The sequence below is a fragment of the Brachycentrus maculatus genome, unplaced genomic scaffold (assembly GCF_059751285.1).
Source record: "Brachycentrus maculatus isolate JH-2025_06_01 unplaced genomic scaffold, ASM5975128v1 h1tg000414l, whole genome shotgun sequence".
NCBI classification, from domain to species: Eukaryota; Metazoa; Arthropoda; class Insecta; order Trichoptera; family Brachycentridae; genus Brachycentrus; species Brachycentrus maculatus.
In genome coordinates, this window is record NW_028281163.1 from 10001 (window position 1) to 212500 (window position 202500).

The 202500-nt window shown below is 30.6% G+C and overlaps 1 long non-coding RNA gene across 1 annotated transcript; it reads right to left on the bottom strand.

Annotated features, from left to right (window-relative positions):
* Positions 1 to 25548: 25548 nt before the first annotated feature.
* LOC148302771 (uncharacterized) lies at positions 25549 to 151193 on the bottom strand. Its single transcript, XR_015838592.1, has 3 exons — positions 151055 to 151193; positions 148272 to 148326; positions 25549 to 25642 (listed from the first exon to the last, which is right to left on the bottom strand). It is a non-coding gene; the product is annotated as an uncharacterized LOC148302771 (long non-coding RNA).
* Between the last annotated feature and the right edge of the window lie 51307 nt (positions 151194 to 202500).

Consider the following 202500-nt stretch of genomic DNA (forward strand, 5'->3'; position numbering starts at 1 on the left):
TAAGTTTAATTTTTTATGTAATTTTAATTACTCCAAAATAATTACACAGAATTTTTTTATTATTAATTTATCATGAAATACACAACATGTTATATATTATGTACAAACTGGAAACGGTCGCTAAAAAAGGGGAAAACTTGAAGGTTTTCAGTCTCACGTTTCAAATTCTAGGATACAGGAGTGGAATGTATTTGAAGGGATACATATCGAGTAATTGTCACCCAGTTGCCTTTTGTATGCTGACGATGCTGTGCTTCTTACCGATAGCAGAGAAGACCTGTAGGCGTTGGTGACAAAGGTGTGTAATGTGTGCAAGGAAAGTGATTTTCTGATGAATATTGACAAATTTAAATGGTTTTCGGAAGAAATGAATATAGATCTGTATAAGCGACGCGATGGTCACAAATTTTGTAATCTTTGATTTACATTTAGTAAATAATATAAAATAATATGTTATTTACTAATTGTTCATGATTTAACATTGCTTTCTAATTAAAATTAAAATAAAAAAATAAAAAAACACGAAATAAGTAATTCCAAGAAGAAAAAAAAACTATTGTATCATTCATAATTATAAACAATAAACGATTAGTTTATGTATGCTCCAAGTACAAGAGCTTAATATTTTTTTGGAGGAGAAAAGCGTATCTAGTAATAAGATATCGCTCACTCCTTTCAAGAACGTCATAAATCAAAAAACTTGATTTTTCAGGAGAACGTTTAATGTTTAAAAATATAAAACAATGCATTAAAAATAAATATATAACCACTTATTGAACTTTTTATTATGCAACAGATTTTTTTAATTAAAATTTTTTTTAATTAAAAGTTTTTTTTTTCCATTTGAAAAATATTTGATATATTTGAAAATAAACAATTAATCAATACCTTTTCTTCAATATGCAAAAACAAAATTTTCTGCCCTGTAGCGAGTAAATATAAAGTTGAAAATATGCCTCTTTTGCTGGGAAACAGTACATTTTCAGGGCATTCCGAAAACACGCTCAACTGAAAATTGACGATTTTTGATTTATGACGTTCTTGAAAGAAGTGAGCGATATGTTAAAAGAAGAAATTTCTAGCAAATGAAATTAATTAAAATATTTATTGTTACATTATTTTATAAATAAAAATATTGTCAACTATTTTTGTGTAGGTACTTCAGAAAAATAATATTTTATAAAAATAAATAATTTCCACTTGGTGCTGTATCGGACAAAATACTGACATATCGACAAAAAAAGTATTTTTGAGAAGAAAGGGAAGAAGCTGTTTTTTGATGAAGAATATGTTTCGTTCGAAACCGATCTACATTATAATTAAGTAATAAAATAATTAAAACATGGGTTATTTTCTTAAGCTTTATAATTAAAAAAAAAAAATACTAAGCTTTTGAAGTAAATTAGAATGTTTCTTAACCCCTTTCCCCTAACTTACCCCCCCCCCCCACTACACTAACAGTACAGATAATTATTCATGCTTAGTTTATATTCAGGCCCAAGCATGGAAGCATCTTCCGAAACTATTCGTTAAAATAAATATAACATAAGCAGTAAAAAAAGTAAATGCCAAAACAATAAAAAAGTTTTTTTTTTTAAATTAATTTTTTTATAAAAAACACCACTATTCCTTAAAATCTATTGAGAAAGAAATCAACTTAAAAACAGTGGTATTTATTAAGTAAAAGTTTAATTAAAAATTGATAGATTTTACCAAAAAGTGCCTGCTACATCAATTAATGATTTTTTAAAACTTATTTATTCACTTATTATTTTTGGATTTATTGTACGTATAGCGAAGTATACGAATACTAATGGAGAGGTGGACGAATTTCGAGTTTCTACGGTACATACTGTCAGAGCAATACAATAGACAACGGATATATTAAATAGATTTCAACGTTTCTGAGCCATATTAATATCAATTATGAAGGAAATATTATATAAGACCTATTTCATCCCTTGAAGAAGGTTCTATTAACCTCAATCAGGCCCACTTTACAACAAATCAAGTAAACAGTAATATTACGCTGAACAATAACTGCGTGAAGAGGGTTTTAACCTTTCCCTTCCAGTGCTAAGATAAAAAATAAAAGTAGTCACTACATAAAAAAGAAATTGCGATTTTAAATTGGAAAAATATGGACATTCATAGCTAATCCCCTTAATTAATTATAAATGAAGTCAAAGATTAAAATAATTTAAATTTGTTTGCTGAAAACATTAGAAAACTATCTGGCAACGCTCACGGTACAAGCATAGGTCCACTCTTGTCGGAAGCCCAAAAGCTACTGCCAGATGATAATATTTGACAGACTTTAATGTTTCTGGGTTAAGGATTAAGGATGGATGGTTAGTAGTATATAATGTAAAGTCCTTGTAGACTTAGGATAAAGTATATTTGAATGTCCTCCTGGAGAACGAGATGTTTCGTAGAATTTTAACATAGAATCTCAACAAAGGAATCATTACGTAAAATTGTATATAACATAATGGAAAAACGAACGTATAACATGTTCTGTAAAATTAACTCGATGGTGAAATTTAAAAAAATCTTTTTGTTATTAATATTATATTACAATATTTAAAATAATATAACTGTAGATTTGGCATGATCAATATTTCAAATGTGTTTGAGGCATAAATATTACAATCGTGGGCAGATTAGTGAATTTTACACGTGTATAAGAGGATGTCCTCATGACTTAAATACATTTTTGTATCTTTGTATCAACTAAAACAGAGAATATATGTAATATGTATTTATATATATATATATATATATATATATATATATATATATATATATATATATATATATATATATATATATATATATATATATTTATATTTATATATATATATATATATATATATACATATATATATATATATATATATATATATATATATATATATATATATATATATATATATATATATATATATATATATATATATATATATATATATATATATATATATATATATATACATTTATATATATTTATATATATATATATATATATATATATATATATATATATATATATATATATATATATATATATATATATATATAAATATATATATATATATATATATATATATATATATATATATATATATATATATATATATATATATATATATATATATATATATATATAAAATTATGTTCTTTCAAGTTGTTTTTATTTTCCCTTGTATTTTATATTATGAACTTATATATCAAATGAAATTTAGAGGATTATACACTTCACCAGGTTTGGAATAAGGATAATTAAAAAAAAAACAATACATTGACAAATTAAATAATAATAATAACAGCTATATAGTGAAAGAAACTATCGACGTTCTTTGTTTCAGAATAGACTCTCCCAACAAGAATTAAGAGGAAAATAGTAAGCATTATATTAATTTGTCTGGCACTACATTTAGTAAACATCTATTTATTTTTGCAGAAGGCCAATTAAATTTAGCGACTCTAAAAGCTAATTGGCAAAAAGCTCAAAAGCTTTAAATAAACAATTTAATACCAAAACATTTCTTGATTCGTCTATCGCCCATTGTCTTTTGCAACAATTATATTTTAATGAATCCGTTCTTGTCCAGATATTGGAGTATTAATTTTGTAATATTTAACGCCGCCTTCTTTCAGAGGGTAGGATACATCGAAACAGATTTCATACAATATTTTTAAAATTTTATTTATTTAATATTGGTACAAAAATGTAAAATTTAAATTTTTAAGCAAGATATTTGTGCTTATAAAATATATTATATAATAATTGTTACGCCGTGCCTCTCCAAAAAAGAGATTTAGCTCTTGTGCTTGGAGAGGGACTTTCACTCAATGTTTTTTGATTTAAATTATTAAGGATACAATAGTATTTTTTTAATTGTATCTTTTTTTGGATTTTTTAAAATCTTTTTATTTTCCTATTAGCATTTGAAATAAATTATTTTTTTATATTTAATATTTTTTAATGATTGTATTTTCTGGTAGTCATACCAATGTGTGTAGAAGTTTTTACATAACATATAAAAACAATAACGTAGAAATCTAAAAAAATATGAATACAAAAAATTATAAATTGCAACATTTTGAAACAATAGAAAATCATAAAAAAACAGCAATAAACCTTTAGGTAATTTAATAAACATTATAAAAATGAATTAAACCTTTCCCTTATCGTCTATGTTACCACTGTTAAAAAAAATAAAAATAAATAAGAAGTACCTACCACCCTATCTTCATCCTTCAACGTCCCAAGAACATTTAAAAATTCAGACTTAGCTTCACATACGGTATTGTAAAATGATGCGGAATGCATCGAAATACGTGTCATAATACATTTTAAGATAGAGTGGTAATTTACCGATAAGATGTAAAATTAAAAATGTTATCGGGTTCAATAAGTAAAAATATTTCGAAAATCTTACCCTTCCATATCCAACCTGCATATTATACAAATAATAATTTACATAAAATCCTCGATAACTCAAAATCAAAAATAGATTTATTACAAAAAAGTGGTATTTATGAAATTTCGTGTGGAGATTGTGATAGAAAATATATAGGCCAAACTGCGAGAAATTTAAAGATTAGAATTAAAGAACATCATAGCGGTCTTGTTAGTAATTATTTTTCGGAATTTGCAAATCACATAATAGATACTAATCACTCATTTCACTCTCGTAAATTAAAATTATTACACCTTGTTCCATATAAAGGTCAAATTATGAATTATCTTTAAAATTTAGTTAATCTGATTTAATGTATAAAAAGTTTCTTATTTGATTAGATAAAAAACTATATTTGGTGCAGAATTCATAAAATATGAACTGCTTCTTTTACAACTAAAGCGGAATATTACAAATAAAACTTTTATTCAGAAAAAATATCAAAAGAAGTGTTAAAATTATATAAAAATACTTTATATTTTAAGCATTTTCATATAAATTCCTTATCATTATCATTATTTCTGAATAAACCTGTAATTTGTTATATTTTTTTATCAACTCTACGCAATATTTACTGTATTTCATTATTATGTACGAGTACCAGTTAACAAAATAAAAAAAGCCGTCAATGAATTTGAAACTTTCTTGACAATTCTTATTAAAGGTATCTATATTAATTTGCGTCAAAGACTCCCTTCTTAAAGTCGGGAGAGTGTCTTTGACATTTTGCTGATGATAGCTTCCAAAATACACTTCAACTTTTAAATTACTCCTTAAAAGACAAAATGACATAAACCTTTTAAAGCATTATTTATTTATTATTATATACATTTTAAAATGATCAACGCTTAAGGAAGGAAATTGATAACTAAGACTATGTTTACTTATTTCAATTAATTATTTTTCACAACATTTTGAGTGTGTCCAAATACTTTTTCTCAAAATCTGGATTATCTCCAATTACAAGAGTTATTTTCATATTATTTTTTTAACATCTCATCAAAGATGAAGAAGAATATGGAAGTCAAAGTTTTTTTCTGGAAAAAAAACAACAATAATAATATATATAATTATTTTTCATCGTACACAAAATTACAAATTACAAAAATGTGATTTTCCTAATGACTTAAGGAAAATGGAAGCAGATTACACAACTTAATATTAAATTATAATTTATATTTTAAGCATTAAAATTATGATTTTCCATTTTATAATTAAATATAACTTAGTTTTAAAATCTCTATAAATCTATTTATATTGAATGTTAAAATCGTCTGCTAAATTGTTTTTTTTTATGTACAAAACACACAAAAAAATTGTGTAGGTATATAAGGATCCGCAGTCCATCTTATATTCACATAAGTTTGAAAATGCGAAAACAAGGTAAAAAATTTGTCACAAATTATATTTTTATGTGTTTTTAAGAATAAAATACAACTTAGTAGACTCTAATAATCTGTGTTTGATTTCAACATTTAATATACAAATTAAAATACAGTTCTACAAATTAAATGCCAAATTTATAAACAGGTCGTACATCTTAATTGAATAATAATCAAAGTTCTTTTATATTATTTATTGATTCGGCATTAACTTTGTGGAATGACATGATTATTTTATTAAAATTTAACACTTGAATATACCACGTTAATGAGTTTTAGTTTCGAAAACATACAGATGTTTTCATCTTCTGGTACAAATTAAAACATTTTAAACAGTTTCAATTTGTACCAGAAGATGAAAACATCTGTAAGTTTTCGAAACTAGTCGTGTATATAAATAAAACTCAAGTGTTTAATTTTAATAAAATAAAGTTCTTTTGACGAAATAGGTATGTATAAATATTGTATTGAGTTTTTGATCTACTTTGAAACTACAAACCTCAATTTTTCATTTTTAATAGCCCTTTTTTACTAAGTTTCTTTTTTTTGACATTAAGGAAAATCAATACAGATCGTACAACGATAGTATAATTATGAAATTTTATATTTAAATTTAACTTAGTTACCACTAGTAAAAAAATCGGTATTTTCCAAGTAAAACTTAAATAAAAAATGGGTAGATGTTAACACACAGTCAATACCGAATCAATTAACACGTTAAACGTCATGGGGGGCACCGATGACCTCGCCTGTGTTGGACCGCAGCGCCATGGGGGGCACCAGTGACCTCAATCAAGAGCTATATTCAAAATGTTGTAACTATAGTACCCATCGTCAAATAAAAAAATTAAATTAACTTAATGCATTATAATATTAAAATACGTAAATTACCGAAATGTTTGAATATTTGCGTTTAACGTGTGAATTTTAATTTCAATTTATTTTTCTTAAAATGTATGCATTTATTTTTTTTAAATGCAGAGACCCACCAAGCTACCTCGTGTGTCTTGTCGATGGAGTTTTTTTAACATACGTTTTTTTTTTAATTAAATTTTTTTGTTTTTATCTACATATTTTCACCTACTATACACACAAATAAGAAAGATAAAAAAAAAACTATTTATAATTTTCATAGAATTTACTCTCGATCATTTACCTATTCCTTTATAATACCTTTGCCATAATGAAAGTAATACTAAAATGTTGTCGTATTTTTATAATAAACCGAAAAAAGCCTATTTTAATTGAAATATAAGGCTTTATCTAGAATCATGATTGTTAAATTTTTTCGTGACTGTACATAATTTCGACGGTATTGAGGGAGGGTATAAAAAATAAAATTCTCCTTTCATCGCGAGCCTTAATATGAGTTGGAAAAAAGCTTGCTACCGTTGGTACTCCACGATAAGAGGATTTGCCGGAGATTGTATTTCACTACGGCCATGTTACTTCTTCCTGGGTCGTTTTTTTGCTCTTGCAAAGTATACACTGGGTAATACAGTCACCCCAAAGTACAATGGAAAATTCTTACAAGGAATTTTTACACATGTCGGTGGTAGAAAAAAAATAACGCTGATAAAAATATGACGTATTTAAAAAATATTTTTGGTAAACGTTATAATGTAAAACAATAATTGAAATATCACTTTGTTTTCAAATAACTATGTATTAATATTTAATTATAACCTAATTAATACGTATTAATCAGTGTTGATAAAGAAATTAGCTTCGAAACCGGTACACATTAAAATCAATAATAATAATAATAAAACCCTTATCCGCACCCCAATGGTGCATAGGGCACTGCGTCATATAAACGCAGTGTAATCTTGATCGTTTACACATGAAGGAAAGGTGATCAGCCCTCCGCTTCAGGTACCAGTCCAGGGTAATATTGAATAAATATTATAGTGAAAAAAATATAATGAAGTTATAATGAAATATTTAAAGTAATTTTTAAACAAAGTAATATTTTAATTAAACAATGGAAAATCACAATGTTACTGCTTCAAATATAAATCATAAAAATAAAACAACTTTGTTTTTAACCACTTTTATTGATATATTAACCGGTTTCGACAAGAACCTAGACATCATCAGGGTTAAACATGTACTAAATCTAAAACATTGAAATATTCATAGTAAGGTGAGTGGGTGGGTTTAAAAAATGAATAATTCAGTCAAAAAACTATTATAGTTAGAGAAAAGCACCAAAAAAAGTGATTAAAAACAAAGTAGTTTTATTTTATAAAGTTAATAAAATGTGCCACAAATTATGTGCAGAAAACATTCAAGAAAATACATTTATTGTTTTTGATATTTAAACATTGCGAGAATAGTACAACTTTACGTGGTTGGAAGCAGATGAAAACCGAGAAAAACTTGGATGATTAAGTATTTCAAATGGTTAAAAAATGGTTAGGTCGAGAGTCTGGTTTTTCTATTTGGTCATTCTTTGTCTGAACTTCAGATTTATATAATCGTTACAGGGAAGATTTTTCGAAAGAAGAATGTTTCGAAACACATACCACAATAGATTTAAAGAAAAAGTGGTATTTACCAAGTAAAATATAAAAATGCATAATTCTCCATGAAGTGACTGCCGAAACAATTAATGAAATAATAAATTGAAATAATTTTTAAGAGGGTGTATATTCTCTGTAAAAATACTGGCTGTTAATTGTTGAGATATGTATAGCGAGTGTTATTAAGGGATGAAAATGTACCGACAATAATAATAGTTCTGTATTAATTATTAGCTCCAGTGTGTTATTATACAACGTTTAATTACAGTGAACTTCATGTCTGCGAGCCGTTCAACCAATGTTTACGAAGGCAACTATCCACACGTAACTATCGTTCGTTTTCAAACCAGCCCTTGAGGCATGAAGATCTAAATAAAAGCTACTTAAGTAAGTGCTCTTTATATGGATTAGGTACATAATACCATTGGGGAATGTTTACCTTCCATACATTTAAATTGGAACCAGGACTCCATTGTGTGCTACCAATTTAGCTTATCCTAACAGGTTGTTATTTGCTAGAACTGATTTTATTGCACCATTCTCTCTGTTTCACCGTTCACTCTCCTTTTTTATATCTTTATCAATCTTTATTCTTCGACTGGATTTTAATAATATTTTAGTTCATTATTTAGTTTTTTTTTCAGCCGACGAGTAAGTAATGGGTATGGAAAATGTATGGAGTTCTATCCTCCCTGCCAACCTATACCCAGTAGCGGGCAAAGAGAGTTAGTAAGGGTAGGCAGTAGAGGTAGGTAGTAAGGCAAACTGGTACTTTACTTAGGTTTATCAATATATAAAGCATTTACTTTGTATTTACTATGAGTATTTCAATGTTTTAGAATTAGTACATATACCCTGATGATGACAGGGGTCTTGTTGAAACCAGTTTTAAAAAATGTGTGCCAATAAAAAATGGTTAAAAAAAGTTGTTTTATTTTATAAAGTTTATAAAATGTTCCTCAAAGTATCTGCAAAAAACATTCAAGAAATCATTTACTTTGTGGTTAGTCATTTTTAATTTTTTTTCCAAAAGTGTTAATAATATTAGTACTTATATAGCCACTTGCCGATGGTTAGTGTTTATATACTAAAATTACTAACATTTTTGTAAAAAAAAAAATAAAAGTACAGTATTCTGGTACTACTTACTAGGGTAGTCAGTAGAGATAGGTACTTGCGCAAGGTACAAGCGCCCTTGAGGTATTATTTTACGAAAATGGCGATATATAAGTTATCCAAATTTATTATTATTATTATTAGGTAGTAAGCTAAGCTAGGTTCTACTTAATAAGGTAGGGTAGGTAGTGATTGCGTTTTTATATGTCGCGCGGGTAAGTTAGGATAGGCACTGCTTTTCTGCCTATATGGGACGCACGCCCCTGCGTATACCTTTATATTCCTACACGATTTCATATTACATTATGTATTCATGTTCACAGCGAACATAATTAATGCCAAATTACAAACCGCTGGTCGTCTGTGCTTGAACGAGATAATTTTGGCATACGTTAATTACAGAGAAACCAATTTCAACTTGTACCATCTGAGAGACGTGTTTCGCATTTTGAAATTCAGAAAAATTGTAAATTAAATGGATACCTGTCAAAAAAAATAATTAAAAATTCACTTGGTAAATTTTCTTGGTAAATATCACTAATTTTCAAAATCTATTGTGACACGTGTTTCGATGCAAGCACCGTAAATGATGCGGAATGCATCAAAACACGTGTTTAAATAGATTTGTTTGAAAAGTGGTATGTACCAAGAAAACTTTAATTAAAAATGTGAAGGTACCACCTCAAAATGACTGCCGAATCAATTATCGATAAATAAATTACTTATAATTTTTTTGACATCTCATCAAAGATGAAGAAGAATATGGAGGTCTGGGCATTTACGGGGCTGACGACCGTCATAAGCTGGTTTGAGTGATCACTTTACACACGTGTAACATTCACCAATTCTATCCATTATTTACAACCAAACTTCCAAATTCTAGGAAGTTCTATATTTATATATGAACCAATTTTGAAACATTATTCTTGAATCACTAGAACTTCACTAGAGACATCTATTCGTGAGATGAAAAGAAGCCTTTTATTGAGCAGAAACTCTTTTATTGGTATGTGAGGTCCGAAATCTGGATTCTAATCACACACATGAGAAAAGCCAGAAAATATAATTTTCAATACCACTTGTAATTGGACACACTCAAAATGTTCTAAATAAATTACTGACCAAAAACTAAAAAAAGAACTTACATCTTTATCACCATACATAACATCCTAGTTATTTGTACAAAATTAAAAGTAAAAAGTAACTACGCTCTAAGTCAGTATATTGTACAGTATAGAGTCAACCGATAAAAGTCTATATCCTTAATGTTCCTGAATCCATTCAAACTTATCATCTTTGTAGACTGTTGGGGTCAACTTTCCTCGTCCTCAGGTTGTAGGTCCTTCTATCGTGGATTACGTTACCTACGCCTTCAAATCAAATCAATTGTGGAGTAACATGTTGATTATAAAAAAAAACACTTGTATAATACCAATAATTATTCATTCATTCAAACCCTTATCCGCACCCCGATGGTGCATAGGGCACTGCATCATATAAACGCAGTGTTATCTTGATCATTCTCCTTTTCAGATACCAGTCCAGGGTAATATTGAATAAATATTACAGTGAAAAAAACTTACATATTTATTTGATCCTACGTGGGAATAGAACCCCGGACCTCTAGTACGGTAGCCGAGCGTGCTGGCCATTACACTACGGAGGCGGACATACCAATAATTAAAAAAAACCCTTATCCGCACCCAATGCTGCAAAGGGCACTGCGTCATATAAACGGAGTGTTATCTTGATCGTTTACTCATGAAGGAAAGGTGATCAACCTTCCGCTTCAGATACCAGTCCAGGTTAATATTGAATAAATATTAGAGTGAAAAAATCACTTATATTTATTTTACCCCCCTTGGGAATCGAACCCCGGACCTCTAGTACGGTAGCCGAGCGTGCTGGCCATTACACTACGGACGCGGACATACCAATAATTAAGTGGTATTAAACAAGTTCTAGTCTTCAAAACATGTCATCTTTCTGTAGCATCCATGAATTCTCAAGTCTTCCAAAAGATTTCTTTTGTGAAAGATCCATGGCAATTGTCTGGTTCACAATATGATCAGGTTCTCTGCATCCTATGTCCTCATCCATACCATCTCAATTGCCTTTCCTCTCCCTTACTATTGACGCCTGTGACACCGAGGCTTTCAAGAATGCTCATCATCACTCATAACCCTTATCCGCACCCAATGGTGCATAGGGCACTGCGCCAAATTGACGCAGTGTTATCTTGATCATTACTTACATGAAGGCAAGGTGATCACTCAGCGCTTCAGGAACCAGTCCAGGGTAATATAAAATAAATATTACAGTGTAAAATCACTAATATTTATTTTCACCCCCCCTGGGAATCGAACCCGGAACTTTCAGCACGGTGGCTAAACACGCTGACCATTATACCATGGAGGCGGGCAAATTTCGAGAATGCGTTAAAACTTTATTTTGTCTCTATGGGACACTCCAGCTGACCATCTAAGCATTCGCATTACAGCAGTTTCTAGTTGCTTAGAGTAGGTGTTATACATCGTCCATCATTCGGAGCCGTAGAGGAGTGCAGATCAGACGATTATTTGATAGATATTTTTCTTTAGCTTGGAGATAATTTTGAGTCACAAAGGCTATATATCGCTCACTCCTTTCAAGAACGTCATAAATCAAAAATTGTAAATTTTCAGTTGTGCATGTTTTCGGAATGCCCAGAAAATGTACTATATCCCAGCAAAAGCGGCATATTATTAACTTAATATTTAACCGCTACAGGGCAGAAAGTGTTGTTTTTTGCATTTTGAAGAAAAGGCATTGTTTAATTATTTTTTTGAAAAAACTAAATATTTTTCAAATGGAGAAAAAAACTTCAGATTTTACCTAAAAAGATCTGTTGCACAGTAAAAAGTTCAGTAAGTGGCTTGATATTTATTTTTAATACATTGTATTATATTCTTAAACTTTAAAAACGTTCTCATGAAAAATCAAGTATTTTGATTTATGACGTTCTCGAAAGGAGTGAGCGATATGCTCTTTTTGATATTATGGAGCTCTAATAACATAGTGTCCTCGTACAAGGTGTAAAACCACTCAAATAGTTAATATTCCGTCCCCGAAACCAAACAAAAACCTAATCAATACTCCTTGATTTACTAGTCCTATTATCTAGTATGTACGTGATTATTTTGGAAAATTTGTAATCTCCGTCGCATGCAAATCACATGTCATTTTAAATCCATTTATAAGGCCCGGTTCCCATTTGCCGTGCAGTGTATGCGCACATTGTTATCTGGGCCTATAACTCATCGGCGAGGCGCCGGGCGCCCCATCGACCTGATCGCCAAAATAGATTGTTTAAATATTAGCAGATAACGTGGCGCGGAATTACGCGAGCGTGTGCTCACTCATTCGCGTTTAATGTGTGGAATCGTGATAGCCCATTACGTTTTTAATGTTTTGTGTTAATTCAGATAAATCGGCATGTGAAGTTCTAAAAACTCTTTTATTTTACACACACACATATTAAGATTTAATTTTTATTCATTACATTATAAAAACTACGTTATTGAGGTGAAAACACATGTTAAAATATTACAGACCTTACAAATTGTGTTTGACAACCATATATCGCCCACTCCTTTCAAGAACGTCATAAATCAAAAAACTTGATTTTTCAGGAGAACGATTTTAAAGTTTAAAAATAGAATAATTAAAAAAAAATAATAATATCAAGCTACTTACTGAACTTTTTACTGTGCAACAGATGTTTTAAGGTAAAACCTAAAGGTTTTTGCTCTATTTGAAAAATATTTAGTATATTTAAAAATATAATTAAACAATACCTTTTCTTCATAATGCAAAAACAACACTTTCTGCCCTGTAGCGGGTAAATATTATGTTAAAAATATGCCGCTTTTGCTAGGATATAGTACATTTTCTGGGCATTCCGAAAACATGCACAACTGAAAATTGACGATTTTTGATTTATGACGTTCTTGAAAGGAGTGAGCGATATATGTTTTTAAATATATTTAAATATGTATTTAAATGAATATATATTTAGAGTAAACTCATAACATAATTTAGAAATTTTTTAAAAATTAATAAGGTATTGAAACAAAATTTTGACATTATTAATAACCAGTTAAAATTAAGTAACAATCCTATTTTACATATTTTTCCTATTTCTAGAAATAAAAGTAATAAAAACAACACGTCTCCATCCCCTCAATTAGTTTAAATCTCACTTAATTACCTACTTCTTTATCTCACATACTCATCTAACTATGAATATTTTAACGTTCTGAGTTAGTAAATATCCATCCCTCAAGATGACAAGGGTTGTCGAAACTGGCTGGAGAAAAGTACTAATAATAAAGGGATTTAAAACTTATTCCAAAAAGTTTTATAAAATGTGCCGCAAAGTTTTTACAAGAAAAATTCAGGAAATTATAAATATTTTTCTGTTTTCCGTTCAGTACGTATTTGCTCCTGAAGATGACAAGATGCTGGTTAGAAACGGTTAGAATTTTTTTTTTTTAAGACTTTTTAATTTTTTTGTAAAGTTTGTACAACGTGCCACAAAGATTCATTAGAAAATATAAAAAAATATTATTTTTTGACATCTCATCAAAGATGAAGAAGAATATGGAAGTCTGGGCATTTACGGGGCTGACGACCGTCATAGGCTGGTTTAAGTGATCACTTTACACTCGTGTAATATTCACCAATTCCATCCATTTTTGACAACCACACTACTTAAATTCTTGAAACCTTGTTATATATCGATCAAACTCGAAACAGAGTGTGCGACAGTTTCTAGTGACATCCATGTTAGGATGAGGAAAGGTTTTATTAAGCAGGAACTCTTTCATTTGTATGTGAGGTCCGAATCCTTGATAATATTCACACTCAAATTCTTGGAAGTTCTTTATACATGAACCGATTTTGAAACATTATTCTTGAATCACTAGAACTTCACTAGAGACATCTAACATCATGTCCAACAGATTGGAGATAATCCAGATTTTGTGATTGAACAAGTATTTGGACGCACTCAAAATGTTGTAAACAAAAAAATATTTCCGATTATTTTGCGTTACTTAGTTTAATATTCCTGTATGATATTGAAATTTGAATTGGGGTTCACATTTCAACGGGGCTTTCTCAGCGTAGCTAATTCACTATTATCAGCTAGAATCAATTAATTGTCCTTTATAGCATCGCAACTGCAATTGGTTCACGAACTATATAGATCTGTAGACTAGATAATGCAAACTGATGATGATAGAGGTAGTCGCATAGATAACCCGTTTTGGTTCGATTATCGGCTAAATTCTACCCAGCTGAATATGTCGGGGTAATGACATCGGCTATAATATGATTACTTTACGTGGGTGAGTATATCAGCCTATTGCAGGCTTTGAATCGCTCGGGTAATCACTGATTCAAAACAATCAATCGATCGTTGTACAGCTCGGCTCCTAAATTACTATCAGTTCGTGAATATTTAATAAGGGGTCGGGATTAATTGCAATTTCGGATAGATCACGTGCGTTCAAATGGATCTATACAAATTTTAATTAAAATTTTACTTGGTAAATACCAGTACAGTTCGCCTCCGTAGTGTAATGGTCAGCACGCTCGGTCACCGTGCTGGAGGTCCCGGGTTCGATTCCCAGAGGGGGTGAAAAAGGATATTAGTATTTTTTTCACTCTAATATTTATTCAATATTACCCTGGACTGGTACCTGAAGCGGAGGGCTGATCACCCTTCCTGCATGTGTTAACGATCAAAATAACACTGCGTTTAAATGATGCAGTGCCTTATGCACCATCCTATGATAAGGGTTTGAAGATGTAGAAATACCAATACAGTAAACCCCTCTACAACGTTGAAATAGTTACCTAAGGGGAACATTGTTAGGGGTTAATTTTTCAAATTGTATTATTACAATTTAACAAGCAAAAATGACTGAAATAAGTCGTTATTAAACAAAAATACAATTGATTATTTAAAAACATTTGATCTGCATAACTTTCTTTCTGATAACGCGGTACTTATTTAAACGTTATAGGGGGTTTTACTGTATTTGGTAAAATATATTGTGAAACGTTTTTTGATGCGTTTCAAACCATTTTTAAATGTGTCCGTTCATATTTATTTTACCTCTGATTTAATTTTATTCATATTTATTATACTTAATTTAATTAATTTATTTTCATATTTATTCTACTTTACACATATTTATACTAAACATATTTATAACTTGTGTTCTTTTTTTACTTATGTTCATATTTATTTTACCTCTGATTTATCTTTGCGCGATGCTTTTGTCTCATTGAAAAAAATTGGCTTCTAGCTGTAAAACTTGCAATGTATTCTTAAATATGAAACTATCGCTCTTATAGCCACGAAAAAAGGTCAGCAAAGATACCTTTGGCCGTCTCGCAAACGGGCATTTTTCACTGGCGTTTTCGGCTTTCGTTTTCCGCTTCCGGAATTCCGAATGTACGAAACCCATACGGGAATTCCGAACTCGGAATATTTGTTCGAAAAAAGAAACGAATGCGTTCTTGGTATGTAATTTTACGTAGGATTCGTGCAATCTGAATTGAGGAAGAGAAATCGCGCGTTTGCGGACTGCCTTACAGATTAAATTGATATTAATTGATATATATATATATATATATATATATATATATATATATATATATATATATATATATATATATATATATATTTATATAAATATATATATATATATATATATATATATATATATATATATATATATATATATATATATATATATATATATATATATATATATATATATATATATATATATATATATATATATATATATATATATATATATATAAATATATGTATATATATATATATATATATATATATATATATCATATATATATATATATATATATATATATATATATATATATATATATATATATACATATATATATATATATATATATATATATATATATATATATATATATATATATATATATATATATATATATATATATATATATATATATATATATATATATATATATATTTAAATACATATATATGTATATATAGACCTCATAATATAGATAAAATACCAATCCCGAGTTTTAAAAAAAAAGATAATTAATATTAAAAAAATTAAACATTTATAAAAGGTTTTGTAATGACATTTATTAGTGGAACTGCATTTTATATAATAAAATAATAACTTTGGTGTTTTAAATATAAATGTGATAATATATGTATATGTGGAAAAGAAACTATAAAATTCTAACTTTATCAGACACATTTTTTCCTTAAAATAAAAAATGGTATGGCGAGAATTTTTATGACGCTTCTCATTAAAATTAATTTTAATACAAAATGTTTATAATTGACTCGTCGATTACTTCTTCTTCGGTCTTTTTAAGTTCATTAAAATCTTCGAAATAAAATTAAAATTATCCTTCAGAGGATTTGAAATTTTTCAGCGCTGAAAGTTTCTCGAGGGTTGTAGAACTTTGAAAAATGTATATTGTCTCTCGGAAGGTAATTTGTTTGTAAAACACTTTGCCGTATTCTTCTTCGTTAGACCCTGTATTATGAAAACAACTAACCTGCTGAAATACAGGGCCGGAATTAAGAATTTCAACTGCATCTAATATTAGAATTATGACTGCAGCTTTTATTTAAAGGTATTTCAACAATTTCGGTATAAACATATATATTTTTTATAAAAATATATATATAAATAAATAACTTCCGATAAAAAGTAGTGTGAAATGCTGAATGTTACACGTGTATAAATCTGGTGATCACTTACACTAGCCTTTGAGAGGTTAAATGTCCTGTAACTTTTTTATTACAAATATTTTTTTTTTACAAAATATATATTTGAAAAATACAAAATAGTTGGTACATATACAATACATTTCAAATATAACGATTCTACCTCTCTAATAAAGTAGATACTTGTGTTTAGAGAGGGAGTTCGTTTTATATATTTTTTTATAATTAAAGTAAATTAAAATCAAAATTTTGTCCGCCTCCGTAGTGTAACGGTTAGTATGCTCGCCTACCATTCTGGAGGTCCCGAGTTCGATTCGCAGGGGGGTTTAATAAATATAAGTGATTTTTTCACTCTAATATTTATTCAATATTACACTGGACTGGTACCTGAAGTGGAGGGCTGATCACCTTTCCTTCATGTGTGATCGATCGAGATAACACTGCGTTTATATGAAGCAGTGCCCTATGCACCATTGGGGTGCGGTAAGGGATTTATTATTAATATTAAAATTAAAATTGAGAATAAACAAAGTAAATAAATAAAAAATATTCTTTTGTATGAAGTCTAGGTAGGGGTGAGTCATATATGTTTTATTTTTTTTATTATTTTAGCTTTAAAGGTTTGATAATCTTGAATTATTGAATGGTAAAATGAATTTTCAAAGCCTTAATTATATCAATTCAACCCTGGACAATTGTGGTACCTACTGGAGACTACTAAAGGCGCTAGGTTCAAGGTATGACTTCGTCTTAAAATAAATTTAGATGGTGCTCTGGTAGAAGTGTATGAAATTGTTAGAATATTGAATCCGAGGAAAATGGGTTTCTGGATATTAAGGGGGGGTTATTACGGAATTTCGGGCGGAGAAAATTCACCTTCATAGAGTAAACCGACAAAATTATCTTCTAAATATTCAATTTCGTAGTGTATTAAATAATGCCGGTTAACCTTTAATTATTTGATCGCATAAATAAATATTATCAACCCCCTGTTCCACCCATAGGGGGTATATTGGTAATTTATAATTTTTATCGGACCGAATTTTCTCATTTTGAGTTATATATATATATATATATATATATATATATATATATATATATATATATATATATATATATATATATATATATATATATATATATATATATATATATATATATATATATATAAATATATATATATATATATATATATATATTTATATATATACATATACATAAATATATATATATATATATATATATATATATATATATATATATATAAATATATATATATATATTTATATATATATATATATTTATATATATATATATATATATATATATATATATATATATATATATATATATATATATATATATATATATATATATATATATATATATATATATATATATATATATATATATATATATATATATATATATATATATATATATATATATATATATATATAACAAATATAACAAATGGGAAAATATAGAGCATATTGTGTTTTTGCAAATTTTAAATAAATTCACTATTTAATTACTATCACAGGATGTCGAAAATCGCACAGATCTGGGGCATTCGTTGTACGCGGAAGAGGGATGAGGTAAAATCGCTTAAACAAATATTCCCGGCTCGCTTACAAACCGTTGCAAAAAATATTTTTCAATTTGGATGTATTCCAACGTAAATCTGTCCGGCCCATTTCCGATGCACGGGAAATCCCGGGCTCCGCGTCGAGAATTTCAAATTTAAAAAAAAATATTTGTACAGTCGCCGGTCGCTTCGGTGGTTTTTCATTTCGACGTTACAGGAGTAGGTGCTCGTATGACGTACATGTGCGTTCAAATTAATTCGTCAGCGATCAACCTGTACGTGCGTTAAATAATTAGAAATTAAAAATATTTTTTGGTAAAAAAACACTTTTTTGAGGTTATTATGTAAATACAACTACTTTCGAGGACTACAGATGTACTTATCGAGAGGTGAAAAATACATAATTTTTTGTAAAGAGTACTTTTTTTTAGTTATTAATGTAAACACGACAAGTCTCGAGAACTATAGATGTTCTTTGTACATCTATAGTTCTCGAGAAGATGTTCTTATCGAGAGGTGAAAAATGTAGAATTTTTTGTAAAGAGTACTTTTTTTAGTTATTAATGTAAACACAAGTCTCGAGAACTACAAATGTTCTTATTAAGAGGTGAATTTTTTTTAAAGAGCACTTTTTGGAGTTTATTGATTTAAACATAACTACTTTCGAAAACAACAGATGTTCTTATTAAGAGGTGAAAAATATATAACTTTTTGTAAAGCGCACTTCTTTGGGTTTATTAATGTAAACATAACTACTTTCGAGAATTACAGATGTTCTTATCGAGAGGTGAAAAATATTTTATTTTTTGTAAAGATCACTTTTTTAAAGTTAATTAATGTAAACACAACTAGTTTCGAAAACTACATATACTCTTATCAGGAGGTGAACATCATATGAAATTATTATAGAAAATATTATTTTTTAGTTTATAAACACAACTATGTACATAGTATCGAGAACTACAGATCTTATGATCAACATGTAAAAATACAATATGGTTCCACTTTTACATATTGATGCAAACTACCACTTTTAAGTTTATTAATGTATACAGGATTAATTGCAAAAATAACATCTGTTCTCATCTATGTGTAAAAATACAAGCAGTTTGTAATTTTACTTGTTGACAAGAATATCTGTAATTCTCCAAACAAGTCGTGTTTACACAAATAAACTCAAAAGCGGTCTTATGCAAGTATTTGATTATTAAATAAGAATTTATTTAAAATAAACAGTAAATAATAAGTATAAGTCTCTCTCCAAGCACAAGAGCTTAGTCTCTTTATTAGAGAACTGCGTTATTAACTTGAAGATTGAAAAAGTAGATTAGTCCTAGAAATTCCAGGAAAATTATAAATATTTGGGAGTCTAATATATAAATAGCTTTCCTTCAGATATTAAAGAGGATATTAAATTACAAAAATGCCTTTATTTCACGAGAAACTGAAAAAACGAAACAAAAAAGGTTCTATTATATCTTTAATTAAATACAATAAATAAATATTAAGTTTAAGTCCCTCTCCAAGCACAAGAGTTAAGTCTCTTTATTTGAGAGAACTGCGTTATTAATTTTAAGATTAAAATAGTAGAAATGTCTAGAAAATTTATTTAAATTATAACAAACAAAATTTTGGAATCATGTGAAATAAATGATTTTTTTTGTACAAATTGTAGATAAACGCGCTTTTGTGTGACGTGAACTTTATTACGCAATTATTTCATTATTTAGTATAATAAATTTGTAGTATGATAAATCATTTTTTCTCAAACTTTTCTCGGGGTGATCTATTAAGTAACTCACCTCAATTTTTACCCTTCAGATAAGTACCACTCAAACTTTCAAACGAAATTTATCTCCAAAATAAACTGATTTCAGAAATGCACGAAGTTGTAGCTACCCAACTGCCGTACGAATTCGATCAATCCAACCCTCTCTGAGCCACCCCTCTTCCACAGTTAGCGTTGACTCCCACCCCGTTCCGACCAATCACAGAGCATGATGATAATATTTGATTTACAGCACTGGGAAAACCGATAAATGGTTTTCATTAAACTCGTATACGCTAGTTGGGATTCCATTTCATTTCTATTATTATTTTGATCAAGATTTGAAATTATACATTTGACACGCAATACGACGTAGCAAGATGACTTAAAGAAGAAAGAAAATGTTGAACAAACACTAAAAACATAATAATAGATTTATATTATCCACTGACACTTCGTGATGGAATTGCATTTTTAATATATTATTAGATTAAAACCAATATTTTTAGCTTTTACACTTTTTTTTATTTGACCAGCGACCGGGTTCCGTCGTTACCGACATCATCAGACTGGTGGGAGGCTATACAAATTGTTATGTTATATATAAAACAAGGCAGGAGTTGATAACCATGATTTGATATAATTTTATTGAGAAATTAATTTAATTTGAATGAATTTAAGTATTGTATGATATTAAAAAAAAAAATTATATCATACAATACTTAAATTCACTCAAATTAAATTAATTTCTCAATAAAATTATTCAATAAAATTATATCAAATCATGGTTATCAACTCCTGCCTTGTTTTATATATAACATAACAATTTGTATAGCCTCTCACCAGTCTGATGATGTCGGTAACGACGAAACCCGGTCGCTGGTCAAATAAAAAAAAGTGGAAAAGCTGAAAATATTGGTTTTGATCTAATAATATATTAAAAAAAAATAATAAACACAAAACACTACTTAATTTGGAGTAATAATGATAAATAATAATAAAACCCTTATCCGCACCCCAATGGTGCATAGAGCACTGCGTCATACAAACGCAGTGTTATCTTGATCGTTTACGCATGAAATAAAGGTGATCAATCCTCCGCTTCAGGTACCAGTCCAGGGTAATATTGAATAAATATAACAGTGAAAAAATCACTTATTTATATTTTACCCCCCTTGGGAATCGAACCCGGGACCTACATAACGGTATCAGAGCGTGCTTACCATAACACTACGGAGGCGGACTTGGAGTAAGGTCCTTAAAATATATTGCCTACACCCAAATTAACCAGCTGCCTGACATATATAAAATAGAACCCATTCGGGGATCCAAAATAAATGAACTGAAAAAATACTCTATGGAAAAATATATATGTTGTATTAAGTCATATTTTCTAATTTTGTTTTTACCTTTTGTTTTTTATATTTTCTCATTTGTTATATTTTCTCATTTGTTTATTTAAAATATGCTTCTTACCTTATGTTTTTTTAATGTATTTCTTTTAAATAAGCTTCTTTTGCCTATTTATTAAACCTGTTTATTGTTTTTATATTTGCATGTATTAGTTTTGGTTATTTAAAAAAAAACTTTTTTAAACTTTATTATTTGTGTTCCAGTCTTGTCAACCTTAATCCCATGTCCCAAAATGGAAAATAGAAATTACTCATCGGGAATATTAAATATATGACTTATGTATGTAATTTGTTTTGAAAAATAAGAAAATAAACAAACATATTATTTACAATTAACTAATATACTAAACCTCATAATAACAAGCCCTCATGCGAATACACCATTCTGTGTTTTCAAACATTCTTCGCCTCTTCCGATTCAGGCATCTCCTCATACATATTCACTTTCCTCACTCTTCATTTGAAATACAGTCCTGTTCATAGAAATATTATAATAATAACCATATCCGATCCCTAGGTGGAGCATATGGAGTCCACAAACTGTCTCCAGGCTTTTCTGTCGGCTGCCAGCTCCCTTGCATCCTCCCAAGTCAGATCCGCGTCCCGAAGTTCTGACGAGAACTGCCGACGAATTGTCAGCAGTGGTCGTCCTGGGCGGCGCGAACCTGATGCCTTGTAAAAGAGGAAAGCTTGATTAAGGCTCTCAGGAGGCATGCGGAGTACATGGCCAAGCCAACTGAATAGCCTTTTCTTGACGATAGTTTTGACCAAGATTTGCTGCGAAATATTATATGTAATAATATTTCTTTGAATATTTTTTGTGTAGGTATGTATGTAATTTTAAATATAATTTCGCTCACTACTTTCAACAAGGTAATAAGTATAAAAAAACTTGTTTTTTCAGGAGATCGTTTTTGAAGTTTAAGAATATAATAAAATGTATTAAAAATAAATTGGAAGCCACTTATTGAACTTTTTACTGTGCAAAATATCATTTAAATGGAGAAAAATCTGAAGGTTTTTTCTCCATTTGAAAAATATTTAGTATATTTAAGAAAATTATTAAACAATACCTTTTATTCAAAATGCAAAAAACAACACTTTCTGTTCTGTAGCGGGGTAATTATTAACTTAAAAATATGCCCCTTTTGCTGGGATATAGTACATTTTCTGGGAATTCCGAAAACATGCAAAACTGAAAATTGAAGATTTTTGGTATATGACTTTGTTGAAAAGAGTGAGCGATTTGGGTAATTCATAGATTGCAAATTCCGCAGATATAAAAGATGAAATCTTTTCTCGAAAATGTTTTGCATACTTCCATTAAATTTAATTTAATCTAGAATTTTACTTGGTGTATACTTGTATGTACCACTATTCCTAAGTCTATTGTAACAACGTGTTTCGATGCATTCCTCATCATTTTCAAATACCCAAACAAATACGGTGAAAAAGAAAAAGTGGTATTTACCTAGTAAATTTTGAATAAAAATGGATAGATATTACTAAAATGTGACTGTCAAATTAACCCTAATCGGGTTATTTTCAGGCAATTTTTTTATAAACAAAATAGTAGTCACAAAATATTGTCAGGTTTGAAACCTGAAAAAAAATTTTCAGTGTATCCGGTACGCATAAAATATTTTTAGAACAGATATCTTTTCTCGTGCGCGTAGATCATACGGCTTTGCGCGGAATGGTGTACTTAGAAAAACCGCGCGTATCACGTACGTTCGTATGTGTAGGGCGGTTAATAAATGAAATATATTTTAAATTTTATTGTCTGTTTTGCATGTGAACTTCTGTGGTTTTCATGACATCAATCGCTTTGATTTAAAGGTAATTAAGCTTTCACGTAAATATACTGAATTCGCTTGAACAGTTAACAATTAGTGACTCTCAAATAAACATGGTCTTTTGTTAGAGTAATGAGTTACATTTCTATGGACTTGTCTAGATTCGCAAATTCACCAAACAATATGATCCCAAATCACACCGCAATCAGTCACTCATTATTTGTAACTTTCTACATGTCGTTCCACAATGCATCTGTTTTATTAGTTTATTTTTCTATTTTTATTTTTTTTTTCACGTAAAGGTGTGTGATGTTTAACCCTTCCCTTCCCGGTGTTGTGTACCTTGGACACATTGCTTCTCATAACCATATTTCTATAAATATAATAAAAACAAGGCTAAGATTTTTACTTTTTCACTAATACTTATGTGTTTCTGTGGTCAACTATAGTTAGCTTTGTTTAATGTTTATTCTTTTAATGTTTTGTTTTAAATATGTTTCTGTTGTTAACCCAAATAAATAAATAAAAAAATAATAATAAATAAAAATTAAAAAAAGCTTTGATATAAAATCAAAAGTTACGTTTGCAAAAATATGTAAATGTTACGTTTGAACAACGTATTAAATGTTTTAAACATAACGAAGAAAAATGTGAGGGAATTCATAAAGCAAGTGATCGCTTTAATTACGTGTAGCATTCACTATTATACCCATTTTGACAGCTAAATTACACATATTTCCTAAGTTTTATATATCCTTTGATTGAGAATTTTTCACGTAAGTTTTCGATATAACGTACGGTGGAGTAGAGTTTTTTTTATTAACCTTCCCTTTATGGTGTTGTGTGCCTTGTATACATTGCTGCTAATAACCATAATATCTCTATAAATATAATAAATACAAGGCTAAGATTTTGTTAATTCCTCCATAGCATATTTACGCATCGATTAAAAAAAAATTATTTATAATAATCAGAATTTATCGGGTACATCGGAGGTATTTTGTGAATATCGAAGATAAATTCGCGTATAAATAGCGCGTGAAGAGTGTGCGGGAACCGCGACACTGTATTCGCATCTCACTCTTGCACACTTGCACTGTGCAAGCGTGAGGAGCTCAAAGGTCAATGTTCTCTGGCCAGCGGTCAGTAGCTTTTGGGCTTCCGACAAGAGTGGACCTATGCTTGTTCCGTGAGCGTTGCAAGATGTTTTTTTTAATGTTTTCAGCAAATAAATCTAAATTTTATAAAATTTTGATTTTTGAATATTGAAAGCATTAACTTTGTGGTTATGAGAAATTAAAAGACTTTGTTTTTTGATCCACTCACATTTTTATAAACAACCAACTAGTTTCGGCAACAACCTGTTGCCCTCTTCAGGGTTTAATTTATTTAAAAAAAAATTACTTCATTTATAATTTATTAAGGGGATAAGCTATATATGTCTTTTTTTTCGATTTAAAATCGCATTTTTTTGTGTTGTTACTAACCAACACTGGGACGCGTGTTTAAATGTTTATATATTTATATTGATATATACAATAATATATTCACGAATCCAAAGTTTGTCAAATTATCTACCGATATTGTAAATTGAATTAAATTAAAGTTGCGTAACCGATAATTGAATGCAAACTTACCTAATATCTGTAATATTAGTGACTGGTTGTTGGTTGGAATCGACCCAATATTCCCCAGGATTGCAGGTGAAACTTTCACCCTTCAAATTCAGTTGAGAATCTTGAACATGTATTTCGTCGGCTGGAAACTTGACAGCTTGGCTCGAATCTGCAAGAAAACAAGTCCAATATTTTAGATTTTTGTTATTTGTATATTCCAACAGAATCTTGCACTTTATATTTTTTCCATTGGGGGTTGTTTTCAATAAAATTGATCACTTCTTTATGACTGGGTAAAGCTTCTTTATCGTCGAAAGGGAAAAATTGATACTTATCAAAAAATCGAAACAAGTTATTAATAAAAAAAATCACGATAAAGCTTTGATATATTTTTAACGGTATTATATATATATATAAAACGGACGGTATTGTTTATTACCCATACTGATTTTGATGAAGGGATGATTTTTTCGGTTTTTCGGTTGGATGAATTTAAAGTTATATTTTATAAATTAAACTTCCTCAATAAAATTACATTTTTGGTTTTTAATATTGATTGAGATCATTTAAAATTTACTTTGTGTAAAAATATTTTTCATATTTATATTTGCAAGAGACCTAAATAACGAAAATATATATACGCGCACACACACACATATATATATATATATATATATATATATATATATATATATATATATATATATATATATATATATATATATATATATATATATATATATATATATATATATATATATATATATATATTTATATATTTATATATAAATATAAATATATATATATATATATATATATATATATATATATATATATATATATATATATATATATATATATATATATATATATATATATATATATATATATATATATATATATATATATATATATATATATATATATATATATATATATATATATATATATATATATATATATATATATATATATATATATATTTATATATATATATACATATTTATATAAATATATTTATTGAATAAAAATAACAAAACATCTTACACAATTTTATATCAATTTAAGAATCACGTAAAAGATTCCTCCAAGGACATAAATCTTATTCGATCTGCCAGGGAAACAGGATCGGGAGCTCGGTAGAATATGTTATATATTCGCAGACTAGAGAGAGCACATAGATATTACTTGAGGAAATGGGAAATAGAGTGCTTGTACTAGCGGTAATGAGGTGTGATGATGCACGCTATTTTTATTCTGAACCCAGTGATTCTAAAACTATTTATATTGCACAAATTTTAATCCGAAAAAAACATCAATACGTTTGCTTTTAACTTCCAAATATTGGATAAAGGAATAACCCGCAAAGCGTCTGTTTGAGATGTTTGTCTGCAGGATAGTAAGGACAGGGAAGGTAAATGTAAAAAATACACCACAAACACCCAGTCCAGTTGGGAATAAATCTTTCTTGAATTTTTTTGCAATTGGCGGGAATCGAACCGGCGACTCCAGTTTCGCAGCCAAGCGTCTACCCAACTACGCCACGGAACCTGTCAATGGTACATATGTATATTCGGTTACCATGGTGAAGTTTCGAGTTCGATTCCAAGTGGAATCAAAATAACTACATGAAAATGTTTTTCTTTTTTATTGAAATTTTTCCTTAGCTGTGACTCTGAGGAAAAATATATTTCTTTCTCATCTACTACGAGGTAATTATTCTACTAATATATTTTTTCCCCTTCTTCTGCTAAGAGTGCTTACCCTTATCCGCGTCCAATAGTTCATAAGGCACTTCATTGTATAAAAACAGTGTTATCTTAATTAACCCTTAAATTCTTGACGAACTAGACCTGCGCTTCATGTCCCAGTTTATGGTTATATTAAATTTGCGTTTTGTAAAATACAAGTTTTGTATTGACATTTCATATTGGAATGGCATTTTATATAATAAAATCACAATTTTCAGTTTTTCCACATTTATTTTATTTGGCAAGTGACCGGGTTGTATCCTAACCGACATCACTGTGTATATATCATTGAATTTTGTCCAGCTTTCCACTACTCTGATGATGTCGGTAACAATGAAACCCGGCAGCTGGTCAAACAAAAATTGTTACAAAAAAACTATATAGTTTTTATTTGTTGATTTGGCGTTTAATTTGAGAATGCCCTAGAATGCCCATTCGTTTGATAATGCCCTAACAAGACGAAACAGTTGTCACAATATTAATTTTGTATGTGTTTTTTTTAATAAAATACAACTAAGTATTTGTATTTGATTTAAAATTAATAATATATAAAACCCTTCTCCGCATCCAAATGGTGCAAAGGGCACTGTGTCATATAAACGCAGTGTTATCTTGATCGTTTATACATGAAGAAAAGGTGATCAGCCCTCCGCTTCAGGTACCAGCCATGGAAATTTGGAATAAATATTACAGTGAAAAAATCACTAATATTTATTTTACCCCCCTTGGGAATCGAGCCCGGGACCTCCAGAACGGTAGCCGAGCGTGCTGACCATTACACTACGGAGGCGGACAGAATTGATACATAAATAAATATGGTTTTTATTGTAAGCGAGTAATTTTGCCGCAATATTCACGCATGAATAACATGAAAATTAAAATAACTTTAAACATACAGAGAAAATCCACGTACGAGAATAGACTATTAAAATTAGAAAGTTGAAGCCTAAGTAGGACCATAAAAAGAATGTTGCATTAGCCGCAGCTTGATTTTACAGTCATTTGTAAGTAAGGTAATCCAAAAAAATTGTTTTTATTTCTTTAATAATTCTTGTTCTGTTGTGAAATTTCTTAGATGAACTATTTTTTCATTAAATTAGAGACTCTTGAGTCAGAGTTTCTGGGTTTGAACTCACTTCACCAAAATTTGATACCTTTTTCTAATAATAAGCCGCTTAAGATGACGAAAAAATATGAAATTAAAGTATTTTTATAAATACTAAAAAAAAAACAAATATTTCTATTTAAAAAAAAACTTTTTTTTAAATCTTAGAAAACAAACAATATTCTTATCACAAGTGTGCATACATATTTACCGATGCTCTAGTTTCATACGGTTCCCATTTTCTTATGTTTGAGAAACTTTGATATTATTGTTAAATTTTTATTTCAGTTCGCATTTTCCACTTCACTAACAGAGTGGTATTTTGATTAAATGCCTTAGATTTTATATTACGTAAAGCTTTTATTAATTTTCTTTATATCATTTTTATTTTCTTTATCAATGTAAAATAATTTATATGAAATATAATACAAATAAACAAATAATAAGGAAAGAATACACGACTGGGAAAAATGAGAAAAATGATTGCAAAGATGGAGTGGTGTAGCGTTTTGTTCTCTCTGCCTACCCCTGTAGAAAATGGCGTGATAGTTGGTTTTAAAAGTGGACTTTAAAAATCTAATTGGTAATTTATTTTTCGGGTCCGTTTTTAAAAATTTTTCTACTGTGATTCATTAATTACTTTATGTCTTTTAAAAAATAATATTAATTTTTGTCTTAACTAAATTGTATGTAGATAGGAGACTTTTCATCTCACCAATAGATGCCTCTAGTGAAGTTCTAGTGATTCAAGAATAATGTTTCAAAATTGGTTCATATATATATATAGTTTCACTTCCAAGAATTTGAGTAGTGTGGTTGTCAATAATGGGTAGGATTGGTGAATGTTACACGTGAAAGTGATCACTTAAACCAGTCTATGACGGTCGTCACCTCCGTATATGCCCAGACTTCCATGTTCTTTTTCATCTTTGATAAGATGTCAAAAAATAATATGAAAATAACTCCTGTAATTGGAGATAATCCAGATTTTGTGAACAAGTATTTGGACACACTGAAAATGTTGTAAATAGGAGTAAGAAAACGCTTAAGTTTACATTTGACCTGACGATGGAATGGTTATTCCAAAACCAGTTATCATAAAGTAGTGTTTACAATATTTTGAGTGTGTCCAAATACCATTTTATTCTTCATCTATGTTAGAGATGTCAAAAAAGAATGTATAAAATAACTTCTTATTGGAGATAATACAGATTTGTGAACTAGTATTTTGAAACACTCAAAATGTTGCGCTTATATTTTGTATTTTTTTTGTTGGAAATTTATATTAATTAATTACAGTTTGCATAATGCCAGGTCGTAAGCTCTAGGATGCTCCGACTACCATATTCTTACATATAAAGAGGAACGATGGATGTTACATATCAAGTTGAAATACCTAAAGTAAATAGGTTAAATACTTTAAATGTAATTCTCATCAGCAATGTTTTGTCCGCCTCCGTAGTTTTATAGTCAGGACGCTCGGCCACCAAACTGGAGGTCTCTGGTTTGATTCCCAGGGGAGGATCAAATAAATTAATGTGATTTTTTCACTCTAATATTTATTCAATATCCTACCCTGGACTGGTACTAGAAGCGGAGGGCTGATCACCTTTCCTTCATGTGTAAATGATCACGACAACACTGCGTTTCTATGATGCAGTGCCCTATGCACTATTGGGGTGCGGATGAGAGTTTGAAGATATTTGACATTGTATTATTCACCCTACGGATAAGATGTCAATATTATAGATATCTCAACTTGTTACGATACATTTATCGTTCTTCTTCATACGAATGAAGACGGAAGTCTGAGCATCCCAGGGCTTACGACCTGGCATTTGGCTGGCCTTAGCGATCACTTTATACACTTTTGTAACGTTCACCATCTGCCCATTATTGCATTTATTCTTGAATACTGTATGCATGCAACAGTCTCTTAACCTTTTAGAAGCCTTCCATTTTTAAGCTCAGACTTCCATTTTTCACCACAGACATCCATTTTCAAGCTCAGACTTCCATTTTCAAGCTAGACTTCTTTTTTCAAGCTAGACTTTTATTTTCAAGCTCAGACTTCCATTTTTAAGCTCAGACTTCCATTTTCAAGCTAGACTTCCGTTTTCAGTTCAGACTTCCATTTTCAAGCTCAGACATCTATTTTCAAGCTAGACTTCAATTTTCAAGCTAGACTTCGATTTTCAAGCTAGACTTCTATTTTCAAGCTCAGACTTCCATTTTCAAACTTAGACTTCCATTTTTAAGCTAGACTTCCATTTTCAAGCTCAGATTTCCATTTTTAAGCTCAGAATCCCATTTTAATACATATAAAGAGGAGCAATACATATTTCATTTTTACTTAAAATAAAAAAAAATCTAATATTTAAATCATAAATAATTCTCAAAAAAAATGTTATAGTTTGTATGAATACATTAATCATGCATCAACTGGAAAATATTAATTTCAGAAATTTAATACCAACAATAACTGTTCCTACAAATAAATTGCGTGGAAATCGGAAAAATCCACAAATGAAATTCAATTTCACGACGGAAATCAGAACACTTGTATTTATGATTTCATATATGGCTCGGAACGAACGCTCCATTGCGAATATCAATTTATTACTGGGAATTATATATGTACGTTCTGCGGGCAGGTAGGTACACAAAATACATGTAGATGAAAATAAGGCACGAAATGATTGTTATGAAAAAATCCTAGACTGAAAAAAAACCGTTTATAAAAGCTTTAGTAAAAAAATGTGAATAATGTAGAAATAAAAAAAAGTAAACTTTCATTGGTTACTACATTTATTATATGCTTTTAAACAGTAAATTTTAAAAGTGCAAGCCAAATTTGATGTATATATTTATATATTTATGAGTTAAAATAAGTTACAAAGTGGTAGGTAAGCTTTTCTTATTTCATATAAAAAAAAACATAAAATAATGTAATAGTGAATCAATTATAAATTATGTACATTGCATTGCACGGCCGACCACAAGGTAGACAACTGCCAGGCAGACCACAAAAGATATGGATTGATAGCTGGGAATCGACACCGAGGAGGCCAACCCCTTTTAAAAACAGGCCACAAGGCCTTCACCAAATAGAAGAGTAATTAATAAAAATTTAATTAATCGTGTTCTTATAAAATCGGATTTGATTTTCCCAAGCCTTATTTTTTAAATTTTATAAATGTATACGTAACGTAATGGCTTTTTTTCCAAATAAAACGTAGTAGAATGGCGTTTCGGCCCTTTTTTCGAAGATATGTATTTTTTGAAAATTTTCTAAATTATGTAAACGAAACAATGTGAGCGCTTACGTAATAACGATTTTTATTTTTATAATTCGTCAAAATGTCCGCCTCCGTAGTGTTATTGTCAGCACGCTTGGCTACCGTTCTGGAGGTCCCGGGTTCGATTCCCGGGGGGGGGGGTCAAATAAATAAAAGTATTTTTTCACTGTAATATAAATTCATTATTACCCTGGACTGGTACCTGAAGCGGAGAGCTGATCACCTTTCCTTCATGTGTAAACGATCAAGATAACACTGCGTTTATATGAAACAGTGCCCTATGCACCATTGGGGTGAGGATAAGGGTTTTTATTATTTTTTATGGTAAAAAGCTTGACATGGAGTGGATTTCGGGACGTTTTTTGTTTTGAAAAAAGCTCTGCATAATATTCTGTACTTATAAAGCAAGACTTATTTGTGTAGATATAACATATTCCAATTTATTTCGAATTCCGATAAACCTATCATGTTTATTCATTTTCTCCAGTAAATCATGTGGAAATATTAGATTTTATCCATCTATGTTTTTCCACCCCATCGGCTCCCATGTTATTATAGTAAGAACATCATATCCTGATTTTATTATATATTTTAACATGAGCAGTCATGGATGTAGGAAATTCGGAAGATTCGTCTCAGATAATTGTGAAGTATAAGTTAGTGAAGTTATTTTCATAAAGTATTTTTCAATTAAATATCAATTCACTAGCTAACTAACTATCCATCACGCCATTTCCCCGCAGGGGTAGACAGATATAATAGAACCCCACACTACTCTGTTTTTGCAAACATTATTCGCCTCTTCCACGTTTATGCATCTCCTCATACATACCCGCCGATTAGTTCAACTCCTAACCTGACCACTTTCAAGTATTTGGCAAACCTGATCGTGCCAAATTTTCCTAGGTCTTCCTCTACTTCTTTTTCCAACTTCTTAAGCTTGTTTTTTATCGTTCTTTCTTCACTCAAACGTTCAACCAAACCATCCTAACATACCTTTCTTAATTATATCGATAATTACAAATCGCTTTTCTCAGCCTTGCATTCTTTCCTTGTTTCACCATTCGAACATCTATTATAAATTGTTCTACCACACATTCGTCTGAGGGATTGCATTTATGTTTATGAATGTGATCTCTCAGATTTTATATATGTTTATGAATTTGTAAACGAATGTTTGTATGTATTCGTATGTATAAAAAAATATTTTTACTTTACTTACTTCATATATTTTAGAAATAAATTAAATATTTTATTTTTATTGTATGAAATCCATCTGCTTATTCTTTTCTCCATATCACGAAAAGCACAATATATAAGTCAGTTATACAGGCCAGCGACTTCTCAATAGTTGCAAAGTACAGAATTCATATAATAGCAATCACACGCTGAAAGAGCAATCCGCTACGAGTGACGTTTCTTGCATGAAAACACTTTTCAGGAAATTTCATGAAATTCAGTCAGATGGTCGATTATCTTTATTTCGAGCTTTGAGAAAAATAATGTTGGGTTGAGTGCAGAAAATGATTGCATTTCATGAAATCAGGAAAATTGACTTTTTCAAATGGCCATTTGATCTTCATTTGATTGAAAACGCCATAACTAGGCGAAACAATTGTCACAATATTAATTTTTTATGTGTTTTTGTTTAATAAAATACAACTTAGCAGACTCAAATAATTTGTGTTTGATATGAAAAGTAATACATAAATTAAAATAAAGTTTTACAAATAAAACGCCAAATCAATAAATATTTCGAAAATATTGATTTATTTTTTGACGACGAAAAATGTTAAATATCGAATTTGAATATCAAATATAGAGTCTGACAAATACAGAAGTTCTCTTGTATTACCCAGAACATAATATTTTAAATTAACATAGATATTCGTTTGAACTTCTCTATGAAAATCACAGCAAAATTACTGGCTGTAGAAAATAATTAACGTTGATTAAAAAAAAATCTCAAAGCTCCGCAACAAAGTGGTCTTTTATAATCCTAATTAAGAAAAAAGTTAATTAAAATATACCCTTGAAAAGAAGACGCAATAAAAAGGAACAAAATAAGTCAAACGAGATCGCTTTTTTTCTCAGGCAACTAAATAACAGGTTAGTTTTAGAAAAAGTAAAAATTTCAACCTAAACTCGGTTTGAATTCTCTTAAGGGAAGTTTTAAGGATTCATAAGTTTTCTGTTTTTTTTTCTTCGAGAGATTACGGCGGTGATTTAGTATACTTGGAAACTGTACTGAGCGGTTTTAGATGAAATGGGAATAGAAGAAGAGAGATGAACAACGACAGCTAGAAAAAACTGGTTCTCACTACATAAAAATACATTATTTATGCATGTTCTCAATATTATTAAAATTTAAAGCATTTACTTTGTGGCTAGTAATTTTTGCTTATTTATTTTTTTACAAAAATGTTTATAATATTAGTATATAACCACCACTCACCGAGATTTTTAAGTCTACCAGTTTCGAGATGTACCCGTCTCTTCGTCAAGACTATCACTACCACAGCATGCAAACAATACCACTCTTCACCACCATAGCACCATTTACACACTTAAAACTACATAAAATATTTAACACATGCATGTTTAACCTCGGCTCGTAACGCATGTTTGTGCTGAAACCTTAAGTGTATGTTGGTCTTCGGGTCGACCAAAAATCGCATGTGTTGAACATTTTGTGTAGTTTTAAGTGTGTAAATGGTGCTATGGTGGTGAATGGTGCTATGGTGTTCTTTCTCCATTTGATAAATATTTAGTATATTTAAAAAATAATTATATGAAAAATATGCCGCTTTTACTGGGATATAGTACATTTTTTGGGCAATCTGAAAACATGTACAACTGAAAATTGACGATTTTTGATATTTGACGTTGTTAAAAGAAGTGAGCGATATATACTTCCATAAACGGTCCATACATTCATATTTCCGTATAAAATTCTTAAACAAATGGACTACAAAATATTATATATATTTCCATATACATATAATCATCATACAATTAGCTTACATATTCATTTCCATATAAAATCCATACACAATTGGAATAATCCATACAAATCATTCTACGGTTTTTTATTAAAAACTTTGAAAGACATGAAATTAAAAGAAAATCCCTAAAAGATACATAAATTAACAAAAAAATACGAATAAAAACGAAAACTTTTCGACGTTGAAATCTTTAATGGGAACGCGCATTTAAGCAGTAAGACTTTGTGGAAAAACCGATAAAATTTAAAAACGGTCAAAGTTTTCTGCAATTTGCCCCAAGCGGTAAATTAAAGGCGCCCTCAACCCCGGCCCGATATCAAGAGGGTTGGTTAATAAGGATTTCGGTAGTTCATAAAAGTGGAAGAAGATAGGAGTGATTAAAATTTTGGCCCGAAGCGATTTGTTCAGACAAAAGACCGAAGCGGCGATTTTTTAAAGGACCATTACAGTAAAAAATAGCTAGTAGATACCGGTGTGTTCTCTTGGAAACTTATTCAGACTAAATGGTGTATAGGACACTGCTTCATCAAATGTAGTGAAAAGAAACAAATGTGAAATAAAATTGATTTAAGAATACACATTTTACTAAAAATAGTACTTTATCAATAAAAATGTTAAACATTAATTTTGGGTAATTTATTAAGCGCCATTTTGTAAAATACAACATCAGGAGGTTTCGAAAATATAAAAATTCATATACATATACTTACGAACAAATATGTACATTCATATTCACAAAAACAATTTTTTTTTGAAGACCCATCAAGTTTTGATAGTGGAGTTTATTTTTAAAATCCTTTTTTATAGATAATAATTTGGATATGTACAAATCCTTGTTCATACATCTGGTTTCTTCACAGAAATTAAAAATTGAAATACATTAATTTAAACTATGTTTTTACAAAATTCTGAATTATCTCCAATAAGGAGTTATTTTTGTATTATTTTTTGACATCTCATCAAAGACGAAGAAGAACTGGTAAAATTATAAGATAAAATGATAAAATTGAAAATGATGTTTTCTGGCGTTTCTCATATATGTGATTATAATCCAGGATTCGGACCTCACATACTAATAAAAGAGATTCTGCTCAATAAAAAGCCTTTTTTCATCTCACCAATAGATGTCTCTTGTGATGTTCTAGTGATTCAAGAACAACGTTTCGGAATCGGATTATATATATGTAACTTTCAAGAATTTGAGTAGTGCGGTTGTCAATAATGGTAGAATTAGTGAATGTTACACGTGTGTTAAGTGATCAAACCAGCCTATGACGGTCGTTTGTCCTGTAGATGTCCAGACTTCCATATTCTTCCTCATCTTTGATGAGATGTCAAAAAATAATACAAAAAATGTTCCCTGTTCACATTCTGTTCAAACAATATGTAAAAAGATACCATTGATTGTATTTTAATGATACCATCTAAATTTTGGTGACTGTTTTAATAAGGTTTATGTGGTCGATTCCAACGGGATTAATATGTTTACTATGCAGTGTGGAGAATTCTTATGATACTTCTGGATATTATTCGGGCTATGACGGTCGTCAGCCCCGTAAATGCCCAGACTTCCATATTCTTGAATGTTTTTTGCAGATACTTTCTGGCACATTTTATAAACTTTATAAAATAAAACAACTTCCATATTCTTCTTCATCTTTGATGAGATGTCAAAAAATAATATACTTTTTTCGCTGTACCTTTCATATTCCTAAACTTGTTGACAAAGAATGATTAAGCATTGATTACATCTAAAAAAGTGACAGTAATAGGGGGACTGATTATGTTTAACAGTTTACATGGAACGAGGAGCTTGTAGAGATAATTGCAAGCATTGTTCGTAAATATCTTTCAGCCCAAAGTTTAAGGGTCACGTATTTCAATAACGGTTTAAATTACAATTATTTATATTTGAAGCACTACCTTTGTGATTATCCATTTTATAATTAAATGTAACTTTGTTTTAAAATTATGTAAATATTTCATTTTCATTTAATTATAATGTTTACCGGTTTCGAAGCTAACCGTTTCTTTATCAAGACTGTTTAATATTATTAAGTATTAATCAGTCTTGATAATGAAGCCTTGTAACCGATAGACATTATATTTAAGTTAAAATAAAATATAAAATATTGTTAAAATATTGATTTTGAAAATGGTTTAAATTACTGATTGACAATAAATTTACATTCCAACAAAGATTATTTTGAGTGTATTTTGTATATTAAACCGTCGTTTATTTTTTATATGGTAATATTACACCCTCCTTATCATTCATCGTTCACTTTGTGTAATACCATTCATGCATCTCCTCATACATACCCGTCAATTATTACGACTCCTGACCTGACCACTTTCAAGTATTTGAAATACTTGATCATGCCAAGTTTTCTTCAATCTTCCTTTGCTTCTATTACTAACCACATTCACTTCATAAATTTGTTTTACTTATCTTTCTTCATTCATTCGATTTACATACTTAAACAATCTCAGCACACCTTTGTTAAATTTATCAATAATACTTATCCCAGCCTTGCAAAGCGGAAGTAGGTCAATTTTATTACAAAAGTTTAAGGTCTTATTATGTTTACAATAATTTAATTTTTAAATTTAAAACAAAAGTTATAATACAGTTAAAATTTATGAATAAAAGCATATTGAGTGAGGAAAAAGAAAATATATCCCATATGAAAAAACACAAAAAAATAAATAATACTGTTTTTCGGTCAATCATTATTAATTATATATCTTCTTAACTTTTTTGGCCACTATCTGTATCCGTGTGTATGCGTGAGTGTGTTTTAGTATGTGTGTGAGTGTGTATGTGTTGTTGTATGAGTGTGTATGTGTGTCCATTATCATATATATTTTCTCTTTTAGTTGGTTTTACGTCATATAACTTCCATGTCATTAAGTACCATAACATTAATAAAATAAATAAATGAATATCTACCCTCTTAAAATATTATTTCTATTTTTACGTAAAATTTGTAAAATTCCCGAGAAAAGGCGAAAGCGATGGTTGGACGAACCCGGCCTTACGAGATTTCAATAGGAAAAGTTTAGCAGCCACTGGCTATTTGGAGTGGGCCCAAAGCTTTAGAACAATAAAGCTTAATGATGAGCTTTGGAGAGCTTTGGGAATAGCTGGTTTAATGTCTGGAGCTTCCATCATACACTGCTTGAATAATGGGAAATCACGGAAGATTTAATGAAATTTAGAGAAATTTACGAAACGTTTCCTAGATTTTAAGATATAATCATATTCATGTATCTTGTGTTTTGGTCACAGGATACTTAAAGAAAAGGATTTGAATATAAAATACTTCATTATTGAGATTGTTAAGGGAAAAATTAAATAAAAATAAGAAATATTTCTTAGTCCCTCTTCAAAATTCAACGTCCCAAGGACCCAACTCTAAAATTTAGAATACGGTGTTTGAAAATGTTGCGGAATGCATCGAAACACGTGTCACAGTAGATTTTAAGAAATAGTGGTATTTACTTAGTAGAAAAGGAAAAAATTAAAATCTGGTTTTATCATAAAAAATATGATGTCAACTCACAGTTTAAAGGAATGAGAAAAACGGGCTCTTCAATAAATATATCACTCACTCCTTTCAAGAACGTCATAAATCAAAATGCTTGATTTTTCAGGGGAACGTTTTTAAAGTTTAAAAATATAATATAATATATTTAAAATAAATATCAAGTCACTTACTGAACTTTTTACTGTACAAGGTTTTTTCTCCATTAGAAAAATATTTAGGATATTTAAAAAAATAATTAAACTATACCTTTTCTTCAAAATGCAAAAACAACATTTTCTGCCCTGTAGCTGGTAAATATTAAGTTAAAAATATGCCTCTTTTGCTGGGATACAGTACATTTTCTGGGCGTTTCGAAAACATGCACAACTGAAAATTGACGATTTTTGATTTATGACGTTTTTGAAAGAAGTGAGCGATATGTAGACTGACGTCATAAATCAAAATGCACTTTCACACTCTCCTTATCAGTCATCGTTCACTTTGTGTCACACTTGATTAACACTAGTTCGTGACCATCGGTTTTGGAATAATCATTCCATCATCAGGTCACTAAAATAAAATTATTACGGTCTGATATTTGATCTGATCTCGCTCTTTCTGACTTCTTCTTGTTCCTCAAACTTAAAAGACATTTTAATTTTAAAAGATTTGAGACGATTTCTGGTGTATGTAAAAAAATGTACGAATTATATTGAATTATATTTAGGAATTAAAAAAATCAACAAAGAAATAAAACACTATAAAATTATTGAAATTTTTAAGAAAAAAATTAAACGCATTTCATGAAAATCTTTAAAAATATATTTAAAAGAAAATAAAAAAAAAGACTATTATGCCATCACTCAATAAAACAATAAACTTTGATTGTAATTCTCTCTCCAAGCATAAGAGCTCAGTATGTATAAATAAAGAAAAATTGTATAAAATTCTATTAAAACGAACTAATCACTTTTTAAATTAATTTAAAAAATCCAAATACAATTTTGTCTTAAAATTTAAGCATGCAATGAATTACTTTCGGATTTTTAAAATTATGAATAAACGAACGTTTTCATCTTTATTTATATAAAAATTGGATATTTTGAATCACATTTATTTTTTCTTTCTAAAAATCTAAATACGAGTGTGGTAACAATTTCAAAAATTCAATATACGTGAAAAGATAATGAGAATTTCGAAAAAAACCTTTTCCGTTCAAAAAGTTTTTATTTTAGTATTCCTGATCAAAATTAAAATGTAAGTCACGAAAAACAAAAATCAAATTTGAGCGAGTCGGAAGCGAGCGGAAATGAAATTGATTTCTTCTTCTTCTACAGCCGGAAGTGACGTCACTCGAGACGAGATGAAATATGTACGAGAGGCTGCGATCGGAGCGGAAGTAACGACAGATCGAATTTCCCGGGTACATCCGGTGGGATTTGGCTCGTATTGTAATAATCGAAATATTTTTTAAGGATACATGTAGAGTAGAACCTCGGTATAACGAACCTAAAAAAAAATCCTTTGTGGATACAACCCAGATTTGTGAACAAGTATTAAGACACACTCAAAATGTCATTAGTAATTAACTGGTCAAATTATAAGCTAAATAAAAAAATAACATCATATTTTCAGGCGGGTCTCAAGTATGTATATGAATATAATCCAGGATTCGCACCTTGCATACAAATCAAAAGTTTCTCTGCTTAATCAAAGCTTTCCTCATTTAAAAATAAATTATGTTGTGAACTTACACTTACAGTGTCATGTGATTGATCAATATATCTAGGAGTTGAATTACTATAACTTCACTCTAGTGAAGTTTTAGTAATTCAAGAACAACGTTTCCAAAAAATTGAGTTGTGTGGTTTGTCAATCATGTGAAGAATGATGAATGTTGCTCATATGTAAAGTGATATCTTAATCAGCCTATAACAGGTGGTAAGCCCTGGAAATATCCTGACCTCCATAATCTATTTCGTCTATGTTGAAGTGTCAATTTTAAAAATTACTTTTAAGTGGAGAAACCCAAATTACGCACAAGTTTTTGTACAGACTTAAATAGTTGTGTTACTCACTTTCGTAACATCGAAGTTTTGTTTTTAGTTACATGCTTTTCTCTGTGTCTTGAGGTATATTTTTCATTGAATGATATGGCTAGTTAAAGGGTATTCCAAAAAAAACTGTAATATCAAGTGAATTGTTATATTGAGATTCGTTACATCGAGGTTCTCCTGTATAATACTTTTGAAGGGTATAGGACTGGATTCTTTATGTATTCAAAAATAAAATTTAGGTGTCATTGTTAACAGGTAACGAAATTGACAAAAATTTGAGTGTGCACAAATACTTGTTCACAAATCTGTGTTCTTCACTTGAGAGTTATTTATACATTTTTTGACATCTCAAAAAATTTGAAGAAGAATATGGAAGTCTGGGTATTTACGGGGGTTATCACCCGTTTTAGGCTGTTGACAGTTCTTAGACCTTGTAAATGCCCAGATAACTATTTTCTTCTTCATATATGATGAGACGTCATAAAAAGGTAAAGAAATTCGCTTTGCGTGACATATCAAAGCTCTGCAAAAATGTATGATTTGATTTGAATGGGAGGTTTTTACTTTAAGAAAGCTTTGTTCAACTAACTGTGGGAGGAATTAAAAGCTCATTTACCAGAAATGTATGAACAATAAAATAAAGAAGACTGGAGAAGGTATTTTAAGTCAAAAGAATATTCACAACATTTGAGTGTGTCCATATACTTGTTCACAAATCTGGATTGTCTATAATGGGTAGAATTGGTGTATGTTACACGTGTGTAAAGTAATCCGATCCGTAAATGCCAAGACATCCATATTCCTCTGCATCATTGATGAGATGTCCAATTACAATTATTAATTAGATCTGGATTATCTCCAATTACAGGAGTTATTTTCATATTTTTTTTGACATCTCATCAAAGATGAAGAAGAATATGGAAGTCTGGGCATTTACGGAGCTGACGACGAAAATTTTGATTGTGTTCACAAATCTGGATTATCTCCAATTATAGGAGTTATTTTTCATATTGTTTTTCGACACCTCAACATAGATGCAAAAGAATAAAGAATAAAGAAGGGAATTAACGGGGCTTAAGTGATCACTATACACACGTATAATATTTACCAATTCTACCCATTATTGACAACCACGCCACTCAAATTCTCGGAAGTTCTATAAATATGAACCAATTTTAAAGAATTATTCTTGAATCACTAGAACTTCACAAGAGACATCTAAGATTCTTTTCGAAAACAGATTGGTGTGGTGTTCTATTCTTTCTGCCGACCTTAACGAGGAAGCTGCGTGATCAGTTTCAACACTCAAATTGTTTATTTTCGTTTGAAATGAATGAGTAATACGTTTCAGACAAATGAATTAAATCACTTAATAAATATTTGTTAATTTGTTTCTGTATTTACCGAGAAAACAAATGAATTCAGAATCTGGGGATGAAATAATTATTTTCGGCCATCGAGCTATGATGTTCGTATTATACATCATCAAAATATCGTTCGATCGGAAAGGTAACGTGATATTAAACAAAGTTAATACTAACCCCCTGAGACTCGACTGACAAGCGAACTGTGCGCAAGTCATCACAATCCAACAAACCGGAAATAGAGTGATGTGGCATTCAACCCGAAACATCCTGTCTTCAACATTTTGAGTGTGTCCAAATACTTGTTTACAAATATGGATTATCTCCAATTATAGGACTTATTTTTCATATTATTTTTTTGACATCTCAAATAGATGAAAAGAATATAGAAGCTCTCTATGTACATAAACGCTTGCATGATGCGTTATTGATGAACTAATCATGTTTAATACAATTATAAAAAACTAACTAACTAACCATCACGCCGCTTCCCCGCAGGGGTAGGCAGAGAGAAAGAGCGCCACACCACTCTGTCCTTGCAAACATTCTTCGCCTCTTCCACGTTCATGCATCTCCTCATACATACCCGCCGATTGTTACGACTCCTAACCTGACCACTTTCAAGTATTTGGCATACCTGATCGTGCCATGTTTTTCTCGGTCTTCCTCTACTTCTTTTCCCGCTAACATTCGCCTCATAAATTTGTTTTACCGTTCTTTCCTCACTCATTCGTTCTACATGTCCAAACCATCTCAACACACCTTTCTTAATTTTATCGATAATGCTTATCTCAGCTTTGCATTCCTTCCTTATTTCACTATTCGCACATCTATCATACATCGTTTTGTTACACATTCTTCTGAGAGATCGCATTTCGACTGCATTCAGTCTACTTTCATCCTTCTTTTGCCAACTCCATGTTTCACTTCCATATATTAGAGTTGGAACCAGGACTCCGTTGTGCCAGTTTGCCAGTTTAGCTTCCGCTGATAGGTTTTTATTTGCTATAACTGATTTCAGTGCACCGTTCACTTTGTTCCCAGCATTCACTCTCCTTTCTACATCTTGATCAATCTTTCCATCCCTAGAAAACATACTACCCAAATACACGAAATCATTTTTTTTATCATATTTATAGGAACAATTAATTTAAAACAGCCTAAAATCCTTATATTTATAGAACTGTATTTATAGCAGGCAGATAGATAGTATTTTTTTGCCAGAGTAAATGTTGTAATATTATGTATTAAAGAATATGACTGACTAAGTACTGCGCCTTTTAAATTCAATGAATCAACATTTTATTATAAAATATTTCTAGAATAAGGTTAACTTCTCGAAGAATAAAGACAAATCTTATCACTCTTAAGTTCTGTTCCAGAATCTCTCCGTTTACCAATATTTCACATTCAGATCTGCATTCTTCTCTTTCAAAAACCATAATCTTGGATTTGCTAACATTCATCAATAAGTCACTTTCCTTGCACACATTATACACTTTTGTCACCAACGCCTGCAGGTCTTCTCTGCTATCGGCAAGAAGAACAGCATCGTCAGCATACAAAAGGCAACAGACAGTCAAATTATTCATTCTGGCTCCAACATTTATATATATATATATATATATATATATATATATATATATATATATATATATATATATATATATATATATATATATATATATATATATATATATATATACATAAAGGGTCCGCCAAATAACTTTTTTTTTTTGAAAATGCTATAAAAAAAAAACTACTGAATATTTTCTCAAATTTCTTTTTTTATTTATAAGTACAATCCTTCCGGTTAATAATGAAAAATAATTTCATTCAAATGGCTGCCTCGGCTGGCCATGCAGTAGCCTACACGATCGGTCCAATTTTTAAGCACATTATCGATTGTGTGCAGCTGTATTTCACCAATGGCTTCACGAATATTGTCCTTTAAAGCGTCAATTGTCTCTGGCTTGTCGGCGTAACATTTATCTTTGAGGGCACCCCACAAATAATAGTCCAACGGTGTCAAATCGCAGCTCCGAGGTGGCCAAACGACATCAGCTCTGCGGCTGATAATGCGATCTTCAAAAACAGGGCGCAAAACATCGAGTGTAGCTTCGGCTGTGTGGCACGTAGCGCCGTCCTGTTGAAACCAAATGTTGCCAATATCCTCCTCTTCAATTTTTGTGAACAAAAATCCGTTCAACATGGCCCGATAACGATCGCCATTGACTGTAACGGCCACTCCTTGCTCATTTTCAAAGAAAAATGGCCCAATTATGCCTCTGGACCAAAATCCGCACCAAACAGTGACTCGTTTTGGGTGTACCGGCTTTTCAATGTATGCGTGCGGGTTTTCTGTGCCCCAAATACGACAATTTTGCTTGTTTACATACCCGCCAAGATCAAAATGAGCTTCATCCGAAAAGATGATTTTTTTGGCAAAATCGGCATCTTCTGTAAGTCGATCGCAGGCCCACTCAGCGAAGCGAAAACGCATTGGATGGTCAGTTGGCTTCAACTCCTGAACCAATTGGACTTTGTATGGCGTCATACCAAGGTCTTTATGCAAAATTCGTCTCAATGATGTCTCCGAAATGTTCAATTGTTGAGAACGACGGTGAATTGATGTTGATGGCGCTTCACGCACACTTTCTGCCACAACATCGATATTCTCGGGTGTACGCACTGTTTTTGGCTTTTCACGCTTTGGTTTATCGATGAGGATGCCAGTTTCTTTCACTTTTTTCACAAGATAACTAACATACGGAGCTGACGGTGCTTCTCTTCTTCCAAAAACCGTACGCAATTTTCGCACACATTCTGCAACATTACCATGATTTTCAAAGTAATGTCGCAATATTTCCCAGCGTTGTTCAAGCGTATACACAACCATATTCGCTCAGCGGAAGGATAAAACTAATTATCTGTCAAATCAGACATGAGCTAAGTGTTACCATTCACGAAATAAGCACTAGTTGAAAAAAAAAACTTTAGATGGCGAACCCTATATATATATATATATATATATATATATATATATATATATATATATATATATATATATATATATATATATATATATATATATATATATATATATATATATATATATATATATATATATATATATATATATATATATATATATATATATATATATATATATATATATATATATATATCAATAAGTCACTTTCCTTGCACACATTATACACTTTTGTCACCAACGCCTGCAGGTCTTCTCTGCTATCGGCAAGAAGAACAGCATCGTCAGCATACAAAAGGCAACAGACAGTCAAATTATTCATTCTGGCTCCAACATTATATATATATATATATATATATATATATATATATATATATATATATATATATATATATATATATATATATATATATATATATATATATATATATATATATATATATATATACATATATATATATATATATATACATATATATATATATATATATATATATATATATATATATATATATATATATATATATATATATATATATATATATATATATATATATTTACATACAATTATTTCTACAACTATAAATTATTAAAAATAATATTACCAACAATTAAGTTGGTATTAAGTTCAAAAATATTAATTCTCTCACAAATTGCCATGTCCATAGATTCTTCCTTTCCCATGAAATAAATATAAGTATACATACCTACACCCCCCATTAACTATTGTTAATTCCATCCCATATATAATTACTGCACATGTAAAAACATAAGGAACGTCAGTCCATTTAATCTTCACATTGTTTGAAAATGGCATAACTAGGCGAACAATTGTCAAAATATTAATTTTTATCTTTTTTTTAAAACAGAATACAGCTTAGTGGACTGAAAAAATCTGTGTTTGATTTAAAAATAAATACATAAATTAAAATGGAGTTCTACAAATTTTACGCCAAATCAATTAAAAGAAGTCTGGGTATTAACGGGACTTAAGTGATCACTTTACACACTTATAATATTCACCAATTCTACCCATGATTGACAACCACACTACTCAAATTCTAGGAAGTTCTTTAAATTTTTTATTTTAATAATAAATTTAATAATAAAACCCTTATCCACACCCCAATGGTGCATAGGGCACTGATTCATATGAACACAGTGTTATCTTGATCGTTTACACACGAAGGAAAGGTGATCAGCCCTCCGCTTCAGGTACCAGTCCAGGGTAATATTGAATAAATATTACAGTGAAAAAATCACTTATATTTATTTGACCCCCCTGGGAATCGAACCCGGGACCTCCAGAACGGTAGCCGAGCGTGCTGACCATTACACTACAGAGGCATTTTATATTAAGTAAAATTTTACATTAAGGCATTTTACAATTTACATTAAGTAAAGATAAATAATTGTGTTTTTATTATTTACGCAAATATTTCAATTACATACTATTTCTGTGAGCCTAATCGGATCATTTTTATTAAAAAGAAAATTAACTGAGTAAAACATTATTTTAAAGGGATAGATTTTACCACGTGACTGCCGAATCAGTTAATGAACTTAGAAATTTACCAATTAATTTGATGATATCATTTTGAGTGGTTCCAAATACTTGTTCACAAATTTGGAGTATCTCAAATACAGGAGTTTTTTTTATATTTTTTTTATTTTACATTTCAATAATATGAAAAACATTCTCTTGAAATTAGAAAAAATCTTGATTTGTGAACAAGTATTTGGACACACTCATAATGTTATACGTGAGCAAGGCAAATAAAACTGCAACTCATAATATAGCTTTAAAAAAATTTTTTTTATGAAGTCAGGCGTGAACGGTTCAAATTTAGTATATGCCACGTATTATTTTTGACCCGGAAAATATTTCGAATTTCGCTGTACTAATAAATCTTCTCTACAGTGAAATTCTGCTGTTTAATTACGTGATGTATGATTTTATTTATTTATCTGGTATTAAACGTGATAATATACTTGCAGCATTAATATCAAATACTGAGCAGACACGTAGAAGCCAATACTAACCTTTTTCACTCGAAATTTTGTATCGAAATTTTGTTAAATGTCCGCCTCCGTAGTGTAACGGTCAACACGCTCGGCTACCGTTCTGGAGGTCCCGGGTTCGATTCCCAAGGGGGGTAAAATAAATATAAGTGATTTTTCACTGTCATAGTTATTCAATATTACCTTGGACTGGTACCTGAAGCGGAGGGCTGATCACCTTTCCTTCATGTGTAAACGATCAAGATAACACTGCGTTTATATGACGCAGTGCCCTATGCACCATTGGGGTGCGGATAAGGGTTTTATTATTATTAAAGTTTTACCTGCTCTAAAGCTCTCAGCCATATCCATAGAAATATTCCATATTCCATGATTAAGTAGTGGGGTTGTCAATGGCTAATGTTACACGTGTATAAAGTGATTTATATACGTCTAATATTTACTTAATTCAACCTACACAGGTTTTAGACCCTGCAAATACCCAGACTTCCACATTCTTCATCTATGTTGAGATAAATGAGTCAAATATTATTTTGACTTACTAACTAGCTAGCGGTAGTCGAGCTACCGTTTTGGAGGTCCTGGGTTCGATTGCCAAAGAAGGGGGGTCAAATAAACATAATTTAATTTTTCACTATAATATTTGATCAATATTACTCTCGACTGATACCTGAAGCGGAGGGCTGATCACATTTATTTCTTGTGTAAACGATCAAAACACTGCGTTTATATGATGCAGTGCCCTATGCACACTCAGGGTGTGGATAAGGGTTTGAAGAAAAAGAAGAACAGATAACACTATTTCTTAAAATGTGCTGAGACACATTTTAAGAAATACGTAGAAAAACTTTGTACGGTATTTGATGATAATGCATTCAACATCATTGTATTTAAAATACCGTTCGATTATATTTGATAAGCATGGTGAATGTATGGTGGACCCCGTGTGTGTGTTTTGGTGACGGAATGCCAGAATACGATATTTAAAAGAAATGCTTACTTACAGTTTGTTTATTGATATAAAATTCTTACACTATTTGATAACGATTTGATATTAACTTATTATAATTTATTTAATTGATTATTGAACTTTGAATGAAATCTGAAGCTAAAATATACGTTCTTTAACAATCAAGCGATGGCAGGCGATTCTCGCAGGCGCGCTCCGGTTGGCTGCTTTTGTTGAATCCGCTCAGTGTTGTCAACCTGACAACACCAAATGGCGTGGCCAGACGGCTACAAATGCATCGAAACACATTCACCACTATTCCATCAAATTTAAATAGTAATAAAAATATATTTCATATCATATTATCCCCAAACAAATATTTTATTAAATATAAAATCTACATAGAATTCAAGTTACGAATTTACTCATGGAATTAAATAAACGTTTGTGAAGGTATAAATGAATATTCTATTTCGAATATCAGAGATGAATTTTCTCTTTATTTGATTTATATAAGGTAAGTATTCTTGTTATCGACCCATGCTTTTTTCCTTTACTAACATTTTCTAATAATCCACATATAATTCGAATTTAATTTGTATTTTTAAACATATTACATTTATCAAATAAGAGAAAGATATACACTTAACAATTTTCAACTGAAGGCAGAACCATCTGTCAGTTAAAATTCAACGTAATATCGAAATTTCAAGTAATATGTAAAAGGAATCAAATATTAGCGTGTTTGGATATGTTTCCTTTTTAAAATTAATGTTACATGGATATTAAATAATGAGCAAAATGGTGAACGTTACACAAGTATGTAAACTGATCACTTAAGCCAGCCAAATGCCAGGTTATAGGCCCTGAAATTATCAGGTATCCCATTTCCGTCATAAGATGTTTCATATCAAGATGAGACACCTGTAACATATTAAAATAAAAATTGAATAGTAGTGTAATATCATTTATTGAATTTTATTTCATTACGATTAACTAGTTTCAAAAACTACACATGTTTTCATGGATGGGTGATTGCTAAAATTTTCTTTCACCTTCCGATGAAATCAACGGTAGTTTTCGAAACTCAATAAGTGTTATTATACAAGAGTTTACTTTTTAAAATAATCACAATGACTTCCCATAGAGTGAATTCCGAATTTATGAATTATATACCCATTAAAAGTATATATTAAACTTGGCACGATCAGGTATGCCAAATACTTGAAAGCAGTCAGGTTAGGAGTCGAAACAATCGGCGGGTATGTATGAGGAGATGCATGAACGTGGAAGAGGCAAAGAATGTTTGCCAAGAGAGAGTGGTGTGGCGTTATATTCTCTCTGCCTACCCCTGCGAGGAAGCGGCGTGATGGTTAGATAGTTAGTTAGTTAATAATATAAATAATAAATTCATATTGAATTTTAAACATGATTATCTAAGGAAAAAAACACAATAAAATAATTACAATAAAATAAATTATACTTCCAGCAAACATAAGCGTAAGTCCCTCTCTAAGCACAAGAGCTCAGTCTCTTTATTAGAGAGAACTGCGTTATTTATTTAAAGATTGTAAGTAGAAATATCTACAAATTAACTAAAATTTAAAAATAAAACTTTTGTTACAATATTAAATAATAAAAAAACTTAAAATTACTAAGGATAAAATCCCCAATTAAAAAAAGTAACACAGTTCGACGAAATAAATAATAAAACGTCGGTAACAGGCGCCCATTTTCGATACGGCACGATGAATATATATATTCATGTATGTAGCCATGCCATCATTACATATAATGAAGGCTTCATGGCAGGAATATGACAGAATCCAGATTAATTAAATGTCAGAGATTACATGACATGAAATGAGATTGCTTCAGGCTATTGGCAAACCGAAACCCGTAAATTTTGTATTTCATATACCGATTTATGTAGCCATACATTTAAAGTGTTCTACGTGTACTTAACACAGCATTTCTCAATATTTTTTACAATTTATTTCAAATAATTTCTCGAGTTAACTTTGAATTTTTATTATATTTTTAAATTACATAAGTTATATATATTTATTTAAAAGAACAATTTGAAACACATTTAAAATTTTTTTTTTGCAGAGACCCACCAAACCACCTTGTGTGTCTTGTCGGTGGAGTTCTTTTTATGTTTATATTTATGTATTAATTTTAAATCAAACACAGATTTTTTGAGTCTACTATGTTCTTTTTTATCAACAAAAACATATAAAAATTCATTCGTTTGAAAATGCCATAACTAGGCGAAACAATTGTTACAATATTAATTTTTTATATATTTTTGTTAATAAAATACAACTTAGTAGACTCGAAAAATCTGTGTTTGATTTAAAATTAATAATAATAATAATAATAATAATAAAACCCTTATCCGCACCCCAATGGTGCATAGGGCACTGCTTCATATAAACGCAGTGTTATCTTGATCGTTTTACACATGAAGGAAAGGTGATCAGCCCTCCGCTTCAGGTACCAGTCCAGGGTAATATTGAATAAATATTACAGTGAAAAAATCACTTATATTTATTTGACCCCCCCCTGGGAATTGAGCCCGGGACCTCCAGAACGGTAGCAGAGCGTGCTGACCATTACACTACGGAGGCGGAGACTAAAATTAATACATTCATTAAAACGGAGTTCTACAAATTAAACGCCAAATCAATAAATAAATCTTTCTTTACTAGCAGAGTTTCGGAAAAAGTCCATTTTCAGGTTGAAAATGAATATTTCAAAACAAGAAATTACAAAGAATACTATTTGTTTTATCGACGTTATACAATAATTTTTAACGTGTACATTTTCCTTCAACATGTTAAGAATCACTGGTTAAATAATTTTCGGAAAATACACGGCAATTCCTTTAATATAAGAAAACAAATATTCATCTTTCGTTATATGTTTTAATGAACATTGTACACAAAATATAAACTTCATATACGATTCCGATAAAATTATATTGAAGTTTAATAAAGGTTTTTTAATAAATAATTTATTACGTAGTCACATTGCGGTAAAATCTATTATTTTTATTTTTATTTTACATGGCAAATATGACTTTTTAACCATTTTTTGTGACACATCTTTTGATGGATCCAGCATCATTATCAAACACCGTGTGATGTTAAGTCTAAGTTTTAGAGTTGATATTGGGACGTTAAAGGATCATAATAATAATAAAACCCTTATCCGCACCCCAATGGTGCATAGGGCACTGCGTCATATAAACGCAGTGTTATCTTGATCGTTTACACATGAAGGAAAGGTGATCAGCCCTCCGCTTCAGGTACCAGTCCAGGGTAATATTGAATAAATATGACAGTAAAAAAATCACTTATATTTATTTTACCCCCCTTGGGAATCGAACCCAGGACCCCCAAAACGGTAGCCAAGCGTGCTGACCATTACACTTCGGAGGCGGACATAGAAATTTTAAAAATTATCAATGTTATAAGTCAAAATTTAAAAATAATTAAAATCTATGAAAAAGGTAGTAATAAATCCATTATTATCAATATGATAATGATTTAAGTCTCCTCCTATTGGCCATGTTCCCACTGATAAAAATAAGTAACAGCTTGTATCTCCTCTTCACCCTTCAACGTCCCAAGGACACAACTCCAAAATGTAGAACTAGCTTCAAATACGGTGTTTGAAAATGATGCGGAATGCATCGAAGTACGGGTCACAATAAATTTTAATGAAACAGAGATATTTACTAAGTAAAATGTTGAAATAAATGTCTGATTGACACAACTCCGAAATTTGGTATTGAAATAGAAATACGTGTCGAAATAGATTTTTAAAACAGCAATGGTATTTACCAATAAAATGACAATTTTCAATGAACATTTTTATGGTGCCTATGAATTTAGAGTTTTTAATTTTTAAGTTGTTATGAAGATTTATATGGTGTTTGAAAATGATGTTGGGTTTTTTGAAATACGCGTAACATCGATTTAAAAAACAACGGTATGAAGCAATTAAATAATAAAATTTAAATCGAAATTTTTTATCCAGTAAAATGATCAATTTTGATTTTTTTACTAACCTGCTTAGATTATTTTTTTTGACATCTCATCAAAGATGAAGAAGAATATGGAAGTCTGGGCATTTATAAAAAAGCTTCTTTACATCTCACCAACAGATGTCTCTAGTGAAGTTCTAGTGATTCAAGAAAAAAGTTTCTAAATTGGTTCATATATATAGAACTTCCAAGAATTTGAGTAGTGTGGTTGTCAATAATGGGTAGAATTGGTGAATGTTACACGTGTGTAAAGTGATCACTTAATCCAGCCTATGACGGTCGTCAGCCCCGTAAATGCCCAGACTTCCATATTCTTCTTCATCTTTGATGAGATGTCAAAAAAAAAATGAAAATAACTCCTGTAATTGGAGATAATCCAGATTTTGTGAACAAGTATTTGGACACACTCAAAATGTTGTAAACCTGCTTAGAAATGAAAAAATTGAATTTTAAATATATCAAACTACAAAAAATAGTATAAAATAGGTCCTTAAATTATTTAAAAATACGCAAAGGTTGATTAGATGACACACTCTAATTTGCCTTACAAATATTCGATCAATCATCTGCATTCATCGGCCAATAGATGCCTTTCATACTGCCATGTATAATAGAATTATTTCTTGTTTGACGTACTCTAAATGTTATGGTTTCATTACATAATATTTTCTTCTACATGGCAAAATAATTTAAGACAACCTTTCCTTATGTACTAAACCAATATATCAAAACCTTTCATTGTTTTCCGATTTCTCAGTTCGAAACCTCATCAATCTCTTCGAATATTCGCGAATACAATAGAACTCGGTTATAAGGGCCTTGGTTGTTACGTCACTCGGATATACCACCACTTTTGACTAAGTTCGGCCAAACTATCTCGTATGTGTATCAATATCCCAAATATATCGTAATTCATTATTGTCCATCTTGGTTATAGCGTCAATTTTGTGGTAACTGAATTGTTTGCCTATCGCTACAAAAAGCATCAAAAGATTCCAAAACATTTTTTCACTCTTTACATTTTCTTAATATAATGTTTTTTATATGTATAAATGATTTCCAACATTTTGAGTACCGCAGAACGGGGCTACTTGAACTTTGATGTGTTACTTGAGCCCAGTACAAAAAAAAATTAAATCTGTATTTGGTCTACAATAATGAACGTATCGACACGATTCATTATTTCCCCGACAGGTGACACTTATTGTCACGATACTTCGATCGACACTAAGAAAAAAGGTAAGCCAGCCTATGTATGATAGGTTGTAAGCCCTGTAAATACCCGGACTTCCATTTTCATTATCATCTATATTGAAATGTCAAAAATAACAATGAAGCTATATATTACAGTTTATAAAAAGAATTTGTTCATACTTTCTATCATTTACTTAGCGCTTTATAAACCCTTATGTATAATTTATGTTCAAGTACTATCTGCTCTCTGGTAAGGTGTCAAACGTATTAAATAATATCACTTGTCTGTTTTTGGTGTGGTTGATATTGCTCCTTAGTACTTTTTTCTGTAAATGAAGTTTAAATAAATAAATGAAATACAGATAATATACAAACCTTTTTTTAATTTTTTCTTAAAATACCCTTAAAAGAGTCATTATGATATAACGTGTCCCCGTGGCGTAATTAGGTAGACGCTCGACTGCGAAACTGGCATCACAGGATCGATTCCCGCCAAATGCAAAATAAATTCATGATTAATTTTTTATTGGTCTGGATGATTGAGATGTATTTTTTCTTTTATTCTTTTCTTATCCTTACCTCCCTACCTGCAGACAAGCCTTTAAAAGATGAGGCTTTGTAAGTAATTCTTTAAAAAAAAATCTCTTCAATGGCTTTATAACCGAGTTCTACTTTATTCGCAAATATTACTTAAAATAAACTCATATTTATTTTGTCATTGAAATATAACTCCCTCGTGCCAAAAATGTCATTACCAAATTCCGAGAGTGAAATCAGAGAACATCCCCTTAAGACCTATTTTAGATGTGTTTGTTCGATCTTATCATAATATGATACATTTTACGACATTAAGGGTGGTTGACTGCGATCTGTGATATCAAATTTCCGTAAACAATCTCCTTACAAATTTTGCCTGATTCTTGATTTTCCGGATTCTGAAAAAAATCCTGACTAAGGTCCGTAAATTCTTTTAGGTAATGGATATTATGGACCACACACAGTGTCTAGATAATATTTTGATTATTCTAGTTCAGGCCTGGCCAACCCAAATTGCACCTCGAGCCACATTAATGACCTAAAATTTTCCCAAGGGCCGCATACAGACATTACAAAAAAATAATTACATTATTTTAAAACAACGAATTTCGTACTTATAGAACTTTTGTTTGTTTTATAAATAATTTGAATGTAGAGGTGATCAGAAAGTACAATCAGGGTAATTGTGAAAAAAAAAACATTACTTCGACCAGGTGTGAGAAGAAAACATACATTGAACCAACAAAAATGTATTTGTATGGCAATAAAAATTTTGAAAAATTTTAACAACCAAAATTATTAATAATGACACATAAATCAAACAGTATTAACAATTTTATTTTAAATAAAACCTATTTATCAATGGCTACTAGTGTGAATGAATGTGGAAGAGGCAAATAATATTTGCAAAAGTAAAAGAGTAAAGTGGCATTCTATTTTTTCTGCCCACCCCTATGAGAATAAATTCCCTGTGTTGAGATGATTTGGATGTGTGGGACAAATAATTGAGGAGAGTATAGTTAAACAAATTTATGACAGGAATATAGTTAAAGGCGAGGAAGACCGAGGAAACCTTAGCGTAAACAAGTATTTCAAACACTTGAATGTGTTTTTGAAAGGTCAGGAGTCGGAAAAATCGACAGGTATGTATGTATACGAAGATGAATGAGTAAGAGGCGAAGGTTGTTTTATTCTCTCTGGCTAGATCTTTGATTGTTAATAATTTCTGGTTTCATGATCTTATTACCTTAAAAATCATATCCTATTTTTATTATTGGATATTGTTTGTTTGAAATCAATTTCACACCAATTTCCAAGAAATATTAACAAGTTAGCTCTGATTCAAAGTTGTGGGTCACGTCTTCAATTCCTTGGAGACTCGAGAGAAGAAAACTTGTATCCTTGTGGAAATCAGGGTTTAGGTATTTACATTATCGATTGAAAAATGTATTCGAACAATCCAACTAACTTACTAACCGTCACTCTATTTCACCTTAAGTGTAGGCAGAGAAAAGAACATTATTCCTTAAATTAACCTGTCCGGGAGTATGGCCGTACATGTACGGCCATACCAAATTTCCCTCAAAGGAGTATGCCCGATACAAAACATGATTTATATCAAAACATGATTTACGGCAAAATTATTGATGCGTCGATAATTCATGTTTACTGGTGTAAATAATAAATAAAAATATATATATGTTGTTTAAAGCATCGACTATGATATAAAATTATAAACAGTTTTATAAAATATATCAAACAAACTGACTCCCAAGATACAGTTTTGTCCGCAAAAACTTACTCCCGGACAGGTTAACAACCAAATAAAGTTAACTTATAGTCCATTATTTGATTCAACATCGGTTAAGCAAGATTCGTCAATATCCAATTCAAACCCCGCCCACTCATTTCATACTACGAGTATATAAGATGGTTCAATAATAACTTTTAACCGTAGTGCATGTTTGACTTTGGCTCTTAACGCATGTTTGTGCTGCAACCCTTAGTACTTGTTGGTCTTCGATTAGACCAAAGATCGCATTTGTTAAACATTTTGTGTAGTTTTAAGTGTGTATATAGTGCTATGGTGGTGAAGGATAGTATTGTTTGCATGCTGTGGTAAAATAAAAAGTAAAATATTTTTGTAATTTGAGTCCTAGGTTACAAATTTATACATCTGGAACTCTAGATATTACTGTATCAGATTCGAGAATGCAATTGGTCCAGCTTTTAATGAATACGTAACTATAAATATAAGAAGTAAAAAATAATCATAAATTTGAGTTATTATCTGGGAAGCCTAGATGCTTCTATATTAGATTCAGGAATGCAGTTGATGAGCGTTTTTAATGGATTCATAGCTTTTATTTTTTAAATTGAGGTTAAGGGGTTTTGCATCCCTTATGTCACTGCAACTATACTAAGTCTGTTGTGACCTCCCTCTGTATCATAGCTCACTCTCAAGACCTACATGGGTCATGTATCTCACGACCTTTCATGGTGGTAAGAGCTTCACCATCTTGGAGACCAGTAGTGGTCCTCCAAGGGTGTGACTTCGTTTGCGAGCGAGTGCGTCACAGTAGTAGAAAATGTGGATAGGGAATATATAGCTATGGATGTAAGAAGTAAAATAACCATGTAATTTAGATCCTGGGTCACATATTTTTTACTTGTGGTCATTGGGTATAAAAAAATAAAAAAATATATCAAATAATGCAGAAGCAAAAGGATATTTTCGATATAATAATTTCGGGCGAAGTAAACCGAATCGTTACCAAATATCAAAATCAGATCACGTCGCACAAAATCAGCTTAGCAATTAATCAATTGGACGTTGTAAATGCATTGCAAATGGAGATCCCTTTGGTGTATGGTAGATTCTAGCCCTATCAAGTTAGAAATAGGGTGAGTGAAATATTGCTCCAAAATTTGATGAAATAAATCCGACAAGTTATGATTGAATTTCCTGGTATGTAACAATTCTTGTGGATAGAAAAAATATATTCAAGAAGACTGTTATATAAATCCGTTTTATAAAAATAAGTTTAAAATGAATAAAAAAAAAACTTTAAAACTATTATATATGAACACTGTATTTCATTAATTCAAACCCTTATCCGCACTCCAATAGTGCATAGGGCACTGCATCATACAAACGCAGTATTATCTTGATCGTTAACACATAAAGGAAATTTGATCAGACCTCCACTTCAGGTGCCAGTCCAGGGTTATATGGAATAAATATGAAATCCATTTTAAACTTTTTTTTTATAAAACGGACTTTCGGCTCTAACGGATACCCCTCCCCTCAATTAGTCCGTTAAATTGAGGTTTTATTGATATTTTTTATTTTTTGTTCGGTGAGTGGTTATAAACTAATTTTATTAACATTTTTGTAAAAAAATAAATAAGTATTTTTTATTTATTCATAAAACGTTGAAAATATTGTTTTGAAACACCCTTTACGATGTTAGTGTACCCGCATATTCTATTGTTATTAGATCTGTACTGTTATATGTACGACTGAATTGGCGTAGTCGTCAAAGGAACATGGCTATTACAAGTTTCCCGAATTGTGGAATTACTAAGGATTAAGTTCTTATGTGAAACGCGTATTGAAAGATAAGACCAATTATCATAGCTGATTTTTCAGTTTTTTATATTTCCTGAAATGTGTAACAGAAAAACGTGAATTTAAAAATTAAAAAAATATGTTCAATATGTAAATTTAAAAAAGAAACACTCTCAATTGCTCTTAATATATGATATTTAAAAAAACAATTACTTTAAAAATATAATTTAAAAAAAGAGAAGTATTTGTGTATTTATTATTTACACAAATATTTAAATTTCACACTATAATATTTCTGTGAGCCTAAGCAGCTCATTATTAGAAATAAGTATCAAATTGTGGTAAGAGTGGATTCGGACCGAGAAACTCTAACTTAAGAGTCCACAACACTAACCACGAGACCACAATCCGACGAGAATGTAACTTTGTTTTAAAATCACTATAAATATTTTATTATAACTTAATTATAATGTCTACCGGTTTCGAAGCTAACCGCTTCTTTATCAAGAATGATTTATACTAAAGCACTATCTACTTTACAATATTCAAAATATTTTGACGGTTAAGTAAAAGAGCTTGGGTAGATCTCAAGAAGCTTTATATTTTTGTGTTGATTAGCAGTCACAGGCAAAAGGGATCAGGAATGTTGAGTGATTGGAGTGATATTTAATTACGGACTTTTGGAAAAATCGTTTGCTTGTATATTTATTAATTGTTAATTATTATAACTTGCCTTTTAAATATCTAAGTAAAATATTTATAGTGATTTTTAAACAAAGTAAGATTTTATTATAAAATCTAAAATCACAAAGTTTGTGCTTCAAATATAACTGATAACAATATAATTTTTCCCTCTATTATTTTATTTGACTAATGACTATTGACTAATGACTAAGACTAACGTAACATAGAATTTTCTCAAGCCTTTCTCTATTCTTATAATGTCGGTAACGATGAAACCCGATCGCTGGTCATATAAAATAAAAATGGAAAAAACCTTGTTTTTTTAAACATATAAAATGCAGTTTCACCAAGAATTATCTGAACAAAATTTTAAGCTAATAATAAAAAAAATAAATAAAACCAACTAAGTGACCTACGCGCTTCTATACAGGAGTAAGCACAGAGAATAGAACGTTACACTACTGTTTTTGCAAACATTCTTCGCCTCTTTCACATTCATGCATCTCCTCATACATTCTCGTCAATTATTCTCCTGATTTGATAACTTTCAAGTATTTGAAATAGTTGATCATGCCAAGTTTTCCTTGGTCTTCCTCTGTTTCTATTACCAACTACATCCTAAGGAGAAACGGTGTAAAGGTTAGCAAGTTAGATTTAATTTTAAACGGATGTTAAAATTCATGAAATTTTTTAGTATATTTTTATAATTTATTTTCAGGGTTCGTTTTCTACTACTACTACTACCATCACACCGTTTCCCCGCAAGGGTAAGCAGAAGGGATGGAACGCCACACTCTTCTGTCCTGATATACACTCCTCGCCTCCTTCACATCCATACATCTAGTCATACATGCCCTCCGATTACGCAGGCTTTTCACACCGCCAGATTTTAGGTTCTGATTGATCTGTTCGTGCCAAGTCTTTTTCGGTCGTCCTCGCTCTGTTTTCCCTCTCACATTTGCCACATATATTTTCTTAGTCATTCTCTCGCTATCCTTTCACTCTACACGTCCATACCATCGTAAAGAACTCTTCCTAAGCTTTTCAATTATTCCTTGTTTAGCCTTACATTCCTTTCTTATTTTTTCGTTTTTTATTCTGTCATACAATGATTTTCCACACATTCGTCTGAGGGAGCGCATTTCAACAGCGTTCACTCTGCTTTCATCCTTCTTTTGCCAGTTTTGTTTCCTTTAACGGTTCGTTTTCAGGATTCATTTTCAGGAACGTTAATTTAAATATTTTCTCATAAGCTCTTGTAACATTTTTTGTTGTTGTTAATATTTGATAAAATGACGCAGTAATCATATTAAAGTGTGTGAGAAACATCTCCCGAAACGCTAGTGCAAGTCAAAACAAAAGGGAACTGCACGAATACAATCCCATCTAACAAATAATAACAGGATTCTCGCTACAGACGCAAATCCCAAAGTATTGAAGAGCATCCGAACATCTAGAGCTCTCATCTTTCAGCATACAAGGAGGGATACTACAAAGATATTATTCCATTCAACTGTATGTAAGTACAGGATGTAGCAAAACTTTGGGTAAAGTCGAAAATGTATTTTCAATTTTTTGTATTTTTATTTACTTCGACGCTCGGAACAATTAAACACATTAAAAACTGGTTTAAAATGTATGATGATTGGCAAAAAATTATATTAAATTAAGTAAAATGAAATGAATTGTAAATAAATGTTTCATATGACGTAACAGTATGATTTACAACATTTTGAGTGTGTCCAAATACTTGTTCACAAAATCTGGATTATCTCCAATTACAGGAGTTATTTTCGTATTATTTTTTGTCATCTCACCAAAAGATGTCTCTAGTGAAGTTCTAGTGATTCAAGAATAATGTTTCAAAATTGGTTCATATTTATAGAACTTAGCCTTGTCTTTTAATAAAATTATAAGGGTATTACGTTTTGCGAATCCAAAAAATTTTACAGTCAAAAAGCATTCTTTTCATCTCACCAATAGATATCTCTAGTGAAGTTCTAGTGATTCAAGAACAATGTTTCATAATTGGTTCATATTTATAGAACCTCCAATAATTTGAGTAGTGTGATTGTCAATAATGGGTAGAACTGGTGAATGTTACACGTGTGTAAAGTGATCACTCAAACCAGCCTATGTCGGTTGTCAGCCCCGTAAATGCCCAGACTTCCATATTCTTCTTCATCTTTGATGAGATGTTTAAAAATAACAGCATGATATTTGTATGTATAGGAAATAAATACAAGTAATTAATAAAAATATATTGTAATCATAATTTGTGTTAGGTTATGTAATAAAACAGTTAAATATTAGATCTGAGCATTACCAACTGATAACAGCACCATCTCTCGAAATTCCACGCCTATCAAATTTTTCACCAACATATAAAAGAAATCACATAAGTGTGCATATACATTCCTTTATCGAATGGACAGAATCGTGAACATTACAGAATAGTTTGAGGTGTTCACTAAAGCCAGTGAATCACCAAGTCATAAAATCTGGAAAAATCAGATTTAATGCGTCATATTAAGATATCATCCATCGGATAAAAATCAAATATCGGAAAATTAAAAAAAAAGTAAGTTAAGTTTTCATTCGGAGTTGACATATTCGCTAAGCAATGCACAATAAAAACATCATTTAGTTTTTAAATCATATGTTTTGAAATCATATTTTCATATGGTGTATGGAGTGCGTGGAAGTTTTTGGTAAGAGAGGGGTAATAAACTATGAGTATTTTAGTGTTTTAGAATTGAGTAAATAAACCCTGATGATGAAGAGGTTCTTGTCGAAACCGGTTGGATAAAGTGTACCAATAAAAAGTGGTTAAAAAAAGTTGTTTTATTTTATAAAGTTGATAAAAAAATATATTTTCTGAATTTCAAATACCAGTTCTAGTCGGGCCACCCTGTAGATGGATACAGTGGGTAGTTGATAAGTATAATACGTGTGTAATACAGCCCGTACTAGATAGGGGCTGTTCTAGTGAAGATGTTTCCTTCCCGGACCCAGTGGAGATGTTTCCGCCGTTTTTGTCTACTCTAAGCAAAATAAACAGATAGTTTTTATAACCCTGAAAAACCCGCAGAGGGTCGCCTATAGTATTAATGACTTAACTGAAATATGCTAAATATTTAATTTAAAACTTAAATTTAGTTAGTTTAATTCAAAACAAATTCATTTGGGAATTATTTGCATTATAATCAGCTAAAATTTGCTTTTCTAACTAAATTTAATAAAGTTGAGTGATAGGAGAAAACTATTTGACTTGAGGTGGCTTGGTGGGTCTCTGCAAAAAAAATTGTTAACATGTTTAAAGTTCTTTTTTTTTTAATATAAATTTGTACAGTTTATGTCAATTAAAAAAATCACATTTAAAAAAAAAATATTTGAGACTGTCCCTTAATATTGCAAATGATAAATATTTATGCCCCAACCAGAAACACGAAAAACCGTCAAATATTTTTTGTGATAACAGCCGAACAGTGTCTGGATGCAATAGTCCTATACACCCAATGCAAAACCTCGGCAATGATTTTGCAGACCACATCGATATCTGGAATATGTCACTTCCTAACTATAAAGCAAAAATAATTACAATATTTCAGGCTAATGCATAATTCCTTATTATTTTTCGACATCTCATCAAAGATGAAGAAGAATATGGAAGTCTGGGCATTTACGGGGCTGACGACCGTCATAGGCTGGTTTAAGTGATCACTTTACACACGTGTAACATTCACCAATTCTACCCATTATTGACAACCACACTACTCAAATTCTTGGAAGTTCCATATATATATATATAAACAAATTTTGAAACATTATTCTTGAATCACTAGAACTTCACTAGAGACATCTATTGGTGAGATGTAAAGAAGCTTTTTACTAAGCGGAAACTCTTATATTAGTCTGTGAGGTTCGAATCCTGGATTACTATCACACACATGAGAAACGCAAGAAAAGGTCATTTTCATTTTTATTATTTCAATCATGAAGCTTAAATCATAATTCCTTGTGTCATATGTTCATCCTTGTTAAGATAAGTACTTTTTGAACGAATAATAAACTAAACAAGAGAGAATATATTATTTTACACAGCATGTAATATCGCTCACTCCTTTCAAAAACGTCATAAATCAAAAATCGCCAATTTTCAGCTTTGCATGTTTTCGGAATGCTCAGAAAATGTACTATATCCCAACAAAAGAGGCATATTTTTAACTTAATATGTACCCGCTACAGGGCAGAAAGTATTGTTTTTGCATTTTGAAGAAAAGGTATTGTTTAATTATTTTTTTAAATAAACTAAATATTTTTCAAATGGCGAAAAAGCCTTCAGGTTTTACCAAAAAGATCTGTTGCACAGAAAAAAGTTCAATAAGTGGCTTGATATTAATTTTTAATACTTTGTATTAAATTTTGAAACTTTAAAAACGTTCTCCTGAAAAATCATGTTTTGTGATTTATGACGTTCTTGAAAGGAGTGAGCGATATATGATGGACAAATTGGCAAAATACAGGAAAAAAAACTGGCGTCCCTGAAAGAAGAAAAGTTAGATTAAAATCTTAATTTATGTAAGGATGTGATCATACAAAGGACAGGCCAGGACACTAAGTGTAGTATCTATTAAAATTACAAAATCAATATTCAAAGTTCGTGAATAAATTAAGTATTCATGACCTAGAGAAAGGGACCGTGTACTTATATTACATCCCTTAAGCCTTGTCTATTAATAAAATTATAAGGGTATTACGTTTTGCGAATCCAGACAATTTTACAGTCAAAAAGCATTCTTTTCATCTCACCAACAAATGTCTCTAGTGAAGTTTTAGTGATTCGAGAATGATGTTTAAAAATTGTTTCATAAATATAGAATTTCCACGACTTTAAGTAGTGTGGTTGTCAATAATGGGTAGAATTGGTGAATGTACACGTGTGCAAAGTGATCACTTAAACTAGCCTATGACGGTCGTCAGCCCCGTAAATGCTCAGACTTCCATATTCTTCTTCATCTTTGATGAGATGTCAAAAAATAATGTCAAAAAGCATGTATAAAATCTTAAATTTGTTAAATTTGATAATATTTGGTGAGGAGCATAGCTACTTACTAATTTAACTTCAAGCCGCTTTCCCGTAAAGGTAGGCAGAGAAAATAGAGCGCCACGCAGCTTTCTTACAAACAATCTACGACGAAAATTTTAAAGCAATTTTCTTTGTCCGTATTTAAAAAAAAAATATTCGGATAGTCATTCATTTGATAACGAGAATGGAAACTCACTAATTAAGCTTCATGTCGCTTTCCCGTTTTATATATATTCCCATATTTTATATATATAATATATATATATATATATATATATATATATATATATATATATATATATATATATATATATATATATATATATATATATATATATATATATATATATATATATATATATATTTATATATATATATTTATATATTTATATATATATATATATATATATATATATATATATTTATATATATTTATTTATATATTTATATATATATATATATATATATATATATATATATATATATATATATATATATATATATATATATATATATATATATATATATATATATATATATATATATATATATATATATATATATAAATATTTATATATATATATATATATACATATAAATATTTATATATATATATATATATATATATATATATATATATATATATATATATATATATATATATATATATATATATATATATATATATTGATAAATCATCTTTGTAGTGAATAATTGAATGCCTTTAATAATAATTAATAATAAAAACAATACAATTTCATCTCACTTTTTTAAATTTCAAGGATTTTCTCAATTCTTAAGCTTCCTGAATTCAGACAACTTTTGAAAGGGTTGAGAAAAGCAAGACGCACGTTTTAATAAATTATCCACCGTCTTAATTAATAACCCTGAATTATTTAACACCCACGGTCGGTTTAGGGTTGAAATCCTATGTGCGAGGAACACCGTGTTAAGCGCTCAGCGGAAGTGGGAAGCTTCACTCACCGGAAGTCGTTGATACAGGCGCAGATTGTAAGTTACTTCCGCATTCGCAGTCGTTTACCTAAGATATCTGGGCCGAACGAGCGGATGTATTTATTTCTAAATAATTGAGGGGCGTAGAATGTGACAATCATCGTATTAGAATTAAAGATGAAGACAAGTTAAGGTAAAAAGCATATATTTTAATTAATTTTCTGTGTAAAAATACTTATAAAATTTTGAGGGCGTCCGAATACTTCTTCACAAATCTGGATTATCTCCAATTTCGGGAGTTATTTTTTGGATTACATTTTTAACATCTCAACACAGACGAAGAAGAATATGGAAGTCTAAGCATTTACGGGGCTTACGACCGTCATAGGCTGGCTTAAATGATCACTTTACACACGTGTAACATTCACCAATTCTACCCATGATTTACCACCACACGTCTAAATTTCTTGGAAGTTCTATATATATATATATTTATATATATATATATATATATATATATATATATATATATATATATATATATATATATATATATATATATATATATATATATATATATATATATATATATATATATATATATATATATATATATATATATATATATATATATATATATATATATATATATATATATATATATATATATATATGAACCAATTCCAAAACGTTGTTCATACATCATTAGGACTTCACTAGAGACATCTATTGGTGACATGAAAAGAAGGTTTTTTATTGAGCAGAAACTCTTCTATTAGTATGTGAGATCCGAATCCTGGATTATAATTACATTACGGGAGAAACACCAGAAAATATCATTTTCATTTTTATTATTTTAGCTTATAATTTGACAAGTTAATTTATTTACAACATTTTGAGTGTGTCCAAATACTTGTTCACAAACTCTGGATTATCTACAATAACATCAAAATAACTCCTATAATTGGAGATAATCCAGATTTTGTGAACAAGTATTTGGACAAACTCAAAATGTTGTAAAAAAACTCTGTTTTTAAACCATATCGATTTAACTCCCAGGACTGTCATCAAAGGTGAATGTTGTTCTTCATCCGTGTCGTTAACTCGTAAAATTAACGCGTTTTATAATCACGTGATTTCAAACACGCACTTTGGAACTACGTGTAGATTACTTTGTAGCCTCACCCCCTATATTTCCCACCATACGTGGATACCTATCAAAATGTCAATGCGAGTCGTTGGCTTTTGAATATAACTAAGAAAACTAACTTACTAACCATCACGCCGCTTCCCCGCAGGGGTAGGCAGAGAGAATAGAGCGCCACACCACTCTGTCCTTGCAAACATTCTTCGCCTCTTCCACGTTCATGCATCTCCTCATACATACCCGCCGATTGTTACGACTCCTAACCTGACCACTTTCAAGTATTTGGCATACCTGATCGTGCCATGTTTTTCTCGGTCTTCCTCTGCTTCTTTTCCCACTAACATTCGCCTCATAAATTTGTTTTACCGTTATTTCGTCACTCATTCGTTCCACATGTCCAAACCATCTCAACACACCTTTCTTAATTTTATCGATAATGCTTATCTCAGCTTTGCATTCCTTCCTTATTTCACTATTCGCACATCTATCATACATCGTTTTGTCGCACATTCTTCTGAGAGATCGCATTTCGACTGCATTCAGTCTACTTTCATCCTTCTTTTGCCAACTCCATGTTTCACTTCCATACATTAGAGTTGGAACCAGGACTCCGTTGTGCACTGCCAGTTTAGCTTCCGCTGATAGGTTTTTATTTGCTATAACTGATTCCAGTGCACCGTTCACTTTGTTCCCAGCATTCACTCTCCTTTCTATATCTTTATCAATCTTTCCATCCCTAGAAAACATACAACCCAAATACACGAAATCATCTACCTGTTCCAAAATCTATTCGTTTACCAATATTTCACATTCAGATTTGCATTCTTCTCTTTCAAAAACCATAATCTTGGATTTGCTAACAAATTTTGAATATAATTTATTTAAATTATTTGCTTATGCAATATGCTTTTATTAAAAATTTTACTAAGTAGATACCAAGCATTAATACAAAAAAAAGTAAGCGTTTGATGTAGCTTAAATAATTTAACGCTTGATTTGAACTTTTTGAACAAATAAACATAATACATTTTAAATTTAAATTTAGCTCGGTAAATACCACTTTTTCTTTAAATTTATTTGACGGGTATTTTGACGCATTTTGCATCATTTTCAAACACCGCATGTGAAACTTAGTATTAATTTTAAATTTGTGCCTTTAAGACGTTGATTGAATGAGGCATTGGCAGATCATAAGCCTTGTAAATGTAAAAAATATTTTTAACCACAAAAAGACTTCGTTAATGTTTTATATACTAGTTTTATGTTTGTTTATTTATTTGTTTGGGGATGATACATGTACGAGACGTCTTCCGTCTGCACAAGACTGTAATATGTGGTCTCCTCTACGGCGCAAGAAGGGGCAAGTCCCGGCGGTTTGGCGGTGGCGTAAACACCACTTGATGACGCGTCGTTTTCCGATCGATGCGACGAGTTCTAGACGTCGCCGCTGTACCCAGTTGTAAGCTGGATACAAAGCGCTGCACCGACAAGTCAACCTCAACAGCCCTGAAAAGGGTTTTCCGAAACAGGTCCGTGAATCGGTGCAAAGAGGCGAAGCGGTTCAGGCTGGCAGCGCGGCGAGGTCTCGGAGATCGGGAGCGGAGAAATGAAACACAAGTTTCGGTGGCTAAACTGAACTGATTTATTATTGAAAATATATATTTATATTTGCGCCCTCTATATACCCGGCCGTGATCGCGTACCGCCCGACAGTGGGAAAGTACAGTCAATCAGCGGCCGGGGGAAAGAGACAGCCATCTATCTCTCTCCCTCTAAGGGGCACCAGACGGGCTATATTTCCATACCGTACCGGTGCCTTTACAACAATGGATTACTAGACATATTCTTTAATTCCACATTTTAACATATTCCATAATTTATAGGCTAATACATATTTTCCCATATTCCATAATTCTTACTTATATCTAATACATCTTCCTTATCCTAAACATACAAGTACAGTGCCGAAGCCATACGAAGTCTACATAAATTCTCAAAAGCCCTTCTTCGGGCCGCGGCCCGACGGGCAACCGTCTCGCCCGCCGGACGCCTAGAAGTCTTTTTCTGGGCCGCCGCACGGGGTGTGCGATGACGTCGCTTACAATACATCTTGTGTAAAAAAATATTTGAAAAATAGATTAACAATGATTAAAGCTAATTTAATAGTTCCACATTTATGTTATGAATACTGTTGTATATAAAGAGAGAGAAAAAAGGAGAGATGATGGGTGTGTGTTTGTATATGAATACAAGGGAAGAAAGTATTATTTTATTTCATTTCTGTAAGTATACATTTTAACATTTACAGCTCTCCAATAAAATACTTGTGTATTCCTCAAATATAAATTCAATCTTACATTTAATGCTTTGTTTTAAATAAAGTTTTCCTAACTACAAAAATATTTCACGAAAAGTTGCTTTTTTAACGCATTTTTTCAATTTTATATTCAACTGCGCATTTTTTCGCATTTTCATTAAACAGTTAAGTTTCAGTTCTTTATTAAACGTTCAATACGTATTCTGAGTTATATTATAAACCTTCAACTTCCGAGGAAACTTTTTCCTGAAAACTGAAAACCGTTCTTTTCAGCTGAAAAACGTTTTGCGAAAAATTTATGAATATTTCAAAGTAATCCTAACAATACCAGCCATTTCAGCGTTTTCATTGCTCTATTACCTTAAATTTCATTGGCTGAATTCTGAAAGAAGTTTGAAAGTTAAATGAAGCGACGCAGACGCCCGACCAACACTACAGGAAGGGCTTAAGCGAATAAAATACTAACCCTTATTATTTTCAAACCTAGGGCCGAATAGGGCCTTAAGAATTTTGAAAGATTAATTAGACGGTGGGTAGTTATTTAGTACTTAAGCCTGTGCCTGAATTTTGCTAAGGAACGATTTATCTGGACCTAAAACTTTTTGAATACAGCTTTATTTGCTCAATAAATAACATTGATAAGATAAAACTTATATTTTCTGACATCTTAACATAGATGAGGAAGAAAATGGTTTTCTGTATATTAACAGGGCTTTTGCCTTCGTCCGCCTCCGTAGTGTAATGGTCAGCACGCTCGGCTACCGTTCTGGAGGTCCCGGGTTCGATTCCCAGGGGGGGGTCAAATAAATATAAGTGATTTTTTCACTGTAATATTTATTAAAATATTACCCTGAACTGGTACCTGAAGCGGAGGGCTGATCACCTTTCCTTCATGTATAAAACGATCAAGATAAGTCTGCGTTTATATGACGCAGTGCCCTATGCACCATTGGAGTGCGGATAAGGGTTTTATTATTATTATTGTTTGCCTTAATGATGACAAGGTTGTCGAAACCGGTTGGATAAAGTGTACCAATTAAATGTGGTTAAAACAAAGTTGTTTTATTTTATACAATTTATAAAATGTGCCACTAAGTATCTGCTAAAAACATTAAAGAAATAAGTTTTTATTATTTATAAGCTGTCAGGCGTATTTCATTTGAAGATAAATAACTTAGTCAAAAAAATTGTGGTCTTTTGTATAAATCGTATGCAATTCAAGACTAAATTAAAAGAAGGAGGTTTGTCCAAAAATTTTTTAAATACTTTTAAAATGTTTTAATTGACAAATTAGTTGATTTTTTAATTATACTTATTGCGTTTCATATTATTTTTGACACCTCATCAAATACGAGGAAGAATATGGAAGTCTAGGCATTTACGGGGCTGACAACCGTCATAGGCTGGTTTAAGTGATCTCTTTATACAGTGTAACATTCACCTATTCTACCCATTTTTGACAACCACACTACTCAAATTCTTGGAAGTTTTATATAAATGAACAAATTTCGAAACGTCGTTCTTGAATCATTAGAATTTAACTAGAGACATCTATTGGTGAGATGAAAAGAAGCTTTTTATTGATTTTTATTGAGCAGAAATTCTTTCATAAGTATGTGTGATCCGAATCCTCCGATCACATACAATTTTCAAAAATCACCAGCATTTTCATACAAAATTGGCATTTACTAAGTAAATTTAAAAACAAACAATCAAATATTTTTGCAAAATAAGCGTTAATTTTAATTTGAATTGCAATTTTTGGCACTTTAAAACGCTTTGTCGTTTAAAATGAGAAAAAAAAGCGGTTCTATGAAACTTTGAGTTAATATTTATTACAGTAAATTATAATAATTAAAGAAAACACTTTGTTTTTTACCACTTGAGTTTAATTATAGACTACATGTTTCAGAAGTTAAACTTCCATCATTCAGGTCTGTATAATAACTAAAATATAAAATATAAATTTTTTCTATAAATAAGGAGAGGGGAAAGTAAGGGGAAGGGGTTAGTCAAGGAACGGAGTTTGAAAACAAAGGAAAAATTGAAAGCAATGGCGAAGAATTTTGAAACAATATATTATTTAATAAATTATTATTAGAATTCAGGTTTTTTTGTATTTCTAAATTTTCAAGATAATTCATAGTTTGGCCTTTATATGGAACAAGGTGTAATAATTTTAATTTATGAGAGTGAAATGAGTGATTAGTATCTATTATATGATTTGCAAATTCCGAAAAATAATTACTAACAAGACCGCTATGATGTTCTTTAATTCTAATAATAATTAATTTAATTTTAATTTTAATTTTAACAGTAAATTATATCCGTTATGTCGTATAAAAACGGACATGATTTACTGTAATGTTGACTGAAAGTTTCATAAAACTATAAATTTGACTTGCGTCGATGTCAGTTGGCGCTCTTTAAATCCAAAAGTTCGTTTTCCTTAAATGTTTCTAACAAGTTAACACTGTTTAATGGTTTAATGTATTCATTAATACGTTCCGCGTTAACTTGAACAAAACACCATTAAATCACGTCACTACCAGATGTTGGGTGATATATTATTTTTCGATTTTGCGTTCCTGTAATACTTTTCCGACAGATGGCGCCATCGCCACAATTGCTTCAGTAACAACGTGAAACAAAACGTATACCTATATGAAAACTAAAGGAATGCTTTCAAACGATGTAAAAACAATATTAATAGAGATATCGCTCACTTATTTTAAAAACGTTACATATAAATAAAAACATGATTTTTCAGGAGATCGTTTTTAGAGTTCAAAGATATAATAAAATATATGATCTGAAAATATAATTTATACATGAAGTGCTTAGTCATATTCTCTAACTATGTTTTTAAGTTTTTTTTTTTTCTCTCATTTTTTATATTTTCTCATTTTTTTAATATGCTTCTTACTTTATGTTTTTCTAATTTATTTCTTTTAAATTTGCTTCATATGGCTATTTATTATACCTGTTTATTGTTTTCATATTTTGCCATGTATTAGTTTTGGTTTTTTAAAAAACTTCTTTTAAGTAACTTTATTATTTGTGTTCCAGTCTTGTTAACCTTAATCCCATGTCCCAAAATCAGAAATAGAAATTACTCATCGGGAATATTATATGTATGACTTATAAACATATGTAGTATGTTTTGAAAAATAAATAAACAAATAAATGTACGGAAGAGAAGCAAGAAGACTGAATGCAATCGAAATGCGATCTGTGAAATGAAAATGTAGGAAAACAATGTATGATAGATGTTCATGATAACGGTGAAAAAAGAAAAAAAAATGCAAACCTGATATTAGTATTATACATATACAATAGATACAAAATAAGAAAACTGTTTTAAAAGGAAGAAATAGTTTTTACATGTCAAACGAATGAGTGAAGAAGAAGTGATGTAAAGAAGCTTTTTATTAAGCATTATTTTTATTTATTGGCGTTTCTCATGTGTGTGATTATAATCCAGGATTCGGACCTCACATACTAATATAAGAGTTTCTGCTTAGTAAAAAGCTTTTAACATCTCACCAATAGATGTCTCTAGTGAAGTCCTAGTGATTCAAGAACAAGGTTTCTAAATTGGTTCATATATATAGAACATCCAAGAATTTGAGTAGTGTGGTTGTCAATAATGGGTAGAATTGGTGAATGTTACACGTGTGTAAAGTGATCACTTAAACCAGCCTATGACGGTCGTCAGCCCCGTAAATGACCAGACTTCCATATTCTTCTTCATCTTTGATGAGATGGCAAAAAATAATATGAAAATAACTCCTGTAATTGGAGATAATCCAGATTTTGTGAAGAAGTATTTGGACACACTCAAAATCTTGTTAGTACCTAAGTAAGTTGGTAACTTTCAAGTTAGTAAGCAATTTTTTCTTTTAAATTTATAGATGTTTGGTTGACTCTCTTTTTCAAGCTCTACGCGTATTACAATTTTGAAAGAAAGGTAACCAATTCCATATCATCTACATACATGTATTTGAGGTTATCATAAATTTCTAACGTCCAATGAAATATTTTACAGTGAAATTACATATTTTTCAATAACCTATTACTTCACATTTCTGAAATAAAAAATATAAAACCATAGATCATGGAGTTTGATTCGCATCGCACAATTTCCTAAGAGAAAACATTAAAAACATATATTTTAAAGAAAAGGTTATTCTTCATTTCATTTTCAATTTGCAATATCCTTTTCTGAAGAACTTTTCCAACGGTGCATTTTAATAATATTGGAGATATATTTCCCCATGTATTTCCGGAAGACTTCCTGTATCTGAATATTCAATGAACGGAAGAGGAGCTTCCATATCCGGAAGGACACATCGCTAACATGAACTTACGACTAGTCCTGCATAACATAATATGCAGATCTGCTGCACATTTTACTTTATTCATTTTTAAATTATATTTTATATTATTTAATGAAATCCAACGTGCATCTTGGAAAATGAAACGTCAAGTTTGCAAAGAAAATATAAAATATAAGAAGTGCTTAAATTGTGATATTTTATTTTTTATCTTCTATGCCGCCTCTATGTCCGCCTCCGTAGTGTAATGGCTACCGTTCTGGAGGTCCCGGGTTCGATTCCCAAGGGGGGTAAAATAAATATAAGTGATTTTTTCACTGTAATATTTATTCAATATTACCATGGACTGGTACCTGAAGCGGAGGGCTGATCACCTTTCCTTCATGTGTAAACGATTAAGATAACACTGCGTTAATATGACACAGTGCCCTTTGCACCATTGGGGTGCGGATAAGGGTTTTTATTTATTATTATTATATCTTCTATGCACTGTATGTATGTCCCCACATCACACACACACACACACACACACACACACACACACACACACACACACACACACACACACACACACACACACACACACACACACACACACACACACACACACACACACACACACACACACACACACACACACACACACACACACTCACACACACACACACACACACACACGCACATGCACACGCACACGCACTATTCTTTTTTTTCAACCTTACCGAATTTTGTGTTCTTGGAGTATAAGGCACATATATTTCTCTCGTATTCAGTTATATCTACGAGATTTATTCTAAACCTTCTAGAACTTCATTTTCCATGCACAGTTTTCAGATTTCCTTTATCACTTCTTGATTTCCTTAACAATGGCTGAAAAAACTTGAAAAAAAATATTCGGAAACGTGCTTTCTTTACAACAGCACGAAACAGTTGCTGGAATTCAATCCCGAATCGTAAAACTTTCATTCTAGATCTTTAAGGAATGAAAACTTTCAGGGAAATCTTTTCTCTAATTTTCAGCCGCAAATTTTCCCATTTAAAAGGCAATTTCCGGCTCGCGACTGAATCACATCCGAGCGATGAAAAATTAACAAGAATTTCAAATGAATTTCATTTATTATTTTTTAGAGCTTTGACTTTAGATTGAGCGTAAAAGGCAGTGAAAACGAAAAAAAAGTAAGATGGTTATCTTACTTTCAGAGCCAGCCATATCCGAAACGGATGTAGTACGTGCTCTTTTTTTTTTCAAACCCTTATCTGCACCCCAATGGTGCATAGGACACTGCATTATATAAACGCAGTGTTATCTTGATCGTTTACACTTGAGGAAAGGTGATCAGCCCTCCACTTCAGGTACTAACCAGTCCAGGGTAATATTGAATAAATGTAAGAGTAAAAAAACAATAAAATTTATTTGACCCCTCCCAGGAATCGAACCAGGGACTTCCAGAACGGTAGCCGAGCGTACTGACCAATTACACTACGGAAGTGGACCAACGTATAGTTTATTTTATTTTGCCATGCGAAAACGTTAAAAGTTAAAATAGTATAGTAAGCAGAGTTAGTTAGTTAGTTATCAGACGAAGGCCGAGGAAAACTTGGCATGGCCAAGTTTTTCAAATATTTGAATGTGGTCAGATTCATGAATGTAAAAAAGGCTAAGATGTTTGCAAAGACAGATTGGTGTGGCGTTCAATTCTCTCTGCCTACTCATGCGGAAAATCGGCGCGATGGTGAGTAAGAAGGTAAAATTTTTCATATCTAACATAGATGAAGAAGAATATGGGAGTCGGGCATTTACAGGATTTACGACCCGTCATAGACTGGTTGAGTGATCACTTTATTATTAAACCATATTCGCTCCCTAGGTGGAGTATATGGAGTCCACAAACTGTCTCCAGGCTTTTCTATCGGCTGCCAGCTCCATTGCATCCTTCCACGTCAGATCCGCGTCCCGAAGGTCTGACGAGAACTGCCGATGAATTGTCAGCAGTGGTCGTCCTGGGCGGCACGAACCTGATGCCTTGTAAAAAAGTCAAGCTTGATTAAGGCTCTCAGGAGGCATGCGGAGTACATGGCCAAGCTATCTGAATTGCCTTACAATCACTATACACACGTGTAACATTCACTAATTATACCTGTTAATGCTACACATGTGTTAAGTGATCACTTAACCAGTATATGACAGGTCGTTTACCCTGTAAATACGGAGAGGTCCATATCCTTCTTCATTTATGTTGAGATGTAAAAAAATATAAAAAAAACAACTGTCATATGGAAATAATCCAGACTCGTGAACAAGTATTTGGATACACTCAATATGTTGTAAAGTAAGTAAGTAATTTATAGAATGATGTGTAACAGCAATACTTAGAGCACTTGGGGTTGCATGCTCGTATTAGTTTGTGGAGGAGAATACCAATGTAAACCCCCAAAGAAATAATGTTTTTTTCTTATTCTTCTTCCAACCATTATCATGGTTTTATCTTAAACGGTTATGGAAAAAATGATAAATTTTGCGTTTCAGATTTATTTTATTGTAAAAATATACATTACATTTATGTGAAAAAATGAAATTAATTTTTCTGTTTCGATCTCAACCGGGATCGAGCCTGGAACCTCGCGTTAAATAGTCAAATGCGTTAACTAATTCAATATAGAACGGGGGTTCTTGAACTTTGATGTGTTACTTGAGCCCAGTACAAAAAAACTGTATTTGGTCTACAATAATAAACGTATCATGACAAAAAGTGTCACCTGTCGGGGAAACAATGAATTATGTCGATACGTTCATTATTGTAGACAAAATACAGATCTAAATATTTTTTTGTACTGGGCTCAAGTTACGATGTTTAAATAGCCCCATTCTACAGTAAGTACGTTAGCAGTTCAAACAAAAGTCAATTAAATAAAAATTGCTCTAAAGTGAATACGGAATGGCTGGTTTTGAAATTTAAAGATAGAATAAGAAGAAATGCTTTTCAAGTTTTTTCAAGAAATCAATAATTACATAATCGGATTTTTCAATTTTAGTGATTATAAATTTTAGCTCACTGGAAATTATTATAAATTTAAAAATAATAAATTATTCTCGAATGTATTATAAACGTACGTAGATCTGAAATAAATCGCATCATTCGGCCATGTCGTATTTGATTTTCTTTAACACAGTTTGATAAATAAGTATTATAAAGTTTATAAAATAAAATAACTTTGTTTTAACCACTTTTTATGGGTACACTTTATCCAACCGGTTTCGACAAGAACCTTGTCATCATCAGGGTTTATGTACTGAATTCTAAAACATTGAAATACTCATAGTAAGATATAGTTGATTCCCCTTCCCTAACTTCCACGTACTCCGTACACCATATGAAAATATAATAAAAAAATATGATTTAAAAAACGGGAAAAACTCCTAAATGTTGCTTTTATTGAGCATTTTGCAGAGAATACGTCAACTCCAGATGACAACTTGCGAGCTACGAATCGTTCTTGTCGAAACCGATTGGATAAAGTTTACCAATAAAAAGTGGTTAAAAAAAAAGTTGTTTTATTTTATAAAGTTTATAAAATGTGCTTTCACAGTGATTCAAGAACAAGGTTTCTAAATTGGTACATATATATACAACTTCCAAAATTTGAGTAGCGTGGTTGTAAATAATGGATAGAATTTGTGAATGTTACACGTGTATAAAGTGATCACTTAAACCAGCCTATGACGGTCGTCAGCCCCGTAAATGCCCAGACTTCCATATTCTTCTTCATCTTTGATGAGATGTCAAAAAATAATATTAAAGTGGTATTACACAAAGCGAACGACGAATGATAAGGTGAGTATTAAGTAAAACTAAAATTAAAAATGGATAGATATAATAACGCCATATCATTTACTCCGCTCGAAGTGAGATGGTCTACAATTATTCGGCCCCCATAGTTAGGGGAGGTTCTTGACTAAAACTTTATTTTTCCCTTTTGTAGCGAAGAACTGAAAACTTGGTCTCCCAGCCGGGCCGTTATAACGGCGTTATACGGCGTTATACAGCCGTTAGGAGCGGTTGCGCTTTTCCTGGGTCAATTAACGTCCGTTACCCGGGAAGCTTCAAACTTTGTTTCAGTCCTGTAGCCTGTCGGAATATATTTTTCAACCTGAAATTCCGATGTTTCAGGAAAAAACAATTTTTTCAGCAGGTAATACGTTTTCATTAAATTTACTCTCGCATTTTTTGGATTTAAAATAAACAAAAAAATAAATTTATCACAAACAAAGCATAAAATAAAAACTTAAAATCGTCTGACGTAAGAGAAATGATACTTTTTGTATCACACGTCGCTCACTCCTTTCAAGAACGTCATTAATAAAAAAACTTGATTATTCAGGAGAACGTTTTTGAGTTTAAAAATATAATGCAATGCATTATAAATAAATATCATGCCACTTATTAAACCTTTTACTGTGCAACAGATCTTTCAAGGTAAAACCTGAAGGTTTTTTCTCCATTTGAAAAATATTTTTTATTTTAAAAATAATAATTAAACAAAACCTTTTCTTCAAAATACAAAAAACAACACTTTCTGATCTGTAGCGGTTAGATATTAAGTTTAAAATATGCCGCTTTTTCTTGGATAAAGTACATTTTCTGGGCATTTCAAAAACATGCACAAATGAAAATTGATGGTTTTTGGTTTATGTCGTTCTTGAAAGGAGTGAGCGACATGTGATATCTGAAATATAATATTTATACACATACATACATACATATTGATTCCAAGCTCGTAAGGCTCATTTGGCATATACATTATATAACATACATTTAATAAATAAATATTATAACGTTACATGAAAATAATCAAAAGATCGAGTTATATAAAAATATATAAAAAAAATGAAAGTAAAAAAAATGAAAAAGTTACCGTAAAGTGGGTATACATTGCACCAAAATACTGCATTTTTTCAAAAAATTGTCTATTTAGATCATGTTTTTTACTTTTTCTGAGGTTTCAACTATTGCAATGTAATAACACATATACCTGTAACATGTCTGACACATTTTTAAATTTTTATCTATTTTGCCTATATTTTTTTTTAATATTTATGTTTTGGTGCAAAGTATCCCGGGGTAAAGTACAACTTTGCACCATGATATTTTCTCTACACTTTTCGTACTAGAATCCAAATTTATGCAAAGTAAAGGCTATCCTACAAGTTTCATTGCACTTCGTGAAGGGTTTTGGCTCACAGTTCACTAAATGCAGATTATATTATTGTATAATTATGGAAAAATAAGACACTTGATAGAATTTTTTTTTTTTAAATATTAAAAAATCTAACAAAAATGTTTTTTTTTCCAATACTGAAGGTTTAAAATTATATAAAATGAAAGGTGGATATTAAAACATATCGTTCTACATAGATAATAGGAATTAAAATTAAATTAGGTCTAAATATGGTCAAGTTCCGGGACGGTAAAGAAACCTCTTTTGGATTGCATTTTCGGTTCTTTTATGGAACCCACTACATCCTTCCAAGAATATTGAAGAAAGTCATCCTTCATCGGCCACTTATACGATTTGAGACTCTCCTGCATGGATTTAACAACTCTGTTTTTCTTTATTTCTAAAATCTGTCCCGGAAAATTTTATCCTTCATAATGAAATACGACTTATTCTCCCACCTTCTTTTTTACTGGTCCTAATGACACTGAGGAACAAATACGATAACTGGTTTCAGTCATCGTTTTTGTTCTTCTCCCTCTTCCTCAAAGCTTCCGTGTGAACAGTTAATGAATCAGTTAATGCTAGATATGCTGGAAGTTTCAATGCGGAAGGTGGGATCATTGATGTAGTTGATTCAGGTGGCATTTGTGTCTCGTCAACGTTCATTTCGACATTTGGATCGTGAGCAATGCTCTTACCTGGTTCTATCGGTACCGTTTTCCTGCGTTTTAAGACTGAATTCTTTGGGTTGAATCTGTTTTCTTCCAAAAACTGTTGAAAACTCTGGCGCACGTCATCGTCATACGCTTTTAATGGCAACCGATTAAGCAACTGACTAGTTTTAGCAACAGTCAAGGTTTTATGTCTTTACAAAAATGATGTTATCCATTCAGAGCCTGGTACGATGTCCTTTAATATTCGTACTCTTCTGCCAAATCTATCTAAATAGGCTATTAGAATGTAGCGAATGTTAAAAACACTCACTGGGAAATCGTACTCACTTATGTCTACTATGCAGTTTACGAAAGATTGCTCTTCGCCCTTGTCACATATCGGAGGTTTTCCCACAGGTTTTGTGTGCTGACCTTTGAGTTTATAGTTAATCGTCCTTCTGGGGATTTAGAAAATTTTTTCAGCCTTTCTTTGACTGATTGTACCATTTCGAATAGCCTCCAAACACTGCTCCACTCTCTTCGGTGTAAAATCGCAGTATCGTCTGGCATAAGGCCGCTGCTTGTGTGTTCTTGACATTTTTGAAAAAAATATACCATCAGGAATTAAGTAAGTACACTAAACCTATAGATATTTAGCAAAAATGTCAAGTTGTATTAGCCGTTTTAAGACTTTTGATCAAATTGATTAACTATGGCCCTTTGTGGATACTTTGCACCAGGTGCAATGTTACCCCAAATGTAGTCAATACAAGTAAGTTCTTAAAAAAATATAATTTTTACATAAACTTGACAACGTAACCAAAAAATACAACATTTGAGAAAAGCAGGGCCTACCTACCTACGATTTAGAGACCACTCACTTGTTGTAACTTGTTTCAGTATACTGATTACATTCGATTTTTTGGGACACAATTTTCAGACAGAAAACTTTCTTTACGTTCGGACAGGAAATACGCATTGAAGCAATAGCGACCGAATGTTACTTCTTTAAACTAAAAAGTAGATTGAAGTGCCATCTATCAGCAACAATAGAAAAAAGAATGAAAAATGACATGTATCAGAGATGACCAGCTCCACAATTTCTTTACAGAAGGTGGTGCAAAGTATCACCCATGGTGCAAAGTATACCCACTTTACGGTACTTTTTTATATTGAATAAATTTTATTCGTTGATAAATATATCGTATTCTAAAAGCCAGAACTTTATCGTTCGCATTCTATGGTAAGACGTCGATAAAGAACACTTTAGCGATAAAACATAATTTGGGAAGGTTTCCAGATGAAAATTATAGCGCGATACTGGAAAGTCGAACAGAACTTTTGAAATTTTACAAAAGGTCGCCACGTGGTATCCCGACTCTGGAGGAACATAATTCACGATGTTTTTTTTTTATCGATTCCCAATTAAAAAGTTTGAAACGGTCCGTATTCAAAATTCAGGCAGTTTTAGGCGGTATTTCATTCCTGTCGCTGTGGAAATTATTATACGGCCGGATCTGAAATATGGCTGTAGGAAATTGGTTTATGGAATTGAAAAACGTAGTTAAAAAAAATACCCAGGGATTTTTGAAAAAAATGTTAATAGCTTTTCAACTGCACTAATAAATTTATTATCGGTATTTATTCATTCCAAACATACACACACACACACACACACACGCACGTACGCACGCACGCACGCACGCACGCACGCACGCACGCACGCATGCACGCACGCACGCACGCCTGCACGCACGCACGCACGCACGCACGCACGCACGCACGCACGCACGCACGCACGCACGTACGCACACATGCACACATATGCACACATATAACCAGACAAAGACAGCCAGTGACTGAAATTGTCGGCAGTGCATTTTACTTCAAAAATTATATTTTGATAAAAATGTATGAAAAATAAGACCGATAAAATTTATTACAACCAAATTCTCTAATGATACATTACGTAAAATGGCATTAAATTTTTTTTCGTTTTTTCAATTTGACGACAGAGTAATTATTATCTCTGCCTAGCTTTGTGGAGAGGCGGCGTGATGGTTAGTTAGTTAGTTATAGAAATAAGCACGAAAAACAGAGAAAACCTATTCTGTCATCTTTCAATTGATAATAAATATCAGTTTGTTTGGTACTAGCTTTTGCAATTAATGTACCTTTTCAGGACCACTTAAGAAAAGTCGAGTGTCGCCTGTGGTTTCAATACTTTGAATGTAAAGTAATGCCTTACAGACGAACTTGAGTTTCTAAATAAAATCAAGGTTAATGATAAACTTGGTTTTGAATTGTAATACTATGCTTTTTGAGTGCCTAAGAAGGATTGAATATAAAAGAGAGAGATCCTCAAAAGGTACTCTTCAAATAATTGAAGGGTGTTTTTTTAAAGAAACAAAATTTAAAAACTTATTTATATTTAAAAAAATAAGTTTTTAAATTTTGAAAAATTTAAAAACTTATTTATTTTTTTGTCCACCTCCGTAGTGTAATGGTCAGCACGCTCGGCTACCGTTCTGGAGGTCCCGGGTTCGATTCCCAAGGCGGGTAAAATAAATATAAGTGATTTTTTCACTGTAATATTTATTCAATATTACCATGGACTGGTACCTGAAGCGGAGGGCTGATCACCCTTCCTTCATGAGTAAACGATTAAGATAACATTGCGTTTATATGACACAGTGCCCTATGCACCACTGGGGTGCGGATAAGGGTTTTAAATATATATTTATATTTTTAATATAGCTCAAAAATATTACAATTCAATTCCTTTGAAAGATATTACTTCATTTAACATATCTTTAAACTACTATTTATGGATTCGGCATCAACTTTGTGGAATGATATGTTGATATTTTTTAATTAAACGCTTGTAATCAACCGTTTAATGATTTTTTTCAATATCATTAAATGGTTTACTACAAGTGATTAATTTTTGAAAAAAATCTTAAAGCTCGGTTAAAATTGTTCGGTATTGCATTTTACGATCGTTAAATCGTATATATGCTCAATAAATGAAAGGATCATGTAAGTTTCTATATGTACTTTTTTCAAAAAGTAATGTTATATGCTAAAACCAGGTTTTTAAACCTGTAATGGTCATAGTAAATAGATCATTTAATATATCATGACTTTATATGTGGACCTTGAAATATCCTCCATTGGATGAAAAATTCAGTGTTTGAATAACGGAATTAGAACACAATTCAGAATTACAACATTTTGAGTGTGTCCAAATACTTGTTCACAAAATCTGGATTATCTCCAATTACAGGAGTTATTTTCATATTGTTAATAATTGTTAATATTTCACGTGGTAATAATTTTCTTTTGTAAATTGGGTGTAAATAATATGTAAAGTGGGTGTATAATAATAAAATATACAATGTGTTGCTTTGTAATTAAAGAAACGACAGTAAAAGTTAATTCTTAATTATTCTTTACAATAATTTTCTATCTATCTGATTCTGACAGTTAACAATATTATATTTTTTCTATCTGATGTCTTTTGTTTTATTCAGTGCGACGCATGTGACATCTAGTGGTAAAACTGTTTTATGTAGGTACCATATGTAAGTACTTAATAAAATGTATAGGTAGGTACCTAGGTATTTTATTACATTTCCACCCTTGGGGAAGAAAATTCACAGTAAAATTTTCACTCGTCCTCCTCCGGATCATCTCCTTACATCTCACCAATAGATGTTCTCTTGTGAAGTTCTAGTGATTCAAGAACAAGGTTTCTAAATTGGTTCATATATATAGAATTTCCAAGAATTTGAGTAGTGTGGTTGTCAATAATGGGTAGAATTGGTGAATGTTACACGTGTGTAAAGTGATCATCACTTAAACCAGCCTATGACGGTCGTCAGCTCCGTAAATACCCAGACTTCCATATTCTTCTTCATCTTTGATGAGATGTCAAAAAACAATACAATTCAGAATTCGTGAATAAAACTTTTGTTACCCTATCTAAGGTTCAGATTGTATGAAAATGCCTTAAAAAAGTCAAAAACTGTTATAAAAATATGAAGGTTTAATAGAATATGAGTATATTATGAATAAATATATGACCCCGCTTACCTTTATTCTCCAGAGATACAAGTACACAGAAAAAAAAACTTTTTGCAAGTTTAAAATTATTTACGAGGCATCTGCACACTTGTTATAAAATTTTCCAAACAACTTTTATGTGCCACCGAGTTTTAGGTTACACCATTATTATCCCCGTGAGAGTGGAACAAAAAACTCTCAAATTTAAGTTCCTTCCCCTAAATTAAATATGCAAAACAAACAATAAAAATTCCCCGCAGGCCTCTTGCAAACACCATTACAAGGAAATGTTCTATTTAAGGTAATATATTTATTTTGCCTTTAAGATAACGTAGTCATACAGGAGAAAGTGACCAAGTGCATTGCTTACAAAAACGTGATCATTGACTATTTGATATCTTCTTCTTCTTCTTCTTCTTCTTCTTCTTTTAGGACTACGCCCTGTCATTCTCGGGTCGGTCCTGGGAGGTGGAAGACCAGCTATCCTTCCATCGTTTAGGTGGTCCGCTGCCGCCCTCACCACTCGATCCGAACTCGCTCTTCTCACATGATCTCTCCAGAAACGTCTTCTTTCTCTTCCCCATCGCACAACATCTTCAACATCGCAGATTTTTCTTATATCTGAGTTTCTTACTCTGTCGCGAAGTGTTAGGCCTGTAATGGGTCGTAGAGTCTTTATTTCGGATGTCCAAAGATAACTATTTGATATTTTACTAGCTTAATATTGCCCTGAAAAAATCCCAAAGGATTTTGAAATTGGAAGTATAATATATTGACGTATAAAAATGACTAACTGCACTGATGTTTATTTTCTTGATAAGCAAAAGTGACTTAAATAGCCCTCCTGAACATTTAACGTTTTGTTAGTTGGTCACTTTCTCCTGTATGACTACGATAAGTGGTCGCAAGAAAGATAGTACTCGAAAAGCGATCGATGGTTCTATATTTATGACCTTCTAGGTACAAGGAAAAAAACTCCCCATCATCCCTTATACTTTATTCATCAATAAAATCTAGCTATCTTACCATCGCGCAAGGGTTGGTAGAAGAAATAGAACGCCACACCACACGTCTTTGCAAACAATCATCGCTTCTTTCACAATCATTGAATGAAAAATAAATTTAGAACTGATTTTATTAATCAGTTTGTGGAAATGGTGAATATTACACATTATTTTATTTTATCACTTTAACTAGCCGTTGACAGATCGTTGACCCTCAAAACAATTGATTATTCCAGTAATTGATACGGCATTCACTTTGTGGTAATATCTATCAATTTTTAATGTAAATTTTACTTAGTAAATACCATTATTCCCTAAAATCTACCTTGACACGTATTTCGATGCATGCACATCATTGAAAATGATGCGGAATGCATCGAAACACGTGTCACAGTAGATTTTAAGAAATAGTGGTTAATATGTAAAACCAACATTCAAATATCATTATACATCTATGTTGTATATATATCTATCTTTAAAATCTTGTCGAAAGTATAATATGTTTAACGATTATTTTTATGTTTTTCATCATTTCAGTAGTAGAATTTTTCGCCCTTTAGAAAAACATGACGATATATGTGTGCATATATTTATTAATATATTTTTTTAAATAATGGAATATGAGTGATTAATAATAGGTAGTAATTATACAAGCGTGTAAAGTGATCACTGAACTCAACCAAATGCCAAGTCACAAGCTGTAGAATGCTCAGACTTTCATATTTTTTTAATACATAAAAAAATAATCGATGCTTCATTAATGCTAAGACACCTGTAATATTTATTAAATAATTATATTAAGAAATTTTAGGTAATTATGTTTGGTGATAGGAGCAGAAGAATATCAATGAAAACTTGGCGTGATCGAGCATCTCAAATACTTGAAAGTGATCAGGGCAGGAGTTGGAATAATCAGTGGGTGTGTACGGGGACATAAGTGAATAAAGAAGAGGCGAAAATGGTTTGCAATGAAAGATATCTGTGACCTCTATTCTTTCTGCTTACCTCTTCGGAGAAGCGCCATGATGGTTAGTTAGTAAGTTAGTAAGTTATGATATTCAAACCCTTATCCGCACCAAATGGTGCATAGGGCACTGCATCATATAAACCCAGTGTTATCTTGATCGTAAAGGCCATTAGGAAAGGTAATCAGCCCTCCGTTTCAGGTACCAGTCCAGGGTAATATTGAATTAATATTAGAGTGAAAAAATCACTAAAATTTATTTGACCCCCCCCCCCAGGAATGAACCCCTTTAGGAATTAACTTTATTTTTTGACGAAAAACTCGAATATTTCAGAAAATCAAATCATCAAGTTTTCACGCATCGCATATTCCTGACAAACTGAAAAGTGGATGAAAATTACCATATTCACGATCAATTTATAAAAAGCTCCTGAAAGTTTCTGAAAACTTATAATTTTCAGTGATCTCGTAGGTGCCCTGTCACGGGCGACATATTTTCTGAAAGATTTAAGATTCGCTTTCAGATTTGGTGAGGCGGTCAATCACGCCCTCACTTGTGCTCGTAAATTCGTTACAATAAAAGTTTCCATCGCCTTGCCTCACTTGGGCCCATAAATTGGCCGACCGAGTCGCCACCACCTAAATATTATGAGATCAGCCTTTCGTCAAAATTTTATCCTGGGGCTGGTTTTTCTGCTCTACTTACTGAGCGCATTTTTTATATTTTCTGATATTTTCGCAATCGAAATTATTAAACATTTTTTCTTTATATCTCTACAAAAATGTTTTTATATTTTGTTCGGCATTCACTGTGTGGTAAGACACGATAAATTTGTAAATAGAAAAACTTTTTTTTACCACTTGAGCTATATTTGTTTAAACGACTTAGTAGTTTTGGAAACTAAAACTTCATTTACATCATATATTTACATATATATATATATATATATATATATATATATATATATATATATATATATATATATATATATATATATATATATATATATATATATATATATATATATATATATATATATATACATATAAATATATATATATATATATATATATATATATATATATATATATATATATATATATATATATATATATATATATATATATATATATATATATATATATATATATATATATATATATATATATATATATATATATATATGTATATATATATATATATATATTATATATATATATATATATATATATATATATATATATATATATATATAAAAATATATATATATATATATATATATATATATATATATATATATATATATATATATATATATATATATATATATATATATATATATATATATATATATATATATATATATATATATATATATATATATATATATATATATATATATATATATATATATATATATATATATATATATATATATATATATATATATATGTATATATATATATATATATATATATATATATATATATATATATATATATATATATATATATATATATATATATATATATATATATATATATATATATATATATATATATATATATATATATATATATATATATATATATATATATATATATATATATATATATATATATATATATATATATATATATATATATATATATATATATATATATATATATATATATATATATATATATATATATATATATATATATATATACATACTTAAAGTTAACAAAACCTTCATTTTAAAATTATTTAATTAGTTATTATAACAATGTTTTGTTTGTTGTGGTGTAATGGTTTGTTTCAACACTGTGATTTTTTTCAACAATGGTAGTCTTATTTTGTCATTTTTTCTAGTAATATGTTCATGAAAATTATTGTTTAACACTTTTTTATCCTTAAAATATATCGTTTAAAAACAAAGTTGTTTTTCTTTACAAAGTAAGTTAGTTTATCGTTAAATATTTTTCGCTGATAAAACTAAAATCTGAAAACCAAATATTGGTAGAAAAAATCACCCATTCTTCGACCGCTGCTTACGCTTCGTTGGTCCCATACATATTTTTGGACTTATCCAACTTCGGGCATAATCATAAAAACGCATTATCCTGGGTCGGTTTTATGGTACACCACTCTCCTCTTTCCCAGCTTTCTTGGTCACTGGGGAATGCTATAGCAACGAATTAGAGGAGGTTGAGAGGCCTTAGTACCAACTTTTGAAGGAGAAAAAAATGGATTAAGGAATAAACATATATTGAACATAGATGTATTGATTAGCAAATGTATGGAAGTATAGTATACAGCTGGCAAAATATGGATGAAAGTAGACTGAACGCAAAATTCGATCTCTCAGACGAATGTTTAGTAAACTATGCATGATAGATGTTCAAAAGGTGACATAAGGAAATAATGCATGTCTGAGATAAGCATTATAGATAAAATTAAGTAAGGTGTGTTGAGGCGGTTTGGGCGTGTAAAGAATGAACACAAAAAAATTAGACAAATTCTGTTGGTAATAAAAACAGAAGTAGACCGAGGAAAACCTAAAAGTGGCCAGGTCAGCAGTCGAAACGATCGGCGTTTATATATGAGAAGATGTCTGAATATGAAAGAGGCTTAGATCGTTTGCAAAAACAGATTGGTGTGGCGTTCTATTTTTTCTTCCTACACTTGCAAGCAGAAAGCGGAGTGACGGTTTATTAGTAAGCTTGTTAAGTATTTCATAGCATCCATTATTTTACTTAAAACTGCGTACTGTTTCGCTTTGATTTTTAAGTTTAAAAAAAATCTTTTATTTTAGCCGTCCACCAACTTGATGTTTGTTAATATACAAAAATATTTTTTTTTTTTGTAAGGATGTTCTCAAAACTAATCGTGTTTACAATAATTAACTCAAAAGTGGTAGTTAACTTATTTAATTTTAACATTTAAATCATCACGATATTCCCACAAACAAAATATCAAAATCAATAAAAATTAAAGTGCCGTACATAAATTAACACAATTTATACATTAAATAAACACAATTAAACGCATTGAAAAACAAAATTGCTTTTGTGTTTATTTTTACATTAAAATCATAACTATATTAAAGTAGACTGAATGCAGTCGAAATGCAATCTCTCAGAAGAATGTGCGACAAAACGATGTATGATAGATGTACGAATAGTGAAATAAGGAAGGAATGCAAAGCTGAGATAAGCATCATGATAAAATTAAGAAAGGTGTGTTGAGATGGTTTGGACATGTAGAACGAATGAGTGAGGAAAGAACGTTAAAACAAATTTATGAGGCGAATGTTAGCGGGAAAAGAAGCAGAGGAAGACCGAGAAAAACATGGCACGATCAGGTATGCCAAATACTTGAAAGTGGTCAGGTTAGGAGTCGTAACAATCGGCGGGTATGTATGAGGAGATGCATGAATGTGGAAGAGGCGAAGAATGTTTGCAAGGACAGAGCGGTGTGGCGCTCTATTCTCTCTGCCTACCCCTGCGGGGAAGCGGCGTGATAGTTAGTTAGTTAGTTTATTTTACACTAACATAATTTTTTTAATGAGAAATGCACGTATTTGTGTTATAAGGTTTGGTCATTATCAACTATATTTATATGATACTTATACAAATAAAAAAATCTGAAAAAAACGATAAATTGTAAATATCGTTTTCCATAATATCGGCAAAGCATAAATTCCTATTTGTATAAAGTAAAATGCCTTGCCTCTGCAAGAATCAACACAGGGGTAAATAAATAATTCATATGAAAACACGTTGACATTTTTACGATAAGCCACTTCTAAATCTCGGGAATGAATAAATGTTTCTTGATATGCTCGTAAAAGGGAACATTCATTTCTATGGTTTCCCAATACTTAATAATAATCTATTACACACAGTATTTGCAGATCGGATGGTTCCGTAAATTGATATCGTCGTCAGCGTTTTTACTTTATACACAGGAAAATAACGTAGAAACGTAAGAATATCATATTACACCTCTTTTATTTTATTTTATTTTATTGACATACATAAGTCAAATATAACTTCACTAGAGACATCTATTGGTGAGATGTAAAGAAGCTTTTTATTAAGCATTATTTTTATTTATTGGCGTTTCTCATGTGTGTGATTATAATCCAGGATTCGGACCTCACATACTAATATAAGAGTTTCTGCTTGGTAAAAAGCTTCTTTACATCACACCAATAGATGTCTCTAGTGAAGTTCTAGTGATTCATGAACAAGGTTTCTAAATTTGTTCATATATATAGAACTTCCAAGAATTTGAGTAGTGTGGTTGTCAATAATGGGTAGAATTGGTGAATGTTACACGTGTGTAAAGTGATCACTTAAACCAGCCTACGACGGTCGTCAGCCCCGTAAATGCCCAGACTTCCATATTCTGCTTCATCTTTGATGAGATGTCAAAAAATAATATAATATTCTGATGAGTATTTTCTTTTACTCATTTTGCGAAAAATAAGCACAGAGCAAAATATAAAATATAAACAATTAACGGGTATAGTACATAAAAAGGTTTATACATTTAAAAAACAAATACGGTAAGAAGCATATTTAAAGGAAAATATTCAGAAAATAAAACTAATCACTAACACCTTTCCATTAAGTATTTTTTCAGTTCATTCATTTTGGATCCCTGACAGTTCTATTTAGTAAATGTCAGGCAGCAGGTTAATTTGGTTATAGGCAATATATATGCAGGGAACTTACCACAAACAAAGTAGTATTTATCGGCTCTACATGTACATTTGTCCTCGTGTACTAAAATGATAAATATCTCTGTAAAAATCGGTTTTGTGTATGTCATTTTAAACGATGTATGATAGATGTGCGAATAATGAAATAAGGAAGGAATGCAAAGCTGAGATAAGCATTATCGGTAAAATTAAGAAAGGTGTGTTGAGATGGTTTGGACATGTGGAACGAATGAGTGAGGAAAGAACGGTAAAACAAATTTATGAGGCGAATGTTAGTGGGGAAAAAAGCAGAGGAAGACCGAGAAAAACGTGGCACGATCAGGTATGCCAAATACTTGAAAGTGGTCAGGTTAGGAGTCGTAACAATCGGCGGGTATGTATGAGGAGATGCATGAACGTGGAAGAGGCGAAAAATGTTTGCAAGGACAGAGTGGTGTGGCCCTCTATTCTCTCTGCCTACCCCTGCGGGGAAGCGGCGTGATGGTGAGTTAGTTAGTTAGTTAGTTTCATTTTAAACATTATTTGAAAAATTGTATTTGTAATCTCATATATTGGGGAGTGTCAAAAGGTTTTAATGTATTATTTTTATGTAAAACATATTATTATTTTTCGATTTGAAATTATACCTTTTTTAATATTATATCTGAAGATCTGTTATTTCAAGAAAGTGACTCCTCATGTGATGTTGACGCCCCGCTATCGCGGTAAAAAAAGCCGCAATCGTGTAGATTCCCACATAGTCTGACAAACGCATTCTTGATATGTCTCTCCCAGAAACCAGTCACTCACTCAGCTAACTAGTAATATATTTTGTTAATTAAAAGCAATGTTAACTTTATAACACTCTCCTTATCATTTCATTCATTTATTTACTTATTTGAAAACCAACAGAATATTTAACAAAAATAACATAGTATGAAAAAAATAAAAAATTAGAGGTTTTCACTTAAGTAATCTAAAAATATAAAAAAATACTGTCATGTACATAAAAGTATAACTATATTGTCAAACATAAATTACATGTTTTTATCAAATAATAGAATTTTTTATCAACTAGTCAAATAGACATCAACAGTATTTCTCTTAAACGTATTAAAAGAAACATTATCGTTGTCTATTTCATTAAGCATTACATTGCACATATCGCAGGCTCAATTTAAAAATGAGTTTTGGCAAGACTTGGTGTGGATTTGAGGGATTCAAAATAAATTTTTGTTTCCGGTCTGTGCTCCCGGGACTCTAAAATTGATGAGTAATAATAGCTCCGGGCAATCTACTTAATTATTTAAAATTTCATTCATCGTTCATTTTGTGTAATACCACAAAAAAAACAAAAATTCGTGATTACCGTATTCAAAATAGTCATTCCATCATCACGGAATTAAAATGAAACTGTAACGGTCTGATATTTATGCAAAAAATAAATTATGAAATTTTTTCGAAAGTCCAAGTATTTTTTAACTTCAAGTCCACTTTCAGTCGTGTTTCATGAAAAATGATGAAATAAAATGTAAAAAAATTATCATGTTAGTTCCAGCGTGCCGACCGATAAACCCATTTCGCATAGCTCCCTTTATATTAATTTTCACCGTGCCATTTTTTATCTTCGGTTAATCAAAAAGCACGTAGCCATAATTTATGATTCTTCGGCTCGCCGAATTTTGTAGGCTTCGTACGTAGCCAGGGGTGGGTTCGGACCCCGAGAGAGCGATAAAATGAAATAATAGAGCCTCTATCCTAACCTCCTACCCTTAATGGAGGCTTTTCGAGTTTTCAGCACTCCAAAATGGATGTGTAACGTTGTATGATTAAATATGTGACGACCTACACAATTTGACATGCGACACGACCAAAAACGAAAGAAATTTGACGTAATTTTTTACTTATATATTTCGGGAAGAATAGATGAAGTCTTTTGTCCGCCTCCGTGGTGTAATGGTCAGCGTGTTTAACTACCGTGCTGAAGGTCCCGGGTTCGATTCCCAGGGGGGTGCAAATAAATATTAGTGATTTATTTAAATATTACAATAGAACGGTTCCTGAAGCGCTAGAGTGATCACCTTGCCTTCATATAAGTAATGATCAAGATAACACTGCGTCAATTCGATGCAGTGCCCTATGCACCATTGGGTGCGGATAAGGGTTATAAGTTATAGATGAAGAAGAATGATGTCAGGGTATTTGAGCTTATGACCACACGACTTGAATTATTGGAACTCATGTATTCAATATATTATATAATTCACGTCTTTTTATGTGTAAGTTCTCGACAGGATCTATGGTTGGTTCAAGAAAGCTTTTCCTTGAGAAGAGGTTTTTTGTTTTTAAATGCATACAGGATCTTTTCCGAATTATTTTCCATACTGGGAGACGCCTGTAAAACCCAGAAAATATATTCTTTTTCGTCTGTGTTGAGATGCCTAAATGTAACAAAATGTATGATTTTACACTTATAGACTCAAAAATGGTCTTATGGGTTTTATTTTGATATTTAAAATGGAAACTTTCTTTGGCGGCAACTTTATACGAACACTGTTTACCTGAAATACGATAATTTCATTTATTGATTCAGCAGTCACTTTGCGGTAATATCTATGCATTTTTATATTCATGTTTTACTTGCAAAGTACAAAATTTCTTAAAATCTATTATAATCATACTATTTCGATGCATCTTCCGATATGGTGTTTGAAATGATGCGGAATGCATCAAAACACGTGTCACAATAAATTTAAAGAAAAAGTCATGCATCAAAACACGTGTCACAATACATTTAAAGAAAAAGTCATGCATCAAAACACGAGTCACAATACATTTAAAGAAAAAGTCATGCATCACAACACGTGTCACAATACATTTAAAGAAAAAGTCATGCATCAAAACACGTGTCACAATACATTTAAAGAAAAAATGGTATTCACCAAGTTAAAATGAAATTTAAAAAAAAACCTTATTATTACGAATTTCACTGCAATATTTAAGAATATATATTTTATTAAATGATAAATTTTTGTTTTTTTTTTTATTTACACAAATATTTCCATTTAAAATTATTTCTGTGAGCCTAAGCGACTCATTATCAGAAAAAGGTATCAAATTGTGGTAGAGCGGGTTCGAACCGAGAAACTCTGACTTAAGAGTCCTTTACACTAACCATGGGACCACAACCCGACACTATTTCCTAAGGATTGTCATGTCAATTTTATTTCTTGAATGATACAAATAATTTTTTGACTTCCATAATAACTTTTCTTGTTGAATCCGTTTCTTTTATGTCTTTTTTATTCTGGATCCAATTGAACGCAAAACATAATCTTTTGGACTTGTGACGTTCCATGTGTCAATGATTTATGTGAAAATGGTAAAAGTATGAAGAAAATAAAGTTTTGTTCAAACATATCGCTCACTCCTTTCAACAAAGTCATATATGAAAAATCGACAATTTTCAGTTGTGCATGTTTTCGGAATGCCCAAAAAATGAACTTTATCCCAGCAAAAGTGACATATTTTAAACTTAATATTTACCCGCTACAGGGCAGAAAGTGAAATTTTTGCATTTTGAAGAAAAGGTTTTGTTTAATTATTTTTTTGAATTTACAAAATATTTTTCAAATGAAGAAAAAACATCCAGGTTTTACCTAAAAAGATCTGTTGGACAGTAAAAAGTTCAATAAACGGCTTGATATTTATTTGTAATATATTTTATTATATTTTTAAACTTTAAAAACGATCTCCTGATAAATCAGGTTTATTTAATATATGACGTTGTTGAAAGGAGTCAACGGTATACGAGAATACACTTCACATGATCTTTGTCAGGATAGAAAGAGCGAAAAAGTGAAGAAGTTCAAACAAGTGGGGAAAGATTATAAAAAATTACATAAGTCACTTTTATTTACTTATGAAATGTTAAATTTTAATTTAGTTATCTATTTTATATTTCTGATGAACAATTTCTATTACTCATTTTGGGACATAGGATTAATGTTAACAAGACTGAAACAATGATAAAAATGGAACAAATAAGAAAACACAGGGCAAAATGGAAAATATAAAATAATAAACGGTACACTAAATAGGCATAAAAAAATTGGTAAAAAGCATGTTTAAAGGACACAAATGAGAAAATATAACTAATCACTAACACAAATATCTTTCAATAAAGTATTTTTTAATTTCATTCATTTTGGATAAATTTCTCGTATTATTTTTTGACATCTCAACATGGATGAAGAAGAAAATGGAAGTCTAGGCATTTGGTCATTGGCTGGTTAAAGTGATCATTTAACACACATGTAACATTCACTACGCAGTATGCAGTGCCCTATGCACAATTGGATGCGGATAATAATTTTGAAATTATAGTTGAATGAAAACATATATTAAAAACTTAGGTTTATATCGTTTCAGAGATACTTTAATATATTTAACTTGGCACAATCAGGTATGTAAAATTCATGAATGTAGAAGAGGCGAATAATGTTTGCAAATACAGAGTGGTGTGGCGTTCGATTCTCTCTGCTAACCCCTGCGGGGAAGCGGCGCGATGGTGAGTTAGTTTTATAATATATTAAAAAGACTTTTCTCATCGATCTAATTTTACATCGATCGATCTGCTTTGGGGACTGTGGGTGTTCTATTCGTAGTTACTTTAATCCCTTCTTATGTCGGTGGTTAAGGAGGGTAGAACGCTTTAGAGCGCTTACAAAAGCTCGAGGGTTAGAAGCGTTTTATCACTACCACCGCAAAAAGCCACTTGTTAAGGAAAGGGTGCGATGTTCTGTGAGCACTTCACCCTCTCGTTTCTTTACTTGTAACTCGTAACACATGAAGATCACTCGAGAAACGCGTTAACTTGTTACAGATCTTATAATATTTCTTGAAAAAACTATTAAAAACTACTGGGCACATCTTCTTTTTTCTTTTTCCATGTTCGCTCCCTTGGTGGAGCATATGTTCAACACGAGACGCTTTCAAGTCACTCAGGCTCATCACTCTTATGATGAATTTCATTTTATTTTATTTTATTTACTTTGAAATTTAACAGAACATTAACATCAATACATTTACAATAATGAATAACAAAAAACAGGTAATTGTAACATTCCAATTACAAAATTTCACAAAAGTTAAATAAGTTTAAAGTAAACAGCAAGAATAAAATTAAAAAAAAAGCAAAAGTTAAAAAGAGCAATAGGCAGACTTAATTTGGAGCCAAAGTAAAATATAAAATTAAAACAAAACAAACAGTTATAAGATGTACCTACACCTTGAGAATAGCAATAACGTTAAAATAAGTGCTATATGGCAACAGCGAAAAAAATAACAGTAAACACATATAAAACAGAAAATATACGCAACTGATACGTATATTTTGAATTAACCAAACTTTTCATTTTTAATTACCATAATTGGCATTTAAAACTTAATTCTATTTAAAAATTTATTTTCCAGATATTCGCGAGAGATATATTAATTTATTTTCGTATTTGTTTATGTACGAGCCAAGGCTCAGTATAAGTGTAAAGCTTTGATTTGCATACCTAATAAAATAGCTAGGTAATCGATGTGATCCAACTTAAAAGTACGTGATTATGCTAAGCAAACAGATGTTGACAACGTTTTATATCCATAACATAGGAATATTGGTTTAAATATTGGGGCTGGAATGAACAATTTGACTATCGTTGCCTTTTGTATGCTGACGATATTGTTCTTCTTGCCGATAGCAGAGAAGACCTGCAGGCGTTGGAGACAGAGGTGTATAATGTGTGCAAGGAAAGTGATTTGTTGATTTGATAAAATATGTGAAAGGAGTTCAAAAAATTGGAGAAATGTGGTTATTAATCATAAGTAGAAAAGTAAAGTTACACGTGCACAAAGAAATCACTTTAACTATCCCATAACATGTCATAAACTCTGTTAATTCCCAGTCTTTTATATCCTTTCTTAAATATTTTAAGATGTCAAAATTTAAACTATCGTTCAAAATTTCATAAAATAAAACATTTATAGTTTTTAGGATTAATACATGTTTTATCCTGATGATGACAAGGTTCTTGTCAAAACTGGTTAGAGAAAAATGCACAAATAAAAAAGTGGTTAAAAACAATGTTGTTTTATTTTATACAGTTTATAAAGTTTATAAAGTTTAAGTGCCACGAAGTCTCCGCAAAAAACATTCAAGAAACTATCGTACAGTTTATTATGTGATAAATTTAATTGTAACCTGAAATTTGAATGGGCAATTTTAAAAGTGTTTTTTACAGACTAGTTTTAGGTGGATAACAATACGCATTTCAGGAAAAAACCCGTTTTATTAGTTCAACGTGTTTCGACCAAGATAACAATACTTCTACAATATAAATAACAATATAGTATCCTATGCACCATTAGGATAGGTAAAGCATTAAGGGTGGAAAAGGGTTGGAAAAACATAAAAAATTAGAGTAAAAAAATTATTTTGATAATATTTTCATTATCATACTTAACTTTTTATACCAAACACTTGAAAATATAATGAAGAACTTAAGCCTGGATTTTAAGGATTCTTTTAAATTTTAATCCTCTTTTAACAAAAATCTTTTCTTAATTAGTTGAACTTGTGTAAGTGATTCAGTTTTCAAGGATAATTGAAAAACATAAGCCATTTAAAAATTATCTGTAAATATTGAGTTACATCGCTGGATTGCCAATTTGAACTAGGAGAAATAATCGATTTTAATCATTTCACGAACGAAAAAGATGGTTATGTCAGTACATAATTCATCTAGATTTTTGGCTACTTGTTTTGAGACATACTTGTCTCTTCGTCAGGACAATCACTATACCAGCTTGCTAAGAATACTTCTCTTCAATCTACATATTTTTAAACCATAATTGCGTAGTGCGTGCTAGCAGTGTATTGGGTATTCAACAATATGTCAGTTGGTCGTATAGTCAAGCTAGCGATAATGCTGATTTTCATATTAAAAATTCTAGCTTTTAAAATGTACGTGCTAGCCGCGTTCTATTGATATTTTTTTTGAATACCTTAAACGCAGCAAGCGCGTACATTTAAAAAACAAGTTTTTTGATGACAAAGTTCAGCAATGTCGTTAGCTAGATTATCACGAATTCAGCATTAAAACACTTTGTTGTAAAGCTAAGGTCGTGATATATCGACTGTAGTCAGCGGTAGAATTATGTTGATATTTCAACAAAAAAAAGAACATAGAAGTCTTAGTATTAATAGGTCCTACGACCTCACATATGGTGGTTTGAAAATGGGATCGGAGGAAGACCGAGGAAAACTTGGCCAATTCATATTTATTGACCTTCTTATACAAATCCGATTATTCTAACTCCCTGATCTAATCACATTCAAGTATTTGAAATACTCAGTTTCTCTCGGTCTTACTCTGCTTCTATTGGCACCAATATTCTTCTACTAAATGTGTTATACTATTATTTCTTCAGTCATTCGATTCGCATGCCCAAACTATCTCAACACCCAATTTTCTTTTTTGTATTGATGATGCTTCTCTTGGCCTTTCATTCATTCTTTATACTCATGTAAGTATTCAAACATCTACCATACAACGTTTTGTCGCACATTTGTCTACGAGTGAACGCATTTCGACTCTTTTACAATTAATTTAAAATATTTAAAAAAACAGCCTCTTTATCATTCATCATTCACTTCATGTACTACTACTTTCATAAACACTAATTCGTGACTACATGGCAAGGTTCTTGTCGAAACCGGTTGAAAACGTGTTCCAATAAAAAGTGGTTAAAACAAAGTTGTTTTATTTTATAAAGAGTGTTATATCACAAAACGACAAAGCTTACAATGCTTTTTATGTACAAAATATATATTAAAAAAACATAATGTTAATTGTTATAAAACTCGGTTTGAAATTACATACTCGAAAAGCTATTTCCTGAAAAAACTCTGAAACACTCTTTCAGGATTTCAGTTAACCAGTTTCAGCAATCAATCACCATTAGGCGTGTTAGGTCGTCCCCGTAGGAGCTTTCGCTTCTGGAGTGCCCCGTAATGCCTCCCCGGGGATTAGAACGGGATACTTCAATCGGGAGGAGATGGATTCCCCACTATACCACTTGTCAACACTCCACAGTGTTGGGGCTGTTCCGAAATAGTATATTGCAGGATTTTCCAATTTCAGTAAAGGATGGAGTGAGTCTTAAACCACAATAGAAAATGAATAAGGTTTATTTATCTAGCAACATTTTTGCGAATTTGCAAAATCCTTGTTCACAAAACTGGGTTTCTACACTAAGTTATTTCTATATTATTTTTTGACATCTCACCAAAGATGAAGAAGAATATGGAAGTCTGGGCATTTACGGGGCTGACGACGGTCATTGGCTGGTTTAGTATCACCTCAATTCGCAAAAACCAAATCTCGGGTTGTAAATTATAACAAAATCGTTCTAGTACATCTTCAAAGCTATCTTTTGAACTGAAAAGTGAATACAACATAAAAAAATTGCAACATTTTGAGTGTGTCCAAATACTTGTTTACAAATCTGGGTTATCTCCAATTATAGGAGTATTTTTAATATTATTTTTTGACATCTCATCAAAGATGAAGAAGAATATAGAAGTCAGGGCATTTACGGGGCTGACGCCGTCATAGGCTGGTTTAAGTGATCACTTTACACACGTGTAACATTCACAAATTCTACCCATTATTGACAACCACACTTCTCAAATTATTGGAAGTTCTATATATATATGAACCCATTTTGAAACATTGTTCTTGAATTGGTTGTCAGCCCCGTAAATGCCTAGACTTCCATATTCTTCTTCGTCTTTGATGAGATGTCATAAAAAAATTATACAATTTTTGACTTATAGTACTTGTTTTTAATTATTTACGAAAAGAAAATACAATTGTGATATTGTTTTCATATTTGAAAATTTGTCTAACGATATTTTTTTCTTAATATTTCTGTACATTTACTATTCTCAGAGCACATTGTATTTCAATATTATTCAGTTCATGCTTGCAAGCACAATTACATCTCCAGATGAATATTCACTTGGAACTCACATTATCTGAAACCTGAAACCTGAAACCTGAAGCCTAAAACCTGAAAGACCTTTCGGTCGTCAAACGCTCTCGGAACTACAGTCCCTCGAGTAAGATTTATAGAAAACCATGAAAGCCTTCGTGTTTATAATGTCAACTAAAAAAACAGCACAAAGCCTTTAAAAACTATTCCGACAACTTTTTAATGGTCATAAAAACTTTGTTTTGTCGGATTTACATACGGAAAACAAAAGTGGTTTTTAATTATCACACATAATAAAACCCTTATTTAACGTCATAGTAAAATTTGATGACATGTTTTAAAATCCTTACTAGAAATTTGTCTGCCTCCGCGGTGTAATAGTCAGCATGCTTGGCTACCATTCTAGAGATCCCGGGTTTGATTTGATTCCCAGAGGGTGGGGGTCAAATAAATAAAAGTGATTTTTTCACTCTTATATTTTTTCAATATTACCCTGGACTGGTACCTGAAGCGGAGGGCTGATTACTTTTCCTTAATGTGTTAACGATCAAAATAACACTGCGTTTATATGATGCAGTACCATACGCATCATTGCGGTGCGGATAGGGGTTTGAAGAATTGATAAAATTGTTTTTGGAAGGTTGTAAAAAACCTCATCAATTTGTCTTTCATCCCCATATGCACAAAATTTCAGAATAAAGTTCATTCAGAATGCAATCTAAAAATCTTTTCTTTCATTTTTTGGTATTGTTTCAAGCGTCAAGCAGAGCTTTCCAAAATAAATTGGAACTCAAACCTTTTTTTTGTTATTTTTGTTTAAAAATACAGTTTTAAATCCAAAAATGCATCATGTGATAAAATATACGCTTTAAGTATGTGAAACAATTTATTGAATAACAATTTTTTTAATAATAATAAAACCCTTATCCGCACCCCAATGGTGCATAGGGCTTTGCGTCATATTAACGCAGTGTTATCTTGATCGTTTACACATGAAGGAAAGGTGATCAGCCCCCCGCTTCAAGTACCAGTCCAATGTGATATTGAATAAATATTACAGTGAAAAAATCACTCATATTTATTCTTACCCCCCCTGGGAATTGAACCCGGGTCCTCCAGAACGGTAGTCGAGCGTGCTGACCATTACACTACGGAGGCGGACAAAAAACATTTTTTTTACAATTTTTTTAACTGCAAAGAAAAAACGCCGCAAAAACAATATGAAAATTGTATTCAATTGTTAACATTGCTTAACTTTTGTTGCACTTTAGCATGTTAGTATTTTGGCTGAACATAGACTTTGCCTAAAGAGCTTAAATGCAGATAAATCATATGTATATTTATAAATGAGAAATAAATAAATAATAAAAATAAAGAAAATTTTAAACCGTAAACAATTGTGTGACGTTGTTATCTCTAACCGTATTGCAAAGTCCAACTTTATATAAAAAAAAATATCTGCACGTAGATGCTAAGGCTACCAGATTAAAAGAGGTGCCCGGGTAACTCCTCCCTTTCAGTAGCGAGCACGTATTTGTATGTATGAGGTCGCCGCTAAGGAAACTCGGAAACTTTAGTCTTCAGAGATTGTGTGGTGTGTGAGGGAAATGCCGTGGAACTGCCTAATAATTTTACTTTGTCAGAATGTTTGCGTTAAAACTAACATAACATTGTCGGAATAAACTTTCACATTATAAGTGTCTCTACTAAAAAGAAGGATATATCCTTATGTGCAATTTGCACTCATCTTGTGTAAAAATGGCGTAATGAAACTTTTTAAAATATAAGAATAATAATTTTTTTGTGTCCAAATTTTTGATTACAGCGCTGGGTTCACATAGGAGATATTTAGGGGAAAAGGAGGCACATTCAGCCATGGGGCACATTCAACCAGGGTAGGTATTTACCTAAATTAGGAATTCTAAAATGAGAAAAAAATATTTTTTGCTAGAGCACTCTTTTTGAATTGATTTGATTTGATTGCTGAATCTACCCCTACCTAAAATTGATCGAACAAATTGATTTTTTTTTAAATTTTATTTTATAGATGGTACGTACATTGCATAGCAAAAAATATTTTGCGTTACAAAAAGTCAACAAGAACTGCGGCAACTCATTACAATTTAAATGGGGTACAGTACAGTCACGTATTAAGAAATTAAACAAATGTATTATTGGAGCAACTAAAAAATATGTTTAATTTTTATTCTGGGAATGAAAGTGACGATGAAGGAGTACCTAACTATTCAAATATGTTTTCAAGCGAGTATACAATTCACCAAAGAATAGGAAAAAAATTAGTGGACTATATTATAAAAAGTTCAGATATAAGTTATGGGCTAACATATAAGCAGATTAGAAAATTAGCCTATGAATATGGGAAATAGCTACCAGAGAATATAATTCCAAAACAATGGAATGAGAATGCTTAAGCCACTAAGATGAATTATTGGTTATGCGAATTAGTTATGAATTATTTATACTTTTCAAATAAAAAATAGAAACTAAAAAACTGCTGAATTGCCCTCCTTTCCCCTACATATTGATGCTACGTATAAATATTTTGATACTACTTATCAATATATGAATAGCTACGGATCTGTTGTGTATGTTTTCTGTTTTATGTTTTTACTGTTTTTTGTTGTTGTTGTTGTTACCTTATAGCACTTATTTTTACTTTATTGCTCTTCTCAACTTGTACATCATATAACTGATTATGTTTTTTTTTACTATTATTTTTACTTTAGCTCTTAATTAAGTCTGACTATTAATCTTCTTAACCTTTTGCTCTATTTAATTCTTGCTGTTTACTTTTAACTCATTTAACATTTGTGAAATTTTGTTGTTGTGAATGTTACAATTACCTGTTTTATTTGTTATTCATTATTGTAAATGTATTTGTGTTAATATTCTGTTAAATTTCTAAGTAAATAAATTATAGGAGATGTCATTCAGACTTTGTAGCAACAGAAGCGGCGTCGTTTTACTCCATTCTAATATGACACTCGCACCATCTCGCAGCATTTCACCACAAAACAATTCTGTCGATATTACTCGCGATGTAAATAGTCTGTTTACATAACTTGGCATATTAATGTGTTTAAAAAAATAATTGTTGCACCAAATGAACTACATTTTTTATACGAATGCTCTGGAATGTTCAAAGTTCTCTGATATATCTATTGATATGTCATCCGTAAGGTGGAAAATCCAGTATCCTATTATTTTTAGTAACATTTATTTCTTTCCGTTTGCATCCTTTAATATTCAAAATAGACCGGTTGGAGTACATAGTACCAATAATAAGTGGTTAAAACCAAAGTTGTTTTATTTTATAAAGCTTGTAAAATTATCCACAAAGTATCTCCGAAAAACATTCAAGATATTTTGTTTTCAATCATTACTACGTAAAGTTGACACATTTTGCAATAAATATTACCAACTCAACAAGATGGCGAAATAATGGTTCATTTTCGAAGTCTGCAAAGCTCCGAGCTCATGTTGTGAAAACGTGTAATGGCCTGCGGCCTTTACACTAGAATTACACAAGATTCCACACTTCCAGCGGACTATTAGATTTCCCGCCTCGGTTTGTGGAACGAAATCTCAATTACGACAAAACACTGCCTCCCCCGACGCCACCCTGCCCGTAAGGGGTGGCGAAATCCCGCTACCCTAACACACTATCCTATTCGTAATTGAAACACGTTTTAATGAAGTACGGTGCTGCTTTTAGATCCTGTTCATATATAATATAGTATTACATAGTGTGTTATTTTTTTTGGATTTAAAAAAATATATATTTAATATACTTTCTAGAATTTTTTGTTAAATTTAATTAATTTTTTGGATGTTTATACTTAACAACCTGAAAATTATTTACTTTACTCTCTCTTATTAAGATACTAAACTCCCTCACACATTTAAATGAATGATTGTGCTGCTTTTAAATCCTGTTCAAATATAAAATAGTATTACATAGTGTGATTTTTTTTTTGGATTTTTTAAAAATATATTTAATATGCTTTTTAATAACGAGTTTTTTAAAATTTAATTTATTTTTTAAGACATTTCTACTTTACAACCAGAAAATTAATTGCTTTATTCTTTGCAATAGAGATACTAAGCTCCCTCATACGTTTAAATGAAGTACTGTGCTGGTTTAAATCCATTTCATATATAATATAGTATTAAACATGTGTTTCATTTTTAATTTTTTTTTAAAGATAAAGTTTCAAGAGATTTTTTAAAATATTTAATTAATTTTCTAGACATTTCTACTTTACAATCTGCAAGTTAATAACTCTGTCCTCTGCAATAAATAGACTAAGCTTTTGTGTTTGGAAAGAGACTTATTATTTATAATTTACGTTTGTGAGTGATATAATTTGTTATATTATAATTTTTAAACTTTTTTGCTTGTTTTTTCTATTTACATGAATAAAAGGCATTTAATTATTTTTTTGGCATTTTAATGTCTTATCGAAGTATTTAATTGCCAAGTGTTTAAATATCTGTTGGAATGATTTGGTATTGCATTTTGATATTTTTAAGTCATTTTGGTATCTCGAAGATAAACTTTCTTTAGATTCAAGTATTTTTTACCATTAAATAGTTAAATAACTTTTTTTTTCTTAAAAACAGTTTTTAGTTTTTGATAAAATTAAGTTTGCTATTTTAAGGTGATTTGGACATATGAATCGAGTGAATGAAGAAAGAATAGTAAAAAAATGAGAAAAATTAGAGAGAAAATGTGAGAAATTATTTAAAATATTTGATAAATCTCAGGTCAGGAGTCTGAATAATTATAGAGTATGTATGAGGAGATACATGAATGTAGAAAAGGCGAATATTGTTTAGACAAGACAGAGTGGTGTGGCGGTTTTATATATTTCCAACAAGTGTTTCTAAACCAGTGACTAATTTTTTTTTTAACAAATTGCAAATGTGTGCTTTCCATTGTCTTTTTTCTATTACAGACTTCCAGTACAACCAGTAAATAAATAAAATAAACGCTGTTTTAAAGTACGTTATTTTTTAAAGATGTCTCATACTCTCAACGGATCATTCGTCTACTTCAACGCTTCATCTCATCGGTCATTAAACCGTTTTCGAGAGAGCTTTTTGCGTGTTGCAGAACCCTTTTTTGTTGTTTTTCTCAGCCCTGCTTTCCGGTTCGCTCGGTACTCGCGGTTCTTAATAAAACGGACGAAGAAAAGGGCGAAAAATGACGTTGTTCTTTTGATGGATTACGTCCTGAGGGCAGCCTAGACTCGCAACTAGTTAGAACATGAATCCGAAGAGGAATTATTTCTACTCAGAGCGTGATCCTCATAGAAACGATGTTTGGGGCGTATTCATCTCGGCGCAAAACACAGCATCCAATTAAATTAACTAACATATTTTTATGTCCACCTCCGTAGTATAATGATCAGTAAGCTCGGCAACCGTACTGGAGGTCCCGGGTTCAATTCCCAGGGGGGGGGGTCAAACAAATATAAGTGATTTTTTCACTCTTATATTTATTCAATATTACCCTGGACTAGTACCTGAAGCGGAGGGCTGATCACCTTGCCTTCATGCAGTTAACGATCAGGTTAACACTGCGTCACTACGATGCAGTGCCCTTTGCACCGTTGGGTGCGGATAAAGGTTAAAAAAAGGAAGAATGTATTTTCATATTATTTAAATTTTTAGTTTTGATTTTGTTTTAAAATAACTGTAAATAATTTATTTTTACTTATCTATCATGTCTATCGATTTCGAAGCTAACCGCTTCTTTTTCAAAACTTGATAAGTATCAAAGTATTAATCAGTCTTGAAAAAGAAGCGGTTAGGTTTGAAACCGGGAGACATTATAAATAAGTTATAATAAAATATTTTTAGTGATTTAATTCAAAAGAAAAATATCTTTGTCACTTTGTGGTAAAATTTATTTATTTTGTTATTATTCAGACTTGACTGTGGAAATTAAGCTGCCGAAACAAGTAGTCATTAATAAACTCAAGTGGTATAAAATTCTGCTTTGTTCACATATCGCTCACTCCTTTCAACAACGTCATATATCAAAAATCGTCAATTTTCAGTAGTGCATGTTTACGGAATGCCCAGAAGATGTACTATATCCCAGCAAAAGCGGCATATTTAAACTTAATATTTACCCGCTACAGGGCAGAAAGTGTTGTTTTTGCATTTTGAAGAAAAGGTATTGTTTAATTATTTTTTTAAATATACTAAATATTTTTCAAATGGAGAAAAAATATTCTGGTTTTACCTAAAAAGATCTGTTGCACAAAAAAAGTTCTATAAGTGGCTTGATATTTATTTTTAAAACATTTCAGTATATTTTTAAACTTTAACAACGATCTACTGAAAAGTAGTAATATTACCCTGGACTGGTACCTGAAGCGGAGGGCTGATCGCCTTTCCTTCATGTGTAAACGATCAAGATAACACTGCGTTTATATGACGCAGTGCCCGATGCACCATTGGGGTGCGGATAAGGGTTTTATTATTATTATTAATGTGTTAGAGAGTTCTAGACTGATCTGCAAATAATGGAATCTAATAATACAAACGTATCTTGTCATTAATAAATAATCTCCCTTCGAATCCATTAATAATACAAATTATTCTACGATTATTATGACGTCTGTTGTTCCATACATGGAAACAGGTGTGCAATAAGCTAGTTCACATAAATCACCAACAGATGTCGTTGCATACCCAAACTGTCATAATGTTGGTATGACGTAATATCGAAACAATACATTGTGTACCACAAAAAAATTGTTTTATTATTCTCTGGAAAATTTGAAAAGTGAAGTTGTCAATCATATGTGGAATGGTGAATGTTGCACGTGTGTAAAGTGATCACTTAATCAGACTATGATAGGATATGACTATGATATTCTAAGATATCAAAATGTTAGAACATATCGCTCACTCCTTTCAAGAACATCATGAATCAAAAATTGCCAATTTTCGGCTGTGCATGTTTTCGGAATGTCCAGAAAATGTACTATATCCCAGCAAAAGAGGCATATTTTCAACTTAGTATTTACCCGCTACAGGGCAGAAAGAGTTGTTTTAGCATTTTGAAGAAAAGGCATTGTTTAATTTTTTTAAATATTCTTAAAAAATTTCAAATGGAGAAAAAACCATCAGGTTTTACCTAAAAAGATCAGTTGCACAGGAAAAAATTCAATAAGTGGCTTGATATTTCTTTTTAATACATTGTGTTCTATTTTTAAACTTTGAAAACGTTCCTTTGAAAAATCAAGTTTTTTGATTTATGACGTTCTTGAAAGGAGTGAGCGATATGTGGAATGGTAAATGTTGCACGTGTGTAAAGTGATCACTTAATCAGACTATGATAGGTCATAAGCCCTGTTAATACCCATTCTTCCATATTCTTCTTCATATCTGTAAAGATGTCAAAATGTTAGAACATATTGTACTAAAATACTCTTCTTATCATTCATCGTTAACTTTGTGTAATACCACTTTTATAAGCACCACGTAAAATAAGCACCAAAAATACAACTCATACCACACGCGAGTGTTTTTGCCTAGAATTTCCACTCACGAATTACATGAAATTATAGTAACTTTAAACATAAAGAGTAAATCCACTCACGAGTAGGCATAGGCTATGAAACTTAAAAAGTTGAAGCCTGAGTAGGGTCATGATGCGGTGTTGCATAAGCCGTAGCTAGATTTCAGAGTCACTTTGACGTTAGGTAATTTAAAAAAAAACGTAATACCATAAGTTAACAATGCTTTTAATTTACAAAATACATATTGTTTTAATTACAATAAAAAAACGCTGATTTTTCCCAACAGAATTGAAGATTCCACATGAGTGTTAAAAATTTTTCATGGAATTGACATTTTAGCGAGTGAATTATATTTTTCCTGATAAACATAGTATTCGTATTAAAAAAATCTTCAAAATTTAAACCCTTTTATATGGATTTAATTAAGTTAAAATTACGATTTTTAGAAAAAAATCACTAATAAAAATCCTTTGATCAATCGATCAAACGGATCGTAACGAGTGCGTGTCGTGTGAAATATCAACACGTTATACATATAAAGCTGTATCTACAAAATATATAAAAATGTATATGAAATAAAAAATATCTACATATCGCTCACTCCTTTCAAGAGCGTCATAAATCAAAAAAAATGATTTTTCAGGAGAACGTTTTAAAAGTTTAAAAATAGAATAAAATGTATTAAAAATAGATATCAAGCCACTTATTGAACTTTTTACTATGCAAAACATATTTTTGGGTAAAACTTGAAGGTTTTTTCTCCATTTGAAAAATATTTATAATATTAAAAAAAAAAATTAACAATACTTTTTCTTCAAAATGCAAAAACAACACTTTCTGCCCTATAGCGGGTAAATATTTAGTTAAAAATATGCCGCTTTTGCTGGGATATAGTACATTTCCTGGGCATTCCGAAAACACGCACAACTGAAAATTGACGATTTTTGATTTATGACGTTCTTGAAAGGAGTGAGCGATATATTGTTTAATGAAGGTAAATCAAATCACCTATTTTGATTGGATATAAAATGTCTCAAAAAGTCGATTAAAATATTCAACATAAAAACCGAAATAACAAAACACTTTGAATAGTAGAAACCCTTTTAAAATAGTCACCAGACTTTCATATTTCCAAATCAAATAGATTTACTCTTCTATGTTGAAATTCAATAAAAATCTTGATATTCATAAATGATTCGGACTTCATTTGCTTCTATTACTAACCACATTTGCATTTTCATTTTTGAGTGACAAGTACATTTAAAGTTATAATCAAAATGTAACTTAGTTTTAAAATCACTATAAATATATTATTGTAACTTAATTATAATGTTTACCGGTTCCGAAGCTAACCGTTTCTTTATCAAGTCTGTTTAATACTTTCAATTTATCAATTTATCATATTTATCAAGACTGATTAATACTATTAATCAGTCTTGATAAAAGAGCGGTTAGCCTCGAAATCGGTAGACATTATAATTAAGTTATAATAAAATATTTAAAGTGATTTTAAAACAAAGTTACATTTTAATTATAAAATGGAAAATCACAAAGTTAGTGATTTAAATATAAATTACATTTCAAATTGATAAGAACAATATTTTTTGTTCAAATTGGTAAGCGCAATAAGACAGGTAGGAGATCAACAAAAATCAAAAATAAGTGGTCCACGGGACATATAAGTTTGTCCAGAAAATGTTCTATGTATATTCCAGCAAAAGTGGCATATTTTTATTAAATATTCACCCGCTACAGGGCAGAAAGTGTTGTTATTTGCATTTTTAAGAAAAAGTATTGTTAAAATATATTTTTTTTTAAATAAATATTTTTCAAATGGAGAAAAAACATTGAGATTTTAACTAAAAACATCTGTTGTACAGTAAAAAGTTCAATAAATGGCTTGATATTTATTTTTAATGCGTTGTATTATATTTTTAAACTTTAAAAACGATATCCTGAAAAATCGGGTTTTTTGATTTATGACGTTAAGGAGTGAGCGATATGTTTTCCGCAAAGTATATAAAAAAAAAAGGTTCGCTATCCGTGATGTAAAGTGTAATGCACTATATTGGATGGGAGTTGGTCAAAAAAAATTTTTTGTTCAAAATATTTTTTATAAATTTTGCACATGTCAATTTCGCATATGGGACATTATCCGCTGTACACGTCACACGTGTTGGATGTAAATTAGGTATGTCCCATATGGGTGAAATTTAATTAAAGGCCGCCTGATACACTTTCCGAAATGCGGGCGTAAATCTGAAATTCCGAAACTTCTAACAGCCTATTTTAAAAACCAATTTACATGCAGCACCTACCCATGTACGCCGCGCCGGCTTAGCTTAATTATTTATCACGAGATACAGCGATTCTCAAACTGTTTTCAGATTTTCAATCTTTTTAAATTTACAACATTTTGAGTGTGTCCAAATACTTGTTCACAAATCTGGATTATCCCCAATTAAAAGAGTTATTTTTAATATTATTTTCTTACATCTAAATAAAGATGAAACTGAATATGGAACTATGGGCATTTACGGGGTTTGCGACCGTCAAGTGATCGCTTTACACCAATAGATGTCTCTAGTAGAATTCTAGTGATTCAAGAACAATGTTTCGAAATTGGATAATATATGTGGAACTTCTTATAATTTGAGTAGTATGTTTGTTAATCATGGGTAAAATTGGTGAATGCTACACGTGTGTAAAGTGATCAGTCAAATCAGCTGATGTAAGCCCCGTTAATGCTCAGACTTCCTTCATCTTTCTTTCTTTCTTCTTCATCTTAGTTGGGATGTCATAAAAAAATATTTACATGAATTATTTATCTATTTTAAATTTCTATTTAACTTTATTTTTGACTCATCATAGACGAAGAAGAATATGTAAGTCTGGGCATTTACAGGGTTTACGACTGTCTTGTGATGAAGGAATCTTTTTATGGAAAATTTTCACAATGCACTCTACTGTTTCCTTGTGCAACGTCTCTCTTACACAAAAACCAAGAAAATTACATTTACATATGTTATTTAACATTACATTTTTTATTAAAGCATTAATATTTTACTGATCAAATAAAAAAGCGAGTATTCAGTATCAATGTTTATTTATTTAATAAAAAAACCATTTATACGGGTTTATGTAAGAATCGGTCGTTAAGAAATTTGCAACCGTCAAACATGTACATTATCACTAATGTACATTATTTTTTTGCCATCTCAACAAAGATGAAGAAGTAATTAAATGGATGTGTCTAGATTTTCACTGGGCCCATGACTATTTAAGGCAATATTTACGTATATATATATATATATATATATATATATATATATATATATATATATATATATATATATATATATATATATATATATATATATATATATATAAATAAACATATGTATATACATCAACATATGATAATGATCGCCGTATGCACGTATGCCTATGATTGACAACCACACTACTCAAAATTTTTGGAACTGCTACATACATCATTCACTCAACAAAATACCCGTTTTGGAAGCTCCGTAGTTCATCTACGAAAGCACTAGTTACGTCGCTTCATTATATCATAACAGAATATTGCCAGCCGGGAACACATAGTGTTAAGGCCTACGTACGTACGCGCGACGTAGATACATAGGAACAGGGTAGCCGCCACCAACCCCTATCCAGCCGACCTCATTAAACTGGCAACCCCGAGCCTCAAGTAATACGGAAACAACGATTTTTTATTATTTATTTCAGTCTGCTACCTGGAAACTTTTAATATAATGATTTTATTTAACGCTACCATTCCATTCCAGCTACCAGAAAATTACAATAACCTTCCAATATATAGTAATCTAAGGTTTCGCTCATTTTATTTGCAATAAAAATGTATATTGACGTTGTTTTTAATTAAATTTAATAAAAATACAATCAGAACTGTTACTTTTTTGTAGTTTTTAATATGGGTTGGTATTTTCTCCATTAAAATATCCCATGGCGTCATTGGCATCGTAAAAAGCTTGGCTCATTCCACCATAAAAGTCTCTCAAGTCTATTGAATTCAAGAAGTGTGTTTAATGTTTACGCAATTTATCTAAAAGTTCCAAAAATTTGAATAGTGTGGTTGTCAATCGTGGGTAGAATCGGTAAATGTTAAACGTGTGTAAACAAATCACTTAAACCAGCCTATGACGGTCGTCAGCCGGTAAATACCCAGCCAGTAAATACCCAGACATCAATATTCTTCTCCGTCTTTGTTGAGATGTCGAAATTAAATTCAATTCAAATATGAGTTGGTGTTTTTTTCATTTCAAATATCACTTGGCATCATTTTCAAACAACGTATTTAAATTAAAAATGATGCAAAATGCATCGATTCACGTGTCGTAATTGAGTTAGTGAAACTTTGGTAACAACCTGGTGAAATATAAATGAAAAATGGATAGATATAACCACAAAGTGACTTCCAAATCGATTTTATTTTTGTATCTATTGGTATTTAAGAAATATTGTTAACTTTGTGGTATGGTAATATAACACTCTCTTTATAATGTAGTTGAAGTGATTGTCCTGACAAAAAGACGGGTGCGTCTCAAAACCCGTAGACTAAAAAATCTCGGCGAGTGGTTTTATACCAATTAGTTACTTTTTTGTTAAAAAAATAAAGAAGTAAAAATGACTAACCACAAAGTAAATGCTTTTAATATTAATAATATTGAGAATACAATTGTGGAGGTCCTCACCAAAAAGTTGCATTTCCAATATTGCACAAAAAATTATTTAAATTCAAATCTCTTCTGTTTGCTGTATAACATCGAAATCTTAATTTGAGTTTCGACAAAACGTGACCAATCCTGTGTTAAACCAATATAAAATCATTAAATCGTACAAAAACGTAACAATTTTATAAGCTAGAATTCATGATTTCTAAAAATCATTTACATACGTTTTGGTAATTATAATGTAACGTTTAATGTAACATGTTAATGTAACGTGTAATGTTACGTTATGTAACGTGGAAATTAAACGTTTCCGTGAGGAAATCTACAATCAATAGCTGCTGGCGTCAGTATACTATCAAATGACAGGATGAGAATGCGTTTAAAAGGATCTTGTTATGTATAAAATCGATCGCTAAGAAACATTTTGATAATATAATATAAACACTTTGGACGCGTAAATCGACTTAAGTCTATGGCTTGTAAAAACCAAGAACTTATAGTCCATGGTTTTTACAAACCATGGACTTAAGTAAACAAATAAAAGGAAATTAAATGAATTTAAACGAATACTTTTCTTTATTTTAATTAACGTATTAATTTCAAATCAAACACAGATTTTTTTAGTCTTCTAAGTTGTATTTTATCAACAAAAACATAAAAAATTAAATTGTCACAATTGTTTTGCCTAGTTATGGCATTTGTAAATTTGCATTTTTAAAATTAACTTTTATTTTTTGCTAAACGCGTTCAAAGGATTAAGACGGTGATTTTTATTATACGGTTTCTCCGTTATGAAAACTATATATCATATGAATGTCTTATGAACTGTATGACAACTGATAAGGGTTGACCTTGTACTAGCAAAATCTTTGATTTTCTCCTCGTATTTTATATATTTGGTATTTTTACGATAGTGAAGGGTGGAGCAAAATTACTCACCTTATTGGGAGATGTTATAACTATTGCAAATTATAACATCTCCCAATAAGGATAATAATATAATATAATAATAATAAAAACAATCATATTAAAAACATATGAACTAGACAGCTGCAGTATATGAACAAATTTCACATGGCGCAAAATTATTGTTTTTTTTTTTAATTATTTTTTGACATCTCATCAAAGATGAAGAAGAATATGGAAGTCTGGGCATTAACGGGGCTGACGACCGTCATTGGCTGGTTTAAGTGATCACTTTACACGCGTGTAACATTCACCATTTCTACCCATTATTGACAACCACACTACTCAAATTCTTAGATGTTCTATATACATGGACCAATTTAAAAACATTATTCTTGAATCACTAGAACTTCACTAGAGACATCTATTGGTGAGATTAGGAAATGCTGTTTTATTAGGCAGAAATTCGTATAATCCTGGATAAAATCACACACATGAGAAACGCCGGAAAATGTCTTTTGAGTTTTTCATTTTGAGTGTGTCCAAATACTTTTTTTTATCTTTATTTTTTTTTTCAATAACCTTTTTACTAAATAAAATTTTAAAACAAATAAATCGAGTGATGAAAATCATTATTTGGATACATTTTTTTCTGGTGTGTGGAAAAGATGATATCCGATACAATACAACTGGCTGCCACCAGTGTTGATACACATTTGTGCCCGTTTTTATGAATTTGTTTGTATACTGCAGCTGTTTGTTCACAAATGTCTTAATATGATTGACGTGCGTCGCTGTTTGCAAAAATTAAAACATTTTCCGATAGGGTGAATAATTTCGCGCCACCCTGTATTATGTGGTAAGGGTGCCCTTTTTCATTTTTAAAATAAACTCAAAGACAATATAAAGACGACATAATTGGGATTTCTTTTACGATATACTCATATATCATACAATGTTATTGTCGATTTAAGAATGTACGAGAAAACAAACCTTTAACAAAATATTCTTTGTCATTTATTGGTATTTTAAGAGTAATTGGTATATTATTGAGAATTTGAAATGAATCACTGAAATTACAACATTTTAAGTGTGTCCTAATACTGAATCACAATTCTGGATTACAATTAGGAGTATTTTTTTAAAGTTTTTTTCATTTTTTTATTTTTTTATTTTAACATAGATGAATAAAAATATGGAAGTTTGGGCATTTGCGGGACTTACGACCGTTACAGACCTCGCATTCTATAATTAGAATTTGAGTAGTATAGGAAAAATACTTATTTATTTATTTTTTCAAAACATATTACATACATAAGTCATATACATATATAATATTCCCGATGAGTAATTTCTATTTCTCATTTTGGGATATGTGATTAAGCTTAACGAGACTGGAAAATAAATAATGAAGTTAATTTTTTTTAAATAATCAAAACTAATACATGGCAAAATATAAAAAAAAATTATCAGGTAAAATAAAAAGGTATAAGAAACATATTTAAAAGAAATTTATGAGAAAAACAGTCCGCCTCCGTAGTGTAATGGTCAGCACGCTCGGCTACCGTTCTGGAGGTCCTGGGTTCGATTCCAAGGGAGGGTCAAATAAATATAAGTGATTTTTTCAATGTCATATTTATTCAATATTACCCTGGACTGGTACCTGAAGCGGAGGGCTGATCACCTTTCCTTCATGTGGAAACGATCAAGATAACACTGTGTTTATATGAAGCAGTGCCCTATGCACCATTGGGTTACGGTAAGGGTTATTATTATTACTATTTATAAGAAGCACATTTAAAATAAAGAAATGAGAAAATATAAAAAAATAAGGTAAAAACACAATAAGAAAATATGACTATGAAAATATAACACTACATTTATATCTTTCCATGGAGTATTTTTTCAGATCATTTATTTTAGATCCCCGAATGGGTTCTATTTTATATATGACAGGCAGTTGTTTAATTTGTTAATAGGTTTGGTATACGTCCTATTTGGTATAAGTCTCATGATGCAGATCGGATTAAGGACGAACACCGAGGTTCCACTGTAAATTAAATACTTGAAAGTGGTCAGGTCAGGAGTCTGAATGAATAGCCAAACTCCGAGAATTATCTTATCTTAGAGATTTTTAGACTTGAATTTCTATTTTATATAAATGTATCATACATATTTTTGTCCGCCTCCGTAGTGTAATGGTCAGCACGCTCGGCTACCGTTCTGGGGGTCAAATAAATATTAGTGATTTTTTCACTGTAATATTTAATCAATATTGCCCTGGACTAGTACCTGAAGCGGAGGGCTGATCACCTTTCCTTCATGTGTAAACGATCAAGATAACACTGCGTTTCTATGACGTAGTGCCTTATGCACCATTGGGGTGCGGATAAGGGTTTATTGAACGTAGCACTTTATTGAATTACGTTTGGAGCTTCACTGTGAAGGGTGAATATTGGCTCTACGTAACTTAATTAGAATTTAGAAATAGAGACTAATTCAATCGGAAATATTGAATCAGCTGCCTTACAAATTGTTCAATCAGCCAAATTGATCATTCAATTTATTTCATTCGTAAATTAGGCAAAACTTTTAAACAAACAAATTGTAATGCCATGAAAACTGATTCTGAAAACGTCCGTGATGTAATAATTTTATAATTAAGGGGATATTCGCTCACGCAGAACTCATTCGCCGGGCGATCACCGGAGAGAAAACATGTCCGTCACGCTTTTAGATATTTTTTTGCCATTCAGAAAAAATTAGCAACGAATATTTTTTTAAACCTTCTTCTTCTTTTTTATCTTATGATGCATGGGACACTGACGCAGTTTTATATTGATCGTTTTTTTTCTTTTAAAAAAAGGGAAATATTTGTGTTTTTATTATTTACAAAAATATACTTATTAAAAATAGGTATCAAGTTGTGGTAGAGTGGGTTCGAACCGAGAAACTCTGACTTTAGAGTCCGCGACACTAACCACGGGACCACAACCCGACATATGAAGGCAAAGTGGATATATATATATATATATACACACACACACACACACACACACACACACACACACACACACACACACACACACACACACACACACACACACACACACACACATACACACACATTTCAAAACAAATACATAATTAATAAAAATAATATACGAATTGTATTATATCCTTGAGAAAATGTAGGAAATCCAACCATACATTTTCATGAAAGAAAAGCTTCAGATATATTATATTATTTTTCGATATTTGAATTTCCCCAGAGCATGTCGTGTAATTTCGAAAGGACCAACTAAAATGTAAGAATTACGCGTAGGTTTCGATAGGAATACGATAAGAGCAAATCCTCTTTTGTAATTGAAAATATATTTATTTGAAAATGAACCTACGTAACTCGGGGTTAACCAAATAATACATTTTTGCTCACACACACATGTTTTATATATGTTTATATTTATATATATATATACATATATACATATAATATATATATATATATATATATATATATATATATATATATATATATATATATATATATATATATATATATATATATATATATATATATATATATATATATATATATATATATATATATATATATATATATATATATATATATATATATATATATATATATATATATATATATATATATATATATATATATATATATATATATATATATACATATACATATACATATATACATAAATTAATAGGCTGAACAAGGGATATTTGAAAATATTAAGAAGAGTTGTTTATGGTGGTATGGACATGTGGAGCGAATAGATAATGAGAGAATGACTGAAAAAGTATTTGAGGCGAATGTAAACGGGAAAACAGAACGATACAGTCATAAGCTGGTTAAAGTAATCACTTAAATAATAATAAGTGTTTGATGTTACACGTGTGTAAAGTGATTACTTTAACCAGCCTATGACGGTCGTCAGCCCCATAAATGCCCAGACTTTTTTTTCTTCTTCATCTTTGATGAGATGTCAAAAAAAAGAAAGTTGTGTTTTCATTAACAAAACTCAAAAAGTAGTCTTATACGAGTGTTATTATTTTTAAAATATTGTATATTTAAAGCATTACGTTTGATATTAAATTCCAAATTAATAAATAAAAATTGACATTTTTCAATGCAGCTATCTCCATTTTCTTTAAATCCACCGTCGATTTAATATAATTTAATTATTTGTTCTTCATTGAAAGTTTTTTGCCACCTCCCGAGACGGGACATCCTTCCTGCTTACTTTATATATTGTTCTTAATACATTGTATGTAGCGAGAATTGTTTTCTAACAAGTTGGACCCAAACTTTCCAAGTCTTAGCTAAGGGAGATTTAAGAAAAAAGGGGAAAATAAACAACGTGGAACGGGCCATGGCAGAGAAACAGTAAAACCTAAACTTTGTTAGGTGAAATTTACTTACATATAGCTCACTCCTTTCAACAACGTCATATGTCAAAAATCGTCAATTTTCAGTTGTGCATGAGTCCTTTTACATTAAAAAGATAACACTGCATCAGTCCAACGCGATGCTCTTAACTAAAATCCTGTCTGGTTCAATACTATGTCAATCAAACAAAAATTTCCCAATTTGTTATCATAATGTAGTTTTTATCAGTTATCATAATCAGTTATAGCAAATAAAAACCCATCAGCGGAAGCTAAACTGGCAGTGCACAACGGAGTCCTGGTTCCAACTCTAATGTATGGAAGTGAAACATGGAGTTGGCAAAAGAAGGATGAAAGTAGACTGAATGCAGTCGAAATGCGATCTCTCAGAAGAATGTGTAACAAAACGATGTATGATAGATGTGCGAATAGTGAAATAAGGAAGGAATGCAAAGCTGAGATAAGCATTATCGATAAAATTAAGAAAGGTGTGTTAAGATGGTTTGGACATGTAGAACGAATGAGTGACGAAAGAACGGTAAAACAAATTTATGAGGCGAATGTTAGCGGGAAAAGAAGCAGAGGAAGACCGAGAAAAACATGTCACGATCAGGTATGCCAAATACTTGAAAGTGGTCAGGTTAGGAGTCGTAACAATCGGCGGGTATGTATGAGGAGATGCATGAACGTGGAAGAGGCGAAGAATGTTTGCAAGGACAGAGTGGTGTGGCGCTCTATTCTCTCTGCCTACCCCTGCGGAGAAGCGGCGTGATGGTTAGTTAGTTAGTTAGTTAATGTAGTTTTTTGATAAATAAACCTCTTTTATTCCATTATTAATATTTCTTATATTTAAAGCATTTACTTTGTAGTCATTTTTTTACATAAAAATAGTAATGTTAGTATAGTTATATATACTCACTGAGATTTTTGTATACTGGTGACATTTGTCTTCAAAAAATGTACTATATCCTTGCAAAAGCGACACATTTTTAACTTAATATTTACCTGCCATGGGGCAGAAAGTGTTATTTTTGCATTTTTAAGGAAAGGTATTGCCTAATTTTTATTTTTAATAATAATGAGGCGAATGTAACTGGAAATAGGAGCAGAGGAAGACAGAGAAAAACTTGGCACGATCAAGTATGCCAAATACTTGAAAGTGGTGAGGTTAGGAGTCGAAACAATCGGCGGGTATGTGTGAGAATGTTTGCAAGGACACAGTGGTGTGGCGTTCTATTCTCTGTGCCTACCCATGCGGGGAAGCGGTGTGATGGTTAGTTAGTTAGTTTTAGATATAAGGTGATTAACAAATTCTGATTATCAAATTTTTCAGATTATGCAAATGAATTATGTAGTATTACACAAAGTGTAATATTACCATACCACATAATTAACAATGCTTTTAATACATGTACAAAAAAACTTGTATTGTATAAAATACTGTATATCGTTCGACGCCTCTTTTCACTGTGGGTTCCTTTTGTAATAATAAAATAACTTGATGGTGTAATAAATAAGAATAATTCATCATAGCAATAAATAAATAGGTTATGTTTTATTGGGCAACCATCGTTAAGTAGGGCTATTACCAGTTAATACTCAGCAAAATTCCCTTCCGTTATGGGAAAACATTAAACATACACTATGTATTATATTAACCCTTTACGCGTAAATACATTTGTATTATTTATTACCTAAATAACTTTAAAGAATTCCAAATAGCGTCATACAATAATATATCATTCATTCAAACCCTTATCTGCACCCTAATGGCGCAAAGGGCACTGTTTCATATAGAAGCAGTGTTATCATGATCAGATCTTGAAAGGTGATCAGTCTTCCGTTTCAGGAACCAGTCCAGGGTCAAATTAAATAAATATAAGACTTAAAAATCCCTAATATTTCTTTTAACCCTCTTGGGAATCAAACCTGGGACCTCCAGTATGGTAGCCTAGCGTGCTGACCATTACACTATGGAGGCGGACAAAAGTAAGCTTACATTACATGTCATACAAATTATTATTTACATACACTTAATTTACATCATATATTTATTTACTTCTCACAGTAAACAACAACATTTATTTTAATTTTTTTTCAGACTCTTTTCATTCTTCATACATTCAGGCATCTCATCATACTTTTCCAAACCCTTATACACTTTTCAATTTAGCGACTCTGTTTTTTTTTAAATGGCAGTCGCATTTTATCCCTATTTCTGTTATCAATAAAATAATATGAAATAAAATTCTTTATAACGCCCCAGTCGTATTTGAAAACGACTGGGGCGAATGCTGCGATCTAATTCAGTATCTATCTATGTACCCACTATAGGTACCCACAGTGATCTATTTATGTACCCACCTCCATTACAGGGTATGTATGAATGAGGAAATTTAGGAATGTGGAAGAGGCGAATAATAAATGTTGGCAAAGTTTTTTGGAGAGGCACAGCGAATCTAAAACTTTAAGTTTGCCATATGTGTAAATGTTTAGGAATTGTATTATGTTGTACTTAAAAATGTAACTATATTTAATAAAAAAAAATGAAAAAAAGTGATGTGACGTTCTGTTCTTTCTGTCCACCAATGATATCCAATCTGAAGAGTGTTGGAGAGACCATGCAATTAATTCGATTACTCCGCTTTTGAATTTACATAGTTTTACGTGGTTTTAAATATTAATACTTACTTTCGATTTTACGATTACTATGTCCGCCTCCGTAGTGTAATGGTCAGCACGCTCGGCTACCGTTCTGGAGGTCCCGGTTCGATTCCCAATGTGGGTAAAATAAATATAAGTAATTTTTTCACTGTAATATTTATTTTATGTATTAATTTGAAATCAAACACAGATTTTTTGAGTCTACAAAGTTGTATTTTATTAACAAAAACACACAAAAAATTATATTGTGACAATTGTTTCGCCTTGTTAGGGCATTATCAAACGAATGTTTGATAATGCAAACATTCGTTTGATAATGCCCTAACAAGGCGAAACAATTGTCACAGTATAATTTTTTATGTGTTTTTGTTAATAAAATACAACCTAGTAGACTCGAAAAATCTGTGTTTGATTTAAAATTAATACATAAATTAAAATGGAGTTCTACAAATTAAACGCCAAATCAATAAATAAGTAATATTTATTCAATATTACCATGGACTGGTACCTGAAGCGGAGGGCTGATCACCTTTCCTTCATGTGTAAACGAGATAACACTGCGTTTATATGACACAGTGCCCTATGCACCATTGGGGTGCGGATAAGGGTTTCATTATCGATTTTACCAAAAAGCGACTGATGAATCAAACGGTTAATAAATCGATTATTTCTTGTCTTAGGTAATGGCAAGCATCTAGACCCATTAGTCACAATATTCATTACCGATGTTCAATAAATATTGGATTCCGTTCCATTATTTCCACAAACAGGCAAGATAATCCATCATTACATTAATCCGTGTACAATCTGTGGAACAATGCGTACATTCCGCAGTTCCATTGACCACGGAACTGGGAGGAAATTATTTTGTGGAACGTCCAGCTTATATTTCAAATTCGATACACATAACGTGAAGCAGGGTTGCCAATTTACTAATTCAATTTAATTCAATTCAATTCCATTCAATTCAATTTATTCAATAACTAATATATACATTACTAACAAACCTTTAAGGCGTATACATTAAAAAAACAAATTAAAAATTACACAAGAAGACTCTTGTTAAATGTGTAGAAGAATCTTGCTTCGGAAAACTCCTTCGGACACATGGAACAGATCAATATCCAATGTGATATTGTTCAACATAGCGGTAGCTCTTCCTACAGGCATAACCATCGGCAGGTTGGTCCTGTGTATAGGAATCTGAAACAATCTATGCCGAAGCTGTCTTAGGTAACTATCGGGAACATACGGACCAATGCTCTGGATAATTTCAGGATTATCGATCATACCGCGCAACAATCGATAAAAATGCGTAATCAAATACGCATTCCTTCTAGTCTCTAAACTATTGTAGCCAAGCATACCCTGGAGAAACTGGGTCGGGTAGAGCCAAGGATAATAGCCGTACTCTCTCATGTAGAGATACCTCAAAAACTTCTTATATGTAACGTTAAAACGTAGAGGACTCCCGTCACAGATCGGAACTTCATCCACTTTTTTTATGCAATACATCAACGTACATACGTAGATATTTAATATAAAAGCCTACTCACCGTAATACGGCCTGATTGGGAATCCACGAAACAGGCATGCTTTAAAGGAAATATCTTACATCATCTTAGTTTTAAAGGAAATATGAACACTTCTATCAGATCATCTTACCAGTCTTGTCTTTCATATCCGTGGAAATATCAGTTTTGTTAAGGGTGTCCACTTACAGTAGCGAGCACAGAGAAAATATGAGTTTTTTTTTAAAGTAAACTTTTTTGTTGTTGTTGTAATTCTTGACAGATTTTTAGTCCAAATTTTTAACCAACACTGTTTTAAGATAAAAGACTAAAAAATGCGTCTCAAGTGACCATTTTTTTCATTATTTTAAAGTTAATTGGTAGATTTTTAATTTTTTCGCACAAAAATTAAAAATGTGTCGTTCTGTTATATCTGTCCACCTATGATATCCAATCTGAAGAGTGTTGGAGAGACCATACAATTTTTTCGATTACTGCGCTTTTTAATTTCCATAGTAAATAAATTTTACATGGTAAATATTTATACTTACTATCAATTTTGCCAAAAAATGATTTAAAAAACCACATATTTATTTAAAATTAAATAACATTGGTACAAAACACAAACGATTATCAAAAACCAACAAAAATCCAGTTATTTAAATATGCGTATATAAATAATATTACAATTTATAAACGTTGTTGTGGCGTCAGTCTTTCCATGATGAAATGTCAAACAATACTGAACCACATTATCATGATAGTACAACACGACTCAAGCGTAATCTATATATAAAAGTCTTTTATAAAAAAAGGTCAAAACAAATCACCCGTTACGTTATCGAATTTTTCAAATACCTTTATAATTGAAGTAACGTATTTCTATAATCTGTAAATGTAACGTATTTATTTAATCTAGCGTAATCTGATAATGAAATTCTTTAAAAAAAATACATAATGAATCACCCATGTATTAATCGAATTTTCAAAGTGCCTTTATAATTGTGGTAATGTATTTCTTTAATAGATTTATACTATCCACTGACACTTCGTGATGGAATTGCATTTTTAATTTATTATTAGATTAAAACCAATATTTTTAGCTTTTCCACTTTTTTATTTGACCAGCGACCGGGTTTCGTCGTTACCGACATCATCAGACTGGTGAGAGGCTATACAAATTGTTATGTTATATATAAAAGAAGGCAGGAGTTGATAACCATGATTTGATATAATTTTATGAGAAATTAATTTAATTTGAGTGAATTTAAGTATTGTATGATATCAAAAATATTTTTAATATCATAACAATTTGTATAGCCTCTCACCAGTCTGATGATGTCGGTAACGACGAAACCCGGTCGCTGGTCAAATAAAAAAGTGGAAAAGCTAAAAATATTGGTTTTAATCTAATAATAAAGTATTTCTTTAATCTGTAAATGTAACGTATTTTTATGATCTAGTGTAATCTGGTAATGAAAGTCCTCAAAAAATGTCATATGGAATTATTACACGTGTTATTATCAAATTTTCAAAATAGTGATATAATTCGGGTAAAGTAATTCTATCATTTTTAATGCAAACTTGAGTATATTGACGTAAGGGTATGTTCCCAACCCTGTACCCAGTCCAGATATTACGGGATGCTAGATTGAATTCCGGGGCAAGGAGGGGAGGGTTGTGAATCTATAATGGAATTGCCTCATAAGCCGATTACAAACAAACATTTGTGGAAAGGGGTCGGAGTTCCACAGCAATTCCACAGCGTAGTTATTAGGTTTGCGAGTTATATTTTACGGCGATATCGCGCCAAGCCCCATTGAAATATAGCGAAGACCGTTTTGACTAGGTGCCAAAACATACTTTAACGCTTCAGCAGTTTCGGAAAAGAGATCGTCATGTCTTTTGGTAAAAGTTTCTCGGTTATTTGATTAAAATATAGTTATTGCAAGATATGGCGACGAGAAGAGGCGTGCCAAACTCTATTATGTTAATGAAAAATGTTTTAATGGAATTATCTAAATTTTGTTGGGATGAAACTTGCGATGCTCGAAAAGCTCAGAGCTCATAAACGATTCCTAGTTTATCACACTGGAAAAAAATTATGGTAAAATTATATTGTGTAAATTTTTTATGTCGTTCGTCACAAAATATATTGTAGACAACTTTATTCACCTATTTTTATTCTATTTTACTGTTTTATCCTCACTTATTCGTTTTACATATATCCAAACCATCTCAAAGCACATTTTTTTACGTTACTAATTATGTTTGTCTCAGTCTTGCATTCATTCCTCAATTCACATTTAAACATTTATCATGGTTTGTTTTGCCGGACATTCCAATGAAAGATAGAATTTTGAGTGCATTCAGTCTTTTTTCATCATAACTTTCCCAACCTTATGCATTTGTCTCATAATTATGATTAACTGTTTAGAGACGTTATTGAAGTATTAACCATATTGATCGTAAAAGTTCATAAGGAACTGTCACTAGAGGTGGTATCATGCATAATAAAAAAAAATTAAGGACATTGGCACCATAAACCAAGCTAGGACACAAAATGCCGAACCCTCTTCTAATGGAACAGAAGGTCTGTTGACGAAAGTCAACAGTCCGGCTTCTCTTGAGGAGTTTTACGTGGTTTCCTCTCAGCAATGAGCAAATGTTGAGAAGTACTTGATTGGCCCACACTAGATCATCCCTCTTGTCCCCAACACAGATTAAAATAAAACATATCTATTTTAGTAAGAAGAAAAAAATCCACTTAACGATCTATAAACCTTGTACGATAAGCAAGGTAAATAACTCAAATGCAATTCCCATCTAAAATAATAATGAAAGATATTTGATTTATTGTTTTGGCATCACTTTGTGGTAAGACATGATAAAGTCGTAAAAGAAAAAACTTGTTTTTTACCGCTTGAGTTTATTTTATTATAAAGACTAGTTTATATTAAACTTGATTAAAGCATACCTACCGAAACTAGTCGTTACAATAAAATAAATTTAAATGGTAAAAAAACCAAGGGTTTTTCAAAATTGAAAGATTATGTTATTTATGTACGCCTCCGTAGTGTAATGGTCAGCACGCTCGGCTACCGTTCTGGAGGTCCCGGGTTCGATAACCAAGGGGGGTAAAAATAAATATAAATGATTTTTTCACTGTAATATTTATTCAATATTACCATGGACTGGTACCTGAAGTGGAAGGCTGATCACCTTTCCTTCATAAGTAAAACGATCATGATAACACTGCGTTTATAAGACAGTGCCCTATGCACCATTGGAGTGCGGATAAGGGTTTAAAAAAAATGTTATTTATTGGTTCGACATTCACTTTATGATAAAACACGATTAAATTATATGTAAAACATTTTATTTACCAGTCGACTTTACTATGCATCAAATGGTAAAAAAAACAAGTGTTTTATTATGAATTTTGAAAGATTATTATTATTAAACTTCCGCTTTCCACGATTTTCGTTCTCCGTATTTACAATGTCATTCGATATCAAGGGTCGCTAACGAAATAGGATTATCGTATTGCAAGCGTTGATGAGAATTTTGAATAATTGGAATCATCATCGCAAATAGCCGTAATATCAATGCCGTGAGCAAATATTTCACCCCTAATGGCAGTACAAATAACGGAAATTAATGAATAATGCTTTCAGCGCAGCGCCATACAAAATCAATGATTCAGAAGGGACTGCGCTCCAAGTTTGCAAAACAAACATTCGGGTAAATGCAATGCTACCTGGATATGAAAAACAAGCCGTCATTATTTTCATGCCTTTGTTTTCAGGATATCCTGAAATTGTACACATAGTTGTCACTCTTTTTATCATTCTAACGTAGACAAGCAGGACGAGATTTGTTTTTCAGTGTTTGTTACAGAACATACAAAATTATTGAAAATCTTCAATTATCAACAAAACAATTACGTTATTGCTACTAAATGAGATTATTTTTCGACATTTCATCAAAGATGAAGAAGAATATGGAAGTCTGGGCATTTACGGGGCTGACGACCGTTAAAGGGTGGTTAGAGTGATCACTCTACATACAAACGTATTATATTCACAATTCACAAGGTGAATTGTTAATGTTATCGTTTTTAATGATTAAAAATATAATAAAATGCATTAAAAATACATATCAAGCCATTTTCTTGAACTTTTTACTGTAAAACAGATCTTTATAGGTAAAACCTGAATGTTATTTCTCAGTTTGAAAAATATTTAGTTCATTTTAAAAGAAAATTAAACAATACCTTTTCTTCAAAATGCAAAAACAACACTTTTTCCCTGAAGCGGGTGAATATTAAGTTAAAATTTTACCGCTTTTGCTGAAATATAGTAGATTTTTGGGCATTCCGAAAACATGCACAACTGAAAGTGGACGATTTTTGATATATGACGTTATTGAAAGGAGTAAGCGATTTGTATATATATATATTAAATAAATGTTTAAAATTATATCTACAACATTTTGAGTGTGTCCAAATACTTGTTCACAAAATCTGGATTATCTCCAATTACAGGAGTTATTTTCATATTATTTTTTGACATCTCATCAGAGATGAAGAAGAATATGGGAGTCTGGGCATTTACGGGGCTGACGACCGTCATAGGCTGGTTTAAGTGATCACTTTACACACGTGTAACATTCACGAATTCTACCCATTATTGACAACTACACTACTCAAATTCTTGGAAGTTCTATATATATGAACTAATTTAGAAACCTTGTACTTGAATCACTAGAACTTCACTAGAGACATCTATTGGTGAGATGTAAAGTGATCACTTAAACCAGCCTATGACGGTCGTAAGCCCCGTAAATGCCCAGACTTCCATATTCTTCTTCATCTTTGATGAGATATCAAAGAATAATATGAAAATAACTCCTGTAATTGGAGATAATCCAGATTTTGTGAACAAGTATTTGGACACACTCAAAATGTTGTATTAAATAAATGTTTAAAATTATGTCGTTTAGATTTGAATGATGTCTTTTATGTCTGTATAAAGAACGTCGCAAACAAATATGGTTCATCACTCTGCATTGTATTGAAATCACCGTTCCCTCTAAGACCGTTCTCAACTTCATCACAGAGAAATATGTTTAACATTTCCCTTCCTGCCGTATTGAGCACCATATCTGTACCATCTATACCCTTGTCTGTTCTCTGTTTATCTCCTCCACAAACCGCTAGCTTCGTTCCTAGAATAGAGTACGCCTCCAAGTCGATGTGCCGCTATCTGCGACACCAAAAGGCTTCATCTCGCCAGGAAATCGAGATAATTTTACAAGTTCTATAAGCAGAGGGTGGAAATGCTTTATACTCCACAAAAATACGACGGCATCATGTAAACGGTAGAGCATAACTCGTAGCTACGTGGCAAAGGGAAAACTCAATCACAACATACCAGAATTTAAACGCTTGAATTAGACCTAATATACGAGGGTACTCTGAAAAATTTCCGACCTCAACATGAAGATGAGCATGTGTTACCCTTTTACTCCTTTCCTCACACATACACACTTCTAATCTTTTTATATATATTTTTTCGTCTCTTAATGTTTTCATGGTTATTATAACATACATGTAAAATTGTTTAATTGGCCTTATATTTATGATGTAACTATTTTTGTTAATGAAATGTTATGTTTATTATTGTTTTATTTAATGTTTCGGCATTAACTTTGTGGTAAGACATGTTACAATGATTAAAGAAAACACTTAGTTTTTTACCACTTGAGTTTTATTATAGACTTCATGTTTCAGAAGTTAAACTTCCATCATTCAGGTCTGTATAATAACTAAAATATAAAATATAAAATTGTTCTATAAATAAGGAGAGGGGAAAGTAAGGGGAAGGGGTTAGTCAAGGGACGGAGTTTGAAAACAAAGGAAAAATGGAAAGCAATGGTAAAGAATTTTGAAACAATATATTATTTAATAAATTATTATTAGAATTCAGGTTTTTTTGGATTTCTAAATTTTCAAGATAATTCATAATTTGGCCTTTATATGGAACAAGGTGTAATAATTTTAATTTATGAGAGTGAAATGAGTGATTAGTATCTATTATATGATTTGTAAATTCCGAAAAATAATTACTAACAAGACCGCTATGATGTTCTTTAATTCTAATCTTTAAATTTCTCGCAGTTTGGCCAATATATTTTTTTTTTATCACAATCTCCACACGAAATTTCATAAACACCACTTTTTTGTAATAAATCAATTTTAGATTTTGAGTTATCGAGGATTTTATGTAAATTATTATTTGTATAATATGCAGGTTGGATATGGAAGGGTAAGATTTTCGAAATATTTTTAGTCATTGAACCCGTATATAAAATTTTTCGCCAAGATTTATTTTTGATTGAATCATTATTAGGAGCTGAATATATGTATTTTTTGGTTCAATTATTTTTAATTTTATTTTTTAACATTTTGTCTATTAGCGCGCTATTATACCCGTTGTTTTTTGCTATGAGTTTATTTGTGTTTAATTCACGATTATAATTTGATTTACTGAGGGGGATATTAATAAGTCTATTTAATAATGAATGGAAAATATTGTTTCAAAATTCTTCACCATTGCTTTCCATTTTTCCTTTATTTTCAAACTCCGTCCCTTGACTAACCCCTTCCCCTTACTTTCCCCTCTCCTTATTTATAGAACTATAATTTTATATTTTATATTTTAGTTATTATACAGACCTGAATGATGGAAGTTTAACTTCTGAAACATGTAGTCTATAATAAAACTCAAGTGGTAAAAAACGAAGTGTTTTCTTTAATCATTTTATTATTGTTAATGAAACTATTCATTATTTCATACTTTTTTAAATGAAAAGCTGTACATTTTCCGAAAAAAAAATCTAGTTAGGAAGGCAAGTTAAGTTTCTAACAAGATATTTAGATTCGCCGGGGTAGAACATATTGTATTTGAAATTTTCTGTTCTGATTTTTGCAACATTCGTTACAAGAACATATGTACTCGTAATTAAGTAAATATGATATACTATTACAAAGAAATATAACATGTTAAGAGAAAACATACTTGTATTATGTTTAAGCTGAATTTACTCATGTTATGAAGAATAATACTTCAAGATGAAAAGCTTATTTGAAATGGCAAAATTAGCATTCGTATATGTACCATACAAAACATACAGGGTGGCACATAATTTATCACCCTATCGAAAGATGTTGTAATTTTGGCAAATGGCGTCGTACGTCAATCATATTTGACATTTGTGAACAAGAAAGCTGCAGTACACAAACAAATTTACAAATTGGACACAAATGTGTGTCAACACTGGCGGCAGCGGCTTAACGGATATCATATTTTCTACTTATCAAAAAAGGGAAAATCTAAATAGAGTTACATTGCACAAAATATTTTTATTTTTTTCAATTTTTAGTAATTTTGCGCCACTTTGAATCTGTTTGTATACTGCAGCTGTTTACTTCAAAAATGTCAAATATGATTGACGTACGATGCCATTTCCAAAAATTAATACATCTTCTGAAAGAACGATTATTTTGTGCCACCCTGTACCATAAATAACAAATTTCATAATGTTGAATTTTACTCACGATTATAAACGTATATAAAATAAACTTGCTCATTTCAGAATTTTGTATTTTGTGGTTTATTTTCATTGTATCAAAACCCTTATCCACACCCGGTGGTGCATAGGGCACTGCATAATATAAACCTTGTGTTATTTTGATCGTTAACACATTGAGGAAAAGTGAACACCTTTCCACTTTTTCACTCTAATAATTATTCAATATTACGCTGGCACCTGGAAAATTTTTATATTCCTATTATTTGGACAAAAACGTTAAAAGCGTCACTACCGTTTCAAACACTGATAAAATATGTATTTTTACTTCAAAACCTTTTTTTCTACTATTTCTTCAAACTCTTATTCGTACCCGATGGTGCATAGGGCACTGGATCACATAAACACAGTATTATCTTAATCGTTTACCTGTGAAGGAAAGCTGATCAACCCTCCGCATCAGGTACTAGTCCAGGGTAATATTGATAAATATTAGAGTGAAAAATCGCTTGTTTTTATTTGACCCCCCCCCTGGGTATCGAACCCGTGACCTCCGGCACGGTAGACGAGCGTACTCACCATTATACTACGAAAGGTGGATAAAATTTTACATTGGTGGATGGAATCAAGATACACCATCATATTAACATACGACTAACCAGTCTAATAAAAAGAAAAATATCTCAAAAGAACTAAGTATCGAAAAACAACGACCCCTGACTGTAATAAATTTATTTAATGTCATGTTTTACGGTCATATTTTGAAAGTAAACTAACTTCAGCACATATTTTAAGCTTGTCCTAGTATATTTGCTGACTTGGGAAAATGGGATGTGTTTTAAATAAGTGCGAGGGTAAGTTTGTTTTAAAATACTGTTTTTCGGGGCCAAACAACAAAAGTGAACGGCATCTGGTGGTAGAACTGTTTTATGTAGGTACTTTTTGTAAGTACTTAATAAAATGTATAGGTAGGTACCTAGTTATTTTATTACACAATTCAGGAGTCGTGCAACAAATTTAAATAAAGCATAAACTAAAATGATAAAGAAGAATATAGAAGTCTGGGCATTTACATGTAGGGGTGTTCCTTATATATCAGTTACAGGTACATATACTACGATAAGTCAAGAGATCGTTATATCATGATACTTGTATGAAGCTGTAATACGTACAATACTAAATACTAGCTACTAGCCACTAGTCAAATCTCACACATCTGTTTCAAACGAATATAACCAGCGGTGACATTGTCACTCATGAAACATAAAACTATTTTAGCTTATAAATGACTTATTTTTTGACATCTCATCAAAGATGAATAAAAATATGGAGGTCTGGGCATTTACGGGGCTGACGACCGTCATAGGCTGGTTGAAGTAATCACTTTACGAACGTGTTACATTCACTAACTCTACCCATTATTGACAACCACCCAACTCAAATTCTTGGAAGTTCTATATATTTGAATCAATTTTGAAACATTGTTCTTGGATCGAAACTTACTAGAGACATCTATCGGTGAGATGAAAATAAGATTTGTATTGAGCAGAAAATCTTTTATTAGTATGTGAGGTCCGAATCCTGGATTATAATCACATTTATGAGAAACGCCAGAAAATATCATTTTCATTTTTATTATTTAAGCTTATAATTTGACCAGATAATTTATTTATATCATTTTGAGTGTGTCCAAATACTTGTTTAAAAAATCAGGATTTTAGTAATAATCTAGATTTTGTGAACAAGTATTTGGAGACACTCAAAATGTTGTAAATAAAACTATTACACCGTATACGGTATTTGAAAATGTTGCGGAATGCATTGAAACACGTGGCACAGTAGATTTTAAGACATAGTTATATTTACTAAGAAAAATTTAAATTTAAATCAATCACTTCATTTGAATTTCACTAGAGATATCTATTGGTGAGTAAAAAGATAAAAATGTATTTTTTTTAAAAATTGAATAAACAATATCATTATTATGTCTTCGACTTTTGAAGTCTCGAAAATGTCATTTCGAAATCTACAGGAGTTACTTATAAAACACTGAAAGGCTCAATGTGAACCCTTACAAGGCGATGCGACGGTTGACACGTTACGTGTCCAGATTGATGAGGGTAAAATTGATTCCTGATATAAAAATTATCATTCAAAACCCGTTTTTCTATCCCCAAATCAATCGGGAATTGTAACTGAAAGGGTTGACTAGATTTAAAGAGACGGGATAGGAAAACTTTCAACAGATATTCTGAGATTCGTGACTCCATTATATGTAAAAATAAAAGGATTGAATATATGTGGATAGAAAAATGTAAGTTTATTCAATTTGACTTGTTAAATGTCACATTATCATTAAATCTGTTTAGACACGTGTGTTCATGCATTGAACACCATATGTTAAAAAGTAAATCTAAATTTTAGTTTTCTGTTATTGGAACGTTGAGAGTATGAAGAGGGTGTAGAAGCTGTTTCTTTGTTTTATCAGTGGAAACACGAACAACAAAGGAATACAAAGTGGTTGGTGATAAATCTGTTTTTAAAATATTATTTGACAGTCACCCAGTGAGAAGATATTTTTGCCAGTGTCAAGTCAATAAGAGTGAATAATAATACAAATTAATAAAATTTTCACTTTCATTTTAAAAATCAATTATTTTATAGAATAAGGTTCAGAAAGAAGGGTAGTTACCTGGGTGGGGAGTAAAATTTTAATATCTGATAAGCTATTTAGAAAGTTCTCCTACTCTGTTGTGGGCGGATACTAAAATAATGTATGGTTTGCATCCCCTATATATTATCCACGTTCGCAATATGGTGATGCAACACACTTTATCTTACTTTATCTTATCAGACCTTAGGCAACTTAACATCGAGATGGAAGATCAAATTTTGCAATCAGTATTGTTTAATCAAAGAAAAAAATTGTTTGAAAATTTATATAAAAATATTTTCCTAAAACAAAGCTTTTTGATAAGAGCTAGACTGGTGAAATTAGTTAGCATTAACTGCGGCACTAGCAACATGGGTCAAATTCCTTCTAATGTAAGAGCAAATTCAGCAAATATAATATATTCATATAATTTATATTTGAAGCACTAACTTTGTGATTTAACATTTTATAATTAACCCTTCACTGCATAGTGTATCAAATTTGTTACATACCCAAAAGTTAGTTAAAACCAATATTTTTAACTTTTCCACTTTTTTATTTGACCAGCGACCGGGTTTCATCGTTACCGACATCATCAGACTGGTGATGTCGGTAACCAGTCTGATGATGTCGGTAACGACGAAACCCGGTCGCTGGTCAAATAGTTAGTTAAAACCAATATTAAACCAATAAATAAGTTAGTTAAAACCAATATTTTTAACTTTTCCACTTTTTTATTTGACCAGCGACCGGGTTTCGTCGTTACCGACATCATCAGACTGGTGATGTCGGCAACCAGTCTGATGATGTCGGTAACGACGAAACCCGGTCGCTGGTCAAATAAAAAAGTGGAAAAGTTAAAAATATTGGTTTTAATCTAATAATAAATTAAAAATGCAATTCCATCACGAAGTGTCAGTGGATAATATAAATCTATTCAAAAGTTAGTGTTAAAACGTCCTTAAAAATATAACAACCATTCTTTGTTGTTACTGATTAGATACATTTATAACTCACGTACATAGTTCATAATTTAGCCAAAAGACGCGCTATTAACGCCAAAATAATAACTTCACTTGTCTCTCGAAGACGAACTGTCAATGCAGTCATGCAGTCATGCAAAAAAAGTCATGCAGTAAAGGGTTAAAATGTAAATTTGTTTAAAAATCACTGTAAAATAGTGATTTTAAAACACAGTTACATTATAGTGATTTTAAAACAAAATTAATTTTTAATTGAATATAATATATTCATTAACATAACATCACAAGGCACCAGGCACCACCTTATACAACATGGAGAACGAAAGAGAGTCACAAGAAGAAAACGCTTATCCAGGTATATCAGGCAGTAAATAATATTCTTCAAATTGATAGTCACAAAAGGTTTCAGTAATTTTCAGGCCCGTACCTTTTGTTAGGCTCCCGTTTCAGGGGCATCCCCTATTATATCAAGTCGAGTTTACAATCTCCATCGCTATAAATCTGTCAGCCGAATATTACGCTGCTTGCGGCATAACTAACAAGGAATGCCTACCAAATAAATTCAGCAGGAAATTATGAGATCTCAGGTTTACGCGGTGTTTCAGATACAATGTTGCTCTGAATGATTATATAATTTCAATTCTAATTAACCTTACGTTACTGTCTTCATTTAATATACAGCACGAAGAAAGACTATGCTAGACGTCTTTACAAATTTTGCTTTGAATATAAATGCTTCGTAAACTTAACCCTTTTACTGTATTTAATATTTTTATGCTTATGTAATATTATGATATTACTGCTGAAAATATAAACTGCATAAAAATTGGACACATGAGTCATTAGTCCTGCAAATATCCAGACTTCCATTTTCTTTTGTATCTATGTATGTACTAAATAAAACATGAATTTGTGAGTAAGTCTTTGATATTTACATTTTTTTAAATTAAAAATAATCAACATGTCATTCCACAAAGTCAATGCAGAATAAATAAATAATGTAATATTCTATGACAATCGCCAGCCCCGTAAATGCCCAGACTTCCATATTCTTCTTCATCTTTGATGAGATATCAAAAAATAATGAGAAAATAACTCCTGTAATTGGAGATAATCCAAATTTTGTGAACAAGTATTTGGACACACTAAAAATGTTGTAAATAATATAAGTATTTGATATACTCAAAATGTTGGTTGTTGAAAAAAACTGGTTTTCAGGTCTTTACCAGCATGTAAAATAATACGGGTTTGGATATTGCATACATATTTAAGAGTCTCTGCAAAATAAAAGCTTTCTAAATCCATTCAAAGTTGACTGTTGTGAAGTCAGTCACAGAACATCATGTGATGGATTGTAAATGTTTAAAACATCTTAATAAACTTGAAGAAAAATAAGAAAGTCTAAGCATTTACAGGGCTTACGACCTGTCATAGACTAGTTAAATGATCACTTTACTCACGTGCAATAATCACTGTTGTATCCATGATTGATAACCATAGTATTAAATTTATATTTAATGTGTAATTACTTAAATTATTGAAACTTCTAGATATAAAATAAGTACAACAGCCATCTTCATTGGATTGAGAAAGCTTTTCAAGATCCGAATCCTGGGTTATTTTTACTAAGAAATTCTAGGAGAGAAAATTCAGAAGTGTGGTTGTCAATTATGACTAGAATGGCAAATGTTCTTCTTCAAACCCTTATCCGCACCCCAATGGTGCATAGGGCACTACATCATATAAATGCAGTGTTATCATGATCGTTAACAAGTGAAGGAATTGTGATCAGCCCTCCTGTTAAGGTTTCAGTCCAGGGTAATATTGAATAAATATTAAAGTGAAAAAATCAAATATATATTTTTAACCCCCCCTGAGAATCGATCCCAGGACTTCCAGAACAGTAACCGAGCGTGCTGACCATAACACTACGTAGGCGGACAAATGGGGATGGCAAATGTTACAAGAATGTAAATGATCACTTAACCAACCCAAAACAGGTCCTAATCCCTGTAAATACCCAAACTTTCATATCTTGAGACGTCAAAAAAAAATAAAAAAAATATTTTTTATGTATTAAATGGATGGATAAAAATTCAATGTAATTTCCAAAGTTTCGCATTAAAGTGCAAAAAGGAATTTTCAGGACGAATCCTGAAATTGGAGCATGACAGATACATAAGATCCGTCCTCGTCTCTAATTTGAATAGTTAACGAACTGAAGACGTTGTTTCTTGTCACCATTTCCTCTTTCTTATTTCCGTTTCTTCTCTCTTTATTTCCATTTCGCAGATTTTCCTTTACACTTTTTTAGCAGACTCATTTCTCGGCATTTCTCGCTAAGGTGCTTGTGACGCGCAATTATCAAAACGACTCAACTGAACCAAAATTTTTGAAAATATTTATTTTTATTGCTTTTATTTTAAAATTAGGAATGAACCTAAAAAAATTCAAAAGTTTATTTGGCAGTATTTTTGTGCCAATTGATTGCCATTTAAAAAAAAATCTATTGAGACACTTGTTTCAATGCATTTATATCACGAACAGTTTAAACGTGATAATAATGGCAAACGCATCTTAATAGTGATAAATACCACAAACAAAAGTATATTATAAAATTAATGAATAAAATACCACAAAAAATATTGCGAAATCATGAATTAATTTTTGCAATAAACTTTGTTAATTATCAATGATTTTTACAACATTTTGAGTGTGTCTAAATACTCGTTCACAAATCTGGATTTTCTTTGATAATAATATTATTTTTCATTATTTTTTTGACATCTCATTTAAGACGGAGAAAAATATGGAAGTCTGGGGATTTACGGGGCTGACGACCTTCATAGGCTGGTTTAAGCGATCACTTTACGAACGTGTTACATTCACCAATTCTACACATTATTGACAACCACAATAGTCAAATTCTTGAAAGCTCTTTATATTTGAATCAATTTTGAAACATTGTTTGTGAATCGCTAAAACTTCACTAAAGACATCTATTGATGAGATGAAAAGAAAATTTTTACTGAGCAGAAGCTCTTATATTAGTATGTGAGGTCTGAATCCTGGATTATAATCACATTCATGAGAAACGCCAGAAAAGATTTTTTTCATTTTTATTATTTTAGCTTATAAATATTATTAATTAACATATAAATAATAAGTAATTATAATTGTTTTTAATAAATTATGAATTATTACAATGGATGATTTCATTTATCTTTTAGCAGAATGTATGCGGCAGATTAATTGTTTTTTAGTTTACTTGGTGAGTATCAGTTTTTTTTTTTAATATCTGTTGTGACACTTTTCGATGCATACCGTGTTTGATATACAAACACGGTATCTGATAAAGATGCAGAAAGTACCAAAAAAGTGGTAATTTTCAAGTAAAAACCGTATTCGATAATGACCCAGAACGCAAAAATAGCGATATTTACCTAGTAAATACTAAAATAAATATTAAAATATATCACATAAAGTGACTGATGAACCACAAATTCATTTTTGTAATGAACTTCACCAATTACCACAAATTTTTGCTTGGTCAAAAATGTAAAAAAAAATAATTACAAGTGGAAAAACTTAAAAAGATATAAAAATATATAATACTAACTAAAAATATATAATATAAAAAAAAGATATATAATACTAACATTACTAATATCAATTGATATAAAAATAACTGGTGAAATTATAAACCGAAAAAGAATCATCTTTTCAGGCGTTTCCCAGTATATTAAAATAAATCCAAATAATATCCAAAAATGGTATCTGCTATAAAAAATATACCAACGAAGAAGTCTCTTGTGATCTTATACCCGTATGTGTGTACAACGTCATGAGATCAATAAGTTATGTAAGTCCTAAATACGAGCATATTATAAATCTCACATTAAAAAAAATTAATAGGGTGGTTGTCAATCATGGGTAGAATTATGAATGTTACACATGTTTAAAGTGATCACTTAACCAGACTATGACCGATCAAAATCCATGTTTAAACCAAGACTTTCGGATTGATCTATATCTTTGTTGAGATGTCAAAAAATGTTTTAAAAAATCAGGTCCTAAATGTAGAAAACCCAAATTTGTAAACACGTATATAAACATACCCAAAATATGTAAAATATTTTTTTTATTTAAGAATAAAAAAATGCTTACTGTGTTTTGCAGCAACACTGTTACGTCGACAATGAAGCCATTGTATAAACTTTCGTTAAATTAAATTCAGAATAGCTGTTCTTATTACTGAAATGCAATAAAATTGAGTGTGAAATTTCAAAACAGTTAAAGAAATCCAAGTCTTTTAAAATAAAATAAAAGATCTCGAGTCTAAGTGGAGCTTTAATTTTTTTTCTTTACTTATGTTCAAAGAACGCTCTTCGTGAAAGATTTAAGGCGTATAAATATATCAAAAGAAAAACAAAGATTATAAATCATTTAATATATAGTTTTTTCTAATATATCCGGTAGTAAATTTTGTGCCTAAATAATTAAAATAATTTTTAATATATTTATGGAACAGGGTGGTGCAAAATTAATCATGTTTTGAATATTAAAAGCATTCACTTTGTGGATCATATTGATATATTATTTCGAGAAATAACAATTCTTTGTGTTTTGATCCACTCACATTTTTAATTAACTTACTAGTTTCGGCAACAACCTGTTTGCCCTCTTCAGGGTTTAATTTATAACATTTTGAGGCATAAATTAAACCCTGAAGAGGGCAACAGGTTGTTGCCAAAACTAGTTGGTTAATAAAAATGTAAGTGGATCAAAACACAAAGTATTTTTATTTCTCGAAATAATATAACAAAATTAATCACACTATTGGAAGATGTAATATTTCTTGCAAATGGCTTTGTACGTCAATAATATTTGACATTTTTAAACTAGGCAGCTGCAGTACACGAACGAATTTAAATTGCTGGGAAATCGATAATTTTCATTTGTTTTTTAATAACTTTTTTAACAAAATAAAATAAAATATTTGTATTGGTGGAAATTTCTATTTTTCTATGAGAAAAAGCTAGTCTTCCACCTCCCAAGAGTGGACTGAAAAATGACAGGACAAAGTCCTAAATTAAAAAGAAGAAAAAGAAGAAGAAATCTTTATATGGGCCTTTACAATTTTTCTGTTAAGTGGAAAAAATTATATCCGTTATGTGGCTGCCGCCAGTTTTGTAATACATTTGTGCCCGTTATATGTATCTGTTTGTATACTGCAGCTGTCTAGTTCAGAAATATCAAATATGATTGACTTACGGCGTAATTTGCAAAAAAATATAACATCTTCCGATAGGGTGGAAAATTTTGTGCCACCCTGTTCAATAAAATAGATAATATTTATTGAACTTTATAAAATATATTGTATTTTCTCACAAGCTTTAGGAAATATATATTGAATAATACATGTCACACTCGAAATATGAGTAGTGTGGATGTCAATCATAGGTAGAATGAAAAATTTTACACAGTGTATTAAGTAATTTCTTAACCCAGATAACAGATTGTAAAACCCTACAAATGTTTTTTGTTTATTATAACCCTTATCTGCACCTAATGGTGCATAGGGCACTGCATAAAATTAACGCAGTGTTATCTTGATCATCACTTACATGAAGGCAAGGTGATCACTCTTGTGCTTCAGGAACCAGTCCAGGGTAATATTAAATAAATATTACAGTGTTCAATCGCTAATATTTATTTTCACCCCCCCCCCGGGAATCGAACCCGGGACCTCCAGCACGGTAGTTAAACACGCTGACCATTACACCGCGGAGGCGGACTACAAATGTTTAAACTTTCATATTCTTCTTCATCTTTGTTTGAGATGTCAATTAAATCTTGATTACTCCTATGTGGCCCAAATCCAGAATTCGACAACAATTTTTGTGTTTCTGTATTAATTTTTAAAGCGAACACAGATTTTTTGAGTCTACTAAGTTGTATTTTATTAACAAAAACACATAAAAAAATTATATTGACATTTGTTTAAATATGCCATAACTAGGCGAATTATTATACAATTGTCACTCTATTAATTGTAATGTGTTTTTGTTAATTAAATACAACTTAGTAGGCTCAAAAAATCTGTGTTTGATTTAAAAATTAATACAATAATTAAAATGGACTTCTAAAAACTAAAAACGCCAAATCAATAAACAATTATTGTGGATATTTTTTTTTACACATTCAGTGTATTTAGAAACAAAATATTGGTTCAATAGTATAATACCATGTTTTATCTATGATGTTTTTAAGCTGAAATTTCTTGCGAAAAGCATACAAAAAATTACCTGATTATATTTTTTGTTAGCAAACGATTAAAAATTACAAATATAATTTAAATTACCAACCCATTTTAAATATGCACAACCAGTTATTTACCCTTATACGAGATGTTATTTTAACCCTTTTATCACAAATGACGTACAAAGCAATAAAAATTAATTTTACGTAATAAATGATCAAATTTGTATTTGTAGGTATATTCTCTCATTTGATATATCAAATATTTGATATTTGACATCTGTAAACATTTATAGTTTTCGAAACAAGTCGTATTTACAAGAATAAACTCAAAAGTCGTGTCTTGTAATTTTTACATTTACTTCATTTTTCTCACAATTTAAATAATAAGTCAATAAATAATGAAATTCACACATTTTTAAACATTGTAAATTCCTAATCCTTTTCATTTTCTCGTCAAATTTAGAAATTGGATTTAAATAAAATAATAAAACCCTTATCCGCATCCCGATGGTGCATAGGGTACTGCGTCATATAAACGCAGTGTTATCTTAATCGTTTATACATGAAGGAAAGGTGATCAGCCCTCCGCTTCAAGTACCAGTCCAGGGTAATATTGGTCCCGGGTTCGATTCCCAGGGGGGTCAAATAAATATAAGTGATTTTTTCACTGTAATATTTATTCAATATTACCATGGACTGGTACCCGAAGCGAAAGGCTGATCACCTTTCCTTCATGTGTTAACGATCAAGATAACACTGCGTTTGTACGATGCAGTGCCCTATGCACCATTGGGGTGCGGATAAGGGTTTGAAAAAAAATGTTTATATGTGAATATTTATATTGTGTGTATTAATATATCTTTGTTTATTTACAGTATCATTAAACATGAGCAATCTGCTTCACTTGCAGTTTATCTTAATTTTTTTATAATTGATTTGAATTTATTTTACTTCAATAATAAAGGAAAAAATGGCCAGCGTCGGATAAGTGTTGGAAAAATGTTTTTAGACACGATTTTAAAGTGTACAGGAAGCATAATAAAAATATCTCACGTTTCTTTTCCTGCAAGGAAAGTTTTAATGAACAGGAACGCGATGAATATTTATACAGGCGCCGGCGTCGCCAGGAGGACGCCGCCGCCGCGACGTCGTATGATTAGCGAAAACATATTCAACTATCCATTTCTTTGATAGTCGTAACGTTAAATGCGAATTTATATAAAATTTCATATGTTTACACTAACTAATTATATATAATAAAATAACAACAAAAGAAAACAAGGAAACCAAACGATGAAGAATTGTGTAAAGATTTGAGGGGAGAGAGTAGAGGAATGAAGAACCATGGAAGAATGAAGTGATAATATCATAAAATAATTATTTTTTGAGATCTCAACAAAGATGAAGAAGAATATGGAAGTCTGGGCATTTACGGGGCTGACGGCCATCACAGGCTGGTTTAAGTGATCACTTTACACACGTGTAGCTTTCACCAATTCTACCCATCTACATCAGCTTCTTTACATCTCACCAAAAGATGTCTCTAGTGAAGTTCTAGTGATTCAAGAACAAGGTTTCTAAATTGGTTCATATACATAGAACTTCCAAGAATTTGAGTAGTGTGGTTGTCAATAATGGGTAGAATTGGTGAATGTTACACGTGTGTAAAGTGTTCACATAAACCAGCCTATGACGGTCGTCAGCCCCGTAAATTCCTAGACTTCCATATTCTTCTTCATCTTTGATGAAATGTCAAAAAATAATATGAAAATAACTCCTGTAATTGGAGATAATCCAGATTTTGTGAACAAGTATTTGGACACACTTGAAATGTTGTATCATAAAATAATACATCTTATTTCACAAAATACTTAACGTTGATTTTTATCAAATTAAAGCGTGGTTTCACGTTTCCGTTAAACGAGTATATTTGAAATTAACACAATATCTTATATCTTATATCAATATCTAAACATCAAGACGATATCATTTGCAAAAAAAATCAATGTGATAATAACGCCAACCAAATCAGAATGTCAAAAGACGGGAAAGTACATTACTGGAAGATCCCCTTTTCAAAGGCTTTTGAGGACTTCTCTCAGGGAGGGTTGGGACGTCCTTACCCTTACTGTTAAGGGGATGGAGATGCTAGATGAAGTGAGAATAGACTCTTAACACTGAAATTGTCGTGTCATTTTATTTTTGAGGAAAAAATAATGTTTTTTTTTTCAAAATTGAATATATTTAATTTCATTAATTGATTCGGCAGTCACTTTGTGGTAAATTCTATCCATTTTAAATTAATGTTTTACTTAGTAAATTAAATCATTACTCTTTTTCCTAAAATCTACTGTCACATGTGTTTCGATGCATTCCGCATCATTTTCAAACACGATGTTTGATTTTAAGAAATAGTGCTATTTAGTAAGCAAAACATTTATTAAAAATAAATATTTTCAATTTGAATTAATACTACTTTTTGCAATTTGAATTATGTTTTTTCTTTGCATCTCAGGGCCTGTGACCGGTATTTGGCTGGTTTTTGTAATTGCACGTTAGTAATATTAACTTTATTGTTATTAAGTTAATATATTTTATCATCTTTTGAAGCATCTTTTATGGTATGGATATAGATTTCTGTATACAAAATAAAGATTTTTATGAAATACTTCGAAAATTAATTCCATTTCAATTTGTTTTGTAAGAAAAATTACATTAAAGTATGGTTTTCAACTCTTACCTTGTTGTGTACATAATATTTTCTCGATGAATCTACCAGTTTCGTGATATCACTAATGTGCAAAAGCGAAAAGTCGCATGTTATAAACAGTAGTTTTTAATTTTTCTGTTCAATAAATTTTACGAAATTTTTTGAACAGTAGCTTTGAACGAGCTTAAAGGTAACTTAAAATTATGCTTTTTGTCAACACATGTATCACATAAATATAATTTTACGGCTATTTAGATAATGAACATCTAAGTAAAGAAAAGAGATAGAGCAAAATCTGTGATTGCATATGATAGAGGGTAGCTATAAAAATACTTTGAGCTGTGTTACGCCAAACAGCTGCAACTTGAGTTACGACTAGTTGCCTTTACACATTAGATCAGGAACAACAAAATTCGGTCAATTTTTAAACGAAATCAGAGTGAAAAAAGCTATATCAATATCATATTATTATACCGATTGCAGTTCTATCATGAAAATTCAGTAAAAAATATTTTTAGTGTACAATGGGTAATATGTACCCGTGTCGTATTTTATATTGTTGAAGTATTTTATAAATCTATTGGGGCAAATATATTTACAACCTTTGAAGGACAAACTCTTTAGAAATTGATGTTAGTTTTTTTGCCAATACTTGAAGTATACAAATTTAAATTTAACATAGATTTTGTGGCCATTAAGTATATGTTACTTGCGTTATCATTCACGGTGATAAACCTTTATTTATATAATACTAACAAATGAATCAAATGAATGAATTATATTTTTTTAATTTTTTTTTTATTTACATAAATAGTAGATTTTTAATTTTTTACTTGGGTTAAAAAACAGCAACGTGTGAAAAAAAACGTTAAAAGATATATATTAAACAAACCAATTATAGTTAAGTTATATTAAATTATAGTTAAGATTAGTTCAAAATATTAAGTGTAGATCTAGCTAATGAATGAATTTATTTAAATAACAATTATAATTTTTTTTTTGCAATGATCCACTAAGCCACCTTGTGTGTCTTGTCGGTGGAGTTCTTTTAAGATACATTTTTTGTTGTTTTTATTCATTTTAACCTAATATACACACAAAAAAGAGAGAGAAAATTAAGAATATAAACTATTTTACAAGTTTCATAGAATTATCTATTGATCTTTTACCCATTCCTTTATTTTGCCTATGTTCCATATTTTCTTTTGACCTCTAACCTCCATCAGCATGCATAACCGAATTTTTAATAAAAGTATGAATTTCATAAAAAATATTTTACTGAAACCGTTATCTAATCATAACTGCGCAAACTCTCCGTATTAAGTGCGATAAAGCAATTACAAATTTATGGCGCGTCACACTGACGAACGAAAATGGCCAAAGTTCGTGATAAACTATAAAAATTTCATCCCCAACGACAAATATCCCATAAAACAATTTTCATGTTTCAGCCAGAGCTCGGATTCCTGAAATTCTACTGAAATCCTAGCATGAAACTCTACACGCTATTAACTGAGGCAATTTTAATATCTGATGACGTCATCAGGTTTAATTACACCCATGGGTTGCTACACTCGACACATTTTTCTCGTTAATATTGCAACGTTGCCGAATTCCGCGGTTGCCTAATTTATTCAGGGGTTTTTTAAAGTAGCAACGTAGTGTATCAAATTTATTACACGCTTTCGGGGCACCTCGCCGCGTATTTCAAATAACGGTAAGCTAAATGATACATTTTTCAATTTTATTTACACTCCCAATAGTGAGAGCCTGAATAATTATTCGCCGTTGTGGAGTTTCTTTCTTATTAAAAACATAAATATTTTTTTGTTTAATTTTCTACGTTCGTTTTTCTTCGTTTCTATACAAAAATATGCTGTTAAGGCCCAGTATTAGTTAAGTCATTTCATTTGCCCGGCGACCTCCGGAAAGGTCACATGTCTTTTCACTTTCGATTTTTTAAAGTATGTTTGTTGGATATTATTTTGTTTTTTTAGAATAAATATAGAAAAAATATTATATATATTTTTAAACTCCTTAACCAATAACTCTTTTTTCATAAACATATAATTAATTTCGAAGTAAAACTTATTTTTTCAAAATAAAAACGGTATTTTAAGAAAAAATCAATTTCATTAATTGTTACCTGGACAAAGAGAAAATAATTAAGGACTTGGTCATTATTTAAACTGATTCAGAAATAAAGAATTAATAATAACCGTATGTTAAGTAAAAAAAATGTTTTATCCACGTTCGTGATTAACGTCAAAACATTTGGCTACTGTGCAAGAGGTCCCGGCTTTGATTCCAAGTGGGGTAAATATTAGCTGTATTTGATCACACATTCTTGAGGCTAAGTCTGAATAAATGAAAAAAACTAACATTTGTGAGTTTACGACGATATTTCTGTACTGTATTTCACATTACATAAATTTGTTTTCTTGCTTGAATTTCCCATTTAAAGGCATCATTATTTTACAGCGTCAATTATTTTGTAACATGAATATCAACGAAAACATACATAATGATACATAGCGTCACATGTCGCGATTTTACAAAGTACTGGGTGGCCCAAATAAAAGAGAATTAATATGCATATTCTCAAAGTGTGATTAATTAATCAAAATTTTAACATGCATGCATTTTCGGTTTCAGTTTTCATAGAAATATTCTAGAGATTTTTTTTATTCGTGAATGAGAAGATTTTTTTTATTTAATTTTTACTTGGTTAAAACCACTATTTATTAAAATCTAAATTGACGCGTGTTTCGATGCATTCAACATCATTATCAAAATTGGTGTTGAATACATCCAAACACGTGTTGCAAAAGAATTTTGTAAAGTGTAGTATTTTTTAGTTGGGAGTATACCATTTTATTTATTAATTACAGTTCTACAAATTGAACGCCAAATCAATTAATAATATTGATAAATATATATATATATATATATATATATATATATATATATATATATATATATATATATATATATATATATATATATATATATATATATATATATATATATATATATATATATATATATATATATATATATATATATATATATATATATATATATATATATATATATATATATATATATATATATATATATATATATATATATATATATATATATATATATATATATATATATATATATATATATATATATATATATATATATATATATATATATATATATATATATATATATATATATATATATATATATATATATATATATATATATATATATATATATATATATATATATATATATATATATATATATATATATATATATATCCATATATTCTTACTCATATTTATAATTTTCCATCAATCAAATATGAGGCATATTATGTTATTTTTTGACATCTCATCAAAGATGAAGAAGAATATGGAAGTCTAAGCATTTACGGGGCTGACGACCGTCATAGGCTGGTTTAAGTGATCACTTTACAAACGTGTAACATTCACCAATTCTATCAATTATTGACAACCACACTATTCAAATTCTTGGAGGTTCTATATATATGAACCAATTTAGAAACCTTGTCCTTGAATCACTAGAACTTCACTAGAGACATCTATTGGTGAGATGTAAAGAAAATAAAATGCCCAGACTTCCATATTATTCTTCATCTTTGATGAGATGTCAAAAAACAATATGAAATAACTCCTGTAATTGGAAAAAATCCAGATTTTGTGAACAAGTATGAGGCATATTAAACGAAATAACGTAGATTTTTCGTGACTTGGTGTATATTTTCTATTTTCAATATCAAGTACATTGTTTAACATTACAAGAAATACTAATGGCTTCTTGGTATAAACATCCCCCTGTGGGGATGAAAATAAGAAGGGTAGAAGTAGTTGTGACACAAAGCAAACAAAATATCGAATGATCAAAGCACAACATTTTCAGCGAATTATAATAATACGACATCAAATAGGGGAAGATTTATTTTGATACAGGGTAAATGAAAAATAATATCATCTCTCTAGAATCATTTTTATTATCTCAAAAAATAATTACATATTTATGTAGATATTAAGAAAAATAATGACATTTGAGTGACAACTGACAGAACATAACGTAGTTCTGATACAAACAGTAATATAATGTAGAGAAGCATGAAGTTGGCAAAAAAGGATAAAAGCAGACTGAATGCAGTCAAAATGCGATTCCTGTATGGAAAAACGATTTATGCTTGATGTTCAAATGGTAAAATAAGAAAAAAATGCAAGGCTGAGATAAGCATTATCGATAAAACAAATAAATATATATATTTAAATGGTTTGCCATGTCATGAATCCTGAGATATATAAAAAATAGATAATTCACCTCAAATTAAGACTCCAATGTATTTAAAAAATCTTATAAGGCAAAGGCTATAAACCTACATGTGTGTGTGTTTTTGTCTTTGTGTGTGTGTGTATGTTTGTGTGTGTGTGTCTGTGTGTGCGTCTGAGTGTGTGTATGTATGTGAAGCTATACTGTTCTTACAACAGTTCAGTCGTACATCCCCACTTATTATCATCCCCACCACCCAATAGTGCATAGGGCACTGACAGTGCTATCTTGCTATAGTCATATACATGAAGGAAATGTGATCAGCCCTGCTCTTCAGGTACTAGTACAAGGTAATATTGAATAAATATCTGGGAGAAAAATCACTTACATTTATTTTACCCCCCCCCCTGGGAATCAAACCTGGTACCTCCAGCGCGGTAGCCAAATTCGCTGACCACATCTTAAATTTTATTGACTACTCTTATAATAAGTAACGATTTTTCATTAAATAATTCCCTCTCCAAGCACAAGAGTTCAGTCTCTTTGTCGGAGAGGCTCAGCGCAACTAAAATTATAATATTAAAATTAAATTTTTGTAAAAATGTATTGAAATTGTATTAAATTGTATAAAAAAAATGTCAACATTTTTAATTTTTTTAAAAAAATCGTGACTTTATACATAATTTTTAATTTTTTTAAAAAAATCGTGACTTTATACATAAATGGCAACTTATACAATTACGAAAAAAGCAAACTTGAAATAGAAAAAAATAATACAAAAAAGGGACGCTCTTTTATTCAAATTTACAAATGGCGTTCACTGAAAATCCGGTATTCACATATTATTACATTACAATCTTCCTTTTACATGTGTATTAATACACATAATAATGTTGGGCAACTTTGCGCGGGATATTTACTCACGTTTTCCTATAATTTTAGACCGAGGCAGCCAGTCGGATAATTTCTTTTGACAGCGAACGTACTACGTAAAAAAGTAGACGGAAAAATTCCATAAAGTTATTTTAATAAATTTGCATTCATAACCGTAGTCGACGCGAGGCGCACAGCGACTAGTGACATCTGTGTAGAAAATAGTAAACAACGTAATTTTCGACACCGGTACGTCAATTTTTACATACAACAGATCCGAATCGTAAAAAAACTGACAAACAATAAATTGAAGGATGATATATTTATTTATTTTAAATATAAAAATTTAAAGATTTTTTCCATTATAATTTATATTTGAAGCACTAACTTTGAGATTTTTTATAATTTTCCGCTTTCTTCCATAACCATCCCATTTACAAAATTTCACACCCAGATCAACAATCATCTCTTTCTAAAACCTTAATTAATAGAAAATATATAATTAAAATGTAACTTTGTTTTAAAATCACTGTAACGGATTATAGTAATTTTAAAACAATGTTATTTGAATTATATATTTTCTATTAATTATGGTTTTCGAGAGAGATGAATGTTGATCTGGGTGTGAAATTTTGTAAATGGGTAAATTATGGAAGAGGACGATGATTTCGTTTATTTGAAAAGTATGTTTTCTGGGGATAGAAAGATTGATAAAGATATACAAAGAATGGATAGTGAATGCTGGAAACAGTTTGAACGGTACACTGAAATCAGTTACAGCAAAAAAAACCTTTCCCCGAAAGATAAACAGGCAGTACATGGCGGAGTCCTGGTTCCAACCCTAATATATGAAAGGAAGCATGAAATTTGGTAAAAGAAAGATGAAAGTAGACTGAATGCAGTCGAAATGCGATCTCTCAGAAGAATGTGCGGCAAAACGATTTTTGATAAATGTTCGAATGCGAATTTTTAAATAAATGCAAAACTGAGATAAGCATTATCGACAAAGTCTAGAATTTTTTGAGATGATTTACACATGTGGAACGAATGGGTTAGGAAAGAACGGTAAAACAAATTTATGAGGCGAATGTAGTTCAGATGGATCAGAAGAACACCGAAAAAAACTTCGCACTATCAGGTGTGACAAATACTTAAAAGTGGTCAGGTTAGTTGTCGAAATAATCGGCGGGTATGTATGAGGAGATGCATGAACGTTTAAGAAGCGAATAATGTTTGCTAAAACGTATGGCGTTCTGATCTCGCGGTATGCACTGATTGTGATTTTTATAAAAAACAATATTTTAAATCTATGATTCGAAATCATAAAAATAAAAAAAAGATACTTTTTTTGATTATAGTATAACTCAGCTGGCGGCGAGTTGGTACTTGCTCCGAGCTGCGTACTACGATTTCCATACAAACATGAACTGGGGTATTTTGGTACCATTTGTATCACGTGCAATTTTATTGATGATATTTTCTTGCATATGAAACCTTAATCACTTAAAAGTTGAATTTTTACAAAAATTCATCGGTGCAGGAAATCGTCACCAACAAGTAGAAACAAGACTGTCCGAACAACGCTCGGGTTATTCAATAAAAAACAATTGGGTCAATGTTTGACTCTAGCAAAGCAAGACTGACGAGTTGGAATACGATTTACCCGAGCAGTACTCGGGCTCGTCAGATGTAATAGAAACTCCTAGCGAGTCGCTCTTGGGCTAAGTAGGGCTAACTGTTTTTTTTTAGATGGGAATTGCATTTATGATTTACCTTGCTCATCGTGTACAAGGTTTATAGATCATAAAGTGGATTTTCCGCCTCTGTAGTGTAATGGTCAGCACGCTCGCCTACCGTACTGAAGGTCCCGAGTTCAATTCCCAGGGGGGGTCAAATAAATATCAGTAATTTTTTCACTCTTATATTAATTCAATATTACTTTGGACTGGTACCGGAAGCGGAGGGCTGATCACCTTTCCTTAATGTGTTAACGATCAAGATTACGCTGCGTTTATATGATGCAGTGCCCTATGCACCGTTGGGGTGCGGATAAGGGTTTGAATGAATGAAGTGGATTTTTGTTTCTTCTAACAAAATAAAGATGTTTTAGTATCTAGTGTGGGCTTATCAGGAACTTGTCAGCATTTTCTCGTTACTGGGAGGAAACTACGTTGCACATTTTGGATTACTGACTGTCGTCAACAGGCCTTCCGTTCCACTAGAAGAGGATTCGTGATTTTTTGTCCTAGCTTGGTTTATGGTAATTGGCGTTCACTACTTTTATCAGGGAACTGGCTAAGTACAGCCCTGTCTGCGAATTCCGATGTCGCCATAAAAATGGTGAAAAATATGCGACAAGACGCGCGGAATGGCGTTTTACTTTGTACGCGATATTTTGTTTATGGGTTTTTCTTGAATTTCACTTAAAAAATATATCATAATAAAACGTCGCGGTCGTAAAGAGCGCTGTGAGAGAACGCCTTAAAACTGGTGGAACTGTAACGCGGAACATTGTTATCTTTGTCTATAAATAATAACAAAGGAGACGCTTCGACATTAAAAAGTAACAATGTGTTGACACCCTGTTTGTATTCTTATTTATTGTGATATTTATGTATCGGAAAATCATGAAAAATATCGACAATAGCCTATACAGTCGAATCGAGAAAGGTATTAAATTTATATTTTTCTACACGGAAATCATACCATACGACCTTCGACACGTGTATCGAGAATAATGTAATGTTATCTACATGTAATTTTAATGTTACACACACACACACACACATAATTTATATATATATATATATATATATATATATATATATATATATATATATATATATATATATATATATATATATATATATATATATATATATATATATATATATATATATATATATATATATATATATATATATATATATATATATATATATATATATATATATATATAACTAACTAACCATCAAGCCGCTTCCCCGCAGGGGTAGGCAGAGAGAATAGAGCGCCACACCACTCTGTCCTTGCAAACATTCTTCGCCTCTTCCACGTTCATGCATCTCCTCATACATACCCGCCGATTGTTACGACTCCTAACCTGACCACTTTCAAATATTTGGCATACCTGATCGTGTCATGTTTTTCTCGGTCTTCCTCTGCTTCTTTTCCCACTAACATTCGCCTCATAAATTCGTTTTACCGTTCTTTCCTCACTCAATCGTTCTACATGTCCAAACCATCTCAACACACCTTTCTTAATTTTATCGATAGTGCTTATCTCAGCTTTGCATTCCTTCCTTATGTCACTATTCGCACATCTATCATACATCGTTTTGTCGCACATTCTTCTGAGAGGTCGATATATATATATATATATATATATATATATATATATATATATATATATATATATATATATATATATATATATATATATATATATATATATATATATATATATATATATATATATACACATATATTTATTTGTTTATATATAAAATTATATATAATTAACTATTTTTGCAAGACAAGTAAAATTTAAATGAAAATTTATAGATAAGTATACGTATTACCATAAAAAGACCGTTGAATCGATTAATGGATTTTATTTAGTGCAAAAATGTTATTATTTAAGAATAATTAAAGAAAACACTTTGTTTTTTACCACTTGAGTTTTATTATAGACTACATGTTTCAGAAGTTAAACTTCCATCATTCAGGTCTGTATAATAACTGTTATAATGTCTGTATATAATGTTATTATACAGACCTGAATGATGGAAGTTTAACTTCTGAAACATGTAGTCTACAATAAAACTCAAGTGGTAAAAAACAAAGTGTTTTCTTTAATTATTGTAACATGTCTTACCACAAAGTTAATGCCGAAACAATAAATAAAATATTATTATTTAAGTATTATCATTTGTTTTGGAAATTTTATTTCTTCAAACAATGTAATATACATATCTTATAATCACTGTTGATCATTTTAAATACAATTATAAATATTCGTAATTATTTATTTTTATCTACAAACTTACCAAATACAGAAACAGCTATCACCAATGCATTTAAAACTGCCAACATCTTGATAATCTGTGAAAAATAATTGATATATTATATTATAATCATGCCAAGTTTTTATCGGTTTTCATCTGCTTCTATTACTACGTTGTCCGCATTAATTTGTATTCAAGAACCTGATCGTATAATAAACTCTTTCTATGTTAATATGATGGTATAAATGTTTTTATTTTTATTTTCACAATTTGCACAGAAATGAAACTCACAATAGGGTAATGTGTGTAAATTTATTACAGATGTGTCGACAGAGACGAAGAATCTCTTTATATAAAGGGAATATGGAAGTCTAAGTTTTTAAGGGGGCAACAAATTTTCGTTAGCTGTATTAGGTGATCATTTAAAATACTTTTATAATTATATAATTCTTCCCATAGTTTTTTTTTTTAATTTACGAATTAAGAAAAATAATATATTATATTAACTTCAATCTAATTTATAGCTTCTGAAGACTTTTTATTAAAAAAAATACTAACAAAGTTTTTATTCCAATAATATGAATATCGTCGTCTCCATAGTGTTATGGTCAGCACGCTCGGCTACCAATCTGGAGGACCAGGGTTCAATTCCCAGGGGTAGTCTAATAAATATATGTGATATTTTTACTCTAATATTTTTTCAATACTACCCTGGACTGGTACCTGAAGCCGGGGGCTGATCAGCTTTCCTCCATATGTTAACGATCGAGAACACTGTGTTTTTATGATCCAGTGCCCTATGCACCATCGGGTACCCATTAGGGTTTGAATAAAAAGAAGAAAAATAATGTGTTGTAGTTAAAATACACAATTTATCAATATTTCAAACAGAAGTGATACTTATAACGTATTTATCCCAATAATATGTATTTATTGGGATGAATACGTTATAAGTAATAATATATTATTACTTATAACGTATTTATCATAAGCATAACATAACATAATATAACATAATAAGCATAACGCCGACACCATAAAATATTCTTTAAATGAATGCGGAATATTAAAAACACATTTTCAACATTGAAAAAGATTTAAAAGAAAAATTTATGCGGGATTGTCACCAAATTGTCGAATCGAGTTCGCTTCAAACATTCAAGAAAGTATTGGAAAAGCCGTGGTGTAAAAATAGGAAAAAACATTTTTATCAGAAATATATTCACATTTCCATAAATATTTAAGGGAATAAAAAAATCGTACATTGCGCAGTATTATATTTATTTACATGTGAAATTTCTTTACCCGTTGATTGATTAAAATTATGGTCTTCAGATATAAGGTGGTTAACACATTCACTTTTACAGATTTTCTAAATTATCCACATGAATTATGTGGTATTACACAATGTGAATGATAACTAACTAACTAACTAACTAACCATCACGCCGCTTCCCCGCATGGGTAGGCCGAGAGAATAGAGCGCCATACCACTCTGTCCTTGAAAACATTCTTCGCCTCTTCCACGTTCATACATCTCCTCATACATACCCGCCGATTGTTACGACTCCTAACCTGACCACTTTCAAGTATTTGGCATACCTGATCGTGCCATGTTTTTCTTGGTCTTCCTCTGCTTCTTTTACCACTATATAAGATAACGCATATTTTATATAAGAAAATAAGAAAACTGTTGAATGCTTATTCGAAATTAAAATTTTCAAACAAATATTTTAAAATGAGAACATTATAAAATATATTGTAAAATGCGTATTTAAAACAAAAACGTTAGAACAAGTATTTTAAAATGCATATTTAAAACAAGGATGTCGAACAAATATTTTAGAATGTGAATTCAAAGTTACAATTTTCAAACAAATATTATGAAATGAGAACGTTAGAAAAAATATTGTTACATGTATGTTTAAAACAAAAACTCTAGAAAAAATATTGTAAAATGCTCATTTAAAATTACAATTTTCAAACCAATATTGTGAAATACATATTTAAAACGAGAATGTTAGAGCATATATTGTAAAATAAATATTTAAAAGAAGAAAATAATAATAAAGATGAATGCTTGTTAAAAATTACAACTTTCGAACAAATATTGTGCAATACGTATTTTAATTAAGAACGTTTAAATTATGATTTGAAACAAATATTGTGCAATACGTATTTTAATTTAGAACGTTTAAATTATGATTTGAAATAAATATTGTGCAATACATATTTTAATTTAGAACGTTTAAATTATGATTTGAAACAAATATTGTGCAATACGTATTTTAATTAAGATCGTTTAAATTTTGATTTGAAAAATGCATATTTAACACGTGCATTTAAAAAAAAAATTTATGTGATTTTGATATTTATATCGAACTGAAAATTTATCACGAAAAGGGAGAATAAAAAAATGATTGATCGATCTTATGAATAAAAAAATTAAAAAATAATAACGTGAAATAAACATTGTCAAAGCTTTAACCATATTAAAAAAAAATAGTTTTAAAATGGTACTATTTTGTCTACAAATTTATTTACATAAATATTAGACATGATTTAATATGTGCATAAAAACATGTATGTGGAATAAAATATCATTTCATTTAAACAAATACTGTTCAAACTTAAATTATGTTGGCAACTGCTTAGTTTATACTGATTTTAACGAAATTATGAATCAAAACTTTATAAAAAATATATAATTTCATGTAAAACAAAGAATATTTATTTATTATAATATATAAGAAGTATATTTCATAATCATTGGTAATTATTGTTTTGAAAAAAATATTTAAAAAAGACGTAAATTTGTAACTTACCACAACATATCCAAACACCCTTGAAACACAAACACAACGCTTTTTAGTAAAAATAAACTTAAATAATAATAGTTTTAACACATTCAGAATTTTTCGCGGCACTGAAAAGTTTTCCCGATTTGAAAAATGCGAGAGAAAAAATCGAGAGAGTTCGCGTAAACGTCCAGCTTGCACGGGCGCCCAAACGGTACTAAAGCGAAAACTGATGTACGGCGGACAATGAATCGGTACATACCCCATCTCTTTCATCCCTAGATTTACCAGTATTAAGGGAAAATCACTCCTGAGCAAAAAGGGGTGAAATCAAAGCATTGAAGAATAATACGATGGGTTTATTTGTTTGTACTTTTTTGTGTCGTGTCCTCAATTTATCAGTAGTTATGTTGTTTTTATCCAGGATTTAGTTGTTCACACCGTCTATAATTTTCACCTCCCTTATTCCTTCCTTGTCAGATTTTCCATACCGCGTGTTCACACTCTTCTCACATTTCACGCAGACATTCCCAAATTTTTCATTTTCTGATATTTGGTTCTTGGGTCTAGATTATCTCGGATACTTTAAGAAATAAAAACACACAATTCTTCCGGTATAAATCAAGCGGGAGATTTAAAACGTCTGCTCTTTTAGGCGCGGTTATAAAAATGAGACTTTTCTCATATTATTTTCATGATATAAGCTGCTAAAACCGAGTTTCAAAGTGGGATTAAGTATGGTATATTTCATTTGGACGGTGAGTTATTTTATAATTTTTCTCGGAATACAAATAACTACGAGGAAACGTTTATTGTATTATAAGCATTGAAGAAAGAAAAAAAACTTGTGTACATAATTTATAAGTGAGTAAATAATATTTAAAAACATTTGTGATACTAATTTACTTATTTAATGATATCAACACTTTTAAATTCCCCATTTTCATTATACTCATAATTTACCAGTCTGGGAGTATGGCCGTACATGTACAGCCGATACAAAACATGGTTTATATAAAATTTATCGGAAAATCGATAATTTTTATATAAATCATGTTAAGGGCGATAAATATTTATTTTATTAAAGAAAATATGTTGCTTATAGTATCAACTAAGATAAATAATTATAAAAAAAGTAAATAAAAAAAAAAAAACAAAAAAAAAACTAATTGCCTTTACTTATATAGTTTTATCCCCAGAAACTCACTCCCGGATAGGTTGAGATACCCAATTTTTTTTTTCGATACTTACATTGGTGATGAACTAAATTTCCTGTTTAATTTAAGTTTTACTTGGTAAATTCTATTATTTTAAACAGTAGCATTTACCAAGTAAAAAATAAAAGTAGATATTTTTTACAACAAAGTGACTGCCGAATCAAGTAATAAATAATTCATTCCATGATTATTACATTCAAAGTACAATTTTTATTTTTCTTATTACCAAAATCTAAAAAAATAAAGTTTTTCCCACTTTTATTTTATTTAACCAGTAACCGAGTTTTATTATTACTGGCATTATCAGTCAGCTTTGTTTATTTCTTGAATGTTTTCAGCAAATACTTTGTGGCACATTGTATAAACATTATAAAATTAAATAACTTTGTTTTAACCACTTTTTTACTAATACAATTTTACCTACCGGTTTCATCAAGAACCTTGTCATCATCAGGGTTTATTTTTATTCTAAAACAATTAAATTATTAAATTAAACAAACAATTCAACAAAGAAATAAGTTTGTTTTAGAATTAAAATAAACCCTGATGATGACAAGGTTCTTGTTGAAACCGGTAGGTTAAATTGTGTTAATAAAAAGTGGTTAAAACAAAGTTATTTAATTTTAAAAAGCTTTGTTTAATTTTATTTTTATGGTTTCTAACAGTTGTTTTGGTAATTCTTATTAGAGATAATTGTTGCAAACAATTTAAATTATTAAGAGAAAAAACTTTGTCGAACTTGTGTTTGTAAAAAAATACATTTAACAGCATTAAAAAAATACACATATATGTATATTCTACAAAAATACTTTAAAAAATGTATAAAAAAATATATGGGTGCTTTTGACATATAGCTCACTCCTTTCAAGAACGTCATAAATCAAAAAACTTGACTTTTCAGAAGAACGTTTTTAAAGTTGAAAAATATAATACAATGCATTAAAAATAAATATCAAGCCACTTATTGAACTTTTTACTGTGCAACAGATCTTTTTAGGTAAAATCTGAAGGGTTTTTCTCCATTTGAAAAATATAAAGTATATTTAAAAAAATAATTAAACAATACCTTTTCTTCACAATGCAAAAACAACACTTTCTCCCCTGTAGCGGGTAAATATTAAGTTAAAAATATGCCGCTTTTGCTGGGATACAGTACATTTTCTGGGCATTCCGAAAACACACACAACTGAAAATTGACGATTTTTGATTTATGACGTTCTTGAAAGGAGTGAGCGATATCAATTGATTTTACACGTGCTCATGCGTGGATATTTCATATCCATATGAAGTCTGATAGCATTACAAAAAATATTCAACTTCACTTTAAAGTTTCAAGAATACTTTTGAAGCGTTGAATGTCAAACATTTATTTAACTTTTTTTAATTTAAAATTGATGTTTGTGAGTAAAATCAACTCAAAAGTTTAAAAATGTCTTTGAATTGAATAAGAATGTTGATATCTAAATAAAGACGAAGAAGAATATGGATGTCTGTGTTTTAACAGGGCTTACAACTTTAATTGGCTGGTTGAAGTAATCCATTTATAAAAGTATAACAGTCACCACTATCTTTACCCATGATTGACAACCACCTTGCTCAAATTAGGAAACATTATATACATTTGACACGTTTGACTATACTTGACATGTTTTTTCATATGTGAGTCTTTGGCAGCATCTTTTAATGCATTGAGTAAGAATTTTATTTTGCAGGGACTTTTATAAAATGTAAATTATATAATTATATAGCTTCTACCGCTAAAATCTCTACTAAAAAGCTCACATACAAGTTTAAAAGTTTCTGCTGAATAAAAAAGCTTTTTCGTCTCACCAATAGATGTCACTAGTGAAAATTATAATGATTTTTGTACAATGTTTCGAAATCGGATCATATACGTATATAGAACATCCAAGAATTTGAGCAGTGTGGTTGTCAATCATGGGTAACCTATGAAGGTCGTAAGCCCCATAAATGTCCAGATTTTTATATTTTTCTTCATTTGTGTGAAGGTGTAAAAAAAGCTTGCTTAACTCAACCATACATGGTGCCGAGAACTCACATGTGAAAGAACGTATCAAATAAATTATACATACAAGATACAAAATTTGAGTCTTGTTGTTTTCAATCATTGGGTGTAATGATGAATGGTAGAAGGTACAAAAACTAATCACTTAAACCAGCTGATGATATGTCGTTAGCCCTGTAAATGCTCAGACATTCATTTTCTTGTTCATCAATGTTGAAATGTTAGTGAAAATAATTCCTAAGTAGACAAAACCACTTTTGAAACAAAGATTTGGTCACACTCAAAACATTGTAAATAAGAAATTTTGTCATACAGACGGTAGATCCTTGGTGATAATTGAAAACATTTTTTTTGTTATTTTGTAAAGTTCTTCTGTCGGAGGTATGATATTTGCGGTTGCGTGTGTGTTTGCGTATGTGTACGTGTATGTGTGTGTGTGTGTGTGTGTATGTGTGTGTGTATGTGTGTGTGTGTGTGTGTGTGTGTGTGTGTGTGTGTGTGTGTGTATGTATTTGTGCGTGTGGGAGATAATATAACATTTTGATTGAATTACACATCATGTTTGTTCAAGAGATTCAATTAAGGTTATACAAAATTTGCTATTCTCTGAACATATTTGGTAGCCTCTATTTTTTTAAATTGTGTTCAAATCACTTCTCGTCATGAAAAAACTGAGTTTAATACATAAACATAAGAAAACACAACTTAAAGATTACGGGCAGAATGTCGTGTGTGTTTATACTATATAAGGATATGCGACAAACAATATTTCAGGGTGTCTCAACTTTTCAGGCCTCTTGTGACAGTTAGCACGTCACACTTCAGGGGTGAGACTGAAACATTTCACACAATTTAAAGCTTTCAGGCTTCTGAAAGGCTTACCTCTTTCGTGTGAGTATTTATGTATGTCATGATTTTACTGAAACTTGATTTTCGGTACCGAAAGAGTTTCAGTGTGGTTCTATTATACTGTGCGATCGAAACATTTTGTATATTATATTTGAAAATATTACTGTGATAAAGATATCGTTGTTAAATTACGACTGGGTAGTAAATATAATATAAACTGTGTGTGTGTATATATATATATATATATATATATATATATATATATATATATATATATATATATATATATATATATATATATATATATTATATATATATATATATATATATTATATAATATATATATATATATATATATATATATATATATATATATATATATATATATATATATATATATATATATATATATATATATATATATATATATGTATATATATATATATATAATATATATATATATATATATATATATATATATATATATATATATATATATATATATATATATATATATATATATATATATATAAATATATATATATATATATATATATATATATATATATATATATATATATATATATATATATTTATTTATATATATATAATATAATATATATATATATATATATATATATATATATATATATATATATATATATATATATATATATATATATATATATATATATATATATATATATACACAAGAGTGGCCTAAGAAAGAAAAGTTGTTGAAGAAGATGTAGAAAATATATAAAATTATATGAAATAGGTTTAAATAATTAATCTTTTTTGTACATTTAGTCACATATTATTAGTGATATTATTAATAACTATTTCATAAATAATTTTGCTCATTTAAAAACGTCCGACAATATTCCCACTGTGATTCATTTGTCGTCTTTCTCTCATTCAAATTTTTATTTTTAAATAAATGTCAAATCGTTATAATTTAATTTCAATGATTTTGTTGTCATAATTTTATTTTAATTTTAATGACCTAATGATGGAATAATTTTCTGAAACCGGTAGTCACAAATAAGTGTTTTAAAAAGTGGTATTACACAAAGTAAACAATGGATGGTAAAGAGAGTGTAATATAATGATATTTATTGCCCTTTCAACCTATATTATATATACCCCTTAATATTTTTTGCTAGTTAGTTTTAATTTTCACCTGTAGATAAAAACGTCTGTTCGTTTTCGAAACAAGTCGTGTAAAATAAAAATAAAACTCATTAAGTTGTTTATTACAAGTGTTCAATTAAAAAAAATAATAACGATTATAGTATTTTCTAAAAAGTGGAATAAAGCATTTAGATAAAATTCTCAAATATGAAACTAACGTCGCTTCTGCAATTCCCGTAAAAAATGTAACATTATTTTCGTAACACGTTTAGTTGAAGATTTTTCAACACCCTATTTCTTTATTGAAATTTTTCCCTTTGTCTTATTTTAAAAAAAAAAATCAGAGACAATTTTTTTTCCAGCTTAAAAAATGTCATTAATTTTAAAAACAGGTTTAGGCAAATATTGTATACGTTTTTTTAATTTTTACCGTTCGCCCCGTTACAAAAATCGAGGATTATTTTTTGTAGCGCTAAATATATTGACGAGAACAATATAAGAGATGGGAGGGTTATATTAAAAATTTCTAGAAAATATTTGCAGTGCATTTCAGTCTTTGGCTTTTAGTACATGTTTATCTTTGGTCATTAGTACGCGTTGGTGATCGGGTCGACCAAAAACGTACGCGATAAAAAAATGTAGTTGTGAGTGTGTGAATAGTGAGTGCATTGGTAGTGAAGTGCAGTATTTATTTACGAAATATAAAAATCAAACACTGTTTTTTTAGAGTCTACTTAATTGTATTTTGTTATTGTCCGCCTCCGTAGTGTAATGGTCAGCACGCTCGGCTACCGTTCTGGAGGTCCCGGGTTCGATTCCCAAGGGGGGTAAAATAAATATAAGTGATTTTTTCACTGTAATATTTATTCAATATTACCATGGACTGGTACCTGAAGCGGAGGGCTGATCACCCTTTCTTCATGTGTAAACGATCAAGATAACACTGCGTTTATATGACACAGTGCCCTATGCACCATTGGGGTGCGGATAAGGGTTTTTATTTATTATTATTATTGAAAATACAAAAAATTAAAATTGTGACAATAATGTTATTAGTTAGAAAACATTAACGTTAGTTTGAAAATCCCATAACAAGGCAAAACGAAAGTCACAAGTTTTAGTTTTACGTGTTTTAAATAATAAAATAAAATTTTATAATTTATAAAATGACGCTTAAAATCGGTGTTTGATTTTCAAAATAAATATAAAAATTTAAATAGAGATCTAAAAATTAAACCCCAAAATTATAAATAAGTGAAAACATATGTTTATTGCATGCTGGTGTAGTGATTGTCCTGATGAAGGTATGGAAAACACCTTGAAACCGGTGGACCTTAATCTTGGTGAGTGATTATATATGTACTAACATTACTAAAATTTTGTTCAATGTACTGCCCACAGAGTCATTGTTTAAAATATTAAAAATATTAATATTTTTCTGATTGCATCATATTTACTAGATAGTAGCTTCTTTTTTTAGAGATTTCAGCGTCTATTTTCGTGAATTAAAAAATATTCCATCAGTCAAGTTAGATTTAATTTTTACTAAACAGATTTTAAAAAAACATCTAAAATTTAAAAACGAAAATATTTATTTTTTATTATTACATTTCTTTCAGTTACAGTCAAAATATATGTATCAACTTTAAATATACTGTTGTTTTTAATATTTTGAAATAACAATTACTAGCCAACTGAATTTAGACGAACAGATAACTGTATAAGTGTGTTTATTTGCGATGTATTGTAGATTACACAACTAAAGGTAACAGTCAAAACATACTTGAAATTGACTGTAGTACGTAATATTGTGAAATACTTATTATTGTCCTGAGTGATCGAAACACATGCCATTGTTTAAATTGATAATTAGTTCACAAAATTTTAAGTGTGTCCAAATTATAAGCTAAAATAATAAAAATGAAAATGATATTTTCCGGCGTTTCTTATGTGTGTGATTATAAATCCAGGATTCGGACCTCATATGCTCATATAAGAGTTTCCGCTCAATAAAAAGCTTCTCTTCATCTCACCAATAGATGTCTCTAGTGAAGTTCTAGTGATTCAAGAACAAGGTTTCTAAATTGGTTCATATATATATATATATATATAGAACTTCCAAGAATTTGAATATTGTGGTTATCAATAATGGTTAGAATTGAAATGATATGAAAATTAATTCTTATAATTGGAGATAATCCAGATTTGCGAACAAGTATTTGGACACACTCAGAATGTTGTTGGTAAATGTCAACCAATCTTACACGCTCGAATGCCGAAATCTACGTTCTAAGAAATAGGACTAAACAAAATCTACGAAGCGTAAACTGAATTAATTTGTTAGCCTTTCATTATATTGTTTCCTTTAACGATGCTAATTTATAGTCTTGGGAAAGGCATACACCGCAAGACATAGATCGACAACAGCCTTTAAAATGGGTTTCCAATTTATATACATGTCCAATTCACGACACATTTAATAACCTGTTCTTACTACCCTGTATCCAATTCATCCCCTTAGATAATACCCTTACCTTCAATTTTTACAAACGTGGGATATAATTTATTCCAGTGCACACCTTATCATGTTTTGAATATTGAAATTATTAACTTTGTGGAGATAAGCATTACTATTAAGCTGAGATAAGTATTATCGATAAAATTAAGAAAGGTGTGTTGAGATGGTTTGGACATGTAGAACGAATGAGTGAGGAAAGAACGGTAAAACAAATTTATGAGGCGAATGTTAGCGGGAAAAGAAGCAGAGGAAGACCTAGAAAAACATGGCACGATCAGGTATGCTAAATACTTGAAAGTGGTCAGGTTAGGAGTCGTAACAATCGGCGGGTATGTATGAGGAGATGCACGAACGTGGAAGAGGCGAAGAATGTTTGCAAGGACAGAGTGGTGTGGCGCTCCATTCTCTCTGCCTATCCCTGCGGGGAAGCGGCGCGATGGTTAGTTAGTTAGTTAGTTAACTTTGTGGATCATATTGATATATTATTTTGATAAATAAAAAGACTTTGTTTTTTGATGTTAATAAATAATAATGTTAATATATAATAAATAATAATTTGAGGTTAAAAAAAATGTGAGTGGATCAAAAAACAAAGTCTTTTTATATATCGAAATAATACACACCTTATCACTTTATGTTAGCCTAGCCGGACATTGCTAATAGGCGAATAAAAACCCCCCATTAATGAATTTTAATTACTTAAATTATTAAAATAGATAGTTACTCCATATTTTTTGTAATCTTAAAAATAATACAAAGGCCAAGCGTTGGTTAGGTCGCAACTTCTTCTTCTTCTTCCTCATCTTTTTGTAGACCCTAGGGATCTGTTTGTGCCTCCGCATGTCGCTCTTGGGATGTTGACTCCCAGCTGTCTTTCCATCTTTTCGGGGGTCTGCCTAGGGGTCTGCGTCCTTCAGGGTTACCTTAAGGGCGATACGTGGAAGTCTGTCTTCTGATATTGTGTTTATATGTTCCTTCCAGTATCGCCTTCGTTGTCATCTCCACCTCACGATATCCTCCTTAACTAAGTTACTAAGTAAATCCAAGTAACATTTTACTTGATTGATTGATTTTTTGAAACACCGCTTTTGCATTGAAAAAAGTTTTTCTTCAAAATAATTATATGGTTTTGATAAAAATAACAGCTATTGGAAGGTAAGTATCTAAAAAAAATATATAAAAATATTTTTTCTGTATATGTTCGCCTCCGTAGTGTAATGGTCATCACGCTCGGCTACCGTTCTGGAGAACCCGGGTTCGATTCCCAGGGGGGGTAAAAAGAAATATGAGTGATTTTTTCTCTGTAATATTTATTCAATATTACCCTGGACTGGTACCTGAAGCGGAGGGCTTATCACCTTTCCTTCATGTTCATGATCAAGATAACACTGCGTTTATATGACGCAGTGCCCTATGCACCATTGGGATGCGGATAAAGGTTTTGTTATTTTTATTATTATTATATTCTAGATTTTTTTGTTTCTTATTCATATTATTTAAAAAAAATCGGGTGTGAACAGACATGTGACCTCACCGGTGGTCTCCGATTTAATTAATTTTGTGTTACAGAATATCCCCTTAAGAAAAATATTCTCTTTTTTTTAAATATTTTAATTTTTTAAATTTTTCAACATATTGGTTTTGATAAAAACCACAATCTGTCGGTGCAGCGAGATCTACGTACTTATACGAGTATACGTACTTATACGATCTACACACTAATCAGTACGTTAATTTTTTGTCCTTTAGCGAGTTGTTATTATTTCATTCTTTTAAATGTGGTAATAAATCTGCTACTATGAAAGAGCGAGACAAGTAGACTAGTCGGTTTTTATTTGATCCAATTTTCACCTCTCACTTAACGGAATGCTGCATTTAGTCACCGCCTTGCTGCGAACTGCGTATTACGATTTCCATACAAATATGAACTGGGGTCTTTTGGGACCCCGTTTCGAATCACGTGTTATTTTTGGATGATGAGTACGGGAAAGGTTAGTCATATTTAACAACTGTCCGAACTCACCCTTATGGCTTCTGCAAGATAATTTTTTATATCCCTGCATTTATTTTTTAGCTTGAATAAAAATCTTAGCTCGGGGAAATGTGTCGAATTTTGCGTTTTCTTTTGATGAGGTGGCTTTACGAGTTTTCCGGATTAATCTCACGTAATTCTTTTGAAGCTTAGAGGGTAAATTTCAGAGTAAACGAAAAAAAATGAAAAGGAGCACATTTATTAAAAAGGGAAGGCTTAATCTAAAGCTCTTCCGAGCGGAATATTAGGAAATTTTACGTAGTTATTACGGAAAAAATCTTTATGAAAAAGATTTCTATATCATAAGCCGTAATACGGTACCTTCCGAAGGCAATTTTTATTTTATTTATATTATATTTAGTTTTATTTATTGTTTCGGCATTAACTTTGTGGTAAGACATGTTACAATGATTAAAGAAAACACTTCGTATAATAATAATTATACAGACCTGAATGATGTAAGTTTAACTTCTGAAACACGTAGTCTATAATAAAACTCAAGTGGTAATAAACGAAGTGTTTTCTTTAATCATTATTACATTAAGTATTACTTTTTTTTTAATATATGGTGACACGTGTTTCGATTAATTTTTCACCATTTTTAAGCACCGTATGATATTTGAAAATGATGCGGAATTTATCATAATACATGTCACGACATATCTTTCTTTATTCTGCTTGATAAAGGCCTTGTGGCCTGTTTTTAAGAGATATTAGCTTCCTGTGATGTTGATTCCCAGCTGCCAATCCTTCTCTTTGGTGATCTGCCTGAGAGTCGTCTACCTTGGGTCAGCCGTGGTGTGCAATGTGTTGCAATATATTTATGAATAAATGAATACCTTATAATTGTGTGCTTTTTCACAAATAAGGTGAAAAAGTAAAGATATCTAAAACAACATACCGACAATATTCATGAAGTAGCTTGATGGGTCTAACTAACTAACTAACTAACCATCACGCCGCTTCCCCGCAGAGGTAGGCAGAGAGAATCGAACGCCACACCACTCTGTCTTTGCAAACATTCTTTGCCTCTTCTACATTCATGCATCTCCTCATACATACCCGACGATTATTACGACTCCTGACCCGGCCGCTTTCAAGTATTTGACATACCTGATTGTGCCAAGTTTTCCTCGGTCGTCCTCTACTTCTTTTTCCAACTACATTCGCCCCATAAATTTGTTTAACCGTTCTTTCTTCACTCATACGCTCCACATGTCCAAACCATCTCAACACACCTTTCTTAATTTTATCGATAATGCTTATCTCAGCCTTACATTCTTTCCTTATTTCATCGTTCGAACATCTATCAAACATCGTTTTGCCACACATTCGTCTGAGGGATCGCATTTCAACTGCATTCAGTCTGCTTTCATCCTTCTTTTGCCAACTCCATGCTTCGCTTCCATACATAAGGGTTGGAACCAGAACTCCATTGTGTACTGCCAGTTTAGCTTCCGCTGATAGATTTTTATTTGCTAAAACTGATTTTATTGCACCATTCACTCTGTTCCCAGCATTCACTCTCCTTTCTTTTTTCTTCTTATTTTTTAACCCTTATCCATATCCACTGGTTTATAAAGCATTGCATCATATAAATTCATTTTGATCATTTACACATAAAGGAAATGTGATTAGATCTCCGCGTCAGGTACCAGTCCAGGGTAATATTGAATTATTTTTCAAGTGAAAAAATCACTTGTTATTATTTGACCCCTTCCGAATGTAAATCGAACCCGGGACCTCCAGTAAGGTGGCTGAGCATTTGAGCATTACACTACGGAGGCGGATAAAAAAATCACTTTATAATGCTAGAATAAAAATTAAAAATCTCAAAAAAATCTATACTTAAGTATCTATAATATATTTTTTAAAGTTTTTTTTTTAACCTTCGTAAATAAAAAGAAATATTGATTTCAAACAATAATTAGGAATGTAAATTATGAATTTATTAAGTTATTAGCTATTCGGCATCCTCGGTTCCTTATAATAGGAGATGAATCATCAGTAAACTTAACTGATTTACATAAATAAATGTTTATCTAGAAAAACACGATTGATTTTAAAAATTGTCATAGGTGATTTTTTACTATGGTATCATGGTGTAAAGAGCAGTGCATTTGATTGTTCATTATGCATAAAAATAAGGTGATCCGGCACTTCAGGTATCAATTCGAAATAACAGGCAAAATAAGTAAAACGAAAGATCTCAGGTAAAGATACCAGGACTTATTTTGCTGTAGCCAATCGCGTTAACCACTTAACAGGTAAACAAACTATTATTGTAACTTAAAGTCGCATATTTACATATAAAAGTCGACATTGTCACCACCAAATATTTATTTTGTGTAAAGAGACATCAATAATTAAAGAAAACACTTCGTTTTTTACCACTCGAGTTTTATTATAGACTACATGTTTCAGAAGTTAAACTTCCATCATTCAGGTCTGTATAATAACATATTATATTATTATATTATTATACAGACCTGAATGATGGAAGTTTAACTTCTGAAACATGTAGTCTATAATAAAACTCGATTGGTAAAAAACGAAGTGTTTTCTTTAATTATTGTAACATGTCTTACCACAAAGTTAATGCCGAAACAATAAATAAAATAAAGAGACATCTATTAAGCGTCAAACAAATTAAATTGTTTTTCCCAAGATTCAAACCCCAGCCAGATTTTGTGTTTCAGGATTTTCAGCAAGCTTTTTAAGAAGCTGAAAACATATAGGTAATATGATATGATGGTCACTACTTTTATTATGTTACCCTTTTACTTATTTACTATACCTATCCATAGATGACGACCTTACTTATATTTTATAAAAATACCAATAAAAAATATTGTTACTCGTGTGTACAAAGTAAAGTGTTTAACAAAACATAATTTTTTTTCATGTATATATATATTATATATATATATATATATATATATATATATATATATATATATATATATATATATATATATATATATATATATATATATATATATATATACACGATACAGTTTTCTATGGACTATTGGGGTCAAACCCAGAATTTGTGATCAAATTTTTTGATACTTAAAATATTCTTCTTCTTCATCTTGGTGTAGGCCTTGCGGCCTGTTTTTAAGAGTAATTAGTCTCCTGCGATGTCGATTTCCAGCTATCGATCCATCTCTTTAATGGTCTGCCTGGGAGTCGTCTACCATGGGTTTGGCCGTACAGTGCGATGTGGGGGGGAGTCTGGATGGTTCCATTCTTCTCACATGCGCATACCATTGTCTCCTTCGTTGCCTTCCCCACCTAACGACATCTTCGATCTCGCATATTTCCCTAATCCTGGCGTTTCTTATTCTCTTAGACTCTTGCCTGATATGCTTCTTAGAGTTTTCTTCCCTGACACTCTAAGCGCGTTTTTTGTGGCAACGGTGTCCGCTCTACTTTCGGTTCCATACGTCATGATGGGTCGGTAACTAAAAATAAAATATAATAATAATAAAACCCTTATCCGCACCCCAATGGTGCAAAGGGCACTGTGTCATATAAACGCAGTGTTATCTTGATCGTTTACACATGACGGACAGGTGATCAGCCCTCCGCTTCAGGTACCAGTCCATGGTAATATTGAATAAATATTACTGTGAAAAAATCACTTATATTTTATTTTACCCCCCTTGGGAATTGAACCCGGGACCTCCAAAACGGTAGCCGAGCGTGCTGACCATTGCTGACATAAAATAAAAATTAAATATTGTTAAAATAAAAATAAAATATTCATTTTTACTTTCCTTTTTTCGTTAGGGGCCGCAGCTGCGTCTTCGCCTGAAATTTAGCACGTATTTTGCTACCGTTAACGGAGAACCTTCCTTATCTGTACACATCATAATAGGCGTTATTATCTTTACCTCCCATAGAGAATGTGTTTCGTTTATCTCTCCAATAATTTATCCGACATTATTATATCTTTCCACACGATTCCCTTTCATCTGAGCCGCACCTGTCTTGTTCCCAGAGTTTTATAGCCCCGAATTATTATGATCACCTACCGTGCATGTAGGTTAAGAGATTTTTGTTTGAGAACAAGGGCCGGATCGGGAATAATCACATTTTTAATATTATTTTTTTTTTTCAATAACTTTTTCATTTATTGATATGGCATTTATTTTAAGAACTCCATTTTAATGTACGTATTGATTGGTAAATAAAACACAGATTTTTTGAGTCAAGTAAGTTGTATTTTATTGTTAATGACAATATGAACTTTATTAATAAAATTTATATAAATAAGTACAGTATGTTTCGGTTAAATAAGTAAGTTTGTAAGTTTATCTAGCTTTTGAACAACAAAAAAATATGCTCTTATGTTATATGTGTTTATTTATTTTTCAAAACATATTCCATACATAAGCCATTTACTGTGAAACATCTTTCTATCGTTCCTTGAATAATCATTTTCCCGGATGTGTTGTTTATTTCTTCTAGTCCAAATTCATTTCATACAAAAATATATCGCATCGATCTATCCACCATTTTACCGCATTCATCGGTTGAGTTACGCTATGTATTTGTTATATTTTGTCTGAAATATTTAGATGAACAACTAGAACACGTTGAGGTTTCTAAAGATGATTGGTTTAGTTTAGATACTCAGACAAATTTCAACAATTTTGTTACTTTCGACGACAATATTGTGAACAAAAATTTTGGTAAATAACCAAAACTAATACATGGCAAAATATAAAAACAATAATCATGTATAATAAATAGGCATACGAAGCATATTTAAAAAAAATTTAGAAAAACATAAGGTAAGAAGCAAATTTAAAATAAACAAATGAGAAAATAAAAAAAAATGAGAAAATATAAAACGCATAAGGTAAAAACAAATTACGAAAATATGACTAAACACTACATATATAATATATCCTTGCATAAAGTATTTTTAGAGATCATTTTTTTGGATTCCCGAATGGGTTCTATTTTATATATGTCAGGCAGCTGGTTAATTTTGGTATAGGCAATTATTTTAAGGACCTTACTCAAAATGTATTTATTTTTATTTTGTGTGCCATAATTTTATAGCAAAAAAGTATCAAAATTAAATACTTTGTTGCTTAAACAAAAATTAACATCGTTTGTTTATAAACATATAAATAAGTTCATCTCTATAGGGGTGCAATGGGTTAATTTTTTTTTTCGAAATTTTTGTTTTTCATTTATTCCATCAGAGTACTGCCCTGAAAGACAGATCTGTTAAAATATAGAACGGTCATATTTAGATGCCTCAGTACCCATTCTATTAAATATTATACATGATGTTATCCGAGTACTAATCTATTTCGTTTATAGTACCAATCTACAACAAAGCTTAGTTCAAAATCCCTCATAAAAATCATGTTTCCATATCCATTGGACTCTTTTGAGGGAAAATAGTTCGTTTAATAATAATTATAGCAATTTGTACTGACAAATTGTAAACAATATATTGGGGGTGTCCAAATACTTGTCCATTATTCTGGATCTCCGATTATAGGAGCTATTTTTCATATTTTTTTCGACATCTCTAAATATATGAAGAAGAATATGGAAGTTTTGGCATTTACGGGGCTTACGACCGTCGTAGGCTGATTTAAGTGATCACTTTACATACATCGGCTGTCCAAATTTAAAACACAGTAGGGGACATTTTTTTGTAGTACGTTTTTTTTGCATTTTTGGACTAAGTAGAGTCTACTTAGTCCATAAATGCAAAAAAAACGTACTACAAAAAAATGTCCCTTACTGTGTTTTAAATTTGGACAGCCAACATGTAACATTCACTAATTCTACCCACGATTGACAACCACACTTATTGATACTTCTATAAATATAGTTCAAATTTCGAAACATAGTGCTTGAATCACTATAATTTCACTATGTAGAGACATCTATTGGTGGATGTTACACGTGTGTAAAGTGATCACTTCAACCAGACGTTGATGGTCTTAAGCCCAGTAAATGCCCAGACTTCCATATTATTCTTCATCTATGTTAAGATTTAAAAAATACCAACAAATGATATTTTTTAACACCTTTTTTTTCTCACTTTGAGTGCCTTTATTTATTAATTTTATTGCTCACATGTTCAAATAGGGATTTATACTAAATTTATATAACTTAACAAAAAATAAGTTTGTTTAATTTATTAATTTACCTTTCTTTGAAACTGTTAGAAATTTTATGAGTTAAGGTTGATAATTAAAGTGAGAAACTTACGTTACTTGTAGTATTTTTTTATATACTTAACGTTTTATTGTGAATTACTTCTTAAACTCTGTGTAAGAACATACAATTTTAAATTAAAATTTTACTTGGTAAATACAAATTTTGCTTAAAATAAATTGTGACACGTGTTTCGAAACATGTGGAATTCATGGGTATAATTCGATAGATTATATAATTCGATAGATCAAAAAAATAATGGCACTTTTCTTAGTAAAACATAAATAAAAAAGAATAGATACAACTACCCTAAAGTGATGAATCAATTCATTTAGCGTGTTTAGCTAACGTGCTGGAGGTCCTTGGTTCGATTCCCAGGGGGGGTGAAAAAAAAATTCAGTGGTTTTACACATTCATATTTATTTATATTACCCTGGACTGGTCCCTGGAACGCAGAAGTGATCAACTTGCCTTCACGTAAGTAACGATCAATTTAATATTACGCTTAAACAATGCAGTGCCCTATGCACCATTGGTTGAGGATAAGGATTAGAAGACGAAACAGATTTTTTGATGGTCATTATACGTTTAACAATTGAGTTCTTTTGACGGTATGTGAAGTCAATTATTTTATATTTAAAATTCACCACTTCTCCAATAAGGCAACTTATAACAGTGAGTCATTTTTTGTCTTGCACGTAGTCAAAAAAATATATTTTTAATAAAAGCTCAATGAGTAAACCACCAAAGACTTTTGGCCTACTCTACGCAGTAGTCTCATCCCCTTCCTCCCTATAGGCATCCCCCTTTCCCAAACCTTCAAGAAAAGCTGTAAGGCTTTAAACCTTGTCATAGGAATTTGAATTATGGTTATATTACGATATTTTATAAGAGTATTTCACGCGGCTAAGTGACACAAACACGAATGATTTTCACGCTCGCTGGCCACTGAAATATTACAATACCTCCTGCCAAGTTTATTTCCACCCCGAACTTGAAAAAGACGTTTCGAATATCCAAATTTCAAAGTGTTTTTTTTCTGCTCACTCACAAAAGACGCGCACAATGCGTTGCTCGTCTTCTTAACCCCTTAGCCCCGTAATCGCTGACATCAGCTATGTTTAGTAGCGCCATGATAAAGAGGCTTGAATGTGACAAAAGATGATTGATGGCTCTGAATGGGTTAGCTGTTTCATTCAGACTGGCACGCTCGTCTGATAGTAAAGCCTGGTGCACACAAGCCGTGTATATATGTATATATATATATATATATATATATATATATATATATATATATATATATATATATATATATATATATATATATATATATATATATATATATATATATATATATATATATATATATATATATATATATATATATATATATACATATATATATATATATATATATATATATATATATATATATATATATATATATATATATATATATATATATATATATATAAATATATTTATATGTATGTATATATGTATATATATATATATATATATATATATATATATATATATATATATATATATATATATATATATATATATATATAAGCTCTCTAAGCACAAACTCTTGTGCTTAGAGAGGGCAATCATTATATTTTATTTATATTTTAAGTATATAGTTTTTTGATTAACATGTATATAAAGCATTTAATTATTTTAAAAATTTTATTACCTTAATTTGTTATATCTGTAGAAAGATCAAAGAAGTATTTGGCTCCTAAATATTTAAAGTTCAATTGGAATTATTTGGTATTGCATTTTTGTATTGTGAAGTCATTTTGGTATATCGAAGAACTTTTTTTAGATGCAAATATTTTTCAGCTTTTAATAGTTGAAAAAATCGATATATTTTTATTATTAAAATGGTTTCTACCTCTTACGTTCAACATGTGTATAAGTAACTAATGAAGCTAAGCAAAGGCCTAGGGAATGCAAATGCGGATTAATAATTGCCAATTTTCAAATGACAAAGATTTTTAAAATAAAAGACTAGAAGTATGTTATCTACATGTCATCTACAATCTCATTTACACTGAGTCAGTGAGGCTGGTAAGGTTGGTGTATCGAATGGTAAATGTTTCACGTAAATAAAGTGATCAGTCAAACCAGCCTAAAACAAGTTGTAAACTCTGTTAATACCCAGACTTTCTTAAATTATGTTGAGGTATCAACTTAGTAGTACCAGGCATTATTCCAATACTGCCAATGATAGTACGTCTTACATTTCAATAGCTCGCAGCATCACGCCTGATTCAAAGTTGTGTGCATCGTCCTCTGAAAGTTTATCTTAAATTTATCAGAAACAAACGGAGGCTTTATGTGAAGGCGTTGGCGTAAATGGCCGATACAAGTTTAGTTCCGATAGCTCTGTCGGAGAGCTATAGAGATGCAGGACTCTAACTTCAATATTGAATTATGGTGATTAGATAATGCCTCTTTGTGGTCCATATCTGCATTGGACTTGCTTGATCTAAATCTAAATTAAAGATTATGTAAACTAACTAACTAGCAGGGGTAGGCAGAGAGAATAGAACGCCACACCACTCTGTCTTTGCAAACATTCTTCGCCTCCTCCACGTTCATGCATCTCCTCATACATACTCACCTATTGTAACGACTCCTAACCTGATCACTTTCAAGTATTTGGGATACCTGATTGTTAATAAAAATAATAATGAAATTAAATTATTTCACTTACAAACATAAAGTCCCTCTCCAAGCACAATATACAACTAATTTTAAGATTTTTTTAAAAAAAAATGTGTCTTGAAAATTAATTAAATAATTTAAAATCTATTATCACTGTATTGAAAAATAAATAAAATAGAATAAAAATACATTTTTTCTGACAAAATTAGTTTAATTTGACCAATTTTTTTTCTCTTTATATAGAAAACATGTAAAAAAAACCTGTATAATTGTGAGTTTAGTATTCAGTGTTACATATATGTACATATATAACATAAAACCTTTAAAACGCTTTTGTTTCTTAAAATACAGATAAAGGACCCCTGGTTAACTAAGTAGTATAATAGTGTTATGGATATATGATGATTATAATCTATTATTGAATCCCGGCTTGTCTGAACTCAAAGTTCTTTGATGAATAAGAATTACGCCATGCTACGATGAGCATTATAACCTGTCAAAGACATTTTTTCCTCTCAAAGAACTTTATATACGCCGAAGATGATCTCGAACGACGAATAAATTCATTTACAACATTTTGAGTGTGTCCAAATACTTGTTCACAAAATCTGGATTATCTCGAATTACAGGACTCATTTTCATATTATTTTTTGACATCTCATCAAAGATGAAGAAGAATATGGAAGTCTGGGCATTTATCTGGTCAAATTATAAGCTAAAATAAAAATAATTAAATGGTTTTTTTCTGGCGTTTCTCATGTGTGTGATTATAATCCAGGATCCAGACCTCACATACTAATATAAGAGTTTCTGCTTGATAAAAAGCTTCTTAACATCTCACCAATAGATGTCTCTAGTGAAGTTCTAGCGATTCAAGAACAAGGTTTCTAAATTGGTTCATATATTTAGAACTTCCAAGAATTTGAATAGTGTGGTCGTCAATAATGGGTAGAATTGGTGAATGTTACGCGTGTGTAAAGTGATCACCTAAACCAGCCTTTGACGGTCGTCAGACCCGTAAATGCCCAGACTTCCATATTCTTCTTCATCTTTCATGAGATGTCAAAAAATAACATGAATAAATTCATTCATTAAAACAGTTATATACAAGTATAAAAAGTACTCAAATTACACACAATTTAAGTTCACAGCATTTGGAGAGTGTACGAATACTTGTTTACAAATCTGGGTTTCTCCACTTAGGAGTTATTTTTATATTTTGACATTTTAACATATTTAGATGAAGAAGAAAATAAGTGTCTGAGTTAAAAGATGCTAACGACCAGTTAAGTGATCACTTTACCAACCTTCCCAACTTCAATATTTTTAAAACATTTTGAGACTGTCCAAATACTTGTTCGAAAAATCTGAATTATCTCCAATTACAGGAGTTATTTTCACATTATTTATTGACATCTCATCAAAGATGAAGAAGAAAATAATTTGAGTAGTGTGGTTGTCAATAATGGGTAGAATTGGTGAATGTTACACGTGTGTAAAATGATCACTTAAATCGGCCTATGACGGGTCATAATCACTGTAAATACCCTGACTTCCATATTCTTCTTCGTCTATGTTAAGATGTACTTTTTTTATTTTACAATTGATATTATAAACACTATTTACCTGTTTCACCACTAAGCTGAAAGCAGTTGGTATTAATTAGAATATCGAATTTTAGATTGCTCGGGGTAGGAACCCCTTTATGTTCAAATAGTTACCACTTAGATCAGAATTTGAACAGGGTGTTTTATAAATTAGTAACGTGCTGCGGTTTTACTCATAGGGGAGGTTTGCAGATACAAGTTTTACACCACCATCAGTCTGATGATGTCGGTAACGACGAAATCTGGTCACTGGTCAAAAAAAATATTTTGAAAAAACTAAATGATTTTTTCAAATATTAAAAGCATTGATAACTCTGTGTTATGGTAATAAAACACGCTCATTATCATCCAGTGTTGACTTTGTGTAATACCACTTTTAAAAAACACTTATTTGTGACTACCGGTTGGCGAAAATCATTCCATCGTCAGGTCATTAAACAAAATTATCACGATTTGACATTTGTATAAAAATAATTTTATTAAAATGTAACTATTTTAAGAATAAGAACTATTTAGTTCTTATTTTATTATAAAAATGCAGCTACACCAAGAAATGTCATTAAAAAAATTATATCTGATTCAAGTATTTTACTCGTTTTAAGTTTTGAGCTGATATTTCTTGGTGGAACTGCATTTTATAAAATAAAATAACAGTAAAACAGTTTTCTCATATACATTTTATTTGACCAGTGACAGTATTACGTTGTTACCAAAATCGTCAGACTGATGATTTTGGTAAAGACCGAACCGGTTGGTAAAGTCACTGGTCAAAAAAAATACGTGGAAAAAACTATGTTGTGTTTATTTTATTTTATTTTAAATTATACTCGAGTAAACTAATTGTTTTTTAAGGAGTAAATATGAAAACGTGTAAAAAATATAAAGTTTAATGAATAACGAACTAAACCCGGCCACGCGTTGCTGTGAATCTACAGTTTGAAAAAAGTTGTTTAAGAACGTACTAACAAAATACGCGCGTTGCGACAAAATTCAAATTCGTTAAATGGCGACGTTATGACAAAATTTCAAATCGATCGGTGAATGACTTAAGGAGATTTAAGATTATGAACAAACGGACATTTCCTAACAATAATGCAATGTGGATATTTCATAATGGGCACAATGGTGAACGTTACAAGTATATAAAGTGATTGCTTAAGCCAGCCAAATGCCAGGTCATAAGATGCTCAGACTTCCATCTTCTTTTATATAAAGGGGAACGATTAACGTTTCATATCAAGTTGAGATACCTTTAATATTTTTTTTTGAACTGTGACTTTGAACTGCGTTTTGGGTCACCTAGTACTAGTTAGATTGTTATTACGAGTAAAATTAATATTGAGAATTTGATATAATTTGCTTTCCTTGAGAGCTGAGAATTATATAACTTAGGTTGTGTTATTTTAGCTCTATGGTGCTTATTTATTTATTAATTTATTGTTTCTTGAATGTTTTTCGCCGATACTTTGTGGCACATTTTATAAACTTTATAACGGCACATTTTATAAACTTTATTTATATATTTTAACGGGTTCGATTCCCAGGGGGGGTAAGAATAAATATGAGGGATTTTTTCACTGTAATATTTATTCAATATTACCCTGGACTGGTACTTGAAGCGGAGGGCTGATCACCTTTCTTTCATGTATAAACGATCAAGATAACACTGCGTTTATATGACGCAGTGCCCTATGCACCATTGGGGTGCGGATATGGGTCTTATTATTATTATTATTATAAAATAAAACAACTTATTGGTTCACTTTATCAAACCGGTTTCGACAAGAACCTTGATGATGATTAGGTTCTTGTCGAAACCGGTTGGATAAAGTGTACCAATAAAAAAATTGGTTTAAACAAAGTTGTTTTATTTTAAATAATTTATTGTTATTTTTTTTTATTTTTTTTTTGAGCAGAAACTCTATTATTAGTATGTGAGGTCCGAATCCTGGATAATAATCACACACATGAGAAACCAGCCTATGACATAGGCTGGTTTCTCATGTGTGTGATTATAATCCAGGATTCGGACCTCACATACTAATAATAGAGTTTCTGCTCAATAAAAAGCTTATTTTCATCTCACCAATAGATGTCTCTGGTGAAGTTCTAGTGATTCAAGAATATATATATGAACCAATTTAGAAACCTTGTTCATGAATCACTAGAACTTCACTAGAGACATCTATTGGTGAGATGTAAAGTGAAGTTCTAGTGATTCATGAACAAGGTTTCTAAATTGGTTCAAATATATAGAGCTTCCAAGAATTTGAGTAGTGTGTTGCAGTGTTCCAAGTTTGGCACACTGCAAGGTAGTGTGAATAGCTTCTATATTTACAACATTTTGAGTGTGTTCAAATACTTGTTCACAAAATCTGAATTATCTCCAACTACAGGAGTTATTTTCATATTCTTTTTTGACATCAAAGATAAAGAAGAATATGGAAGTCTGGGCATTTACGGTGCTGACGACCGTCATAGGCTGGTTTAAGTGATCACTTTACACACGTGTAACATTCACCAATTCTACCTATTATTGACAACCACACTACTTGGAAGTTCTATATATATGAACCAATTTAGAAACCTTGTTCTTGAATCACTAGAACTTCACAAGAGCCATCTATTGGTGAGATGTAAATAAGCTTTTTACTAAGCAGAAACTCTTATATTAGTATGTGGGATCTGAATCCTAGATTATAATCACACACATGAGAAACGCCAGAAAATACCATTTTCATTTTTATTATTAAGCTTATAATTTGACCAGATAATTTATTTACAACATTTTGAGTGTGTCCAAATACTTGTTCACAAAATCTGGATCATCTCCAATTACAGGAGTCACTTTCAATGAAAGTGACTCCTGTAATTGGAGATGATCCAGATTTTGTGAACAAGGGTTTCCTTTATCAAGTTAATACTAAATCAATGAATAAAAAATATGAGTTTTGCGAGATAAATACATCATGACACTAAGTATATCTTGTAAAAATTCTTGTTACTCTGATACTCTATGGGCATAATAAATCGTGGGTAGCTACCTGAAACCTGAAATAAATGCTGAAAAACCCTACCAATTTCAGGCACCGCCAGAAGCTAGTCGAAGTCCCTTATCTCTGCTCCAAAGCCTTCTCTGATATAAATAGAGGGTATGCAAACCACTTTGTGAATCTGACGCTAATGTGATAAGACTGCAAACTCTGCATAGAGTGAAACGAAGTATAAGCTTTGTAAAGTATTTTTAAAAACATATAAATATTTATTGTATTTTATTTTGCAGACATCTTGTAAGAAAATGTTTCTGCCAGCGTAGTCTTATTTTTATTTACAAAATAATAAAAAAAAATATAAAAACAATTAATTAAAATTTCATGGTTTAAAATGAAGTTGGTTTTTTGATAAATTAAAAGCATCGTCAACTTTGTGGTACCTATGGTAATATAACCCTCCTTATCATTCATCGTTCAATTAGTATGTTACCACTTAAAAATACAATTTATGACGGCTTCGAAATAATCTAAGGCTGTAGTGAAACTCAATATAAATATTTTATTATAACTGAATAATAATGTTTACCGGTTTCGAAGCTAACCGTCTCTTTATCAAGACTTGATAAGAAGTGGTTAGCTTCGAAACCGGTAGACATTATAATTAAGTTATAATAAAATATTTACGGTGATTTAAAAACAAAGTTACATTTTAATTATATAATGGAAAATCACAAACATAGTGCTTCAAATATAAATTCAAAAGTGAAAAAGTGACAGTTTCTGAAAAAAAACGTACATTGGAAATTATTGAAGCAGTTATTAGTAAAGACTAATCCAAAAAAATAACCAATTTAATTTAACGCTTTCGAAAAGATTCCCTTTTGTGATTATTTTATCTTCTTTCTCTCCCTTTCAAAAGATAACAATGTTTTTTTTTTGTAAATAGATTTTGTAACAATTTAACCTGATGAAGGAATGGTTATTCTAAAACTGGCCGTCATCAAATCGTTGTTTAAGTGATATTACTCAAAATGATAATTTTAGTGTGATATCAATTAAGTGCTATAAAGCAAAACAAATACATACATATATAAAAAAAACAAGTGTGTCTTTATTTTTTTGGGAATGGGTAAAAAGAATGTCTAGCAGCTAGGACTCGTTGTTCTGGGTTGAGGGTTTTTCAAATTTTGTTTAAGATGTTCTATTGCTGTATTATTATTTTCATTAAAAAAATACTTATAAAATATATTTAAATTACGTTTTTCGTGTAATCTACAAATTCAAAAAATTTCTATTAATAAAATCAATGTTTCATTTCCCATTTTATAAAAGAAACTTGTTTTATACCAGTAAATGTTTACCTGCTTACACTGTGTGTGCTCTACATTGGCTAGGATTTCCTACAAAACCTACATAAAAGAATACGATATATGATTATTATGTTGTTCGAGACAAGATAGAACTATTTGTGGTAAATCTTTGTATCTTTGGATTGAACTTAATATTCCTTTGTTGCAAAATGTAATACGTACTGTATTTTAAAGAAAACTTTTCGCGATTAAACAAATTTACATGAAATTACTAACTTTTTGAGTGTTTCTAAATAAATATAATAATACAAATAAAACCCTTATCTGCACCTCAATGGTGCATAGGGCACTGCGTTGTATAAACGCCGTGTTATCTTTTACACATGAAGGAAAGGTGATCAGCCCTCCGCTTCAGGTACCAGTCCAGAGTAATATTGAATAAATATTACAGTGAAAAAATCACTAATATCCCCCTGGGAATCGAACCCGGGACCACCAGAACGGTAGCCGAGCGTGCTGACCATTACACTACGGAGGCGGGCACGGTGTCTAAATACTTGTTTATAAATCTGGTTTTTTTTCACTTCGGAGTTATTTTTACATTTTGACGTTTCAAAATAGACGAAGAAGAATATGGAACTCTAGTTCAATGCAGTTGATATCACCATCATTAACACAAACGGTATTTGATGACAATATTGGATGCATCGAAACACGTGCTACAAAAACTTTTTAACATTTTAAACTTACATCTCACCATTTGTTTATTGTTTCGGCATTCTTTTTGTGGTAAAAAAATAAAAATTTGTAAATTAAAACAAGTGTTTTTAACAAATTTTTTGCTCAAGTGATAATAAACAAAAATTAAACTTTATAAAGTGAAACAACTTTGTTCAAACCACTTATTTATTATAAGAAAACTTTAACCAACCAGTTTCGACAGGAACCTTGTCATCATCAAGGTTTATCAAAAATACATTAAAATACTCATATTTAATTACATTCCCTTACCAAAAACTTCCACACACTCCGTATACGTTTTATAATTTAATAAACCCTGATGATGACAAGGTTCTTGTCGAAACCGGTTGGTAAAAGTGTACTTAAAAAAATGGTTTAAACAAAGTTGTTTAATTTCATAAAATTTATAAAATGTGCCACAAAGTATCTGCGAAAAACATTAATGAAAAGTTTTTCAATTTATTTATTTTATGTTTAAAAACCATTACAAAATTTGTACTTACATACGTATTATATGACTGCGCTTTATTGAATTTGTGGATTACTTTGGATCGGATAATTGGCATTCTTCTATAAAAGTATATTTTCTACGTGCTTAAAATAATCTCCAGTCATTTTCCGCCATATTACTTATGCTCATAAGATATTTTTTTCCAAATTTCTTTCTCCGATCCTTTCATCTCCTAATATCTTCGTCTCTCACACGATCAAATAACAACTTCACGCACTAGCTCGTTAATGAGCGAATTTCCACAACATTTAACCCGCTTTTATCCTCTCCTCCAACGTTTCCTAGTCAAACACGTTTGATGAAATTTCAGGCTCTGAAGAAAACCCTGAAATCCTGAAATCCTGAAAATAAATTGCTGAGGTGACAGAATTGAATGAAGGTGTTACACGAGGGACGTGGTAAAGGTGGGTTTCTTTATCCTCAGAGACTGGTAAGGGTTGTTTTTGTGCTTTTTGTTTGAGCACACAAATTACCATGGATGAAGGAAGAAATTAATATGTCTTGGGTGAGAAATGATAATCATGAAAATTATTTTTATTTTATTCTGGCTTTACTTGACAGGTGCCGTGGCGTAGTTGAGTAGACGCTCGACTACAAAACTGGCTTAGTAGTTTTGATTCCCACTAAGTGCAAAATGAATTAATTAAAGAAATATTTATTTTCAATTGGTCTGGGTGTTTGTGATGTAATTTTAACATTTATCTTCTCTATCCTTAGTATCCTACCTACAAACAAGCATCTTGAAGTAGTGGCTCTGTAAGTTATTTCATTTTAAAATAATAATTATAATAAAAATAAATACTAAATACTGAAAAAAAATAACAGTGGGTTTAATGTTTATTTTTTGGTTCTTTATTTGTTGACAACATAGTTATATTAAATATAAATAATAAAATGAGCAAAAAACAACAACAAAAAAGTTAAAATAGCTGTCAATATGTATAGCAGTGACCAATACTATAGGGTTCTTGTCTTGAAATTCTGTTTGCAGAATAAAATTATTTAAAACAAATAAAATATATTGTTTACAATATTTATTGTGTTTTCAAATACTTCGTAAATCTTGATTATTTCCAATTAGGAGTTTATAGCATATTTACGTTTTTTGACATCTCACCGTGTGAAAGTTACACGTATGTAAAGTGATCACTTAACCTAGCCTACGATAGTTGTAAGCCCTATAAATAATATCCAGACTTTCATCTTCATCATCTATTTAAAACATTTTGAATGTGTCTAAATACTTGAAAAATCTGATTTTTTCTAATTATTAAAGGAGTTATTTTACACTTTATTTTTGACAGCTCAACTCACCAATAAATGTTTATGGTGACGTTTTAGTGAATTCAATGACAATATTTTGAGTTTAATCAACATATCTAGAAGTCTTAAGAAGTGTGGTTGTCAATCATGGGTAGGATTGGTGAATGTTACATGTGTGTAAAGTGACCACTTAACCAAACCTTTAGTAGTCGTTAGCCCTGTAAATTCCCAGACTTCCATATTCTTCTTCACTATATATTTTGAGTTAAATCAACATATCTAGAAGTTCCAAGAATTTTAGTAGTGTGCCTGTCAATCATGGGTAGGATTGGTGAATGTTACAAGTGTGTAAAGTGACCACTTAACCAAGCAAATGGTAGTCGTAAGCCCTGTAAATGCCCAGACTTCCATATTCTTCTTTACTATATATTTTGAGTTAAATCAACATATCAAGAAGTTCCAAGAATTTAAGTAGTATTCCTGTCAATCATGGGTAGGATTGGTGAATGTTACACGTGTGTAAAGTGACCACTTACCAAGCAAATGTAAGCCCTGTAAATGCCCAGACTTCCATATTCTTTTTAACCTATTAAAAGATGTCAAAATGTTAAATAGGTTTACAGCTCCTTACACTTTGAATCCTTGTATGTTGGAGCTTTCAAATCAATGCTTATTACGATTACCTTATTGACAATTATTTCTCTCAACCCCAGACGCTATTCATGAATCAGGTTTGATTCCAGATTAGATCTTCTTGTTATGTCAGCTCCAGTGTAGAGGGTGGGGGAGGTATAGAGGTTCTACAGGCAAGTACTAGGGGTGGAATAAAGAGGCCTGCAAGTCTTGATATTATTTTTAGATTTCACATTAACTTTGCGGAATTACATGCTTATAATTTTATGTTAAACAATTGTTTTTTACTGAGTTTATTTTATCCCACACGACTAATTTCGAAAACTGCAGATGTTTTCTTTGACAGGTGATTACATAAATATAATTTTTTTTAAAACATATTTTTATTCTTCAAAAAATATAAGAATAAAATTATCTGGACAGACCATTTATTGATTTTTATTTTTCAGTTAACAATTCTCAAATTCTTTACAATTAAACACTTGCAATAAACCGATTTTTTAGTTTTGTTTCACAAAACTGATTTTGAGAGCTACAGATGTTTTTATGGAAACTTGTCTTGAAAAATGAAAAAAAATATATGTTAACTGGTCAAATTTATTTATTTTTATAATCGACATGACATTTCACAAAGTTAATGCTAAATCAATAAATGATAAAAACAGGGGACTCAAGTTATGGTACAGTGGATCAAACCCATAAATTCTGACTCAGACTGTAATACACTCACCATGGGACCACTATCTGATTTTAAAATTGTAACATTAATATATTAAAGTATGTACGATGTATAACACCTACTCTAGGCAATTAGAAACTGCTGAAATGCAAATGCTTAGATGGTTAGCTGGAGTGTCCCTTAGAGACAAAATAATGAATTCACGCATTTGTGAAAGCCTGGGTGTACTATCAATAATAATTAGTAGTTCAAAGTCAATAAAGATGGTATGGGCACATAGGACGTAGATAATCTGATCATATTGTATACCAGGCAATCGACATGGATCTTCCTCGAAAGACATCTAGAGGAAGACCAGAGAATTCATGGATGCTGCAGAAAGATAACATATTCCAAAAGAATAACCTAGGTGACTTTGTATATTATGATAGAAGGACCAACGACCGGAGCAAGATAAGAAGAGCTGACCCTTACAGTTTACAAAGACGAAAAGTTAGGATGAAGCCAGGTCTAAAATAAGTATAATTATTTAAATATTATTTTATGACATCTCATCAAAGATGAAGAAGAATATGGAAGTCTGCCATTTACGGGGTTGACGACCGTCATAGGCTGGTTTAAGTGATCACTTTACACACGTGTAACATTCACCAATTCTACCCATTATTGACAACCGCACTATTCAAATTCTTGGATGTTCTATATATTTGAACCAATTAAGAAACCTTGTTCTTGAATCACTAGAGACATCTATTAGTGAGATGAAAAGAAGCTTTTTATTGAGCAGAAACTCTTATATTAGTATGTGAAGTCCGAATCCTGGATTATAATCACATACATGAGAAACGCTAGAAAACATCATTTTTATTTTTATTATTTCAGCTTATAATTTGACCAGTTAATTTATTTACAACATTTTGAGTGTGTCCAAATACTTGTTCACAAATCTGGATTATCTCCAATCACAGTAGTTATTTTTCATATTATTTATTATTTTAAAGTATTTGTTTCCTACTCCATACGAGCCCCTTGTTGAAATATTGGCAATTCACCCCTGGCAAGGGGTGGATTGTAGGGAAAATTATATTCAACACGAGAGGGTGGAAATAATTTGCCATCTGATGGAGGCTCAAGCAAGATCTATTATAATGTGGTTTATGACTACATACAATCATGTACAGCGCATATTCCTTAGATGGTATATGGTACACATTCAAAACGGGATTTTGAATCTGAATATTTATGTTTTGGATAATATGACGCCAACAATGTTACATGCAAAAACCAGGCTGCAATGCTACAAAATAGTTTATTTCTCTGATTATTATTATTATTATTATTATTATTATTATTATTATTAACAAATCTGGATCATCTCCACATGGGAGTTTATTTTATATTTTTACAAAATTTTAATAATTTTGTAGAATTTGTGAATGTTATACGTGTGTAAAGTGATGACTTAACCAAGCCTATAACAGTCGTTAGCCCTGTAAATACCCAGACTTCCATATTCTTCTTCTTCATCTTTGTTGAGATGTCAAAAAAATCATTAAATAAAGAAAAGTGTGTTGAGATTGGGCATTTGAGTCGAATGAGTGCAGAGAAAAGCAGTAAAAAAATATTAAGTGAATGCAGCTAAATATTGATGCAGAAGAAGACCGAGAAAACCTTGGCATGATCAACTTTTTCAAATACTTGAAAGGAAAACCTTGGCATGATCAACTATTTTAAATACATAAGCGGCGGTTATGTGTAGAGAGGTGTATGAATTTGGAAGAGGAGAAAATTGTTTGCAATGATAAGTGTGGCGTTCTATCATATTTACCTACCCCTACGGGAAGAGGCGTTATTGTTTGTTAGTTTTTATAAATACATATTTTAAACTTTTATTTAAAAGTTTTTTTATATATATATACAATTCAATGCTGATTATTTTTCTAAATGAATAACAAACCTCTCCATTTTTCATCCATATTGTTATTTTACCTTTAAGATTTATTATCAATTTATAATATGTTTCAAAATATGTGTTATAAATATTATTGAACTTTTCTTATTACATATCAAATTGATGTTAGTCTGGTGATATTCAAAATATTTTTCATTGATGAAATATTAAATAATTTTAAATGTTTTATCGTAAAAAAAATATTTTTTCAAGAACCGACTTGTTTCAAATCTCAAAGTGTGGTTTCTCAAAAAAAAATCAGTATCACCATTCAACGTTTTCTTAACTAAATTTTCAATCAGAAAATCTCAATTTTCCTCTAAAAATCTTATAATGTTCTCTCAGACATTGTTCGCAGTTGTTTGAATAAATAAATTATAAAAATCCGAAAAAATTAAACCGCAATTCAAAATTAATTTCATCTCTCTTAAATTGAAATTTGAAGGAGAAATTTTATTTTGAGGGGACCTCTCAGACGGCTCCTCTCATTATTAGATTAGGTCCAGCTTATGAGACTGTCAATTCCAAGCGTAGAAAAATATAATGTGATTGGCGCCTTATATTAAATTTCAGCCGACACAGATTAAAATTAGTCGACGTCAGATTTAAACCAAACATCACCCCACTTAACACGTTCGAGCCACATGTAGGATACAAATGTAATAAAATCTTCATGATTTTTTTATTATTTGTTAATTCACACATTCAATGATTAAAAGGTTATTCTTCTTCATCTTTTGACCCTTATTTACCGATTTAGATGACACATTGTTCTCTTGATCAAGGCGATAACTACTGGGCTTCAGGGACTACTCCAGAGTAATATTAAAAAAATATGACAGTGCAAAAATCACCATTATTTGTTTTTACCTTCTTTGGGAATCGAACCCGGGACCTCTAGCACGGAAGCTTAACATGCCAACCATTACACCATGAAAGTAGACAGTTCAAAATTCTATCAATGTACATATTCAACGATTTACAAATTCACCAATATTATATTCAAACATGTCTACAAAAACCATTTTTATAATCAAATTAATATATAATCCTACTTCAAAGTCTTTTCTGTTTGTAATAATTATTATAGTTGTTTTCCTAAATTCATTCAATTTAAATTTATTTTGTTAAAAAAATTATATCAAATCATGGTTTTCAACCCCAGCCTTGTTGTGTTAGCCTCTTACTAGTCTGATAATGTTTGTCAAATTTTAAAATTGAAAAAACACATAGTTTTCGTTTTTATAAATACCATTAAATTCAGTTCCAGCAAGATAAAAATGTCCATAAAATAATTAAGAAACCTAATAATTTAAATAATATAATGTGTAATTATTCACAACATTTTGAGTGTGTATTTAAAAATGAAAATGGTATTTTCTGGCGTTTCTCATGTGTGTGATTATAATCCAGGATTCGGAACTCACGTACTAATATAAGAGTTTCTGCTTAGTAAAAAGCTTCTTTACATCTCACCAATAGATGTCTCTAGTGAAGTTCTAGTGATTCAAGAACAAGGTTTCTAAATTGGTTCATATATATAGAACTTCCAAGAATTTGAGTAGTGTGGTTGTCAATAATGGGTAGAATTGGTGAATGTTACACGGTCGTCAGCCCCGTAAATACCCAGACTTCCATATTTTTCTTCATCTTTGATGAGATGTTAAAAGTAATATGTGTTATAATATAATTGTAAAAGTAAAACACTTATTTAAGACCACTCTTGAGAACTTTCTTAAAGTAAACACAACTATGAATATCTCAACATAGGTATAGACGACTATGGAAGTTCATGTGTATTCATTTAACCTTTTTAATCACAAAAACGAAAGTTGAATATGTATTTTCTGACAGATAATGGCTTTGAAGTATCCATTATAACGTTATTAAACTTATAAATAAAAAAGTTATTTAATTAACCGGAAATAGTTGGTATTCAGGGTGTTAAAACAGATGGGGAGGTTTTGAGAGAGACAGATAATGCATAAGGGGGGAATCATCCCTATTCAGGCAGTCTAGAATCTAAGTCTTCAGTAGGCTTCTAGCCTTCGTGGGGGAAGGTTGCGTTGAAGCTCTCCGGTAGAATTTTTACGGGTCGAATTTTTTGTCGTCAGTTGTAAAAGTTTGGCGTGAAAGTTTTCCGTGTTTTTTCAGTCCTGGAAATGTCGCGTTAGAGCTTTCGATCGTAGTTTTGTGGTTAGATAACTAGCAAATCACTACAAAATGGTAAGAATTTAATATTAAATAGAATATTAATATTTTTTTTGAATAAACAAAGCAGGAAAAATGGAAAAACAATATCGTATTTTTGCAACGAAAAAAGGTTTAATTTTTGTTAAATTATAATTTTTATCATATGAATATTTGGTCATTTTACCATCTTATAAATTTTAATAACTCATAGGTTATTCATTGCTTACAAAATAATTGCATTGCATGATTGATATAAAGATTGATGAAGACGTTTTAGATAGTGTAAAGTCTTATTTTAATTTAAAAACAAAGAAATAATAAAATATTAGATAATTAAAAAAGAATAAAAATTTCTTCGTTAAAATGCGTTAAGATTTATTATTTTACTAAAGAAATATGAACTTGGAATCTGTAACGATTATATGTAAATAAATAAAAATAAAAAATATATAAATTTGATTTTTCTATTTTAAATGGTGAATTGATCGAAAAGAACCGATTTTTCATTATGCTTATACTAAAAAAAATATTATTATTTTAGATAATTTTATTGAAAACTTTTTCATTATGTTAAACAAAAGTTTTAATCTGCCCTGACTTATGTGTCAGGTTTTAGTAAGACATTATTATAATAAAAGAGATAAAATAAATTAGAAAAGAGTGTAAACAATGATGGGGTAGTAACATTTAAAGAAGGAACTTTAAGGAGGGATGTTTCAGTAAAGGAGGTTTTTCTTACTCACTATTCGAGTTACAATAAAAATGTTCTTTATTTATTTTTATTCCAAACCTTGAGATAAAGTGTGTAAACCTTTAAAGAATATATCGCTCACTCCTTTCAAGAACCTCATAAATCAAAAATCGACAATTTTCAGTTGTATTTGTTTTCGGAATGCCCCGAAAATGTTTTATATCCCAGCAAAAGAGGCATATTTTTAACATAATATGTACCCAATATAGGGCAGAAAATTTTGTTTTTGCATTTTGAAGAAAAGGCGTTGTTTAATTATTTTTTTAAATGAACTAATAATTTTTCACATGGAGAAAAAACCTTCAGGTCTTCGTTAAAAGATCTGTTACACGGTAAAAAGTTCAATAAGTGGCTGGATAATTATTTTTAATACATTGTGTTATATTTTTAAACTTTAAAAACGTTCTCCTGAAAAATCAAGTTTTTTTTATTTATGACGTTCTTGAAAGAAGTGAGCGATATGGTTTAGACCTTATTTAAAATACAATGAAAAAAACGATACTCTAAAATATAAAACAAATAAATTGAAGTGATATTAAGGATATCAACAAATGCATACAAACATAAATTATTAATATTATTTTTTGACATCTCATCAAAGATGAAGAAGAATATGGAAGTCTGGGCATTTACGGGGCTTACGACCGTCATAGGCTGGTTTAAGTGATCACTTTACACACGTGTAACATTCACCAATTCTACCCATTATTGACAACCACACTACTCAAATTCTTGGAAGTTCTATATATATGAACCAATTTAGAAACCTTGTTCATGAATCACTAGAACTTCACTAGAGACATCTATTGGTGAGATGTAAAGTGAAGTTCTAGTGATTCATGAACAAGGTTTCTAAATTGGTTCATATATATAGAACTTCCAAGAATTTGAGTAGTGTGGTTGTCAATAATGGGTAGAATTGGTGAATGTTACACGTGTGTAAAGTGATCACTTAAACCAGCCTATGACGGTCGTAAGCCCCGTAAATGCCCAGACTTCCATATTCTTCTTCATCTTTGATGAGATGTCAAAAAATAATATGAAAATAACTCCTGTAATTGGAGATAATCCAGATTTTGTGAACAAGTATTTGGACACACTCAAAATGTTGTAAATAAATTATTAAAATATACGTTTATACGCATACAAACATACATAATACAAAAATAAACACACATTCAGCCACACATACATACATGCATATATATACTTACACATAAATACATACAAACAAATTCATGCACATAATTAAATACACATAGAAATATTTTTTATAATTAAAAGACAATGACAAAATAATGAATAAAAAAGAGAGTGGAAGACAAAGTAGTCGTTTTATTTTGCTAAGAATTTTATTAAATTATTTTAATACTGTTTAATTAAGAGTCTCATCATAGCTGAAATGGTTTGAAGATGGTTGTAAAAATTCTAGAACACTCTCAACGAATGGAACATTTAACTTTTTTTTTAAATAATGAAAGTTACACAATTTAACAAAAATAAAACTCTCTGATGTTCGTCGTTTCATAAGTTTACGTATTTTCATTAATTCATTCAGCAGTCACTTTTTGGTAATATCTCTTTATTTATAATTTAATTGGTAAATACCACAATAAAAAGGTGGTTTTTAACACTCCTCAAACCATTAATACCCATTGCACTATTCTGTATCTTCCAAAATTAAATAATTTGATTAAAACACATTTCAAGGCAAAATCACGGATAACTCTATCTTTTCTAGGTTAAAACGAAGGGATCATTGATTTATTTGTTATATTATGTATACTTACTCAATTGTTTAGTAGAACTAGGAAAATTACTAGAACTTTCAAAACTTTCACAACCATTGATCTATCTGAAGCTCCCTACTGAAACAAAAGCTAAACCACATTGAACCATCTACAGGAAAACACTTACATACAGATATATACTAGTCACTTTCAAAGCTTCTTGCTGGAGAAGCTTTCTTTTTCCTGGAAATATACGATCATTTGATTGAATACACTTTTATACATTTTTCATCAAATTACTTAAGGGCTCAGATTCAGGTTAAGTGTTCAGGATATTAAGTTTTTCTTGTTCAGACTTCTTGGTATTATTTTGTTTAAAAAATACCTTTAATTTTTTTTATTTTTTTGTTTATTTTTGCAAAACTCATTTTGTAACAGATACAATGTCTCACATTTATTTTGACAAGTTAAATAAATCAACCATAGATACTGCCAAAAACTCACATGTGAATTTTATGATTATATTTATATACACTCAAGATTTATGACGACACCACTCAAATTTTAAAAATACTTTTTTTATTTTTTATTTCAAATTTATTTTGATGACACTTAGAGTCGAACTCATTATTTCCAAATTGTAATCGAATACACATACCACTATATTTAAAACTTCATAAGAGTGTATTAATGCAAAGTGTTTTGATATGTATTTCTGATTCTTGTAAAATCATAAAAGTTTTCTCAATTCACATTTTAGTCTTCTTTAAACGCTTTCGATACGATTTATTTTTATTTTTATAATTAATGGAATATTTATTGCACAAAATATTTATTGCTAATTAAGTTTGACGGGAAAAACAAGTATTTATATAAATGATCATATTAGTTATTGATTATTGCAAAATAATAATTAGGAAATATTGTCCCAATAGTATTGGTGAGTGGGTCGTATGTATCCCAAAAGTATTTTATGATAGTCAAATAGACCACTGCTGACAATTCGTCGGCAGTTCTCGTCAGAATTTCGGGACGTGGATCTGACTTGGGAGGATGCAAGGGAGCTGGCAGCCGACAGAAAAGCCTGGAGACAGTTTGTGGACTCCATATGCTCAACCTAGGGAGCGGATATAGTTAATAATAAAATAGACATATCATAGTCATATAGGAGAAAGAAATGACCAACTAACATTACGTAAAATGTTCAGGAGAGCCATTTAAGTCACTTTTGATTGGCAAGAAAATAAACATCAATGCAGTTAATCATTTTTAACAAGTCAAAATATTATACGTCCAAGTTTAAAATCCTTTGTGATTTTCTTCAGGGCAATATTAAGCTAGTAAGATATCAAATAGTCAATGACCACATTTTTGTAAAAAATGTACTTGGTCACTTTCTCCTGTATGACTACGATAAAAGTCCCATTTTTATTTTTCGAAATAAATAAAACTCATGTAAGCCATTGCTGCATACTTAATAAGTAAAATTAAATTATTAATAGCTTACTTGGCAATTCCGAGCAGAGCTCATATAAAAACACAGTTAGTAATAAGCGTGAAACGTGTCTACTGTTTGCTAGCAACATCTAGGCTGGTAAAAAATTGTAGAAAAGAAAAAAAGCAGACAGCAAACAGCAACAAAGCAGACAGGTTTGGACTTGTTTTCAAGCCTATGACCGTACAGTACTGAAATGCCAGATACCAATGCATATCTTTATTTACCCTCGTGACATACAAAAACGCAACCAGTATCTGCCCTACCTCACTAATAAGTACCTTATTTACCTTATCTGTGCACTGCTTATAAGTATAAATTTTTTACCTTTAATACTTGCCGAACAGTTTTCTTCAATTCATTATGACTCAAATTGTGACACTTTACGTCTAATTTCACAACCCCTGTTATTCCCGTATTTTTACGTCGTACGATATTATTATCCACGGTACCACAAAGAGGACAAAACGTAAAATAAAAAACACAGCAAAAAATGGAGTCACTTAAAACCACAAATTTTATAGCCGGATCATTCCACCGCCCTAATATTACCCCCTAACAAAGCCTCTCGCAGCGAGCTTTTCCCGAAGCATTATATTTTTCAGGAATATCAGGCCTCCTGAAACGCCTGCCTGAAAATATATTTTTTTAAATATGCCCTCTTCTCGAAGGGTAAATTATGCGACTGACGGAAGAAGGCTCCGAGACAGTTTTTTTGTTTTATCATATTATTTTATTCGTTAAATAAACCAAAGATCTTATCCTGCCATTTCTCTAGTATTTTTCCCGTCATATTTCTTAAATTATTGTACATTTGACTTTTGTTCTGGGCTTTTTCTTAGAAATAAATTATATTCTAACATAAATTTCTCAAATTCTGATAAATTAAACACTGTTTATGATACAAAACATGTTTTTATCATAAATTCATATTAATATGTAATTTAATATTTAAAGTAAATATTAATATTTTTACTTTTGGGTTTTCGGTTACCCAATGAGAAATTTTATATTCTAGGCTTTATTTATTCGAGATAAAGTTTTTTGTGTCAATTTCTAAAATATACATAGATTAGGTATAATAAAATAACAACTATATAGTTTTTCCCCATAATTTTTTTTGTTTTACCAGCGACCAGGATTCGTCGTGACCGACATCATTAGACTGGTAGTGTCGGTAACAATGAAACCCAGTTGCTGAGCAAATCGAAATATTTTTTTACAATTTTACTATGCAAAATAAAATTAAAATAAAAAAAATAAAATTAGGAGCTAAAAATATGTATTACAGAAACAAATATGTTCGCAGATTTACATAATTCACTTAAAGTAATCAAATCTAAAAACTGAACCATGTAACGACTTAAATACTATATCAAGTATGTATGACCTTTCGTAAGCCTCGTAAATGAACAGACTTCCATATTCTTCTTCATCTTTGTTGAGATGTCAAAAAATAATACTTTAAATTTGATTCAACATTTTTTAAGTTAAGAATGAAGAAGTATATGGAAGTCTGAGTATACACAGGGTTTATGGCCTTTCGTAGGCTGGTTAGTGAGCTGAGCACTTAAGAATAAAATATTTATAAAAAATGTATCCAAGTATGTACCTAAATTAAAATGATAAAAATTAATGAAAATGAATGGTCACAAACCCTGATAAAGCCCAGACTTTCATATTTCAAACTGCATCCTGACAGAATTCATACTAAAAGTAATTTATTCCCTTCACCCCATACAAGTTAAAATGCAAACCGGTTATGACATTTTAGGATATTCTAATTAAGAAAAAATCCTACCGCCATGAGATACTCATGTTAAAAGAACTTCATTTAATGAATTGCACTATGAGATATGCTGAAAAGTTACTAAATGCAATTAAATTATGCTAATCGGGTACTCATTGCGATGAAAATTCAGATCATTATTTTAAGTAATTGAGAATTTCTGAAATTTACCATGAATACATGATTACAAAAAATGTAAGGTCTATTGATCTTTGGATATTCAACACTCGTTTGAAATGGGTTTTACTGAGTTTTTTGAGAAAAAGGAGTGAAAAATAGGGAACCTCGACTTATAAAAATATTTTTTATTTTGCTAGAATATTACAAACTTCTGAGATAAAACAAATTCTTCGATTGTATCATGGTTTTTTGTCAATATCTTTTATGAGCCTACAAATATTTGGAATATATGACTGAACAAGAAGTCTATTTAGAAATTAGTTTAATAACTCAAAATATGTCTTTCAGTGTTCAAGTTACATACTTACAAGGAACCACAACTTATGAAAAAAATCCACATTTTGAGTTATTTTTTCATTTTTCACACCTCAATATAGATGAAGAAGAAAATGGAAATGTAAGTATTTACAGAGCTTATTAAAAGCTATATAAAAATGAGAACCACGTTTTCAGGAGTTTTCCAGTATGTACAATAATTCGGTTAGGATCTTGTTAAAGTAATCACAACTATGAATATCTCAACATAGGTATAGACGACTATGGAAGTTCAAGTGTATTCATTTAACCTTTTTAATCACAAAAACGAAAGTTGAATATGTATTTTCTGACAGATAATGGCTTTGAAGTATCCATTATAACGTTATTAAACTTATAAATAAAAAAGTTATTTAATTAACCGGAAATAGTTGGTATTCAGGGTGTTAAAACAGATGGGGAGGTTTTGAGAGAGACAGATAATGCATAAGGGGGGAATCATCCCTATTCAGGCAGTCTAGAATCTAAGTCTTCAGTAGGCTTCTAGCCTTCGTGGGGGAAGGTTGCGTTGAAGCTCTCCGGTAGAATTTTTACGGGTCGAATTTTTTGTCGTCAGTTGTAAAAGTTTGGCGTGAAAGTTTTCCGTGTTTTTTCAGTCCTGGAAATGTCGCGTTAGAGCTTTCGATCGTAGTTTTGTGGTTAGATAACTAGCAAATCACTACAAAATGGTAAGAATTTAATATTAAATAGAATATTAATATTTTTTTTGAATAAACAAAGCAGGAAAAATGGAAAAACAATGTCGTATTTTTGCAACGAAAAAAGGTTTAATTTTTGTTAAATTATAATTTTTATCATATGAATATTTGGTCATTTTACCATCTTATAAATTTTAATAACTCATAGGTTATTCATTGCTTACAAAATAATTGCATTGCATGATTGATATAAAGATTGATGAAGACGTTTTAGATAGTGTAAAGTCTTATTTTAATTTAAAAACAAAGAAATAATAAAATATTAGATAATTAAAAAAGAATAAAAATTTCTTCGTTAAAATGCGTTAAGATTTATTATTTTACTAAAGAAATATGAACTTGGAATCTGTAACGATTATATGTAAATAAATAAAAATAAAAAATATATAAATTTGATTTTTCTATTTTAAATGGTGAATTGATCGAAAAGAACCGATTTTTCATTATGCTTATACTAAAAAAAATATTATTATTTTAGATAATTTTATTGAAAACTTTTTCATTATGTTAAACAAAAGTTTTAATCTGCCCTGACTTATGTGTCAGGTTTTAGTAAGACATTATTATAATAAAAGAGATAAAATAAATTAGAAAAGAGTGTAAACAATGATGGGGTAGTAACATTTAAAGAAGGAACTTTAAGGAGGGATGTTTCAGTAAAGGAGGTTTTTCTTACTCACTATTCGAGTTACAATAAAAATGTTCTTTATTTATTTTTATTCCAAACCTTGAGATAAAGTGTGTAAACCTTTAAAGAATATATCGCTCACTCCTTTCAAGAACCTCATAAATCAAAAATCGACAATTTTCAGTTGTATTTGTTTTCGGAATGCCCCGAAAATGTTTTATATCCCAGCAAAAGAGGCATATTTTTAACATAATATGTACCCAATATAGGGCAGAAAATTTTGTTTTTGCATTTTGAAGAAAAGGCGTTGTTTAATTATTTTTTTAAATGAACTAATAATTTTTCACATGGAGAAAAAACCTTCAGGTCTTCGTTAAAAGATCTGTTACACGGTAAAAAGTTCAATAAGTGGCTGGATAATTATTTTTAATACATTGTGTTATATTTTTAAACTTTAAAAACGTTCTCTTGAAAAATCAAGTTTTTTTATTTATGACGTTCTTGAAAGAAGTGAGCGATATGGTTTATACCTTATTTAAAATACAATGAAAAAAACGATACTCTAAAATATAAAACAAATAAATTGAAGTGATATTAAGGATATCAACAAATGCATACAAACATAAATTATTAATATTATTTTTTGACATCTCATCAAAGATGAAGAAGAATATGGAAGTCTGGGCATTTACGGGGCTTACGACCGTCATAGGCTGGTTTAAGTGATCACTTTACACACGTGTAACATTCACCAATTCTACCCATTATTGACAACCACACTACTCAAATTCTTGGAAGTTCTATATATATGAACCAATTTAGAAACCTTGTTCATGAATCACTAGAACTTCACTAGAGACATCTATTGGTGAGATGTAAAGTGAAGTTCTAGTGATTCATGAACAAGGTTTCTAAATTGGTTCATATATATAGAACTTCCAAGAATTTGAGTAGTGTGGTTGTCAATAATGGGTAGAATTGGTGAATGTTACACGTGTGTAAAGTGATCACTTAAACCAGCCTATGACGGTCGTAAGCCCCGTAAATGCCCAGACTTCCATATTCTTCTTCATCTTTGATGAGATGTCAAAAAATAATATGAAAATAACTCCTGTAATTGGAGATAATCCAGATTTTGTGAACAAGTATTTGGACACACTCAAAATGTTGTAAATAAATTATTAAAATATACGTTTATACGCATACAAACATACATAATACAAAAATAAACACACATTCAGCCACACATACATACATGCATATATATACTTACACTTAAATACATACAAACAAATTCATGCACATAATTAAATACACATAGAAATATTTTTTATAATTAAAAGACAATGACAAAATAATGAATAAAAAAGAGAGTGGAAGACAAAGTAGTCGTTTTATTTTGCTAAGAATTTTATTAAATTATTTTAATACTGTTTAATTAAGAGTCTCATCATAGCTGAAATGGTTTGAAGATGGTTGTAAAAATTCTAGAACACTCTCAACGAATGGAACATTTAACTTTTTTTTTAAATAATGAAAGTTACACAATTTAACAAAAATAAAACTCTCTGATGTTCGTCGTTTCATAAGTTTATGTATTTTCATTAATTCATTCAGCAGTCACTTTTTGGTAATATCTCTTTATTTATAATTTAATTGGTAAATACCACAATACAAAGGTGGTTTTTAACACTCCTCAAACCATTAATACCCATTGCACTATTCTGTATCTTCCAAAATGAAATAATTTGATTAAAACACATTTCAAGGCAAAATCACAGATAACTCTATCTTTACTAGGTTAAAACGAAGGGATCATTGATTTATTTGTTATATTATGTATACTTACTCAATTGTTTAGCAGAACTAGGAAAATTACTAGAACTTTCAAAACTTTCACAACCATTGATCTATCTGAAGCTCCTTACTGAAACAAAAGCTAAACCACATTGAACCATCGACAGGAAAACACTTTCACACAGATATATACTAGTCACTTTCAAAGCTTCTTGCTGGAGAAGCTTTCTTTTTCCTGGAAATATACGATCATTTGATTGAATACACTTTTATACATTTTTCATCAAATTACTTAAGGGCTCAGATTCAGGTTAAGTGTTCAGGATATTAAGTTTTTCTTGTTCAGACTTCTTGGTATTATTTTGTTTGAAAAATATTGGAGCACCATTAATTTTTTTAATTTTACAAAACTCATTTTGTATCAGATACATTGTCTCACATTTATATAAATAAATAAAATAAATCAACAAAAGATACTGCCAAAAAGTCACATGTGAATTTTATGATTATATTTATATACACTCAAGATTTATGACGACACCACTCAAAATTTTAAAACGTTTTTTAAAAATTTATTTAAGTTGTTTTGATGACACTTGGAGTCAAACTCACTATGTCAAAATTGTAATCGAATACACCTACCACTACCTTTGAAACTTCATTAGAGTGTTTTAAAGCAAAGTGTTTTGATGTGTATTTCTGATACTTGTAAAATCGTAAAAGTTTTCTAAATTCACATTTTAGTCTTCTTTAAACGCTTTCGATACGATTTATTTTTATTTTTATAATTAATGGAATATTTATTGCACAAAATATTTATTGCTAATTAAGTTTGACGGGAAAAACAAGTATTTATATAAATGATCATATTAGTTATTGATTATTGCAAAATAATAATTAGGAAATATTGTCCCAATAGTATTGGTGAGTGGGTCGTATGTATCCCAAAAGTATTTTATGATAGTAAAATAGACCACTGCTGACAATTCGTTGGCAGTTCTCGTCAGAATTTCGGGACGCGGATCTGACTTGGGAGGATGCAAGGGAGCTGGCAGCCGACAGAAAAGCCTGGAGACAGTTTGTGGACTCCATATGCTTCACCTAGGGAGCGGATATGGTTAATAATAAAATAGACATATCATAGTCATATAGGAGAAAGAAATGACCAACTAACATTACGTAAAATATTCAGGAGAGCCATTTAAGTCACTTTTGTTTGGCAAGAAAATAAACATCAATGCAGTTAATCATTTTTAACAAGTCAAAATATTATACGTCCAAGTTTAAAATCCTTTGTGATTTTCTTCAGGGCAATATTAAGCTAGTAAGATATCAAATAGTCAATGACCACATTTTTGTAAAAAATGTACTTGGTCACTTTCTTCTGTATGACTACGATAAAAGTCCCATTTTTATTTTTCGAAATAAATAAAACTCATGTAAGCCATTGCTGCATACTTAATAAGTAAAATAAAATTATAAACAGCTAATTTGGCAATTCCGAGCACAGCACATATAAAAACACAGTTAGTAATAAGCGTGAAACGTGTCTACTGTTTGCTAGCAACATCTAGACTGACAAAATTTTGTAGGATAGAAAAAAGCAGACAGCAACAAAGCAGATAGGTTTGGACATGTTTACAAGCCTATGACCGTACAGTACTGAAATGCCAGATACCAATGCATATCTTTATTTACCCGCTTGACATACAAAAACGCAACCAGTATCTACCCTACCTCACTAATTAGTACCTAATTTACCTTACTACCTACCTCTACTGCCAACCCTAATAAATTATCTGTGCACTGCTTATAAGTATAAATTTTTACCTAAATTACTTGCCGAACAGTTTTCTTCAATTCATTATGACTCAAATTGTGACACTTTACGTCTAATTTCACAACCCCTGTTATTCCCGTATTTTTACGTCGTACGATATTATTATCCACGGTACCACAAAGAGGACAAAACGTAAAATAAAAAACACAGCAAAAAATGGAGTCACTTAAAACCACAAATTTTATAGCCGGATCATTCCACCGCCCTAATATTACCCCCTAACAAAGCCTCTCGCAGCGAGCTTTTCCCGAAGCATTATATTTTTCAGGAATATCAGGCCTCCTGAAACGCCTGCCTGAAAATATATTTTTTTAAATATGCCCTCTTCTCGAAGGGTAAATTATGCGACTGACGGAAGAAGGCTCCGAGACAGTTTTTTTGTTTTATCATATTATTTTATTCGTTAAATAAACCAAAGATCTTATCCTGCCATTTCTCTAGTATTTTTCCCGTCATATTTCTTAAATTATTGTACATTTGACTTTTGTTCTGGGCTTTTTCTTAGAAATAAATTATATTCTAACATAAATTTCTCAAATTCTGATAAATTAAACACTGTTTATGATACAAAACATGTTTTTATCATAAATTCATATTAATATGTAATTTAATATTTAAAGTAAATATTAATATTTTTACTTTTGGGTTTTCGGTTACCCAATGAGAAATTTTATATTCTAGGCTTTATTTATTCGAGATAAAGTTTTTTGTGTCAATTTCTAAAATATACATAGATTAGGTATAATAAAATAACAACTATATAGTTTTTCCCCATAATTTTTTTTGTTTTACCAGCGACCAGGATTCGTCGTGACCGACATCATTAGACTGGTAGTGTCGGTAACAATGAAACCCAGTTGCTGAGCAAATCGAAATATTTTTTTACAATTTTACTATGCAAAATAAAATTAAAATAAAAAAAATAAAATTAGGAGCTAAAAATATGTATTACAGAAACAAATATGTTCGCAGATTTACATAATTCACTTAAAGTAATCAAATCTAAAAACTGAACCATGTAACGACTTAAATACTATATCAAGTATGTATGACCTTTCGTAAGCCTCGTAAATGAACAGACTTCCATATTCTTCTTCATCTTTGTTGAGATGTCAAAAAATAATACTTTAAATTTGATTCAACATTTTTTAAGTTAAGAATGAAGAAGTATATGGAAGTCTGAGTATACACAGGGTTTATGGCCTTTCGTAGGCTGGTTAGTGAGCTGAGCACTTAAGAATAAAATATTTATAAAAAATGTATCCAAGTATGTACCTAAATTAAAATGATAAAAATTAATGAAAATGAATGGTCACAAACCCTGATAAAGCCCAGACTTTCATATTTCAAACTGCATCCTGACAGAATTCATACTAAAAGTAATTTATTCCCTTCACCCCATACAAGTTAAAATGCAAACCGGTTATGACATTTTAGGATATTCTAATTAAGAAAAAATCCTACCGCCATGAGATACTCATGTTAAAAGAACTTCATTTAATGAATTGCACTATGAGATATGCTGAAAAGTTACTAAATGCAATTAAATTATGCTAATCGGGTACTCATTGCGATGAAAATTCAGATCATTATTTTAAGTAATTGAGAATTTCTGAAATTTACCATGAATACATGATTACAAAAAATGTAAGGTCTATTGATCTTTGGATATTCAACACTCGTTTGAAATGGGTTTTACTGAGTTTTTTGAGAAAAAGGAGTGAAAAATAGGGAACCTCGACTTATAAAAATATTTTTTATTTTGCTAGAATATTACAAACTTCTGAGATAAAACAAATTCTTCGATTGTATCATGGTTTTTTGTCAATATCTTTTATGAGCCTACAAATATTTGGAATATATGACTGAACAAGAAGTCTATTTAGAAATTAGTTTAATAACTCAAAATATGTCTTTCAGTGTTCAAGTTACATACTTACAAGGAACCACAACTTATGAAAAAAATCCACATTTTGAGTTATTTTTTCATTTTTCACACCTCAATATAGATGAAGAAGAAAATGGAAATGTAAGTATTTACAGAGCTTATTAAAAGCTATATAAAAATGAGAACCACGTTTTCAGGAGTTTTCCAGTATGTACAATAATTCGGTTAGGATCTTGCATATATTCTTATAAAAAGGTCTTTGTTTCAAAGCTTTATAAAAGCATTTTAAATCGAATCAAAGAGGGTTCTAGGGAACTCACACGTACAGTGTCATGAGATTTATGATATATATATATATAGAAGTTCCTGAAATTCGAGTAGTGTGGTTGTCAACCATATTGCACTTGTGTAAAGCGATCACTAAACCACCCTATGACAAGTCATAAACCCTGTAAATACCCAGACTTCCATATTTTTATTCATCTATGTTGAGATTAAAAATTGTAATCAGTAATTCGTTTACTTACTGCTTTGGGCTTGGCAAACAAATGACTGGTGATAAAATGGTGAATGTTACATGTGATCATATAAACCCGCCCATTATAGATAGTAATACAGAAATCTTTTATTGAAGTATCTCCTCCCGTCTTGACGACGTTTCCTATTAAATGTGTAAATCTAATTTTTGCCATTATATTAATATATTTTACGCGTAAATCCTTCGTTTCGTGACTTCTCATTCATTTTCTAGATTAGTATAACAAATTGATAACATGTGATTAAAAGCTTTTTTCCAAGTTTTATGTTTATCCGAAGTTACACGCTGTATATTTTATTACCGAGGAAAAGTTTCATTTTTGTAAAAGTTAAAATAAATGAATGCAAAAGCAACTGAGTTTGCTAAAAAGTAAAACATGTTTAATTAAATGTTACGGAAATATATTATTTGCATTTTAAATAACAAAATAATTTTTCTTCGATTCATAACAATAGCGATCGCTACCATATTTAACTGGTTACCAAGTTTGGATGTCCAGGGTTTGTTTCCTAGAAATATATAAAATATTAACGCTTTTGAATTCAATAAAATTATTTTAGACCGCTCAGTTTCGCTCAAATCATGTTTTCTTTCTTATTTGGATTAACATCATTTTTAATATTTTTAAAAAAAAAATGTTGATGGTTTGGGTATGTGAAGAAGAAAGAACGGTAAAACAAATTTATGAGGAGAATATGGTTGGTAATACAAGCAGAGAAAGACCGAGGAAAACGTGGAACAATTAAGTGTTTTAAATATTTTAAAGTAATCTGGTCAGGACTCTGAATAATCGGCGGGAATGTATTGAGAGATGTATGAATGTAGAAGAGGTGAGGGTTGTTTGTAAAGACAGATGGATCTTCTATTCTATCTGACTACCCCTAAAATAAGCGGCGTTATTGTTAGTCAGTTAGTGTTTTGAAAAAAATAGTTAAGAAATATTTAATTTTTTTTATTTATTGAATAAAGTTACATTTGTAAGTACAGCATAATACATTTTCTAAACATTTATACGTATGGCAAACTCTTAGTTTTAGATTAGCTGTGTCTCTCCAAAAAAGAGACTGAGCCCTTGTGCTTGGAGAGGGACTTACACTCATGGTTTAATGTTTTATATATGTAATTAATGGTATAATAGTCTTTTTATATATTTTTTCAAGATATGTAATGTGCATTAATTTTTTTCATAAGAATTTTTTTACCTTCTATTTTTTTTAATTTCCTTAGGGAGTTTATCGTAATATTTAATTCCAAAATATTTGAAGTTTTGTTAAAGTTGCTTAGTATTGCATTTTGGAGTTGAAAAATCATTTAAAAATCTCGAAGATAAACTTTTTTTTTAATTCAAATATTTGTCACCCTTTAGCATTTAAAAAATTGAGGTTCTTTTATAAATGGTTTCTATGTTTGGGACTTGAAATTTTGTAAATAATTTTTTTGTTAGATATATTTTTTTGTTCAAAATACCTTTAATTTTTGTTTTCTCTGCCTTAAACTGGTTTTCTTCTAAGCCGCATATTCATTCTCTCCAAACTGTTATTTAATTTTAGGAATTATTTCAAACTAAAGAAGTTATATACTAAGTTCACTCTTTTAAATTCGCCCTTAAAAGTTTGCGGTGACCAAACTTTCCACTCGAATCGGGAAAAAATCCCACATTTTATCTCATTATCATTTATGCAGAAACTTTTATCCTTTCTAGTGCTGTTTGTAGGTCTGTTTTGAATTTTAACCAGATAGTTTTAATGAACCGCCTGAAGTTTACTCCGATATTAACTTTTTCGAAACACTTGAGTCTATCTGAACTGCCCCAGAGTTAGGTATATACGTCTGAAGCAAAAACATTAATTCATAAAACTTAACCCTTAATAACTGAACATTCGTCGGCGGATTACGCAATTAAAAACGTAAAACTTATCAAAAGTATTTATTAAAAATAGGAACCGGTTACATGGCACTTAAGTTTGGTTTATTAGGAATAAATGTAACAGACATTTAATTATAAATCACTATTCCGCACAGCTACTAAATATCAGTGGCGGTACTTCCCTAGAAGCCCAAAAGCCCGGCTTGCCTAACAACTCCAAATAAAAATGACTAAATCTAGACCAAATGATTAAAAATACATAGTTGATGATGACTAATTTTAAATTATCGCGCGCTTGCATGATTATTTAACACTATGCATGCCATTATATGGTGATGGTACTTATTGGTTATGGTTAATATCTGAGGAAGATATTTTATTGAAGTGAACATTTTCTTTATTTCAAGGTGATGGCTATACCTTACAAAAGTTACATGTTAGCATATTTTTACAATGATTACAATACATTGTTTATATTTATAATACTTTCTGGGTGCTTACTATACTGGGAATGATATGAAAAAAAAAATTATAGGTACATCATGTATTCACGAATGTGAAAAACAATGGGCTTGCCTTACTGCTAAACTCTAGGCACGCCACTGCTACATATGTATGTCAATATTGTGCGATCCACAAATGGCATTGATCTTCAAATAAAGTTTTGCTAGGGTTAAAACTGAAAATAGTGATGACGAAAAAATTTTGGTAAAAATATTTAATACGAATACTTTTCAATATATTTCTTTCCATAAAATAAAAATAGAAAAAAAAACACAGAAAACTCCTAATAAACTTCTAATGAAGCGGTTAGTCCTCGGGCTTTTAAATTAATGTTTCGATGTATATAAAAAAAAAATATTAAAAAAAAACATCATATAGTTTAAAACGAATACCTATAAGCAAAAATAATTATAAAGAATACATTATTAGATTAAAACCAATATTTTTAGCTTTTCCAATTTATTTTAATTTTACCAGCGACCGGGTTTCGTCGTTACCGACATCATCAGACTGGTCGGTAACGACGAAACCCGGTCGCTGGTCAAATTAAAATAAAGTGGAAAAGCTAAAAATATTGGTTTTAATCTAATAATATATTAAAAATGCAATTCCATCACGAAGTGTCAGTGGATAATATAAATCTATTATAAAGAATACGTTTATGTTAGTCAAAAACATTTTTTTAAATATTTATAAGCAAAATTATTTGTTACTAATACTTATGGTATATGTTAAACAAAAATATTAATTATTAATATTTACATATAAAAAATAAAAATGAAAAATACCTAACTAACTAACTAACTAACCATAACGCCGCTTCCCCGCAGGGGTAGGCAGAGAGAATCGAACGCCACACCACTCTGTCTTTGCAAACATTCTTTGCCTCTTCTACATTCATGCATCTCCTCATACATACCCGACGATTATTACGACTCCTGACCCGGCCGCTTTCAAGTATTTGACATACCTGATTGTGCCAAGTTTTCCTCGGTCGTCCTCTGCTTCTTTTTCCAACTACATTCGCTCCATAAATTTGTTTAACCGTTCTTTCTTCACTCATACGTTCCACATGTCCAAACCATCTCATCACACCTTTCTTAATTTTATCGATAATGCTTATCTCAGCCTTACATTCTTTCCTTATTTCATCATTCGAACATCTAAACATGAAAAATACCAGTATATAAAAATATGAATTTCGAAAACACGTAGTTAAAAATATTAATTCCGATTACTTTTAGCAATAACACATAATAAATCACGAATATGTATTATTCCGTAAGCTGCGGATCGCATCTATTGTCGTTTTTTATAGAAGTACCATTGACTGCGGATCGCATGCATAGTCGTTTTTCAACTTTACGTACTTATATCAACACCTATGGATAATTTTTTGCACTTAAATTTGGTTCGAGGCATGGATGAATTAGTTCTCTTTGATTTATTGTCATAAAATATAAAAATTATTTTAATTTAGTGTCAACTATATCGTGAATACTTCCGGTCGGCTCGTGCTCCGCAGATACGACAGCCGCGTCTTCTATACAGCCGCCATACTTTAGGCCGCGAGTCCGTAAATGTTAATATTTTTGTGTAAATACACCATAAAAACATAATAAGTAAAGTGCATTGTGTACTGTAAACATCTATGATGGATATCCGAAAGTTTCACTACAAAAAATAGACAAAAATATGCTTTTTTTGACAAAAATATTGTAATGTAAAATAATCCAGCACGGGACGGAAAGTTTGACACTCAAAATCGAGCAGCTTAGAGGTTAAATAAGTAAAAATAATAATTAAGAATTCTTATATGTAAGAACGAAACCCAAAAGAAAGAAATGTATGTGTTTCTTGGTTTTTTTTTTAATTAGAAACGTGTTTAAAGAAAAAACAGTCGTTTTTCAACAATTCATTTTTAGATAATTGTTTTTATAGTTTAAAAACGTTATGTATATGCTGTTTATTTAAATCATAATTTGCAAAACTAACACCTAAATACATATGTGATTTTAGAATATTTATTCAATACTACCCTGAACTAGGATCAACCATTGAAAAGGACGAACGTTTAATTTTACTGAAGACAATTTCAGGAGTTGTATCTTCCTTTATTTAGCAATTTTGTCCGCCTCCATAGTGTAATGGTCAGCACGCTCGACTATCATTCTGGAGGTCCCGGGTTCGATTCCCAGGGGGGGGGGGGTTAAATAAATTAAAGTGATTTTCTCGCTCTAATATTTATTCAATATCACCCTGGACTGGTACCTGAAGCGGATGGTTGATCACCTTTCCTTCATGTGTTAACGATCAAGATAACACTGCGTTTATATGCAGTGCCCAATGCACCATTGGGGTGCGGATAAGGGTTTGATGACGATGACCCTGAATTAGTACCTAGGTTGATCACCTTGTATTTAAAGAATAAAATAACACTGCTTATAAACGATACAGTAACCTGTTCACCATAAGGTCGGCTGTCCAAACTCAAAACACAGTAAGGGACAATTTTTTTGTAGTACGTTTTTTTTGTCCAAAAAAGTACTACAAAATAAATGTCCCTTACTGTGTTTTGAGTTTGGACAGCCGAGGTGTAGATAAGAGTTTTTATTGAATAAAAGTCTGAGAGAAGACAATTGTTGTTATCTTAAAATGGATGCAATCTGTACAATAAGTATAAAAAAATAAATAAAATAAGAATATCAAAATAAATAAACATACCTCGAATATAGCAAACATCATGTCATGAAATTTAACATACATACTGGATACATTATGACATCCACATTTGGCGTATTCAATATTTAATATGAAAATGGAAAATTTTCTTATGTTTTCTCCAAAAATATTCCCAGCCCGAGGCATAAGAACACTCTTATCTTATGCTTTTAGGGAAATCTCAAGGAAAATACTTTTACCACC